The 285,370-nt window shown below is 42.2% G+C and overlaps 16 protein-coding genes across 22 annotated transcripts; 9 read left to right on the top strand and 7 right to left on the bottom strand.

Moving 5' to 3' along the window:
• Positions 1-3,689: 3,689 nt before the first annotated feature.
• On the bottom strand, positions 3,690-45,675 carry cyth1a (cytohesin 1a). Of its 4 annotated transcripts, none has more exons than XM_069673980.1 (13): positions 45,425-45,675; positions 18,024-18,106; positions 15,646-15,710; positions 14,575-14,641; positions 14,360-14,478; positions 13,232-13,312; positions 12,893-13,005; positions 11,891-12,039; positions 11,670-11,782; positions 7,018-7,096; positions 6,865-6,933; positions 6,300-6,454; positions 3,690-4,365 (listed from the first exon to the last, which is right to left on the bottom strand). In XM_069673980.1, exons 1-13 carry the CDS (start codon positions 45,441-45,443, stop codon positions 4,287-4,289), a joined length of 1,191 nt encoding a protein of 396 aa, XP_069530081.1. In that variant the 5' UTR covers positions 45,444-45,675; the 3' UTR covers positions 3,690-4,286. The 4 variants fall into 4 exon arrangements, with proteins under 4 accessions (XP_069530081.1, XP_069530079.1, XP_069530080.1 ...); XM_069673978.1 differs by lacking the exon at positions 45,425-45,675 and adding an exon at positions 39,356-39,986 and having other exon boundaries at positions 7,018-7,094; positions 11,671-11,782; XM_069673979.1 differs by lacking the exon at positions 45,425-45,675 and adding an exon at positions 30,792-31,002.
• A 2,108-nt stretch (positions 45,676-47,783) lies between these two features.
• On the bottom strand, positions 47,784-68,474 carry usp36 (ubiquitin specific peptidase 36). The gene is made up of 20 exons (XM_069674173.1): positions 68,409-68,474; positions 64,189-64,454; positions 63,834-64,055; positions 62,324-62,434; positions 58,969-59,071; positions 58,808-58,875; positions 58,273-58,343; positions 58,088-58,170; positions 57,839-57,950; positions 57,598-57,738; positions 55,834-55,934; positions 55,606-55,744; positions 55,125-55,487; positions 54,702-54,926; positions 54,138-54,262; positions 53,350-54,054; positions 51,242-51,468; positions 50,962-51,138; positions 50,763-50,878; positions 47,784-49,934 (listed from the first exon to the last, which is right to left on the bottom strand). Exons 2-20 carry the CDS (start codon positions 64,439-64,441, stop codon positions 49,803-49,805), a joined length of 3,474 nt encoding a protein of 1,157 aa, XP_069530274.1. The 5' UTR covers positions 64,442-64,454; positions 68,409-68,474; the 3' UTR covers positions 47,784-49,802.
• A 1,151-nt stretch (positions 68,475-69,625) lies between these two features.
• timp2b (TIMP metallopeptidase inhibitor 2b) lies at positions 69,626-77,513 on the bottom strand. Of its 2 annotated transcripts, XM_069674333.1 has the most exons (5): positions 77,176-77,513; positions 71,571-71,671; positions 71,374-71,479; positions 71,157-71,281; positions 69,626-71,019 (listed from the first exon to the last, which is right to left on the bottom strand). In XM_069674333.1, exons 1-5 carry the CDS (start codon positions 77,303-77,305, stop codon positions 70,822-70,824), a joined length of 660 nt encoding a protein of 219 aa, XP_069530434.1. In that variant the 5' UTR covers positions 77,306-77,513; the 3' UTR covers positions 69,626-70,821. The 2 variants fall into 2 exon arrangements, with proteins under 2 accessions (XP_069530434.1, XP_069530433.1); XM_069674332.1 differs by lacking the exon at positions 77,176-77,513 and having other exon boundaries at positions 71,571-75,517.
• Positions 77,514-89,401: 11,888 nt separating this feature from the next.
• LOC138602492 (galectin-3-binding protein A-like) lies at positions 89,402-92,891 on the bottom strand. Its single transcript, XM_069673957.1, has 6 exons — positions 92,650-92,891; positions 92,148-92,247; positions 91,712-91,915; positions 91,418-91,549; positions 91,019-91,310; positions 89,402-90,902 (listed from the first exon to the last, which is right to left on the bottom strand). Exons 2-6 carry the CDS (start codon positions 92,230-92,232, stop codon positions 89,804-89,806), a joined length of 1,812 nt encoding a protein of 603 aa, XP_069530058.1. The 5' UTR covers positions 92,233-92,247; positions 92,650-92,891; the 3' UTR covers positions 89,402-89,803.
• Positions 92,892-94,114: 1,223 nt separating this feature from the next.
• Positions 94,115-103,254, bottom strand: cant1a (calcium activated nucleotidase 1a). 2 transcript variants are annotated; one of them, XM_069674521.1, is made up of 4 exons: positions 103,155-103,254; positions 96,563-97,231; positions 95,101-95,304; positions 94,115-95,010 (listed from the first exon to the last, which is right to left on the bottom strand). In XM_069674521.1, the coding sequence occupies exons 2-4, from the start codon at positions 97,206-97,208 to the stop codon at positions 94,640-94,642; spliced, it is 1,221 nt and encodes a 406-aa protein (XP_069530622.1). In that variant the 5' UTR covers positions 97,209-97,231; positions 103,155-103,254; the 3' UTR covers positions 94,115-94,639. The 2 variants fall into 2 exon arrangements, with proteins under 2 accessions (XP_069530622.1, XP_069530623.1); XM_069674522.1 differs by lacking the exon at positions 103,155-103,254 and adding an exon at positions 99,199-99,330.
• An 802-nt stretch (positions 103,255-104,056) lies between these two features.
• syngr2a (synaptogyrin 2a) lies at positions 104,057-107,944 on the bottom strand. Its single transcript, XM_069674326.1, has 4 exons — positions 107,776-107,944; positions 105,723-105,960; positions 105,449-105,582; positions 104,057-105,342 (listed from the first exon to the last, which is right to left on the bottom strand). Exons 1-4 carry the CDS (start codon positions 107,872-107,874, stop codon positions 105,136-105,138), a joined length of 678 nt encoding a protein of 225 aa, XP_069530427.1. The 5' UTR covers positions 107,875-107,944; the 3' UTR covers positions 104,057-105,135.
• A 1,519-nt stretch (positions 107,945-109,463) lies between these two features.
• Positions 109,464-117,836, top strand: LOC138602947 (transmembrane channel-like protein 6). Its single transcript, XM_069674585.1, has 20 exons — positions 109,464-109,521; positions 109,909-110,024; positions 110,220-110,351; positions 110,434-110,583; positions 110,660-110,768; positions 110,838-110,925; positions 111,007-111,273; positions 112,727-112,947; positions 113,028-113,172; positions 113,467-113,610; positions 113,960-114,132; positions 114,281-114,371; positions 114,535-114,632; positions 114,714-114,809; positions 114,894-114,969; positions 115,065-115,198; positions 116,082-116,258; positions 116,460-116,538; positions 117,319-117,400; positions 117,564-117,836. The coding sequence occupies exons 1-19, from the start codon at positions 109,466-109,468 to the stop codon at positions 117,397-117,399; spliced, it is 2,433 nt and encodes an 810-aa protein (XP_069530686.1). The 5' UTR covers positions 109,464-109,465; the 3' UTR covers position 117,400; positions 117,564-117,836.
• A 2,644-nt stretch (positions 117,837-120,480) lies between these two features.
• cenpx (centromere protein X) lies at positions 120,481-122,892 on the top strand. Its single transcript, XM_069674699.1, has 5 exons — positions 120,481-120,516; positions 121,049-121,100; positions 121,199-121,252; positions 121,329-121,417; positions 121,601-122,892. The coding sequence occupies exons 1-5, from the start codon at positions 120,481-120,483 to the stop codon at positions 121,613-121,615; spliced, it is 246 nt and encodes an 81-aa protein (XP_069530800.1). The 3' UTR covers positions 121,616-122,892.
• Positions 122,893-167,346: 44,454 nt separating this feature from the next.
• notum1a (notum, palmitoleoyl-protein carboxylesterase a) lies at positions 167,347-172,858 on the top strand. Its single transcript, XM_069674503.1, has 11 exons — positions 167,347-167,675; positions 170,302-170,354; positions 170,451-170,546; positions 170,877-170,937; positions 171,024-171,082; positions 171,182-171,284; positions 171,371-171,562; positions 171,664-171,761; positions 171,865-172,012; positions 172,101-172,148; positions 172,240-172,858. Exons 1-11 carry the CDS (start codon positions 167,347-167,349, stop codon positions 172,541-172,543), a joined length of 1,491 nt encoding a protein of 496 aa, XP_069530604.1. The 3' UTR covers positions 172,544-172,858.
• Positions 172,859-179,322: 6,464 nt separating this feature from the next.
• Positions 179,323-180,969, top strand: LOC138603061 (myeloid-associated differentiation marker-like protein 2). The gene has a single exon (XM_069674715.1). It carries the CDS (start codon positions 179,594-179,596, stop codon positions 180,503-180,505), a length of 912 nt encoding a protein of 303 aa, XP_069530816.1. The 5' UTR covers positions 179,323-179,593; the 3' UTR covers positions 180,506-180,969.
• A 1,622-nt stretch (positions 180,970-182,591) lies between these two features.
• LOC138602892 (pyrroline-5-carboxylate reductase 1, mitochondrial-like) lies at positions 182,592-186,536 on the top strand. The gene is made up of 8 exons (XM_069674510.1): positions 182,592-182,686; positions 182,928-182,999; positions 183,125-183,195; positions 183,362-183,541; positions 184,688-184,909; positions 185,037-185,129; positions 185,570-185,733; positions 186,025-186,536. Exons 2-8 carry the CDS (start codon positions 182,933-182,935, stop codon positions 186,188-186,190), a joined length of 963 nt encoding a protein of 320 aa, XP_069530611.1. The 5' UTR covers positions 182,592-182,686; positions 182,928-182,932; the 3' UTR covers positions 186,191-186,536.
• Positions 186,537-186,970: 434 nt separating this feature from the next.
• LOC138602702 (transcription factor MafG) lies at positions 186,971-200,770 on the top strand. 2 transcript variants are annotated; one of them, XM_069674236.1, is made up of 3 exons: positions 186,971-187,089; positions 199,292-199,363; positions 199,440-200,770. In XM_069674236.1, exons 2-3 carry the CDS (start codon positions 199,328-199,330, stop codon positions 199,890-199,892), a joined length of 489 nt encoding a protein of 162 aa, XP_069530337.1. In that variant the 5' UTR covers positions 186,971-187,089; positions 199,292-199,327; the 3' UTR covers positions 199,893-200,770. The 2 variants fall into 2 exon arrangements, with proteins under 2 accessions (XP_069530337.1, XP_069530338.1); XM_069674237.1 differs by lacking the exon at positions 186,971-187,089 and adding an exon at positions 187,812-187,851.
• A 5,206-nt stretch (positions 200,771-205,976) lies between these two features.
• On the top strand, positions 205,977-217,631 carry LOC138602760 (ethanolamine-phosphate cytidylyltransferase-like). The gene is made up of 13 exons (XM_069674327.1): positions 205,977-206,196; positions 210,985-211,073; positions 211,382-211,543; positions 212,371-212,437; positions 212,535-212,619; positions 212,701-212,742; positions 213,814-213,946; positions 214,108-214,190; positions 214,295-214,372; positions 214,454-214,519; positions 214,610-214,675; positions 214,764-214,852; positions 216,203-217,631. The coding sequence occupies exons 1-13, from the start codon at positions 206,063-206,065 to the stop codon at positions 216,345-216,347; spliced, it is 1,239 nt and encodes a 412-aa protein (XP_069530428.1). The 5' UTR covers positions 205,977-206,062; the 3' UTR covers positions 216,348-217,631.
• A 1,340-nt stretch (positions 217,632-218,971) lies between these two features.
• On the top strand, positions 218,972-230,320 carry LOC138603109 (guanine nucleotide-binding protein G(o) subunit alpha-like). The gene is made up of 10 exons (XM_069674782.1): positions 218,972-219,010; positions 219,592-219,727; positions 219,822-219,913; positions 220,030-220,122; positions 220,394-220,554; positions 224,263-224,391; positions 227,656-227,785; positions 227,907-227,978; positions 228,595-228,682; positions 230,130-230,320. The coding sequence occupies exons 1-10, from the start codon at positions 218,972-218,974 to the stop codon at positions 230,318-230,320; spliced, it is 1,131 nt and encodes a 376-aa protein (XP_069530883.1).
• A 478-nt stretch (positions 230,321-230,798) lies between these two features.
• On the bottom strand, positions 230,799-232,156 carry LOC138603074 (neuropeptide B-like). The gene is made up of 2 exons (XM_069674735.1): positions 231,866-232,156; positions 230,799-231,103 (listed from the first exon to the last, which is right to left on the bottom strand). The coding sequence occupies exons 1-2, from the start codon at positions 232,118-232,120 to the stop codon at positions 230,975-230,977; spliced, it is 384 nt and encodes a 127-aa protein (XP_069530836.1). The 5' UTR covers positions 232,121-232,156; the 3' UTR covers positions 230,799-230,974.
• Positions 232,157-240,980: 8,824 nt separating this feature from the next.
• On the top strand, positions 240,981-278,430 carry rnf213a (ring finger protein 213a). The gene is made up of 67 exons (XM_069674946.1): positions 240,981-241,210; positions 242,799-242,917; positions 243,753-243,907; positions 245,733-246,407; positions 246,534-246,700; positions 246,787-246,954; positions 247,168-247,373; positions 247,476-247,765; positions 247,858-248,111; positions 248,205-248,417; positions 248,528-248,720; positions 248,811-248,866; positions 249,914-250,088; positions 250,179-250,340; positions 250,424-250,522; positions 250,611-250,733; positions 250,928-251,111; positions 251,270-251,443; positions 251,575-251,724; positions 252,595-253,214; positions 253,485-253,644; positions 254,051-254,268; positions 254,574-254,711; positions 254,805-254,969; positions 255,349-256,636; positions 256,749-256,930; positions 257,046-257,189; positions 257,276-260,884; positions 260,981-261,105; positions 261,409-261,522; positions 261,602-261,726; positions 261,808-261,930; positions 262,088-262,164; positions 262,377-262,530; positions 262,605-262,746; positions 263,484-263,675; positions 263,792-263,922; positions 264,018-264,175; positions 264,290-264,496; positions 265,154-265,341; positions 265,442-265,562; positions 265,696-265,796; positions 265,893-266,075; positions 266,181-266,347; positions 266,432-266,534; positions 266,632-266,746; positions 267,858-268,065; positions 268,192-268,388; positions 268,498-268,620; positions 268,724-268,834; positions 270,306-270,548; positions 270,637-270,712; positions 270,832-270,866; positions 270,973-271,073; positions 271,181-271,337; positions 272,138-272,300; positions 272,819-272,913; positions 273,040-273,291; positions 274,307-274,439; positions 274,665-274,748; positions 274,837-275,017; positions 275,175-275,376; positions 275,465-275,542; positions 275,650-275,847; positions 276,097-276,186; positions 276,308-276,486; positions 277,579-278,430. Exons 2-67 carry the CDS (start codon positions 242,818-242,820, stop codon positions 277,733-277,735), a joined length of 15,657 nt encoding a protein of 5,218 aa, XP_069531047.1. The 5' UTR covers positions 240,981-241,210; positions 242,799-242,817; the 3' UTR covers positions 277,736-278,430.
• The last annotated feature ends 6,940 nt before the right edge of the window (positions 278,431-285,370 follow it).

Here is a 285,370-nt window from a genome sequence, read left to right on the forward strand (position 1 = left end):
GCAGTGAGAAATACGAGAAGTGAAGACCGGCCCAGTCGGTGAAAAACAAAGACTTCCCTGCTGCTGCTGCACCTCCACAACCACACATTCTCAACTTTTTTTCTCAGTTTTTTTTCTTCTCGCCATGGCAACATGCCTCTCATTTCCCATCAGTCACGGTCACCTCCTCGGCTCTGCTCTGTAATTCTCAAAACGATATTATCATCCTGTTTTACAGCAGCAGTGTAAATATTGTCTGATTACTGTTGTGCAGAAAGGATTATATGCAATCTCTCATCTGCTTTGTTCTCTTGTTATGTTTTTTCAATGCACATCTGGAAGAAATCTTTCATAATTTTAACCATATTCCCCCAGAATGATGCAGGTTGTGGTTCAGGGGAAAATATAATAAAGGAAAGCACCTTTTCATTTGGCGTCGACTTTGGGCATAATTCTCCGATTTTCATCTTTTTCAGATTAAAGGCCTTTTTGAAATCTTGTTGGTCTTCTTGCGTTTTTGCAGCTCAAATAAACACGTCTCAACTTGCATAAACGCAGGTATTCAGAAGCCTTTAAACCCTGAGACAGAACTGTTGATTTTACTGTAAGACTGTACTTTCCGTTACCTGCATTGGCCTCTGAAACTCAACATACTGTATGTCTTCTGAGTGTTGAGCTGGTGCTGAGGTTGATACTGAAAGTGCTTTTGCAGATGACATGCGATTCTGAACTGCTCGTCTTTCTGTTAAACATGTGAATGCAAATGTATGTAATTCTCAGTAAAGCTGATTGTAGAAATGAAACTAGCCTGCCAGACACCTTTAAGCCAGTGTTGCATCCATCTCTCATTCATACCATGTTAACAGTGGCCACTTTAATTGGTACACCAGTACAATATAATGCAATTTAATGCAACAGCTCTGCCATAAAGTTTACTTTTATGGTGCCATAATGTTCAGGTTTTTTTTTTTTTTTTGACACTGTCATAAAGGTGGTAATTCAATTTTATGTTTAGCATTGAGGTGTTTCTAATATTCTGTCCCCCTCAGGTATATGAATAGTGAGAACAAACATTTAGAAACACCTCAATAGTATAATGTAGTCCAGTACAACACCACTGCAAACTACAACCTCAATAATAAACATAGAATTAAATTTACACACTCCCGACAATGTCAACAAAAACTGAACATTGTGAACTTTGTCAGGGTAGAATTTATGGCAGAGCTGTTGCATTGAATTGCATAGATTGTACAGGTGTACCTATTAAAGTGGCCACTGCAGGACGGCCTGTTCTCTCATTAGCACAAATCCAAAGATGCATGTGCACACATACTCTGAGCTGTATTTCAGCCTTCATGCTGCCCACTGTTTCCAGCCTGCCCTTTCCATTGAGAAAAAGCCATTTCTATTGATTGCTTTTCCAGGCATCATTTAATATGATACATATTCACTTGTAAATATCGACCTTTCCCTGCTGCCCCGACTTTTTGCGCCATAAATACTTTAAAAGCAAGCTTGTGAAAAGATATGAAATCTGTTAGGAAGCTGTAAATAAAGAAGATGGATTTAAACATTACCAACAAATAGTTTGTTTTTTCTCCCCTAAAAGCCGCTGAATGTGACTGGAGTGATGAAAACTTTTGAATGTGTGTGCTCAGTCAAAGAGCGAGAGAGGGAGTGATTCAATTTGAAGGCTGCCCTCCAGTGGAAGTAGTACTCGGTATTCATGGACATAAAGCTGGCTGGCCTCACTTAACCCATAATTTAATTACTGATTGATTTGGCAAGACGGTAATTCAGCTGTAATTAATAAGCAAGATAAAAATGCACGTTAAATCTCTTGTTTGTGAAAGTATTTCTTGCAGGCCTTATCGAATACTGCCACCTGCTGGAGCTACTGTGCTACTTCAACATGAGCTTGTAATATTTTTTCTCTTTGAGCATTTTTTAAAAATATATATCTTAAGGATAAACATGTTATAAAACAAATGTTGGTTTGAGCTGAAATATCACCTGAAACTGGAAATAATCATTTTCCCACTTTTTGCCCCGACCACTGATCCCGTACAGGCGCTCTGAACGTGGAGGTGTTGGATAACGACGGTTATGAGAAAATCCTCGGGACCCGCAGTGGAGCCCATGGCAACATGTGGCACGAAGCACACTGCCCAGTGCCGCACCAGCTCCAAAACTTCCAGGTACGCAATAACTGCACCCTGCCTGAAACGACTCAACAGTGTATTAAAATTAATGCAACCTCACAACCCTGCGTGCATCTTTCACAGTCAAAAATGAGTGACGGAAAGTGATTAAGATACTTGAGCTTGCATTTCTGTAAAAGACATTCACATCCAGTTTGAAGACAAATCCGTCTTTATTTTAGCTTGTTTAAATGGTAATAATAGAAACCTCAAATCAAACATTATTGAACAGAATAACAAAAGAAAAATGGCACAACTAATAAGAAACAAAATACCCACTATACATTTAAGTATGTACAACTTTGATAAATAAAGCAATACTGTCTAGAATTATGATTGTTTTGCATTTTTGCTTATTTCTCTAGGAATAGTGCGCTGAGAGGAGCAGAGAGGAGGAGAACCAGGAGAGGCAGGGAGCGAGGAGAAAGATCAGCAGGCACACATGAGAAGAGAGACAAAGAGTAGAAAAGACAACTGCTCTGAACGCGTTTGCAAAATTGTACCTCGACATAGTTTTTGCTGTTTGACAAGGTGACACTTCGCCGCCTTAACGTGACCAGTTCCGGCAGCCATATTGCCCTCCATCCTTTGGTTACCACAGTGCATTCCTCATACACACAGTAGTTCTGTTTAGTTTCACATCACGCTTTGGATCCTGAGACGGGGGGACAGCCCATTCTGCTACAGACATCGCTTCACTGAACCACATTGTATTTGTGCCTCATTAAAGCTTTTACAACATGACATATTTTATGTTTTATACATAAGCAACCTGAAGCACGCAGCTCTGTACATGATCAATGAGGTTGTGCCGGAGGCTTAAAATGAAATGTGATTTGTTTTACCATTACATAGGTAACCCTGTACAAAGAAAAAAACTTATGTTAAAAGGCATGAAACACAGATTTAATGTAGGAGATAATAGGAGTAAATTACTGTCGCTAACCAGCAGCTTTTCTCATCACATTTCATCGAGAGCGCCAGGCACTGTGCAGCAGTTCCTAACAATTCAACTGATTCTTGTGTGGTACAGACACAGAAAACGGTCTTGCGTTTGAGACAAGGTGAGAGCAAAAAAAAAAAAAAAGTAGACAAGATTTTAAAAAAAGGGGCCACCAGTTGTAAATTTCTAAGAGCTCAAAAAGAAAGGCCCAGTTTGATAATCACGTGTCCCTTTAAGACTCTAATCCCCAGGATGCATCTGCGGGACTTTCAGGAAATGAGCAGCCGTGCGTCCCCACACTGCAGCTCTACATTTAAGAAACATCACTTCAGACGGGGACACAGAAGAGGCTTTCATTCCTCACATGGCCGTCATGCTGTGAACAGGATCCACGCCAACGCTGACATGGAAAGTTTCAGATCTTTGTAACAATCTCCTGAGTGGCAACTTTATTTTAACAGAGAAGTTTTTTGTTTTCTTATTTTGTTTTTTTCTATAAAATCGCTGACATTTAGCAAAGTAGACCCTCCCTCCCCAACAACCCCCTTGCAGATTCTGTTGAAAGACTTTTTTTACAAAAGCAAACAATGAAAAAAAAAAAAGGGATTGACAGTAAAAGCTGTAAAAATATACACGTATTACCCTAAAATATTAAAGCACATCAGAAAAGGGTTTACTTTTCTTTCAGCGAGGAATATTTTGGTTGGGGTGCCACACTCGGTCAGACCTGCTGAGTTTTAACGACGTGTGCTACGGGGGACTGCATGAGTGTATGCATGTTGTGTTTATGTGCAATGTTTATTTGAATTGTGTGTTGTTTTTTTAAAGCGCTTCAAAGGGATTTTGCCGAGTAACACAGCAGGATTCCCCTTGGGCCTCATAGACAAAGAGCACACACAAAGCTGATAGATAAAGAGACACATTCAGACAGGAGGTTAGAGGAGGCTTTGACCCTGACTCTTATCTAGAAACCACAGCATGCTTCCTGTTTTTCTGGCTTGTAGAGTCCAAAAGCCAGATCTAATTTGTATCCTAGAGAAATCCCCTGTAGAGGTCTGAGGTAGACCTCAACTGTGGCCTCTACACCGGCCCGGACAGGGCGAGCAGATACCCAGACACCCCCGCTCTGTCAAGTGCAACGTCAGGAGCGCTGAGCAGCTCTAGTGCCTCTTCATGGACGACACCCTCTTCTTCCTGGCTGCCAGCATTTCGTAGAAGGGATCCCTGCTGATGGCAGCTCTGTGGAGACGGACGCACAGGAAAACATCAGTGTTTACACTCACTTGCTGCAACACCTCTTATTACTTCAGTTGACATCCTGCATGAGAATGCACCTTTAGAGATAATGTGATAACAGACTATGGACATAACTGACATCTTTTGTCCTTGATGAAACGTCTGAATTCTTACTGTGAAGAAATGGTCGTGCATCACATCCATCTCCACCACCTCATCCTCATGCAGTTGTCATGCATTGTATTCTTGCCTGTTTGCTGTTGCTGCATTGACATTTATTGAAAAGTAAAATCTCCTGATCCTTACTAAATCAATAGAAGAGGCAATTTGTACCATATTTTTACGTGCACATCCTTCTTAAATGTATAACCTCCGTTATCATCTGCTCGGAATAACATGAGAAATAACAAGAAATATAAGAGTTTCGAGAGAAATAGCCGAGCAGAATGGGGCCTAGAATGACAGGCGAGTGGTCTGTCACTCAACATCATTGCTGCCCTGGTTACAGAGACTAGGCAGTCCTTCAGTAAGGACCGGGAGTCATTAGCTCACACACTGCTGAAACAATGTGACCATATGTGGCCACCTCTAAATGTGGTGGTGGCACTTGGATCTCAGTGCCTCCTTTCTGCGTCTTTTGTGCGTTCACACCTGCACTAAGAGCTGTCCACTAGTGATTGGACAAAGGATGCTTATTAATGCAAGCTGAGCAGCTGAATTGGACAAATTGCTGAACTCCCACAGTACTCAAATGGCACATTTACATGTAAGTACGGCATTAAGCACTTGTCTTTCCCCCTTTTCCATAACATTTAAATTACCTACAAATGTAAAGCCCCTGATCTGCAACAGTACGACTAACACACAGATTACAATCATACCCTGTGAGTCTGCGTCACCAAAGACTCGTGTATCATCAGTATGTTTATACTGTACTCAGGTCTTAGAGGGTGTGATATTGTTAAACACGGACCCTAATGATCAATAAATTATTATAAATGATGTTGAGCAGCTTTTATGTGATTTCTTTATTGCGCTGTATTGATGTATGAATGTCTTCCTCAACTCTAAAAGAGGAGCTGTTTACAGGGATTGTAACCACGTGTGCAGTAACGCCACTGCAGCAAATATCGTGCAACATTTAAGCAGCCAAAGTTAAAACTGTTGACAGGACAGAGGAAACTCTCCAGAGAGAACTGAATAAACTTCTACAATAAAACTTTGAAGACAGCTCTGATGGAGAAAGGCTTCACTCCAAACTATTTCACTGTATGAACCTTGACTGACTGTGTGGGACCTTTTGTATGTGTAGAAAACACATTGCATTTTATGAGCATCTGACTGATCCCGTCGGTGTGTCTACAGATTTAAATTATGAATTCGTAAATGCGCACTGCGACATAGAGGTGCACTCCTCGTTTCTGCTGCGGTGCGATCACTGCAGGTGTCTAATAAACTCTAAAATACCTGCAACCCACCTGCTATACACCAAAGTTCTACTTTGTTAAGAGCCCGTTAGCCCAATCCACAGTGATATGACTGCAATCTGCTCATCACCACTACACACCCAATGCTGCATACACGTTCTACAAATTTACAGTGTGACAGTAACGGCGCAGTACATTCAACTTTGGTAGCTTTCTGACATTTGCTGTAAAATCTTGTAAAGCAAAACGCACGGCGCCTCTTTAGGCATACTGGCAGCAACTGTTGCTGAACAACACGGCGTGTGAATGCAGGTGAACACGTCAGCTCTCGCTCGAAACGGAATAAAACAGTCCTTAACAATAAATAAGTCCAAGTCTGATGCATGTCAATGCGCGAGTCAAAGCCCAAGTCCGAGTCATCAGTGCTCGAGTCCAAGTCGAGTCACGAGTCCTAAAAATCTCGAGCACTGGCACACAATGTCTGCAAGAGGTGAAGGAGAAAACATTTACTTGATGCTGTTCATCCATTCATCTTTTTCCTCTGCGGTGGGGGCGGAGATACGGTAGAAGGTGTGGTTGCCCTCGACAACACGTCCATCAGCCTCTGTCTTGCACGCTTTGATCACCTGGTCCTTGTTGTCAGGAATGAAAAGCTCAAAGCAATTCTGTGAAGCGAAGAGAATGGAGATTAGAATGATACTAATTATAATGCCTTAATGACCATTAAAAAATTACTATATTCAAAAATGATATTAAAGTGTGCACTGCCTGTATTTAGAAACCCCTCTGTATGGCATTCAGCTCACCTGGGATAGTGTATACTGCATCATATAATACTTTGAGGATGTAACTGCTAGTTAAAATGTTTGCCAATATAAATACCTGCAGCTGTAGTAGTTTTTAATTGCATGTCAATATTTAATTATTATGAGTGAGTTTGATTATTTCTAAATAATCCCCAAGGGCCAAATGCTGCTAAAAAGCCCCTCATGTGTCTAAATGGTTATCACAGGAGAGACTCCACCTTTAATAAGGTGTAGTCCCAGATTTAACCAGTAGAGGGAGCTGTACTTACAGGCTTCTTATCCTCCACCTCTTTGATGCTCAGGTTCTCCAGTGGGATGATTCCTCTCGGTTCTTTGTCCTGTGCAAATATGAAGACGGTAAATGACGGGGACAGACGGGAGCTCTTTCTTCACTGTGATCGACAAACTGAGCGGTTACTCACTGTGGTGTACTCAAAGTAGTACAGACAGTTGTCCGTGAGGATGAACCACCTCCTCTTCCAGGTTTTCACGCGTCCCCCTGTGGGGCAAAGAGGCAGCGTCAGAGGAGCTCAACGAGAGAAAAAGGGGGAGAAATAAGCACCAAAGCGTCGGGTCGAGCAGCAGACAGGCAGACATGTGTATGGGCAGACAGACAGATGACGGCTCCAGAGGACATCCAGATATTCACCCTGATTCACCGTTGATTTATGTACTTGCCATCACCACAGCTGCATAGACTTTCTTTTACCCTTTATTTCCTTCTTGCCTTTTATATGTGTATTTAAGGACCTTAAGTTAATTGGAGTCGATGTGAAGATGCTGTAAGAGAAATCTGCACGTCTCCATAAAATGTCTGGAAACTCTCCTCAACTGCTGACTCAGAGTAATACGTCTGGAAGGCCAGGATCAATACAGACAGCATACAGATCTATGTGCTCTGCACTCACTGAATTTAATGAACTACCATCCGAATGAAGTTACACGCAGACGGCTATAAATGTGGAAACAAAGTACTCCAATGACTATAAGAGGGCTGAAGGTGGAAAGGAATGGCTGACTGAGGATGAAGCTCTCTTTCGCGCCCAGTGGGGGCTCCCTGGTTAACCCTGCGCTCGCTGATCTGTAGCCGACCTCTCACCCCCTTTGTCACCCATACTTCCTGAGAGGGGAAACCTGATCACATTAGCAGATGGCAGGCTCGCTCTGGGAGGATGGGATGCCAACAAACTGAGGAGGGGCGGGAAGCTCAGTGCCTGGAGCCATGTTCGGCTTCTCTACAGGCATCTCAGACTTGAATTTCCTGTTTTGTCTTTGTTAAGTAACTTCTCATTCATATAGGAGCAGTGTCCAGTGAGTGAGGGATGTGCTTTCTCAATATGGCATAAAGAGCTAAGCTTTGTCTAGACTGGGCTGACCCACCACCGATGTTAGTAAAAAGCTGTATCGTGAAACCCATCAACCAGGACAGAGGAGGCTTTGAGGATACAGACACGTAGAACACACTTTCATTATCATATAACAGCATCAGTGCTGTATATGATATCCCATCATATCACAGACGTCATGATAGGTCAAACACTTCACTCTATGCTTGTTATAATCTACAGACGCCAGAGACACGCGTCACTCAACAGGGAGAGATGGAGAGACCCTCTCCACATCTCCACTCATCAGTGTGTAGCAACGAAAAAGCAGGCGAACAGACAACACAGACGCGATGGCAGAATCACACGGCTGACGGCTGGCCTGAAAGTTGATTGGGTTGGTTGGAGGTTTGCGCTTTCGTTTAGTGGTCGTGTCAGTTCCTGTCTCTCCGAATAATAAAAAAAAGAGAGATGACCTCCTCCTGTGCAAGAATGTCTGGGAGGAGGCGGGACGTCCCAGCGGATTGTTGCAGAGGTGTGTGGATGGTGCTAGAGCCGGAGTGGAGCTGAGCGGAGGGAGGCACCCATGCAAGACAGGACTGTGGGAGGCTGGGCGAGTAGAGGTAAAGAGGGGTCTTCTTGTAAATTATATATATTCTTTTGGAGTTAGCACCTTTTTGAATTAATACAAAGGCTCTTATTTTGTAACAGATACAAAAACAGGTATTAATTATAAGAGTGCACAGTCAAAACACAAACCATGTGCACTTTAAAAATATGCTAACATGCCTGATTCCCTTTCGGCACACTACTCTGACCACACCACTCTCCCACAGTTCTGTCCAGTCCGGTCCAGCACCACACCGGGCCGCATCAACACTTGTTACCCTTCAGATCCATTAACAACATAAGATAAAAAGAGCAGAGCCACATTGTTGAAAAGGTGCAGTATTCCCTTTCCATGCAACCAGAGAGCAAACAACCATCATCCAATGAGTAAAATTAATTCATGACGAATTTGAGAGAGTCAAGCCTTTGTTGTGCTCACTGTATGGAAAAAAGGGATAATGCAGCTTCCAAAATAAACAGAGATCAAAGAGAGTGACCACCACAGCATACAGAGAAGAGAGGGTCAATCTGCTCAGTAGAGTGGTCACAAAGCATCAGCTCCTGAGGCGAGCCACCGGGGGTGGCAAAACGAACCCGGCGACTGCCCGGCAACCACCCACAGAGATAAAAGAGTTCGGACAAACCACCAGCTCAATGACAGACTGAACAGACAAACATCTGAAGCTCGAATGAGTCAATGGAGGGACAAGAAATAAAAATAAAATAGATCAAGAAACCCCCTTTGAGAATGTATAAAAAAAATGAGGAGAAGAACAAAAGCATGGCGGACCACCAAAAGCACCTGAAAGCTGAGAGATGGACTAGCATTTGGGAAGAGCAGGTGTACATACCTCCTGAGGAAAGACAACAGCCAAAATCATGGGAACAAACAAACAAACGAAGAGGAAAAGAAAACAACAAAAAAATCAAATTAAATGATAAGAAATTATTGCACCATAGTCCTGATAATCTGGTTCCAGGGAGGCTTTGATGCACTGCTTTACAGCTTTAATTTAATATAAGAGGACTGTATTGTTCAATGAGGGTCAACAGATTTTATACATCTGCTGTTATAATATATCAGTCCACACGGGGGAGTTCTACTCAATGTTACAGCTACTGTAAAGCACTACATTAAATATCCACCTCCGTTTCTGGTATCTTAATTAATTTACCTTCCACACCAAATTCTTTACTCAAATCTGCCAATTTGTAATAATTGGAGAAAGAGTAATTCTTCACTACCTCAGTGTAGTTGGTTGTAAAGATTCACAGTGATTGAAGAATTAATTTCACTGAGGATGCTTATGTTTGTTAAATTAAATTCATTGTGAATCTGTACAACAGAGAAAGATCTCAGAGGAAACAGAGGATGAAGAGTTCAGGGGGTCCGGGGGTTGTGCTTTTCTGCTTGGAGAGTGATTGTGAAGAACCGGCAGATTTCCTGTGAAATATTTAAATTGATACAGGTACGTGTGTAGGAGGTGTTTGTGTCTGGGTACATGCTGAAGTCAGAAATTAGCAGGGATCTCAGGATAAAGAGACCCTTATAATGCCACATAACACGAGATTAGTTAGGGTAATAAGAATATTAGAAAGTAGGGATGTCCCGATCAGCTTTTTGCCTGATCCGATCCGATCTTTTTAATACTGAGTAGTATACCGAGTCCCAATCCAATACTTAGATAACAGAGCTTTTGTTCACAAAAATAACTAACGTAAACAAATTAACTACAAGATGTCTTCAATTTATTCCATTTAACTCAGTCCAGCTAGCATTGTTGTAAAGCTCACATATAAAATCTAAATTCTTCTCAGAACGATGTAACAGCTGAGTTTAACTTTAAAATTCAGTCAAGAAAATAAATCACAAATCCACTTAGTGTTGTATAATAAAAAAAAAAAATTCTACTAAAATAGGAATCTTAGATCCATTTAAAAGTGGTGTAAACAGCTCGACCTTAACGGTCACAACAAAAACTGGATTCAAGGCGGTGTCCCACATGTAGTGTCGAGACGGCAGGATATACCGTGGATCCAAAAGATCCAAAAGACGGCAAAAACCTGCATTCTCTACCACGGAGATGGGCTGGTTGTCCACAGCGATGAATTCAACCACCTTCATTGTAATCTTTTTGGCCTTTTCGCTCTCTCGAGGATATTTATCCTTCCTCTTAAAGTCCAGAGTTTGTTGCTTCGGTGCAGCTGCCTTTTCCTATGTTGCTTTAGTGAACGCGCCGTATTCCGTTGCATGTTTAGTTATTAGATGTCGTATCAAATTTAAAGTGTTAAACGCAGCTCTACTGCTGCCGCCTCGTTAAACGATCGGATTGCATATATTGCAAGTGGCTGTTCTGTTCTTGTTTAAAATATTTCCACACTGTTGACATTTTAGCCACGGGGTTGCTAATGCTTACTAGCACGTTTGCGTTCTGCCGCAAATTGTGCTCAGTTTACGACAGCTGGCGCAAAAGATTGGGGTGAGATGATCGGCTCAAAATGCCCAGATCAGCTCAGATCCTATAGTTGAGATCAGGATCGGGACATCCCTATTTGAAACACAAAAACCCCTTCATTCATTTATTTTATATATACATATATATAAAAATATTTAAAAAATAATAACAAAGTACGAGCTTCAAAACATTAGTAATATTTGACAGCTCAGAGGGCAAAAAATACGATCTCAAATAAATACATTCTAAACTTTATATATGCACAGTAAGTTCATGAATGTGTCTTACTTAATTTAAAAGCTTTAAAAGTCTGTATTTGTTCATGTCAGTGTATGGATATGCACTGTCTTTAATAATTCAAAGGCTTCCGCATGAGTTGGTCTGATCTCTAAGCCACATTCATAATACATTAAAGCAGGCCGAGATGTCTTCAGATACCCTGGTTGGCGTGTGTACACACACCTATCCACACTTGCTCACAGACATCTTAATACGCTCACACTTGCACATACACACACAGGTTATTGACCTCAGGGGAGACATTGGTTATCACTTTGGGGAGGCTGATCCTCAGGATTGAGATAATCTACCAACATGTGCTGCTGTGAAAACACAACACAAAGTTAAAGATCACGCGGTCACCCTCATGAGATTCATTATGTGAGGCATGTCCGGGGTCACTCACCCAGTTTTAGCAGCCAGCCCTCTCTGTCTGGGTTGAAGAAAGTGTGTGTGAGGTCGTTGCCGTCATCCTCTGGGATTTTGAAAGGCTCATTCTTGATGCTGTCATACAGATTCTACAATAAAGAAGTGAATACAGAGCAGGTTTAAGATAAGAGAAAAGGGAGAAACATCCACAAGGAGCAAAGCAGAAGGAGCACGGTTAGTTTTAAAGCCATAGTGACCCTGAGCAGGTCTTCAGGTAAGTCTCCTCCATCGTTGATTCCTCTGTTCATAGAGATGAATCGCTCCACAGTAGGCTTGTCCTTCACATTTGGGTTGTGGAGGCTGGTGTTCAGCATGATGATGGCAAATGACAAGATGTAACAGGTGTCTGAAATACACGTACACACACACAAAACAAGAGTGATCACACCATGAGAGAGTGATGAGCTTTCCGAGACAACAAAAGGTTGCTGTTTGCTATGAAACTGCTGCCAGTGTTTAATGTAGTGTTTAAATATGAATGTAAATTAGCTGAGCTGAAAGGACTGCACTTAGGGGACCACAGTCAAGCAGAAAGGAACAGATAGACGAAGCTTCGTTAGCGAGGAGAGTGGGTGGGAGTGAAAGGCTGCGCGTGGGCAGCTAAGTGTGTGTGTGTGTTTCTAGACTTGCCCTTTTCTGTGTGTGTGTGTTTGCTAAAAGACGACGTGGCTAGCACACGGCTGACGCAGCAGCACTTTATCAAGCCAGTTAGGCTGTTGAGAAGTCCCATGCATAATTCACATCCATCTGCATCCATGTTAGAGGCAGTCGGTTGTCTGCTATGGGCGTAATTTCCCAAAAGCCAGACACCTCAGCAGACTTTGTGTCTGCTAAATAAAGCAGTTCATATACGAGTTGCATCGACATGCCATTAGATCTCTGTGCAACATTGGAGGCGTATGAGGGAGCTAGTGTTTAGTAGTGACCTAATGATTATGAAAAAATGAGGGTTTAAAATTCCTAACTGTTGTAATTATACATTTTAATCAGAGAAATTATATTTATTTAGCATAATAAACAAAAATTGCTTTATTTTAGGACTAAATTAAATCAAACCCCAACTGCATATCACATCTGCATTTGCAATCCTTCTACAAATTTGACCTCGTCTTGTTCTCTGTTGTCCTGCTCACACATTAACAGCTCTTTGGCTTTTATGCCAACACTAAACCCTGGGCTGTGTGAAGTGACGGTGATACCTGTGGACTGGAAAACACCAGGGTTGCATTGGCAGTAGCGCTGAGCGAAGGCCTCCATCATGCGGTCGATCTTCTGGGCTTCTCCCGGTAGCCGAAAACTCCACAGGAACTGTCTGTGAGGGGACACAGCTCAGTAATCGGCAACAAACTCACTTCCATAGTGAAAAAGAAAAAGGAACTTATAAGGCTCAAAACAGAAACTGACAGCTGCAGTAAATGCAAAATAAGATGGCTACTAAAAAAAGACGATATCACATGAGAATTTACATCAAACGGCAGCAAAAATATGAAGGACTTAGTGAGCGTGTAGCAGACCTGCAAGGGGAGATGCTGTCTTACCTTAGGGCCTGAACCAGGTTGAGGTCTGTGAACTCATGAAGCTCCACAAAGGCGTGGAGGACCTCAATATTGAAATCATCTCTACAGGAAACAAAACACAGCAAATGTGTTAACAAAAATAAAAAAACATGAAAACAAATACTAGGCCTGCAACAAATTACAAAATTAACTTAAAGTTATCATCTCGAAGATTTTCATTTAAATAAATGCTAAGTCACTTTCTATCACCGAATGAGGTAATACAATGGCAATTGAGCCTACGGCCACATAATAAGTGCAGTAATAAATACTCCCCAAGACATGCTTTATTGGAAAAGTAATCCTGTGTCTGAGGACTCAGCTCAGGGTGTGATCCGTCTCACACGGCTTAAGAGATCTGACGAGACCCCCCCCACCCCCTTGCGTTCATCATGCGATCTTGATCATGACATCATCCCCGACCTTCGTGCCCCTTAAGAGTGAATGATCTGCCCTGTGGGATCGTGAGACATAGTAAGGAGCTCTCCTTGACTGAGTCATATCTAGTCACTAGTGTTCCCAGCAGACAAGTGACCAATCATATCTCAAGACCTCAGTGCTGCTCCGTCCCCTCCTATCAAAAACACTTGGATGCTTTCAGCTTGATTGTTATCAAGATCTCCATCAACAGCCTGAGCTCCATTTCCTGGTTTGACCTCACAGACCACACCCTCAGTATAACACTGCCTGTCCTATAAGGAGTGCACACCGTACATCAGGACCATTAATATTTACTGTGTAATGTGTTGACGCTGACAAGGATAGTCTTATGTCTCAAGTGAAATCTTTAATTGCCAACATGTGCATTCCTGAGTCGTGAGTGTGTTAATCACGTTACTTATGAATGAGTAAGATAATCAAAGACAGATGGAGACTATTGAGTAACGGACATCGTCTTCGACGTCGTGGTCTAAATGTGGGACTAATAAAGTATGTTTGGGAAAGGATGGGTGTGGGCCTGACCGAGAGGAAACACAGCAATATGGAAAATATGCACTCGCTCTTCAATGCTTTTATCAACCACACAAATGAGTGCTGGTGAGTGATAATAGAGAGCATGAGAGGGAGATGGTTAGATAGAGGAAAAGAAAAAGAAATCTTTAAACTGACCTCTCTCCGAGATAATCTCCAATCGCCGTTTTGTTCAGGCCCTCGCCCTTGTAGAGGAATTGAGCAATGTCGTCGCTGGTATTCTTCAGCAAGTCATTCATAATCAGGAACTGGATCCCCTGACAAAGACACACGGCCCCAGGTTACATTCTGCTTATGCGAACATGTGGGACGAATCATATTCCTAAGGAATCAAAACAATAACTTCTACGTACCTTTTTGGGGTCCATGTTGAATTTCTTTCGGCCCATGGCCACCTGTTTATTCCTCTGCATATTTTTCCTGGAACAAAATGTAGGTCATGGTTAGCTCCTCTCTTGTATATGAACAAACTCTGGTTTATATCAAACCTGTTTTAAAGCTGTAGCTAAGCAGAAAAGGGCAAATATATTGAAGTTAATGTACGAGAAAGAAAACTGCTCTGTTGCTACAACAAACTCTAACTGCATGCCAACCTATTGATCGTCCATCATCGTACTCATCCGACACGGCTCAGCCCATTACAACAAATGTATTCACTTCATTTCCTGAACGTATCTTTCCCATTAACATTTTTCCATTTGTTCGGCAGAGGCCGGCCTTTCCTCCCCCTCTGCCGTCATGACAAAGCGTTGATAAAGACTTTAACATCATGCATATGGGAACATCTCATTTCTCAGGCCTTGAGTGATTCAGGGGTCAAAGTGCACTCCAAGTGCCCGGCATCACCGTGGTAACATCTCCATCCGCAGCCGGTGAGAGGTCACCACTTCTTCCCACTGATTTACTCAGACCGGCATTCCTTTGGCTTTTGTCTGCCAAAGTCCAACACTCAACTCTCTGCGGGGGTGTCAGCACACACTATAAAGTGCTTTCTTCCATGATCACAGTAAACTTTGATCTCGAGAAGGTGCTGCATCCCTTAATGGGTTTTAGATCCAGGAGAAAGTGGTTTAGGAATATTCGGTAGCTGATGGGATCCCTATTCACTTGAGTAGGCCAAACCCAAGCACTTGCTCCTCTGGGACCGTCCATTGTCTGCTTCTGCCCGTACACCCACTGCATTATTCAATGAGGCCTCCCATCATGGGGGTGTGCCTGATGAAACATTTAAACTGCCTTAAAAGCATAGCCAATTTGGGGAGCCTTTTTTTTGTGTGGCGGGATGGTCTGAATCAGCCATCAAACATTAATAATTGACAGCTTCATTTGCTAAGTTAATAGAAGGCAAACAGCAGGCAAATTTAGGCAAAACAGAGGGGGGATTTAAAGTGTAGGTACGTAAATGTCCGGTCTCTTTATCTTACCTCTCCTCAGTGGAACCCAGGTTCTCGATCTCACTTGTCACTTCTGCTATCTCATCCTTCAGCCGCTGCAGAAAAGACAGAAATGTTGATGTGAAAATTAGTTCATCATAGGCCTACTAATTTCCCTGACACCAGAAGGCCCGGAAGGGCGCGACTAACACAAACAAAGTGCAAATAACCTGTATAAAAACACACAAGGGCTTTATTAAACAGTGCCGAGGGAGAGGCTATCATCTCTGAATCACCTCTGTTTGCCTGTAAGCCAGATGGCCTTTTGTCACATGCAGTAAATAGTCACATCAGAGCCATCAGTTTAACAAAGGGAGCAGAACCACTTTTTAGCTGCAGATGAGCTGAAAATTAAAACACTGCTGCATATCCAGCTCTTATTAGTTCCCTTAAAATAAAATACTATCACCATCTATATCTCACATCAGCAAATGTTGTTTGTGTGCCCTCCTTAACATTCCTCTCATGCTGAATTTGATAAGCAGAGAACATGCAGGGATAACCTCGATACAAATGGAGTAAGAAAGCATAAAAGTGGATTATATTTTGTGGCTTTTTAGTGATTAATGGCCTTAGAGGCAGATTTAGTCGATCAAACCCAGCCTGCTGGTGCCAGACTGGCGCAGTGAGGGCACTGCAGAGGGTAGAGGACGGAGAGGGCGACGTCAGCTTGATTAAAGTGTAGAATAATGGACAGTAGAATAAGTGAAGTCCTGTATACAGACAGAGCTACAATGCGTCACGTAAAGGTTACAATCATGGATCCCCTCCATTCATATCCAGCTGTTAGTATATCATTTCTCATGCATAATGCCAACTCACTATACGCCAAACCACAAAAGGAGCATCTGTGTTTTCAAGGCCTGCGCAATCACAACACATTCCTCGGATGCTTGCGTCCGCAAACAAAGGCTGTGCTCATACAGGAGAGCCAGTGGTTGTGGTCAGGGGCTTTGACATGCAGGACCGGCAGAGGAGGGTGTGGGAGTTGAGGAGGGCGAGAAAAAGAGGGGTCAGTTTGAAGACCACGGAGGAGGAGAGGACAGGGGCTGCAGTGCTGGCTAGAGATGGCGGGGGCGGGGGCTGCAATGGTGGTGGCTGAGGCTCATAAAAGAGAGGGTGTCGGATCACACCTCCAATATTTGTCTGGAGGCCAGTTCTCTGCTAGGACATGACACTGTTCCACCCCTGTGTGACATTTGCTAACAAGGCTGATTATTGAATGACAAAACTGACCGGAGAAGCTAGCTTCAACAAACAGTGTTGCTTTAAAGGTGAAAAATTCCCATGGGCCGTGGACAGGAAACAAACAAACCACATTAGGGAAATTCGGCCGAGCTGATTTGAATGCTGGCTCTCTTTGGAAATCAGAGAGTACATGAGGGATATTCCTCATGAGCTGCATGAGCACATTCCTCATAAGAGCATAATCCTGCTCAGTCTGTAAGCAGAATTATTCGTCTTATTTTTGTACTCATGTTCTAAACTCAAACTCAATAAAATAACACCCAAAACAGATAAACGTATCCCTGAATAGAGGTCCTTGTTGACACAGTACATCCACAGCTAAACAATAAACAGAAATGGTTTGCTGAGAAGTCGGCACTTGGCAGGAAATTCCTCACATTCCATTTGGGGTCAAATGTTGAAAGAGTCCTTGGAAAAGAGAAACTGGATAGAAGGTAAATGTTTAATCAAAAAGCAGAGGAGCTGCAGTCGTAGCTGAAGGCGCTGGCAGTGAGCCAAGCGTCTGGACATTGTAGGTCAAAAGAGACCTGTTTGCCCTTTGAGGATTTTTATCTAAAATCTGCTCATATTAATGTTTGAATTGCTTAAATTTTGTTACAATTTGACCGACTGTGACAGAAAGGTTAACTGTGTTCCAGGAGCATTCTGCACATTAAATGTACTTTACTAAACTATACATTTTCCATCAACGGTTACAGCACCTTAAGTTTAATGCCGATTGGATAAAATGCCCGAGAGCAGTGAAAATCAATTACCGTAAAATTTGGTGTATAAGACACTCTTTTCAGCATCAGCTACAGCACCGGTAGCTAACAGGATTGCAAATTTGACATGGCGACAACAGATGGTAGGCTGTAATTTGTGTGTGTTTTGAATGAAAATAAATTAACGTTTTTATTAATAAATAGCTCTGCTATACCACCAACAACAGACTGCGTCTTATAATATTCTGAATTTTACAGTAGTTTCTTTTTGAAAAATTAAAGTAAAAAAGCTTGAGATGGCCATATCCTGCAGCCAAACAAAAGTGGTACAGGCTTGTTTTTTGTTTTACACCTATCCAGTGTCTCTCTGTAAGATAAAAACATTACAACAGCCCCCATAATCTATTCCTGTATTACCTGAATGTCCTCGAGCAGCTCCTGCTTGCGCAGGCGGATATTCTCGAGCTCCTGCTGCTCCTCTGGGGTGAGGTCGTCCGGCACTGCGGAGAGATGATAGAGAAGATGAAGGGTTAGAACAGGGCTCCCAAAATATAATGCACCTTTATCCTTTTCTATGCATATCTATCCCCTGAGGTGTGTCCCTGAAGGCATCTGTGTCCAGAAATACATTTTCCCATATCAGAAGGTTATTGAATGCACAAGGCAAGCTTTGTAGAATATGCCACAAAGAACATTCAATGACAGTCATAAAGGATATTTCTTGGGGACAGATCAGACAGCATACACACACTCTCAGGAAACATCCACGCCAACAGTAAACCCAAGTCTGCAGCATCAGGTGCACTTTGAAGAGGGTTTAACTTTGTGTGTATAATCTACTCACCAACTAAATGAAACAGCTCAGGTCAACCAAGCAGCACTGAGCATCAGTACCAGAGAGGCAAAAAACGTGACAGGTCTCAAAGCGGAGCCTGTTCTGTCACTCACAGTAAAAGCTGTTATAATTAGCTTCATCTGTGCCGAGGACTAAGAGGCAAGCAATGAGTCCTACTTGATGGACAATAGGTTTGTGTGTCTGTGTGTGTGCAAAACCCTAGCCGCAATCAAAGCATAAAAAAGGGAGAGTACTTGTATCAGCAATCTAAACCCAACAGCAGTCCAAGCACAATCCCTGTTTCAACCACGTAAGCAATGCACTTGAAAGACCTTTGCTCTCTCTTCATTACAGAATATGTCTGTATTTGAAAACCAACTTGTTCTTAAGGAAGGCAATGAATCAAATCTGTTCATCAGCAGGCAACTTTAAAACGATTCAGCCAGAATGCATCTAAATGTTTATCTATTAAAACAACAGTCTGACAGTTCTTACAAAGGCACTGATAATTACCTAATAGATGTAGAATACATCTGCATTTAAACACAGCATCACGATTATTGCATAAATAAAATTATTGTGTGTGCTCTGCTGCACATTTCCCCTGAGAGATTCTTGCAGCATCACAAGAGGAGACATATATAAAGAGATGCAATCAGCCACATGAACCTTGACGGTGTCATGAGCTGCGCAAGTCACAGCAGTTGTTATGTTGGAAGATCATCTCTGTCGCTCAGTGACTTCTTCCCTGATTCCCCCAGTGGCCAAGCACAAGCCCCCGTCCTCTCCTCCTTCCTTCATTACCTCACCAGCAGAGGTCAGAGGTTAAAGGGTTCGAGGCTAGGGCTGATGTCTGCAAGCGGTTAACAAGGTAATGGTAATAGAGAGAGAGGTAGAAGCTGAGGACAGAGGAATCTGCAACACAAGGTTGCCAATTACACATTCCACAACTCCCTTTGCAGTACACCAATGATTTGGAAGAATGTTTTTCTCTGACTTTTTCTTCACACTCTTAGATTAAACAGTTTATCATAAGAATTTAGGACAATCAGTTCCAGATAAGTTGCCTTTTTACACATGTAGCACACAGCAGAAGACCATGTCAGCAGTGTTCTCAACTACTGGAAATACTGCGTTTGATTGAGTTGAGTTGTTGGGTAGAGCGCGCATGTAAAGGAGGAGGACTTGGACGTATTTGAACACATAGGCAATATAAATTGAGGATTGAAAAGCAGTATACAGGCAGGCAGAAAAGACTACCGAGCAGCTAAACTCCACGCGGCGTCACCAACATCATCAACACACCCACTCCCTCGCTGTGACGTATTCAACATTAATCATCTGCCTGAATCGTCTAAATCAGTAATATGCTTTCTCACAGGTAGCTCCTTCAAGTAATTTCGTGGGAGTGCATGTGTGACAGGGGATTAAGTAAACTGTGGACGCAGTGTATCTGCATTAAGAGGTCAGTGGAATAAAGGTTTTAAAAGCTAAACAAAAACCTTGAACTGCAATCAATAAAGCAAGGACGAGACCAGCCATGCAGAAATGATGAGCTTTATTGTGCCTTGAGACAAACACACAGCAGATTTCCCGAGTAAGAAGAGTTAATCCAAATGTAAAATCCAATACATGATAACCTGGAGAGAAAATACATAGTCCATCATAGAGAGCACCTATTTTAATAACAGTCGGTATGCTAACACAAACATCTTGAGGCATTACCCATAACATTAACCGGAATGTCTGCTAATGTTACGGATAATAGACAATGGGAGCGGAAAAACAAGAGATACAAAACAAAGCCGTGTTGTCTTCTGTCTTGGATTCAGACAGCTGGGGGAGCACTGCAGGTTGACCTTTCACTCATCGTACCTCTTGGCATACAGCATCTCTGGCGAACCGGCTGAATACATCCCGAATGTTCAGGGTATCCATGGAAACCATGGTCAACTGTGTACAACTTTTCTCGTTTACAGGGACAGCAGACAGCTAAGCAAACTTTTGTTTTGGTCAGACAGTTCCCCTGAGAGCTGCTATAACCAGGGAAAGCAAGAATGTTTTGATGCAGACAGGGACCCATAAGGAGTCACACATGCACGAAAACAAACAAAACAAAGTGCTGACAGGTCTCAGAATTCACACGTCGTCTTGAATATAATGATCCCAAGTCAAGAGTTAATGTCACACCGAGTAAACCCAGAGCAGAAACAAGAGGGACAGGGAGGATGAGCTTAAAGCAGAAGGTCCATTACTCTTTCTGAAAATATGATGTCAGGCTCCAGAGGCAGCCACGCCACACCAAACAGGACAGCAGGAACCAACACGACACAGCCACAGCATTCCTGGCTCAGAGAAGGACCACAACGTGAGGAGACTGACAGGAGAGAAGAGCTGCAGAAAAGGACTATAATTTGACACGGAGGAGGAGACAGAGAGACCACAGCAACGCAGTCATTTCAGAATGGAAATCATCTAATCACTTGTCTCCTTCAAGAGCACAAACAAGGAGCATATAGAAAATCAGTATCTTAGCCGATCGGCAGGGCAGAAGCATGACAACAACCAGGTCCTTCAATTACAGGTCAGGAAAGGGTCCACATCAACTGACGTCATCCCCGTGATCAGACTTATTTAAGGAGCCAATCAGGTACACACATCACTGCCTTTCTGACTCCACCCAAATTGATCAAACCACATCAGGGAAGGGAAAAGCCCCACCCATTCATGTGCCAGAGATGGGTACCAAGTTGGTGTCATTTCCCAGAACACAGCAAAATGAGGGGGGAAACCATTCACTTAAGTAAATGCTGAGAGGTGCTCGTCTCCCTTCTGTCTGGCAGCACTGCTTGGCTGTCATTCAGCAAACCTCTGCACTGGTACGGCCAATGAAAAGAGGCTGTCATCAGAAACAGACAGGAAACGAGAAAGACAGAGGACACACATAAGGTAAATAAAGAGCGATGGAGGGTATCTGCTTCTGAACAAGGCTTATTATCTTAAGAAGACAGATTCACTGATACCTTACTAAAAGCAGTCTCTTGATGCAGTGTATGACTTGTTCATTTGTAAAAGATGTGAGCGGAAATGTGGTTCTGTTTCCTCCATATTAACAACATTCACTACCTGTCTTTTAGGAGCCTCTCAGAATTAAAGGGCTCCAACAGTACTCTGGCTTGGGCAAGCCTGTTGTGATTTCGACAGGCTGAAAGAGAAACGCAGGCCGCCCACATCTTCACTCCTTCAGGGAGTCACGCTGCTCAGAAAGCAGGTCATTTAGAGGAATATCGTGCACACGGAGCAAAAAGCTGAAGCCAGTTGCCGACACACAGTCTGTCCCCCTGCTGTTCGCAACTTGCTTTTTGTTTCATATTTCAACACTAACATCATCTGATTGGAACTGTCCAGACTTAGTCAGACTGAGTGAAGTATCGGGAAACAAGGCAGGACAGGACAAAACAATAAACACGCCTGAAATGTGAAATTAACCCCTCCAGCTTAATTTCAAGATTTTAAAAATCTGAAAACAAAAAGTGTTGGAAGAGCAGATTATGACAATATCCCAGTTAAGGCACAGACACAAGTGCCCTTTTGCCAGATCTGGGACAGTATAATCTGAGCTTTGTCCTGCCATGCTCTGGCCTTCATTACTACGGAGTGCTGTTTAACCCAAATTTATGACTCAAAACACTCACTCCATTCCCCTCAAGTATAATCACGGTGCCCACTCCTACATTGTTGTATCCCCATCAGCTTCAACAACAGTTGAGCAGTTCTTTGAAACCACATTTCTAACTTACCACAATGCTTCATTTTAGCCCATTTAACTCCAATATTTCACCATCAATGTCCTAATCCTTTGCTTTTTTTTTTTAAAGCATCTACTGAGTTTCTAGATGGGCGAAGCAGTTTTTAGTAAGGGCTGGGTCAGCGGAGAGTGCCGGGGAGGTTACATCAAGGGAGATACCAATTATAGCTCCCTCTCCCACAGCGGCGGAGCCCACTAATACACATCCTGATTGCCATCCTGGAAGAAGAGGCAGACGTCTCATTTCCACCCGGATCACTGAAGAACTCTCCTTGGAAAAAAAAGGAAATTAGAATCCCCCCCCCTCCTCCCTGCAGATGTGACCCAATTTAGGTAGCTCCTCTCAGCGCACAAGGACTCAAAATATCATTAACTAAATAAGCTTCTCACCTATGCTGCCCCTTGTGACACAGCTACTGGACAAGATCACAAAGTAGACACATAGGTGAACTGATTGGTGAAATGGCTCCCTTTAGTGCGACACAGAATTGGATTAATTCACTGAACATCCATTGTAGTAGATGTTTTTAAGGTGAATCTAAGTATAGGTTTTACCCTAAACTGTGAAGCCTTGGTCCATCTCAGTGGCAGATGGAGACATCAATGAATATAATTACACCACAACGCTGCCTATGATCTGCTGACTGAGGGAATATGCAAACAGATACACATCAATTTCTGCAGCCACGCGCCTCTACATTATTACATTTTGATGAAGTGCGCAGACTGATCAAGGCAGATGAATGAAACTGGTAGCAGAAATGCTCCCTGCATGAGGTCTTTCATCTGTTCAGCCTTTTTCCTCGATATTTTTGAGGAAGAAACAGCCTCTCATTACCCTTGATTGCCCTTCCTCTTTTTCCACCATCATGCCTTCGTAGAACCCCCAGCTTTTTCTGATTTTAGCTCATCTTATCTCCAAAATGCAACCATCAGTTTTCTCCAGCCCTCCTCCCCTCCCCCTGTGCCTTGAGTGTGTTGCTGCTGCTATACGGCCTTTGTCCTTACAGTTTCATTGACAGCTCCCTTTAAACTTGCTAAAATGCACCCTCCACCCCCAAACTCCCTGTAGGCTCCAATCAATCGACTTTTGGCCTAAACCAATAAGAGCACCGGCTGTAACGAGACGCAGTCTACTTCATGATGAGGTTTAATGCATTCAGCCCACGACGTATGCACATAAACAATCGATTATGGGAGCTGGGATGGGCAAAAACATACACAGAAGTACATCAAGGTCTATTAAACTGGCTCTAAGACGTCTGATCTTTCCTCATGTCTTCTGATTGAGCAACAAAAGGTGATTTAAACTGGAGCGTCTCTTCCACTAATCTCTGATCTGAGACTGAATCTCATTACTACAGTAAATCCCAAGGGGACTCTCCCTCATATATATTTGAAAACACATACACACACATAACCCCCGCTTCAGCTTCTGAACCAGACAGTTTGTAACAAAGCAGAGCAGGGGCTGTGAAGGAATGCCAGTCTTTAATACGGGCACCGGCCCAGTAGAACTCGTTCACCTTTGACCTTCAGATCCAGGGCTACCACACAAAAAAGACAGGCCACACCGAAATGGACCACCAGTTAAGGATGAAAAGAATCCACAAAGCATCCAAACCGGACCTGGCCTGAGGGTAGGAGGGGGTGAAGGGAGACTGAAAGAGGGGAGATAACAGGAGAAGGAGCCCTGTGTTTGGCCGGGGAGGCGTGGGACGGTGAATGGCAAGAGAACACAGAGACGGTGGGAAGAGCAGTGGGACGATCACAGCTCTCCCTTTGTGTCTGCAAGTGGCCTCTCAGGACATTCCTCAATAAGGCCCAGGCATGGGGACGGATGGCTTAAGCATCCTTGGCTTTAAGTTTGTGTCTAGGCTTGATTTTTTTCTTTTATACCACTGTGTTGAATAAAGCCTCGGTCATAAAGCCTTTGCTCCTGGATGCACTTTAATTGCTTAGATATATTATGATGACACACCCCTACGCCACTGACAGCACTTTGTAGCCCTGTCATTGGCCTGCTACACCAGTGCTCAATCAAGTGTCAGTCAGTGGAGCTCCATTCATCAGATTTAACCAAAGCACAACAAACCACGCAGGAGGATGACAGGACAGCCCATCAGAAACAAGCTATTTGTAATTTTATAGGAATGTAAATCTGGACACTCATAGTCAACCAAACCTGACCAAAGTCCTGAATGACAGTAAAGGCTATACAAACAAGCAGACGTGTGGAAAACACCACAAAATCAATTGAACAAATAAACACATGAGTAAATTGAAGTGCACACCTGTTTGAGATATCCTCAAAAGTGTCAGTTGCCGCGACTTTCCAGCGAGCTCCTCTTCTGTTTCCACTCCCCCTTTATATGTCCTCCTTAATAATATAAAAAAAGATCCAGCTGTCCTTTTTTTCTGTCAGCTCTTGTGGCTAAACGCAGGCGAGCGGGACGTCCGCATGACAGGCGGCAGAGAGAAGGAGCCTGCTCCTCCACCCAGGGAGAGAGATACTGCCGGGTTTCCTCAACTGTACAGTCCAGCTATCAGCTGCCAGCATGCTCACAGCGCGCTGACACAGTCCATTTGAGGAAGGAGCCTTACTCGATACCTCACCCGCTCCTCTCCCTCCCTTTCTCTCTACTCACTCTCTCTCTCTATTTTGCTGTCACTACCATTAACATGAAGGCTCCACCCAGTGGTCATTCCTTTCCCTGCCTCCTCTGAACACAAATTATACACAGGCATATATCACATACTGGTTATCCACATGTCTTCCTGTCAATACTAATATGTTGATTTAATATGAGTTGTGGTTACAGGCACTGATTTTATAGATATAGGCTAAAGTATTTGAAAATAAATTTGGGGGTTAATAAAGAAACCAGGTGTTCACATCTAAGAAGCTGGAAACCTCTTGTTCTGACCCCTTTTCTATAAAATATTGCTAAAATCAATAATCAAATTAGTCGCAGATGAGTAGTTGACACGATTGATTTACTGTTGCAGTTCTACAGCACTTATATTCACTTCATAATACACAAACAAACTGTGTTTTAGATGATAAGCTGCTATAACTTAAGGCCCAGACCCAGCGGCCCAAAAGAGAAAACATAAATAAAAAGGGCCTTATATTAAAACTGGGTCATACTTCAAAAGGGGGATTTATTCCAAAGTCACATGAAGCATGGGGTTAATATAATTTCATCTTTTCACTAAGTCCAGAGAAAACAGTACTGAACATCCAGTACTGACATCTAGTCACGTTCCAGAGAGACAGTAAGGAAGTCATCGGCTCTATGAGCTGTAGTTATGAGTCAGCACTTTCAGACAGGTCTCCTCTCTCCTCATCAGTCATGCGACCAGTCATGCGACCAGTCATGCTATCGTTATCACCTCCAAACTCCGGTTTAACAAAAGATTCTGTGTGAAAGACAATCACGTATTTTTGTGTTAAGAATAATGCAAATGAAACATGCTAAAAGATTGCTCAAGAATCCCAGCATTCCTCTCCGTGGCCCCCCAAGCAGCTGGTTTTTTACAGCATGAGTGTGAACTTGCCCCTGGTTCGTCCCCAGCACAGAGCAGACGTGAGCGCTTGTCTCATGTCTGAGCGTCTTTGATGAGTCAACATGGAGCCCTCTGCTGTCTGCACTTTGCAGCCCCAGAGTAACGGAGCTTCCTCTGACGACAGTCAATATGGGATCCACGTGTTAGCAGGGTTATAGCCAGTTCTGACATGGAGCTGACAAGTGATGATTTATATCCTGTAGTAAATGGAACTGCAACAGAGACGAGACTAAACAAGAAATCTGTTGGGCCCACATCTAATATTCATTCAGGAAGAAATCTTTAAGGCGCTGAGGCACTTTTTTCTTGAGAGACAGATGCCTCAAATTCTTTCCAACAGGAAAAACACGCTCCCTTCATCATGCTATTGCTATCAGTATCGTTATTATGCACCAAAAAACCCTATTAAATCAAGAACAGACACTTTCTTTCTGGTTGCCTTACGTTTTTCTGGGAAATGTAGGAAATCTGAGTGTAGTGCTCGAGTGACCCAGAGAGGTAGTGAAGCAAAGGAGCGAGCATATTGTAAATATAATGTGGAGACAGAGAAATTAATGTTACTTTCTGATTGTTTCACAGTGGTTATGCTCAAGAGAACAATTTAGCACACCTCTGCACAACCCTGCAGGAGGGTGTGAGATTTTCTGTCTATGTAGCCGAAGCCGCACTTCATCCCTGTGAGTGGCCTCTCTGCTGTGCCGTTTGTCCACCTGCTGGGGGCTACACATCACTGTCTAATGATATGACACCCAGGTGTGTCCCAATCACAGCAAAATAATAAGACAATATAGACGACAGGGGAGATTCTCTACAGAAAAAGACAGAATCTCAAACTATTTTAGTATGACAAGTGATGACTGAGAGGCAATATGTTAATGAGTGCATACATTATTTTTTAGACTAATCGATTTTACTATAAACATTACTTTTTCATCCCTATAATTATATTTTATTATATAATCCCGACACCCAGAGTGAACTCAAAACTATAGAGGATACCAAGCCTTCACAAAAAGATGGCAGCCTGCCGTCCCACATGAGAACACGAGCATCCCCAGTCTGCTCTCTGTGTGTGAAGGAATGCTTAGACCAGAGGATGTGACTGGGTGGGAACTGGAGCTGGAGAACGTATAGCAAGGCCTTTCACCATACACACAGCTTTGGTGTAAAGCAAACATACAGGCAGCTCTACAGCACAAACATCCTGCAGCTGCACACATTCAACCCACCATTATAACCACAAAAGATCAGCTATCTTTAATAATCCCCGGTCGATTTTATTGGAATTTATCAACGTTATTTGTTTTGATAGGCCGGCGTGGAGGCTTCTCAGTGTTTTCCCTTAAAAGCGGAAGTGCTATTTAAACCCACAATGCATGCCTTTGTGCTCGGATGCTGTTGGCCTTGATTCTTATCGGGGCTGTCCTACTATCAACATCCTCTCTTGCCAGTAAAACACACACATCCAGAAAATACATGACTAGGAAAGCCAAAAGAGCCACCGATCTTTTTTCTCTCTAAGCGGCTTTATTTTTGTCTCAGTGTGAATTTTCTTTAGCAAAGCAGTTAGGAAATTTCAGCCCACACGCAAACTGATAAGTCACTTTCCGTCAAGCATGTTGTCAAACTCTCAGCTTCCTGTTTGTGAGCCGTTCTCAGAGTTCAGGGGAGGAGCGAGAGCTGGGTGGCTGCACCCACCCATCCTGTGGGAAAGGCATTAAAATAGCCATTCTTCCTTGTTCATGACTTTAATCCTTCAACTCTATCACAACATTGGTGGCATGCACTGTGATCTGAACAGTGCACAAAACACAGGGCTCGCAAAATGACGCACACAATGCAGCTATACAACTCAGCACGCATTGTTCGGCCCTTTGGCGAAGTTGCTATGGTGCTAGATCTTTCTCAATGCATTCTTAACACACACTATACCAACAGTAACTTCCTCAAATTACTTGAAAAATCATCATGTAATGTCATGGACTGATGCTTTAAATTCTGCAGCCCAAACAAATTTTACACAAATAATGCTGAGCAGTAACCAAACCCTGACATGCACCAGAGGCGTCACTGGTAAGCATATAAGCACACTTCTTTAAAATGCATTCTCTACGGAGTTCCCGCAGGCGCCATTTTGAATTGCCCTATCAAAAGGACTGATCACAGAGTTTTGTCTTGTATGAGGAATATGACTCGAGGCGTGTCTGTGCCTGCTGCAGACAAACCTGAATTCACTCATAAGTGCTAAGAGAAAGGAGAGGAAAATCAAGTGCAGGCTGAACTGTGCAGGTAAGAAAGAGAAGGAAATCTGCAAGTGAAAAATTCTGGTGCAATTTTGATTCCTAAAAAAGAAAAGGAAAGCCATATGTGTTACTTAACATGAGTCTGACTGAGATACGAAAAAGGGTATCATTGCCAAATTGAAGCGTGGGTGGTTGGTAAACTTGTGCCACACTCTTTCAATCTCACACTCTCACACCTCAAACAAAGGACCAGCTGATCTGTCTGAGAAACACAAAGGAAAAGGTTTTTTTGAATGCAAACAGTATGCAAATCAGCCATAACTATCAACTGTTTTAACGGCAGAGCTCGTCAGGTAAATAATCGTGTTATTTTGACAGGCAGCACACCCAAGTTTAGACCAGGGATGCATACTAAGTATTGTGCTTTTTTGAATGGTCTGTTGATTGTTTTTTAATTAAGAGACTAAATGTTTTGTCCATAAAATGTCAGAAAATATTAAAACACAAAATCTCTAAGTTCAATATGATGCAGACTGCCTCAGCAAATATTAATCACATCAAATAAAAGAGAAGAACAGCATATTCTTGCATTTGAGAGAAAGATAAATACCTTTAACAACTTTTACTCTTGTATCAAAATTGATGACAACTAATGTTGATCATGGATCATGAAACAGGCTCCACATTTTAAAAGCGAAAATAATTTGTAGCTTGGCTCTTGACAAAATAATTACGTTTGATTCTCGTAAACTTAAATAAATAACTCTAATAACTTAAAATTCTCATCAACTACCTTTTAAGATCTACTTAAATTTTTCTCATTTGATTTTAATTTGATAATCTGCATTTTTGGGCTAGTAGTAGCCTAAAACTAAGGTGGTCTGAAGAAAAGCTTTTTTGATATAGGCCTATTATAGTCTAAACAAATACTTGATAGTTAGTGATAGACCAAAAAAACTCATAAAGCAATGAAATACAAATTGATCACAGATCGACATCCAGTCGGACATTACTGTGATAGATTACTGTGGTTTAAATACTGAATGCCATTGTTTGATTGGTGATACCGCCCTAAAAAATGTGAGCAATGCAGTCTGGGTGTTGCTGAGCTACCAAACACAAGGCCCACAACAACACCCCTGTAAAGTAAATACGCATTTACCCAATTTAATTGTAGCAGTACCTATACAGAAAGAACACCGGCCTGAGTGGAGAAGAGAGCTGCAACCGCTGCAGAAAGAAGGCTGAAATATGATTATGGGGAGATGATGACGGCTATCAAACACGGGCATCATAGTGCCAGGCAGGGCACAATGTTGTAGAGGGCCCATTAGAGCTCTCAGCGCCTCTCATTAGGGAACCATTAGTGACAACTACTTTAACTTCCCAGACCACCCACCTATAAGTGGCAGAGACAAATGGACTCGCAGAGAATCGACTGTTCCCCTCTCTCATCTCTCATCCCCGTAAAAACAATGCAGCAGTGTGCCAGGCAGGCTGAGCCGGGGCCAGTGAGGCAAAGAGTGTAGAAGTTCTCCTCTCTCTCCATCAGCAGAACAAAAGAGCAGCAGCGTATAACAGGATCAGGCAGTCAGACGTTCACTGTTCCCTAACAGGATTAATAGTGACGCAAGTCAAGGGTGCTGATTAATTCTATCAGGCTAACCAAGTCAAAGAGATGGAAGCTGCCTGTCAACAAAGACTTTCTGTCTAACTTCAAAGCCTGCGCACTCATTTATTGCTATAAAGTAATAAAGTCTGTGGTGATAATAAAAGTATCACAAGCCATGGGAAAGAATTACAACCATCCTTTAGCCTAATACAGTTTACAACATTACAGCTCTTACACTGGGCTTCTCAGTTAAACAATATGGTTATTTTAAGGTAACCTATTCAAAGGCAGAAAAGAAAACTAACATGTAGGCTAACATGAATAATAGTGTGTTGCTTTCATGCTGACACTGGAGAAGTAACTGCCTGCTCTCACACCTGTTGCTGATGAAAGCTTGAAAAATGACACAAAGGATGTCCTCTCTATTGCAAAAGTTGTGTTAAAAGTAGGCTATTTGTACATGTGCAGTTACTTGTGACATAGCTAACTTTTTATCATATCACAGTAGGAAAAGCGCAGGCGTTTATAGCAGCATTAATGATGGCTGTATTCCCTTTAGCTGATTCAATTTTACGGTCCTGGTAGTGTGCATGCGGACTGCCTGTCATGGCTTCCTCAGACACCTGAATAAAACAGAACCCTTGTTAAAGTTAATATTGTTATTGTTAACACCTGGGCTTTTCCTCCTGTTGTGAAAAAAAGCCCATAGTCTTTTTCAAAAGTTTTAAATTTAAACTCAACGGTTTTTTTTATTTTTATTAATTTGTAATTGTATATACTCAACTGCAAACTGACATAAATTACAATATGCGTCTTATTTTGAAGTTGTAGGTGTTATTATTTTGTTAAAGTGGACAATATGTCAAATGAAATTAAATATGCTCAAAAGTTGGCTCAGTACAACAGTGATGGCACAAATGGTGACACTGTAAACAAGGCCACACGTACCAGCATTCACTTCACATTTGGTTTCTGACAATTTACAATTCAGCCACATAGCTCCACACTACACAAGCAAACTTCTCATAAACAAGTTTTCGACGACACACCGTCCAGTTAAAACGTCAAAAGACATTGGAGACGAAGAAAAATGTCTTTTCAAGACTGTTTCACTCACCTACTCCGTCTTCCGATTTTAACACCATGCTGGCTGCCTGGCAGGATCGAGTTCAAAAAAAGTTTCTAGATGTTTTCGAGCTTCAAAACTCCCACCAGACGATTATCGGTAAATATAAAAAGACCTTGTCTTTTTTTAAGTTTTTCTGAGTCGAGTTAACTAAACACACTTGGGAACGGTTTCTTCGGTAAGAGAAGAGTGGCTTCGTATCGCCAGCTCAAGGGAGTGGTTTACACAGACGGAGGACTTTAACCAACCAACGTTTCATGCGCGCGAGCTTCTGTCAAGACTAGCAGAATAAAATCCACTAGCTTCCGGTCATTACTTTCAAAATAAAAACCCCAAGCGCGAATGCGTTGCAAATGTTTTCGCCTTTTTTCCCCATTTCGGATTTCTTATTATTATAAATGTATTTATTTGCACTGTAACTTGTATTGTTATATTTTATAACTATCTTTTTATATTTTAGCTTGTTTTAGCTTCTTATATTGTATTTTACCTTCACTTTGCCTTTGTCTAATGTCTTGATTTATATTGTTTCTTTGCTTATGTTGTATTGTGTAAAGCACTTTGAACTGTATTGTGCTACATAAATAAACGTGCCTTTTTTATCGTAGGCCTAATTCTTTCATTAAATTTGTTTCCACAAAGGCATCGGGAATCGCACCTGCGCAGTAAGTTGAACAAAGGCTTCTTAGTCTTGCAGCATTTCAGTAGGTTATATGAATTAAACAACTTTACTTTTAATGTATTTTAAGTCCTATATTTAAAAAAAAAAAAAAAAAAAAGATTATAATAAGCTATTCCTTCATCATTGCACTGTATTTCGCCAAACGTTTACAGAGAAATAAAATATTTGCCATTAATGGACTCTTATGTTTACGGAAGGTCTGCTCCATATCCGGTAAGTGTCTTCCATCTCTGCTGACTTGACATAGCTTCGGCTGAAGGTGCAGCAAATGGTCCAGATGACGCGTTTACCGTCTGCGTTCCCACCCTGTTGCCTTGGGCACTGCTCTCTCTCTCTCTCTCTCTCCCTCTCTCTCTCTTTCTTTCTCACTCACACACCCACACACGCACACACACACACCCACCCACACACACACACAGTAAACTGTTGTTGGGACAGAGTTGAGTGGGGGCAGGGAGACCTATGTGATTGACACACACAGATACAGCAGTTCATTCCTGCTGATCTTGCGCTTGTTGTTGCGCTTTAATTCACCACATCCGCTGAGAGAAGACGTGTGTGTTCAGTCAGTCGGAAAAAAAATAGCAACAACACCTGTCTGTGGCTTATAGCGGACTATTAGAACACTTGAAACACCTGCTGAATATTCAAACGATAGAAAACCACCGTATAAATCTGATATCAGTGCAGAAATTGGGCCTTTTCTGTGATTACCTTACCTTGATTTAAATGCTTTGCTCCTCCTTTGTAACGTTTCAGTGGTTTCATTAAAGAGTTGTGTGTCATTACACTGTCTCAATCACACAACTAAAAGTAAGTGAAATCACTCCATCAAGACTAGAACCAAGTACAAATTCTGCACAGAGTAATATACCATCAATTGCACCATTAAAACAAGTTTGCTGTTTCAACTTTCATGTTTCATCCTGGCCCATCAACACACAGTATAAGTGATAAATGTGCCTGCTGCTTGTATAGCACCTGCTCGTCTCTGCTGCTGCTCTGTGAGATATGAAAGAGCTGAGCCTGTCTCTGCCTGTTAATGGGTGCAGGGGAGAAAAGAGGAATGCTGCATCTCAGCCAGTGAAAGAGACCAGGAGAAAACACCTTCAATGTTTTCCTTTTTCACCTTCCTCCAATCCTATCTAATGCATCACGGGAGAAAAAGGTTCAAAAGACCGAACTTCTCGCTGCATTTAAATTTTGTCCTATAAGCCGAACACTGAGATTTTTTCTGCAGACCAGAGAGTAAAATCATGTTGCTCTTGAAAGGCCTTAGTGTGCATGGCCACTTCATTTAAGGGGCTTGTCCTCATGCTGTGCACTGTGAATGCGTCTGTTGTGCTGCCCTAACTCAACAACTGACAATGTACTCTGTGTGAAGAGAACCCTGTTCACACAAAGTTTCAATTCATGGTTACGTCTTTATCCACCCATTCCCCGGAGAACTGCTGTAAATGTGTGCTATAGAACCCGGAACAAGAGAAACCAGAGAGACGTTTGACCTTTAGATCAATCAGTGCATATCAACGCGCTGTTGTCTGCAATTTCCTGATGCACGAAGACATGCAGAACTGATCCCCGAGTTAATGTGTGACGTTCATGCAGAGTTTCGCAAACATCAAGTTAGCGTCAGACTAGATTATGAAACGTAAAGAGGGTTTTGTTCTTGCATGTTAGATGCAGTTGATTATACGTTTCAATGAGCTGGAGAAATTCCTCAAAAAGACAAATACTTCAAGTTATTGCAGGGTGCTTCAGATAGATTGCAATGCTTTCAGGGACTTTAGACTGGATTGGATCATAAAGGCAGGTAACACTATCCTATTGCCCCTATCTGTGCTATTATTACCCAATCAAGACACAGCTTCTTATGCCATCTTTCCAGCAGAATGAGCTGAAATCCTCTCACTAACACCCGGAACATTTAAACCTCACACAAGCCACAGCAAATAGATGTTGTTCGGTTTTATCGTACTAGATTAAGCCTTAAGGATTACAGGAAAGATCCTGGAAAGTGCCTCCCATCGAGAGTGAAACAGCAGGCCTTTTCTTCTGTGTACCAGCTGATCGGATAATCAGACCTACTGACTTTGAACAGCAAATCAGCATGAGAATGTGTGTGCTATATTTATCCTCTCCATGCAGGTCAATGATGAAACCCTCACATTCAAACAATTAACCTAACAAGCATGTTTTTGAACTGTGGAAGGAAGGGAGGAGGGAACCCACGCATGCGCGGGGAGAACATGCAAACTCCACACAGAAAGGCCCACATCCTCTGAACCTTCGAGCTGTGAGACGACAGCGCTAACCACAGCCCGGGTCTAGAGATAATGACTTAGTATCTGAGCGATGCTACAAGATGCTTACAACAAACGGCAAAGTTTTTCAAACTCTTAGCCAAGATTTATAATGGAGGTTTTCATCATCAGGATTATTCTTAAAGGGCCAGTTTGCCAATTTTCAACCTCAGTCCTATCATGCTATCATGGGGAGCTAATGCCATTATTGTGGGGAAAAAAATGCAATTCCACTCTGTGCCTTTGGAGGAAGCTATCCGTTTCGCCAATGGGCCCTGGAAAACCGTCAGACTACGTAAAAAGCGTCATCTGGCGGAGGCCAGGGAGCTTGATAAACCGCAATTCCTCAATCTAGGACGCCCGCCTCCGATGTCATGTCTGGTTCAAAATCATCCGGTTTGAACTGTAGACTGCAGACCTGAAGATTTTTTAGATGATCCACCGGTGTATTTTTGTTGTATTCCAGCGTCTCTCGCTGGGCCTTTCCCTTCAGAGGGAGGGGCGCAACGCACACTGGGTGTTGTAGGAATGTGGAATGGGCGAAACCACAAGCTGTTTGTACACAAGCCACAAGCAACTTTCTCCACAGCTATGGCACCAATTTCAAATATCATTGCTTCTATCGATTGCAGACAACACCAGCTTTGACTAACAGGGTGAATTGCTCCTGTAATAAGGCCGGGCAACTCGGGCAAAGGCAGAGAAGACAATACTGTGCAAGTTAACTGATCATTGTTTAATCTGTGCAGTCATCCTTTAATGTGGGGCCTTCTTGGAGAGAATACAGGAACTAGTCCCTGCTGCGCCAGCCTGGTAAATGTAGTGACCGAAACCGAAAAAATAAACTTATTTATGTAATTTCCTTAAAACTCTTACAATGCACCCGATGTTCCTGAAGTTGCAGACAGGATCCACTTGTTTAACTCTGTGCTTTAAAATGATCAAAACTTGATAAAAATTGTTCTGTGTGAGAAAATAATGCAAAGAGAAGAGATGCCAAGGGCGACCCCTGCTGCTCAGCTTCCGCAATTACAGTTCTATCTGCAGATTTACCTCGATACACATACACATACACACACACACAGGATATCATACATGATATCTAAAAGAGATAGTGCGACCTAATAACGCAAATAAAAGCAACATTAACATTAAGCGGCTGGTCAGCTGCACTGTGTTGTGTCACTTCACATGATGCCATGCCTGTGTTTTAGCTGCATCTTTGCCTAAGAAGCATAATTACTAAAAAAAAGTACAGGCTTGTTGAGAAACAGGACGTCACAACCAGTAAACACCAAACATGAAGTATGAGAAAAGATTACCACATGCATGCCAGGCATTCTTTGGCATAATCTGTGGCTGAAGTTTGGTTGCTCCATACCTGCTTGACTGCTTGCACAAGCTGATTTTGACTCTTGTACAGAAGCAGTCGGACTCAATGACACCTTTGTATCGAGGCATTACATAATTTGTTCCGGGTAAGAGGGAGGGCAGACCTGAGTGATTAATTACCGACATGAGTCAAAAGAAATAACGAGGTTATATGTAGTTCTTGTGTCACTTCTTGTATGTGGCTGTGAGAGAGAAAATAACCGGTGGCAGGCGATAACTTCGCAATCAGAAACATAAAACTCTCACTCTCACTAATCTCATCTTTGTAGCTTGCACAAAAATACACCTGCAGAAATACTGCTGTCTTCACAAATGTTAGGACGAGGGTGTGAAATGCAGAGAGCTCCCGATGAAGCGGGACAGCTGACTAGAAGTCACTCTTCCTCGGGCCAGGCTCGCAGCATTCTGCCCTGCGTATATTAATGCCGTTAGCATGTTCGACCACGCAAGCAACATGACTGCCTTGATGGAATACAGGCTGACAAAGCATTTGTTCATCTGTAATCAATTATGCATAAGGCTGACTAATAAACAGTCTTATGGAATGGCTAAATAACCCTCCTGCTGTTCGGGGACGGATCGTGTCTGCCGGCATGAAAGCTTGATGAGGCCGGCATGTCGACACATTTACTGTGCAACAATAGGACTAGTTGCAACAGCCTGAAACACAACCAAGAACAGTATTTTCCAGTTTCGCCGCATGCCTGGTCTTTTCAAGCTATTTTATCAAGATAAAAACCAGGACATTTAAGAAAAACAAACCGTGCCAACAGAAATATCTTATTTGGCTCACAGAGCTGTGTGGATTTCATCTTCCTCTGTTTGCTTTCCCACACGCTCCCCTTTGAAGCAGCTCCCTGGCAGTCTGTCTCATACAGCATCCAGAACACGTCAAACAGTGCATTAACAGTGGAAAACAGGCCTGTCTCAGCGAAGATAAGATGTTACATTATGATCTTACGTATGTATGTAAGCGTTCACAGGAGCTTATTGATAAATTAGGCCTTGTAATCAGTGTGCAGAGGATTCTGTGTATTGCTTTAACATCATACAAAGTTTGCATCCGGGGGGGGGGGTTGAGATCCTTCAAAAGGTTGCAAGGAAAATCTGAGTGATTTAAGTGAAGATGTAATGAGGAACATATTTCTGTTACCAAAGTTCGGCTGATTTTTTCTGATGTTTTGAACATACTTAAATATTGCAAAGTTTGACCTAACTTGGAAGAGGAATCTAAGAAGGGGAAATCAGACTAAGGTTGAACTGTTCAATGCTCTAAGACATGCAACCTGTGATAAGGAGCTACTTAAGTACTTGTGTTCGGGTGAAATTGGCTTCAAAGCGGTAATCTCGAAGATCTCAGTTTGATTCTGTTTGGCGGCACCTTTGGCGATAAAAGGTAATTGTGTGAGCACACTTCCCAGATATCCAGACACTGTTGCATGTGTGACGTCCACGGTTGTAACGGTTGTGACTCTTGACTTTCCTTTTCAGACTGTTTGCCTTCATCTGAGCGTCGAATTTGTTTCTTTTTCTTTGGATTTTCACTTCTTGTTGAAGTTGTATCTGTAGTCATCCATCTTTTCTTTGTTTGTTCAGCCATAGTAGATTACTGTTTACTCGCAACACTTACAGAGACCGGAAAAGCAGCCGCTTAGCTCCGCCTACCCTCTCTGGCAGACCAACCACTGTTGGCTGATGGAAAACGCGTCACTAACTGGGCGCCGCTTGTGATTTCTCCGCAACAGTCACCACAGACACCCATGCCGTGTCATGCTACATACTCAAACAGTATGTACTGCATACTGCCTACTAACCTGACTATTAGGATGCCGCTGGCATCATACTCAGAGCCGTCTTCTCTGTATCACGTGACTTAATCGTTTAGGTATGTCCGGTCCATCTCTGCCATAGTAGAAGCTGAATAGCCGCAATGCATTTTGGGGCGGTTGAGTACAACCAGTGAGCTCCCGTCTCATACTCAAACATCCGGGCCGATCTAGTATACATCCTGGCATTTCTCACATACACAAAATTGCATACTATGAGATGGGAACGCATGACATACTCAATTTTACATCACAGTTAGTATGATTAGTATGATTAGTATGATAGTATCCGGTTTGGGACACACGTCCAGTCTGTAATACTGCAAATGCAAAGGCTGTCATCAGTGGGCCATAGGCTCAATCACCATTGTGTTACCTCATTCAGCGATAGAGACTTAACAGACATTTATATAAATGACAATCTTCGAGATTAGAGCCCAAACACTTCACATTCATAATATTATCCCAAGCTGATGAAGTATTTTTTGAGCAGTCAAAGAGGCCAAGGATCTCGAGGACCCTAAAGTAGACGTCAGGGTTAAAGGGACACAAAAAGGCCGGGAACCACTTCTGTCCTGACGGTAGCGTCATCACCCACTGTCACTACTGCACCGTACTCTCCTTTACAACAAGCTGATGTGGCACATTTTCCTTGCGCACTCTCTGCTCCTGGCAGGCTTGTTTGTGCTCCCAAAGACATCGCTTTGTCCCCAGCTGCCCCTGGAGCCCACACAGAGCCATTTCCATGCCTGAGAGCCAAGGCCCCAAGCCAAGGTGCACCTGCCTCACAGCAAAGACGGCCCGCAAAACTGTGCTGCTATTAATCAGCTGAATTACTATCACGCCTGCTTTATCGGCATCAGTGTGTGAAGATTAATCGGGCCTGTTGAGTCACACTCGCAGTAACATTTACAGTTGGAAAGGGCGCTGACATAACACAGTATATGTGCTACATTAGTTTAGATGAGTGACTGAGAAGATTGGAACCACATGAAGTACATTTCTTGTTATTTCTCACTTATGTTTGAACTTCATCCGCTCGTGTCGAACAACACTTGGCTATATTTTAGTTGTGATTTAATAGTGCTGATGATAACAGCCATCCGATGAGTCACACATGAATCACTGACATGATTCACGATTAAAAACAGAAACACCAACGCATACAGAACACCGCCCAAGCTCTTCCCCGAATGTTACGCCTGCCATCTTTCATGCAGTTGAAGCAAAAAAAAAAAACTGACACGTGCAGGCGGGTGACAGCTGAAATTAAGCCTTTGGGATTGCTTTCAGCCCACAAATTGGACTAGAGGCTGAAAATTCAAACGACAAAGTAGCCTTGTATATCTAAGGAGAACTTTTTGTCTAAGTTATTTTGCATGCTCGACAAACTCTGCTGTCCCCACGTTCTGGATCCCAGAACAAAACAGATCGCTTCCATCTTGAATGTATGCTAAACTCACAAAGTCCCCTCTTCACACGCAGACTGTCCGTGGTGCTGATTCAGGTGTTTTGAAATCACTGAGACAGCACCGCTTCCCCTTGTTACGCACCCCGTCAGCTGATTCACAACAGCCAAGAGACGCAGCTTTAGTCATGTCAACGCGGTCTGACAACAGCTTTAAAAATGCTCAGCAGTGTGAACCTCCTGTGTCGTGTAATGCGGTTGCAACACTTGCAAAAACAAACAACAACAACCCCAATTCAGATCTTTATACTACACTGTCAAATCTGGGAACATGAGGACAGATGGTGGGAAAGTCTTAGCCAGCTCCACTCCTGCCTGCTCCTCCGTCTGTAATCTGCCTGGGAAGCAGGGAGAGTTGTTTATCCAGGTTTAGGAGGTGATCTCCGGTAAACACAACACGGCCGTCCCTGTTATCGAAGGACACACAAACTGCTAACGGGAACAAGGAAGCGAATTTGTCATGCAACGGCCAAGCAGGAGCAGAAACACGATGGAGATGAGCGGCTGTGTTTACACCTGAAGCTTCAGTGCCGTTGTGGGTGTCTGAGTAAGGATGTGCAGAGTCAGCTTGTGCAACACGAGATTAGATCTGCTCAGTAAGTGTTAACATAAGCTCGCGCTCTCTGAGTGTGTGTGTGCACGGAGGTTTAAGTTGCGCTTAATGAGAGAGCCTCCTTAGCCACAAGAAGCTCCCTCTATTTCTGTCTGAGTGTTATCGTCTCTTTTGGTGCCATGTGTTAGTGCCGGCGGTCACACCAACACTTTGATTCAACAGGTTTTCTTCTTCTAAAACAGATTCAAACTTAAGTGACAGTGCTGCTAAATCACATGCACACCACCACCACAAATAAAGACAATTTTAAGGCCTGCAGTTGTGACTTTACCTGGATCCGGTTGGAGCGTCTTCACAGCTGGACACAAGAACGTCTGAAGGCTGGACACGCAGAGCTCACTCACGGTCCCCATAGCTCCACTGTGTTAAATCTATATCTGTGTGTGATGGTATGTCTCTCTTGGCGTCTCCTTCCTTACGCTTGAGAAGGAGGAATAGGGAAGTAGCACAGGGCCAGGCTTCCCCGCTGAGGCTGCTGGGAGTCACTCCGTCTCCAAGTGTAAGGTGCTGCTCTCTGTCACTCTGCTTCACCTAATCCTCCCCGGCTGGATAAAATCTCTCTCCTGCTTCCCCGAGCTGATCTCGCTCCACTCCACATTCACCTACTTTCTCTTCCCCCTCGATTTTTTTTGAATGTGCAACTTGCCAGGGCGCTGAAATCACTTCTGCTTTTCTCCCTGTTCCCCTTTTTGTGCTGGTGTCTCAGCCTCCCTCCATCCTCCTCTGCTCTCTCTCTCTCTCTCTCTCCTTCTCTCTCTCTCTCACTTTCTCTCCCACTTGCTACTTTCCATGCTAAATCAAGCAGACAATCTTGGACCTAACACATGTTTACACAAATGGAAAAGTCAGGTAGTATTGTTTTAAAGCTAATGTTTATGTCACAAGTTTTTACTGTTAAACTGCATCAAAGGCAAAATCAATTAACAATTAAGAATCACAGCGACTAATCTGCAGCACGCCGCTCTCTGCACTGTTTCTTTCAGCTTCTAGTCACTCATCGTTTTCGGCTTCAAAAGCCTTGTATATAAAATCAAGATTTCATTGTTGCTTGGCAACCGGGTAGAAGAAATGATCTGCTCCTGGGCAAAACACTGTGAGCCATTTGTTTTGACTTGATTATTTTCACGCCTATTGAGATTATTTACCATGGCTAAAGCACATTTTTGGGGGTCCTGGAGCCACAGAGCACATATGGGGATCTCACACACACACACATACGCACACACACATATTGACAACAAAAGAAACCAGTTTGTTTCTGCTGCAGATGCATAGATAATGAGCGGCAATTGATTTCCTTTTGGATTTTCACTTCCTCTTGTGGAGAAAAGCGGAAATATTTACCTCCACTCCTGAAGCGATGCTGCTCCGCCTGCTGCTCCGAATTAGCCGCCTGTCAATCAAACAAAGTGTCCTCAACAGCCTCTCTCATTCAGTAACAGTCAAGGATTCATTTTTCTTATCTACCCTGTCTGCCAATGACTCAAGCCAAGCAGGCATATCTGACACAAACTACACTTTGCATGGTTATGACATTACCTCCAATCCAACCATCACTGCCCAGTGTACCACCAGAGAGCCGTGTGCCTCACAGTGACCCCTGCATGAACTGCAAAGTCAGTCCTGACCACACTAAAATGCTGCAGCTGCACATCAGGCAGAGGAGAAGCCCTGTCACGGAAGGAACAGCAGCACGGCGGCACACAGTGAACTCAGCACGAATGTTTCTCTTCTCTTTTTTAGTATGCATACTCCCCCCGCTCAGCTCGGCTCCACGTTGCCTCTCTGAACAGGAGTGTGGTGTCAGCGACTTTCTGAGCACCTGCAGGGAGTGTAAACAAGGTAACAGGTTGGTGCATGATAGATGGAGATAGATAGATAGATAGATAGAGTATCCTGTTCAGGGTCGCGGAGGGCTGAAGCACATCTCAGCTGTCATTGGGCGAGAGGCTGGGTACACCCTGGTCTGGTCACCTGTCGATCACAGGGCTGAGACATAGAGACAGACAACCTTTCATGCTCACACCCACACCTACGGGCAATTTAGATTCACCAGTGAACCTAACGAGCATGTCTTTGGACTGTGGGAGGAAGTACCCGGAGGGAAGCCACGAATGCACAAGGAGAACATGTAAACTCCACACAGAAAGGCCCTGAACCGGGGTTCGAACCAGGAACCTTCTACGATGAGGCAACATCGTTAACCACTGTGCCACGGTAGAGCCCCTGGATATTTATATATATCAATATATTTTTTGATTATTAGACACGACAAATCACGCTGCATATTTTATTAAGTATTACAGATGTATTTTATTGTCTTCTTTGTAACTTTTTGGGAACTTATTTTACTCTTTAATGTGTCTACATGTTTTACGTTTATTCTTCGGTGTCTTCACTGTGATTATAGCTGCTGTAACAAAGTAATTTCCTGTAAATAATTAATAACGTATCTATATATCTTAAAGGGCCAGTTCGCCCTCTGTCCTATCATGCTATTAAGGGGAGGCCTTTGGAGGACGCTATCTGCTTCTCCAATGGGCCCTGGAAAAGCTCCGCCAGACTACGTGAAATGCGTCATCTGGCGGAGGTTTTCCAGGGAGCTCGCTAAACTAAACTTCCTCAATCTAGGACTCCCGCCTCCGATGTCATGTCTCGTTCAAAAATTGTCAGGTTTGAAATGTAGACTGCAGACCTGAAGGTTTTTGAGACAATCCACAGGTATATTCTTGTCGTATTTTGGACTGACAGTGGCTTTTTCCAGGGGCCAATTGCTCCTTTAATAAGCCCGGGCAACTCGGGCAAAGGCAGTAAAGACAATACTGTGCAAGTTAACTGATCATTATTTGTTTAATCTGTGCAGCCATCCTTTAATGTGGGAGATTATAGGAACTAATCTTTTTCCAGGGGCGAATTGCTCCTTTAAAGTGCATGTGGATTGTTTTAAACTATTCCTCCAATCAACAGGTGGCGGTAATGTGCCAAAACATACAGCAATGTACCTGCAAAAACAGAGGAGAAGAAGACTGCTAGCAGGTAAACATGGATGTAAACGATGCAGGATTTAAAGTATGTTTAAAAATTAGTTTATTATGAGGAAGGAAATATATCTAATATATTAAAAGTTATCAAGGGTACACATTTTGGTGAGTAACACTAAAGGAACACAAAACTTTTGTTTGTTTACAGGAAAACTTCACAAGGCACCGTTAAGGATGGGGCCCATAGGCGCCCAAGAGCCAACACACTATGATCAATAATACAACAGGTTTGCTAAGGGACCCTCTGATGGCTGTTTGATCACACAGAGCTCATGTGGCTCTGAAGCTTTGTCCAAAGCAACCCAAAGACAATGTTTAACTGACTGTTATTAAACGTTTAAAATCATAAATTATAAAATATCTATCTCATCTTAACGGAGAATTATCAATAGTCTTCCAGTGGAAGAAAGAAACTGCAGGGGAAGCATGTGACTGCCCGCCCACTGTAAAAGCAGCATTGCTTTAGAACCCAATAATATCCACAGTAACACTTTACTTGTAGAAAATGAATCCTGTATAAACTAATATTTTCTAAGTTGCTGTTCATGTAGCTGATCCTGCATTCTCTACTTCCCTATAGCTGTCAATACACTGTCACATGACCAAAAAACAGTGCACATGTAAGCGATTAAATGCGCATTCGCATCATGCAAAACATCTTGCAGACACAGAAGCTGCTGACATGTGGTGATGCCTGCACAGTGCTGCGAATGTAATTCTGACTCTTTCCTGGACCTGAATGAACACCTGACTGGAGCATTTATGCACACATGCCACCAAGTGGACATGGCATGAAACTACACCTTCATTCTTAGTTCACAAAAGGCCAGAAGAAGGCTTCAGTCACACCACAAGTAAAGTTTAGCAGACAGCAGATTTAGCGATAAGCTATCTATGAATATCGTAAAGCATCATGCAACCTTTTTCAAAATGCACGTAGGCAGACAAGTTTTGTGGGTAATGAAAGAGTTTCCCTCATTACATATAAAAACCTACAGCGAGCTCCCTTATCTGTGTTGGTGGAACACCTACATAGCAGCCTAATGTTAGCATCACCTGCAGTGACTAACTACAGACAGGAAGCAGAACAAGCTGGTGCAAACTCAACTGAATACCTCCAAAAAAATGCAAGTAGAATAACGCTAAACAGGCTAAATATAGACTCAAGGCACTATTTAGCATGTTAATGATAGTAAGTTGTAGCATCCTGGCCCAGTTTCTGCTTCCGCTGTCTGAAAGCTCCCTCTGTGTGCCTCTTTTTATCTACATTTCTTTGAGTTCTGCACAGATTTAATGATGTAAAACACTGAAATAATTGTGATTGAGTAAGACTTAGAACTGACAACTTTCAGGTGACACATTTCAACTTTTTCCTCCTTTTTTTATCATCTGAATAAGATATTTCTGCACAAGTCCGCTGAGATTTCCCTGCAGCTGCTTTGACAGTTCTACTCTGGGTGCGCTTTGAACGAGAGAGGAGCTTAGTGCTGGAGTGAAACTGTCTCATCACATGGGAGGAGAGTAAAAGAAAAAACGTATAACAGGCCAGTTTAAGCAACTATATTTCTGTTGATCGCTCATTTTGGGAGGAGGCTTCAAACTCAAATGACACCCATAACCGCATCAACCACACGTACCTGCCGCTGTCGTGCACCACGCCTATAAACTAGAACACTGCTTCCTTTGTGTGCACAAATTTTATTATGCAAAGGGAAACCGAGCCGCGCTGACAGGTGCAGGTAGATGGCAAAAGAGCAAAAGATAAAACAAAGACGTTTTGACAACCTGCAGCTCAAAGCCTTTGAAGTGAGCGCTGAAACTGAGCAGCACCCAGCGGATCCAAAGATAGCAGGTTTAGGGCAGCAGCGCCGAGCAACATCAAATGGAACAGAGAGCAAAAACACAGTATGGTAATGCTGTCATAAATTTTAGAAGGTGACCCAACATGTGTCAGAGCAAGGCTATAAAATATACAGATTATCCTCTGACACGCTGTAAGTCCCCTCACGAATATATTTGTCTCAGATGTCTCTCCCACATTAATAATAGAATACGAGGAAAAAACAAAGCTGTTCCAAAATAAACTGGAATCTTAAAGATCCTCTTTCTTTCTCAGAGTTGAATTATGCTGAACAGTGTCGACGCTCAGCGACAGAAGAGATGATATGACTTCCTCATTCAGATCTACACAAGCCGCTAATTTGACTTAAGTGTCAGGGACAGTGTGAGTGTGATTCGAATGTGTGGGGAGCTTCAAGCACATCCTTTTATAAGCTTCACACTTAAGCAGATAATTACATAACTGTGGAGTGATTCTTCAGCTTAAGGGAAGTACTACAGGGAATAAATATGATAAAAGCTAACGCCAGAAATCACCCGTTTACCTCGTGTCAAAAACCCAATAAAAACACACGAGAGTGAAGAAGAGGAATCTGAAGATGTATTTCTCCTTAGATCCAACTTTTTTTATTCCCCACATATGACTCACAGAAAATGTTCCTCCAGCCCTCCCTTCCCTCAGCAGAGCATCACTTCATATCTTGCAATGAGGCCATAGCTGGTGCTTCTATTTTGAGATGCATTAAGCTCAGAGAAAAACTAAACTGCTAAATAATTGAGCTGAATCCCTCTATCATCGCCAAAGCTGAGCCGTCGGTTAGCTCATCGTGGCCTGACATCATCGGGGACGGGTCATCCTGTACATGATCTCAGGACATTAAAGATGTGTATCAGCAATGGGGGCAGTTTTATAAGCAGGAATTTTGGGTGAATCTGTGTCATCTGAAGAGGATCTCAGACCAGATGCCAGCATGGTATAAATAAATCAGTTTACATCTTCCCACGAGAACAGGAACTTTTGCTTTAATTTTACCGTGTAAATATGTGGATAGTGTCCACCATGGTGTCATAACTGCAGTGTGAAGATTAATAATTCAGCATACAGATCATTTTTCCATCCCTTTGGCTGTGGATACTTCAGGAGACACCTGTTTTTAAGCTGGTTAATAACAAACCCACTAGATTACCTGCATTATAATTTATTAACATGACCCACTTTTCAAAATATTGCATGTGCACAATGCAGTCAGTCATGCTGCCATCTGAACAGTCCCACCAATCAGTCAGACTGGCAGCAGTGTGAACATCTATGCCTACTAGACTGTCTGTCATATCTGCACTATTGGCAGAGCAGAGCACGAACACTACAGGCACCAATGTGGGGGGAAAAGCTAACACTCACGGTGCAGCTACAGCGGCTAAACTACATGTCTATGTCAGAGTGTAGGATGTAGACCAACCGTAATTCTCCCCCTCCATCCCGGTGGTCCTGATGCTGCTGCAGGCGTCACTGCCCGGGGATCCGGGGATGTCTGTTCGCCCAGCGCCCGCAGCACTCCGGATACCTTCTACCTTCCTTTCCGGTCTCTTCTTCGCTCTGCAGTAGCTCGCCTGTCAGGTTTCAACTATACGACAGGCACTCCTAAGGTGGTACTTTTCAGCTTGTTGTTGTGTTGTTTGTCCCAAGTTGCCGTTTAGAAACGTGTGTGTGCGGATGTTAGCTGGCTACTGATATGCGCCCACAGAAGCCGGTGCACATGCTGGCCCCGCCCATCCCAGATGTGATGTCACGCTCTAACTTCAACCAACAACTTTGCTGAACACCGCCCACAAACAAAACAACTGTGGCGGAAATTGTCACGAGGATTTCCTCAACATATCTGCCCTCAATTTATATTACTTTGAGGAATGTACTGTTTAGATTTAATTAATAAGAATTTAGATTTGTGACTGTATTAAAAATCTGCACGTGAAAGTACAACAAAAAAAAACACCAATAACCACTGTTAGTTCTATAAGATTTCTATTTAATCTTTTAGTTTACTTGAAATAGTTTTGTTTTTTCCATTTTCATACCCTATAGGCCGACTTATTTGTGCTTACACTGGGCCTTAATGTTTCCTAGTCTTTTTTTTAAGAGTAGGCTATAGAAATGGCTTCCCTTAAGCAGGCATCCATCCATCCATCTATCCATTATCTATACTGCTTATCCTGTTCAGGAATGCCCCAGCTGTCATTGGGCGAGAGGCAGGGTACACCCTGGACAGGTCGCCAGTCAAGGCCACAGGACTGACACATAGAGACGGACAACCTTTCATGCTCTCATCTACGGGCAATTCAAGTCACCACTTAACCTAACCAGAATGTCTTTGGACAACATTAAAGTAATAATCTCGAAGAATTTCATTTAAATAAATGTCTGTTAAGTCTCTATCTATCACCGAATGACGTAACACAATGATGACTGAGCCTATGGCCCACTGATGAAAGCCTTTGCATTTGCAGTATTACAGACTGGGTGTCTGGTGCGACTTTCGTGGAAAAAATCACAAGCAGCGCCCAGTTAGTGACGCGTTTTCCATCACCCAGCAGTGGTTGGTCTGCCAGAGAGGGTAGGCGGAGCTAAGCGGCTGCTTTTCCGGTCTCTGCAAGTGTTGCGAGTAAACAGTAATCTACTATGGCTGAACAAACAAAGAAAAGATGGATGACTACAGATACAACTTCAACAATAAGTGAAAATCCAAAGAAAAAGAAACAAATGTGACGCTCGGATGAAGGCAAACAGTCTAAAAAGGAAAGCGACCATCAGCGAGGAAAATCAAGAGTTACAACCGGAACCAACCGTGGATGTCACACATGCAACACTGTCTTGATATCTGGGAAGTGTGCTCCTGTAACTACCGTTTATCGCCATAGATGCCGCCAAGGAGAACGAAACTGAGATCTAAATTCCATAATTAAATCTAACTTGGGGGCAGCAGAAATAAGTTCTGAAAATGATAAATTTTAAGCCTTGTTCTTGTCATTGATTGGTACAACTGTCACTCCCTTTAGCTCCGCTGAAGAAAACATCTGTCTCTTTAAGCTGCTAAATGTCCTGCTCCTGTGAAACATTTAGCAGTAAAGCTTAACAGTGAGGTTGCTGGCTAAACAATTAGCTGACACTACATATAAAGCTGCAGGTGATGAGTATCTATAGGTTCATCACAATTTGTACCTCTTTCACATGTTTAGCTTTTACATAGTTAGGATGAAAATATGATGTAAGCATGTCTTGTGCCTCTGGTTGATCAGTGATGTCACATTAGCACTTAGCCTAAACATTCAAAGGAAAAATACCTGTTCAGACATCACTTAGGATAGGGTGTGTCCAACATTGCTTCCCATGGGCTTTTTTCCACAGCGAAAATTTTGACTTCTAACAGCAGGAAAAGCACAGGTGTTAATAACTTTAACAATGGTTCTGTTCCACTCAGGTGTCTGAGAAAGCCATGACAGGCAGTCAGCATGCACACAGCCAGAACCATGAAATTGAAGCAACTAAATGGTATGCAGCCATCATTAATGCTAGTATAAACACCTGCGCTTTTCCGACTGTGACATGCTGAAAAGTCTTCTGTGAATAAGGCCTATAGACAGCAGTGGAGCATCTTTATGTGTTTTAATCATATAGCTGTTGAAGCTTAATTGGTCGAACAACACCATGGAAAATATTTGATTTAACTCCTCATTCATTGATTCTGAAATTGCAATCTGAACTAAAAAACTTTTTCAAAGCGGAAGACAGAAAAAATACAAACTCGGCTCACAAAAGTCACAACTTTATTGCACCTTTATAATTACCTATAGTGTGGTAAGAGCCACTTTCATTATGAAAGCTCTCGTCCCTGGTCAGAAAACGTGGTGCGAAATATAGAACCATCAATGCAAACATGTGAATCGTCCGTTCACACACCGGTAAATGTTCCTCTGTGTCAGTTTGAGTGTCACACACTACTTGGATTTCACAGCCGACGAGCACGTCCTATGGAAGTCAGACTGTGGTAGCTTCTCTTGTACTGTACACACTACAGTGACATAGGGAAGGTCTTGCATGGAAATAGACAACTCTCTTATACACAAATGAACTAACACATTTGCAGATTAATTCTCAGGTTAATATCAACCAACTGATCCGAGTATTAGTAGCACATTAAAGATCTGTCTTTTCTTCTTTAAATTATATATTTATAACATTAAATCCTATACTTTTTTTTATAGCCAATTCAAGGCAACATCTCTAGAATGAAAAGAAATGCATGGGCAAATCTTTACAGCGTTGGAGGGAAACAGGTAGCACAAGATGGACTGTACAGTCTTCTACAGTGGCAAAGCATTTTGTTATAACGTTAGTTTCTCTACGCATCTGTGCCTGGGTTTGGTGCAAGATGATCCCATGGTTTCCACACCTGAAATACTTTGTATAAAACAGTTTCTACAGGATGTACAGGATGCAAAATGTTCGTCAGGGAGAGGGGAGTGCTCTGATGTGAACCAGGGGAAGTCTGAACAGAGATGAAGACGGGATATAGGACGTCTGGGTTCCTGAGTCTCAGCCCAGTTTCTAGGTGACCGGCGTGACTGTCAGAAAATTGCATAGAGATATAACGTACAAGGGAAAAAAGAAAGTATCAGCGTGTGGCAGTCCCATTCCAACACAGTGCCCAAAGTATAAAATGTAACCCTTTTATTTCAGTACAGTTTTTGTTTATGAGGATGGAGCGGTCAAATCTTCAGATTGAGGGCCTCTGAACACCGGACTTATGAGATGAGCTGAGTTGAATAGCTGCACAGTAGAAAACAACTGCTTCCATCCGAGTTCCTCCAACAACCCCAACCTGTAAAACGCACCATGCACTATTACAGATATGATGACACGTCTGACGTCCAATGTGTTGTTGGTCAACGTCCACGCTTCTCACTACTTAATTATTCATACAAATCAGCAGATGTGGTCTAAAATATCTCATCATTCAATCTGACAAACTGAATTTGTTTGGGACAGAAAAAAAGGGGGGTGCATAAGCAACAAAACAGAACTAAAAACAGAATTCTCCAAAGTTCATTTTTATAGCCAGTTCAGACATGCATATTTTAAAAGATGGTGGCAATTTTAAACCCTCATTTTACCGACAAAACGCAGGCAAAACTTGGTCCTTAAAAACACGCCACATGGCACAGACACTGCAGCAAAATAAAATAATGGCAGATAAAAGTATAAAATAAGAAAATTATACAGAAATCTAAAATAATATATCTTTTATGATCATTCTAATTTGGTGTAGAATTATCTAATGACAAAAGGCCACTTCTTTTGATGTCGAGCTTACTCTCATAGGACAGTTTCAATACGAGTTAGCTAAAGTGTTTTAGATACGCTCTCATTCTTAGCCTCGACTATGTGTTAATTTCATAGACGCTTGGGATTACTGGGGCCATAACCAAGGCTTATAAGAAAGCCAACATACATTATATCATTCATTCAACATGGAGCAGTAGGGGTTTCTGTTAAATACTACATGCACGGAAAATCTTGATCCACTTCTTTAAATGTGGTTTTTGGATTAAAAGTGGATACGAGTGGTCAAATCCCATCGGCTGATGTTAATAAAGCCTGTAGACCAAATTTCATGTTTGTTTAAAACTGCTGCTCGGATGAAATTCAGGGATTTGGGTGTAAACTTAACACAAGAGTTAAAAAAAAAAAAAAAAAAAGATGGAGAAAAGGAACAGAGGTTTGGTGTACAGTTTTGTTGTCTCGGTTTCCAGTCGGCATGAACTCAACAGCAATCTGGACTCTCAGCGTCGGACTCCAAACACTCTTTTCCCTCCGGGTGTTACGGACCACTTGTTCCGCCTGTCCTGAATCTTCTGGAAGATGCTGCTGCCGCACCTCCACTTCTCTTTTTTATAGTTTTTCATTTTCTTCACCTGTGCATTCATGACATACAAAGAGGGAGAGAGGGTGAATAAAAGGAGCAGTACTGCAAACTGATTAAACGTTACATTGTATCTTCTGAGCTGTGTCACAGGGGCTGCAGCCTTCGAAGGCAGTATTTGAAGGCCGATTGCGTCAAATTCACCGGCTCCTTCAGATGCGGCCGACAAAAGCGTCCTACTTTTCCCGGGCCGTGAAGGATGCATTGCGTGCCAATTCAAACAAGATGATGGCCAAGGAATAAACTTTTAAATGTAAAGTTTTTGGTTTCCAGTCTATCAAATATCTAGTGTTACACGTTTAAATAAATAAAAAAATGAAAGGGCCCTTGAAACAAATTATCTTAAAAATAATACTTCAACGGGGCACTGGTTTAGCTCCATTGGTAGAGCAGGCACCCCATGTACAGAGGCTACAATCCTCGTCGCACTGATCGCAGGTTCGACTCCTGGTCTGCCGATCATTAGGTGCATGTCATCCCCCACTCTCTCCTCCCCAAATTTCCTGTCTCTCTTCAGCTATCCTATCAATAAAGGCAGAAGCCAAAAAAGTAATAGGTTAAGTTACGTGACGTATGTTATGCTAGCTAGTTAGCCTGCTAGCTACCTGTGGCTAGGTGTAAGGAGCGGCGTTTGGTGATGCAAGGGTAAGGAACAGCTGGTGACGCAAACAGGAAATCCTCCGCAGAACAGACTGTCTCATTTCAGTTCGGCTTTAACGGTCTACGTGGGCTATGAACGGCACATCCTGCGTAGACCGCTTCCTTCGAAGGTTGCAGCCCCTGGATTGGGACACAGCTATTGTGTTCACTTTTTCCTCACCTTTCCCCTGTCAAAGTCTTCATCCCACTCATCAATAACAGTGTCAAACTGGGCATGGCGGACGTCTTCAGCAGCATCTCTACTAATAGCAGAGATCTCTCCATCCCAACTGAGGACTAGATAAGACAAATAAAAACAATTTTAAAAAAACAACACGTTTTTGCTGGAAATGATGGAAGCAAAGTGTTGCCAAACTCACCGTTGGCTCCGTAGGCTTTATCTGTGGAGTTCCTGAGCAGCTCCTCCACCACCCCGCTGGTCTTCTTTCCATCCCAGGCTGCAGAAGCAGCATGGGCCGGTTTGTCACCGTCAGCTGCTGGGGCCTGGCTGCGTTTGTAGCCGTCCTTCACTTGGCTGTCCCACATTACAACTGTGGCTGAATATGAATAAACAATAAGCAAAAAAACAAATATTCATTTCTCACTGCACAGTATGAATTCAGGTGTATTGTGTGCATGTGCAGTATGCTCTCAACATACCTTCGCCTTGTTTACTTAGTTTGCCGTTCTCTGCGCTCATCTTCTTGGAAGGTGGCTCAGCCGCCGCTTCATGCTCATCGTTCTTCCCATCCGCGCATCGCCTGCTCTCCTCCCACAGTCTCACCTCTTCTTTTAGCCTCTTCTTCTTCTTCGTTTTTAATTTCTTTTTCGACACCGTCAAATCTACTGTATCATTCTCTACGACTGCAGTCTTCATCTCTGAAGTGCTGTTTGGGGAAGAAAAGTTCAAAAGGGATTAAAACAAAAAGAAAGAAAAATACATTTGAAAATTCTCGAAATATAAAACAAGTTGCAGAGGAGCTCCCCAAATAAGCCCTCTTCATTTTAAATGGTGTTTTCAATCCGGGGTCTGGGGATATTCTAGCCTTGTAGAGCGTTTTGAGATTAGATTATTAAAATCAGATAAGATTATCAGTGTTGAAATACTCTCCTACAAGTGCAAGTCTTGCATTAAAAATGACTTAAAGGGCCAGTTCGCCGATTTTCAACCTCAGTCCTATCCCCTGTTATGGGGAGCTAATGCCACTATGGTGGGAAAAAAAAATGCAGTTTGGCTCTGTGCCTTTGGAGGATGCTATATGCTTCTCCAATGGGCCCTGGAAACCTCCACCAGACTACATAAAACGCGTGCTCGCTAAACTACACTTCCTCAGCCTAGGACGCCCGCCTCCAATGTCAAGTCTCGTTCAAAACGTCAGGTTTGAAATGGAGACTGCAGACCCAAATTCTAGACGATCCACCGGTATATTCTCATCGTATTTCAGATGCTGTACTGCTCTGAGCCATTGCCTGCAGCGAAAACGGTAGCATTTCACTCCATCGTTTCTCGCTGGGCTGTTCTTTCAGAGGGTGGGACGCAATGCACCCTGGGTGTTGTAGGAATGTAATGGGCGAAACCACAAGCTGTTAGTACAACTTTCTCCACAGCTATGGCGCCAACTTCAAATATTATTGCTTCTACAGATTACAGAGAACACCAGCTTTGACTGACAGTGGCTTTTTCCAGGGGAGAACTTCTCCTTTAAGTAAGAGAACAAAAGTAGCAAACTATATTTTTGGATCTAAAAAAGGAGAAAGTTGTTTTTATGTAGAATAACACATTTCATGATAACATTTATTGTATAATTTTATTGTTATTATTGATGAATTAATGTGTCCATCACATTATTGTTGCAGCTGATAAAGCTGGAGCTCATTTTAATTTATTTATATACCTTTTATTCATTAGTACCCAGTGTATCTCCCTAACAACAAATAAAGATAAATAAGCACAATATCATCATTTATTTATTTTTTGTATTATTAATCTGAAAAGGAACTTTAGAAGAACTAATGATGTCATAAAAATGAAGGGGAGTAACAGGGAAAGTTTACACCTTTCAGATGTAGTTGAGTAGAACTATAGAGAGAAAGAAAATAGACAAGCACAAGTAGATCACATGAGTAAAGGAAGGCTACTTCAAATTTGTACTGTACATGAGTAGGCACGAGTCAACGAAGCAAGCTAGTGCTAGTTAAGCTAGTATTACATATCAGGAAGGTGGCGTCAAACAGTCCAGCTTAATAATTGTTTATATGATGTTGCTCTGTGAGACAGTTGTTGCTGTGTGTATCACCTGTTATGTCAAAGTATGTTTCTCAGTCATATAGTGTTTCTGGATGCGGGGCGCTGCACAGTTATGTGCTCTGGCTGCAGGTATTTACACCTGTATCACTGCAGACTCTGGCATGTCATGGACGGACAATCATTCTCCTGTATTTCACGAGTTTTAGCTAGCAAAATAAAAGCTACGCCAACGAGAGTGGGATATTTTAACCGGACATCACATAGCGAAGGAGGTAAAAGTAATGATTGGCTAATGGAAATGCCACAGAAATGGAATAACAGTGAAACAGTGATTTGCAGGTAAAGTTATATCACCCAGCCTCCTTCCCCTCTATTTTTCTTCTCCCGTGCGAACGACACTGACCATAAATATCCTAGCGACGGATAACTTTAATCCCTGTGTACTTTCATAGAAAGTCTGAATGTTGTTTCTAGACGTGACTGACAGCTACACACAAGCACATTTAACAGAAACACCCACCTTTCTGATGCAGAGCATGCTGAAGTTGTGTCCTGCAGAGCCTCCGCTAGTTGCATCTTCTTTTTCTTCTTCTTCTTCTTTTTCAACTTCACAGAGTCCCTCCCCTGATCTTTCTGCTTTGACTCACACTGCGTTGGGGGGTTCGTTGCATCTAACTGAGGCTTTTTCTGAGTCTGTTCTGTATCTTGATTGGATGTCAGACTCCAAATGCCACCCTGACACCAATCCTCTTCCTGGTTTGTTGTGTCCAGATGAGACGGCACACATGCCCTTTCCTTCACGCTCTCTCCATCCTCGTTCTCCCTCTTTCGCTTTTTCTTTTTCTTCTTCCGCTTCTTCTCGCTCGCAGGTTCCACGTGGTTTGTATGCGTCACTGTAGCAGCTGGGGATGTGACTGGCTCAGCTTCAACCTCCACCTCAGAATGCCGCCTCTTCTTTTTCTTCTTCTTCTTTTGGTTGACCGTTTGAGCTGCAGGGCCGGTGAGGTCTGGTTCTTTCACCAAGGAGCTAAGGGTGTTGGAAGACTTGGGGTTCTTTGGGCCGGCACCGTGAAGCCCGTTGGTTTTAAGAGAAAGGCTGGCGTTTGTTTTTTGCAGTGTGGAGAGAAGGGGCTGTTTCTGAGGGCTCTGCTGTTTGAAGGATCCACTTGAGTGGGCAAAAGGCTGCGATGAAGACTGGACTTTAGGGGAATGGAATGGACCAGCTCTGGGAAGAGAACAAGAGAGGACGGTCAGGCTATTTCCTTTTTGAAATTTCTCCTGCATTTCCTATGTGATAAGAGTCCATACCTGTGATTGTGAGTAGGTGAGGCAAAGGTGAGGGGTTTAAGTTGATTGTGATGCGTAGGGTCACTGGACAGCTGGCGTGGCAAAGGGGGCAGAGCATCAATGCTGCTCGGACTCCGGCTGCGAGCCTGCAGTTATCGACATAAATAAAAACTTGGTGGTCTAAAAAAAATAGCCATGATGTGACAAAAATAAGGAAGAGAGTCAAATAAGGAAGAGGAAGATTAAAAAAGGGATGGCAGGAAAAGATGGAGGGAGGAAAACAAAGAGGAAAGGGTATGGCAGAGAAGAATTAGAAATGGTTAGAAAAAAAGGACAAACTAAAGGAAAAGAAGACAAACTCTAAACAAGTGCTACAGTGTGGCTGATTAGACACTCACGCTTCATAAATAACACATTAAATATAGCAGAATATACACTTGAAAAGGAGAGTTTACTTGCCTTTAAAAACTACTTAATGAAATAAACTGTCAAATAGCAGTGTGGAGTGAGGCAACAGGAAACCAATCATGAGCTTTCACTAATAAAGGAGCTGGTGCTGCTGCTGTGGATGGGAGTGAAGTTCACCTTCTTGGCTGACAGGGCCAGCTTCTTGGCAGGCGGAGGTGACATGGTGCTGGTGGCTTCGGATGTGATGTTGTTGAGGGCGGGGGGTTTTATTTTTGCCGTCTTCTGCTCCTCTGTGCTCTGAGAGCGCTCCACGCTCTTGGCTGGAGACGCCACTCCGTTAGAGCCTTTCCGCGGGGTGGAGGGAGTCTCACCTACTGGCGCGCTTTTGGGACCCACCGAGTCCTGGCCGACACAGAGGCAATAATAGGCTGCGGTTATGTTTCTGTGCATCAACACTTCGTCTCCTTAACATCCACAATTAGAGTCTTTTTACATTTCACGTAAGAGTTTTACATTCAAAGTGGCTGCAGAAAGTTACAAACACACCTCTAACATATAACCTTTGCATTTAAGTCGGTGCTCCTACAGTGCAAATATTACCTTAGAGTCAACGGTGTCGGCAGAGGAAGAGTCAGACAAAGACTTAAATGAGGTAGACGCTGCCATGCCTCTGCCCTCGCCACCTTGCTTTTTATCTCCCTCCGTCCGGCTGACCCCGTTGTTGGAGGGGGTTGGAGTGCTGCTGCGGGACTGCGCTTGGCTCTGGGGAGTAGGCTTCTTAAGCTTCTTGAAAGGTTCCTCGATAACCGTTGGTCCACCTGGCAGCTTAGGTGGGCCGTTTGAGGATGACGTCCAGTTGGAAATTCTGGGCTGCGGCTGAGAGCTCACACCGTTCCTGGAAACAGGAAGGCCCAAACCGCCGTCCATGGACTGGATCTTGCGCAGTTGTGCAGGTTCAAGTTTCTAAAGAAAGGGAGGATTGTATTTACAGCTTCCATCAATACAAACACTACGCACACACTTTCAGCAAATATCTCATCTATGTGTCCAACAGTGAGGCAGGCTGTCATGCGTCTCATACCTTTGTGACCTGCGGGGAGGACAGCGGCCCGTTCAGGTTGGCCCTCTTTATCTGTTCAGACGACACGCTGTTCTTCCCAGGGTGCAACATGCCCTGCTTGGTGCTCTGGCCGTCTGCATTCTTCTTGGTTTCAGGGATCCTTTAATACACAAATAAAGTCTCCAGGTTATTTCAGTCCACATTGACAAGAAACACTTCTTTGTCTCGCAGCACCTCAGAGAGTCTTACCTCAGGTAGAAGAGCACATAGGCCTGCTGGTTCAACACCACTTTGATGTTACTGGAGTGCACCATTGAATCATTCATTTGGTACCATTGCCCGTTGCTCGCCTGAGAGGAAGCAAAGAACAGATGAAGTTTGAAATGAAGCAAGATTCCCTCCACGACTCTATCGTCAAACATAATCGGCTTTGAAATGAATTAATACAACTAGTATGTATTAACATTTAAATTACTGTCCTGTTACTTCTTTAACTGAGTCTGCATTTTATTGTTTAATTTTAGATCAGATTACAGTACATATCCCCAACAGTCATTAGACACTATTAGAGTTGCTGATAGAGGAGAGTGTACACATATATACACACGTTAGTGTACACTTCCCCAGATAAATGTGCTGTACCAAGTCATCTAGAGCGTAAAGCAACCTGATTTTTACAGATTTAAACCTGCGCCCTCAAATATGTGACAGCTTCTTGATATAAAAACCTCCATAGTGACGGATTTTAACCATTCAAAATCTCCCTATATTCTTTTTTACTATGACCTACAAAGATCGCCCTTACTAGTGGTGTAACGGATCATAGTTTATCCGGGATCCATATGGATCACTCCCCACGGTTCGGAACGCATGTGATCTGCGGACGCATTTTTTGCTGCCTCTAAATCCTTATGCAGAGCTGCAGTGAAAAGAGACGCGACTGAGTGTTGTGTCTGATTTCTAATGATTAGCGGTGTCATGCAGACATGCATAGGTGCCGTGACGGAACCAAATCATAACAGTTTTGGGGGGGAAAATGTTCTGGAAGCTGCTGCAAGACTGGGTTGGAAAGTTTAAATTTGGATATTTGACAGATGTTCACCAAAGTCGAATATCCAATCTTTTTTTTTTTTTTTTTTGTAAGTATTATTTTTTTGGCCTTTGGCTTTATTTATAGGACAGCTGAAGATAGACAGGAATGTTGGCAGTAGAGAGTGGGGGATGACATGCACCAAATGATCGGCAGACCAGGAGTCAAACCTGCGATCAGTGCGACGAGGACTGTAGCCTCTGTACATGGGGCGCCTGCTCTACTGACTGAGCTAAACAGCGCCCCATATCCAATCTTAAACGAGCTTCACCGCCATGCTAAAACAAAAACAGCGATTTCGTGGTGCATTTGTGTGATATTTTTAATGACAGGTGCAGGACATCCGCTCTTCTCTTTTCACTCGCAACGCGTTGGCATTTATGTTGAAGGAACTAGCTGGCGGCTGCTTGTGATAACAATCGGGCGCTCAAGGCGCGTAACTTCGTCCCACAGCCTGCTGTAGCCTACTGTGAACTTACCAGTACCTTTCTAACACAAAGTTCGATTAATTACGCTCAGTTTGTTTTATTGCCTGTGACTTAAACACCAATTGTAATGCAGGTGTAGCCAGTAAAAAATACACACACTGCTGCTATGTAAAAACCTTGTTATTGTAGATTATAGCACACTTGTAATGCACTAGACTACAAAAGGATTTATGTTTTGACTTTGTAATGTGTACTTATGGTGGGTCGCACTGATACTGATATTAAAAAGATGCAGCTTTTAATAATTAAAACTGTTGTAGTCCGATTTTTTACATTAAGCTGCATCAGGAAACATTACTCAGTTTAGATGACGAGTGACGGAGGGTAAAAGTTATTATAAATATCTTTTTTTTCCTTACTGATCCAAAATAAGATCTGATCCGTGACTCAAAAATCTCTCACAATGTCAGTGAACAGTGTCAGGTTGCATCTCACCTTGACATAGCAGTAGTAGTGGCCAGCATGACAACTGTAGCCAGAGTGCACCAGGACAGCATAGAGGCCGTACATAACAGGATCGCCTGAGCTCTGAGACATGTACGGGCGGATGTTCAGAAATTCTGGGTAGCCAACATCCTGAAGGAAAGAAAAATGCAAACAGAAATATGAGATCACTGGGAAAAAAAAGTGAGACAGCTTTTTCATGCAGCCGACGGTGTGAGAAACGTTTGTTCACCTTGGTTATTTTTCCTCCGCTGAAGTTGGCAAACCTCTTCAGAGAAAGGGTCAGTACATTAGATGTTCGATGGACTGTGAAGCGCTTGGTCGCCGGCACTTTCTTTTTGCACCTGGAGTGTAAAAAAAAAAGAAAGAGTCATGATAAGTCATCGAAAAGAGACGGCTAATGTGAATAAATCTACTGTCAACGCTCTGCAGATTCACTTCGGGATGGAGGATGTTGTCAGACTAGATGAATGGCACTCACTTGGCACACATGTAGGCATTCTCTCCACTTAGCACATCTGGTTTTACAAACAGCTCCAGGGCTCGGACAATGTTTGCTGCTTGCTAAAAAAAAAAGAAAGATGGTGTTAAAATGAAGATATGTATATCCTGTTTCAATATTTCCATGGTAGTAAAGGTTATATTAAAAGGTCATGTGCTACATACCCGAATCTCCACAGCAATGTCCAGGTAAGGGTCGTATGTGTCTGACACACTTTTACAAATAGAGCATTTCACTGAAAGACAAATTCATTTAGATTCATTAATCGCCTTTTTTGTAAATGTTTGGTCATCTCTGTTTAATTGCTGATTAAGAGAATACCATAATAATAGAATAACAAAGACATTTGTTTGCTACAACATTAACACACATTTGTCAAAGCCTCACTTTGCTCTGTCAGAAGCTGAAAGCACCAAATATTTGGTTTTGGTAGCAGTAGAGCCACATTAAATAATAATGTTGTAGTTCTTTCTAAAAAACACAACTTACTTTTTTAGTCATGAAAAGACACAAATGTACAGCATGAATGCAGCGTAAAGTGTAATGAACAACTGTTTCAGCAAAACATCTTCATGTTGACATTGACAGTAGTCTACTCTGCTAGGATCAATACCTCAACAACAGCAGCCACGAATGAGTGCACAGCTCTAGAGAACTATTTTTTTTCACCATTTCTGTCAGTGAAAAAAAAGTCAATACCTCTTGACCTGAGGTAACCTCCAAAGATCTGATGAACCAGCGTTGTGGCCTGGGTCTGCCTGTCAAGCCTGCACACAGGAAGAAAAAGATCATCATGGTTTTATTTAAATCCAGGTTTTTTTAAAGATACATACTTAATCAGGGCAATAATAAAGACTTACTTAGGGTAGCCATTTAGACAGGCTTTCTGCATGGCATCGATGGTGTACCGCAAGAATTCATGCGCGTCCTCCTGGCTTCCAAAGCGAAAGTGTCGGGCTATTTCTGCGGAAGATAAAGAGAGCAGGTCAGCTGTGTCCTAATTAAGGTGTCCTTAACAAAACTAAATGCTTAATAACAGTTACATATATTTTAGCCACAGTTTACTGACACAGGAGAGTTTGATCATTTTTAAGTAATGACAATTGCATCTTAATAAAAGGTGAGCTTATGGTGTTACTGCACAGGATCCAATGTTCAGTGTATATTAAAGGGATAGTTTGGATTGTTTGAAGTGGGGTTGTATGAGGTACTTATCAGCAGTAAATAACAGACAGCACAGCCCCTGTTAGGAGAAGCCGGCCGGAGTTCGTACACGGAAGCTAAGCGAAGCACCGCTGCAGACGGGGTCAGGAGTACCACGTACTTTAGCCACTTTAAAGAGTCCTACATAGTGACAAACATTTCAGTTCAAGTGTGCGCTGTATTTTAGTCTTTTGTCACCGCTTCATGTTGACGTCAGACAGCCCTTTCCCTCAGCACTATGTCTCACTCTGCACAACGCCCCTGTATACCTATGCATGCAGTTCAAGGTATCACAGCAGTTGTTTAGGTCAGCGGTTTGTAGAAGAGACAACAAATAAAAGAAAATACAATATTATAGAAACGACGAAGTGCTGTACTAGGTGGAGACTTTTCTGAAGATATCACCGTTGGCGCTTGCTTTTTTTAAGGACTGTTTAAACAAAGAGTGTCCTGATTACCTAGATTACACAAGTTCTGTTGAGTGATAATGGTGTTAGATATCAGAGGCTTGAATGTAAACACCAACGGACCACGGGCAAATCTGAGACACCAGCTGCACGATTCATTTTATAACCTGACAACTAACTGATAAAATTAACAGCTAAAAAAGAATACAAACAAGAGAGGCTTCTTTAAATATTTTCAACACGTGGCTTTAATGAATACTCAAGTATGATTAGTCAATTACTATACTCTACCGCCTGTCATTTCTGAATAGCAGACCGTTGCTATGAAGAAAGACATGGTACATTTAACTTCAGCCCTTTTACTGTGGCTAAAAGGAGAAGAGGAAAACAGCGCAGCCAATCAAAGAGAGATAATAAGACAAATAGTTGTACGGCAGAGAAACGGTCAAAAGTGAAAAAGGCAGACGTAAGATAAACTCTAAACTGAGCTCAGTTTAGCAATAAACGGGCTGTTTAATCAAAAATAAAATGTCAACAGACTGACAGTTACAAGGCTGAAAAACCTCAATCAGGGCTACAATGCTAGTAGTCCTGTTCACCTTGTTTTCAGTTTAATGTGAGTTATTAACAGCTAAGTAGGCTCGTATAAAAAGAGTTTACGGCTGCAATGGATGTAGTTAACACTGTAGAATCTAAGGGGAAGAAATAAGATGATATTTTAATGGATGAATCACCTCCAAATCGATATTCTATGTTATTTAGTTATTTAATTATTTTAATTAATAAGCACACATGACAAAAGTGGGATAATGTACAGCCCGCTGGTTGTTATAGGGGCAATGTTGGATCCCATCGGCTATAGTGTGACGACGATATAGCCTCAGGGGACAACGCTGAACATGCCAGGCGTGATAGCCGGCGGTTAGCGATAAACAACTTCCAGAAAAATGTATTTACAGAAAAACAAGACGTTTTTCTTGTGATTTACCTTAACGGGTCTTGCCTTTGCCAATATTTCAATATCGTGATGCAATTAGTAAAAAGTCAAAGTGAAGCTTTGTCAGGTCTGTCCTCAAGAGGAGAAGAACACTACTTTTAAAATGCTCGTTTGTTGAACGGAGGTCAGATCGATCATTTCTGATGCATTCGAGGAAGTCGGGAAATCTGAACGGTTTTCGTGACAGCGTCAAGAGAATTTGTCTTAGGCTGAATTTTAAATCTAGCTGCAGATGTCTGTTTCGAGAGATTAATAAGAAGAAGACATCATCGTCAGATGACCGCCGATGGGAGCCGGGATGTCGTTACGTCGCATTACGTTCTGCCTAGTTTTGCTGTTTTTCCTGCATACGCCGCAGCCTGCTGATACGTGATCGGTCAATATTACTCGGACTACAAATATAGTACAAACGGAACCAACACTTGCCATCCCTAAAATCCACGTCCCTGCCTACAGAGTCCACATTTCTATGTAGAATCTGTAAACAGAGATTATTATAGGGGTAACAAACCCTTGATGGTTACGCATGGCAATTAGGCACATGTTTATATTACACAAGTATAATCAGTGAAGTAAAGAGTACACTTTCATTAGAGCTTACAATCCCAAGGTTATAACTTTACGTGTCTCAGATATGCAGTTAAACAATGACCGAATATAAAGCTTTGAGTCACTCAGTGACTTGAGCAGTCTCATCTATAAGTCTCACATTAGAGATAATATAGCTCTAAACCGTTTGCCTCGACTGTAATCTTCCTAATGGAGAGGGGAAAGTATGAGCTGGTTAATTACATTGTGGTCATCATCACCACATTCCCGGCATAGCTTCCCTGTTTGACATGAGTCACCGCTGAGTGGGAAAAAGGAATAAGACACCACGCTGTTACGACCTGTGCAGGGAACTCTCTCGGAGATGAGGGAGGCAGCATCTTGAAGATATTAAATCTGTGGGTACACGGTGGGGTGGTTGTGGTTTTATTTTGTTTGCGAGATCAGTGTTGTATTATTCTGGGGTGATTTCAGAATCAGTCGCAGCAGGCTCTTTATATGTAAGTGTGTGACGTGTGCTGATGTAAAAGGAAAACAGATACAGTAGATCTCTCAGTCCTGTGTTGAAAAGAAGGGAAAAAGGTGGACTGTACATTTTTGTGCTAAAGCTGCTCCTCTCAGCCCGCAGTCACAAGGAGACAGAGAGGGCATTGGGTAAGGAGGGGGGAGGGAGAGGCAGAAAAAGAGGTGCAGGAGGTGGAGACATGATTGCAGCAGCACATAAGGAAGCAGCAGGCAGGTAGGGGAGGGGCCTGGGGAGGAGGCGGGGGCATCCTGTGAGACTACAGCACAGTACCTCAGCATGTCAAGGTGCAGCTCACACCTCATCTCTACATGTTTTTCATTCACACCCTGCAGCCTGCCCGCTCCACTTTCGGACTGCAGTAACTGGCTGTTGTCACATGGGACTCATGTGGCCAGTGTTGCGTCACCGTGCCTGAGGCGGCGTTCGCCCAAACATCAGGTGTCTGTGACTCCTGACACGGCCCACATTGAAGCTAGCGAGCACAAACTGCTCAGGCGCTATAAGAGACAGTTGGAGAGAGCTGGCGGTCTTACTTTTCAGGTCTCTGATGAAGGAGACGGGCTTGATGGCATTGCCCGTGTTGGCAAAGGCTTGGATGATGTGGTTCTGCATTACGCAGATCATACAGAAGCCTGACTGGTGACCTGAAATAGAGACAACATAAGAGCAAAGAGAATCACTCGAAACATGAAAGCACAGAAAAACATTAGATATGAAATGTACTCTAATGTAAACACTCACATTAGACACAGCCAGAACAAATATCATGAAAGGTGTTTGAAGATGACAAATAATGAGTTGAAGTATATTTTCTATCAGTTTGAAGGTCTCTTGTGAAACTCTGATCAGCAGATTACATAGATTTTCTTTCCATTTATCTCTTCACTTTAATACTTGAAGCATATTATAAGCTGAGCCTGCTGAAAGGGGACCTCGTTCACTGGAAACTATAGTGAATTGCGTCTTGTTGCAGCATGAAGGTATTAGCAACTAAACTACTCTTAACTACAGTATACATTTTGTGGTAGACGATGTCATCATTTTGGAGGCTTCACCAATCACATTCTGTCCCTCATAACATAACGTAAAATTTGGTGTATAAGACGCACTTCTATTTTTTAAAAAGTGGGCTGCGTCCTATATTAGTGCGACCAATATACCAGTATAAAATGCAGAGAGGTGTATGTTATTGTGTTAGGGTAATTTACCCAGACAGCGGGTCCAAGCCGCAACAACGTCTCTTAAGCCCTTTTCCCACTGGTCAAAAAACCCCACGAACACTCTGCTTTTTTGCTCAGTGGGAAAGGTTACAATCGGCATTCAGACCCGGGTCAAATGACTCTGCAGTAGCCCCGGGTAAATATCGCCTCGGCTCCGATCCGCATTGATGTGAACACAAAACCCGTGTCGACACGCTAATCTCCGCTTTCCGGCGCGTTGCTATGCTCCGTCGGTAACTTCTGCGACTCCTTGTCATCTCAGCTACAAATTCAACCAGTGTCCCGGGCTGTCTTCCCGGGCCTGAAAAACCTGCGTCAACACACTAATTTCGGTGGGAAAGGGGTACTATTTACAATATGCCACAGTGCTGTTTTCCTCTCTGTTTAAAGCGAGGAAAACTAAATTGATTGTTGCTCACGCTTCATCACGGACATGCAACTACGTCTTATGTTCCGGAGCGACTTATATTCCGAGATTTTACGTTAAGTGACAATGAAATTATTCAGGTAAAATTAATGCTTTGAGATCAGCGAGTCTTTGTTTTATTTGCTTGTCAGTAAATCATAAACTGCTGAATGTCTCAGAGCATGCAAAGTGGCCTACTGAAGCAGCTGTTTTTGTTTTTCTTCTTCAGCTGCGTTGCTTTGCATTCCACTGTGACAATCAGCCACATGTGTCTGAGCACAAAGGGCTTCCAGTAGCAGGGTAAGAGTAATTCCCACTAACTTTAAACCATGTGGGTGTGCGCCGTGTCAAGAAAGTGAATGAGAGCATAAATGCTGCGAGTCTGGCAGCATTTAAGAGCACTGTTCAAATACTCACAGGCACGGCTGTGCTCCTTTGAGAGTAAGTAGTTGGCAAGTGGCGGGGTGTAGGTGAGACACTGCACTGTTGAGTTGAGGAAGCAGGTGTTTCCGAGGTTGTGGAGGCCGGCTCCCACCCTGTACACACGCTCCCATTTAAGGGTGAGCTTGTTCCCTGGAAAGAGCATCTTCTGTGGGGCTGGGATCCCATCGCACTGGCCCCCCACTACGTTGTCTGAAACTGAAAGAGAAGTGCAGTCAGTTTTGTGTCATTATCAGGGCATAAATATACAGAACACTGAGCTTTAAGAGCGAGAACTACTACTTTTACCAATCAACACATGCTCATTTTTCAGTTCACTTTCAGAGCTTACCTTGCCTCTTTATTTGGGCAGGCTCTGCAGCCTTCTGGCCCGTAGCGCCCTCATTCCTGGGGTTGAGGATCACATACTTGTTCTTCAGGCTGTCCAGTTGATAGGAGAAACCCTTGCTGGCAGGCTCAAACTCTATCTTTTGCAAAAGGACCTTCTTGGCAGAAGAAGCCAAGAGTTTGTTGAGGTCACCCTCATCACTCGTCTCCTTTCGACCAGGTTTTAAAGCCTCCTTGAGTTTATCCACTATCGGCATTGTTGGAACATCACTGTAGAGAAAGATGGAGTGTTATTGGTTAGTAACAGATTTTCCTTATTCAAAAATATCTTTGAGTACCTTATAGAGTCCCAAAAATGATACCAGTTTTAAAAATGCCTGCGACACACTGTACAATGCAGTATCAGCAATTACACCTTAAACGCACCAATGCGATACTATAAATAAACGTACATTACTTGGGTCAGTGTGTCAAGGCTTTGAACCCGACTATGGCAGTCAATGTTAATGAATTGTTTTGGTCTTCTGGGCAGCACAGGACGCAACATAAATTTTAAGTTAATAATGTTGTCGCTCAGATAATCGTTTAAGTGCCCAATAAGAGCTCGTCTCTGCTTGCTTTCAGAAGGTACAGTACCTCTCCAGGCCATATACGTGGCTCCAGCAGAGATAGAAGGACTGAGTGCATCTGAGGAGCCAGCTGGGTCTTGGCAGCTGTCCTCGCAGTTATGCAAGACATTAGACGTTGGTAACAGAGTGGGTGTGTGGGTGGTGGGGGTGTATTAGGCAGGAGAGGACGAGCATGGAGAGCACATAAGGTGTTAACAGCTGCTGTTAACAGGGGTTTTATTGTTTCTTACACCAGCTGACATGTTTCTTTAGTGCAGCTTTATCTCATACAAATCCTTCATCTGAGATCAGCGAGGACGGACATCCAAGAGGAACTGAGCAAAGAAAAATATTCCTTGAAAAAAGGAAAAAAGAAAACATTTGCACATGCCGTCTGCTGTCCCTTTAAATAGTGTTGCCGAGTGCACTAAAAGGACCATACCAGTGTAGATTACAGTGACTGCATATGTCCACATACAGACTGTGAGAGTAAGCTGAGTGAATGACTTCTGATGTGTGGTTTTTTTTCAACAAAAATGTTCAAATGCTGACTGAGTAACCAATCATTCATTCTTCCATCAGCTCTATTTACTCAGGATGTAGCAAAGGAGCCCCAAACACAACAAACCCTCGTGAAAGTGAAAGCCTTACACCACATACACGTTACAGCGCTACACTAACAACACCAAAGGCATGTGGAGCCACGAGAGTCGTGCTCATCAGAGTGGGCAGTGACGTCATGAAGAGGGAAGGAGGGCCGAACATGCATTGTATGCACAAGGGCACACTGACCTTCACGTGCTGCTGATACTGATACAAGTAAGAGCGACAGAGCAGCCCGCGGGGACGGAGCAAGCTGCAGCGATGCAACTGCAAGAGTGGGCAGAGATATTGATACACTGACCACAACACATGTATGTGATCAGATTATTATGATGCACAAAGCACAAAGAAACTCTTAGTGTTTGTTTGTATTTGCTTTGCAGCTAATCTGATCATTAAATCTTTTAATTAATGGGAAAGTTAATTTGTTTTATGTTGTGAGGTGATATGAACAGTCATTCATATGCATGGATATTAGACGAGAGTACGAAACCTAATATCAAAGCGAAGATACAGAGCTGTCAATCACAGCTTACATCATATAGAATAACATTAGCTAATGTAATGTGCCATTATATGTTCAGAGGTTCAAAAGGTGTCAACTTCATATATGGATGCTTAAAACTTCTTAAATTTATTGGACTGAACCTTCAAATGCTTCGGTTAGCTCAGTCTACAGTCTACACTACAAGCTCCAGGATGTGTGTCTAAAATACACTGACATTTTGAGAGTTAATCCCCCATGCATATCCACACCCTCTAGAACATCTCTTTCAACTAATGGCAGTTTGATTAATGTACAGAAACCTCTCAATATACATGCCTCTCCTTGGTGTCCTCTAATGACTTACGCTGGTTATGTAAAAGCTTATAATCTGCTGCTCGTCTCATACGCTGGAAATAATCTTTGCACTGACATCACTGCATTTGTCAACATTTTTTTCTAACTCATCTGAAAATGCAGTCACAGACCAAACATCAGCCGTAATACTGCCATTTTCCTATTTCTTGAAATACAGATAATATTATTAATAAGTGCAATGGTCTATCAGCATATCATATTAAAACCAATAGATAAAGATTAGAAGAAAATCAACCAACAAAAAGTGGACTTTATGGAACCTATTTGAGACAGGCTATGATTTATTGTTGCATTGTAGGTCTACGAATTGGATATAGATTTGTTGAAAGACAAAAAGATATTTTTGGAGATTTCCCAATACACACACACACACACACACGCACTGTCAGGTCAGGTTTTAGGTCAGGTCTCCGATTCCTAATAAGAAATTGTCTTGTAATGCTGTGCTGCAGCCATGTGTTGGATGTCACAGTTCTCTGCTTTGCAGCTCTATCACAGCAGAACAACACAAACAATAGGAGAGAGATATGGGACACCATTTTTTTAGGAATCAATTCAGGAAAAAAAAACACCTCAGCCAACGTTTATTATTCATATAGATATCAAAACTATTTTAAAATAATGAATGATATGAGCTGAATTATCAATTATTAGCCTACTTGATTAGATCATTGTCAGAAATATAAATTGTAAAGTGTTTCGCAATCAAAGCAAGTGTGGGACATTTGCTGGTTGCAGGTTTTTAAATATGAGGATTTATGTCCCATCTCCATTTTGGACCACAAATAAACTAATTAGCTTTTGGTTATGGACTGCTGGTCAGACATAACAAGCAAAACGACAAGCAAAGACTAAAGATATCATCTGGAAAAATGGGATGACCACATTTCACTAATTTTCGGAACGGAATTATTTTGTCCTAGATGACAGGGTGAAGGATCTGATGACTTCAAAAGCTTCGTAAATAATAATTAATATCATGGCTGACGAAACATCTACAAGTCTACAAGGTAAAACTTGAATGTCGAGATTTTTAGACAAATTATTTACCATCATATTTTAATGTCAGCGATAGTACATAGGTACATTCATTCTGGACAGGTCTACATCCCATCCTAACATTTGCAATAGCCTAATTTTTAAATGTCTACTTTTCAGATCAGTTTTAGTAAGATGACTAAAAGAAGGGAAAAGTGCAGCTTATGCCCACACGTGATGGAAGCATGTCTGAAATAAAATAACACAAGTCATTCATACTAAACCGTCACGGTATGTACAGGGAGTGAACCATACGGAATGTCTCATTTATGGCTTAATGTAAGGCGTGGACAAATAGTTATTAAAGTTATTCTTTAATTGTAAATCATGACAGCAAATACAGTTGTGCATTCAAATACTGTTTACGTCTTTTTGATTATATTTAATCAACACACTTGTGTTGCTGGCACATAAATACTGTTGGGACACTTAATATTTAAAAGTCGACGACTATCCATGCTGCATTTTTGTATTGCATATTTACACAATAACGTTTACCACTGAACACCACAAATCGCACATGTCCACTCATGGACTACCGTATTAATGCGAATGCTCGACTTTATGGGAAGTACCTGAAGGCAGCGCAGGCATAACTTAATTTCTCTCCATCGCTATTGCTTGATTTTACAACTACTTAACTGAGTTATTTACAGGTTTCATTCGTAATTATTGATATCAAATCTAGGAGCTTCTGTACAGGAGCTGTTTAGGGCCAGTCATCATGGCTTAAATGCTAGGTGGCTAACATGCAGCACAGCTAACGTTAATGTCGACCTCAACGGTCTCTAGTTTGTTGACAAAACACCGTCGGTGCTTCAACATGCTCTTCACTCTTCAATATCGAATTATAAGTGTATTCCTGCTGCCCGCTGTGTCGTTTTTTGTCTTTTCAAGCTTGGCAGTGGCAGCGGAAAATTAGCCAGCGAGCTAGCTTAACGTGGCGAAAGCCTCCAGCCTCCTCAATGCTGCAATGTGGGTTAGCATCTCAGCGTCCAGGAGGCTAACACTTCCCAACCGCAACGTCCCACACATTTGATTAACGAATTGGCTATGGAAACACGTGCTAACAAATATTACATATTTTTTTAAAAACGGCGTCCATTCACTCACCTTTCGTTCGACCGTCCAAAATCGTTGACAGTAGAGGTATCTGCTTCCTCAGCTGTAGCTCTTGAATCTGGTATTTTCGCCCATGCTGCATTATCAGAGGGCGGTGGCAATACTGACTGACAGGGACCAAGTTCCAATCAGAGAACAGGTCACGCCGTAGCTGAAAGGTTCAGCCAATCAGCGCTTACACTGACGTAGCGCTGTCGGGAGAAAGCCACACGTGACTTCCAGCCAGCGCTGTTTACCATTGATGCAATCCTCGGCGAGATACATGATAACAAATTTTAATGTTACAAGAAAGACCGCCGAAAAATCCTTTGGTGTAGTCTGCATCTCTGTTACTACTTGTATCATGGCGCTGACACAAAGAAACCCTTCGCTCTGATGGAAATATCTCGCTAAATCGTTTCTATCGAGTCAATTTTCTAGTTTTCAAAATCTTTCATTATCAAAATATGTCACTAAAGTCCATCCACTTTCGATAATTAGACTAGTACTTCGATTTGACGCTATCCTAGTGAGCTAACAAACTAGTATAACGCAAAATGTATAGCCTACCACCAAAGAAAGGAGGTTGCATTTCAGCCTTGAACAGGTTTAAATACATGCAATATTGTATTTTTAAATCTTTGTTTAAATTTTCGTTATTTATTGTTGTATTTCTATATCTCTATTATTAACATTAATATTATAGTATCTTTATTTTATATTCTGTACTCTGTCTCACTTGTAATAGATTGACCACAGTTTGACGTATATATTAGATACAGTTTATATAACTAAATTATTTCATAGCGTGAAATCCTGAGAATATCATATCGATAATATCTGTTCACATGGACAGGCTCGTGATTGAATGTCTGTGGATGTCACGTGTTGTATTCTCCACGAGGCGGCAGCAGATCGCTGTTCTAGTGCCGCAAGTCGTATTTATTATTATTGCTGCCTGTACTATTTTCCTTGCCTCTATTAGGTTCCTAAATACTCATTAAAGAAACTGAAAATTAAACACAATATTTCGGTGTGTTGCGCTGATTTTTAAGTCCTGTTCTCCCTGCAACATATGACTTTGTTGGATTAAAACTATGTGATTAATATTACTGCTCCAGTCTCTTTAAAAGAAACTTGCATGTATTTTTTACTTTAGAATTAGTGATGACGTGTATGCTAGAGTGTTGTCAAATAGATGTGAAAATAGCCAGTGCAAAGCATCAAAACAGGGTTTGGCATTTAATATAATAGTCAAAAAAAAATGTACAGTATTGTTTCAAATGGACATGCATGCAAAAATAACCTCAAACGTCTCATGTGAAACCAGCACAAGACAGCAAACTTGACTACAGCTTCAAATGAATCTTTTTACACTCTCATATTAATTATTAAAGTTACACAACAATTGCTCAATACTTTTCTGGTCACATCAAAGGCTCGGCATGTACAAGGGTGATTGGTTACAATTAGTTGTTTATTTCACTGTCCATTAAAAATGAGGCCAACACTTTGACCTTTAATGCACATAAAATATGTATATTTTTCTTAAACTGTAAAAATGTGTTGTGTTCTCTTTACACAATAAGAATGGTATCATTTGTCAAAATAAGTATCCAAATGTTTTTTCAATAGATTATAAAAAATCATATAACCTCCTTAAATAAAATATGCTCTTATACTAAAGTATTACAAAGAAAAAAACCTGTAATATAAAAACACAAAATACAAAATGGAGGATTCTATCCTCATTTTCAGACAGTTTTCATTAGAGACAATATGGCTGCTGTGTTCAAAGTGCATTCTTGTCTATTCAGGACTATTAAAAGAAACAATTACTCAAAACAGGTTGGGCACAACTTTAAGTTTTGTTCTCAGCACAAGAAACAATCTGAAGCAGGACTGACAAGGGGTGGCTCTTGTTCCTTGTGAGAGCTCTACTGTCACAAATCAGGGTGCTGATTCCCAGCTAATGTTATTAATGAACACACAAATTCACAGAAATACTACACTTTGAGTTATAGGTATGTATGTTTTGCATTATAGAAATATATTTCACTTTCAGTACTGCTTTTGATTAAAATGGGACATGGATAGCGCAAGAACAAAAATGGCAAGGACAGTAAAAGTGAATGGTGATGATGATCACTTTATTTCAGCAGAGGGAGAAGTGGTTCATGATGAAGTGCTTTCAATGTAGGGGTAAACGTGTCTGAAAGTGCTGAATTCATTAGGCCGCTGATTAAGAACATAATGAGTCCTGCGTATAAAAACAATTTCACCCTTTTCAACCTCCCCGCAGAGCACACCCCCTATGGCTTTCTTAATAAGTAGAATCTAAATTTGCTTCTTGTATGTGTTGGTGTTTTTGGTATTTATATCTTAGTCTATCTCAACTTCCTCAGACTATTGGACAGCGGCGGAGCTAAGGGTCTTCGATGTCCAGGAAATCCCTTTTGGGCGGCGCTGACCCTCTGTACCAGGCACAAGAGTCATCGCTCCTCTTGATGCAAGCAAAGTGTTTGGCCTGCTGTCCGTTGACTGTCTTTTCCATCACCCAGTCCAACCACAGGCACTCCGCCGGGCCGCTGATCGAGCAGGGGATGGAGGTGCAGCGTGTGATCTGCGGAACGGAAAATAGAGCAAGATCAGGGATTGTGCTTCCATCTGGTAATATGTATTTTTCAGATTATTTTAGTTTGTGGTCACTCAGAAGTGGCTAATTCTACTGTACTGAGTCTATCTTTTAAAGTTTTCTACCTTGCAATCACAGCCCATTTCATAGCGCTGAGTCAGGCTCTTCTTCTGGGTGTCGCTCAGGGCCTCCCACTGCTCAATGAAGTCACACAGTGTGACATGCATCGTCCCGTCAGTCTCCAGTTTGCCTGCAAAAGGAAGAAGAGTTTATTAAATGCAGTGAAGAACAACATTTGTTATGTTTCATAATGTGTGATTTGTAATGTTTTACATGTTTTACCTGTGATCAGATACTCCATCCCATTGGTTTCCAGACTCACTCCACACACTGCAGAGGAGGGAGCGGTGTAGATGGCATCAATATCCTGGTTTGGACCTTTGAACATCTGACAATGCAAACAGAGAAAAGAACATTCAGATTCACATCGAGATTCTGTTTATATTGTTATTTGAAAACGATAGCTTTATCCCACGTACCTTCATTTGTTTGATGTCATACTTGATCCGTTTGATGGGGTTTCCATAGATGTCATTGCCAACATCAACCTCCCCCTCTCCAACTAACTTCGCCCTGATAACTGGAGAGACACATAAACAACCCATATTTACTTTCATTGTGCTTGAAAACAAAGCTTCAAACACTATTCTCATAATAAAACCGAACTGGATCTGGGTCTGATCTAAGCCCAGCCTAGGCTTGGCATGCTGAAGTTGGCCACAACTCATTGCTGTGGCTTGGATCTGAGAAGTGTGCATGTGCCAGGTGCTGGGAAGACAGAGGCACATGAGTGTTTCATCAGCTGCAATCAAGAGGGAGGAATGTGCGCTCGCCTGCTCCCAGGATCCTGGGCCGACACAGGAGGAAGCTAGTCAGCAATCTTTGAAAAAGCTGAACTAGAATGCTCCCCTCGCCCCCAGGCCTCTCTGCCGGCCTGCCTCCCTGTCTGGAGAGAGGTGCTGACATGCAAATCAACCTCTCCCCCCTCTCTCCCTCTCCCTCTCTCTCTCTGTTCTGCAGCTTCCAGATTCAAAGAGGGGGGGGGGAAAAACAACAGTTCAAGTGGAAAAATATTATCAGAGCCATACGGATGAGCTTTTGAGCTCAAATACTCAGTGCTCAACAAAAAATATGACTCATGTCTTTGACAAACGCGGCTTCTGTCACGTGAATCCGAATGATCGAGTCCAGCAAAGCATTGATCATGTGCCAGTCATAGCTTAAATCCTACCTGTAATATACACTGATTACTGCACATTCACATGACTGCTAGAGTGATAAAAGTTTACAAGATCATATTGAAAATCTTTTAAGTGGAGGAGACTAGCGACAGAGCTAATGTGAACCAGATGTTTTCTCTGAGTTTAGGCCTTTCTTTTAAGGTGGCAGCTACTGAGTGCTTCAGACCATCTCGGGCCTGCCTCCTTACCAAATAAGATCAAGCCCTTTTATATTAAGAAGGTATGAAGCTGCGAGCCACATGCGCCCTAATTCGATGACAATAGAGGCTTAGAGAACATCTCCTTTTAAGGATCTAAAAAGTGGACCCTTAAGAAAGAAGAAAAACAGGAGGAAAAGGAGAGTGTGTGCACAGATGGTGTGGTCGCATTCTCCGTGCAGAGGATCAGAGGAAAAAGGGCCGTCACATTGCAGAGGTAGCAGTAGCCTAGCAGTGTTCTCTGCGTGCACAGCGAGGAGACGGACCTTTAAAGCAATACAAACATCAGGTTAACGGGGAGACGAGGAGGCAGAGAGCACAACAGAGAGAAGGAGGATTAAGGTTTGCAGCCAGGAAAGTGTTGTGCAATCTGTGAGCTGCACAGCTGCTGTGAAGTAGCAGGGATACAAGCTGCGCACACCAAAAGGAATGATTTTGATCGACAAAAAGTGAGGATGATTTCGGTTTGCAAAATCCTTCATTCGCTGAGCAAGAAGTGCTGAGAACCAAAACTGTCCAACTTCTCCGGCTTCATCGTGGATTAGTGGTAATCCCCTACGCCTGAGTGTGCAGAATCACACACAGACCTCTTCTCCTTTTACTAGCGTAAAGTAGGGCAGGTGAAAATATGCACAGTACTAACAACACAGAATTATGGGGCTTATGTGAATGATATATGTAGCTTTAACACTTCTGTGATTGTTGTAGCTATCTCTTTGAATTGCATTGAAAATGTTTTGTTGTTTTCTATTGCTCATTGTTAGCAGAACATTTATAAAAGATATCAATACAATGCAAAAATGTCATTTTGCTGTGCCCACTTATCTAAGGCCCTTATAACAATCTCTAGGTTCGTGGGGGGTAAACTGTTATAAATAAATAAGCTGACCAAGCTCTTTAAAAATCACATGTTAAGGAAAACTTGGGATAAAGAGAACCATCTAATTTTCTAGTTACTCGAACAATAAACACATTACTTGTATGTAGTGTTGTGGTCATAGGAGTGCTTTAAAAAACAAAGAGAAAAACAGAAGAAAGCAAATGCATGTCATGTAATTGCCGGGCCCTGTGGATTTTCCTCTCCAAGAAGCCGCAAAGTGGTCAGACTGTGAACGAGAAAAACTGAACTACAAATTCACACTGACTCCTCTCTTGATCCTCTCCAAGGATACACAGACCGAATCCACCATTATCAATATGTCTGCTTGAGTTGCAAATGTTAATGCTAATATGCAAACATCACCTGCTATATTTTAAAGGTGACTGTCATTAAATGATCACATTAGATTTCACTGCTGAACAGATCGAGTCAACACGCTACCACCGGTGATGCTGGAGCTCAAAGCAGCTTTCGCCGGCGCGTGCAAACATTCGGATGTCGGCTCTTGTTTACACAGTGCAGGGCTGAGTTCATACTGGATGTCAGTTTAAAGCCACATTTCTTTCAGGATGTCTTGTTGTACTGTAAAGTCTATAATTGTGAAATAAACTGCAAAATACATAATGAGTGCAGCATATGACCGCCCGGCATTCCTCAGGCCTCGGCCAAACACCCGGGGGATGGATTTCAATTTATGAGGAAAGTTTTTTTTTTTGTTCCTTCTGTGTCTGCTTTGACGGGATGAATGGAACTACATGGTCATAGCTATCTTGTATTATTATGATGTTAAAAGTCTGTACTCTTTTCCTCCCAGTATCTTCACTTACTGAAATACTATATGAAGACCAATGGATCATCCTCCTCCTTTAAAGAATGATGCAAACTTTAACAGTTAAAAAAAACAACTACATTTGCAGGCGACTCTTGCTCTTGAGTAATTTTCCGTTGGCTCCAGACACTGTAACTGACTCCAGGTCTGTGCAACTTAAGTAATACTTTCACTTCAGTAAACTGTCTGACACTAAGTAGGGGTTCCTGAAGGCAATGTCTTACTTGTGCAGTAAAGGCATGGAAATTCCATACAAATGATTAGCGCACACTAATACTGTGTTTAACACAAATAACTTTGATTTATCAGAAGAGAAATGCCAGTTCCCTGCAGTTTAGAGGATAGCAGACTAAAAACAACAATTACGGTGACTCACCTAAACTGAATGAAAAGCCTGCAGAGGAAAAAGCAGAGCTACAGATGGTAGATAGTGACCTTCATTTTAAATGTAGCATCCCATCACTTTGCAAACTGCCACCCAATCATTTTCAAGCAGCAGCCACCAAATTAACATCGCTAGAACATCAAATTAACATATTTTCTCTAAGACCTAAACAGGAAACTATTTGAACACCTTTAAAGTGTGATGTTCTTCCTGCAGTGGCACTTTAAGTAACTATTATTGTTATAGTTATGATGGTTTTGGATGGAAAAAATGGGCTGATGTCATTGACAAAATAGTGGTTTATGTACGTAGGAGGGTCTATCCATGGTGCTGAAGCAGGAGAAAGGGGAGGGGGGTATTGGAAGGTAATGTAAGGACCCGACCTCAGAGACTGAGTAAAATGAATCATAGTAGGAGGTAGGGGTGGGAATCCTAGGGTAGCGATACGTGGCAATGATAACAATAATATCACGATACAGCAATTCTGCGATAATTGATGGATTGCAAGACAATCATATAAAGAGAAATCAAGATATCTGATTAACAGATTTTGACACAAAGTGAGATAAACAATGATGCCATGACTCAAACTGGCAGGGAGATCTGTTTACAGCGCTGAATTTTTTTAATTAAAATATCGATATTTGGCTCCAGCGATACGATAACTGTATCACACCAGGGGACGACGATATATCGCAATAGTGATATTTTGTTCCATCCCTGATTACCATCAGCACCTTACTTCAAGTTTTACACAATAAGATGGAGCCTCGTCTCTTCTGCTTGACTGAATAATTGCAATCCTGCACAAAAACAGGTTTTAAATGCTCCTCTTCATACTGTGGAACGAGGAAAATGATGCTAAAATTGTTAATAATCATGTAAAAAGTAATATCATTTTTGCACCAAAGGTTATAAATTGTTGCAATGCATCGAAAATGGAGAAAATTAATCTTTAGATTATTTGTTATTTTGTGTAGTTATGCTCTGGAAAATATATAATACATTAAAAATGTCATGCTATTTATTACTTTCATTATTATAATATTGTTATTGCTATTATTATTGTAGTTATTTCTGTTGTTGGTAGTAGTAGTAATAGTAGCCTGACACTTCTTGCAACAGGAACTTGGCTGATGTCCTAACTCCCTCTACATCTACATCAGCTTCCTGGCTGCTTTTGCAAAGTGGCCCTTTTGAAGTGATCTCAAAGTGAAAACAGTGAAACAGGAACTGCTGAAAAATCACTTTCCTTTACAGTTAACTCCTCAGCAGGATAATGTGGTTTTCTCGACCTCCAGAGTTGTGGAATCCGATGGTAAAGAGAAACCTTTGAATGAGTCGGCTTCTGTATACATACCACACACACTGAGCCGGCCTGGCAACCAAGAAAAAAGACCCTCAGCAAAGCCATATTTAAATATCTACACAGGCCGGTCACTGTTGGGACTGTCGTTAGCTCAGGGCCTGATGCTGAAGGCAGCAACAGGCAGTGTTTTGTAAAAGGTAAAAAAAAAAAGGAGGGAAACTATCGTCATTGAATTTCCCTTTAGAAGTCATTAAGAACTTTTAACCTCTTCACCATTTAGCTGAGGATGATAGGAAGGATTACTTGCACTACAGTTCACTCATCTGGAGGATGAGTTGGAAATAATGCAACTAGTCTAGTGGGAAACCACAAACCACAAATCATAGATGGAAAACGTGCAGTGAAAAAACCCTCAAATACAGGCAATGCTGTGCTAAAAATCAGATCGCCTGTGTGTTGAAGACAAATTCCTCTTGGTAATCTTTAAATGTTTAAAGCTCCTGTGAAGAGTTTTTCGCTGGTAATAAAACAGACTGAAATTAATTCCGATGACTCTACATGACCTACAAAAGCAAACCAGACCATCAGCGACAAGACTGATTATTTCTACATAGTTATTTTTAATGCCTGAAATCGCTGGTGGGGGGTTGGTGTCAGACGAAGCGATTAACTGCACGCTGCCTTTGTTTACATTTTACAGGGCAAAAAATGTAAGTGAGCGATACATGTGACTGTTAAAGAAAGCAGTTGAGATTTTTTGTTAAAAAACACCACTTAAGCATTGCAGGACAAAATCAGCAAAGAGATAAGAGTTATGGCTTTGTCCACAGGGGGCGCCAAAATCAACACAAACTAAAAGTTCCTCACAGGAGCTTTAAGTATTTTGGATTTGGTCTTTTATACTCTAAAGGTGAGTAAGAATAGTTAGTTATCAAATAAGATAAAAGTGCCACTGGGGTAGGTTTTTTTTTGCCACACCAGGACTCAAGAATATCAACAGATGATTAGAGAGAAAAGAGAGGGAGGGAAGTGGAAAGAAAAGAGTGAGAGACAGAAAATTCCATCCTCCTCCCCCTGTAATTGTAAACACAAGAGTAGGGCAAGTTTGCACAGTTTTCCCCTCACATAATTCGCAGTTTCTCGGTGTAAAACAAGTTAAATTCTGCTCGACGCCACATAGTCAAACAAATAATGACTAAATGCTGCTTTACATGTGTTGATTTAAGTCGCTGAATCTACTTACCGACGTCTGAGTTGCAAAACGCCTGCTGAGGATGCGCCGGGGAGCAGCTGCAGGCTTCTGCAATTTCTTCCACCCGCCAAAGAAACAATATGGCCAGAGTGACAAAACAACTGTTCGCCGTCCAGGTCATCTTTTACAACTACGATGTTTAAATTTAAAGTGAAAAAAATAGGTGAAGGAAGGAATTTGTGCGGTTGAGCAGTCCGGGAAAAAAACCTAAAGGAAATGAACCAAAAATGTCCCCAGCTTTAAGTGAAAAACTGACGCTCCACTTGTCAAAGTAAGAGATGCACAAGGCATGAGAGGGAGTTCATTCCTGTCGAAATCTACACTCAGGCTCCTTCAAGTCTGTTTTCCTCTCCCGTCAGGATCAGGCGCTTTTATTAGTGGAGGCTGGTGCGCAGACTCCTCCCCCCGCTGTGCTCTCAGCCAGTGAGCGCAGCAGCCCTGTGGAGGTCAGGGGCTCCCGAAATTTTCACATCCACCCGCAATCTCCGTCTCCGTCACTTTCTGTCACTATTACGCTGCATGCGGAGGTGGATGATTGTAATAAACAATCGGGTGACGTGACATGTCAAGTCACACAAACATTCATTTTTTCCCCCTCCCAACATGACCTCAACTTTTACTCTCAAGGTTTGAACTTCCTCCTCAAACTTCATCTCCAATTCCACCAAATTTACAGAATTTAAACATTAACTTTTAATTTATATTCCCATATTAAACTCTCACACACAGAAAAAAAGAAAGAACCTAAAATTAGATAAAAGTTGAGACATTATTGCATCAAGTTGAAGCTATTTCCTTATCTTACTATCTTTGTAATGGGTCTATGAGTTTGGGCCTCACAAATTCAGCAGACAATTATTTTGTGGTTTTTCCAGTCCAACGTTTTTAGGAATAATCACCAGTCCGGTCATTGATCCTCTGGGGAGAATAGGTGTGCTCATAGACGGATTACTGCATGAGGAAAGTGGGCACATGCCAGGGCCCTGAGCCAATGCGGGGCCCTTGGCCTTAAGAATGACTAATGTTTTTGTTTTGTTTTTTTAATCAGTGATTAAATTCCATAAACGTAATGATGTAGGTTGTGAGATATATTTAATTTATTTCTAAAATGGGGAAACATATGCTCAGCGGGTCCACAAAACGCAAACTACAGAAAGAAAGAGATGCTAAAGACGCGGCTTTGGTACATCTAATACCCTCGATTTTGACCATTTTCAATAAAAAAAGTTGAACAAAGTGCTACAGCGCTGCCTCCTGGGGACCTGGATGCTACTGCAGCACTGCCACCCAGGGATGACCTGGATACTAAAGCCTCCACTGCTAGCCTAAGGTCGCAGGAAGAACACAGCGTTGAGACCAATGACGTGCGGTGGTGACGCAGTGCGCGTGTACCAGGGCCTGTGATCATGATAATCCGTCCATGTGTGCTCTGATAAAGTTACGGCAACCATATGTGTAAGAGGAAATTTCAAAGTCTGCCCTGTTGATATAACAAAAGGGAAGGTCACAGGGTCACCAAAGTCAAAAAGTCATCGAGTTGAGGCCAGGAAAACCCAGGGTAAATTTAAAGAAGTGTAATGTAATGTTGGTAAATTGACTTATTTGTTAGTTACAGGAGAAGATTGATACTTTATAATGAGACATTAGCGAGAGTGATGCACCAAATGATTGGCAGACCGGGAGTAGAGCCTGCAATCAGTGCGACGAGGACTACAGCCTCTGTACGTGGGGCGCCTGCTCTACCAACCGAGCTAAACCAGCACCCCTTTTATCATTTTTTTTAATGGAAATTTTATTAGAAGCTGTGAGGGTGAAATGCTGGTCTGACCTCCATCTGCTCTCCGTACTTCCTCTCTGCTGTTACAGTGACAGTTGCAGGTACGTCACTATACTTGCCACCCAGGGATGACCTGGAAACTAAAGCCTCCCCTGCTAGCCTAAGGTCGCAGGAAGAACACAGCGTTAAGACCAATGACGTGCGGTGGTGACGCAGTGCGCGTGTACCAGGGCCTGTGATCATGATAATCCGCCCATGTGTGCTCTGATAAAGTTACGGCAACCATTTGTGTGCGTATGTGTAAGAGAAAATTTCAAAGTCTGCCCTGATGATATAACAAAAGGGAAGGTCACAGGGTCACCAAAGTCAAAAAGTCATCGAGTTGAGGCCCGGAAAACCCAGGGTAAATTTAAAGAAGTGTAATGTAATGTTGGTAAATTGACTTATTTGTTAGTTACAGGAGAAGATTGATACTTTATAATGAGACATTAGCAAGAGTGATGCACCAAATGATCGGCAGACCGGGAGTAGAGCCTGCAATCAGTGCGACGAGGACTACAGCCTCTGTACGTGGGGCGCCTGCTCTACCAACCGAGCTAAACCAGCACCCCTTTTACCATTTTTTTTAATGGAAATTTTATTAGAAGCTGTGAGGGTGAAATGCTGGTCTGACCTCCATCTGCTCTCCGTACTTCCTCTCTGCTGTTACAGCGACAGTTGCAGGTACGTCACTATACTTGCAGCACATTAAAAAAACCGGCAGTGACATGGGTAATGCAGTTTCGTTGTGAATTATGTGCTTCCCTGTTTAAACATTTCTCAATTATTTTGCAACACAATATGAAACTTAACCTTAAAGTACCCTGGTTTGTTTTATCTACTCTAGGGCTGTATGAACAAGTTGTTAAAAACTGCAAACAGCAGCATATTTTGCCACGCAGCAGTTACACTGTGATTCATTTGTGTTTCTTTTGGTTTTTGAAACAGAAAATTCTGCAAGTGGAGGCTTTATTTGCTCTAACAGGCTCATCTGGTCCCTTTCCCATTCAGCCCTGGCCTTTGTTGGGCTAATCAAAACAGTTTATCTTATATTGGGTGGGTTTAAAGACATGCCTTAAAGACATTTTTTGTCAACAACCAAAATGGCTACCACTTTTGTGTCAGTATTAAAAAAACTAGTTGACTTTAAGCCAAATCCTGTAATGCCAAACTTCTGTGTGTTTTTTTTAACTATAGAAACCATACAAATTGGATGTTGGAATTAGCTACCTAGCCTAGTAGCCACTCACTACAATCCCTTGTCCTGATTGGTTGTAGGTCAACCCAGTTGTGTCTGGAGGCATTTTTTTTCAGCATATGTTCCATATCAGTCTGTTTGGGTATCAAAAATTTAAGTGCTAATTTCAAAGATTTCAGTTTCGTTCTCTATGGCGGCACCTATGGCGATCAACTGTAATGCGGGAGCACACTTCCCAGATATCCAGACAGTGCTGCATGTGTGACATCCACGGTTGGCTCTGGTTGTAACTCTTGATTTCCCTCGCTGACGGTTGCTTTCCTTTTTAGACTGTTTGCCTTCATCTGAGCGTCAAGTTTGTTTCTTTTTCTTTGGATTTTCTCTTATTTTTGAAGTTGTATCTGTAGTCATCCATCTTTTCTTTGTCTGTTCAGCCATAGTAGATTACTGTTTACTCGCAACACTTGCAGAGACCGGAAAAGCAGCCGCTTAGCTCCGCCTACCCTCTCTGGCAGACCAACCACTGCTGGCTGATGGAAAACGCGTCGCTAACTGGGCGCTGCTTGTGATTTTTAACACGAAAGTCGCCCCAGACACCCAGTCTGTTATACTGCAAATGCAAAGGCTTTCATCAGTGGGCCATAGGCTCAATCACTCAGCCATTTATTAACATTAAAATCTTTAAGAATATTACTTTAAGTTATGGGTTCAAATGTGAGTTAGTCTGCAGTGTCAGGTTAGCTGTGTTTTCAGGTTCTGGCAAAGTTCAGATCAGTGTTTAGACTCTTTTAGCTCTGTTTTGGTCTCCGGCGCTTTAGCTGCTACATTGTCCCTCTGTGTTCACTAGCCCAAGTTAAGCGTGTCTTAATGCTTAGCAGGTAGTGTACTCTGGGTTTAGAGCTACTTTGGTGAAACGAGCAAACTGCAGCAGCCGAAAAATGTATGATAAAAGAGCCATTACAAGTGAACCAAAACAATAGCAGGGCTGCACACACAAGTAGCTAAATACTCACCATAGTACTGTATGTCTTTTTATCACCGTGAGCAACCCTTTACACATTGTCATTTGATACATTGTTATCATTAGAATAATGATAATTAATGATAATTCACAGATGTGGAAATACTTAGGTCCTGAGTCCTGCTGAGTAATCCTTCGCCCACACTGCACAGTTATCTGTGGTTTGAATGCAGTGAAAGTGTTTACGCACGAACAGTCAGTTCAGTAAAAACACGGTAAATACAGAGGAAGAATGGAGAAGGAGAGGTGGAGTGGAGAGAAGTGACATCACCCCCTTAAACTTAATAGATTCAATGTGGCGGCGATTCCCCCGGTGTAAGCTACCCAAACCCCTCCGCAGTACTGTGAAAGAAACATTATGCTATGGTCAATTCTTTAGTTGTTTCTCATCTCTTGGTCATGCTCAAAAATAGATGGCTCCTTTGTTGGAAAGTTTGCAACTGCAACACCGACTCCGGAAACTGAGGATGTCGAGAGTTTGGGGCTTGTGGCCTCATGTGTTGATTCTGGCTCAGGGCAGGAGATCACAGTGAGGCCATGGTGTGTTTGATGATTAGCGCTGATGATGAATAATGAAGAGGCCCGAAGAGAGAAAGAGAGAGAGGGGACGGAATCTGCTGCTGCTGCTGCTGCCGCGCTCCCTGACATCATATTTGGCCACCGACTGTCAGCCTTCTGGCTACCCTGGCAAACATTTCCACTGTTTTTCATAGTTTAGCATTTTTGCCTGGTTGCTTTTCCACAGGACTCTGCCACTTGAGGTCTAGGAAGAAATAAGCAGGGAGAGAGGGTAAGAACAGAGGGGGGAAAGGACAACCAATTTAATATCAATTTGTTGGAATCAATGTCCCCTGTGTCTTTTCCGTGAGGGGAAATTTGGACACTCATTCGTGTTATCTTAGCCTCGGAGTATGAATGCCATCAGTTAGATAAGGAAAATTCCCAAATCGTTTGAAATTTTGCAAGCCAGTATGACTCGTTAGCAGAGAGTGGAAGTTGCCAGACACAAAGGACTTAACATGGAAAACAACACAGATGTTGGGCGTGGGTAAGAAATTAAGACACGTGAAAGGAAGTGACACATCCAAGACCAAAATGAGTAGAGCTACTCTTCTGTCTCTTTCCACAGTTTACCATAAGCTTCAGAGGAACAGCAGACGCCTTCTTCTGGGCAAAGCCTGCCGCCCCCTGTCCAAACAGTCGGCTTCCTTTGCACTGTGATGCTGACTGATGTGGTGGGCTATGCTCAGATCCCAGCCATGTCCCCGGCTCCTGGGCATACTTCAAATGACCTCACAGCATGACCATTCTGAGCTATTTCCCACACGGCAACTCTCCCTTTAGAACGGGGTTTCACTCGCCAGTATCTGAATTATTGTATCAACATTTGGTTTTAATTTGTTGAGAGAGGGCGGATTTGTCAAAGAAGTGCAATGTAAGCAGCCCCCTGTGTACATTACCCACTACAAACGCTAAAAGGGGCTTAGGAATGGCCTGAACCTCCGTACCCTAAATTACAGACTTGCAAAGGCCAGGAATACTCTCTGAAGGAAGTGCCCGGCAAGGCAGAAAAAGAGGGTCTCATTGTGGGAACTGGTGGGTGCTGTGGCACTGACCCACATCCTCTGTTCTATGCCCTGGTGCCTGCACACATCTCACATGATCTGACCAATACGTAGCTTTAAGACTCCCCCCGCTGCATGTCCACCCTCTCCTCTTCACCATCTCTGTTTTGATGTGAACCAGCCGCAGCTCAGGGGTAATTCCCATTGTTTTCCATTCGTCAGTGCAGCTATTCACATTTTACTGGTGACAGTGAGAGACAGTGAATTTACTTCAGGGACAGGAGGAAAACATCTGCTCGAAAGACAGAGACACCATTAATATGACTCTAATGACTCTGGGGTCAAATGGTGACCACCCTCAGTGTGGCGTCACAACAGTTAGTCACCATGAGTCTGCTGTTATGTCCAGGCATCCTCAGTTACAGTTAGGTGGAATTGTAACCACCCTATTCTCACTTTAATTTAACTGGTCCATACCGGTAAAATGACGTATAAATGATTGTACAGTCATTTCCTCCAAAGCACCACAACACTACCAGACCATGACTAGAATGTGTGGGGCAGCGCTTGAAACAATGAACAATTTTAACACCAAGTATGTGTTGTGCAAGTGTTAAATCCTCAGCTTCTTTAGTGCATCTACTTTATGTAAAAAGTAAGATCGCTGTGAAGCTGTTTAAACTAAAACAACAAATGTGCTAGAAAGCTTTTTGCACGTCTACCAGACATAAGCTGTGTCACAGTCCAGGGCCTGCAGCCTTCAAAGGCTTTAATTGACGGCTGATTGCGTCATCGAAGCGTGTTGAAGGCTGTCCCAATTCGAATGCTCGTCCTCCTTTTCCCGGACTGCGAAGGATCCATCGGGTGCATCCATCGGGTGCATCCTTTCCTTCGTTGCGCGTTATTTCAAACGAAATGGCGGACTTTTAAGTGTAAAAGTTTTTATAGTTAGTGTTACATAAGTTTACAAAAGGGGCCTTGAAACAAATATCTTTAAAAATAAAAGGTTATCTTACATGACGCTAGTTATGCTAGCTAGTTAGCCCGCTAGCTACCTGTTGCCAGGCGACAGGAGCAGCGCTTTGTGACGCAAGTGTGGGAACAGCTGGTGACGCAAACAGGAAATCCTCTGTAGACAAGAACGTCTCATTTCAGTTCGGCTTTAACGGTCCACGCAGGCTACGAATGAAGCATCCTCCATGGACCGCGTCCTTCGAAGGCTGCAGCCCGTGGATTGGGACAAACAAACAAACAAAAGGGAAATATTAGGCCTTTAATCTGCTAGAGCTAAACTATGTTCACAAGCTAGTTGCTTACGTTGTCTGTCTTTGCCATTTAAAGGGAAGAAAATAGTGGGTTCTCTCAGAGCTTTGCTGAATTAAGCTGACTGCTGTAACAGACTAATGAGAGTGTTAAAGTTGGGGGCCTTAGGATTAAAACAATTAAAACTGAAAGATGCTAAAATGTTTAACGGGAAACTGCAGAGTCTGCTTTGCCTGGAATTGTCCAAACAAGTCTCAAACAAAAATTAATCTGGAACCTATTAGTTCATTTTGTGAATTCAAAGGGTCAGAGACTATAATGCCTGATTGCTACAACCAATCAGAGCAACTGAATGTGTCAAGCTATGCTAGGTAGTTAGTTCAAACATTTTATACATATGGCTGCACGTTTAACATAACACACAGATGTTATATGATTATATATTACATATGATTTATGATGTTAGCCAGGGCTGCAGGGTGCAGTGGTTAGCTCTGTCGCCTCACAGCTAGAAGGTTCCTAGTTTGAACCCCGGTTCGAACTGAGTGGGCCTTTCTGTGTGGAGTTTGCATGTTCTCCCCGTGCATGCGTGGGTTCCATCCGGGTACTCCGGCTTCCTCCCACAGGCCTAAGAGATGCCCGTTAGGTTCATTGGTGACTCTAAATTGCCCGTAAGTGTGAGTGTAAGCGTGAAAGGTTGTCTCTCTCTCTATGTGTCAGCCTTGTGATTGACTGGCAATCAGTTCAGGTGGTACCCTGCCTCTCTCCCAATGACAGCTGGGATAGGTTCCAGCCCCCCCGCGACCCTGAACAGGATAGGCGGTATAGATAATGGATGGATGATGTTAGCCAACACTTACCATTTAGGCACAACAAGAACAACCGTCCACTCTATTAAATACTGATATGATAACAGATTGAATTGCATCAACAGCAGCCATCTTGATCTTGCCCCAATAATGATGCCTTCATAGCACTTAAGCCCCATTTGTGATTGGCCTGACCTGAATCAGATTGGTTGGAGAACTGTCTAACAGAGGTTGAACAAGAAGCATCTGCTTGAGTAAATCAGACACAAACTTGCAGAATTGTTTGGTTCCCAGGTTAGAGTCAGGTCATGAATCTTTGTGGGCTCACTGCTACGAGAGATTGCTTTCACTTAATATATATGTATGTAGTTTGGACCCATTGTAGACATAAATATTTATCAGTGCAGCACGCATATTTTCAAACCCCATATGAAACAAATTTGAATTTTCCATGTAGTGACGTACAGTATATGACTTCCTAAGCCACAGCTTAAATGTTGTAATGCTTTTACAAGAATTTTTTTCTTGTTGTAATATTTTATTATCACGAGCCGCATTTTTTGTTGTTGTTTGTACATATGAGTAAATTGGGAAATTCCGGAAGGCCATTTAATAACAAGCAGATAAATGAGATTACTTGATTCATTGTTCATTAAATCCATTCAATAGAATTTCACAATTCTGGGACAAACCAAACAAATAAAATATGTCATGACTATTACGTAAAAATGTCTACCCAGTAATGAAAACCTGAAATTTGTCTTTCAATGAGGGTTGGACAAGATTACCTACAGATGAATCACAGTTACAATGCAGCACTCTCTCCGGTTTACAGCTAAATTGTCGTGAGATTATACAACACTTAAGCATGAGCGCATGTGTAGGAGTCATGTTTAAATATACAGTGATCTTGTAACCTTCACAAGTTATCAATCTTCTTTTATGATGTCATCATTTGTTACAGTTACAGTTAGACACACTTCTCAGAAACTCATGAGTCACAGTGTGTTATAGTATGTGGCTGATTAACCCACCTGCCCAGGCATGTAGTTCCTGCATGTTGCCAAAGTGTGACCGTCTGTTGCGTAATAAAATTGCAGGAAGACAGTCTGGCATGTGGTGAAAACACAATTACTTGGGAAGATTCCATGATTCATGATAACACTGCTATCATGCTTGATCAAACCCATGTGATAAACAAACCCTTTCACATTCACTATCTTACCTGATGATGCTGAATAAAGCAGACGGTTTGAAGTTTGTTGATTTCACTTCTGTTAGGAGAAAGGTGATGATAAGGAAAGAAGTTTCCATGCACTGAAGACACACTGACGCTGACATGAAGACAGCTTAAAAAAAAGCTTAACGTTTCAGAAATAAGCGTTAGATAAATAGAATAATATCGCTTTCATATTTGCCTTTTAACTATAAGGCTGCGGAACGTTGGCAGTTAGCATAGCCTAGCACAAAGACTGGAGACAAAGGGAAACAGCTAACCTGGCTCTGTCTGGAGGTTACAAACTATCTACCAACACCTTCACAGTTCACTCTGCTGTAAGTAGGCAGCTAGCATAGCTTAGCACAAAGACTGAAATCAAAGGGAAACAGCTTGCCTGGCTCTGTCTGGAGGTTGTAAATTCTTTCTACCAACACATTTACTGCTCACTCTGCTGAAAGTACGCAGCTAGCATAGCTTAGCTCAAAGACTGGAGTCAAAGGGAAACAGCTAGCCTGGCTCTGTCTGAAGGGTTACAAACTATCTACCAACACCTTTACAGTTCACTCTGCTGAAAGTAGGCAGCTAGCGTAGCTTAGCACAAAGACTGGAGTCAAAGGGAAACAGCTAGCCTGGCTCTGTCTGAAGGGTTACAAACTATCTACCAACACCTTTACAGTTCACTCTGCTGAAAGTAGGCAGCTAGCGTAGCTTAGCACAAAGACTGGAGTCAAAGGGAAACAGCTAACCTGGCTCTGTCTGAAGGTTACAAACTCTGTTTACTAACACCTTTACAGCTCACTCTGCTGAAAGTTGGAAGCTAGCATAGCTTAGCACTAAGACTAAAATCAAAGGGAAACAGCTAGCCTGGCTCTGTCTGAAGGGTTACAAACTATCTACCAACACCTTTACAGTTCACTCTGCTGAAAGTAGGCAGCTAGCATAGCTTAGCACAAAGACTGGAGTCAAAGGGAAACAGCTAGCCTGGCTCTGTCTGGAGGTTGTAAACTCTTTCTACCAACACATTTACAGCTCACTCTGCTGAAAGTACGCAGCTAGCATAGCTTAGCACTAAGACTGAAATCAAAGGGAAACAGCTAGCTTGGCTCTGTCTGGAGGTTGTAAACTCTTTCTACCAACACATTTACAGCTCACTCTGCTAAATACGCAGCTAGCATAGCTTAGCACAAAGACTGGAGTCAAAGGGAAACAGCTAGCCTGGCTCTGTCTGAAGGTTACAAACTCTTTCTACCAACACATTTAAAGTTCACTCTGCTGAAAGTAGGCAGCTAGCATAGCTGAGCAAAAAGACTGGAGTCAAAGGGAAACAGCTAGCCTGGCTCTGTCTGGAGGTTACAAACTATCTACCAACACCTTCACAGTTCACTCTGCTGTAAGTAGGCAGCTAGCATAGCTTAGCACTAAGACTGAAATCAAAGGGAAACAGCTAACCTGGCTCTGTCTGGAGGTTACAAACTATCTACCAACACCTTCACAGTTCACTCTGCTGTAAGTAGGCAGCTAGCATAGCTTAGCACTAAGACTGAAATCAAAGGGAAACAGCTAGCCTGGCTCTGTCTGGAGGTTACAAACTATCTACCAACACCTTCACAGTTCACTCTGCTGTAAGTAGGCAGCTAGCATAGCTTAGCACTAAGACTGAAATCAAAGGGAAACAGCTAACCTGGCTCTGTCTGGAGGTTACAAACTATCTACCAACACCTTCACAGTTCACTCTGCTGTAAGTAGGCAGCTAGCATAGCTTAGCTCAAAGACTGGAGTCAAAGGGAAACAGCTAGCCTGGCTCTGTCTGGAGGTTGTAAACTCTTTCTACCAACACATTTACTGCTCACCCTGCTGAAAGTACGCATCTAGCATAGCTTAGCACAAAGACTGGAGTCAAAGGGAAACAGTTAGCCTGGCTCTGTCTGGAGGTTGTAAACTCTGTTTACTAACACCTTCACAGTTCACTCTGCTGTAAGTAGGCAGCTAGCATAGCTTAGCTCAAAGACTGGAGTCAAAGGGAAACAGCTAGCCTGGCTCACCGGAGGTTACACATTCTATCTGCAAACATCTTTACAGTTCACTCTGCCAAAAGTAGGCAGCTGGCATAGCTTAGCACAAAGACTGAAATCAAAGGGAAACAGCTAGCCAGGCTCTGTCTGAAGGTTACAAACTCTTTTTACCAACACCTTTACAGCCCACTCTGCTGAAAGTAGGCAGCAAGCATAGCTTAGCACAACGACTGGAATCAACGGGAAACAGCTAGCCAGGCTCTGTCTAAAGTTCACAAATTCAGTTTACTAACCTGATCAGCTCACTCTGCTGTTAGCATAGCTTAGCACAAGGAGTGGAATCAAAGGGACACTGAAGGTTTAACTCTATTTACTAAAACCTTCACAGCCCACTCTGCTAGACGTAAACAGTTAGCATAACTTAGCAAAAAGACTGGAAAGAAATGGAAAAAAACTAGCCTGCTTGCTTAATCTCTTTATTAATTTGTACGAATCCAAACGGTTAAAAAAACAAAAACAAATTTGGATTCTATGGGAGGTTACGTGTTGAATTATTTCTTGACTGAAAGGCAACTGATGGAGACTTACAGAGGATATGGGTTGCAGCCAAGAAATCATTAGGAAAATTCCACCGTTTTTTTTAACACTTTGGCCCTTATACATGATAAAAATAAATATATAGCTTTTTTATTAGTGAGCTTAAGGGGTGTTTTAAGGCAGATTGCAATTGGTTAGAACCAGGCATGTGATTTCCCTGTTTTCAGCAATTATGGCTGGCAGAAGCCTTAAAAATTACTAGACAAAAAGGATAGTGATATTGATATCTAACTCTAAACCATAAGGGTATTTCCAGACATATCAAACAATTTATTAAGGGAAGTATTTCAATAGCATTTAGCTAAATTGTTTGAGTTGAATGAAAGGGGTTTTATTTCCTCCCCTCCTGTGTAAATGCATAATATTGCTCTCAGAAAGAACTTCATTCATCCACTGTTAGTAATGATACACGAAACCTCCTCCATTGAGTTGGGCTGTATCAAAAAGGCTGAGGTCATGATAGCTGACACAGATAAACCCCAGGAGAGAGAGAGAGAGAGAGAGCGTACTCACATATTACAACTTTAGTTGACCCTAAAGGAACTGAAAAGGCCTATATCCAAGGTAAAGAAGATATAAATCAGTCTGATGATTAATTTAACTTGGACCATTTATCATTTAACGTATCTCATATCTGTATAAACACCAGATTATGACAATAATAATTGTGGTTGTTCTTGAGAAGGAGACACACAAAGTCATGAAAACCCACAGAAATGATGAAGAAATCACTTTTATTGTTTGACATTTTTATAAAAGCAGGAGAGGATGATTGATATGATTTAAAGCACAGTCAGTTGATATACGCAAGTTCAAAAATTAAAGGAAAGCATTTTTAAAATGACACACTTGATGAATCATAGAAGTTGGTTTTGTAAAGTTTCGATGATGTTATGAAATATGATCGCTGGATTTCTCTTGTCCCACATGCACTTAAAACAACCATGCACTGTTGGGCTAAAAAGATGGAGTAAAAGATCTTGAATTATATCTGTCCCTTTCAGTTTTTTGAGATGTGTATTTGCAGCTGATTAAAGGAAAAATCACACAGATTATAATGTAGTATGATAATAGGCCGACAAAATGATCACATGTGTTGGATATTGCCCCGTTATTGGATCAGATATACTCTGGTCTGACCACAAAGCGGAAGATGAACTGGTCATCAGGACAGGGATAGGCAATGTTTGTCCCGTTCCCGGGGATCGAAGCCAGATTTCCCTTGAAGTCCTGAACCTGACAGATGTACTTGCCTTGGCATGTCAGCAGGAGTCGGTTACGGAAGATGATGATGTTCTGCTGGCTGTAGTAGCTTGTGGCAAGTCTTGCGGTAGGGAACGACTCGCACCTCACACCTCGGTTTGAACACTCATATTTATTCCTGAGGACATTTGCCTCCCAGTTGATTGTGTTGACCTGAAAGATCTGACTATTGTGGAGAGGTGTTCTGAACGACGCACTGGTTTGACCGTATGGACTGGCAGTGGGATAATAATAACGGGTTTCGTATTCATAGCCATACTGCCTCCTGTTTGAAGAGCGATAGCGGGTTCGTTCTTGATTTGACTGAGGTTTCCAGAACGGAGCAAGAGCAGTGCTCCATGTCTCAGAGGTGTAGATCCTGGGCTTGTAATCATCGGCTTCTTCGTTGAAGCTTGGGTTGGACTTAAATTTGCTAAAGCCGATCACATGAAACTGGTATGCTTTCAACATGTTCTCACGATACACAGTCTTATGAGTGCCGTAGAGAGAAGAGTTGAACTCCAGCCCATACAGTGTCTCGACAGGGATCATCGGGAATCGAATTCGATTCAACAGATCAACCTGGGTTTCAAAACTTGTCGAGTTGCCCTTCTCTGTGATCCAGCTCTCTACAGTCTGAAGCAGAAAATATTCATCTGGCACCACCAGGTCTGAGCGGACCAGAAGGGCTTGAAGGATTTTAACAGGGAGGGGGATCCAAGCAGGAGACATGGTCAGGTTTTGGTAGTTCCAGGCCAGATACTGAACACAGTTCTCCTGGAGGACCAAGTCCTCGGTCTCCTCTGCATATTTGTAGAGGGACACCTGGGTTTGGAACGAGGCGTCTTCTGGGAGGATTTTAGTGAACAGCCGGCCTGTGTCCTCCATCAGCTGCTTCAACCCATACTTAGAAGCCATCCAGTGGAGGCACTGCGCCGAGGTGAAGGTCACATCGATCTTCCGGGTGTAAAGGTACCTATCAAAAACAGATTATAGAATATATTTTTGATTTTTAAACGACAATTTGCTTACAATTTCGCTCTCAAGAAACCCCTGTGTCATACAAATTAAGTTATAGTAGTTCAAGTTTACCTGATGAAGGAGGTAAAATATGGTTGGCAAGACTGGCTGATGCTGACTGTGATATTAGTCATCTCATCTGAAGCGTTGAAGTTTGGGAATCGTGAGATGATTATTTTGTGCGTACAAATCTTTGTCTCCATCATCTCCAGGGTCCCATCCTCCTTTCTGTTTCCAGTAGCACTCTGGGCTGAGATCAGGAAATCACAACCCTTTCCGCTGTCGAAGATTTGGCCGAGCTCATCGGACACACTGATGCTGTGGTCCAGCAGGTGTGTAGAATCATCGATGGTCGCGTTTGTACCTGTAATTACAAATTATTTCCTTTATTGCACAGTATCTTCTTTTAGTTACTGGATAACCTGTCTTTATGTATTCAATGTTGCCTATAAGAGTTTAGATACACATCACCTGTTTCACAAATGACTCCAACATCCTCTTTGTGTGAGCAGTCAGTTAGTCCCCAGCTTTTGAAGGTACAGGTAGACAGATAGTTCTCTGTGCCTTTACAGACAAGATCATCCAGCCAGATAGGTCCAGTAGCTATGAGGTAAAATAAAAGGGAATAAATGTGTTAATTACGTTAGAAACACACTAAACAGAGTGCTATTTGAGGGCTGAATTTGTACCGTGTGTATATTAATCACAACTCCTCATTACAACAATTTCACTGCCCCCTGGTGGACAAATGGAAGTAGAGTGCACCTTGTCCGTAGTCCTTCCCGATGACAACAGATACGGCTCCGGGGAAATTGAGCTGACGACACACCACCTGGGCCTCAGCCATGTCCCAGCCGTCGTCACAAACTGTTCCCCATTTCCCATCGTGGTAGACTTCCACACGGCCCTCTGAAGTACTCCCTGAGCCAAACAGCCTCACGTCACCGTCCTGCAGCTCAGGGGTTCTTTCTGTGTGCAAACACAGGGGGGAGATATCAACCAAGGCCATGACACAGAGAGGCTGTACAAATATTTGGATAAGCCAACGCCTGCATGGTCAAAATATGCAAGTAGAAACCCACAATTTATATAAAATCCTGCATAAGTAACTGGTAAAGTATAAAGTATTTTCGTTCCATTATTTACTTTAAAAGCATTTTCTAAGAATGTTATCTTCACACGGACGCTTCAGATTACTCACTGAACAGGTTCAGCTTGAATGCCTCTCCAGACACAAAGAGAAGTAGCAGAAGCCACAGAGTGCACAAGTTTCGATGTGTGTGCATTTTCAAACCCCAGGACTGCAACAGAAAGTTGATGACAAAGAAGTCAAGTCAAGTCAAATTTTGTTTATATAGCACATTTCACACACACACACACACACACACACACACACACAGACACAGACGCTAAAAGTTTTAGCCATAAACTGATGAAAAGAGTATAGTTTTTTTTAAAGCAAGATTATGCTTTGATTATGATAACGACTTTGATATTACCTAAGAGCACCTTTAGTCGAACTGTAGTGTTCTTTTCTTGGTCTTGTTGCATATAAATCAATACATTTGTTGTTCAGAAGGGTTAAAATACAATCACTGTAGCGTTTGCCTGCACTTTAACATGTTGTAAGATGAATGCATTTTTTTGTAAGTTAAACTATGCTAAATGTGCATTCAAAAATCTTTACAATAGAACCGCATTACCTTCTCCCCTCTGGTTATGAAGAGATGTCGTCCTCAAATTTGCTTCCCCCTTGAAAAATCAGCAACAAAAATCTCTCTTTTTAAAGACCTGCCAAAAGAGGGAGGGTTCAGTGTAGGTTCACTTCCCAATTCCCACCGCTTTCCCTAAGTTTCATTTCACATGAAAAGCAGACAATTGGGAAGTTGCACAACGGCATTTGATCCAGTCTTGACTTGTTTGTGTCCAATTTAGGTTGAACTAGTTCTGCATAGACACAATGCGTGTGGGGAAACAAAATAAAGTGGGCGGGACAATTTTAACAGAGTAGATGCTATTTCCTGTATTCTGGTGCCTTTTAACATGTAGTATGATAATCATCTGGCTATAGCAAAACATCATAGGAGGAACAGGATAACATCATAATAGCTTTGTGGCACAGGCCCCATATTTATACTTACATTTCAAATAACTTAAAATCCAATATATATAATCCCAAAATCTAATAAGATATAGAAATTAATATTAACAATTAATCAGCAACGATGACTTAAGGGGGTTGATGCTTTTTGCTGTTTTTTAATGTAAATGGAACTGACTCTAAAGTTCCTTAAATAAATTAGTCAACTAGCACTCAAGTATAAAGGTGTGGGTCTATGCCTGTAAAATAAATGACACTTATTGAGGGTGAATTGTGGATTTACAGTGAAAAAATAAGCCTGGGACGATACACCTAGGAATTGTATTGACGTTAAGTTATCAAATAAATGATGATGCTCTCCTGTCTATATTGGTCATTATGGTGCACCATGACTCAAACGTTTCCCAATTGACTTCCATAAAATTCTGATAAGAGAGCCTCCATCACAAAGTACTCTAAACTGTCAAATCCATTTCATCACTCACCTCAGCAACGGAGCTCTCTCTCCACTCTCCCTCTCTCTGCATTCTGACTCTCAAGTGCCTAGATGTCAAGAAGGGTGGTGGAGCCAGCCAGCTCTCTTTTCAGAGCTAACGTAAATCAACATCATGCTAACTTTGTTGGGCCAACTAGGCATTTATTTGTCAAAACGGGGAGCGCTTGTTAGTTAGCTAATTACTAACAGCAGCGATGATGACTAACTTTTCTCTTCTTCAAAAATCTCCTTATGTACATTTCTATGGGAATCAAAACATAAGCGTTGACGCTCCCGTGTGGATGTAAGGGTGCACTTTGCTGCCGAGCTGCCTGTGTACAAGGTAGCAGTGAAAACCTGGACCGGAACATCCTTATATGGGAATTCTCCCAATGAGCAGGCGGAATGGATTTGACTGACAGAGCGCTCTCAAAAGAACACCGCGTGGATCAGTTGCACTGATTTTCGATGTGCTAAAAGTGGGTGAGTCCGAACCAATAGTCTTAAAAAGTGGGTGGGACTTGTCCGATAGACACACACATTTGAATGAAATGTCAAGACTCGGAGAATAGGAATCAAGATTTTACTCAGCCATCCCACCAAAAACATTACATACAGAATGATTATCACAAAATGTCCTTCGATTATTGTTGAGCTTTAGGAAGAATAAAAACAGGCCTTTAGTTATTCCAACCAGGAACACGTGTAGTGAACAGGGTGATGTTTACCATGGAGCAAAGGGGAAAAAACCTTCCACCTTCTGAGAGTGTACAGCATGTGCATGAAAATGTATGCTTTAGGAGAAAGTAGTCACAGTCTGATAAATCAATTTCTTGTACATTCATTTTAAGAAAAGGCGACAGTGCTGTTGAGGGCCTGGGATGGGGATGAGCCACCACAAGACATTGTCTGTTTTCACTTGTGCATCCTTAAAACCCAAAAATAGGACTGTAATTGACAGTCTCAGCCCACACTTCTTCTTTACACTGAAGACGATCCTTTAAGGGTTGGAGTTGCGTCTCATGAAGATAGCAGTGAGTGCAGTTACTTCAACAGTGACTGCATTGTAAACAAAAGAGAACAACAGTGCAGTTTCCTCTAAATCGTGTCTCTCAATCTATATGAACTCCAAGCCCTCATATTTCACATCCCCAATCTTGGTTTCTGGTAAAAGGATGCGTCCGTCAAGCGTGAAAGCCATGATGTACGTGGCGATCTTTCCGGCGTCTTCTTCCGACTTGAGCGCCAGAATGATCTTGTCTTTTGTGTTGGGGACAAACTTGAAGGAGGAGAAACCGTGAGTGGGGTTAAGCTCACCCACTCGACTCACAATGATGTCTTTGAAATCTGGCGAGCAGTTAAGGACGAGGTTCGCGCCCCGGCGCTCGTCTGCCGTCTCCTCGTAGCGCTCCTTGCTGGCACGGCGAGGGAGGAAGAACCAGCGCTGCAGGGTGTCGCTCCAGGCTGCTGACTCATGGATAAGATACCCTGCGGAGAATCAGAAGAATACGGTTAGGAGTTAGACAAAGACAGAATAAATGGCAGCAGTTATGAGTGAAGCCAAAGTTACATCCTCACCTGGAGGTTCTATCTTTGCAGCAAACTTTAGAGACTTGTACTTGGGAACCCAGTTCTCATGTTGTACATCCCCTCTGTAGCCAATCACTTTCACCCATTCGGGGTTGTTGTTAACGAACACGCCTTCTGTGGTGGTCCACTCTTTGCCCAGACCACCGACGTAAAGGTGCTTGTCCTTCACTGCCATCCACTCAGCTTTGAACCCTGTCAGGAGAAAGCACAAGTCCTGCATTCATAATCATACTTAAGTAAGAGTATAAAAGTATTATGTGGTGTCAAGTACATATTTCAAAAGGGAAGTTTTGCCTTGTTTTATGTTGACATACAGTATAATTGGTTTCTGTATTCAATTAACGCAATTAAATGAGTCTGCTATCGTTCTCCTGCTCGCTGTGGACTCTGCCTCACCTGCTACATTTCTTTGACTCAAATAAATACGGCTCAATATCAAAGTCCGCTTAAAAACTGTCCATAACTGATATTTTGGGGTGGAATTTACAGTGCTTGGAGTGTAGTTTTGTAGCTAATCTGATGACAGGAAATACAAGTAGAGACAGCCTGTAGGCCAAGAATGAATAGCTGCGCTACTGATGGGAAGCTGTGCCAGAGACGCAGAGGAAATCGGCAAAAATGGCAGCCATTTTTAAAATTAGACAAATCTGATGGATAGTGATAAGGTTAAAATTAAGCCAATCATACCTTAAAGTATCAGTGATTACTTATTATGCAGAACATGGCAGCTGTGGCTGTTTATTTTTTAGATTGAAGTGGTTTTCAAACAAGGGATCAATGCCTTAAAGAGGGTAACAAAAGAAATCTGTGGGGTTTCATGATAATAAATGGGGTAGTTTAAAGATAGAATCTCGAAGTTCTCTGTTTCATTTTATTTGGCGATAAAAGTTTTTGCGGGAGCATATGTCCCAGATAACCAGACGCCCACGGTTGGCTCCATTTGATATGGTTGTAACTCTTGATTTCCGTCGCTGACAGCCACTTTGCTTTTTTTGACTGTGTGAGCATCAAATTTGTTTCTTTTTCTTTGGATTTTCACTTATTTTTGAAGTTGTATCTGTAGTCATCCATCTTTTCTTTGTTTGTTCAGCCATAGTAGATTATTGTTTACTCGCAACACTTGCAGAGAGCGGAAAAGCAGCCGCTTAGCTCCGCCTACCCTCTCTGGCAGACCAACCACTGCTGGGTGATGGAAAACGCGTCACCAACTGGGCGCCGCTTGTGATTTTTTCAGCGAATGTTATCATCAGCTTTTGTGGTGGTGTCACAAGCCAAAAGGACGGGAGCTACTGGTTTAAAATGTACTGTATTTTATAAACTGTCTTATTGTGAAAAGCAACTAGTAAAGACAGCTGTCAAAAGATTGCAGTTTGCGTATAAAGTAGAAAAAATAGAAATACTCATATAACATAAGGAATTTCAGCATGTACGAGACCAGGTTAATACCAACCTTTGGCAACATTGCCATCTCCGTCAGTTAGGATCACCCAGGGCACAGCTTTGTCACCATCAATGTGGTAGACCACACCCGTTCTGTCATCCACGCTGTACAGCTTCCCATTAAACACCACCAGCTCCGACAGCTCCATACCCCTGCCCTTCTCCGACAGGTGGCTTTCCAGCACCACCTTGTCTGTGTCCCATTCAACTGCTACCTTGTCGCCGCTTTGGGACACCAACAGGTACCCCCGCCGCATGTAGCTGTACCACGTCAGCTTCTTTTCACTACGAGAGCTTGTGTCCAGGTCTGCGATGACCCCGATGCGGTAGCGGGTGCCCTGCGGCGTGCGCTCAGGCCGGCTGAGGGGGTAGGTGTCATTGTAGTGGGAATCAGACTGCTGGCTGTCGCTGCGGCTTGCTCTCCAGCTGGGTGAGCTGTAAGAGCTAGGGCCCATGCCTGAGCTGAAGTGCATGAAGAGCAGCAGCAGCATGGCCAGGGAGGCAGCCACCGCCACGATGGGCTTCCATTTAAGGCGGAAACGAGGGTCAGTGGTGTTGGCCATGGAAGCCAACATAGGGAGGCCTCCGACAGAGATACGCAGACTGTTCATCTGCTCATTCTGCTCCAGTCGAGTGAAGCCTGGGGTAGCAGGCATGGAGGACGGAGGCCTGGTTTGACCTGAAAAAAAAAACAGAGATAGACGGTAAAATGTGTTTGCAGGGCGACATCTGTGTTCACATATTAACTGATTCCATGACTTGTGGATTAAGTGATGGATTGCATTGTTTACTAGTCTATTTTTAAGCCCAGTCATTGCTTTACAAGAAGGTAAATATTGCTCTCTTGTTAACAAGTCTAACCATTCCCATTTGTTTCCCATTTGTTACTTACAAAGCTCCATCCAGAGTCAGATTTACAGACATATTACAAGTCTCGTGTTAATTATTTATCTCTTCTCGCATGCTAAATGTATCAAAAAATGAGTATCAAAATCTCTTTTCTTTTCCTGTAAAACATTTACAAAATTTATGAAGGCAAGTCCTGAACTCCAAGTTACATTAAGTCATCAAATTACATGACTCAAGTGAGATGCAAACCCCACCCATCGTTGGATCATGATTTGACCTTTAGCAATAGGGGGGAGCAACCACGGAAACGTCTCAGTAAGCAAATGAGTTTTCAGCTGGTAAAAACTTTGCTTACATTTAACTAATGTATTCATTAAACTGTCATCCAAACGCACATGAGAGAGGTGTGTATGGAAGCCGAAAATGCTCTTCAGGGCTTGTACTCAGGCTTCTCTGGCCTTCCTGGGACCTCTCTCTCTCTTTCCCCTGGCTAGCTGGCTGTTTTGGATCTTGATATTAGTCTTCCAGGAGATTAAGCATCTCCTCTTGTCTTTCTGTCTCTCACTCATGTGTGCATGTTGTTGTCTTCTCTCTTTCCCTCTCTGTGTGTTTGTTCCTTTCTCTGATCGGTGTGATTGAGCTTTGCTTTTGTATGTTTATATGTGGGAGGTTTGTCCTCCTTTCACATCTCCATGGTGGACAGAAGGTCTTGTGACTCAGCTCTGTTTGCCATCCCATGTCATCCCGGATCCATGGTTTGGATAAATGTTTACAATCGATCTATAATTATATGATGTCCTCTGTTGCTCTCCTGTGAGGTTTCTCCCTTTTGATCCTGGTTTGTTTGGGAGTATTTTACTGATCGCAGTGGAGGGCCTGAGGACAGGGGGTGTCGCAAGCTGTACAGACTGTAAAGCCCCATGAGGCAATTCTATGAGAGAGGGCTACAAAAATAAAAGCCACAAAAAAAGACACTCTGTTCCTTATTATTCTGTTAAAACATTTTGTTTAAAGCCTTTTTTTGCTAGCTGCCATTAGCATCCAAATTAATATCTCAGTTAACATGAACTACGGATGCACATTGCTGACCAAGCTAGGGCTAGCTGCTAACTTAGAGTTTGCTAACAACACTTATCTTCAGCTCTACCTCCCTGAGATGGCCCAAATACCAAACTCAAGTGACTTTATGGTGGCTCTGTCCACTTATTCTGGTAACAATAGCAAAAAAAACGCAGAAGAGTCTTCAAGCTAACTTTTAGCAAACTGGCTCAGTCAGTTTCAGGCAAATGTTTAGCTAACATTTGTTTAGTTCGTACCAGAGAGAAAGGCTCTAACTTTGTGTATTATATTATATAAATTCAACTTTCCATTTGTAAAAGAAAGATTGTGTTAATGCTTACCTAAAAGTAAGTCTTGCTTCTTATATACATGTCACACAGGACCAGGCGTTAGCATAAGTTGAGCTACACAGAAAGTAAACAGTTTAACACCACACAGTGTCAGGTGGAAAGGAATAGTTGTTACACCTGCTTTGTCCTGTGAGCTAATACCAACACTAGTAAAAGGGTTGGTCTATATTTTCATTAACCCTATAGTAAACTCAAATTGGGGGAAATTAAAGTTCTTTCTGGGAAAAAAAGGCTTCAAAAAACAAACGATGAAGCTAAACAGAAAATCTGTCAAACACATTATGAACAATGCTATTTATCTGAAGACAACAATGATTCTTTCAAACATAACTCTCACCCAGCCTACAACATGACAGCACCAGTAATAAAACTATAAAATCCAACTCACATACTCTCCATAGGTTGACTCTCTTTACTTCTAAATCAAGTCCTCAGTGTGGATGGCAGGCAGATCACTCATTCATTCTGTTCTTAACATGCCATTTTGAATCCAGGTAAGAGCTCTCATATGTATGGCATGAGTCTATGACGAGATCAGGAAGTAGCCCAGCTTTGGGTTGGGTGAATATCAGGTGGCCACCGTTGGGCCTCGTCAACGTGGAGACTGGGAGGAGCCCGATCAGGGACAATAAAGCGACTACCTGCGAGCAGGTAAATCAGGAAATACACAACGAGCAGGCAGATGGGTCACATACCACTGTCAAAAGCTATGCCCTGCTTTGTTATATAAGAAAGCTGACAGGGTAAGTCTGTCCACAGGAAAATATTTTTTATAAAGAATTAGAAATAGATAATCTTTGGCTTTTAGGCTGCTGTTCAAACAAATCCGGATATTATGAAGTGTCCTCTTCGACCAACCTGTTGGAGCCACAAGTTAATTATTTCATCACAAGACAATGAACAGATTACTAATTAACAACAAGTAATAACCTGTCTATCTAATATTAAAACTAACACCTGTTCAGATAAAGGTCAAATGATAGGGGTTACCAGCTCATTAAAAGAGGTTGTTGAGTTGTTGCCTGTTTTTGGATAAAAAAAAAGAATTTTGGGGCGCTCAGCGGTTAAATCGTCAGTCCATGTACAGAGACTGTCGTCCTCAATGCGGTGGCCCCGGACTTGACTCCCGTCCTCGGCCCTTTGCCGCATGTCATCCCCCATTCTCTCTTCCCATGTTTCCAACACTATCCACTGTCCCTTCTATCAATAAAAGGCATAAAAGGCCAAAATCTAAATAGATAAATAAATAAAATACATCTTGAAAACATAATGTTTGTGTCTGGTAAATTGTAAGGGGGCATTTTTCACTATTTTTGACATCTGAATCAGTGAATATACCCAGAAAATAATCGCAACCGATAAAAAGTAATCCTTGCAGCCCAAGTTAAGCTAAAAAAGTATCTTTCTTATAACTGAAAATTACTAATAAAAGGGTATGTTAAACAACATTAAACAGAAATCCATTAAAGTAAGAGCTAATACAACACAAAGGCAGGTCTAAGTAGTCTCTATTCCCATACTGATGCTTGCTTTATCACCCAATGTGACCTCATCTGGCTCTTGGTTTCTACACTAGCAGGGTCACCACCAACAGGCTCTTTAGCGTAGAAACTCTGTCTACTCCCAACCACATTCCAGGGGGACCTCTGAACTCCGGAGCTGCACCCTCTGTGGCCTAAAAATGGCTGCATTTCTCTGAGAGGAGCTCAAAGACCCTTTCATAAGAGGGGCCTCGAGCCAAACAGCAATCCACTATGGCAGCAACATCATGGCCATAAAGATGAAATCTACTCCGTGAAATGCAACAAGAAGTGGCTAATTTTTCTCCCAATGCTGATTAAAACAGACTCACCCCTCCGTCTCCTCCTGCCAGCATTCTGACTCTGTGACATCAAATCTACCTTTCCGTCCTAAAAGCCGACCTGCACAATCGCTCCCGAGCTCTTTATGTTCTTTCTGCTTGCACATTAGTTGCAGAGTAACCATGACTAGGGGTTATTACGATGAACTTTAACTGCACTTGGAGGATTATCATCCAGTCCAAAGGGTCAAACCTCGCAGGAGGCCATTCATTAAGTTTTCATTCATTATAGTAACCTCTGAACGGGGAGGTACAAAAGGTGAGGGAAGCATGCATTACCTGCACAATAACTAAGGGAACACCAGCAAATCCTGCAGGCTGAATAGATGTGAAAAACAAACATGGGCTCGTTTCAAGAGTTTGACTACTGGGGGTGTTTCTGTGATGTAATCTCAGTTCTGTGACTGGACTGGGGCCAGAGATCAGCAGTATTACAACACCATCAACAGGGAAGCTACTGTATAGGAAGTCAAACTTACTTGTAATTAACGCTTAAGTTCAGAGGAAGGGCTTTGAAATGTGATATCTGTCCTAGATAGCCATACAGTTTATTCTGAGTTAGCTGTGTATCTGATACCTCTGGTTGCATAACACCATTGTGAATACTATAGTAAATCAAATAGCAATAGTAGGTGAGCTAATATTTGATTTTCAGGGTTGTAAACAAAACGATAAACGTCCTTGAACTGTTATCTAGTTATTTTGTCTGTTAAAGTTTTTCCACCTACAATATCTGAAATACCCTGAGAGTAGATGTATCCATTTTTTCTAGACCTGAACCAATAAGGGAATATTTAGACTGTTACAGATGTAGATTTCAGAGGGTAGAAATTCACTGATTACCAATATGATGGCTGCTATATGATATTCTTTAAGCTGGAATGAGAGACATATCTGTTCTATGTGGATTTTGCACTGATACAACTATGCAAAGGTTCTCAGAATCATAATCAGGAGTACTTTATTTATCCCCGGGGGTGAATTCGAGCATTGCAGTTGCCCTTATGCAGACTAGAAGTATGAAGAAATTTAGGGAATATAGGTAGATAAAAAAATATGAAAAAATATGTTAATTACAGTGAATTATATACAGCCTACATTTAAACAATACAACAGTAACAATCTCGAAGATTTTCATTTAGGCTAAATAAATGTCTGTTAAGTCACTATCTATCACTGAGGTAACACAATGGTGATTGAGTCTATGGCCCACTGGTGAAAGCCCTTTAATTTGCAGTATTACAGACTGGGTGTTTGTGACAACTTTGTGGAAAAAAATCATAAGTGGCGCCCAGTTAGTGACGTGTTTTCCATCACCCAGCAGTGGTTGGTCTGCCAGAGAGGGTAGGGCGGAGCTAAGCAGCTGCTTTTCCGCTCTCTGCAGGAGTTGCGAGAGAACAGTAATCTACTATGGCTGAACAAACAAATAAAAGATGGATGACTACAGATACAACTTCAAAAATAATTGACAATCCAAAGACAAAGAAACAAATTTGACGCTCAGATGAAGCAAACAGTCAACTGTGGATGTGACACATGCAACACTGTCTGGATATCTGGGAAGTGTGCTCCTGCAATTACCGTTTATCGCCGTAGTTGCGGCCAAAGAGAACGAAACTGAGACCTTCGAGATTACAACTTTAATGTTGCCCAGTTGAAAATAAGTGCAAGTGTCTGAGTGTCAGACACTCAGAGGGAGGAGTTGAAAAGTTTGACCGCCACAGGCAGGAATGACTTCCTGTGGTGTTTGTGGAGCATCTCGGGGAAATGAGAAGGCTGCTCTCTTAATAATAATAAATATTGCTTGATTATGAAGACTGTTGCCAATATTTTCTGTTGGGCAACTTAAAGATTGATCAGCTAAATGTTTCAACTGTAATAATGTATGAATAAGTAAAGTTGTTGCTCTAGGGTTGCTGAATTGCTCTGTGCCACCATAAAGGACGACATCTGGGGAGGTTTCCTTCAAAGGAGACCCACAGTGAGTGTGAGGCCCATAAATAGTTTACTTGTTGCTGTAAGGCAGATTCTCAAACTTCTTCAGGTCAAAGGACGCCCAAACAGATGTGCATTGCACTATGGAGCTGGTTTTATGTGGTTGTATACAATCAGAAGATAGTTTTCTATAAAAAGACCTACATCAAAGACTTTATTATTTCTCATAATGTTGCAATCCTTATTTGCTATTTGCAGCCATTTAATTCATTAAGCACCTTAGCTCTGAACTCAACCAGCTTCATTAGCTATATAGCCTACTATTTTATAAACTGAAGTTTATTTCATTAGAGGGATATTTAAGGTCTCCCTTTAATCATTCACACAGAGAGAGAGACTTGTCATTTACATATGTGTGCATGTGTATCTGTTGTCTCCTGTCCTGTTCCTGCCAGCAGCGCAGAGGTTAACACGGATACCATCACAAACCGCTGCGTTCACAAACCTTTTCCGACCCAGCAGCTTCTTATGTTTTGTTTCCTACTCACCGCTGCACTTAGATGGTCAGCTCACAGTCCGCTGCAGGTTGGAGCTCGGATGACATTGTTGTATCGCTTCCTTCTTCGGCTCCGTTTCCTCCGTTCCCCGTTGACCAGGCAGCCGATCATTACTTCCTGTATGTACTGATGACGAAAGCAACGTGACGTGCACCGCTCAGTGGATGGAAGAGGGTTTGTCAAGCGTTGCCTTTAAGTGCTGTCGAATATTTTACAACTACGAGCCGACACGTAATTTAGCCTTCTACATGCAAGAATACAGAACTTTGTAAGTGCCTATCTAAAGTAGGCAAACAGTAAAGATGAATGTAATGTAAATGATCTTGTTCCAATAATATATAGATTTTTGTCTACTAATTATTTTAGATAAGTTAATTTGGATTTGTATAACCTATAAGTTAATTTACAGAACTATCAGCAATGTTAAACCAAAGACAAAACCTTTAAAGCAGATTATTTATTTTGTTTTGGCAATGCAAAAAGAAATGCTTTTTGAGTCCTTCAATGCTTTTACCACATCAATTTAAGATATTAAGTTTATCATTAATAAAAATTCTGTATCATTTTAACGCCATGTAGGATGTTTCTGTAGCTCACAAAAAATGCAGGATAGTGAGTCTAAATCATTTTTTTAAAGAACTATTTTGTTATCATTGAAGAAAAATGCTTCCCTGACATTTAACTTTTAATAGGACATGTTTGTTTAGTTCTTGTGTAAACTATGCAAATATCTTATTGTCTTTCCCTATCACAGTGCAGTCTTCAAAGTTTACGCGTTCCTCCACATTCATCAACACAATTACTATTCAAATATTTGCTAAGGGAGCACCGCCCTGCACCGAGTCCGGCTTTGTCTTTAAAGGAGGATACAAATTATGGGTTGACTCAAAAGGTTAAAACAAAAAAAGGTGTTTTATTTGGCAAACCCTGTGAAATACAGAATACTGTATAAGGCACTTTCAGGTGAAATTATTGTAAAGCCATTGAGTACAACATTGAAACCGCAACACATAAATTGTACAACTACAGTGTGAGAAAGGCGAGAGAAAGTCAGCAGAAAAAGCAATGTAGCAAAGGAATATGGTTTGATTGTCAAAGTTAATAAATATATATTTTATCCCAATGTCACCGATTTCCTGAAATAAATTTGTTGGTGAAACATTTGCCGATTTTGATATTTCCAATAAAACTGTTACCTGCACATTAAACTACTACAGAGGTAGCTGATACAGATGAATGGTTGGCTACCTTAGAACAAAACATTCTTTACATAGGTTGGATTTAAAACAATAAAATTAGTTATCTTAGATAAGATATTTCAACTGCTAGAAAGAAATTAACCGTTTTTTTCAGTGCATAAAAGCCATTCTTCAGTGGTTGATTAGTAAAAAAGAAACATAAACATGGCATTACAGTAGTTACAGAGGGAACATTTTCAATGCACCCATTAATTAAGTAATAATGGGTTTGTTTTGTGGTCAAAAACAATATGTACTCAAGTGTATGTGTAGGAATTTGAGAGTAAAGAAAACACATCTATGTGTATTAAACAGTAAAACATATTTAAAATTCAACTGTCCAACATGGCACTGCAAAGCTGATTCCCCGGCAACAACTGTATTAAAACTCTTAAACTGCACTCAAACATTTAACAAAAGGGCACTGAAGTTACCACAGCTGGTTTGGTGCGAAGACAACAATGGCAACCGTACTCCTGTCTTTTACCAGAAACATCTCCAAACACAAATGATTGTTTCCATCTGCTGTGTGTGAGCAACACAGCGCTAACCCATCAAACAACTTCCAACAATAAAATGAACTCAAAAAAACACATCAGTGCTCCCAAAACACGTACTGCAGGAAGTAAATTGGAGTGTGGAGAACAGTCCAAGTTGTAAATGAAACCATTGGCACACATCTTTTTTTTTTTTTTAACTTCCCTGTATGATTGATGTGACTGAATATCAGTCTGTCAATAAGTTGGAGGCTGGTAATCCCCTGGGTGCTCCTGGCTGGGGGTGAAAGGCGACTGCTGGTAGCCTGGGGGGCCGCTGCTGCTACTGGGGTATGGAGCAGGAGGGAATGGAGTGGAGTGGTCATTTGCTGGGTCTCTGTACTCCTGATCAAACTCACTGACACCTTGGCGATACCTTCCATAGGCAAAGTAGAACAGGAGAGCCTGTGGAGGGAATCAGAGAGCAGATATTTTACATGACTCACTGGGGAAAGTTTGGTGTTATCATGTGATTTTGTTAGTCAAATTCTTGAAGTGTTGAGAGTCTCACCCAGGAGATTATTGAAAAGAAGGAGAAGGCCACAACAGCCCGTGCCGCATCGCTGTGGACATTTACGTTAGTGGTTTTGGACCACTGGTTGGCCAGGACACAGAAGCAGATGAACCACAGGAATGTCCAGACCGCTGTAAATGTCATATTAAAAAGAAGAAACATATGACATAAATAATGACATAAAAAAAAACCAACTAGGGTGCACTTCCTGTTTTTGAGCACAGTTCCTTTATTCTAGTATGAGAAGTCAAAAGTGAGACCAGACTCTCACCTGAGAAGGCTAAATCTCCTGTAACAATGTATTTTCTCTCTTTGGCATTGCTAATTTGTGGGAAGTAGGCATCCAGCATGAGGAAGACAACACAAGCCAAGAAGGCCAAAATTCCTATTCCCACTCCATAGCTGCAGGCACTGTCATTCTCGTTGAACATGCACTTGGTTTCTTCCTTGGTCATTTCGTTCATGTAGCCTTCTGCTGTGATGGTTGCAAAGACCACGATGGAGAATAACTGCAAAGAAGGGACACACCGAGTTAATCCCAAGGGGGGGGAAGTGGAGAAAATGCATGTTTTAAGTCAAGCAGCTGTGTGGGGCCACATGAGTCTGATCACATGATTCACATCACAAGAATGCTTTCACCAGAAAAAGACATGTAAATCGTGTAATTCACATCAGAACATCTGTCAAGCTAGTTCAGACAAGGGGAGCTGAGCAGATCACACAGGGGAAGACTAAATTCATGGTCTATTTTAAGACTTTAAATGAGGCATAAAAAACAAGCAAAATATATACATAAAAACACACTTTCTTCTTTCAATCTTTGCTTGGCAAATTGCCTTTTTCAGCTTCTTAAAGTTTGCCGCTTCTCTGAAGATGAAGACCTTCTCTGAAGACCTAAATTACATTTGGGTTTTGTATATTTTATTTAACAAAACAAGAAATTAGAAGATGCAACCTTGTGTTTTTACAACAAAGTTTTGTTGTTTTTACATTTCAAAGACTAAACAATTAGCCTAGTCAATTATTATTATTATTTAATGTTTATTTGTATAGGGACAAGTATGAAGCAAGTAAACCAGTGCCACACACTACAGCATTACAGCCTTGGCTAATTTGCAATGCCCTTCCCTAGATGGACCTTTAACATACATAAAATTAACTAGAAATACAAAACTCAACAGCAATAAAAATAGATATAACAAAACAATAAAACCAACTGTAAAAAAGGAAGCACAAAATCAAACACGCCGAGCTAACCGAGCCCTCTTAAAAAACTGTTTCAGATTGAGTTTAAAATGCTCCCAGTCAGGGTCCAGTTTCAGCTCTGCAGGTAAGGCATTCCACATATTGATCCCCTGAACAGAAAAAACACTTCATCCAAGTGATAATTTATGAAGGGGCACCTTACAATCCCCGGTAGATGCTCCACATGTTATAGAGCCTGATACTCTCAGTGGAACCACAAGGTCACTGAGCACCACTAAGCACTTATGGATGAGTTTAAGATTAGCAATAGTGAAAAGTCATTGTTAGTTGCAGCTGTATACTCATAGTACACAAATGCTGGCATCTCTGCACTGGCTACATGTGGCTTGTTGAAATGATTGCATAAACTTATTGATTATTTCTGACTCTTTTAAGTGCCTTTTGATCCCATTCACTCCCTGAGATCCCTAGAAAGGTGGCAAAGCCTTTGTTATCAGGGCCCACTGAATTTAAAATGCAAGAAGAGATACGGGCTGTAACTGTGCATCTTTGTTTGTAAAAAGCTTTTGAGGAACAAGTATTTATCATTGATACATGATAAAGCATTCAACACGCTGACTTAATCTAACTGGAGTCTAACGTTACAACTCGTGGAGTAGTAGAGAGCAACAGGTGACGTCACAGAAATGGTAAATTCATAAACTTTTCCCACACTGAAAACTATCCCGTTAAAAAGAGTGACACTTTATTAGAGCCGTACATCTTTCTAGTTCACGTTTAAAGCAACAGTAGCCAACAACACATACTAAAGAAAACATCTATAGTTAGGTGGAAAAGCTGCAGTTAATACTGTGACACAGCAAAGAGCATGCTAGCGAACGTTAGCTACATTAACGTTAGCTATTACATCAAATTTACTTTTTTTTAACGTTAATTTCAAATTTCAACGGCACACACAGTTCATGTCCAGGGTTTGTTGCCCAGAAAGCGAAAAAGCTGTATCATTGACTGATTTGTATCGACCCAGGCAGTCCACATCTGTTAAAACTAAACCTTGTGATGTGACAGCTGCTAGCTTTGATGCTAACTAATGTAAACGTTTCCGTGTGCTCACTCACCCAGCTCAGGCAGCGCAAAATGGTCTGTGGCTGCTTTATAAAGTTCTCTAAATCAAAAGCACCGCCAGCCAACGAGGCCCCGTAGGCACTGCTCTGCATTTTTAACCCAAAAAATGTCTGTCGAACAACTTAAAGACGAGCTGCAAAATAACCTTCCTGTCAAACTTGGGACAGTTTCGTTTTGTCAAACAGTTTCCTGAAAACTTTTCAAAGACCGCCCCCCCTGCCCTGAGGCGTCCACGCGCTCCTCATAAAATTGCGAGTGCCTAGTTCAGTAAATAACCCTGCATTCACGTGATGTCGGAATAATCGGAAGAAGGAGTTCTCAACTGGTAAAATTGACGTGCAGGCTCCCTTAAGTCTAAACAAAAAACTGGGAACGTTAGGGAGCGTTTTATATGTTTTGTAATTCTGATATTGAAACTTTAGAACACCTGTTTTGGGGCTCGCTTCAACATTGGATTTCTGAAAAGGACTTATACTCACCAACCCTAGTATATAATAATATTAAATTTGGGATTTTAATGGAGGATACAAAAAGGGAAAGGATGTAAAATACCCTGATTATCATGGCCAAACAATTCATCAACAAATGTAGATTTATGAGGACCAGACCAATATTCTTAAACTTCATTAATGAGTTAAAAAACTAAAACAAACAAACAAAACACTGAAATGTATTAAAAATAAACAAGCCTTTGAGATCTACAAAACTATACATATTTTGATTTTTGATTAGATAATTTTACTTTGTATTTATTAATTTCATTCGGAAATTTTGGGTACCCGACTTGCCGAGTTAACAGAATTTACGTCATTACGCAGACACACTGCGGACCAAAGCGAACGTTGGCATGGTGGTCAAAACGTTTTTATTAATTCATATATTGTAAATTGTAACAATGTCAGTAACATTTTAACCGTTAGTTGCTGTTCCAAGTAGAGCTACCTACTTTAGTTCTGAAAAGTGAAATCTAATATAGCTTCATTTTATTGCCTCAATGACCTTTACACATTACAACTGAAATCTGTTGAACAAAAGAAAGAACGATATTCCAATTTGGAAACTACCCATCGGAGGAGCACGTGAACGTAGGGAAAGTACCTTCATGTTATTTCATGTTTTTAGCCGGAAGTATCAAGAAAAAATGAAATCGATTCCTGTCAATTCCGTTGTCATCACCCAGAATAATTCCATATTCCGTCTATGGCTGCATTTTTCCAACATGAAAGTTTGACTAATTTAATGTAGTGTTGTATTACTACACTTTGACCACTGGGGGGAAGTGAACAGCCATGATTCGAATATCACAAAGGTCAACTGCTCTAACTGGCTTCAAGTCAGAAATATGTCAAACATTCACAATTATTACCATTTTAGGGGGGAAAAAATCTAAGTAATTTAACATGTACTTTTTAACCTCCCTACTCCCCCAATACAAAGCATTTCAGCAATGCTTAACAGATTACTTTGCATGAAGCCTAATTGTAGCCTACCAGTGGCAAATAAGGCACAGCTGAGCTGTGACAGAGAGAGAGAGAGAGAGAAAGAGAAAGAGAGAATGAGAGAGGAAGTGTTGATGCACTTTGACAAACAGTCAAGATCAGACTGTTTCAATGTCAGAAATAACCCACAGCTCTGTAGCCCACAATGTGATGCTATATATGTAGTAAAAGGAGATCAAGAACCATGGCACACAGTGTGAGCTTCGGTGTCAACATTTCCCATATGAATTCTGACTATGAGTAAGTTCTCTTTCTACCTTTCTTTTGACGACTTAATTCAACAGCTGTAGTACTTTTGGTTCTTAAATGATTCCTGACATTTGCTCCGCTTTTTTGTGCTCAGATATGCAAATGAACTTTGTATATATTTTTGTATTTACAAGCACGAAACATTATGTAGCTCTTACCAGGAGCGCTATAAGGCATATTAGTTTGACGCATATTTTAATTTACTCAGTTTAATTCCTCTTGCTTTTTAGTATTTCAAACTGGAAAGTATTCGTGTTGTAGTAAGACACGTTTTAAAATATACAAGGTGGAAAATTGATAGATTTAAGATAAAACATGCCTTCTGCTTCTGTGCTCTGTAAGTGGATATGCTGAAGTCATTTTTGTACTCTCCTTTAGGAACCTGAGTGAAGGTTCAACGGGTCAGGACTCCCTCCAGCTCACTGGGGAGCCAGCAGCCAGCACTCAGAGGTTTCATGAAACCATACAGTTGGATATTTTAAGAGATTGCGCAGGTATAAATACAGAATGTCTGCCATTTACAGCAACAAGTTCTTTCACAAGAATGAACAACAAGTAACATTTTCTGCTGAATAGACAATAATTCTGCCATGCTTTCAACTTCCCTCAAATGAAATGAGTTTACACCAAAGAGACTGAAGACAATACAGTTGTAGCCGGTGTGAGAAGTTTTAAAATGTTTGTTTCAGAGACTCAGTCAACCCCGAGCTGCCACACAACAGATGAGACACTTGACAGGGAGCAGATGAGCCCTCTGCGGAGGCACTGCTGGTCAGCTGCTACCTTAAAGGTCCTCTCCTCGATGCCCAGCCGCACAGCTGGTGAGATGAAACCTTTATCTACTGTCTAACTATACGTTGGCAGTAAAATCTGCTGCTTCAAGAAAGTTCCTTGTCTACACAGGGCCAAATACGGCTGTAGTAATTTCCAGGCATGCCCGACAGTCGTCTCAGCAACACAGACACCAGACCTCCTCCCAGGATTCCTCTCACCCCTCCAGACCAATCCAGGATGACTTTCTCCCAGCAGATATGGAGGAAATTAGCACTGAAGGTGAAGAGAAAACGCTAACAGGTTATTTCTTTATACGAGACATTGAGAATTAATTTTCTAACTTTTTGGTTTACAGAAAATAAGATGGAGCAGTGTGCGTCCATCCTCCGAGGCCTCTCAGCCGCTGAGGGCATGCGCAAGCTGCGAGCCATGCCGCTTAGCCTGGCAGAGAAAATGAAAATCAGGTACATGAATTACTGAAAACATCCAATAGCCTGTAAAATAAAGCTGCTAAAACTCCTTCCTTTTCTTAGGCGGCTTGCTTTCAGTGACATAGCTGAAAGTTCACTCATCAGCAGAAATATTCCGTGCTATCGTCGCCTGAGCGTGTACATTTCCAGGGTGAGTGTGCACTGTGCGCTGTATTCTAAACCATTTTTGCACGTGTGTATCAGTCTAACACTCATGTTGTTCTACCCTCAGATGTGGCGTAACAGCCTTTTCAGCTGCCTCTCCGTCCTCGCTTCCCTCCAGTTGTGGCATTCACCCATGAAGAGACTGAGCGGACGTTTCGGAACCGGAGTGCTCTCTTACTTTCTGTTTCTCCGGACCCTCCTGCGCTTTAACCTCCTCCTCTTCGTCATCAACGGCCTGTTCCTGGTCTTCCCCCAAGCAGTCAACCCTCCACCCCCTTCGCTTTCTGACTCTGATCTCGACACGATCACGGGTCTTGAGCTTCTCACAGGCACGGTAAGATGGCTGTGCATTACAACAGAGCCGCTTATACATCACTGGTGGGAATCGCCAAACGATATGATATTATCGCGAGCTGCACCAGGGTTGGCGCCGTCGCCTCACAGCTAGAAGGTTCCTGGTTCAAACCCCGGTTCGGACGAAGTGGGCCTTTCTGTGTGGAGTTTGCATATTCTCCCCGTGCATGCGTAGGTTCCCTCTGGGTACTCCAGCTTCATCACACAGACCAAAGACATGCTCGTTAGGTTCATTGGTGACTCTTAATTGCCTGTAGGTGTGAGTGTGAAAGGTTGTCTGTCTCTAGCCCTTTTTACATTGCAAGTCCACCTCAGCTCCGTAACAAAGCTACGCTGTTATGCCGCCTTTGCTATTTTACATGGAACCACGCCACGCTGGCTCAAAGCCGTCCCAGTGTGTGTTTTTACATAGCGTTCCAGCATGGTGGAAGCAAAGTGTGAGTAAACACACTACCCTGCCAGCGCCGGCGTTTCCACAGACGACGTTTCGCCTCTCTTTCTACCTCCGATGCCGGCTCAGAGGCGGAACAACTTTGCCCCACCATTCTATCTCAGCGCATTTTACATAAAAGATGAGACGTAACAGAACTTGCCGCGTAAAAGAGGTTAGTATGTGTCAGCCCAGGGTACCCGCCTCCCGTCCAATGGCAGCTGGGATAGGCTCCAGCCCCCGCACAACCCTGAGCAGGATAAGCGGTTTAGATAGATACATTTGCCACAATACGATATTATTGCATTTCTAAACATCATATGATTTCCTGAGTATTCTGATAAAATTTATTTATGTCCCCAAAGAAACAAAGGCACAGCAGCTTTCGCAGCGCTTCCTGGCACTTGTATAGTTTTTTCCTCCAACCCTAATATATATGTGTATTTAAAGGGCCAGTTCGCCGATTTTCAGCTCAGTCCTATCATGCTATTATGGGGAGCTAATGCCATTATGGTAGAAAACGAAATGGAAATGGATGCCCTGGAAAACCTCCGAAAGACTACGTAAAACGCGTCATCTCGCGGAGGCCAGGGAGCTCGCTAAACTACACTTCCTCAATCTAGCATGTCTCGTTCAAAATCGTCAGGTTTGAAATGTAGACTGCAGACCCGAAGATTTTTTGGATGATCCACCAGTTTATTCTCGTCGTATTTCGGAGTCTGTACTGCTCTGAGCCATTGCCTGCGGCAGACGGTAGTATTTCACTCCAGCCGTTCCTTTCAGAGGGAGGGGCGCAATGCACGCTGGGTGTTGTAGGAATGTAGAATGGGCAAAACCACGAGCTGTTTGTACAACTTTTTCCACAGCTATGGTGCCAGTTTCAAATATTATTGCTTCTATCGATTACAGAGAACACCAGCTTTGCATTACTTTTTTTCAGGGGCGAATTGCTCCTTTAAGTTGCGCTCTCCTGAGTCAGATCTCTATTTGTTGTCTCCGGCAGGGGTACCTCTCTCAGAGTCTAATGTTTTATGGCTACTACACCAACACCTTGATCTACACTTGTCAAGCCGCCGACCCGAGCCACAGCTCCACTGCAGCCGCACTGCATCTGCCCGTCTGTGAAACGGATGAGCCCCAGATCGTGCCATACAGCATACCTGCAGCCTACTTCTTCACCATCCCCATCGCCTTCTTCATTATCTGCGTCATCCTGGTGTACAGGTTGGCTACTGAGTGGATTAATTCTGCGTATCTTTCCCCATCTTTGTTGTGTATTTAATGGTTTTACTGTCCTCCTGCAGCATGTCCAAATCCTTTGGAAGAAGTTTTCAAGTCCTAAAGTCTAACGGGAATCTTGGGGTAAAAGTTTTCTGCTCCTGGGACTTTAAAGTCAGCAAGAAGATGTCTGTAAGACTTCAGTCTGAGAAAATCAGCACTCAGCTCAAAGTATGTAATCATCTCTCAAACTATGGGTGTAACTTTTTTTTTATGTAAATACAGATTTCTGCTTCATGCTTTCATGCCTTTTTAAATGGAGGCATCAGTTTGAACATCAAACAACTGGCTACCCAGTTGACAGTATCACACTTTACACTGCAAAACGGGTTCACACACAGGAAGCTTTTAAAAATCTATTTCACACCCCATTCGACCGTTCACAGCAGGCCATGCAAATAAGGGCTAAAAAAAACTTTTTTTTTTCTGATCTCACTTCTGACCTACTAAATTTGTTCCTCACAGGAGCTGTTGTCTGAGATGATCAGCGGAGGTGTTGAAAAGAGCCACCTGCAGCGCCTCTGCCGCCTCGTAGTGCATCTAATAGCGTGGGTTATATGTCTAGCCAGCATCTCCCTGGGCGCATCGGCAGTCCACTTCCTGTCAGAGGTTAAAGAAAACTGCATAATAACACAAGCACAGCCAGGCATGAAAGAGTTCATGCACATCAGAGCTGCCATAGGGGCTTTTTTTCAATGAGATGCCACAAAAATAACTGATAAAGAAACACCTTCAAGCTGCAGCTTATTTACTTCTCCTTTTTGTTTCCCGGCAGACGTTTCACACTCTTGTTTCAAACTATATCTAAACTATAATGCAGGAGAATCATCCTAAACGATCCATATTTAGATATTGAGTTTTTACAGTATTGCCCGTCCAAAACAATACCAATACAAGTTTGGGACCACCTATAATCTTCCTACAATACCTAAATCATGCAAAAATGTGTCCTTCACAGGCTTCCATTAAGCAGAGTGGCACTGAGAGCGTGAGCAACAAAGAGACTGAGCTGCTGGTCTTGTCTGCAGTGGTGTCAGGCATTAACCTTTTGCTCCCTGGCCTTTTCAACCTGTGCGCTTGGATAGAAAAGCACGACTCACCCAGTGTTCGAGTCCATGTCTCCATCTTCAGGTGAGTCGAAGAACTTTGAAACACTGAACTTTCATCAAGCTGTGTGCAATGTTTTCTATTTTCTGTTTGTCTTTAAAATATACTGCAACTCTTAACTATAATTGTGTGATTCGTTATGAAATAGAAAATCCCATCATTGTGTTCTCAGGAACCTGCTGTTGAAGGTCAGTATTGTTGCAGTGCTGTGTTTCCGGTGGCTGGGCAGAATTGCTGTGGAACCAGAAAATCACGGCTTACAGGTTACAAGCATCCTCATATTTGAGCTTCTCATAATTACATCTTATTGCAACACTAAACTGTGCTTTTATTTATCTGAAAATAATGCTCTTTGGACACTAAAATATGAAAATCAGACGTAATAATGTGATCTAGATGTTTAACAACCATTCTTGTCGTCCACAGTGCTGGGAGAGCTTTGTGGGGCAGGATCTGTATCGCCTGCTCCTCATGGACTTTGTCTTCACGGTGCTTTACACTTTTTTGGGAGAATTCCTTTGGAGGTGAGTTGATGCTTTTTACCCACTAGTTATATAACTTTAAAAACATCCCCTGTCTGTAAACCGTACATCTTCTCTCTGCAGGCTCTTCTCCAAGCAAGTGCTGAAAAGGAACAGGAAGCCGGTGTTTGACATAGCTCGTAATGTGCTTGAGCTCATCTACGGACAAACTCTTACTTGGTAAATACACATTGCACTATTCTAAAATTGAATAAATACATTATTTAACAAAAAAGTGAACTACACATTAATGGTTCTTCCCAGGCTCGGCGTGCTGTTTGCTCCTCTTCTTCCGGCGGTCCAGATCATAAAACTGTTTGTGCTATTTTACATGAAGAAGGTTGGTACAGCAGCAGCTCTTATTTCCACATCACTCAGTGAGTCTTCTCATTTCCACGATAACTTTAACCTTCTTTGTCTTCTTTCTTTTTCCAGAACAGCCTTCTTCTCAACTGTCAGGCCTCCAAAAAGCCCTGGAGGGCCAGTCAGATGACAACGCTGTTCATCTCTCTTTTGTGCTTCCCCTCATTTCTCGGTGCTGCCGTGTCTGTCACTTATGCGATTTGGACGTGAGTGCAACAAACAACGTCCCCTTTCTGCTAATGACCATGATGCTCACAAGCGGATTTGACACTGAAAGGCGTTTGTGGATTTCCAAAACCTCAGACACATAGCTCACTAAACACATGTTTTGAACACAGTGACAATGTGGCATTGTGTTGCAAGCATACTGACCAAACTCAGCTCTTGCTCTAGTATTAAATGTGGAACAATGACTATGAGGTTATATCGCTTTTAATTTGAGGGGGACATCCTGTACTGTTCACAAACTGGGGGACTAAAAGTAAGTCTCACTTTTTGTCAGATATAACTGGGGTTTTTTTTATTCAAAAATCCCATAAAAAGGCCAAAACAGAGAATAATTTTAATGCACAACAAATATTGTATGTGTAGCTTAAGTCTGATATATTTCTTTGTGCCATAGTCTGAAAAACCTGCGCCTCGCGCTAATTTTGGTGAGAAAGGGGCATAAGGAAGAAGTGTATTAAATGAATGCATAGCTGAAAGAAGTCCCCGACAAATGCAACATTTATGTTCGAATCTAGTTGGTGCACAGTGCTTAGCTGTTTAAAAAATATAAACATATTTGTTAATTATTAAGTTAGCTTCATAATTTGAACTTAAGAGGTGCTGGTAGGCAGATTTTGTTAAGTTTGGACGGAGCCTAAACCAGGCTTTGTAGGCCGACTAAGCTAAGCTAAGCTAATCATCAGGCTCTCAGTAAGAAAGCTAAAATGTCAAACTGTTCTCTGTCACGATGTATTTAAGAAACAAGTTTGGGGCTCTGTTCCATAAGGTTAGTTTGAAACTATTGCAAGTTAGACCAACACATTGTTGGGGTTTGTTGACTCTGACACTGTACTTTAAAGTCCCTCTGTCTGCTGTCGACAGGACTAAACCCTCGTCCAGGTGCGGCCCTTTCAGGAATCTCACCACGATGTTTCAGACGGGGCAGCTGTGGGCCAAGGAGCTGGAGAACTCCCACCCCATCCTGTCGTGGCTCAGCTGGGCCTACGACTCTGTGCTGGAGAACCCACTGGTCTTATTCCTCGCCACGGGGGTATTTCTGTAAGTGGTGACATGATCACAAACAATTTTTATAGGAACTTTCAAAATTACATCATAATTTCTTTCCATAGTTTATATTCTTTATGTAGATTTTGTGTGTTTTGGGTCATGGTGTTTGCAAAGTTTCTACCTTCTTGGATGATTTTTCACCCTAACCCTTGAACACTGTTTTTGGTCTCCAACAATTTCTTGTTTTTTCAGAATGGTGATATACTTTCAAGCTCAAGTTGTCGACGGCCAAAAGAGAATCATCAGCCGGTTAGAAAATCAAATTGAAAATGTAGGCATAACTAACATTTTTCTTTGTAATGTTGTTAGATTTGCAGTTTTTATTATAATTTATAGTTATCATAAATCATCCTTAGGAAACAGGGTCTGAGGGCCTTTATGAACATCCTTCTTAGGGATGCACGATGCTGTATTTTTTTGCCGATATCCGATATGCTGATATTTTCCAACCGTTTTTGCCTATTGCAAATTTCAATACGAATTCATTAGGCACATGTTTTTTTCCACTGAAATGCAAAGAACATCAAGTCTCCCCTGTAGTGGAACTGATATCATGCCTACTTTTATTGTAGTGGCCAAAACCATACCGCAGACATCTTGCACCCTTCTTCACGCTTGACGGACGAGGCGTGTTGCAGGCAGTGTGCGTGCACACTCACGCCAAGTTAATGTCGTAGTGTTACGTCAAGTTTTTTTTAGGGAATTGTCGAGCATTTAGGCAAAATGAAAGCGTTGTTTAATCGGCGGAAAAATGACATATCTGCCGATGCTGATATGCCTTTTAAAAGCCATAATCTGCAGATACCGATAACATGCTGATAATATCCTGCATCTCTAAACCTAATTGAGATATTTGAATGACAATTTGAATGTAATGATGAAGATAAGAGTGACATTCAGTCATCACAGCATTAGGATGAATCTTCTGGGAGCAAAAAAGTTTGTTCCAATTTTCACAGAAATCCATCAAGTAGCTGTTCAAATTGGTCAGGACTGAGCAACCAACTGCTTCATAGCCATCCATGGAGTGTGTTTTTTCTCCTATCCACAGGAGGGTAAAGACAAAAAGTTCCTCATCACCAAATTGCAAGGCCTTTATGAACAGAGCAGTGTGGCGTCCCCTCATACATAAGGTGAGTGATCCCATTGCTGTTTCTCTGTGCGGTTACAACACATCTTTTTATCTGCTCATTATTTTTATGACCTTACTTACAATCTTCAAAAGACCACAGGTGATCATTTCCTCCATTTAAAAAAAGTTTTCCTCTTCCCCCCTCCTCCTCCTCCTCCTCACAGTCTGTGGCTGAACAACATTCACAACATACTGGAGCGATCTCAAGATGTTACCTCTTCAGAGACAAGCATGTCCACTTGGATATTCTACACTGAGATGGTTAAAAATGCCACTCAAAAGCTGCAGTGACACAAAAGAAACAACAAAACTGTGACAATGACTGTGCGTGTGTTATATGCAAATATTTTGCAGAGTCCGTGATGTACTGTTGGTACCATAATGTAGTATTTATTTATACACAGAGCTCCTACACCATGTAAGGATGTATATTTTTATGTGTGTATTTTTTATCAATAATAATCTTGAATGTGTTTGAAAAGACAGAATAAACTTTGAACATGTCTACTTTGTTATTTGACTGATGGACCCTGGAGCTTATCTTGGCTGTCATTGGCGAGAGGCGGGGTACACCCTGGACTGACATGCTCATCGATCAATCACAGGGCTGATACATAGAGACAGACAACCTTTCACACACAAACTCACACCTTCAGGCTATTTTAGTGACATCAATTAACCTAATGACCTAACAAGCATGTCTTTGGACTGTGGGAGGGAAGAACAGGTGACTGTATATATAGTTAGACGACGCATCTATCTGCTCTCATTGTACAAAATTGATGCCAAAATAGCCCTTGTGACGGACGGCTCCACCCCCCGATCTCTACTGTGCGGCTCTGGCTCCAAATGACATCACTATTGCAAGATGGCAGCACCCGTCATGAGGGCTATTTTGGCATCAATTTTTTTACAATGAGAGCAGATTGAGACGCGTCGTCCATCTAGTCATTGATCCACACAAACAAAACAAAAAGGATAAATATCCTTTTCACTAACTAAAAGTCAAACATTTTATTTAAATAATGGCTTGTAGTTAAATCATTTTATCACATTACTGCTTAGAAAAGATGAATTAGAACAGCAGCTGAAAACCTGATTGACTTCTTAGCGTGTACCACGAAACTTCAAAAGGGCTTGCTTTTAAGCCTGTAGCTCCATCACCAAGCACTCGATGATAACCCCAACAATTATCCACTAATCACACATGTTGGTTTCAACATTTTTCTCCCTGGTTGCTGAACAAGTTGCGAAACATTTTGACCAGCTACTCAAACTGGTTCCTGTATACTTAACACGAAAAATACAAGTAGGAGGAGATTTCTCTTGTGACATAGAAGGCCACTATATGAGCCCACTACACAGGAGGTTACTCAGTACTTTGAGTTGGTCTACTTGGAACAACAGGTTTAATAAACAGCTCTGGAAACAAAAACACTGGTAAGTAACAGCTTTCTTGATTTTCTTATCTGATAAAAAACATGTACATTTTAATGTTGGGTAATTTATAAAGTGAGATACTTTGATTTTTTAACCTCCAGATAACATGGCAGCGAAGACAGCAGCTACAAAACGAGTGTACATCAGTCTTCCGAAGAAATACTTTGCTGCTCTTGCTGAAAAATATCAACTGGTAACAATTTCTCTCATTTGAATGCATCATCTAACTGGATGTTTTTATTCTAAGCTACAATATGACATCAAACTCATCATATCTTTTGACAGGACCATGGACTAGTCATAAAAGACCTGAATCCTTATGTAAATGAAGGATATGTGAGAGCTTACTTTAGAGAATGGGGCACGGTTACAGCATGTCAGGTAAATTTATTAACATATTTTCATGTACATAGATTAAGATCAAGGAGATTTTAAGACGGAATAAAAAAATATCTTAATCTGTTGAATGGATTCCAGATTAAGAAGAGCTCAGTCTCAGGAGGGAATAAGGCATTGGCGTATGTCAGGTTTTCCACGGGGGATGAAGCAGACCGAGCAGAATGGGCTGGTCCTCACGACATCGGTGGCGATGTGGAGGTGAAACGTGTTGTCAGTCCAAAGGTGAGTCTACGTCTACAGTGGTGTTTGATTTTAGTGCGCACATGTGCTCTCTGCATCTTCATCAGCTGACTGTAACAAACCTGTGTTTCAGATGGACAAGGATTCAGAGGAGGAGGTGGCTGCAGTCACTGCCAAGCCGCGGCCACGCCGTTCAATGGGCCTGGGATACATACTGGAAGATGCTCAGTGGTTAGATGATGAGATGGAGGAATAAACAAATATTTCAAATCATACTCTGTTAGTTTCATCATGGGAGGTTAAAGCAAAGGAATTTTGAAGTGTCTTTTTTCTACCTTCCTATCCTGACAAAACACAAATGTTTGTGTAGCCTTATTTTGAGTTTCATTGTAGCTTAATGTTGTGTATTATGAAGAATAAATAAGTTAAATTCTTGATTCTTTGTCATCTATTCACAGAAACAGTTTGGCTTGTTTATATGCGGTTGCTGTGCATTATTACTTTTTCTTATATATGCATATATAGAGTATCAACCTAAAACTGCAGTCAAATTCCTCAAAGTTAAAATACCAACCTTATTCTAATTAATCACGGTCAAGGACACAATGGTGTTAATACATTTATGTTTACTTCACTATTGCAGCCACTGTTGCAGAATAAGATAATGCTCTTCAAAACACAGTAAAAAAATAAGTAAATTCTTACCACATATTATTGCTCTTGAGTGTACAACGTGAAGAAATTAGGTATTTTCCTCTGGTAATGCCTCTAAATTTGAAGTTTGGAGAACTAAACAAGTAGCCTATTACCAACACAGGCCTCTTCAAACTATTATAACAATTTATATGTGGTCTCAAACTCGTCTACCATATAAATCTAATAAAATAAACAGGGAAATACAGACGAAACTATCACAAAACCTAAAGTACTATTAGATTTTGCTAAATTAAAATTTTAGGCTGTCATTTCTGTTTACCGTCTACTGGGGGCGGCACGAATGACGTCACAAATGAATAGCCAATCCCCACGCAGAGCGCCAAGTTTCTCTCAAAGCGTCAAAACATGGCGGAGATGGAAGCAGAAGTTGTATTCAAAAAGGTAAGAGGAACAATATCGCTTCCTTTATATTGAATGTTTACACTTAATTGCTTACCCACATGGTTAAATAAGTAGGAATGTTGCTTATTTCCCGCAATATTAGATTTATTTACTTCCACGAAGCATTTACGGCAAGAGACCATATAAATTGTTCCTGATTTGTCTGTCAGGCGATAAAACTTTACACCTCGCTAAGTTAATTTTATGTTTATCAACAAAATATGTACGCCGAATTGAAAAGCAGCTCATAATGTTTCAAAGAAAGTCTACTGCAGTTACTAGTTTGTGATAATATTAGCCGATACACCAGAGGCCATTTAATTTGACTTTTTTACAAAGGCAGTTTGGTATGAAAAAGCTACGTCGGATAACGCATTAGCAGGGTGCATACAAAAGCACTGACGCCTTATCTGGAGAACCAAGTGAGAGCTTTTGCAAGTGTAGATAAAGGGATACGTGTTTTTACATCCGTTTTTTAACCATGAAAACACAAAAACTGTCCACTTTAGTTCTCTTTTCTCCACATTTTCAGGATACAATAAGCAAACTGTTGTCAAGTTCCTTTAAGGAGGACAAAACCAAACGTGAGTTGAATAATTATTGTTTAAATAAAACTGATTTCACCATAACTGTTTTATTTGTGATTCCACACTACAGCTCATCTTATTTCACTCTGTTACAGTGAGTGGTGATGCTGCGCTGCTCGTGGCAGAGATACTCAGAGTATTTGTTCAAGGTAAGGAGCCCTGTTTGTTCAATTTGGATACGGGTTGCTTAATGAGGAAACTCTTAATGTATCGTCTTATTTTCAGAGGCTGCTGTGCGATCACAGAAACAAGCTGAATCTGAGGACTGTGACCAAGTAGACATCGAGCACTTTGAAAAGATCCTCCCTCAACTGGTATGTAAATAAACTAAACTGGGGTTTTAATGTTTTACTCAAGAGCCATTAATAACAGTTATTAAATGCAAAGGCTGCTCCAGTGTCCTGTGTAAACTATTTTTGGCTTTTTGGGAAGATTCAGTCGCACAAAAGTTTAATTTCTAATATTGATCTCAGTCCTTCATCTCTCCTCCAATACAGTTGCTGGACTTCTAGCACACTGATGCCAGCAGATGGAGCCAGAGTGTTACCTTCATACTCTTCAGTTCCTTCCTGTTCCTACACGTTTAGTTTTACTGTTAATATTTTTTCTGTATAACTGCAATTTCCTAATCACTTAAATGTGTTATAACATTAAGAATTTAATTCTGTGTTTATTGGAGTTGTTTGACTTTAAGTGGAAAGCAGCAGTGCTGTCCGCACGCCTCCTTGCCACCACCAATAAGGCCCACCTGTGCTCCTCTGTGCAACAACAGGTGCTTCCAGCATGCTCCATGGCGCCCTTCATCAAAGCCTCCTGAAGCAGTTGGAAGCAATTAGAGTAATAAGGGGAGCAGCCAGTCCCTTAGATGATGACAAGTGCCAGGAAAAAAGGAGTACCCCCTCCGGCCACTTTGAAGTTCCCTTTTGCTGTCCTGCGATGTTTAGTTAGAGGTGGGGGGAAGGGCAAAGGGGACCTCTCGCACAGGGGGAAAGTTGAATGGGAGTGTGCGTGCACGAATGTGTGCATGTGTTAGCCAAACACGACCAGAGACCACACGCATAGATATTCTGTTTGAAAGGAAACATAACAAAACACATTGGAACATGGTCCAAGAAGAGCAGGGTGTAATTCTGAAGGTAAATAAACAAAAGAGGCGAGTAGTAGAGGTGCTTTCTCTCCTTTCATCACAGCAGAGGGGGAAGTTGGGCCTGTGAGGGAGAGGGTAATGTGGGGTTTTCTAACCCAAGTGCCTCTGATGGTTTTCCACCAGTGGTCTATTTCACCAACGTGTCTTTGCTGTGAGTCAGCATAGCTGCACAACACCTCACACTATTTATTTGTGTGGCTCTTGGGTGACTCACTACGCTTGCAAATGCTGCCTAACATACAGCTGGAAGCAACTTAGGCTAAAGTCAAGAGTCCAGGCTCAGATAGGTGCTCAAGGACACAGCACCTGGAATTTGACCCAGCACCTTTTTAAGTAGAGCCCAGACTGGATTTGTGTTTCCCAGGAGTCACTTGCACAGCAGGCCTTCAGGAGAAGGTGTGTTTGGCTGAGTGATGTTTAGTTTTATGATGCTAAGAGGACAATTGGTGCAGAAAAGTAAAAGTTTCTGTGCAGTGAATGATTTAAAACAGTACAATTCATCCTTATTTATTACCACGGTAAGAAACACATTTGTAATAGGTGTCCTATTGAATAAAGAAGTGGTAATATTTACTAGAGATAAACTGTATGTTCTCCAAATGTCAGTCCTTGCAGATGAAATAAAAACAATTATTCTGTTGATCTTGCAGTCTTTTTTTTCCTTTCTTTTCCCCAGTACGACTTTTTGGAATGACTCCGTACTGGCAAAGTAGTACACTACCGTACAACTTTTCTCCTTATGCATCTTAGTGGAACAAATTACATCTGAAGACAGTATTATTAAACATACGAAAGCAGTTAGGACAAGAATGGGGAGGGGCATCGAAGAGAGTAATGAGTTAAAGCTTTTCTTGATCATACATTAAAGGCAGGGAGTGTCGACAGCCAGTCCAGACGCTTTGGAGAAGCTCTCGAGTGAGAAGCTTTTCCCAGGAGACAGAGACTGATCCGTCTGCAGCCTTCTGGCTGGTCTTTGGACAGCGCTGCTCATGGGATAAGGCCCTCATTGCTTGAAGTTTGATTGTAGCCAATATCAATACAGATTTTTAGAGGAGCTCCAGTCCCTGCCAGGATGACTCTGAGCAATTATTTGTACATTAAATTTAAATTGCCAATAACCCTTCTTTCATCAGTGGCATGAAGTTGTTTTGGTGCACTGTTTTGGACAGTTTGCAGTCTTTGTTATTTATTTTAATTCACATCATTATGATAGATCAAAACTATGGCTTTATATTGCTTATTGGTTCTGGGAATACCCGTCCGATACATCTCTTTACAAGTCACTCTGCACAAGTCTGATAAGGTTGTGTGGTTACTGTAAGAATATTTGCGGTTTAGGGTGATGTTTGTCTGGGATGGAGTCGTCTGCATTGTTCTTAAGAGTCCCCATGAGGGTATGTCAGGATAATGTCAAATTTCACTCCTAATTCTCCCATCACTTGTCTGTGTTGTTTTCCCTGTTACACAGATTCCCTCGTCTCTCCAACTTTCTGTCATCTGAAAGCTCCTTTCTTCTTTCTGGCCCGAGCTAAGGTCTTGTATAAGACGAGTGATCATAATATGCCTATTTTCCTGACTGTTGGCCTTTCTGATACTGCTGTATCAACATCAAAGCAAGCAAAAACCAAAGTGTATGTGCAACATCTTATAGGTCACATTAAGCAAAAATTTCCTGTGGTAACACTGTAAGGCCTTGTAGTTTGTTGAACCTGAAAGTAGGGTCTACTGTCATGCAAGCACTGTTAGGAGATGGCAGGAAATCCTAATCCACAAAGAAGCCACAGGTGTTATTTGCAGTAAGTGTCACGTTTAGCCCTACCATTTCAATAGCACATGTTAGCAAGTACTTCAATAATAAATATGTGATGGCATGCATTTCCTCTCAGATGTTTGTGTGCATGTATGTGCTTGCATGCATGTGCTTGATCTGGGGCTGTGACGCATTAGTGCTCAGGAGACAGGAGGCCCTTGTGGCCCCCTCATGGGCACGGAGCTGTCTAACCATAGAGGAATGCTGCAGGGGACACAGAGCGAGTGCATTCCTGTAAGATGCTCCACACACGCAACTCACACACATGAGAAGTTACAAACATTTACAGCCCTGTCAGAAAAACACAAACAAAACACTGTAGCGGCATTTGGTGTGCATGCGTTTTACAGAAAGCTTGCGTGAGTGAAGAGAATGTAAATACAGCGGCAGCATCTCTGTTGTCTGTATACACTGCAGTGACATTAGGGTTGCCTGGGGGCCCCTTGCCTCTCTGAGGGGCCTGGGGTCCTCAGGCTAAGCTTTGTTAAGGAGCCACAGGGCCCACGCCGGGGATGATTAGAACATACCTGGCAGTTTGAGCCACTTGTGCGCTCTGCTGGGATCACTCCTAACTGGTTGTGGCGCTTGGCTGTTAGTCCGAGGCTGAAGATGGTCTGCTGCTGTGCTCTGTGTATCGGCTGGGGCTTTGGTAGCTGCAGGGGGCGGAAAGGATTCTTCCGGAATCAGTGAGGTGGATGATAAGGTCAAAGACCTTGGCATGCAGCTGAAGAGGGAAAAGGGTGCAAGAGAGATGTACAATTAGGCCCGCAGCTGGGTTATTTCTGGAGCCCTGTACTGCTACCTTAACTGTATTACCCCCCTCTACGCTCCATCTCCACCTCCCTCCTCTGCGTGGTGGCCTACATGGTCAGGGAATAGGCAATAACAACGGAGTAATCCCCTTACATAACACCGCAACGAAACATTCAATTAATTTTGGGAGCGTCTAAAAATAAAGAAGCAGTTTGTTTGAAGTGACGTCAAAAGGGGTGTGTGTGTCAGGGGAGGTGGACTCGTAACCCCAAATGAGCCGCCGAGACCCGACTGGAAGGGAGGTCAGCCGAGCGCTCTATTTTTAGGCCAGATCAAAAGCAATGATATAAAAATACTCCAGCAGTGCCCTCACAAGATCTGTCAGTGAGGCTTAGAGAGGCTGTGAACCTGAAGGTCACGCACTCGGAATGATGAAAGGGCTGATGTTTGATGATATTTAAAAAGGAGCAAGTAATGACCAAAATCTCTTTAGCTGGTGGCAGGTGGCACAGTGTGAGGTTGGCCTTTGTTAGACTTGTTAAAGGACTTCATCAGCAGACATGCAAAGCTCTCTGCGGCTGGCTAATATTAACTGCATGCATATTGTGTGGACAAAACTGATATCAAATGTGAGTGCTGATTAGATTAGGCCTTGGATTGTCGTGCATCAGATTGTCTCTCAGATTATGTGCAGATTCAGAAACGTAAACGTGGGTTGAAGGTACGTTCACATGTTTTTGCATCGGTTCAAACAAGTCTGTTTAAAGTCTCCTCCGCGAGTCCAGAGACCAGCATGTTGACTGTCCTCACAGTGGTCGGGGGCACCGGAACTCTAAATTAGCCCTGGTGAGTAAACAGGACAGCTTTCATGTGGACAAGGGTTCATGTCAGATTGCAGGAGAGGTCAGGATGTAAGGGGTCAGAGGTCAGGAGGCAGTGTTGGTCCTTGTCTTTAACAGCTTCCTGTCTGCTGTGTTGTGCAAACCTGAAGCGTAATCCCTTGTGATACAGGTTCAAAGCAGAGCGGTTGCCTCGCTCTCTGGTACAGGTATGGGACTCTTCACTCCACATGTACTTGATCATTTTGCAGCCACTGATCAATTAAAAACTGAGGAAATGCTGAGTTAAACAAGCAGTGGACCAGCGCACTGTGAGACCTGACCCTCAATTAAACAAATCCTTACATTGTGGATTATTCTTAGCCATGACAGAGGCATGGCTATTTGGATGATAATCTGTTTAAGACTTTGGTTTACGACTATTTCAAGCATCAGTTTTATACCTGCACTTTGCTGCACCAGCATCAGCATTTTGTGTTAATTAGCCAATGTTAGCATTCTAAAAAGTTAGCTGTGTCCCAATCCAGGGGCTGCAGCCTTCGAAGGAGGCGGTCTACGGAGGATGCGCCATTCATAGCCTGCATAGACCGTTAAAGCTGAACTGAAATGAGACCGTCTGGTCTACAGAGGATTTCCTGTTTGCGTCACCAGCTGTTCCCCAATTTTCCTTGCGTTCACCAGAGGCCGCTCCTGACACCTAGCAACAGGTAACTAGCGGGCTAACTAGCTAGCATAACTAAAAGAAACAAATTTGACGCAGATGAAGGCAAACAGTCTAAAAAGGAAAGCAAGGAAAATCAAGAGAACCATGACAAAGGGAGCCAGCCATAGACGTCTGGTTGAATAGGGAAGTGTGCTCCCATAATTCATAATTATCGCAAGTGGGTGGCACTCAAAAGCCCAATATTGAATTACTTGAGATTGTATCTTTAACCTATTATTTAAAAGATAATTTATTTAAAGGGCCCTTTAAATAAATTGGCACGCAATGAATCTCGGGATATGCTGGGCCGCAAAGGATGCACCCGATGGATCCTTCGTGGACGCATTTGTCTGCGGCACCTGAACGAGCCTTCGAATAGTGACAGCCTTCGACGCACAGCTGTGACGCAATCGGCCTTCAAATACAGCCTTCAAAGCCTGCAGCCCCTGGATTGTGACACAGCTGTTTCTTTTTGAGCATGTTGCATGCTACAGTTAGCACTGAGGTGTCTAACTCTAACCACTTGGAAGCGTCCCAGTAGACTATTATGCTAAACCTGATCCAGTGGCTTTGATAACGTTGTACAGGACAATAATAATCATGATGTATAAAATTTCTTCAGTCTTTCTTGTCAAATTTTTCAAATTTTAAAAAGCAAATTTACATTTCTAAATAAAAACCAAGTTACACAGATGCTCCTGCCCACACTTGGACTTTGAATGCGCACCTGTTTTTGCACATATGTAACTCTGTAGTGCTGCAGGGAAGGTGAAATACCAGGGTCAATAGGATGCACAGCAGGGGAGCTCCACTGCAAGGTGTCTCTTTCTGTGTCCTTGAAAGAAATACAAATGCAAGAGGTAAGGTTCTTTTTGATACTCTGGCATATGCAGGGTGATTTACAAGTCTGTCTTGACTTCAGACAAGAAATAAAAACACACTTGCCTGGAGGAGCAAGGAGAGGAAAAAGTTAATGCACAGTTTTATATCATACAAGTGGAGCTTGGATGATGTATGGGTACTGCTGTAGGGGGCAGCGACCTGTGACATATGTACGTCTGCAAATCACATGGTTGATAAGAATAAGAATACAAAAGAAGAGGGTGCCCGTACGAGGTCGAGACTTTGAACTTTGAAGAGAAGTACATGGCTCAACTCTCTCCAAAAAATCTTATACCTTCATCTGACTGAGAGGAGAGGGCCAAACTTGCTTCCAGACATAAAACGTCAACCCTCTCCAAGAACAGCAAAGGAGCTGATCCCCTCACAATGAGCTGTAATTAAAAAAAAAAGCCTCTCCAGGACAAACAACAGTAAATTTGTTTCAAAGGGGCCCGCTTCTGCTCTTACTTTTCTGTGCATAAAACAAAGCGCCGGTATGTTTTAAAAACACTCGATCGCTCACCCAGCGATGAAACAGGGAGACAGAGATTGGGAGAGAAATGTAGCAGGCAGACAAAGGAGAGGCACTCGGTTTAATTTGACTTACTGTTCAGAGGCTTTAACAGTGTCTGACTCACGGACTGTTAGCTTACAGTAAATCTAATTTCTCTTTCACTTTTTCTTCTTCTTCACTCTATCTGAAGGTTTTCAGTCAGCAAAGGAGCAAAGTTTTCTACAGAGCTCGATGTTTAGTGACTTCTTAATTTCCTGTCTTATACTGTAAAAGAGCATCAGAATAACTCACAAAGAGTAAAGAGGGCCGTCTGCTTCATCTTAATACCCCATTGGTGCTGTTGGGTGGAGCATTGACACACTGCACGGGCTGAGGAGCTTCAGGACGCACATCAATGGCAGGGCAATATCCTGCATCCTGATTCTGTCAAGAGGCAAAGCCGTGACATGTCTGAGTGCCCAAAGAGAAAAGGCCAGGTGTCCCATGATCCTCGTCCATTTCCCCCCACCCCCATCCAGCCCTGATCCTGCTAACTAATAGCACCAGGGGAGCTAGCACCCCGTGGCACAGGAACCCCGATCACTGAGCTGTGGAGCTGAGGAGGAGTTAGTTGACTTACAATTGTTGCCTAAACAGGATTGAACAAGCAATTTAGAGTGGCATTTCAGTGTTAACAACAGGTTGCGGTGTGTCTCAGATTATCAACACTGTTTGCTCTCTCTTTATATCAGTAGTTCTCAAATGGTCTAGCCCGAGGACCCACTGCCACCTCCTTAATGACAATTCACGACCCAGATTTCTGAAATGTTCGCAACATAAATGAAACTTCTGTCGGGCCCATCAAGTTTCAGGAATGTAAATGTAGCTGGGGTTACCCAAACAGTGCATACATGGAGTGTGAATAAACAACTACTGCACGCACGTCATAGGACCAGTTGAGAACCACTGATCTAAATAATATAACAAGTAGGGTAGGAGGAGGGTCGAGACCTGCTCTATTTTTCAGGTCATTTTTGTTATGATTAGCGCTATATAAATACAATTTGATTGACTGATAGACGGGCTGCAAAGCAGGGTTAACTCTGTCGCCTCACAGCTTGAGGGTTCCTGGTTCGAGTCCCGGTCCGGACAAAGTGGGTCTTTCTGTGTGGAGTGTGCATGGTCTGCCCCGTGCATGTGCGGGTTCTCTCCGGGTACTCCGGGTTCCTCCCACAGTACAAACACACGTTAGGTTCATTGGTGACTTGTGTGTGAAAGGTTGTCTGTCCCTGTGATTGACAGTCCAGGGTGAAACCTGCCTCTCACCCAATGACAGCTGGGATAGGCTCTTGACCCCCGTGACTCTGAACAGCATAAGTGGTATAGATAATGGATGGATGGATGGTTGATTGATTGTTTGATCATTTAGAGCTGACAAAGTGTCACAATTCTATAAACTAGTAGAAACCAGAAACCATTTGAACACAAAATATTTGGATTTGTTTTTGTAATGTAGATCAATGAATTAGGTTTGCCAGACTGATTGATTACTCAGATGTATGGCTCTATGCATCCAAACCAAGAATATTGACTCTAACAATAGTGGGTTGTTTAAAAACTGCCCTCGTGAGGAAAAGACTAACCATATACATATTCAGTGTCAAACAGAGGTGCGCAACAGTCGGTACATTTTCATCCATCTGAGGTCATGAGAAAAGTTAACACACACTTTATGAAAAGGGATCCGGGGGTGAACAGAAAGGACAGGAGGTAACATGCACGGGGCCTTTGCGGTTATGAAACCTCGTATTTGCTGACGGCCCGCTCCAATCTCCTTCCTTCATCTTTCTTAGCTGTGGAAATATTGTCACAATATGAAAAAGGAAGGTCAGATGCTCGGTAACAACGTAAAAACAGAGTCATCAGAGCAATTTGATTCGTTGCTGCATCTCAGACGCTGGGAGGGGAAGCCGAGCTTGTTCATCCACAGCTGAGTAAACTACTTAAGTCTCTCTTATATGGCCACAGACACGATTTTCAAAAAGGAAAAACCTCAGAATGTGCTTATGATAGAGATAGACAAACATAGCCATGTTCGATTGCCAGACTTCCTTTTGTTATTTCACGGCGTGTTTGAAGTCTTGAGAGATTGAGTGAAATCTAAGTGAACTGTCATCAATTCCTGGGCTTTCTCTGAATCAAAAACTGGCGATAAAATCTGCTGGACAGGATTCACAGCGGAGAACTTCTTGAAAACACATTACACTGCTACCAAATAGTGCACAGGCAGCCAGTGCCTTGCCTCTCCTCGAAATCTCTCCTTGTCCTCTCTAAGCAGCTGTGTTAAACCTGTCCGCAGTAAGATAAGCTGTAGGTCTAACAGATGTTACAGTTGCATCCCTCCACCACGCTGAAGTACATATTGATTGTTAACAGACTGTTTACACTGTTTTCATTCATCTGTGCTATGACTGTTCCCCAATTGGATCCATTTGCCCACCCGAGTCTGGAGGTTTACACAGCAGAGCCCCTCCGGCATGTGGAGCCCATGCTCTTTACCCTCTGCTTGTTTCGTGACTGCACACAAGCAAATAAATAAAAAGTGAAGATGTATGTCCACAAGTAAGTCCTAGCGGAGCGCGCCTGGCGGGTACGGGATCTAAACAGACTCTGATGATTGTATATGTGGAGTGAGTTAAACAAGTGACACAGAATGTTATGCTTTGATCTGCTAATTATAGTGGAAAACAACGTGGCAACAACACTGCTGTGATCAGTTGGACCGCATTACCTGAATTTTCCACCTGGCAAACAACACATCTGACATAATTGTGAAGCTCTTTGTTGAAGTTGATTTTTGAATTACAACGTTTATGGACTCACAAACAAATGGACAGTGATTCCTGAGAACATCTCTTAATAGTCTCAAGACGTTAAAGCTGCAGTCATATTTTTTTGGCCAATGGGGGGCAGCGGAAACAACTTGGGAACACTACGATGAGATATCAACAATTCAAACTCACACCTACAGGCAATTTAAGAGTCACGAATTAACCTAACAAGCATGTCTTTGGACTGTTGGAGGAAGCCGGAGAACCTGAAGAGAAGCCACAAAGACAAGGGGAGAACATGCAAACTTAACACAGAAAGAGCCCCACCAGCTGAACAGAGCATTCGGGCATTTCAAGAAATGCAAGTCCAACTCCTGAGGGTAACATTTGGCTCTTTAGCTGAGACATTCTTCATTATGTTAGCCAGCTAGTTGTTAACTATGCGTGTTGCCATACTGGGGCTGAGCAGGAAGGGAACTGTGGGTTTTTGGAGCTTATTTGCAACGGCCCGGTGCAACAAAAAAAACCCCCCAAAACTAAAGTCCCTTTCCCACGGGTCAAAAACCCGCTAACACCCGGCTTTTTGATTAGTGGGAAAGCTTACAATCGGCATTCAGACCCGGGTTAAATGACTATGGAGGATTTCCTGTTTGCATCACCAGCTGTTCCCCTCTTATCCTTGCGTCACCAAAGGCTGCTCCTGACACCTAGCAACAGGTAACTAGCGGGCTAACTAGCTAGCATAACTAAAAGAAACAAATTTGACGCAGATGAAGGCAAACAGTCTAAAAAGGAAAGCAAGGAAAATCAAGAGAACCATGACAAAGGGAGCCAGCCGTAGACATCTGGTTGAATAGGGAAGTGTGCTCCCATATTTTATGATTATCGCCAGTGGGTGGTGCTTAAATGACACTGGAGTAGACCATAGTAATCATCGCCTCGGCTCCCATCGGCAATGATGGGAACACAGTTTGATAACAGACTGAATGAGTAATAGATACAATGCATACCTAACCACCATAACATCTCCACTCTTTACTAACCCTGTTTCTGGCGCGTTTGTGACATCGGGCGGTGACCCAGCAGAAAAAAGAGACCGAAAGGAGGATACTCCACTGGCACTGGGAAAAGAGACAATCAGCATTTATTAGCCGGTCTTCCCAGGTCTGAAAAACCTGTGTCAACACGCTAATTTTGGTGGGAAAGGGGTATAAGAGAGCCTTGAAAGCGGACCATCCGTACAGCTGAGGGGAGCTGAACATTCAGCTGATATATGTCAAACTGTTGGGATGCCATATTATTACGAAAAATACCAATTAAAGATGCTTTAACTATGCCCTTTTACACAGCCTGTTCAAGACAATACTGTTACGCCTCTGTTGCCCCTTGCTGGCTGTGTAAAGGGCCTGGAGGTGGAGTGGTGGGGCAAAGTACCAGAGGCAAACGGCATATGTGTAAAAGGCGGAATCGGCAGGACGGAGCAGCGCAGTGTGTGCGTATGCGACTCTCGTGCTGTTTATTTACAGATTGCGCCCCTTTGCTTCTGCAACGCTGTAATGCTGTGTAAGATCACATAGCGGGACAGCAATATTACACCCATTGCAACCATTGTGTGGTTCAATGTAAAAGTACAAAGGCGGCGTAACGGCAGAGCTGCGTTGCAACGCTGTGGTGGAATCTGTGTAAGAAGGGATAGTGTTATTTTGCGCTTTCAAATCGTGAATAGAGGTTACACGGGCTGACCTCGCTTACACAAAGTGTATCTTTCCTCCAATGGCAAAGAAAACTTTCAATTACTGGTTAGCTGTCATTTCTATCTTACAAAGCCTTTGTGCTCCTCAAAGGCATTAATACCTTCACCTTGGTGATGCCTTTAATTGCCATTTAGCATTAAGCTGGCTGAACAATAAAGCCCAGGCTGAGGGGATGTTGTCAGGTTTAATGAGGCCCTCTGTGAAAGAGGGCTGCTGTGTCGGCACCACCAAAGGCTGCTCCCTGAATTCCCCTCCAGTGGATCAGAGTGGTCCTGCGGGGATTTGATGGGCTAAGGGAGCACAGACTGTCTCCCCCCCCACTGTTGGGGTGTGAGGTGCTGCAGTGGCATCAGTAGCCCACGCTGTGCGTGTCTAGGTGGGCGAAAAAGCAGGGAGAGAAGTGCCGGAGAGGAAGGTGCAACAGAGCAGCGCCGCATTGTGACACTAAAAAAAGGACGGTAGAAACTTTCACTGGGTGCAGCAGCAGCTGGTGGTCTTTCACATCACCTGACTGCAAAGAGTGATATATGGTCTTTGATGCCCCATCGGTGGCCTTAAAGAAAGAGAACATACAGTGCCAACAAAGGCATGGCCACAGATAGACATATGGAGACACTGACATGTAGCACAGAGGGGAACAGAGCCGAAAAATAAAAGCAATGACAACTGTGAACTCCTGGCCCATATTTAAGAGGGGTACATGGTTCACAGTTTCACATGGAGTCCTCCGCCTCCAAACCCCTTTCCAGTTACTTTGATTCTTTATTCGCCCCCACCCTGAAACACCCCCCCTTAACCCCCACCGCCCCATCCTTAAATCCAGCTGATGGAGGCTCCTTTGTCCACAGGCACCCAGGCAACAACATCAAAGGGCTGCTGGGTGTAAATGCAGAGTGCCTGACAAACAAAACAAAACTGAAAAATAAAGAAGTCCCAGAGGGGATGAGGGATATTCACAACAGCACCCCGTAGAGGGAAGGAGCTACCATGTACAGGAGGAAATAAAGACAAAGAAAGAAAGGAAGAAAGAAAGATACATGCCCTAACTTTCTCAGCAGCAGCCGTTTGTCCGACATTTATCATCATTTACTGAATACACAAAGGTGTGGGTTTGGTAATTCTTCGTTTAATGGCAACAATAAACAAATGCAAAAAATGACATTAGACCTTGAATGCAACCATTATGACACTTTCTTTGTGCCGGATCATCAAAGCCCATTAGGAGACAGTGAAAGGCCTCCATTGCCGTTCATGACCACTTCCTCATTCACTGACAGCTGAATTGGAGGCTTGATGGATTGTTGTGCAAGACAATGTAATGCTTTCGGACTGAATGCTTTGCTTTGATCTCACTGGATGCCCTTGAAGCTCCAGCAACGGCTGATATGTTAACAACCGGTCTGGTTATTCTAGGTCTATCCTCCACCTACTGCCCTGCCAGTCAGAGCTCCAGATGGGGGGAGGGGACGGTGGGGAGGAGGGGGGTAAAGAGAGATAAAAGCCTTTCATCTCTGCCCCTATATGGGACTCCTGTAGAGTCACGCTTGGCGTGGCAGCATGCCTTGTCTCGTACCCACAAAGTACCCGCCAGTGACACGCTGACTCCAGAGGCTGGCACCAGGTCTCCAGCCAGCGCCAGGCAAACCCTCTATTCAGCAAAATGGAGGAAACACAACTACATCGGGCCCGTAGCTTATAATTAAAAGTCCTCAACCTCAAAGAGCACAGCATCTCCATCTTAATGGTAGGCTTCCATCTGAGGCTGGTTGGTTTAATACTTACTCTGCGTCCCATCAGATAGTGATGTGGACAGAGGAGGAAGAGAGACATTAGGACTACAAAGAACACATGTGTCCCAACCAGGATTAGAGGTTCACTCTTCCCTCAGTAGCTAAATTGCCGGATTGGCCAGATCAAAATCACTTCATTGAGATCAAGGCCACTGTCTTCTTCTCGTCTCACTTCTCTGTTGCACAAGAACTCAACAAAAGCAGCGTCAAACCGGAGGGGGGGGGGTGCCGGGGGGTTAAGAAGTTGTGGAGCGAAGATGAATGTAGTTCATGTTTAGAGAGCATGTTGTGTGATTAAGGGAAGCCCACATCAAACATTGTGGCTTAAGAAAACCACCAGTTGAAAAACAAGATGCTTCTTCTGTGCGGAGCGGAGCGGCGCAGACTGGAGATGCTGTTGTTCAGAAGGCAGACCAGCCCAAACGAAGCCGCCTGTCTGTCTCTGGAGACAAATGAGAGACATTACAGATTCGCAAAAGGACGAGGAGCACATTCTGAGCAAGAGAGCAGGAGAAGTTACAGACTTCAAATCAGAGCTGGAATGACGGAAATATGGAGAGAACTTGAAGAATAAATGCTACTATATAAGAGTTTTTCCATAGCTTGTTAACTTTTTATCAAATTGGAATGCATAGCTACGTTACTTTTTACCCCTTTCCCACAAAAATGTGTGCGTTGACGCAAGCTTTTCCAACCTGGGCCAAGACCTGCCAATAAATACCAATTGTCTGTTTTCCCATAGCCAGTGGAGGATACTCCTTCCGGCCTCTTTTCTGCTGCGTCACCGTCTGACGTCACAAACACGCCAGAAACAGGGTTAGTAAAGAGTGAAGCTGTTACGGTGGTTAGGTCTTTATTGTATCTATTAATCATTCAGTCTGTTTGTCAAACTCGGCGCCGACAAATTTGGAACGATGTTCGAGCGCTGCTCGGACGGAGACGAGCGGAATAAGATGACGAGGAGTTGCAGAAGTTACCGACCGAGCATTTTATGGCCCTGGAGATTACTGGGTCAGAGATTAGCGTGTCCATCCGGGTTCCCATCGCTGCCGATGGGAGCCGAGGCGATACTTACTGTGGTCATTTGAATGCCGATTGTAACCTTTCCAACTAAGCAAAAAAGCCGGGTGTTAGCAGATTTTTAGACCAGTGGGAAAGCGGCTTAAGTCAGCTGATCATGTATGAATGTGACAATTGAACCAAAACCACATTCTGCTACTTTAAGAACAGCTACTTGAAGGAACTTTGTTACTGCGTGAATTCGAGACAAATTTAACAGTTGAGTTGTAACTCATTTTTTGGCTGAACATTTCTACACATTTGCACAAACCTTGAGGCTCTTCTGTCGAGTATCAGTGGGAAGCACTGAATGAAAAGGAAGGATAGCGCTCCCTTTTCCCACAGAGAGAACTTTTCTGGACAGAGGAACAGCAATATTGTGGCCACATGTGTGAGCTTGTTTACTTACGCTTGCCTTTTAACTGAAGGAATCTCATGATTTAAACCACAACACAACAGACTAAATTATTAGCATGTTACCGCACTACACATTTTTTCCCTTTGATTGGAACAGGAGAAAGTGTGCATGTGTCGACCAACACCAACGGGAACGGAGGTAGACTAACACACAGAGAGGCATAGCCGCAAGACGTCTCTCTCCTGCTCTCTCACACACACACACACACACACACACACACACACACACACACACACACACACACACACACACACGCACACACACACACACACACACACACACAGGCAGACTCTTAGGTAAAGAGGTGGAAGTTTATTTCTGAAACTCTAATCATGGAAATCTCCTCTTTAAACAATAAACTTTCAACTTTATTTCATCTCTCTCTGCCAGTGCCACATCAAACAAATCCCGAGGTCAACAAGGGTCAGTGAAAGGATTTGGATAATGATGAGGCTCAAAGAAAAAGATTGAGGGTGGTGAAAGAGAGATGGTAAAAGGAGGGGAGCTGATGGGAATAGAAGAAAGGATGGGGCTGGTGGAGAGAGAGAAGGTGCAAAGGCTAGGTCTTGTAACGACAGACCCCCTGATTACATTGTTGCACAAATAAACAGGACCTCTGCAGGCTCCCTGGAGCCCAGCTGCGGTGCAGGAGAGGAAAGCTTTCATTTCAGGGGGCTGAGGTTGAGCGAGGCGAGTGATGGGATGGGGCCTGGCTGTCTACCCGCACCGTTTCCTAACATCTCCATCAGCAAGTCAATGAACAGGGGAACGGGAGGGGGCTTCTCATTTGAGAAGCTTGTTGATTACGGGCGATTTCCTGCACTTATAGGGTGCCTGGAAAAACAGTCAGCATGTGGATTAATAACTGTCAATCTCAGGGAGCTACAGAAGGAGGCTGCTGCGGCCGAAAGGATGCTGGATATCTGTGGTTGTTGACGATGATGATGATGATGAGGGGCCATCTGTACGGGGTCAGATAAGTGCTGGTGGAAAGAGGCTAAGAGAGACAAGGTTCATATGCCCCTGAGCCACATCTGTAATCGTCTTTCCTTCACCTCACTCTATTACAGCGCTCTGGTCCTCTCTTCTCTCTGTGTCCTGCAGCTATCAAGGCCAACATCAAGGCATGTCCCTGCCAAATGTATGCCCCCCATTAAGGGGCCATCATCAGATAAACAAGATAAACAAGTCTAATTCCTGGCACCACTGATCAAAGGACTCAATGTTAACCCCATGGCCAATTTCAAGTAGGCAGAAAAATCAAACACAGATGAGGTCACATGGAAATAGGGAAGGCGATTCCATTGTCCCGTTATGGGCACAGAAAGCAAGAGGGACAGTGAAGAGGGTGGAGGAAGGAATGGAAACAGTTTGACAACAAGTGGGGTATGCAGATATGTTCTTAATTGCATCCTAATATCGCCCTGCAATTGTAACTTTATTTAGGGTTGTTCTGACACCAACACCAGTATTGGTATCGGCCTTGGATACTGCCTAAAAATGGTATCAGGTATCGGCGGATGTGCCAGTCAATGCACCAATCTTATACTTTAGTAGCCCCTCCTAAAACGTACTTTTTTCAGTGCTAGTAGAGAGCGTAATGTAAAGCCCACTGGTCAAAAAACTCGCTAACGGGGTGCTGGTTTAGCTCGGTTGGTAGAGCAGGCGCCCCATGTACAGAGGCTGTAGTCCTCGTCGCACTGATCGCAGGTACGACTCCCGGTCTGCCGATCATTTGGTGCATGTCATCCCCCACTCTCTACTCCCAACATTTCCTGTCTATCTTCAGCTGTCCTATCCAATAAAGCCTCCGCTCCAATCGGCATTGATGGGCAAACAAAACCGACACGCTAATCTCCGCCCCCTTTCTGGCACGATGCCATGCTCCGTTGGTAACTTCTGCGACTCCTTGTCATCTCAGCTACAAATTCCGCCCGTCTCTGACCTAGCAGACATCGTTGGCACCAAGTTTGATACATAGACTGAATGAGTAATAGATACAATAAAGACTTAACCACCGTAACATCTTCACTGTTTACTAACCCTGTTTCCTGTGTGTTTGTGACGTCAGACGAAGCAGAAAAGACGATACTCCACTGGCAATGGGAAAACAGACAATCGGCATCTGTATGCAGGTCCTCCCGGTCTGAAAAACCTGCGTCAATGCGCTAATTTTGGTGGGAAAGGGGTATTAGACAAAATAAAATGCAGTATTGGAGAGGTACTTGGCACCGGCCAATACTGAGTCCTGGTATTGGAATCAGCATCAGGAAGACAAAATGGTACTGGAACATCTCTAGCGTCATACAAAACTCCTGCTTTACTTTTCACACACAGGCGCACTTGTTCACCACCATACATAACTGGTATATAGCAACAGACAGTGATTTCCCACAATAAGTCTTTGAGGTAATACAAAGGGCGGCCCTCCGAGTTGTCTAAGACGTCTTGGCTATTGATTTTGGACGCAACAACTTGGCTTGGCAACTTTGCGTCATCCAGACTGAACACTTGCGTATATGGTGGTATTTCATTGATCTCATTCCAACGCACCGGTGTAGTCTCTGTTCAATAAATAACCTCTTTCATGAATGCCCAAACTCTCCCCAGACGCACACGTCAAACAAGACGAACAGTTAACAGACTAAATCTTGCCAAGTATGAATACGTGGATACACTTTGTGATTTATTTTTCTACTCCCAGACATGCACCTAGTCTTATAGTACAACAGATTGGAACTGAAACCCTGCGGATGTGAAGCTTTGAACTAAACAAAACGCCAGGACAGTGAAGATGCTTGGTATCAGTTCATTCACGTTCACACATTGTAGAAAAAAAGGACATTCCATTGGTTCTCTCTCTCTCAAGAGTGCCATATTGAATTGTAATCAAAAGATTATCCCAGAATAATCAAATGGCCCCCCCATGGGACCACCCACAAAGAGTGGAGAGAAACACGAGACTGGCCGCATGCTCTGCTTTTCACTAAGACCCCCATGGTACGGCCGATACATGACGGAGAGAGAAGAAGGACACGAAGGTTTTGTCCCAACAACTTTCTTTGGAATGGCATGGTTGAGGGTCAAGGCAAAGAAACCTGCTGCATGACAATGCTTGGGCTGCTGGCTTATCACATAATGGGAAAACTAGCTTCAAGCCAACAACAGCTTCACTCTCAATGGTCCTGATAATCACAGGCCCAGCTATATTTAGCTCTCGTCTATCTGACAGACCTCTGACTGTCGTAGCTGGAAGGGAGAGCCGTAAACAAAGCTGGCAAAGCTTACACAAGCATGTGATGGCTGCGCTGTGCTGCCTGCAATAGAGTCCGGAGACCAAGAGGGTTTGGGGGGGGGGGGTACGTGAACGTCTGCACCACATGAAGTATACAGACATCACCACAGACTCTGGTTGAGGCTTGCGGTTCATCGCTGAGCTTTGACTGACGGAAAAGTTCTGCCAAAGATGAGGGCAGGATCTGTCGCTTGCCTGCATGATGCTCGTGAGGATTGCTATAGATTGGCTTCAGCTTATGCTCTGCGGTCAGATAAGATCAAAATGTTTGTGCAACCAGAATAACTCCTTTTTCTTCTCCATCTAGGGTGTTGGGTGGAGGTGCTTGTGGTAGATGGTGGGTAAAGGGTGCACAGACCCCACCCAATTTCTTCAATCCTGGCTAATTAAAGGTCCACAAGTCATCTATAGAGATCTGATGGGTTCAAAGAGACCTTGGTGTCTTCTGCTGTAATTTATAATTACTGATTTCTGTTATTAATTATACATCTTAAGTGCCTTTGAAGAATGCTGCAGACTATCCTTCAGAAAGACATAATGTCTGGCGCACAAAGAAAAAACTTAAGAAAGCGAAGACGCTTCGATTCATTGGCTCCAATGAATCAGAGCTTCCAGGAAAATCAGCAGGCCCCCGTCCTATTGTATCATTATTATTTCTCTGCCTTGGATTTTTAGCAAAACACCCGCATCTGACGTCAGTGCATCATTGTCATTTCAAGAGTCGTCTTGGAAGCGGAGCAGGGGTTTGATTGAACTCTGAGAGCTGCCCCGGAGCTGTACTTTGAGAAAAGAAACCACGGAACCACAGATAATGCTTTACAGTCCACTAGTCTCAACTACTGTCATCAGATTTTCACTTTGTACAAGACTTGAAAAAAGATTGTCATTCCGGTTTCCTCTGGAGCAAAGGCCACTGCACTGATGTCAAACTGGAGACGTTTGAAGACCTCGGGACGTGTAAAAAGTCAGACATGATTACTAAAGAGAATAAATCAAAGGAATTAAATGCATGTAGCTTATATGGATGTCTAGGACCTGAGCAATATAGTCGAGAAATTTCTAACAAACTTAATTTACTTGGCCTGTAAGTGTCTGTGAAGATAAATTCCCTCACTCTTTAAGAGGAGCCAATAAAGACCTTAAGTTTTGGGATCATCTGGAGTCATCTGGGCAGAGTTTATGGACAGACAACAAAAGCATCATAGTGTCAAGCACACAATAAAAATCAAACCACCTCTGTTGACTGGTTGAAGACGAGGAAGGCACGAGACACGAGTTCAAACACTCAAAGTCTCTTCTTTGTCTACTTTCCACTGGAGTAAGGAGACAGGGAAAGGCATCTCCCTTTCATCCTTCACCACAGACAACATAGACATATAAAAACATCCATGGTGAAAAGTGGCAATAGTCCTTTTAAATCCAGACAAACCCAATGTGAAGAACTTAATTACAGAACGGGGGCAACCCAGCCCTTTTGATAATTACACTTACAGTAAGACCTTTGAAGCAAATACTTCCTTTATCCGATTTTTTTCTTTTGTTCGATGTTTTGTTTCTTGTAAAGCATGCCATTGACTCCTGTGGTTTTCAGTGGGTCCCTGCATTCTCTTTTCTGTCTCCATCTCTGTCGGGCATTCGCCCATCAAAGGCCTATCTTTTGGTCACTGAGTTAAGGGCACAAATGGTGTGTTGGTTTTTGACACATTATTGTGTAATCAATGACCAATCCCAGATTTGGATTTGGGAACGTGACCCAAAATGATCACACAAAGTCAAAGCTCTAGCAAATTAATCATAAAGATATTTTGGGCGGATGTGGCTCAGGAGGTAGTGCCGGTTGTTCCCTGATCTTCTCCACTCTGCAAGTCAAAGTATTCTCGGCAAGATTCGGACCGCAAATTGCGCAGAAAGCATTTGATGAGTGTGTGAATGATTGAATGTTGAGAGTAGAGTTATGTGCTCACCATCAAACAATCACATTACTCCCTTGTGGTAAAATCTAGCTTCCCAAGTCGGAAGGTTGCTTATCCCTGTGGCTGTTTACACCTGATATTAACATGCGTCCTCCACTTCAGATCGGAGTCTCTGTTAACAGATAGATCCACTTGACAAACACACAACTTTGTGTTTTACGCAAAGTTTGCGTGCTGCAACTATGATGAACTGCTCGTAGGTCACATCTGTCACATATGTCCAGCCGCTGTCTCGCCTTTTTTCCTCGTCCACGTACAGGATTGTCTGGTATTGAAAAACCGAAATTAGCACGTTGACGCGGGTTTTTCAAGCCCGGGAAAACCCGCTAATAAATGCTGACTGTCTCTTTTCCCATTGCCAGTAAAGTATCCTCCTTTTGGTCTCCTTTCTGCTGCGTCACCGCCTGACGTCACAAACGCGCCGGACAGGGTTAGTAAACAGTGAAGATGTTACGCTGGTTAGGTCTTTATTGTATCTATTACTCATTCAGTCTATTTATCAAACTGCGCTGACAAATTTGGAACGATGCTTTAGCGCTGCTTGGACGGAGAAAGGCGGAATTTGCCGACACAGGTTTTGTGTTCCCATCAATGCCGATCGGAGCTGGGGCGATAAATACCCGGGTCTACTGAATCATTTGACCCGGGTCTGAAAGCCGATCGTCCCACTAAGCAAAAACGCTGGGTGTGAGCGGGTAACCAGTGGGTTTTCCCAGTGGGAAAAGGGCTGTAATGAACACTTTAACGCATACACCATGTTTGCACATGCCGTGAATGACATAAGAAAAAAATTCCCAAGACACAGAGGAGAAGAATTAAATCAGACAATAATTGAAAATGAGTGGTCTGTCTTTTAACACCAATTTGCCCTGGATACGGAGAGTAGTCGGCCCTTCATTGTGGCCCAGGACACATGTGCATACACACTGCTGAATGTGGACAAATGCATAACAGACCACCTCCGATAGTGGCCTGATTGATTAGATCTCAAAGCTTGCTCAATGCGTCTTGGTTTACTCATGTACTTAACACCTGTATGCATGTTAATACCAGGTGTAAACAGGGCCATTGACTCAGACATCAATGGTTATTTGCAAAGCTATTCTCAGAGGCGAAGTATTGGGAAACAGCATTGGGCGCGAGTTAAGTGCAATAACAATTTTATTGCCACTTTTATCAACAAGTTGTTGCGATGCTACGCCATACTCAAGCAGCTACAACTGGTGCTAAGAATTAGCCAGGTGCGTCTTTACAAATTGCCCAAAGTTTCCGACTGCCAGCACAAATAACACAATCATCTATCAACTATTTAGTCAGCACAAACATGTGGGTAATAATCCCACCGCGCTCAGGTAAAACAACTTCAAAAGTGGATTCTGATCCCATGACATAATTGCCAGAGATGAAAAACAGACGTTTCCATTTCGTTTGACAAGAATCCTGTTAATTCCTTTCTGTTGAGCATTGACGAAGTTAAATATTTCCTCTGCATTAGCTCATTATTTCCTCCCTGTAAAGGTAAAGCTTTGTGGAGGAGTCTTGGCACCACACTTCTACTTAAAGCCATTGTAGTAAACCACAAGAAAGTGAGAGCTGTGTGTTACGGGCCGTGTTTCACTCTCATCTTTCTCTCAGGCACTTGTAGGTGATGCTCTGCCAGGTCTGAGCTGCGGTGTTGGGTTCAGCAGTAAATCAGCTTGGTCTCCGTTGATCAAACGCTTGTCGTTATTTCCCGCGCTTTCATGTAATCTCATAAAAGGCAGACCGCTCTGATGGACTGAGCCTGCCTGCCAAGCCAGCCGGGCCTCCCATGCTGGCACCTCGGTGTGTGTGGCTCCGCTGGTTTGTTCCAGAGTAAGAGCTTGTAGGAAAACAAAATAAGGCTGAATCACAGCGTGAAGAGCATCCCTGAGAACGTACGTTTTAAGTACAACACAGCAGGGCCAGTTCCTCTTCTTACTGCACACAGGTGGGACAGAGACAGGTGAAATCCACATTATGAGTGCACAGATGCTTAACAGGTAATGTTATGGATCCTTTGCATGACGTATTTCATTAAAACATGCACGGACTGTGGACAAAGGAGGCTTCACGCTTTCATTTGAGTTAATTAACCAACAGGAAGACACTTCTATTTTGTGCCTGTAAAACATAATAATTTGCGTGCGAAAAATAGGTGGCAGGAAGAAGACATGAAGCCTCTTGGAAGGCTTATAAAATGTCTGAAACCACCGCAACTCAGAACGAAAGAGACAAACATCAAAGTCATTAGACTGGCTGTTTGATCTCCCCGAGTTTTTCCTCTCTTTTTGAACATAACTCTGGCCCGTTTAAACTCTGGTCTTCATTATCCTCCCCTGCCCTTAAAATCATTTAAAATCTATCAGGGTCTGACATGAGAGACGAGAATGTCGCGTCTGAGAATAAGAGAAGAGCAGTGCAGTGACCACGCTGATACACAACATTTACCAGCCAACATCAATTCATCTCCCACCAAATAGCACATCTCATGTGGGATCTTGTGTCGCTTTGAACGTGACGGTTGGTAGTTGTAATTGATGTTCTGTTCTCAACCTCCAGTGAGGTTTATGGCTCGCTTTGGACGAATAGGAAAGAACGAGATAAAAAAATGCGTACATTCAGGCACCCTCTGCCTGCTCAGATGAAATAAATCAATAGTCCTAAAAGGGTAGCTATTAAAGCATTGGATAGCAACACATTTGGAATACAACTAGCATTTTGGCTGCTGTGTAAAGGCTTTCAAAGACGGTGCTGATTGCATATATCCATGATGAATTGATGGTGGGTGCTGGTGCGGTTAGGATCTATCAAACATGTGCTGGTAGGCCAATAAAGATGGAAAATACTGGCAGCTGCAGGACAACTCATTCACAGCTTTCGTAGAGCATGCATCCTCCCGTGAAACATTTTCCCTTGCATGAAGCATGACTAAAAATCTGTCAGGATATCTGCCACTGGTTATGACTGAATGTGCTTAATGTTTGTGTATCTGTTTAATTTTGTTTTCTCATGTTGTATTATGTCGGCACATGTGCGTGTGTACGGAGCCTCAAAGAGACGAAGCCACTTGTGCCCATGGCGTCTGGTGGAGCTCGTGACTGTGCCTGTTTAACTCCACTAACAGAGCACCGTTCCACAAAGCCCATCACGCAACCCACAGATGTCCCACAGGACAGACAGGACTGCGCCGCAACCAACAAGAAGCAGTAATAACCCCCCCAGCCCACACACCCGCGCACGCACACGCATTCACACACACACATTAGCAAACAGAACACATATGCTGACACACAGGCTCGAGTAGACTGCACCGAATCTTCTTCTGAACATTAGATGTGGCTCCAAACTCGTCTTCTCAATCAGTAATAATTCTCTTTTTATGTTCAGGTTTTCAGATGTCATTGAGATTTTGGCACCTCAACCCATCACACTGGATGATCCTTGCTGCTGTTTTTCTACATGAAGTCGCTACTCTACAAGAAAAAAAGTCATAATATGTGAATAAAGAGCAGCCAGCCGACTGCATTAAACTACGTAGGAGAAGGTACATGTATGCTATGGTTCCATGCTAACGTCTGTTCAATAAATACAGCTCCGGCTGAAGTTGTATTAAGCCTCCTGTGCAATCATTTACAAGCATTACTTCACAAGATGCTCACTGTAAAGTTATACTTCACACTTTCCTCATTTTAGCACAGGCGAATGGCTGCTCTGGTGATATTCCCCTTCATAATAACATATAGGCTAACAATAGCCTAAAATTATGACTTTACTCTGATAAAATTATGTTTTTATTCTCGTAATCTCTGATTTTTTTTTCTTTAATGTGGCCCAAATATTGCGTTGTAATGTTTTTATGCAGGAATGATCAAATTCTTTCCAAAATGGCTCTTTGGTTTAGACTTCATTCACAGAAAAATGTGGCCAACACTACTTATAAAAGCCTGCAAATTACATAGAAATTGTTCAGTATTCATTGTGAATTCCACAATAAATAAAGCTTATAAATGAACAAATATGCACTATTTTAAATTACAATATACTTTTTAAAAGCAAAACCTCCTCCAGTGAAAATCAAGTTTTTAACCTTGTAAACATCTCCATGTGCAACATCAGCAGTCATCTCCATGGCTGGGCCTGTCTGCTTTTAAACCGCAGCATACCAAGGACAGGCTGAACAACAAGTTTCCAGATTGGCAGGTTTGAGACGTCACAAACCTAAGGAGCCAATCCCGTTATTGGACAGGGTGATGCTATGCATATCGTTATGTGTAACCTTTGGCAACCACTTCGGCGATGCGCGAGCCAGCTGCAACCGTCATCGTAATTTTTGCAAACTCACTACTGACTAACGTTAATGTTACTGCTACTAATTACTACATTTTAAGCTAGCTAAGTTTCAACAAGTTGCCGCTAAACGATGGCAGAGACGTGTTTTGATTTCGCAACGGAGCGGTTGTAAATTTGCATAGTGGGCGGGGCCTATGTAGATTCAGGAATTTTTAATGAGGGAGAAGGAGGAGATTTTTAAAAGGTAATTTAACGTATTATGCAGAAAAAAAAATTATTTATATATTTTACACATTTTATTATTTCAAGCAGAGTATTTTATATGTCTTTAAACATGACTGGAGCTGCTCTTTAAAACTTTGGTGTATTGGCTTATTTAAACATTTAATGCAACAAGATGTGCAGCAAAACAAAATTTAGTTTTTTATTATTTATTTTACCGTAAAGTTTAATAATGAACAAGCCTCTGGGAACTGTTTATAGAATGGTCTCCATCATCATATGTGAAAAGTGCCTTTATAATTGGGTGTTGGGTGTTGATTCTGCATGGAGGGCATTTAGAGCAGCTTAGAATAAAAACTGACAAATATTTATCTACAGTAATGTGGGAAAATGTTTCGGACAAATCTGTAAAGTGATCAGAGCTTTTTTTTTGTGGTGCCTTTACATCCACAGTAAAGCTACTTTTGAGACTTGCCCGGGGCTGACATGCATCGTGTGGGCTCTGACTTCAAAGCCTCCAAAGAAAATATATAAATACAAAACCATTAGGCAGCTTGTTTTCTTTAGTTAACATTTCTAAAAACACTGCCGAGTGGGTCGTGTTTTCAGTCCCCTCTCTGTTACTCAAATGTTGATGTTGTTTTTCTCGGGGGGCAAACTGCGCTGCCACAGCTGGAAAATCCTCAGCTACCTTCAGAAATGGCTGCAAAAACACACCAGAGTCGGGCAGAACATAACCTCCTTTGGCCTGTGTGGACTTTCCTGCCAACTGCCCACTAGGATACAATTTGCATTTGGCCCCTAGCACAGTAGAGCCACAAGCATAGGTTTCAATGTCAAGATGGGTCGAACATATACAAACACCAAACGGTTGTCGCATCAAGAATAGGAGTGAGAGCAGTCACCGCCACTGAAATACACAATTATATCGGACATAACATTCCCAAGCATGGAGGGGAGTAAAATCCATTTTTAATAGAGGCATTAATAAGTTTATAAACAGCCCCACTTGACACAGTGAACTTGGGATTAAAGGGTGATCCTCTGTGTAGACAGATTACCACTTCATTATAAACAAACCGAGACCTCAAAGAGTAACAAGCCCTTGAACGCACATACCAGAGCGCGAGAAAGCAACACGGATGCTTCAGCCACATGAGAGAGCGAGGCTGTCTGTCCCAGAGGTTACAACAATTCCAAACATTTATTGGAAGGAAATCAAGAAATGCGTGTCCCTTTGTCTTCCCTTCTAACTCCTGCCCGCAAAATTACATTTAAGCAATAAAAAATGTTTATACGTTAGGTATATTTTTTGCTTGGGAATAGCACTTTGTGACTATTTTAGAACCCGCTCTGCGCTGAAATAACATCATAAAAAGACACATGAATGAGTAAAAATAATGCTCAGAAGGAAAATAAAAACCTTCCTCTGTTTCAAGTAGCTATTATAAAGGCACAGACAGCTGTCAGGAGAACAATTTCAAGTGTGTGACCGCAAGAAAGACCGGAATAGGCCGTAAAAGCATAATGAAGCACTGGCCTCAGCAGCATGAAGGCATGCATGACAAAATCAGTAAAAAAAAAAGTGAGGAAAGATACTACGATTATGGTCTGGTCAGCTAACTTTGAAGAGGCTGTGTTTATGTCAGTGCAGCATCAATCTTCTGCAGTCCAATCATTCATCAAAGCCTTTGGTGTTCCTCTCAGCTAAGCTAACAGAAACATGCAAAGTGGACTGTTTAGCAAAAATGAAACATGTAGGGAACTACACTTATTTCCTTTCTTGCCGATTGTAAGATGAGAAGATTTATACCACGCCATGTCTGTAGGGTTAATATATAGCCAGAAGTTATTTAGCTTAGCTTAGCATAAAGACACAAAAAGGGGGGAACTCCTAGCTTATGTTATACCCCAAAAATAACAATCAGCCTACCAGCACCTCTTTATCTCACAAATTAAGGTGTTACATCTTAAAAGTTAAAATTGCAATGGCAATACAACTATTTGCTTCACGGGGGGTTTAGCATTCCCAAGCTGTAGTCAAGCTTTCTGAGAAGTTCTGGGAAGTTACACATACCAGCTAAGACAAAGTGGTGTCTCAATTCAGGGGCTGCATCCTTTGAAGGAATACTAAGGTGCCGTTCGTAGCCTGCATAGGATGCTGAGGCCGAACTGAAATGAGATGGTCTGGTCTACAGGATTTCCTTTTTGCGTCACCAGCTGTTCCCGGCCTTACCCTTGCACCTCAAAGCGCTGCTCTTGTAGCCTAACAATAGGTAGCTAGCTGGCTAGCTAGCTAATACAACTAACGTCAAAGGAATTAAAGGGCCAGTTTGCCAATTTTCAACCTCAGTTCTAGCACGCTGTTATGGGGAGCTAATGCCATTACGGCAGGAAAAAATGCATTTTTGCTCTGTGCCTTTGGAGGACGCTATCCGCTTCTCCCATTGGCCCTGGAAAACCTCCGCCAGACTGCGTAAAACATGGCATCTGGCGGAGGCCAGGAAGCTCGCTAAACTATACTTCTTCAATCTACTACGCCCGCCTCCGATGTCATGTCTCGTTCAAAATCGTTTAAATGTAGACTGCAGACCCAAAGATTTTTTAAGACAATCCACCGGTATATTCTCGTGGTATTTCAGATTCTGTACCGCTCTGAGCTGTTGCCTGCAGTGATCAATGTCCTTGACTGGAAAACAGTAGTATTTCACTCCAGTGTCTCTCGCTGGGCCGTTCCTTTCAAGGGGAGGGGCGCAATGCACGCTGGGTGTTGTAGGAATGTAGAATGGGTGAAATCGCGAGCTGTTTGTACAACTTTCTCCACAGCTATGGCGCCAATTTCAAATATTATCGCTTCAATCGTTTACAGAGAGCACTGGCTTTGATTGACAAAGGCTTTTTCCAGGGGCAAATTTCTCCTTTAACCTATTATTTTAAAAGATAATTTCAAGTTTCAAGGCACCTTTTGTTTAACATGCACCCGATGGACGCATTTGTCGGCCACATCTGAAGGAGCCTTCGATATGGGACAGCCTTCGACGCGCCGCTCTGACGCAATCGCTTTGAAGGATGCAGCTTCTGAATTGAGACACAGCAAGAGTCTTGCCAAAAAAAAAAGTCCATAATATTTCTTTCACTTCAGTTTTAGTAAGATTTAAAATGCTATGTTATGTTGAACAGAGCTAGGCTAGCTGTTTCCCTCTGTGTGCAGTCCCAGCTAAGCTAACGGGTTGCTCGCCTAGCTTCACATTTAGTTTACAGACATGACAGTGGTATCAACCTTCTTATCTAACTGTTAGCAAGAAAGCTAATTAGCATATCACTTCCCTCTATCCTGTGTAGGTTAATACAGTATATACTACGATAGTAAACTGTCAAACAAATTATCTTTTAAATCTACTTTTAAGACTAGTCGCCACATTTTTAAAGACACATGCTAAACTGAATTATATTGGAAAAAAACCTGTTTTTTTTCAGTCAAGGGAGTTTGAAAATTGAAAAAGGATTTCACCTGATCCAATCAGAGACAAGAAACAGATGAGCAGTGACACAGTGACACCGCAGCAGAGGAAAAACAGACCCGTTCTCACTTCAAAGAGTCAGGGGGATGCTTTTAAAAAAAATCACACCGGCAATAAACTACAGCAGCAAGTTCATCGCTTTTCCACGACATGAAAGGGATTTTTAAAGTTACGTCTCCCTCTCTGTGCCCCGGCTCTACCGCTAAACAAAGTTCATATCAGAGGAGGGCTGGTGCATGGCGCTGTGGTTGTTTACTTGGGAGGTGTTGCCATGGGAGCGGTCAAAGTATTTACATTTCAAAAGACAGAGGAAACAGGCCGCTGTTTAATGTAAGGAAGGAGGAACGAGCAGGCCTTCATTTCAAAACAACTCCACCCCAGAACCCCTTTAACAAATTAATACAACTCGTATGAATGAAGGGCTACCTTGTTGGTGTCATTCATTCTGTTAGCATCTAATACATCTCAGAGACAGTAGCTGAAACCTCTCTTGCATGTCTAATTACAGAAAGGACATGAAAAGGGTGCACCCGAGTTTATGCAGACTCTGCCAGCCTCGTGAGTAGGCAGGGTGATTACGTTTATGTCATGCGACCGGTGCGAACAGGATGAATAAAAACACCCGGGGCTGAAGAAGAAGGATCATTTACAAGACGACAATAGCAAAAATGTCTGCAAATTAGAGAGCTGAAGAGATTCAAGAGCTTCTGGCTGTGAGGGCCGATGCTGAAATGGTTCGCCCGTTGCGGGGACTTGTACAGCGTACTCTTTACGTGCCATGAACACCCTGTTCGACAGGAAGAATCTCCTGTTGTGAGAGACGTGTGTAAGGCAACTCTGGATAATTCAGAGGCAGACTGTCTTTCTGGAAATTGTCAGGAGTGCATGTGTGAAACGAGCTTAAATAGGTGCATTACATGAACTCAATTCAATCGCTCCAAAATAAAATAAATATAACAATAAAGACAAAACCTTCAAAGCTGAGGAATAACAAATATGGTGCAAAGAGAAGCACAGAGAAGAGAAGAATGCCAGGAGTGTTAAGAGAAGTATGTCAGAGAATAAGGTGGTAGAGACGAACAGGAGCAGGGCGGGAAGGTGACAGGTGACAGAGTCTGCAGACGGCAGCTGTGACTGAAGTGAGGGCAGAATCCTGAGCAGTTGCAGCTCCCTCCTGAGGTGGCTGTTAGAAATAGCATAAGCTGCTTGACGTCATGTTGTTTATTTCATACAAGCTCGAGAATCAAGAAACTACAATTAAGCCTGTAGTAAGATGTAGAAGGCGGATATCCTGCAGGACTTTGATTTCTATGCAGTGTAGATTAATTATCAGCCATACCAATTGGATACTTCCTGCAGACAAAATTAATGGAACTAGGGTTTAACTGATTATTGTTATTCCAATATGCTCAATAATATATCTTTGTACCAGAGGGAGGGAGATTACTCTTTCCTCGGATGTGAATCAGTGATAGATATATTGAAGATGACATACACCTCTGAGTTTTGGGTGTCTGAGAATCCAATATCTGTCTTTTGCAACTTCATAACTGCTCGTAGGTGTGAATGTGAGCTTGAATTGTTGTCTCATTCTGTCTGTCAGCCCTGTGATTAAAGGAGCGATTTGCCCCTGGAAAAAGCCACCGTTAGTCAAAGCTGGTGTTCTCTGCAATCTCTAGAAGAAATTGGCACCATAGCTGTGGAGAAAGTTGTACAAACAGCTCGTGATTTCGTCCATTCTACATTCCTACAACACCCAGCGTGCATTGTGCCCCTCCCTCCGAAAAGAGCGTCCCAGCGAGAGACGCTGGAGTGAAATAGTACCGTTTAGCTGCAGGCAACGGCTCAGAGCGGCACAGAATCCAAAATACGACGAGAATATACCGGTGGATCTTCTAAGAAATCTTCGGGTCTGCAGTCTACATTTAAGAAGTGTAGTTTAGCGAGCTCCCTGGCCTCCAGATGATGCGTTTTACGTAGTCTGGCGGAGGTTTTCCAGGGCCCATTGGAGAAGTGGATAGTGTCCTCCGAAGGCAAACTGGCCCTTTAACTGGCGATCAGTCCAGGGTGTACCCCGCCCCTCACTCAATGACAGCTGGGATCGGCTCCAGCCCCCCACGATCCTGAACTGGATAAATGATGGATGGAGGAATTTCGTGTCCAATCAGCCATCAAGAGTTGTGATATTAAGTTTTTCCTTTATAACTTTAACTGCAAATTAATCCATCCCCTGGGATAAATGAACACAGACTGATATGAACTAAATTTCCATCTGGTGTGAAATGAAGAGCAATGATATAGCAAGCCCAGCGGTCTGAGCAACCGTCATTCATTTTTGCGTATTCATTTTAACCCTGACGCATTCCACAGCTTCCTTTGATTCCCGCTCTTCATATGTGGCACCCGCTCGCTGCTGAAAGAGAAATTAGAGGTAGAGATGACAAAAGCATTCTGCAAATTACAAGGCTTTGTGTTTACTATTCTGAGCCTGAACATGACGTTCAGTCCAGCGGCGTGCTCGTCTCTCTTTGCTTCTGAAAAAAAACAAGAGAATATACCAAAGGCGACTGGAAGTACAGAGTGAAAATAAGACGGGCAGTAATTATAGCTGAGCATGAAGAGAGAGAGAGAGAGGGAGAGAGAGAGTCCCCATCAGGAGCTCTCATCTGCTCATCTTCATTTGTCCGTCACATGAGAGCGTGGCCGACCCCGGCCTTGTTTAGCAGAACATGTCAGCAGTCATTTCAATAATAACTATATACGCCGATGTCAGAGTCATGTTCTCTAATGACTTAAATCCCCACACTCAAAGATGTGATTTTTAAGTCTGCCATCTGGACATGGAATTACAGGACTTTCATGTTGACTAAATGCTTATTTCAAAGATATAACGAAAAAGGCTCCAATCACTGATGTACGTGTTGATGAGTGCTACATTTCTACTCTTCCTTCATCCCACACTTTTTCGTATAGATCTTATAAAGTGGCTCCTGCTAGAGAGGTAGAAATCTCAACAGCATTTTTGTCTGTATTCCTTGTTTCAGACATTGACCTTGGACTTTTGTGCGGCCTTCAACTGGGCTGAATCATCGATTGATTGAAAAGAGAATTACTCAATTTTTTCAGCTCCAAACAGATCCTGCTAATCTGAAATTTAAAGTAAAAGACAAATTGAAGAAGCCATTTAGCTTAGCTTAGCACAAAGAGTGGAATTAATGGAGAAACAGCTAGCCCTTTTTATATTTCAAGTTCAACACAGCACCGTAAAAAGCTCCGCCTTTGCCATTTTACACTGAACCAAGCTCACCCATACCCCTTCCCACCGAAATGAGCACATTGACGCAGGTTTCTCAGACCCGGGAAGATAATAAATGGCGATTGTCTCTTTTCTCATTGCCAGTTAAGTATTCCCCTTTCAGTCTCTTTTCTGCTGCGTCACCGTCTGACGTCACAAACACACCCAAAACAGGGTTAGTAAACAGTGAAGATGTTACGGTGGTTAGGTGTTTATTGTATCTACTACTCATTTGGTCCATTTATCAAACTCGCCGCCGACAAATTTGGAATGATGTTCAAGCGCTGCTCAGGCAGAGACGGGTTGAATTTGTAGCTGAGATGACGAGGAGTCGCTGAAGTTACTGACGGAGCATAGCATCGCACCGGAAAGGGGGCAGAGATTAGCCGCCCCCCTTTCCGAACTTGGTATTGTGTTCCCATCATTGCGGATCGGAGCCGAGGCGATATTTACCCGGGTCTACTGCAGAGTCTTTGACCCGGGTCTGAATGCTGATTGTAATCTTTCCCACTAAGCAAAAAAGCCAGGTGTTAGTGGGTTTTTTGACCAGAGGAAAAGAGGCTTTATTAACACGCTGTTAGCAATAAGTTTAATTTATAAAAAAAACGAGACAAAAATGATAAATTGCCCTTTGTTCTGCCATTGTCTTTAAACTGAGCAGTTGTCATTATATTATCATTTATTAAAAATCAGTCAGCCTTTGTCGTTTCGAGGAGACACAGCCAGACTAGCTGTATTCCTTGTTTCCAGTCAAGCTAAGCTAATTAGCTGCTGGATGTAGCTTCATATAAACAGTTATACGACTGGGATCAATTTCTCATCCCTCTGTCTGAAAGCTTATAAGTTCATTTACCCCAATGTCAAACTATTTGCTTAAGTAATTTAGTTCACATGAACATCAGTTTGATTTATGCATCTTGAATCACCACAAAAGCTCGTCGCCAGGAGGAAGATTTCAGATTTTATAAGCTGCCTCCAACAAATGTTCTGATTTGGGTTCAGAGAGGTTCAAATATCATCGTGTTACTGCTTTGATCACAAAGTTATACCCATGTTTTCTTGACCTCTGCCATATGGTGCCTGTGTGCGGGTGCGCACACACACACACACGCTAAGATGCCTGACCATCATTGTATTTCCCTTCAGGCTCAGCCTCCCACTCTAAAGTGGATATCAAAGGCCTGCATTTACAGTTATCTCTGCTTGGCTGCGCCACGGAAGTAATCACAGCAGGTCAGGGGTCAGTGCTCTGGCCCAAGACAGAAACACAACTGACTGACATCGACTTCAAAGGAAAGTGATCCTCTGACAGACTGTTGCTTTTTGTGCCGGGAACTCTGGATATCATAATCAGGAGGGTAGAAAGGGACAGTAAGAAGAGAGAGCGATGGAGTGCGCTGTAGGGATGGGTGGAGGGGGGATTTGTGTCTCAGAAGTAGAAAGGGAGAAGGACTACCTTTGAATAATTAGAGCCAACAAGATCAAAGAAGCGGCTCAAGTTTGGTCTGCTTAACCTCTGTAACACAGAAACAGAGCAACAACAAAAAAAGCGACATTTTATTCTGTCCTGTTGTTATTCCTCTGCGAGGCGAAACCCAAAACCATGTCAAACATAATGGAAAATATTTGAGGTCTTCTTTTATTAACCAAAAGCAGCTTTGATGTTTGACGTCTTTATTTGTTTTAGAAGAAGAAAGGGAAGGGGCAATATGGCATGCGAGCGATCTTCTTTTGGAGAGAGCACACACAAAAAAGGGGGCTGGAATGAATGATATGAGACCAAACCACGCTTGTTCATTCTACATAATCAATTAAACATCATTATCGGCCCTTTCAAGAGTGCCGAGATCAAAGAGCAGCAGGGAATGATCAAAGTGACAGCATTTTGTTTGAGCGCTAACCCCTTCCTGCTACTGTGCGCGCTCTCCAGCAAGTTCACTGATGTTGCTTCGCTCGAGATCTGATAAAATGAAGAGAGGCTGTTTTAGTGCAGTTTGGATTTTACTGATTGTATTGATGCAGCAAAGAAGATAAACTGAGAAAAACTTCCTGTCATATTTGCATGTAATCTGTGTTTTGTTACTTCTTGGCACGAAAAAGCGAACAGCCTGGGGAATGTCGGGAATTGCAGATTCAAGAAATCTGGCAAACCGAGTCAACCGACTGTCTTCAATGTCAGTGGCTCTCAGGGGGAACATAAAACAGCTCTGTTATTGTAGAGTAGGAATTATGCACACTACTTTAATTTGATTTTGCGCCATGCAGCTAAAGCTTCCTCTGTGTCTGACAGTAGTGACAAACTGCTGATACAATGCGCAACAGAGCAGGCAGCTGCTTCGTCAATAAGAGATTCAAATTAGCTAAACTGGGTGAATTAAAGCAGGTAAAGTGGAGAAAGTAGTTTAGCAAGCTGTAGTTATTCTGCATGTCTGTAAATCTGGAAAATAAACTGGCTTAACGTCGCTGCATTCTGACCCGCGGCTGTGTAAGTCCAAACAGCATTCCAGCTATCAAAGACACAAACCGCAGACCGCCTCGTGTGTATGTGTTCAGCAACTGGACACTTCAAATGCAAAGCGACGGCATGAAAAGGAGCCTCTTCAGCTCGCATGGGTGTGAAAACAGGTGGAGGGGGAGAGAGAGAGGGGGGGGGGATCTTTCATGGACATCCTGTTAAGAGGGAAGGGCACGGGTGGAGCGGCATCACAGCGAGCGTAAGAAAAGTCAGCGTTTCAGGGTGGTCAGCCGGGAGGAGAGCAGGAGGTCAGAGAGACAGCGTGTGAAGTATTCTACACCAGGATACGCCATGCGGTCTTATCACTGCATCCTTGTTGGCTTTGAGTTTCCGAACTGATGTAGGGGGGCAATCTTAAACGCTGACACTTAGCCTGTCGGGGCTGGAAGAAAAAGGTCTCACTTTTCCATTTTTATTAACTTACAGACTGCTTTTATTTTCCTGAGCGCTCGATAGCCCTTTTCATTCCCAGATTCAATTCCCAGAAAAAGACAGTCTGCCTTTGAAATTTTTCCAAAGTTGCCATTTAACACATGTTGAGGATCAAATGAGGCAGGACATGACGTAAAATACACTGCGGTCCCTGCAACTGGCGAACAATTTCGGCGTCAGCCCTCGTGATCTCTCCAATTTGCAGACATCTTTGCTATTGTTATCTTGAAGAGGATCCTTCTTCTACCTCAGATGTTTTTATTAATCCTGTTAGGTGCCGCTCTTCTTGTATCCAGAGGTGGAAGTAACGAATTACAAGTACTCACATTACTGTAATTGCTTTTTCTTGGACTTTGCAAGTAATTTCCTACATTTGTTCATCTATTCGTTATTTAGTAAGATGTTTATCTAAGAATATTGCGAGCTAGAAAGAACGCTGACTTGGACCAGACACCAATAAAATGCATCGCATCAACAACAGGCCAATCAGTTTAAAGTGTCATGCATCGCGTCAAAACAGCGGTGCCAGTTCATTTTCACCAAGTCCGAAGCGAAGAGGAAGAGCTGCAACTACCCGGGCCCGACGCATAACGTTAGTGAACGATGAACGGGACAGAAGAGAGTTCGGAGGAAACACCACCTTTGACACAGACTGATGGAAGCTTTTCGTTTAACCAGACGCAGCCGTTAGATCGCTCTCTTCAAAGCCACCAGACTCCATTAACCAAAACATTTTACCTCACAGAACACGGGACTTCCTGGTCTACCGCTGCCGCGTCGTTCAGAACCGAAATCGTCAATTTGCCTTCACGTATGCAGCCCAGCTGGACAATGTCAGGACATTTTCGTGTGCGGTGCATATGTGAAAGGTGCTTTCTGTCCCGTCCTTTGAACACGACAGCAATTGTATCCTTCACACAACAGAGTCAATTGTAGCCCATCACACAATCATTCCTTCCGTTATTACCTTTCAAAACAAAAGCACCAGATCTACTAAATTCTCGCAAATTCGGGTAAGCTGCCTACAAGCCGCGCTCGCGCAGAGATGTGATAAGTGACAGATGCATCGCTGACAGAGGGCCAAAATATTGTACAAATACAAAGGTTGGCGATTTTGAATATCCGACAGCCCACCACTAACATTTTAGTTCCGTCACGTCTCGTTAGCAAAAACAAACATACGTGTCGTCAGAGTTTTTATTAACAAGGATCTATTTTAGCTCCCCAATGTCAGGGAAAAATGGTCGTTGATGAACATGCATCATCAAAATTTTCTTAACGAAATTAACTACAAAATAAAATTTCCTGAAATGCTTCATAAGAGAGACAAGTGACAAGAAAAACTCACAAGAGCATCAAGTCAGGTCTGATCATTTGCTGTGTAAACCCGTCAAATTGGTTGTACAAGACTTCGGTGTTCGGCGTAGAGCTTTACAGGAGCACCAGAGAAAAGACATTTGATCAAAAGCCCAAGTGGTGGTCTGTTTTGTCTGTAACGATTCACACACATACACATTCATTCACACACATAGGGATAGTGCTGAATCACGCCGAAGAGGCTATTTGATCTGCGTCAAACCCGCGAGAGGTGACGTCCCATCCGACGGGATTCACACGCTCCCCGCTCTCCAGCACAAAAGGGCAGAACAACAATATTATGGTGTCCACTGAGCGCCCACCCCCCAGTAAAAACATTTCTGTGAGAGTGGGCTTGACCTGACTCTTCTCCCGTATAAAAACACAAAGCCGAGTGTATTCCGACAGCTGCTGCCCGGGTGCCCTGTGGAGAACAGAAGGAGAGCTTTGAAGATCTTGACCTTCTGGAACAATAAAACGCAATCATCAAACACTCTCCTGAGACAGACTGCTGACCCACAGATCCAAGTGTCTGCTTGAGATAATTCATATTAAACTGTAGGGATCACTGTGTCAGTGTGTGTAGGCCTCTGCCCGTGTGTGTGTGTGCATGTTTGATGCTTGCAGGGGAGCAGATGATGTAGACCTGGAGCTCTGCGTTACAGCCTGACTGACAACATGTGGAGTAGAGTTTACCACTGCTGTCTGATTGTGTGAATCACACCACCTGCACTTACACAGACATACAATTACTTTTTCTAGACTACGTTTAAGCACTACTCATACCTTTGAATCACACAGGATGTTTAAATTCTGTGTCATCCAGAATCCAAAGCTCGCAATGACTCAAACCAACCCAAAATAACCCACCGAAGCATCATCGCAACAGCACCAATCCAGATATGTTGTAAGGATCATTAAACGATAATTGGACCTTTTAGTCTTCCTTTGAATGTGGAATTTGTACTTCATCAGCCTGAGCTAAGGGTGATTCAGAGTAAAAGCAAACTTAGTTTTGCATTATTTTTAGTATGCTTGCTCACTTCCTCTCTTCTCTCTTCTCTTGACTGAACAGCAAATATGAAAATAGCGCCAGCAGCCAAAAATCAGGGAAAACAGCTTTCCCAGTTCTGTGGAAGTAACAAAATCTGTCGACTACAGCCTCTAAAACTTTATTCAATACAAAAAGCAGAAATGTAATAATAATAATAGTTTTATGGGACTCTCCAATAGTGTGGTATATAACCTTCTGTAAAATGATCATGGTTTTTTGTACAGATTACCAAACAAGATACGTGATTATTACTGAGCTTTACAGGTCCTGGTCAATGACTGTATATAAAGATGGACGACGCGTCTCGATCCCGCACGTCGGCGTGTTTAACAGCAGAACAGCTTCTTGTGTTGTTCTGAAGATGTTCACAGATATGTAAACTTCAATGACTGTAGTGATTATTTTAGTTACGTCTCTTCTCGCTGTTTCTCCTCTACTCGGCTAATCGGGAACAGATAGGCTGCAGGAGCTGTATTTGTCAACAGAGCTGTCAATCATCCTTTGTACAGCATCGAATAGCTAATTAAAAATAAACTTGTCAGAACACTTGGACATAAATCAGCATGATAATAACTAGCTATAATGACCGAAACCATGTTTGAGAAAATTGCATTTGACGTGTATTTTGATTTTATAGTTTGACTCATGTCCCATCTGTTAACATGGAGGAGGCGGGCTTTATGACCTATACTGCAGCCAGTCAGCAGGGGGCGTTTGAAATGTTTTGGCTTCACTTTTAGGGAGCTGTCATGTCGTCCATCTTTTTATACAGTCTATGATTCTGGTAGGGGGATTTTGTTACCTTTGCACTAAGTCAGGCTAGCCGTTTTATCTCTATGCTAAGCTATGCTTAGCTGCGGATGTCTGGTTTTCTGCTGAACATACAGACATAACTTTAAAATTCTGCTTATAAAACAGAGTTAAAATTGATGAAAAGTACTCTTGTATTTGACTGATAATTAAAATATCGTTCCAATGTGATGCTGCACAGGGTCGCTGTAGTAGGATTAAGAAGCAAACCAATAAACTTAAACCTGTTTATTAACCCATCTTTGCCCTGTTGTTCCTAACCAAACTGCGACCGTCTAATTTCATTTTGTGGAACGGTAAAAGTTTGTTCAGGTTATGGTGCCAAAACTACTCAGTTGGGCTCCAAAGTTCATGGTTTGGGCTTTTACAATCTCAGATCCCATCGGAATGCTGAACGGCTTTCAAGACACCGCGTCCAAGGGAATTTATCTCAAGTCAATTTTAGATCAAGAATGGATTAGCTGAACTGGGAACCAGGATGTAGTTACGGCACATTACGTTCCACCTGCTTTTGCTCTCCACACGGATTGTTATTCCTGCATCGCCGCAGCCTGCTGATACGTGATTGGCCAATATTACTGCAAACATAGCACTTGCCATCCCCGAAATCCACGTCCCTGCCTACAGATTCTACATTTCTTTGCAGAATCTGTAAATAGAGATAAGGGCTTTTATAATACGTCAACAGGTTGTTTTGAATTCAAACGAACACCCCTCCTTGGTGGAAGCAAAAAGATTTGCAGTTTGCACTGCCACATCCGGCAAAACCACACCCATCAGGGGTTTTGAAGAGTCCCATACAGGGAGAGAGATCAGAGGGGTTGAAGGTCGAAGTGGCTCCAAGGTCAAGGCAAGACCTTCGTTCCTTTGATGGCAAAAGGAGGAAGTGCTGCTATTTACTACAACGAGAAATACACCAGGCGGCAGATTTGAGCAAAAAGTGACACAGACGCTTAAAACATAAAAGCAGAGCAGAAACAAAGATGATCTGATCTACACCTCTCGCACTCTTACAGTAACCACAAAGTTGCAGATCCTCTCACAGCGTGGAAAAAAGCAAGGCTTTGATCTTATATAACCTCGCATTAGCATATCTGTCTAAAGGTTTTGCAGGGCAGAGATGCCAGCTGGGTCCTCTCGCTCATTGCGCAGGGGTCCGAAGGCCCCTTGTCTCTGTCCACATGTTAATCTTTACAGGGCACATTAAAGGAAGTGGTGTTGACAGCTTAGATTTGAGGTCAGGAGGGGGCCAGGGGTCAAGCACTTCCTGCTGACATGAAAGCACATCCAAGCACACCTTGCTCTTGGTATCTGTCGTCCGCCCCCCTGACCATCTGTACCTACATAATCTGGGGCTCATCGGGGCCCAAACAAAAGCCATGTGTTAATTACCTTTGAAGGTGTAATGACTTCAGGGCCACAGCCGATCTTCATCTGCTTTCAAAGCGAGGGCCGGAGAACAGGTTACGCTTCAGACACGTTACAGTTGTCCTTTCCCCTACCTGCCCGCCGTGCTTCGATTTGAGACGGGTTAAACAAAGCCTTTCTGCTGCCTTAAGACTCAAATCCTGGCCCGTGTTGAATCCAGAGAGACACAACCGCAGAACTCCTGCTTTTGTGGACTCTTAAATGAGTAAATTAAGGAGAAAGTTCTGACACATGAGAATTAGGCCTACACCTGTCCTCCAGATGTGACGGCGTTCACTTTGATGGAATTTCATTTTATTCTCCTGATGTTTGGCCTTATTTGTTTTTGCAGTCCTCACTTAAGGAATTTACTAGATAGTAGTAGTGCATTGTATTCCACATCCATTCTTTTCTCAGACCTACAGAGAAGAGAAAAATGTGGGGTTACTCATAGATTGACTAATAATCTAAATACAGTTTACAATGACGCCTTCTCTGCTTTTCAGGGTGTCCAAATGAAAGCCCCCTCCTCCTCATTCCAGCCCTGTGAATTATTTACAGATCAAAACCAGATATACATAGCGAAAGGTGCTGGTAGCAATCTGCTCATTAGTCATCACAAAAACAAGATGATGTGTGGCGATGACGGCTCCTCTCGCACTCTTTGTGAGCAAAGCCTGAGTAACACTTTCTTCTTCCCACAAATGACCACCTTCTTCCTGCCACAGGAGGAAGGGAAGCGGGTGCCGAGTACTCCCAAACAGATACGTTACCTTGTTTTGAATGACTGTTTCCACTGGCTGACCGCAGGTGACCTCATAAGAAAAGATGAAATCTTTGCGGGAAGACACCCAGATTACAGTGGCTTAGGCAGCTTTGTAGGAAGTAGTTCTCGACCTCGGTTGAATTGATTTATATCAATCTGTGTTTCAAATTAGATCACTCAAAGATAATTACACCTGCAGGTGTTTGTAGGAGGATATGTGCTGTTTGCATCTGAATACATCAAAGAGCGGTGCGGACTTGGCAGCTACATCACTTATGTACCGTCTATCCCACTTCAGCCTCTTGAAGATATGCAGTCATCCTCTACATCCTCTCTGCTGAGAGTGAACAAACACCCTGTAATCCTTTGAAACGTTTCTTTAATCTTTTGAAAAGTCTCGTTTCCAGTCAGAGGATGGTCAGGGGCCCGCAGACACCTCTTGATCCTCAGGGCATCGACAGGAGAGTCTGTCGCTGTGTCCCGATCCAGGGGCTGCAGCCTACGAAGGAGGCGGTCCACTGAGGATGCGCCATTCATAGCCTGCGTAGACCGTTAAAGTCAAACTGAAATGAGACTGTCTAGTCTACGGAGGATTTCATGTTTGCGTCACCATCTGTTCCCGCCCATACCCTTGCATCACAAAACGCCGCTCCTGTTGCCTAGCAACAGGTAGCTACCAGGCTAACTAGCTAGCATAACTAACGAATAAGTTAATCTATTACTTTAAAGATAATTTGTTTCAAGGAACCTTTTGTGTAACATGTGTAACGCTAGCTTTTCGACTGAGTTGAAACCAAAACCTTTTACATAATAAAGTCTATTCCTCGGCCGTGTAAAAGTCCGCCATTTCGTTTGAATTGGCGTGCAATGCATCTTGGGATACGTTGGGCCACAAAGGATGGACCCAATGGATCCTTCGCGGCCTGGGAAAAGGAGGACTCATTCTGAAGGAGCCTTCGAATTAGGACAGCCTTCGACACGGTTCTGTGACGCAATCGGCCCTCAGATACGGCCTTCGAAGGCTGCAGCCCCTGGATTGGGACGCAGCTTGTGTGCTGCCTCTGACCTACAGGTGAAGGCAGACAGTGGTCCTGTGAAGCTGACGCTCATGGAGCAGAGAGGCAACGCTGGCAGCCAAAGAAGCTGGTTATAAATATCCACTTCACACGGCAGTTTCCTCCGAACGCAAACACTTCAAGTTTGTAATTTATTGCAGGGACAGGAAATGTTGAGTTCAAACATTGCAGTGTGTTTTTTCATCTTCATTTGGACTCGTCATGTTGCTTATTAATATTTATTGACCTCTGTGGGAATCTTCCTAAAAGCAAACTGCACTTGAATTCCTAAATGCCTGTGTTAAAGGAAATACCTCACTTTAATAGCTACTGTTAGAATATAAATGCTGTATGTGTGCCACACAAGCTCTCAGATGTGTGCTTCTTTTATTTTGAGACTAAGGGTGTAAAGGCGGGGATGATGATTTCAGATTCCTGGGAGAAAAATTCCCAGGCCTGGAAGAGCCCGTGGAAAGTAATCAAGTAGCAGAGTGATGTCATTCTGATGAAAGGCCGCCTGTCAGACAGTTGGCGACTATGGGTGCTCTTTGGCATGGGCCACAGCCCGCTATACACCAAAATATGACATCAAAGCAGGTACCCGGCCAGGCCAAGAGGCTGGCACTGATCATTGTCTTCTTTGATTACAGTAGCCTCATCTTCTCGCTGAGAGGATAAAAGAAAACGGCTGCTTGGTGTTAAGAGAGTGTCAAAAATAATGAGGCACATGCCATGCGCTAATGGTGTCCCAGTGGTTCAGTGGATGGGAGTGCATACCGTGTACTCACAACATTATGGGCCCTTTTCCCAGAGAGGGTTTAGTGCTCGACCATAGTTGATTTTTCCAGTAAATCACAGTCTTAAAACCCTATCTGAAAAACTGGCACTGAGAGTTCTGGGGGGACATCAGAGTTTTGTTGCATGTCAACAACTTTCTGTCCATTGAAATTTGTGAAACCACAACAAGACAAACATGTTTTAAAGTGACTCTCAGCTCTTCCTGTGGAGATTCTTCAAGGTCTACTGTCTCACAAACAGCTCTGGCATAATTGAATAATGACCATGTTTTACAACAGGGTGTGGACTTCCCCATAAAGACTACCAGGTTAAAGGACAGAAAATGAATAATGTGTTGTTGCTCTACCATCATGACCTGTAATAAGGGCTTTTCCATGTCCTTTGGCATATCTGTGGCATAAATAAACATTTCCGAGACAAAAGAGCGCGATTCTGCTTCTGTCTCGCTGGAGATGAGAATAAGAGCAGGGGAAGGAGGCCTGTCGCCTCTCTGATGATAATAATAGCAGGTTTTAAATGGTAATTGCTCTCTGCTCCCTCCTCCGTCTACCTGGAAGAGGACATTGCAAAGGGTGATTCAAGCGCAAGGCATGAACGGAAAACTCCTGGAGCCAGGCCGCACACTCACGCACCGATACCACCGAGACAAACGGGTCCACCTCGCTCATCCTCCTGTGCGGCAACACATTCCTACAAACATGTATCCCGACCCTTACGGACTCCATCTTGCTAGTACGAATGACATGACAGAGCTGTTTACAGGCAATAGCTGCTATTTGGTAACCATCATTCAGATTAAAGATCAACAACAAACAGCTGAGCTGTCAGATGAACTATCTGATTACCCCTCGGTGCCAGAGAGACCCCAAAGCAAGCCGTCCTATCTTGAAAGAGTTCATTTTTATCAAACAGGGCATCATCTGTAACCAATAGACGGCCTCTTCTTACGAAATGAGAGCCTGCTCGACAGATGTCTCCTGCCTCTCTTACTCTCTCTTTCTCCCCATTTACGTCCACGTCTTCGATGGCACTTCTTGACTGGAGTCAGGATCAAGGTTGTTTACCGATTCTCTGGGTAATATCAGGAACATGTGGTTAGGGGCACATGAAAGGGACTCCGCAGCGCGTTAACACCCAAAAACCTTTGTACATGTTTGTTTGGGGGCTTTTAAACAATGGTTTCAACGTGAAATTAAGGGGTCCTGCTTCCGGAGGTTTGTCTCAAGGTGACACAGAACAGAAGCTGAAGGAGAAAAGCTTTTTCGGAGGGGCGGAAAGCCTGAAATGTCAAAGCTCTCTAACGTTGCAGTCGAATCTAATTGTCGATGAAGTATCTACAATTTTTAAGTCTCATGCATGTGTTCTTTTGCGCAGATGGTTTCTACGATGTATCCAAAACACATCTTTCTAAGTAATTCCAAACACCTGAGACCTGTACCGTACATTTCCAGTTCCCTTCACGTCCTTTCTTTTTGCAGATCTCCACACTTAAACACTTTGTGGCATAATACCACTAAGTCTCAGGCTTTGCTGTTGTGACCTTCATGGGATTTAGGGCTGCGGTAGACTCCCACAACCTGATATCATATGTTTAAGCAGGCGCTGTGTAGTTTGCTCTCCCTGTGTAGGAGAGGGTGGCAATTTAAAGGAATTTAAAGAAACTCTTCTATGAAATATAAAAGTTTTATAGATGCTGATCTCTCCTTTGTTCTTCCAATGAGGACCTCCACCTGTTTCTGATGATATGAGCCAGAGCCTGTCCCTTTCAAGAGGCTGATCCCTCCTGATCTCTTTGATGTAACCTGACCTAACAGTTCCAACTAGCAGGATTTGATGATCACGGATGGACTCTCGACAACAGCATGTGCAAATCAAAACTAACAGGCATGCAGAGACGGACAATGGGGATGTGTGAGCAGAACTGGCAGACCGCGCAGACAGGGAGCGCTCGCAGAGCTATGATGTGTCTAAACGCCAGGCAGGCAACGGTCACATGATCAATGCTGCCAGCCCAGACTTAAGCAGTAAAACCTGTGGATCTGTGAGGGCACATGCAACTGATCGGAGATGAAAGACAGGCTTTGACTTTCACAGGAGGCCTGGAGTCGGGGTGGGGGCTATGGGGGCTACGGGAGCTATGGGGGCACTTCTGAGGAACTGCCATCAGAACAGCTGGGTCATTTTCAAATGACCTAAATCTAGGATTAATCCATTCGGACTTGCATGGTTAAATTTGTTTCTATGCTACGCAGAGACGATGGGAGGCAAGGAAAAAAGGGACAGAGAGAATTACAAGTGAAAGCCAGAAAGGCTTAGCGCTCGGAGTTCAAACAAGGTGCACAATAGAGAACAAACCACTGTGCACCAACAGTAGCAACACCAACCAGTCCTTCTAACTCCGGCCTCGACAGTTGAACACAGAATCCTCTTGTCTAAGCTCAGACTTCTCACTCACTCCGGTCTGTGTGGACACACCACCAGGGCATCTCTTCATGTGTCAGAGGCCAGCGTCCATCTGCGAGTGATTTGAGGGGTACATTTCTGGGGATGACGTGTGATAAAACAGGGAGGTATGGGTCAAAGTGACTAGACTCAATCTGTGACAGAGCCTCTCCTCCTGGGCCCTACCACATGTTTTAATCTACACAAGCATCTGTTTGAAGTTCCCAATGAATACCATCAGTTTCGCCAGTGACTTCATATCCATCTTACCTGGCTCAGAACAGTTCAACATCCTGGAGGCACAGTGACTAACAGAGAGGCTAGAGTATTTTTCTGACAGGGCGGGAAGCAGTTTTACTGTTTTTAAGATGTTGCGTTCAGGGCTTACATGAGTATCGTCCAAAGTTATTCTTTCTGGCTGAGTTAATGTGTTATGAGGTATGATGTTTTCCTTAGGAATCCATTTTTAAAATCCAGAATCATTGAGGGAAAACAGATCAAACTGGACTCTGACTGCAATTTTTTATTTCAATTAAAGGGCCAGTTCAGTGATTTTCAACCTCAGTCCTATCATGCCATTATATACATAAAAATTTTAAAAAAGCAATTTCGCTCTGTGCCTTTGGAGGACGCTATCCGCTTCTCCAATGGGCCCTGGAAAACCTCCACCAGCATTTTAAGTAGTCTGGCCAGGGAGCTCGCTTAACTACACTTCCTCAATCTAGGACGCCCGCCTCCGATGTCATGTATCGTTCAAAATCTTCAGGTTTGAAATGTAGACTGTAGCCCTGAAGATTTTTGTAGAAAACGTTAGCATTTGACTCTCGCTAGGCCGCTCCTTTCAGAGGGAGGGGCGCAATGCACGCTGGGTGTTGTAGGAATGTAGAATGGGTGAAACCGAGAGCTGTTTGTACAACTTTCTCCACAGCTATAGCGCCAATTTCAAATATTATTGCTTCTATCCATTACAGACAACACCAGCTTTGACTGACAGTAGCTTTTCCAGGGGCAAATTGCTCCTTTAATTTGCGCTTCATTAGCACTTTGATACTAAAATAAACAGGGCTCTCAAAGCCCCAATATGAGGCACCTGAACGCTCCACAATCAGACAGTACAAGCCGATTCTGCACCAATAAGCTACATAAGTCTGTGTTCTGAGACAGATATTTAAAAAAAAAAAAAAATCCCCTTAATCTCTTCTTGTAGATAACGATTGGTTCAATATTAAAACGTAAGAAATGTGAAAATGTGCATTAATAGCTCGTAGTAAAATTGCCAACCATTCCTACGATGTCCAATCCCTTGGAATTGAACTGAATTACAATGTCAGTCTAATGTGGGAAGAGTGATCAGATCAAAGACATGAAGTGCTACCCTTGATGAAGAATCACTTTCAGCCCGTGGGTTAACTTTAATGTGTCTTTAAAATGAGAGGTTGTTCAGGGAAGCCTACCTAAACCGTAACGAGGCATTCCTGCGCTAAAACGCCGGCTTCCCATCAGGATGCTCTGCTCGACTTCAAATATACAGTAGACCAGGAAAGTTTGGAAGAGACTGAAGTGGGTGGGAGGAGGAGGGGGGGGGGGGGGGGGGGGGAGAGTGATGGTTGCTTTGATCTTTGGAGGCAGACTGGATTAAAAAAAAAACAAGTGTCCAAGTCTCTTTTTCTAAAGCGTAAGGAAACATGAGCAACAGCCACAAGGAACTGGAAGGGATTCTTTAAAAGAGGTATATTTTTCGTCATGTGGGTGATACTCCATGAACAATATTCCACTTTTACTTTCTTTTAAAAGTAAGTGATTAATAATAAAAACGAATTAAAAGAACATTCCCTTTTTACGCAGGTGAAATCTCTGGAGATTTCCACTCTGAATATTTGTGTTACTCTGCGTGAGTTTTGATCACGTTTTGTTTTTTCCCACTTGGTTTTCAGGCAAGTGTGTAACAAGATGGTATTCTCACTTCATAAATTTGTGGTGGAATGGGAAATGGGCATTTCAAGGCCAATAAAAGCCACCACATCAAATAAAACTTCGCGGATCAAAAGAACCAACGCATGGACATTTTTTTTCCCTCTATAAATTAAAAAGGGGGGCAGTCTGCCACGCTTGATCATGCCCCGAGTCCTGCCCCGCTGCTGCGATTGGCTGGACGGACACACAAGGGGGGAAAGTTTGAATAAAATACAAGAGCATGGCACGAGTGTTGTCGTTCAAGCTTGTGCGCTTGGTGCAGCAGTGCTTGAGTTGTGCTGGAGAGATTGGCACACAGATACGCGCATTCTTGGAAAGTTTGAAATATATCCAGAGAGTTCAGCGCATGAGTGTGATTGATTTAAAAGGACTTCTTATTAAGCTAACATTACATTTATTCGTTTCTGGGAGCGGATGACAAGTGTTGTAGCGTCTTTTAAACCGTGCGTAATTGTGCTTCTCAGCTCCATCTGTAAGATTTTGTATTTCAAAGACGAGACACTGCATTTGGAGGAAGGACATTTAAGACGGGGATAAGATGACAGCGATCAGAATGGTTTCTTCAGTGCTGCTGCTGATGCTGATGCAGCCCGGAGCTCTTTGCGCACGGAGGTTCCGGGGTGGCCGCAACCCGCAACCACGACGCGCAGCACCTCCTCCCACGTACCGGGCGGACCGGGCTGACACAACGGAGAGCTTCCCTCTGGATTTCACCGCCGTGGAGGAGAACATGGATAACTTCATGACACAAGTGAAGAACCTCGCGCAGTCTCTCTACCCGTGCTCGGCGCAGAAGCTCGACTACGACATGAAGCTGAACTTTTTGGAGAATACATCAGTCACCTGCAACGACGGAAGCCCCGCTGGGTATGTAGCATTGTAACTAATACTAATGCGCATGTAAAGTGTGAAAAAAACAAAACAAAACAGGAATTTCAATGTGATTGGATGAGCGACAGGTCAGAGCAGGGTCAGCTGTGCAGCAGTGCACCCTGGAGCTGGTAGGAATTGTTATTTTGCTTCAGCAGTGCGCACCCCGTCCTGTTCGTCATCCTGCTACCCAAAGTACGTATCTGGCCTGAGGACACCAGTCCCGATGGAGAGTGCGCATAGGAGACAAAACTCATTATTCAACTGCTTTATTACAAATATTCAAAATAAAATTTCGCTTCCTAAAACATTTAAATCCTCAAAATCAAGTAAAAATATATAAAAATATAAATATAATATAAAAAAAATAATTTCCAATAGGAGGCAAAGTCCTGAGACAGAGAAAGGTTCACTCGGGATAAGATAGACAGCTGCTTTGCGTCAGCGAAGCGTGAAATTTGCGGAGAGCCACATGGCCTATGCTTCATTTCCTTTGCCTCAAATTAGAATGCAGGATTTGCTCTGCAGAAAGTTTAGCTTTAAGTTTTCAGACCCCCGCCCATCTCTCTCTTCCTGTCCCTCTGATGATTGCGCCATACGGTTAAAATGTGAATTTACAGCAGTTTAAGAGCTTGTTTTTCTCTACGTGACTTCTGTAAAAATGCGTGCAAGCTGCAATAAGTGGCTCCTGGTAGTTTAAAGTTGTTGATGAGGGAAGCTATGGTTCACCATTTGTTTGCAATCCATGCTGATATTGTTGAGCGAAAAATCCATTTGGCAGGAAGAGAGCCAGCATGATTTGTCTTCTAAAGAGGGATAAGCCATGGCATTAAAAGCACTTTAATATCACACAGATCCACTGCCTCTGCTATTTATTTAATGCATAAATAATGTACAGACTCTAAGCATTTATATTCCATTTGGTCGCAGAGCAGGTTTAACTGCCTCTTATACTGATAACTGAGCCATGGGAGGATGGTGGAATCAAACACAAATGCAGTTGTAAAAGGTGTATTTTGACATATTTACATGAGTTTTTTTAAGCCACAGATTTCACTTGTGTCAGACATATTTCTGCATTACAAGAGTGAAGTTTAAAAGGTGCCACACTTACAGATTTTAAATCACATGCCCCTCATTTAACAGGAATATAGCTGGATGAAAACTGAATCATAATTTGTATTATTTACAGTTACCATTACTATCTAAAAGCTTTGCCATTTTGCATTTATCATGAACCAGTACAGTGATGGGCAGCTTTATATGTCTCTTTATGGATTTACCCTCCACCGTCTAATTCCTGTTAAACCCCAAAGTGGTAGAGAGAGCTGTCTGTTATAGCGCGGTAAAGCTCTGAGCTCTTTAGAGACGCAGCGCTGGGGACAGTGGCTGGCAGATGGCCGTTTCATTCACTACTGTGGCTGTCGTCGGTTGAGATGCTAATCCATCAACTACAAAGAGTATCTTCCAGAGAGGTGTTGTTACAGTTATAGATAAACACGGATGCAAACTGTGTGATTCATCCTCTGGAGCTGCACTTGTTAGAATGAGTAGGTTGATGCAGCGCTTTTCCCCTTCTCATGGCTTGTGCAGCTTTGCCAAACCCGGCTTCACTTTGTTGTTTGGAAGTAGTAAGTAAAGCGCGCTGTCCTCAGCCTACATCACTGACTGTGGTTTACAATAATAGCACAAGACATTAACTGCAGCCAAAGTGTGATTCAGCGTCTGAGTAAACAGCTCAGAGCTTCAGCCAGGCCTGTTTTCTTTAAAGTCCCTGAAATGTTTCTGGCATTCTCTTCAGCTCAATCACTGGTAAAGTCGAGTGATTGATCATCACAGAAGCACATTTTGAGCATCTTGTTTTTGTGACTAAATCGACTTTACAAACCACATCTGTTATTTAAAAAAAAAAGATCCTTCAGAAAGAGGATGATGCGGTTGACATACGTGTGTTCTGCAGCATAGGGGGAGAAAGCAATGCCCTCTCCTGGGCTGCAACATACAGGACAATTCGCTTATATCTCAGCATGCATTAACTTCTTTTTTAAGTCGAAGTCAGGGTGCATTGAAGGCACATTATCCTGCACGTATTTGGCAAAACAGACTGTTTGTTGTAGCTTAAACAGGCCGAATTTCACCCTATCTCTTATCACTGCCATGGCGGGGATGTGCGATTTTATCCACATTACGAGTGAGGACACTGCTGAGGAATGATGAGCTCAGGGTGAAGAGACCATGATGTACATGTGGAACACCATCCACTGGCACCTACAGCGCAAACAGGATAGGGGACAGCGGGATGTTTATCTCCTGTGTGATCACTATATCCGCTTCCTAGGTGCAAACTGTACATGGCACGGTTTCATTTTCACCTTTCCCGAGATAAAAAATCATAAAGTTACAGGACAGATTAGATTAACGTGATGATGTCATGTGTTTATATTTCACGCTTGGATACCATCACTGTTGGTGGAGACGGTGGAGGTATTACTTTTCAGTGTTTATCGCATCTGTCTCTAAAAAAAAAAGTGGAATGTGGTTGTATCTTTGTGATCTTTACAAAACAAAATCAGTTATATAACTGCTATTATGCATTGATTTTGTATTCTTTGGTCTCTTGCAGGTACTACCTGAAGGAATCCAGAGGCAGCAGACGGTGGTTGATATTCTTAGAGGGTATGACGCAACACTAATTCGTATTTTCCGCGTTTAACGCCTCAAGTTTTTGTTTCCAAATGACCAATATTGTGTTTTTTGTGTATCCATGTCCAGGCGGCTGGTACTGCTTCAACAAGGAGAACTGTGACAGCCGATACGAGACCATGAGGAGGTTGATGAGCTCATCCAAATGGCCCCAAACTAAAACAGGTCAGCCCTGAGATAGTCCTCCTGCTCCTCCACCTGTTGCCCCCTCCTAACATGATAAAAAGTAGCACCCACATCCCTCTGTAATGCCCCAGTAATTAAAAGGATCGGATGTATCAGTGCTCATCTGCAGTGTTATTGCAACCGACACCCCGTCATAATGTAGCAGCGGTGTAGGGCTACCTGGCGCCCGCTGCTGCAGGAACAGAGACGCCTCCCTCTCTCATTGCAGTGTAATAACTGTAATCCATGTGTGTAATGATGATGAGGAAGAGGAGGATGTGTCTGGGAGTGCCAGGATGGCTAATGATACATGTTGATGTGTCTCTGCAGGCACGGGGATCCTGTCTCCGCTGCCCGAGGAAAACCCTCACTGGTGGAATGCCAACATGGTGTAAGTTCACTCAAGCTTGTTGAAGTTTGTCGAAGCTCTTAAAATCATAGCCGGCAGCTTTTAACTTTTTAATGTTTGCTGTGTAGGTTCATCCCGTACTGCTCCAGCGATGTGTGGAGCGGCGCTACAGCCAAAACAGAGCAGAGTAAGACGTCACTGAATCACCCACAACAAATGATTAACATGTCATTCTCCTTAAGACAAGTGTTTTTCTACAGCTCTGCTCTCTTTGTGTTGTGTAAAGGTGGTTATGCCTTCATGGGCTCACTGATTATTCAGGAGGTGGTGAAAGACCTGCTGAACAAAGGTCTGGACAACGCCAAAGTTCTCCTATTAGCAGGAAGCAGGTATAAAGATGTTGCTTGTAATCTATGTTTTACTCATGCATTTCTGCAAAGGAAAGAATAAGAATATGTGGTATTCTTGCGTGCAGTGCGGGTGGCACTGGGGTCCTTCTGAATGTGGACCGTGTGGCAGATCTCCTGGAGGGACTGGGGCACACTGGGATACAGGTGCGAGGGCTGTCTGATTCAGGCTGGTTCCTGGACAACAAGCAGTACCACTGCACGGACTGCGTGGACGCTGTCAGCTGTGCCCCCACCGAGACCATCAAGAGAGGCATCAAGTAAGTGAAAATTCTCATATAATGTCAAGATTTTATGAGAGGGAATAATGGTGTTTTAGAAAGATGCTAATATAGAGGTTATCCTATTTGTGCTCGATCAGGTACTGGGGAGGAGTGGTGCCAGAGAAGTGTCAGCAAGCGCATGAAGGAGAGGAGTGGAACTGTTTCTTTGGATACAGGGTCTTCCCATCAATAAAAAGTGAGTCTCATTTTGTGGTGAAATCCGTGCCCGAAACATCCGCCTGTCTGAGTTGATATAAGCGATACTATATGATCTTTTTCCTTCTGTTCTCCCTGCGCAGGCCCTGTGTTCGTAGTCCAGTGGCTGTTCGACGAGGCCCAGTTGACAGTAGACAACATCCAGCTAACAGGGCAGCCAGTGCAGGAAGGCCAGTGGCGCTACATCCAAAACCTGGGCATTGAGCTGAGGAACACACTCAAAGATGTCCCGTAAGTCCCATGAGTCTGCATTTTACATAGAGGATTTAAGAAGGATTACAGCATGGATGCATTTTAATTTATGTTGTTTTATTTTCAGGGCTATGTTTGCTCCAGCGTGCCTGTCACATGAAGTTATCACCAGAAAGTGAGTACATTTCCAATCATTGTTTTCAGCATGCCTCTAAACTTGTGTTTCCTCCTGTGAGCTGACAGCGCCCTCTTGTGTTGCGTTCTAGTTACTGGATTGACGTGCAAGTGAAAGGTACCTCCCTGCCCCGAGCGCTGCACTGCTGGGACCGCAGCCTCCACGACAACAGGAACAACAAGGCGCCACCCAAAGGCTGCCCCGTACACCTGATCGACAGCTGCCCGTGGCCACACTGCAACCCCACCTGCCCCACCATTCGTGACCAGTTCACAGGACAGGAGATGAACGTCATTCAGTTTCTCATGCACATGGGCTTTGACGTGCAGAAGATGGCCCAGCAGCAGGGCATGGACCCCAGCAAGCTACTGGGCATGCTCAGCAGCGGCAGCTAAAGGGACACACGTACACACAGCATCTCCAAGCTAACGCCAAGCGGGGCCGGCTGGTCTCTCGGTCCAGTCTTCCCTGCCTGATACCTCCAACTAAGAGTCCATCTTCACAACCCATTCTACCTTTAGTCTAGTCCACTCTGACCTCTCGTTTCAGTCTCAGTCAAAGCCTCAGTCAAATACTTAGCTTAGGCTTGTCCCACAATCCCTTTCCTCACAACTGATGACAAGTACAGCGGCGACACGCCACCACGACAAGGCACAACTCTCGGCTACTCTCCGTTTTAAATTATCTTTTGCTTTGTAAAAGAAAAAAATATCACGAATGTAATCCAGTTTTAAGGATGCTCATTGATGTTTTGTTTTTTATATTATTTCCATCCTTCCATATAGATTATATTCAGTCATTGTTAAAGAAAACGCCACAATGACGCAAGGATGCTGTCTTTGCTAAGTGGTCACTATAGAGTATATAAGGGTTTATTTTGTTCAAGTGTTTTGTAGTTGGGTTCTAACAACATCTCATCCCACAAAAAAACAAAAACATGCATCAGGCAGAAACGAAAATGTTGTATTGGTCTCTAAAACAAGAGCGAGAACATTAAGGAGAGGCCTCTGATACCAAATCTACGGAAGCCGAAAGCGGCCGTGCTTGCGATGATATTTTTTTTGGGACATAATCTGGACATCACAAGTTAATTATATGGTAAGAAATTGTCTTGAGGTAAAGGCATACGTGTAACTGCGCATCACTTAAGGTCTAACTCTGACATTAACTGCATTTGTCTTTGAGAGAAAAAATTCAGAGCAGTTTGTGTCGTTTAGAGAGACGAGCGATAAATTCTCCCTGAAATTCTTGGTGGTAATTTTGTAGTCTTAAATTATACCTCAATATATTGAGTACACAAATTTGTTATCTCATAAAAAAAACAAGCCTTGTTATCTCGAGAAAACAAAATAATTCTTTTTAAATCTTGAGATGACTGCATTAAAAAAAATAATTGCAAGCAGGGCTGTGCTCGGCTTCTGTACAATACTCCGCTAAGGCCCTGTGTCCACATGGCGTCTTATTCTGGCAGAAAAGTGCTGGTTTTGTTTCTATGACAACCATATGTTTCACTACACAGTTAACAACAAGCTTACAACGTGTAGGGCGATAAAAGCGCAACATTTAGTGTCCGGCTGATCTGATCTCTATTGTGAGACTGTTTGTCATATTGTACAGCTCTGGGTAGACAGAAACAGCCAAAACAAGTTGCTCCCTCCATGCCTGGTGGTAACCAGGGTGAGGAGCGGCGCCCCATCTGATTGGTTGCCTGAAAATAAGCAATCGGAGCGGCTGCACAAAAAAGGCAGAGCGCTCCGAAAAAAGACGCTGGCGCTCAGAAAAAGGCGCTATGTGGACACGGGGTCTAATACAATCGTGGTAGACGGCCATGTTGGATTGACACAGTCTCTACATACTGAAATTAAAGCTGCAGACAGACAAATATTAGATGTACTTCGTGGCTATAGCTGTCAAAAAGAACAAAAGCATAATTCCTGACAGTGTTGAAATTTAAGTGGTACTTTTACAGCGTTGACGGCTGTGAAGATGCCATGATCGCCAAGTTTAGACGTTTCCTGAAACTGATTGCGGTGCTAAAGTGGAGCTGGAAATTATTTAAGGGCCTATTAGTACCTTTATACACACCACAGTGCCATTACATCTAGTCTATACCTCTTTCTTAACTGTCACATCATCACAAGGCGACTGTTGAAGCCCGATCACAGGGCACACATTCGTTTGCATCACCTCAGTAGATCAGCAATCCTCAGATCAATGCAATGAACATTTAAAGGGAGACAAATATCGTGTATTGTATATTTTTTTTTGAGTATTTGTATAGGTTCTTTAAAGTGTTCACTATTGTAACTCCCTGCTTATATTTCATAATAGAGATCACTTTTTAATATAATGACAATGTTGTATGTAATGATGTCTTTATAAATGATGTTTTTAAAGGACCTCTATTTCGCATCACGCCAGAGAAGGAAAAGGTATTACTAATTGTAATTTTATTCTGTAACATATTTTTTAACAGAAAAAAAAACTCAAGCTACATTGGTAATTTACATATTTATTTTGTTATGTAAATCATATTTATAAGTGCTATTTTCACAGAGAAGTGATTCTTTGTAAATTGTAAATACATTGCTGTTTTTTCTCTTTGTGTTGATTGCATGTCTTTGTATCAGATGTAAGAAAAGACACATTACATATTCTACAAGGGAAACATCACTGTGTAATTATTATCATAACCATCATCATTAGTATTGTTTTTAATACGTTAATCTTACTAAGAGGAGACGAGCTACCAGTTGTGTTTGCACAATTTTCATCACCATTTTTTACTCACAGCACGAAAAGCAGGAGGTAAGGTCAAAGGCTCCCTCAGGCTAAAAACACTGTGTGTCACTATTTTGACATGTCTGATGATAGATATGAGGCTTAGAATACACACACTGACAGTCAAAGCATTTCTAACACCTCGTATTTCAGCTGCTTTTTGCCAAAAGGAACGTCATCATTCTCCTGAAATAGGAAAATAAAAGAAGGAGTTTATATTTGATTGAAAATTAGCCATAACAATACATTTTTTACATTTTCAAAGATCTTATATTCACAAGCTAAAACAGCACCCTGTTTCGATGTGTTAAATTCTCACTTTGACTTTTTACTTCAGATGCGTTCACTGCCTTTAAAGTAATAATCTCAAAGATTAACATTTAAATCAATGCCTGTTAAGTCGCTATCTATCGCTGAATGAGGTAACACAATGGTGAGTGAGCCTATGGCCCTCTGATGTAAGCCTTTGCATCTGCAGTATTACAGACTGGATGTCTGTGGTGACGTTCATGGAAAAAGTAAGTGTTAGTGACGTGTTTCCCATCAGCCAGCAGTGGTTGGTCTGCCAGAGAGGGTAGGCGGAGCTAAGCGGCTGCTTTTCCGGTCTCTGCAGGTGTTGCAAGTAAACAGTAATCTACTATGGCTGAACAAACAAAGAAAAGATCGACGACTACAGATACAACTTCAAAAATAGGTAAAAATCCAAAGAAAAAGAAACAAATTCGACGCTCAGATGAAGGCAAACAGTCTAAAAAGGAAAGCGACCTTCAGCAAAGAAAAACAAGAGTTACAACCGTAACAATGAGAGCTAGCAGTAGATGTATAGTTATCTGGGAAGTGTCCCCCCACAATTGCAGATTACTGCCATAAGGGGCCGCCGAATAGAACGAAACTGAGATCTTTGAGTGTAATACTTTAAAAGGCCAAAGATCTTATATTCACAAGCTAAAACACAACCATGTTTTCAATTTGTTAAATTCTCCCTTACTTCAGATGCGTTCACTGCCTTTAATGATTCAGATACACTTAATTTGCCCTTTCAATCACTTATTCACGCATACCTATTAATGATAGGTGCTGGCTGCCTTACATCCGAGAGCAGCTGGGATTCAGTTTCTTACTTAAGGACATTTCAGCATCAAGTGAAGACCAACCAATCCTGGGATTACTGCATGGCACGCTCTACCTGCTGAACTACAGTCATCTTAGTACACCTGTTTCAATCAATTTTACCACCTAGAATGTGCCAAACACAGAGCTAAAAAGATCACCCCAGTTCAATAAGATCATGATATGACTGTGGGCATATGAATTTATCGTTCCCACAGAGCAATCCTGAAAAAACTGTTTCCAAGATTGCTTGTCAAAGATATATTAATGATATCGTGGTGATAAGAAGAGCTTATTAAGGAGAGGTAATTGATTGTCTGAAATATATTAATTCCACTTCCCTATCTTGGAGGGAACTATTTCTTTCCAGACTTCACACTTTCAAGGTAAAACAATTAAGACTATTATCTATTGTACATTCTTCTTTATACTTCCATATCTCGCTGGTCGTTCAGAGACTCCAAAATACACAAAGGGAATAGTTAAGGAAAACCAAGCTCACTGAATATTTGTCTCTGCCATCAGGGTAAATTAAAAAAAGTGAGTAATCTCTAACTAATATGAATTCAGTTTCTCCTTTGATCACCTTTTCCCAACCTGACAGAGAGGCTGGTTCATCAACACTGTCTCCTGGCTGCCAATCAACAGGACTTCCACCCTGTGGTCACTGTGCAGAATTCAGAGCACCTATATCAGACCAAATTGGGACTAATTCAATTCAAGTGAAGTGGAAAGTAAACAGTTTACACATATATTCCTTGTCGAACCCTGTGGCCTTCATTACCCACAATACAACAGGACCCCTGACTTTTGTTCTGTGATTCACATGTGTTATGCTAGTGGCAGCTAATGTACAAGTGGCAAAGCTATGTACCCCAGTGATGCTAACCCTGTGCAAATATGAGAGGCAGACCAGAGTGGGCTGTTGAGATCACTCTCTCATCCCCTAATGTCGCTGACTCAAGTGACATCACATAAGGCAGTTGAACAGATTTTTTTAAGCTCTCTCTGGAGCTTCTGAAGGCTTTAAACTATTTATTTCACCTGAGCAATAACAATCCATCACTAACAACTGAACACAGACTCTTATTTGTAAAATTGGTGGAGTTATCCGTTAACAACATGAAGACAGCGTCTTATTTTAACCTTGTTCATCAGGTATTTGTCTACCATAGAGTCTATATCTCAGACCTGTTAGCACTGCGCGAGCCTTCACGTATGCTGAGATCCTCGGGCAGAGGTCTTCTGTGTGTTCCAAATGCCAAACTGAACACTGAGGGGGACCAGAGCGTTTGCTGTGAGGACCCCGAAGCTCATGGACGACCTTCCCGAGGAGATGGGGTCAGCTGAGTCATGCTGATCTCTTTTAAATCTCTTCTTAAAACATACTTCTATTGATGAACCTTTCCTTTATTATAAATAAAGCCTATTGAAGTGTCCTTTGGCAAGTCACTGAAACCCAAATGGCTCCTGAAGGCACAGCCACCGACGTGTGAATGAGCGTGGTTGGTTAAATCCTGATTGGAGAATTCACTTTGCATTGCAGCCTTTGCCAACAGTGTATGAATGTGTGTGTGAAAGGCTGAATGTGACATGTAGTGTAAAAGCACTTTGAGTGGTCTGAAGATGACAAAAGCGTTATATAAGAGCAGTCCATTTACCATTGCATTTGTACAAGATGTTGCGCCACTCATGTGGTGCCCCTGTTGCCTCACTTGGAAGGCAATCTAGCAGGTCACATAAGGTTTCATCTACAGTGTAGATGGACCAAATAGTTCTGCTTACTAACTCCAAGCAGCTTTGGTGTCATGATTGTCAGCTCAGGACAGTTTCTGTTTATCATGTCTTCTTCTTTCTTTGCAAGCAGCATTATATTACTAGCTCAGTTTCATAATAGGTCAATAGGGCATTCAAAAGGTCAAGCGGAAACTGACTTTTTTTTAGGGCTCTCTCTGCAGCATTGCAAGGCAAACTACCTCAAATGGTGAGTTGCGCTTATAGACTTTCTATTGTGAATATCATCGGATAATGCATTTCAATTATTTACTTTCCCCATAGTGTTCGAACAAATGTGTGAATTCCAAATAATCAGTGACAAAAGCCGAATTGCAGTTATTTAATTAGCTATTTTCTCTAAAACGCAAATCTAGAAACATGTTTTATTTTTACTTGCTTTGTCATTTTTTTTTTAGCATAAGGGTATTTCCAAAAATGATTATATGGGATGTAACATAAATATTGTTATATGCAGTAAACTTGGGATGTTGTTATAATGTTAAAAAAAAGCTCAAACTTTGTTCCACAAACAAGCTCAAGAACTATTTCAGGAAGTGTTTTTTCCCTCTAAGAATCACCTTGTTCACTGTAAATCAACAATCAAAGCATAAAATATCACAGATTAAAGTATTTTAAGTAACTACTAATTCTTTTCTTCTTCCCTCTCACATTCAGCGCTCAATCATCACTGGTGCATAATCATCCCTCTGGACCTGTATGTAATTTCTGTCTCTAATGGGAGTCTTAGTCTCCCTCCCTGTCATTACGCTGTGTATAAATGCCAGTTTCTTACTGAGGGAGCTCTGACTCAGCCTCTCTGGGTGCTTCCTAGAAATACGACTCCCATGCTGCCCGCCACATGTAGCCTCCCACCCCTCTGTGGAATATAGACCCCCTATTTTTAGAGCTGGCGAGGCCTGTAACCCTGGGTTCGGCACAAACTTTCATTTAAACAGCCACCCCTCGCAGTCCACTGAGTGCACACACACACACACACACTGACACACACAGGACAGGAGGGAGAGGGTGTGTGTTTGTGTGAGTTACAGAGAGTGGGAGAGCAAATCCAAGTGGCAAAAGGAGACGGAAACAGCAGGACAAAGAGCAAGAGACAAGGCCAACACTTTTTTTGGGGCCTACACTGAAGAAATTATAAGGATATGATTAATGGAACTTGATTGACAGGAGAACAAACAAGTCCACCTGTTTGGGACTGAGGGCTATTGTTGGAAGGAGGATCTCTGGATGGGACTTTTAGAGGACCTTACTTCACTTTGAATTGATGCACTGGACAACTTTGTGATTGACGAGAGCGAGGAAGGGAAAACCAAGATCTCTGAGGACATACACAAAGTTTTGAGTAAGGACAGGATCAAATTACTAATCTCTCTAAAAACATAAGGACTGATACCAGTGTTATATGACTTACAGAGAACACACTCTATATGCATGGTTTATAGACTTAAGCAGCCTGTTAGGAACAGTACTTTAAATACAAACAAAAAAATTCAAAAGTCTTACTAAACACCCTTTACTGTAACATGCTCCTCTATAAATCTGCGTCTGCGTAACAGAGTATAAATGTAACTCCATCACACCACTGTAATTACAAGGCAAGCTCAAGGAAGATTTACAGACATTTGTAATTAAGGACCTTCTGAAAAAAGCGACCAAAGCGAGGGTGAGGTCTGAGACGAAGGACAAGTCTGGGCCGCTAAGACAGGACATCAAGAACATCGACGAGGACAAACAGCTGCCTCTGGAGGACGACACACACCATGGATTCTCATGGAGGACACTACCTCAACAAAGACGCTGTGCTGTCACCTTTGGGCGCAGCTCGAATGTGCCAGCTGCTACTTGGTTGCACCATAATGGCCCTTGTGTCCCACAGTGCGGGCTACAGCGCCACCTATGGAACCTTCTGCATGTTTGTGTGGTGCTTCTGCTTCGCCGTCACACTGGTTGTGTTCACCTTGGATATAACGCGACTCCACGCGTGCATGCCTATTTCCTGGGATAACTTCACAGTGGCTTTCGCCATGCTGGCAACACTCATGTACATCACAGCCTCCGTGGTCTACCCTGTTTACTTCCTCCAGACTGAATGTCCAGATGAGGTCTGTGAAGTCCAAATGTACCGCATTGCTGTCACCGTCATCTCCAGTGTGTGCTGCTTCCCCTACGGTGCTGAGGTGTTCCTAACTCGAGCCAAACCCGGGGCTGTGGTGGGCTACATGGCCACTGTGTCTGGTCTACTCAAGGTGGTCCAGGGTTTTGTGGCCTGCATTATTTTCGGAGCCCTGGCCAATGACAGCGAGTACAACCTCTACATTGCCACCCAGTACTGTGTGGTGGTGTACAGCCTGTGCTTCTCTGTCACTGTGATTGTGGTCATACTGACAGTTTCTGGTAGAACCTCTTCCCTGCGGTTCCCCTTTGATCGGTTTGTGGTCGTCTACACCTTCTTCGCTGTGGTCCTTTACCTCAGCACTGCACTGATCTGGCCCATCTTCAGCTTTGACAAAAAGTACGGCACAACAACTCGTCCTGAGGACTGCCCGCGAGGGGAGTGCCCCTGGGACAGCAAGCTGGTGGTAGCAGTGTTCACCAACGTTAACCTTATTCTTTATTTTGTTGATCTTGTTTACTCCCAGAGGATTCGCTTTGTCTCCAGCTCTGCTGTCTGAAAAATCTAAAGACTGTTTAGCCTCAAGGACAAATGAAGAACATTGTAAGGCCACATCCACCATGCCCTCCTGGTCAGGCCTCAGATTCATGGTGTCTAATGCATGTGTGCCATTTTTCATTAGCAGTGTTTGTCTTAAACTGAGTGTGTTTAACTGACAGTATTACCCTACAAACTTAGAGGCCTTTCTCCAGTTCTGCAGTGACCTACCACAGAGAGCCTTCCAGGTGCACTGATGATGAGCTGATCTCAGCAACTTCCTACACAGAGGATCCCGGGAACGTCCATCTCAGCACCAAATACATCCCTCTGCTCCAAATTCCTCTGGTGGTCACATTCAGGGCAGAGCTATTACTGGAGAATGGGATAATGTTGAGAACATCAGGAGTGTTATGCCAGTCATACTTACAGAGGCTTTATTTAAGTAATCATGTATTATGTATTTAAACACTAAAGTGGATGAAAATATATCTCATAGAGATGCATAGCTTGTATTAAGTCTGCAGTATGCACTGAACATAGCTTCAGGTTTTGGCTGTCTGGCCGGTTTGCTGTATTTTTACTTTCCATTTTGTATTCTTGTCCTCATATGTGTTGACTTTATGAGTCCTTTTCTCCTGCCAATCCCTGAATGTCAAGTGTATCTGATACATGAATTTTGAAGGCAAAATTTTGACAACAGTATTAAAATTAATGATTTGGGATAAGCAGAACTTGTAGTGACAATCTCCTTTTGCTATGATTCTGATATATATAATAAAATATTTAAAATATATATTTACCTGTTTCTTTTTCTATTGCTGGATCCTTTGCTTTATGAGAAGTAACAGCCTTACTGTGAACTATGGTATAGTTATGTTTATTATTAAATATGTGTACATTTGATTCGTAGCCTGTTCAAATGTAATGCTTGAATTTGCCCTTGAGTGATTATGCACGGAAGCCCTATGCGGACATGCATCCATACTTTTTATTTACTCGGTTTTCCCTAATAAGAAGTAATTTGTAATAGGTTGTTTTTCTTGTTATCTCGGGATAACAAAGCTGGTTTTAACATTATAACTAACCGATTCATTTATCTCAATATCTCAAGATAACAAAGCTTGTTTTCTCATGATAATGGCTTAATTCTCCGGCGATGATATTACAGACCAGGACGTGTAAATTAAGCCAATTTCTGATTGTTTTGTGCTTTTGCAACTCTGGGGATACAAGTTATGACCATCTGACCTTACGGTGGTGCAGCGAGTAAAGAACCATAAATTACTCGTTATTATGAGAACTGAGTTATAAAATGTATCATGTCCGCTTAGGGCTTCTGTAATTATTATATTACATTACATATGAGTTTACAAACACAAGGAATTTATTTTGGTGTTATGATGAAACCAATTAATATAAAATTAGAGTATAAAGTATAAAGCTAGTACAGAGTCCTACTGTCAGTATCTAAAATAAAAATAAAATTAACCTTAAAACAGTTAAATTAAATATAAGAAGTGACATGGAACAGCTTAACAGTATCTGCAGGATGATGGTGAGTGTAAAAAGTTTACAGTATGAAATACAAAGACAATGTACAATCGTGCAATGTAAACAGACAATAATCCAGTGTGAAAAACACAGCAGCTGATAAAGGCCCACTTGTCAAAGTATACGTGTATAAAGTGTATACGTTTGTTTGTAAGTTTGTACAAGTGTATAAGTTACAAAACTAAACTTACTGGCAAAACTTAACTGAGTAAATAAAAGGTATTACTTACTTCCGGGTATTAACTAGGCTACATGTGGGCTTTCTGGGTCAGGGAGGGGATCTGACTCCTTTTCCATAACATAGTCTGTACCATGCCTTTCAACCTTTTCACCAGTAGATGATAGTACAGCACAAGCTTCAAAACAAACTTTTCTGCCCTCCGACACAACCTGATGCAACTGGTTTTTCGGCATTACAAAATCCGCCCCAAAGTTATTTCGTTATACCTCTGTGATTGGTCAAACGTGTTCCTTGTGGACTACACATACTAAGCTCATTGGTCTTTTCGCTTGTCAGTCATTTTTTTCTCCACAGGTACAGTAGGGCGCGAGACAGCATAGCCACGTTGACTGTGTTGTAATTTCAGGTGGTTCTGGGTTGCTGTATCGCTCGGTCAGTCGGTCAACTCAGGTGCTCTTCTGTTTATTTGTAAGTTTTTAAGATATGTATTGTACAGTGACACGAATGCTGTCGCCATGTGTACCTGAAATGTCGTTTGCTTCGCTCAACGAGGAAGTGAGTTTGTTTACTTGTGCACCACAAAGGTCCCAGTAGAAGCTAAGCTGCACACCTGCTTTTAGACTTGATGCCAGACAATTAACTGCTGTTCTTGCATTAAAATAGAATAATCCCTGTCAATGTTGATGTTTGTATCTCTGTACACACGCAGGTAAAATGAGTGTGGGTTTCATCGGAGCGGGTCAGCTGGCCCACGCTCTTGTGAGAGGCTTCACTGCTGCAGGTGAGTTTTGAATTTCAATCTTTACCATGTACTGTATGGCCTGTTATTCAGAATTGACGATGTTGTTGATGTATGTTGATTGCAATCAGGCACTAAAATTATTTCTGGACATTTTCCCTTCTCAGGCGTGATTGCCACCCACAGAATCACAGCCAGTTCCCCGGACACAGACCTCCCCACAGTACAGGGGCTGCGGGTGGGTAGACAATTAAGGAAGGATTGGCCAATAGTACTTGATTCTGCATACAATTTTTTTGTGTGTTTTCAAAGAAACATTGCTTTACATTACATTGCTGATCATGAGTTACTACAGTGGGTTCGTTTTCTGTCCAGTGAATAACTAAAACATGTCATTTGTACAGAAATTGGGTGTCAATTTCACCACCAGCAACAAAGAGACGGTGAGCAAAAGTGATGTCCTCTTCCTGGCTGTGAAGCCAAACATCATTCCTTTTGTACTGGATGAAATTGGACCAGACATTGAAGATCGGCACCTTATTGTGTCGTGTGCTGCAGGTGTCACCATCAGCTCCATAGAGAAGGCAAGTTATAGTCCTCTGTCCAATGTGACTGACTAAACAAAGATTGAAACACATCGTTGAATGCACTTTCTTCATTAAAATGCAATATCTTGAGACTAAGACCATTAGCATAAGTCGATATTTGTAATGATTTTATCCTTGAAGAATATATTCAATATTTAAGATTTTTTATTTTATTTGCACAGGTATTACATAGAAACAGTTGTTAGCTATTCTTAAATCTCAGGCTCCCAAAACAATGCTAAAAAGACAAACTGAAGCTTTAAGATACAACTTTTCAAAATATTCAATAATAAATATTCTATAAATACAGAAGTGAAATAGAAATATGCGTAAAAAAAATATATATATTAGACAGCTTTTGCACTGATAAATGTATACATTGTGATAGTTAGATATATTAGAGCTGCACTATATTGGATTAGAAAACTTATTTTGGTGTTGCCGGTATATGCCGGTTTTTCCCACCTAACTGTACCGAAATAAACATATGCCTACAGGCAGATTAATACAATTTACATTCACTGGGCAAAGTAGGAAAACTATTTTAACTTAGGTAACATGTAAATATTTTTTTAAGGTGCATAATGCCATCTACTACTGATTGGAGTTTGTTGTGAATGCTATTAAATCATCTTAATAATCAAAGGCAGGTGATTTATGAGCATAATAAAAGCACCATCTATTGTTGTATGTTTGCCTGTCATACCAGCAGAATGTGCACTTTGGGCTGATGCTGATATTTATCTTTAACACCTTTACCGTCTGATACCTATTATATGGCATGCTGGAATTATCCTGCACCCATATTTATGAAGGTGTAAATGCTAATATTAACGGTTAGGATCAAAGAAACTGCCATATCAGGTTGAGATGACTCTCAATAATGCAGCTGTATGCCTGCAGATTATCCTGGAAGTCATATAGATTCTAAATATTTAACATTAGGGTCTCACTGTATCTGAGCTCTGATCTTGTTTTTGTTTTACAAATATTACAATTTGTGGCAGCAAATGAAAGTCAATTATTCAATCAACTTACCTAACTTTGATTTACGCTGAAAAAAAAAAAATATTTCCTTCAGGTTAACTTTTCCCCCCCTATAATTTCAGGAAAATTCACCCAGTACATTGTTATCCTTTACAGAAGCTGTACCAGCATCGCTCTGATCCAAAGGTGATGCGCTGCATGACCAACACTCCAGTGGTCGTGCGTGAGGGAGCCACTGTGTACGCCACAGGCACCCATGCACAGGTGGAGGATGGAAAGCTACTGGAGCAGCTGATGGCCAGTGTAGGATACTGCACTGAGGTGGAAGAGGACCTGATCGACGCCGTCACGGGCCTCAGCGGCAGCGGTCCTGCTTATGTAGGTCATTTATATATAGAAGGGTGTGTCTAACAATGTTGCAATACCAGGAACAATTGTGAAAAATATGTTGTTTGGAATTCTTAATTATTTTATCATCCTAACAATTATAATTGTGGCCTTCCAGGCGTTTACAGCTGTAGATGCTCTTGCTGACGGTGGAGTAAAAATGGGCCTGCCCAGGAGATTAGCTGTACGCCTCGGAGCCCAAGCACTGCTGGTATTACCTTTATCTTTTAACATATTTATATGTCGGATATATGTGCTCTACTGGGTGTTTTTATTTTTGTTCCAGTTTTGTAATGTTACTCTTGGTTAGGTTGGTTTTAATTAAGGTTTTAAAGCTTTGCTGAGTTGGAATTTTAAAATTTTGTCTGCTTTATCTTTGCACATAGGACTATTATAATATTCCAACCAAGAAATGCATTATGCATATGAAAATTAGACAGTCTTGACTCACTCTGGCACATTTTCATTTGAATGCCAACAGTTTAATGAGCACTGGCCTTCTAAATTTTATAAATTCTGATTCAATTTTGCCAAATCTTAGCTGCAGACTGTGTTTTCTTTTCTTCACACAGTCTTAATATACTCATTTGAATACAATATAACCATTACTGTTTATGTCTAATGCTGACTTCCTTTGTGCCTCTTTTCAAGGGGGCTGCTCGAATGCTGTTAGACTCAGAGCAACACCCTGGTCAGCTCAAGGACAATGTGTGTTCACCAGGTGGCGCCACCATCCACGCCCTGCATGTCATGGAGAGTGGCGGCTTCCGCAGCCTTCTGATCGATGCTGTAGAGACGTCCTGTGTTAGGACGAGGTAAGTTGATAAGAAAAGTGTGTGACAAACAAAGCAACAAATCATATTTCCTGTCACAGGGATACACAAGAAATGCTTTTAAGTTAATTGTCATATTCAAATGGCCAAACAGTGATATATTTCTTTTGAAGTTTATAATTCAAACAGTAGATGGAGCTATTTGCAAAAGAGTTTTGTCCTCTTGTTACTACTCACCTAGTGATAAGATTATATTATTCCATAATATTATGTTTCCTGTTCATGTTTCATGCTACAATTAACTGTCTCTGTGTTCCTACTCTTCTCTAAAAGGGAACTTCAGTTTTTGGCAGACCAAGAGAAAATCTCTGCAGCAGCCATAAAGAAGACCACTCTAGACCAAGTGTTGCAGCAGCCAGGAGTAACTGCAGAAACTGTTGGAGTCCGATCTCGCGGGATCAGCATGTTCAGTAGTAGCCCCAGGATCAAAAAGAAGTGATTGTGCTCTTGTCACACTGGAAACAACACATTTTAATATTACCTGTCACATCAACGACATCAGATGCAGTATGCTGTATACATCTACTGGCAGATGATTGTTGAAAGCTAATCTAATGGAATACTTTCGTGAAAAAGTAAACATGTCTGGGATGATAAATGTACATCTGTAAAGGTAATATTTTGTAAGGACATGCCTTTTCTTTGTTAAACTTAAAGTTTTATACTGTATTTCTAATTGCTCGGGTCCTCATTTTTTTCTGGTCCGTAACTGAACAATAATAACTGTATCTTTTAAAAGAAAGCTGTTTCTTATTTCAATCACTTCTTTCTGATGGTGGTGCATGGTTGGCAAAGTTTGGTTTACTTAGTAACAGTGCAATTCATTTGTATGCAGTGAAGTAGTATGAACTACCCCGTGGTTATGTGCTTTAATTGTTCAACTATGCATTCTGTTTATTTTCTTAAACAAATTTTTTTCTAAATGCTGCATTTAATGATGCAATGAAACTGTGAGGCTGTTTTCAAAACTCTTTTTCTAAAACATAAATAACACATTTTGGGAGTGATTTATTCGTATAATACAGTAAGTGCAAGAAGCGCGGTTTTGCAGTCACTCAACAGGTATACAGTGTAGCAATAGGTTGTCATTTTTTGGTTAAAATGTTTTTTTTATTGTGAGGAAAGAAGAGCCCTCATGAATGAAGGCACGTGACCAAACACGATGACGTCTGGCTTCGATACAAGAGAAAGGAATCAACAAGGAGAGCACGAGCTGGCATTTGGAAGCGCTATCGCTTCTGTCAGTGAAACCGAAATTTTACTGGCTCTAGTGTTTGGTCATCGCCGTGACGGCGTAAGTAGAGGACCTTGACGGCAACTACTTCATTTTAAAGTCAGGTGGGTCTGTAAACCAAGCAGAGTCTATGCTGTTGTTGTGCTGAGTGTGCATGCCTTCGCCTCGCCGCTGACAAGCTTGTCTCGGCTAGCTTTACAGGCTAGCATAACTAGCTTCTTACATCCAACCTCGTCAATGTTGCTTTATTTATACCAGAATCCGTTTTCAAACTAAGAGCATCCGCCACATTCATTCGCCTTGATCAACGTGTCGTTACATGTAGTGGGTTTATTTTGAAAGCGTCTACCGGAAATGCCTTTGTTGCAGTTGGGAGGTGACAACGGTCGGTTCTTCTACTATGCTGAGATGGCAGCTAATCTTTTGTACACACTCATGAGCTGCGAATAAAACGTGTCACTCAGATTTTGGGTTTGATGTGGCGCGGCAGCCTGCCGTTTCATGTGCTAAAGGTGATTTCCCAAGTTGAGGAATTGCCCGTGGTGGTGTTGTGCTACAGTTATAGTAGGAAGGCTGAGCACGGGGATTTCCTCGCTTGCTTGTTTTGTAGGCGGGGAGTTGTTTGCCACTTTCACAAGCAGAGCGTTGAGAGGTTGAAGACAAGAGTTGCGGAATGTCAATAACTGTGTAACCAGGTTGGTTTTGTGATAAATAGTTTGCAAAGACAGCGCGTGTCCTCTGTATCACAGCGCTTCTTATTATCGGTTTGTCAACTCATGCGCTTCTTGCTGTTCAAACCTGCTGCTTCATCACCTCGTTGTGAAGAGGAGCAAGCGCGAGCCGAGGCAGCGGTTTAGCGAGATCAGGTTGGTTTTTGCAATATTTTCTCATGACATTTCTGTTAAAGATGAATGTAATTGTTTTTAAATCTGAACACTGTGTTGTGCTTTTATGCGGCTTTAGATGCATGCATGGATTTCATCTCTTAGTAAACGTTTCCAAACCACCGTTTCGTGTTGGTTCACCTGAAGTGACAATTCATTTAACCACTGGTTACATTGTAACAATGGCAGTGCCAAACCAAGCTGCCGTCCTAGGCTTTAATATCCCAACCAGGCAGGCAACCACAGTATTTTGTTATTATCACATCCAACAAACAAGCAGCAGCGGTATTTTTATCGTGCTGAATCATCACAATGATGTATTTAGACGTCCTCAGAATCCACCCCGAAATATGGCACCACCGGACAAAGGTCTGCTCGGTGGATAAGGGTCGATGTTTATCAGCAAGCCGCCGTTATTATTAAAGAGGTGGATCGAAATGGTGCTGATCTGTCGTGCAAGTCAGTCATCAAGCCATGAGCATCAACTGATGACCATCATGCATTTATCAATAGCCTCATCTACATTCAGCTGAGAATGTGCATTTTAATGCAGTGCTGTCATGATGTACATCAACAAACGCGCTGTGAGTACATTTAGACTAAGTGCTTAAGTGTCAACTGCGATGTCAAATCCATTTAAAAAATGCATGATAAGCAATATATTATGACCGTGTTGTTATAATGGAGTCCTGCTATGAGTGGCTGTTTAAATTGGGCCATGTGTAATTATGGGATGAAAAGGAAGTTGAAAACAACATCTTATTTAGATGCTTTTTGAAATGAAAAAAGTGGTGTAGGACAAAAAAATATCGTAATGTGTATGTGTGCTGTAAATGCCTTTATTTTTAGATGTTGTCTGATACTATAGACAAGCGCTTGACACTATTTCACACAGTATAACACTTAATTTCTTTAATTTTGGGCTGGCAGATGCTCTTGTTCCCTGTGTGTGACATGATGAAATTTGCTGCCTATTAGAGTGCACGCTTATGGAGGGCAGGTAATGAATTATCCATGGAGAATCTCTGTGCAATTTGAAAAGTCACCTTGGAAACTGTTGAGCATATATTGGCGGGGCTAAACAGATAGAAGTTGCCCATTCTTGCTCAGATATCCAACTTATTTCATCATCTCTGTTCATGCGAGCAGGGCATTGAAGTGTGTTTAGCAGACAGGCCAGCCCCACATCAGAAGCCCGGCTTTGCAATAAAGCGTAATGCCCATCTCTGCCTTTCTCTGCAGGTAACCAGAACAGATGAGGGCCCATATAAGAGCCCGATGGGGCTGGCAATGGTGTGTGGATGGAGACAGGGAGTGGTGGAGCTCAGCTCTGAGATTTATCGCCTCCTGCATTGAGGTAGCGATGATAAAATAAGGCCGGATACCATAGAGGTGAACCGAGTGCACAACTCATACCCAGTGGCGTTGCTCAGAATGGGCAGGCAGTCGAGGGGAGAAGAGGATATATGAGGTTGATGAAACACGAGGCAAGACTTTACACAGCATAGAGTCTGGCCACCAACACCTCTGTATGGCCAACCCAGCTGTGCCTTGGGAGTAGTTACGCCTATTCAGGACAATTAATAGCCTCCAGAAAGGAACACAAATGTGGGATTTGTCCACAAAAGTGCTGCTTAAGCTGCACGGGGAAATGGGAATGCCTGCAAGGAAGAGAGAAAAAGATCAATATAGTTTTTTTTCCCCTTTTTGCAATGGGGAGGGAATGTTGGTGATGAAACCTCTTGCAAGTGTAGCGCGGATTATGATTGCTTAGCATTGCGATATGCCCGCTCCACTTCTCAAAGTAATACTTTCATCCAGACAGGGTAGCAAGTGTGTTTGATGAATTTCTGTTAGGAACTGGAGTTACACTTGGCATGTTCATTACTGCTCTCTGTGTGTTCATAATTTAGATTAGCCAATATCCGAGCGAACATGGAGAGCATAAGCGTGGAGCCGTGCACTAGCTGCTGTTTTTCATGTAACCTACTTTCATCTTGGCTGATTAATGTTTGAGACACATCAGCGGTGAACTGACATTAAAAAACAAGTGTTTAACCGTATCCATATTTGCGCGAGAGTCAAAATGAAAGTGGTGAATGAAGCAGGGGAGAAATTGTCAGTTTCGGTGCATTTTGAGCGATTTGGGAGACAGAAAGAGACTGCTCTCCCCATGTTCTGATTTGTTCTGGGCTGGATATGTGTACAATGTTCTAAGGAGGTTAAAGATAGTGACACCGTCTAAGATGAGCAGTATATCCCACATTGTGAAGGAGCTCAGGCAGGTGATTTAACTGACTGAGTACTGCCTGTTTTGGTTCTTTATTACTAATATTAATAGAGTTATTGTGAATGTCGCTTTCTCAAATATATGTTCTTACGTTACCCTTTAGGTTCAGGTTCCAACCTTCATATATTTTCTTTCTGTCCTATAACAATAATTAAATTTTTATAAAAATGCTCCTAATTGATAAAAGTAATAAAAAAAAAGATGTATTCTTTTGTGGAAGCTGCTTTGGTACACGCAGTGAGCAGATGTATTATCGCTTACCTATTTTCACAGGACAGAACATTTCATCTTACCTGTGGATGAACAAACAGTGTGCTGTTGGGATTGCACTTGTGACTCATGCAAAATAATGTTTTAAACTGTCTTTGTTTTCTTCTTCTGCACTTTTGGATGTGCGATTAAATTTGTAAGTTCTTTCAGTACTCTGAGCTTTAGTTCAGACTGAAAGATGTGAGATTCTGAGAGGAGATTGTAATGTTGACGTCAGAAACTACAATTCTTTGTATCGACTGATGATTATTATTTCAGACTCTGGCAGTTCTGGAGTGATGTAACTATGATTCATATACATTTTTTGTGACATTGAGTGTGGGGCTCCCGCAAATATCCTGTAGGCAGACATCATCAATCACTTGCCATAATTTGAGCTGAGCGGTGGCAGCGTTATTAATAGAAATTAGCATCTTTGTTACTTTCAGGTAATAAGTCTTGACTGCTAACTGACTGCGTTTGAATCAAAGCACTCCACAGGAGAAACATGATGATGAATTTGTTTTCTTTCTTGTCTTTATTCAGTGATGCTGCTGAGCTCTGTTTGTTTGATGGCCTTATCACAGAGTTTTGTTTTATTTGAAGAGAATCCACCTCAAACCATAGCTGTGCAGGGGCACCAATCAAAGACGTAATTAATTCAGTATTGTTTAACTTTAAATAGAATTAAAATGTGTTGAACTGCTTTAGTTTAGCCTTTGTGCTGCACAGGCTGTGTTGTAGCTGTTAGGTCAATGCAATATGCATTTAATATGTATGCAACCACTGTAGTAAAGCTCCTGGATATTTTGCTAGTGTGTGGGTTGCCTGCAACCCTTACTTCCTCTGCCAGTGCAAGGCCGAAGTATCAAGAGCTATTCTCTTCCTGTTTAATCAAGTCCTCCAGGCAGATACTGTGGAAGGCCAATGAAGTCTCTTCTCCTTTCATTCTGCTTGTACTAACAGAGCATCTCCGAGAGTAAACAGCAGCTACTGAGCTCAGACACAGATTCTGTATGTTTTGAAACATTGGTTAATGCAAACCAGTCTAACCCAAGTCCCTTTAAATAAGCTTCACATTATCAGTGACTTCAGAAAATACAAAATCCCTTGAGGGCGGTGATTCATGTTTTCACTTTAAACCACATGAACTGGATGCAAATTCTAGACATAAATGTGCCACATGCTCTTCTGCAATCATATAACCCACTTGGTTCCATATGGGATATTTTCAGAGCCAGAATTCTTCATAGTACATCATGTTATGGTTTCTATTTCCAACTCTGTGGATATAATTACAAGGATCAAATGGATTTCAAAAATGTAGAATATTGTGCACAAGCAAACAACATGTAATTATCTACAGATCTTTCTCTGCTTCATTACAGACTCCAACTGTTAATTTCAAATTAACGTTTTGCAAATGATAGTAACACTCCTGCATAAAAATACCTAAAAAACAACTAGCCCGATTATACTTTGAGTTTTGTGCTTATATTATCCCAAATCTTTCAACCTATGTTATGAGTAATATATTTTAAATAATGGCACGCTTTGTTTGGTTACCTGTCTTACAGGGCAGCAGGGGAAACACCAGATGAAACATCAGAGAGTGAGGAAGGAAGAAGCTAATGTAACGTGTGGCAATTTCATTAGAATAAAATGGCTTAATGTAAATAAACCTGACTGACATGAAGAGAAATTTTACTATGACCTTTCGGCACATCAGATAGATTTTCATTGGAAACAGGGGTTATTTAATGGAAAAGACAACAGTTCCCATGATCCCCTGCTACTTCTCGATGTCCCCAAACTTTATGATCTATTATTGTTTTAATCGAAAGATAACGTGCTGTTTAACCAACATTTTGAACGAGCATATCCACACGTTTGACAGATAATTATTGGCCCACAATCACTTTCCTTTATCCTGAAAATCAATCACTTAAATGTAAATTCCCAATATTTTGTGTATCGTTTACTGTGACTCAAAATGAAGGCATCACATATACTAATTCTTATTGTTTTGAATAACCCTGGTACTAGTTAAAATGTAATGCTTTGTAAAATTAGAAACATATTTGGTCACTAAAGCAACTTAATCATGTTTAGTTGTCAAATGAGCAGAGATTGTAATTATAAGCACTTGGGGTGGGACAAAATATCGATATCGCAATATATTGTCGCCCCAATTATCGTATTGCTGGAGCCAAATATCGATATTTTAATTTTGTAAAAATTCAGCCCTGTAAACAGATCTCCCTGCCCATTTGAGTCACCGCATCATTGTTTATCTCAGTTTGTGTCAAAATCTGAACTGGCGCCCAATTGCAGCGAATAATAATACATTAATTCTGCACTTCACCTTTTTGGTGTTATTTTCTATTCTTCAGTTAATCAGATATCGTGATGTCTCATGATACGATTTGTCTTGCAATCAGTTATCGCAGAATTGCTGTATCGTGATGTTATCGTGAGTTACCCTGCAATTCCCACCCCAGATAAGCACACAATTTCTCCCTGGTTTTATAATCTAGCATGAAGCCTCGATATTCTTTCTGTCCACTTTAATAGTGTGTAGGGAATTTTTTTTATTTCAATTCATCGATTAGTTTGATAAATAGATGACAGAGTCAAAAACTTCACATTGAAGAATCTGGAATAAATTTTTTTCTCACATAAATTACTCAAACCATTGTTCAATAATCCAAAAAGTCGGTGATTACTTTAGTAGTATTACTTTAGTAGACAACTAATCATTTAATCAATGTAGCGCTGCTGTTATTCCCTCATTACCTTATTTTTAAAAGCAAGAACAATAGTTGGACAATGTACAGACTGTCCCAGACAACACGTCACTTATGTTCTATGCTTCTCAAATGTAGGCATAAGATTTCGGTTAACTGCTATTTAGCCCCGAGCCTGCACTGGTCAAAAGTATTGGCTTAGTATTTCCCCTCTACTACAAGCGTATCACATTTCCCTCTGAAAGCTGCTGAATGATTCCCCCTCTCCCTCTTTTTGTCACTCTTATTTCACGCTCTGAATACTTAGTAGTTAATAGCTTCCCTCCCCTCTTCCCATCCTACCTTTCTCTCACACAGACACTCGCGCACTTTCCCCCCCTTCCTCCCCTCCCGTACACAAGTTTACACCAGTCACCCGGTAACTCTTCCAGAGCTATCACAGGAGTCTGATTTTTAATTTGCAGTTAAACGGCGCCCAACACATGCAGCTTGCTTGATAATTGACTTCACTCAGCTGAAGGGAGGAATGATTAGATCTGAATATCCGAGCGATCTTTTCAACTCCAAACTAGAAGGGAGGGAGTAAAAGTAGTGGCTCTGATCAGGCATGAAGTGTTGAGAATTGCTATTTATGGCATACAGGGTGACAGGGTTGGCTGGTTACATTAAGCATCTCAACCCGGGGAGAGCAAGTGGACAAGAGAACAAATAAGCACAAAGTCTAAATTAATGAGCCAAAGCGTAATGAGAAATCGCTGACATTTCTTTTGTTTTTCACGCTCATCACGTGCCTCTGAGTATCTCTGTGGTTATCATCATTCTACTTCTCGTGGAAAGTCCATGATAATGGAGCGGGAGGCTACAAGTCTCATACATTATTGATCAGGGAAACTGAATAGGTGATCATACTGGCTTAACATCCAGCTCTCTTCTTTTGTGTTGTGTTAATCGTCTAATATGGGCAGGTTTAGAGAAGACAATGGATTGAAAGCGCTGCTAAACTTCTCTTTTATAGGGCAGTGGTTCTCAAACTGTTCATTAATGCATCTGCCTAGCAACTAACCAGTGGTATTTTTATTTTTTTTTAAAGGCTAAATATATGACCTTATATATATTAAGGTACAAATAAGGTACACTACAGCGCTGATCCATCAGTGTCTGATGTACTTAAAGTTGTAATCTTGAAGATCTCAATTTTGTTCTCTCTGGCGGCACCTATGGCGATAAATGGTAGTTGTGGGAGCACACTTCCCAGATATCCAAACAGTGTTGCATGTGTGACGTCCACGGTCGGCTCTGTTCCTCGCTGACGGTCGCTTTCCTTTTTGGACTGCTTGCCTTCATCTGAGCGGCGAATTTGTTTGTTTTTCTTTGGATTTTTGAAGTTGTATCTGTAGCCAACGATTGTTCAGCCATAGTAGATTTCTGTAGGGATGCACGATATTATCGGCATGTTATTGGTATGAGCAGACTATGGCTTGAAAATGTCGATATTTTCTGCCGAAAACAACGCTTTAATTTTGCTTAAATGCTCGGTGATTCCTAAAAAATGCTTGACATAATGCCACGACATTTACTCAGTGAGAGTGTGTGAGTGTACGCCTCTTCCATCAAGTGTGAAGAAGTGTGCAAGATGTCTGCGGTTTCCGAAACGGACAGCAAGGTTGATTTCATTTTATGTATTTGTTCTGTGCAATAGGTAAAATTTGGCATGTTGTATGACCTAAGTTTAAGTAGTTTTCTTATATTGCCCAGTGAATGTGTACATTTTAAAAAACACTGTATTATGTATCTGCATCTGCCAGTGGGTCACTACAATAAGAGCAGGCATGATATCAAATCCACTACAGGGGAGACTTGATGTTCTCTGCAATGAGGTGGACAAAAAACATCTGCTTAATATATCGGTATCTGTACAATCGGCAAAAAGGGTTGGAAAATATCGGCATATCGGATATTGGGAAAAAGTCCAATATCGTGCATCCCTAGATTACTGTTTACTGGCAACACCTGAGAAGCAGCAACCTGGCTCCGCCTACCCTCTCTGGACCAACCACTGCTGGGTGATGGAAAACGTGTCACTAACTGGGCGCCGCTTGTGATTTGACACCCAGTCTGTAATACTGCAAATGCAAAGGCTTTCATCAGTGGACCATAGGCTCATTCACCATTATGTTACCTCACATTGTGTGATAGATATTTACATGAAAATCTTGGACATTATTACTTAAACAACTTTGATGAGCTTCAAGTAATTGTAGGCTCATTTCTCCTCATCAGATTGTACAAACAAACATATTGCGGTATATTATTTTTAAGAATTTTCTAAGAATTTAAACTAACAAAAAGAACCTCCCTGCAGTTCTCTGAAGTTCTCCATTCCCCCCATTTGAGAAACCCTGATGTTGGGCCAAAGCTCCTATGTCTCGTCTTATGGCTGCACAAACCTTCGCAAATCTGGACCGGTCAGTGCAGAATCATAGCAAAATAAGCCACATTATGCGTTAGGTTTTGTTTGTCTGAGCTGCATTGTTCGTTGAGTGATATTCAGCTGTTTCACAGAACTGAGTTGCCATTGTTGGATGCTGCCTGCGCTTTCATCAGCATGCACCTCCACTGTCTAGTTTTATTCACTTCATTAGCAAGCTGCCAGTGCCAAGTGCTCAGACGCTTCTGCTCAGGAATTGATCATGACAAGTTAAATTTATATGTGCTTGTGTGGTATTGGTAATCTGTCTCTGCGTGGATACATGTGCATGTGATTACTGGCATGATATGCATTACACTGTCATGTCTCAGTATAGCCTGCGCCCTGTTAGTCCTCCCCGGCCGTGTTTAGTATTCAGAGAGCAGGCGCTGTCGTAATCTGGATTCTGAGGCAGGTTGCTGGGGTTTTTGTTTGCTCTTATGGCCCTGATAATCTTGTTACACTGCTGTCAAGTGGAGCTGGCTCTCCCTGCAGCCCTGAACCACCATGCGTGCCACCTCGAGTACCAGAAATCCACCCCCGTCCCAGCCCCCCCCCCCCCCCCCTGCTCACAACCCCCCACCAGCCTATACCGCCATTTTGAGACAGCCGTTGATGGAAGAGCCTTGGATGTATCCTTGAAGAATCACCTCCTGAGCATCTTTATTCAGCCTCCCACCCCCCGCCCCTGTCTCCCACCCCCACCTTAGGCGGCGAACGACAGTGATAAATATTCATCAGGGGACGCAGTGCATGGATGCTGGAGCCTCGGTTCCCCCTCAACAAAGGGTCCCCTGGCTAATGGTGTCCATCCTTGGCAGCCCCCCTGGAGAGATCCTGTGGAGGGGATGAGATCATTAAAGCATGACACGGGCTCAAGGCCGGACCTATCATGTCACATCAGCATTTATCCCACCAGAGTTTTTTTCCCCCCCTCTTGAGTCTCAACCTAAGCCGACCCCACCTTAGCGAGCTGCCCTCTATAGATTTAGATGAACACAGACAGCTTTTGAAGGTTGGCCGGGTTGCTCGCGTCGTGTTAGTTCAACTTCACAACTTCCTAATTGGCACCTTGGTTTTGGTCCTTGCTGAGATCAGTATATTTTTTTTTCCCTCAACCTGTTCTTCTCAGGCTCCTCTAAATGTGTCGAGCGTGCATTTTTCACAAGGCTGTTTGCTCTCTCTCTCTTTCTTTTTTTTTCTTCTTCTCAGCCTCTCTTTCTCTATCTGTCTCCCTCACCATCCCCTCCTTCTCTTTCTCTGGGTGACCACACTCAGCGATTTCTGTTTCCTGTGGGTGTGATGTCTCTCCTACACAAGCAATCAGCTCTGATTTGTCAGCGTTCTTTCAGGCGATTCATAAAAATTCAGCAAGCACCTACAAAAGACTTGTGTGTCCCTGCGCTTGCTCCCTACCTCTGCTGCCCTGGTGCTCCGAGCTTAGCAGCTTTTTTCCTCCTGCTCCTTTTTTTAGGCGCGCAAAAAAAGAGCTGGAATTATTAACAGCAGGTAAAACACAACATGCTGCTGTCCTCGATTGAGACTTAAGAGGATGATTGTGAAAAGCAAGGGCATCCTGTTGCAATCAAAGTCTAAAATTTAAAGAAATTACAGGTGTGTTTTCCCTTTCTCTTCCTCTCCGTGTGTGTTTTTGTGTGAGCAGTGCCTCTTTGTCTCCGGGAGGTATGACATGCCTGGTAGTGGAAGGGAGCAGCTGTGCATTGGACCTTGTCTGTGTTGTGCTGCCATGCCCTGTCATTGGTAGCCGTCTGTTGGCAGCAGCCTGTGCTGGAGGGTTGCAGCCTGGGCGCAATCCTTCCACAGTGTCATATGGTGAGCTTTCAGCGTGCCAAGCCATGCCTACTGTGTTACCCTACACAGCTGTGTGACAGAATACGCCTCTTCAACCTGGACAATGTGCCATCTCTGTGTTTTCAAGAATCCAATCGGTTTTTGAACAATGTTGGGTCTAGGCGGCTGAGGGGAAAATGATAGGCTTATATGAAATTTGGAAGAAGCTTCCTTTTTTCCCTCCTCTCATCCCAGTAGCTATTAGTGGAGTACTTTCCTGTCTATTTGTCCATTATCTGTGCATCATCAGGCAGACCATTATCCCATTATGTTTTGCATCTGTGGTCCAAATGCTTACTGGAAATGAGTCACCACAAAGGCCGGTGAAAGGTAGGTGTTACTATCAGTCAGCTATTCATAGCCAGTCCAACGGGGATGAAAGTATCACATTTTAAAAGTCCTCCGCAGAATGTGAAAGGCTTTTTATATTGGCATCTGCTCGCTGGGAAACGTTGCCTTTTCATGACGAGCCAGAGGACTTTTTGAAGTAAAAGCATCAAGAATGCAAGTCACAATCTGACCCCATGTTATGTCCCCAGCCTGTGTGATAGTGTCGTATTCAGGTCATTTTTAACAAGCGCCTGTCTCTCCCTGTTTGGCTCAGGTGACCGGTCCACCTGTAGCACCCCTTTGTTGCCATGGAAATATCCTGGCCATCTTAGTGCACTTCTGAGCTACGACTCATCTCCCTTTTTTCCCCCCTCTTCCCTCTCTGAGCTTCTTTGCACACATCACACATATATACATGATGACTAGCTTAGTGGGCGTGTGGGCAATAAACACATACACACACTAATTCTTTTGAGGATTCTTTTTTTGGGGATCTTTTGTTTCCTGTGTTTGATGCTAAAAAGTTGTAAGAGCCCACATGCATTTGTTTATGTGCTCAGCACAAACACACTCTGCTGGGCCGTGTAAATCAGCTTACAGAGGCAATGTGCTGGCTGGGCTGACTGTGGTTGGTGCCTGTGTCGCTGACACAGCATTTACCGTGTGTAGTGTAAAGCACCCAGGGCCACAACCGTGTATGCGCTTGTCTATGTGTGTGTGTACTTATCCTGTGACAGAGCTCACACGGTGCAAGGCACCCAACCTTCTGCCTGTCTTAACACCAGTGGGTTAGATTTCTTGCCCGCACAGCTTCTTTTGGTGTTCCCTCAGTCTTGACATGAATTAACTGCAGAGCAGCCGGTTTATTCCTGATGAAAGCTGAGGCTCTGCAGTAGTTACAGCATATCCCTCTTTCATTGATTTATGGGATTATAGGCACGCATCAGCAAATCTAGACAGGTGTTAGTGTCTAGACTGGATAGCTCGTGCAGTAGATGAAGGCCTGCCCTGTGTCCTTTTGTCAGTGTATTTAAGCGGAGGTTGTATGTACAGTAGATAGGCTGAAGTTTACACTCAAGTCCCTCCTCGTCCTCTGCTCTGGCTGCACAGAGCAGAAGTTTCTTAGAAATCATTGTGAACTGCTGCCAGCATAACTGAATGTGATCCTTATGACTCAACATATTGTTGTTTGGGAGATGTGTGTTGGAGGGGGAAATGCATACCACGGAGTTATTTGTTCATAGTGACAGATGCAGTAATAGACCAGGTACCTCTCACTGAGCAGACTTGGCATCACAAGCAGGAAAGTGTTAAGTCCTTGACCCACTTTTTTGCCTTGTGTATTTGAAGGACCTGAGTATTTGAGTGATGCTGTAGCGTCTGTGCCAGAAAATACTTGTTAGGGTATTTCACAGAGATGTTCTTCCTCAACACTTACATGCTCGTGGTATTGTTCGTTATGCTGACGGTGACTTTTCTTTCCAACAGACAACCAGCAGTACAGGGGGACGCGGCTCTTGTGGCATGACTACCACAAACAAGGGAAACAAAGCCTTGAAGGTAATTAGCCGAAATGACAAAGAATTCAATTTGTCGAATTGTGTCGAATCCACCGCTAACTTACCCCCATCCCCAGGTGAAACGGGAGCCAGGGGAAAATGGCACCAGCCTGACAGATGACGAGCTGGTGACCATGTCAGTGCGGGAGCTGAACCAGCATCTACGGGGCCTGACCAAGGAGGAAATCCTCCAGCTGAAGCAGCGGCGGCGTACCCTGAAGAACCGGGGCTACGCTGCCAGCTGTCGGGTGAAGCGTGTCACCCAGAAAGAGGAGCTGGAGAAGCAAAAGGCTCAGCTGCAGCAGGAGGTGGACAAGCTGGCAAACGAGAATGCCAGCATGAAGGTGGAGCTGGACGCTCTGCGTTCAAAGTACGAGGCCCTCCAGAGCTTCGCCAGGACTGTGGCCCGCAACCCCGTCACCTCAGCCAGGGGACCTATGGCCTCTGTCATAGGGCCCCTCATCCCTGGTAAAGTAGCTGCCACCAGCGTCATCACCATCGTCAAATCCAAAACGGAGGCTAGGTCGTAGTAGCAGAAAGGCCGGGGGAAGATTTTCAAGACTAAACTAGTCAGTGCATTGTAACATGGTCCAGGATTACCCATGTAAGTTCTCTGTTCTAACCCTTCCTCAAACACTAACTATGCTCTTAAAGTCACCCTTAAAGTATGGCTCTGCAGTCCGTACCTGTCAACGGACATCTCCTGCTTCTGGGTGACACAATCACAATGTTCAAATTTAGCAGCTGGTTATTGAAGGCTGGCAAAATATTGGCAATACTAACATTTTATTTAAAAAAGTGGATTGCGGTTACAAATATTGAAAAAGGCAATATTTGGTACAGTATGTCATGTATCTGTTTTTTGAGACTGAGCTCTTAAGATTTTTCCGTCCTAATTGGCACTTGTTGAGTCCCACAGCTCTTCAAAACCAAGATAAAATAACTAAAGATGATACTCCAAACCCATTCAACAACAAATACTGAAGACAGAGCCAGCACACAAATGTCTTTCTCTTGTTATAATGCACTGACTTAAATTGGGATGCATAAAAATCTTGGCGTTGATGCTACAGATGTCTTCAAAACAGCCTGACTAACCTAAAACTAAAAAAAATCAAACTAATTTGTGACTTTTGTTGGTCGTCTGTCAAGAATATAAGCTTGAAATAATGCTCCAAAATCTAGCATTCATTTCTGTTTATGCGGCTGTGACAGGCTTTAATGAACTTGTCATTATCAATATGACTGGTAGATGCAATAATATATGTATGCACTGAAAATACAAAGAGGTCTTGCATATTTATGGTTAAGTGGAAATGTTAAAAAAAAATGATCAGCAGTTCGTAATGATGTTGCTCCAGAGCTGAGTGCCATTCCAGTATGACAAGATTCTTCTACAATATCTGAAAACCTGAATGTTATAACAGTAATATCCTCGTGTTTTGTGGGGACAGTGAAATCCACAGACATTTTGAAACATAATTTTTGCTCATAGAGAAAATATGTTCAAGTTGTTTTGTTTAAAAGATATATATTGCATTTTTGTAATTACTTGTTGACAGGGCCGTCAGATATTTCCAAAAGAAAATCTTTACACAAGCTTTACTGTTCGAATTGTTAAGGTGTAGAAAACTTTGTCTAATGTTGAGTTCTTGGTTTTTATTACTAGGTAGAAAAACTTCCATTGTTTATAGAAATACAGATAATGAAAACATAAAAAAAAAAAATCCTGTGACATCTTTTTTGCAATTGTACCGAAAGTGGCTTACTATTGAAGTCTGATAGCTTTTTTCTAGTGACTAGGCGCGTACTGTGGGGTAGCGCGTGCTGTGATGTGTAAGTGACAAGTTGGCAGTGTCGTTCACTGTATAGATGTCAATGCTGTGCTATTTAAAACAAATCTGTAGAGCTAAACTAGGTGGTGTAAACAAGGTCAATTGTCTTTGTGCGTATTGGCATCTGTGATATCCTCCGCTTCCTTGGTGTTAGTTACAAACATATTGTCATTAAAAGTTTACCACATTGAGCCGTGTAAGACAGAACCAGGTTAAATGGCATTAGTGAACATCGACTCAAAAGACTTTAACCTGGAGCGTCAAGTGATAATGTCATTGCAGAATCTGACTAATGGAAGCACCTGGTGCTGGATGCCCTCTAAATACATCAGGCATAACTCTGTGACCTGAAAGTCAATGACTTCATAGAGAGGGGAGCTCACCCCTTCCGATGGACCGCCATGGGACATATTTTGGAAAACGTGTGGTAGTCGATACCAGAGTTAATAGTTTTTTGTGTACTGTTTTTGTCCCTGTATGATGCTGAGGAACTAGAAAGTATCTCAAGACTAAAACGAAAGCATCAAAGAACTTTAAGGATAACCGCTTATTGGTGCAGCATCACTTGTGTAAGTTTACCTACTCTCGTTCGCTCTGGATTTTCAGAATAAAAGCGGTAGGGTTCGGCTGAGGGTTTGTATGCACTAAGCTCCTGTTTGTTTTGCTCAGGACAAAACAGGTCACTCTAGAAAATGAACAAACCATTCAAGATGAGAAGAAGGGAGGCAGGGATGGCAGCTCTGTTCATTTTTTTTCCTTGTTTTTTTTTGTAATAAGCATGTCATAAAGGGCTTCAATCCACACTCAGAAAAAAAGACAGCACGACCACGTAGAATTACAATCAACAACAGCTGCCAGCAGCGCTCCTTCTGTGCCAAGTGTCGCATCACTCCCCTGGTCCTCTAAAAAGGAATTTAACAGTGAAGGCGTTTAACACCTCAAGGTGACAGTAGTTTTAATGACATTAACAGAATGCACTTCATCCAGATCTCACTCTCCTGCTGGTCAGAATGTCTTTTAGTGTCAGGGAGGTGTTAATTTACATAACTACGCCTCAGCAAAACTCCATGCCAGAGATCTGTGTGCGCAAGTATCTTTATCCTCACTTTGTCAACATGCTTACCTATCTACAATGACTGGTTAACTGTGGGAAAATATATATCCGACTCTTGACATAGCCCAGTATCGATGTTGGCGTCCTTATTGCTGTGGCAGTCTTGTGGAGTGAATCTTTTTTGGTGTCAAGTGTCTTTAAGGTGTTTTGAGTGGCACCGACCGTCGACCAATCTCTCTATCTCTGCTGGAGATGACGAGTCTCTCTTTCTCACACGTACAGGTGTATAATATGTAGCTACAGTAGGTATTAATGACCATTGTGAAAAAGTGACCCTTAATATGCAACTCAGTGGAAAGGTGTGAAAGAGTAGATGTACGAGTAATCAATATTGTCAAAGTGACTATGGTCTGTTATTTAATATTTCTTGCTGTTTTGTAGTTATTTTTTGTAAGATGTGTTTTTATTTTGCCCTCACATTTTGAATCCCGTCATGGAAGAGCAATTGGCCCTTGTTTATCGTAGCTAACATGTTGAAACTGTTTTAAAAGGAATCATGGGACAGTTGCACTTAAGCCTTACTCACTAATTACTCTGGTCTGAAACTAGCTGAATTACTGGAATAATAAATTGGACTGAAAGATATTGCTATCATGTAAACATTTCTGCACTGAGTGTAATGGATGCTACATTAGATTTTGTCACAAGGGCCACTTGCAATATTTTATTTCTTTGGTACGTGTGTGTGCGTGTGTGTGTGTGTGTTTTTGTACGTTTGAGGTTCCTCTGCTGCTACACCAGTCATTAATGCTCGTTGTTTGCTGTAGCATCATCCACAGCGTTTCTGTTCTCATTATGTGTCGAGTGTGTATTTGAAATTGATCTTAACACTGTAATTTGTTCTGCAGATTTAAATTTTAATTGGTAATGTCTTTTGTTTTAAATTTTCTTGTTTTGTTTTCGAAGCATTGTGTAAGAGAGGATATATAACAGCACTTGTGTGGCAGTTGAATTTAACAGCAGCTCTCAAGACATTGGCTTTTTTTCATGAAAGTATGCTTTGTAAACAGTTGACTGTGCAGGTTTTTTTCCTCTTACTCCATGGAGTGGGTCTGTGTTTTAAAAGGTAAAAAAAATCTGACTAAAGCGAGTAATACAAAGTTAATAATCTGTTTTGTTATTTTTCTGTATGGGTTGTAATAAAATATTGCAGTACTTTGTATGAAAACAGACAATAGTTAATTGTAACTATTTATAAATTAAATTATTGTACTTTTTGCAATCTGTAGATAAGTACTATGTATTCATATATACAGTAACAACTGTGGATTTAAACGTGATTCTCTGAGGTGTCTAAGTTATTGATGTATATATTGTATGTTTGTTGATACAGCTTACTTTATTTTCTATAAGACCAATAAAATGTTTTGAAAAAGGATTTTTAAGCACTACTGCTTGTCTGTCTTTGGAGGCTTTTAAACACTGTTGAAATTGGGTTTTTGTCGTATTCTGAGGCGTCATTGACCCAGTTTGATACTTGTAAAAATAAACTGGCGGGGAAGGCTTTTTGCCGTCCAGGGTGGGTTTTAGAAGACAGCGATCATTTAGATGGCACGATTTCTTTTTCTATGATCCAAAAAAAGCTGTTGGGCGACCCACTTTGGCTAACCTCAGTGGACATATTTTTGGCCCGACACGAGTAAAACATTAGAGTCATGAAGGATGTCTAGGTGTGCTTGTCCTAGATTAGGAGGAGTAGTGAGTTAGTCATCTGTGCTCCCTGTGGGCCTCCTAAACCCCCTCTGTCTCAGCGCACCTCATCAAACATCACCCCTCCTCAGCAGCATTTCAACCCCAGCACACTCAAAACGCATCTCCTGAGAGCACATGCAGAGACAGAGAGACAGATGGCTGAAGACAAGCTACGTCTTTCCACTCCGTCCTGCAGGGCAAGTCTAAACCCCAGTGCTTTTGCACCATTGCAGCGTGGTATTGTTCTTTTAAATGAAGGAAGCTCCTACAGGTCTAAGTGACCTGTGCCTTAAAACAGGCTCCTCTCTCCCTCCTCGGATGCCTGCCCCAGACAGCCGGATGGCCTCTGAAGGCTTGATTAATTTGGCAGGTTGGGTTAAGGTGAGCTGGTGGCCAATCTAGGACAGCATTCTTCATCTTCACCCACTTCTGCAGCAGGTGCCTGCCCCAGTTCTCCCAGCACAGCCCCCGCTGTACAATTAATGTTGCCATCCCCATCAGCGAGGCCGTTCATTTAGCACGTCTGCCCTGCCAAAGCTTGGCATGGGGCTCCTTTGCAAATGTCACCACGGCAGAGGACATGCCTGTTTATACGAGATACTACACTGGGAGGAAGTGAATCTATTTTTTTCTTATGTACATCAGCAGTTAAATGCATATGAAGGGGTAACACATGTTAATGTGCATTCCTCCCAAATAAAAGATACAAATCAACAGTAGAGAAAGGACTACAGATACCAGGATGTGGAATAGTACTGCCTGTACGAGGAGAAGTTAACCTTGCCCCAGCTCAGCTATAAGTGGGGCTGGGTTTCCCTCTGCTGGCTCTTCTGTGTAAAGACTTTGTGTGATTTAACGGGGTGTTTCCACAAGATGACGCCACATTCTCTTCACAAGGATTTCCCCTTCAGTGCACAAGCGATACCGACTCAAACAGAAGAGTCGATCATTTCTTCCCAGCTTGGAATAAGGAAATATTACTCGTATTAAAAGAGTGATTGTCACGCGTATATTGAGACACAAATTATGGGTAGAACTTTAAGTTAAAGTGTAATATCTAATGAAAATGAATAACAGCAATACAGTACAGATTTTCTTGACACTGTGTAAGTCTTAATTAAACTCAGTTTTAAGGCCTGGTGAGTGCTGATTTAAGTACCCTAAACACATCACACCACTAAAGGATCTTTGTGTGGAGTGAACCCAGTGAACACTATCAACAAAAACAGAACACTTTAATCTTAACTAAGATAAAGATTTATTGCAGGGCTGTTGGACTGCACAATGGTGGCCTATAAATGTAATTGGCCCATGTTAGGATTTTCTTTATTTATTTTTCCACAATTCATAACTATTAATACATTTTAAGGGCCAGAGGGCAAAAGTTATATCTTAAAAATAAATCTTATAAATACTGATTATTTAGATTAATTCGCTGAATATGTTTCAATAATTGAAACTTAAAATGATACAGGACTTACACTTCCTGTGTTTTAGTTGTTGTTCATTTAAAAGGGATAAATTGCAGTTAAGTAGCGAACCGTTAATGTACTGGCATGGCATCAAAGACAGCTTTGGCAGATAGCCTGCTATTTCTGTGGGAATCCAGATATTGTCACATGACGGTGGAAAACGCTGCTATTATGTAACAACATGTCGGCTGCGTACACCGGCACGCCATCGTACGATTCAACCTGTGTCAAAGTCTGCCACAATAAACACTTATCTTCACGTTGGGGCTTTTCAAAATAAAATCAGGGACTGCAAATATGTGATGCAGGGAGTTTTATGAACAGTGCTCCTTTCCTTCGCGCTGTAGCTGCTTTCTTTGGTTGACTTGACGTCGCCGGGCGTCGTGCGTAACTGCGTCGCCGGTCGAGGAGGCGTTGGCGCATCGCAGTGCTGCTGCTGCTGCTGCTGATACTGACACAGAAACCGGTTGTCCTGTACTGTAAGGGGACACACAACCGACACGGTCCGCTAACCATCTCATTTGTAGGGACTCCTTCTGTAGCTTTAGTTGCACTTTAAAAAAAAAGAATAACTAAACAGCTTCAATATGATCAAGAACGGGCATCACCACCCTGTGAACACAGCAGCAGCAGCCGGGAAAGACGCAGGGACGACCCCCGGCGCTGCAGCGTGCAGTCCCGAGAAGAGGAGGCGAAGGATCCGGGTGTGGTGCGACGGCTGGTGAGTGACAAACCGGAAGATTGAATGTGTGATGGAGATGCTACAACATTGTTCCTCATAGTTAGCATCCTCGAGCCAGGTTTGAATGAATGTGTCACCCAGCACCGGGACAGGCCTGCTGCAGAGCTCCCACAGGACTGCTGCTTCATCCTCCAGGGATATACACCAAACTTTTAATTTAATAGTCTGCTCTTTTATATCGTACCATCAGAGTTTTAACAAACAACCACTGCAATTCAGGACAGGATTACATTACATTCCGTTACTTTGCATCACTACTGGGACATCCTTGTCTCAATTTTCCATCTCAGTACAGACACAATTACATAATAACACCAGGACAGATGTATGACCTTTGTTGCTGAAATTCACATCATTGTGAGTAGCTTGTTCAAAAGTTCCAAAATAGGATATTGCAACAAAATAGTTTGTATATTCAGCTTCAAATATGTCATTTGCTAAATTTTCCACCTTAACACGCTCAACAAACGTGTTCAGATTAGGAATAAAGCAAGAATAAGGCTCAGTTTTTACTGTTTGGAATAACTGCATGTGGCCACTAAATGTTCAAGTATTTCATCCTCTTGTTTTTGTTAATCACATCTTGAAACTTGATCTCACTTAATAAGTTAAAATCAAAACATGTGTTCCACATACTTGACTAATAAACAGGTATAAAACTATAAGACGCGTTAAACCAACATCTTCTTCTCCATAGTTTACCAGTCCAATTATCTTATTGTAAAACAAGCACATATATATCCATGGTGTTCTCCATTTTTAATTGAAAAAAATACATAATACAACCCACAACGGCTTCGTCAAATCTCACACCTGACACATGAGCCTCCAGGAAATCCAGATGTTGAGTCGACATACATGATTCAGTTGTCCCTGGGACACCTGAATATAAAGAGCCATTGTTTGATTAGCAACATCTGGGCGTCATTTGCTATAACAAGTCAAAACGTGTACTATTACACCACCATAGCATCGTGTTACACGGCCGCTGTACTTTTCTTGGGATTACTTTCACGATGCCTTAATGGCAGCTCTACAAACAGGGTGTCTACCTTCGGTGTGATGTAATGGAATAAAGAACAATTATATTAGAGTAGAGCAAGGTGCTCACACAGTGACAGACCATGAAGAATTAGCACTTGTGTTTACATTCATGTACATCAACAGCCGAAAGAAAATGGCTCTGGAGGCCTCATATTACTTTCTTAAAATTGAATATGAATCAGAACAGATGTTCAACAAGAACCACAGAAAAATACAGGAAACAATATCAGAAAGCAACCAAAATATAGGCTGCACAAACAAAGACTTTATCCGACACCCAGCAGGAGAAGCAGCAATATTCTGCTGGCTTATAAATGACTCATGATGGAAGCTACACTTAACTGTTGGCCACTTATCATGTGACAGGCTAGCTGAACACACTGAACAGGTTTCACGGACTCGCCCAGGTGGGGTTATAGACTTTAGATAGTAGAAGTAGAAGTGGTTTTAAAAGGATCACTTCAACGTCACTACAGAAAGTGTACAGTGTTATTCCTGTGTGTTGCATAGGCGTTCACAATGGCTTCAAATTGAATGATGTCTGTGGCAAGCAATGCATAAATACACGTGAAAAAGTCAACAACATCCTGCAGAAAGTGCAAAACTGTTGACAGTGGGGTCTATTTATCAAAGGTTATCGGGACATTGCTTTCACTCTATTGAGTCAGCAGCACAATTTTCCGACAGCAGATATCTCAAAAATGTGGGTAAACTGACCGGGCCTGCAAAGTTCAATCAATGAATTGATCAACTGAAAATTAACCACCAACAATTTAGATCATTTGTCTATTGTTGAGACATGCAGAAATGCTGTTTTCACCCTGGTTCCTGCATCTCAAATGCATGAATTTGGCACTACTTGGTTGTCAAATATGATGCATAACTGACTATTTACTGGTTTTATGCAAGCATTTGAATTTGCTATTTGAATAACTATTTTCTGACTTATTAAACCATAATTAAATAATCACAAGTTGCATCCCTAGAACTGGCCATTTAAGATGCCCAGCTGCCTTCTGTTGGAGAAACACCAAGCCTTGGTGGACAGAGCCTGGCTCCATGGTGCAGCGGCGAAGTCAAATGTTTTGACTTTCTGTATGAAGGCCAGGATTATGGAGCCTTTCTCTTGTAGAATTCCTGCCATTTAGGTGTGGCTGGCTATCCGTGGTTTGATGGAATGTTGCAGAATACTTGGGATGCCAGAATATTAACCGGTGGGCTGAGCACGCAAAGAAGAGCCAATGTCAACAGAGCTCATGCCATTAACCCCTCTAACCCCTCCGGCCCACACCTGCTCCTGCCGCCGCGGCCCGTGCAGCGGTCCCCGTCACTGAGCACATTGTTCCCCCTGAAGCCCGACTGGACATCATCACCCAGAGTGACATCCTGCACTGTCAGCAGCATGAGAGGAAAGTTCCAAGGAAAGAACGCAGTCACGACACATCCCACTCTGCGTACAGACCTTTCTTTTCTTATTTGTCACTGCGAAAGAGGTGACGAGGGTTAAAGATCAGCTGTCAGAGAATCATCACCAGGGAAGAGTGTAAGGTCCACTTGCATGGTGTAACTGCTGAGGCATTGCATCAATCCAAGACTATAAACTCGGCTATTTAAAGCCTCTGTGACGTAATAGTGTGTTTCCCATTCTGCCCAGACTTATCTGAGACTATTTGTCTCTCGGGACTAAACATGAGGTGTGCAATGAAAAAAAAAAATTATCTTTTTGTCTCCAGATATTTATATTAAGTCCAGCATCAAATTGAGCCAGTTTTATTGTCAGAGTTTTTGTGCCCCTCTTTTTTTATCTTACACCTGTCCCGTTGTATTCTGTCTGCTCTTGTAAAGCACAGGTGCTGTTTGGGTGTCCGCTAACAGGCTACGCTAATTAATATTTCATCCCCCAACAGCGATACTGTCGTGATCTATCCCTGCTAAAAAATACAACAGGAATTCGATAACACGTGTCGGGCAAACAGCTAGTATAACACCCCAGAAGCAGCCTCCTGGTCTTATGTAACTCCGTCTGGGTCTCAGAGTTTTCTTCTCTATTCATTGACCTCCAAATGCCCCCCACCTCCCTCCGTTACTAGATTCTTCTGGCCCTGCACTATCGCCCCGGAGCCTGCACATGTGGATCCCATTTCAACAGCACACGACACAGAAATTCTCTAATGCACTTCCTCGACTACAAGCCTTTACCTTATTGCACATATTATCCAAGTAGTGCATATATCCTACTAGTAACAGTTGTTTTAGTGCTGCAATACCCCCAGGTGCAGACCAGCCTGTGTAGTCAGGATGCTTTATACTGACACAGCACACAGCAAGGTGCAGATCTTTCATTAGCATAGCTTGGGACTGAAAACAACATTGGATTATGTTACTATTGTGGCTGTGTACGCACTGTAGTTCTGCCAGGTCTCATCTGCTTTCCTATTGATTTTTGAGGATGCTATTTATAGCGCTGTTTTACACCTGACTCCTGAGGCTGCTGACGTGTAATATGGTAATATAAAGAGGACTCCGGTGCCATTTGTCCCCCTCTTAAACCTTTATTTTGTCATTGTTGTGATTCTCTGCTCACACAGAATTGCTGATGGTGACTAAATGAATACAAGAAGTGATTCTTCTCTTCTCTAACTTTGTCCGTCTGAGCACATTCTTCTCTTTTTTGTGCACCAACATCATGTTCTGATGTCAGCTGTTGGCAGGGGTAATAGTGATAGAAGGCTAACGCCCATCTGTTCACTATTACTATGCTAGATTACCATGTTACAATCTCAGTCTGCAATCTGCGCTAATCTAATTATCTACAGATGGTATCATAGCTGGGGTGGAGAGGAGAGGGAGGGAAAACACACTGTGCTGGTGACACATTTGTGCTGAGACTTTGATCAGATGTGTAGCACATCACATTGTGTGTGTGAATTACATCGATAACATCAGGAGCTATAAATATTAAAGGGGCACATCGGTAGTTTTGTATATTTAATCTAATGAACTGACAATATGTTCATCTGTTACCTTCAGGTAGTCATTGCTTTTAATTTGTTTAAATGTTTTAATCATCTTTCTTTTTTTTGACAAAGTTACTGCAAGTTTTTCAAAAATACTTTGATGATGCTTTAAAGAAAACTCAGACATCTTAGTGTTTGAGTGAAGCTGCTGTTTGAAGCTTTGAGAGCACCGCAGGCACAACTCTCATCCAGATCAGCCACGCTTCCTTCACCAGCACATCGTGTTCTGGAGGAGACTCGAGCAACGCGTTTCAATTTTTAGCAAACCTAACGACTGTAATTTAAAGGGGTCATACCTTTTGAATGGGTATTCTCATATTTTACATGGGTTTCACATTTTTGGGGTGTTTATCGTTCTCAGTGAAAAAGTGAAAACTGCGTGTTTTTCCAGAATGACATACTGTCAGCCAATTGTGGCTCAGGTCTGACCTTTGAATGGCAAACGGCTTGTTCGTTTCATGAGGAAGGAGAGGCTCTGAAAAATAATTAAAACGTGTACAATTTTTAAAACGAAAAAAACCCCAACGTGATTAAAAAACACTTTAGAATAATAGAAAATTCATTGCATAGCTAAAATATGTATGAAACTTACAAATCCACTAAATCCTTTTTCTTTGACTTTTAAAACCAACCCTCTAATACAGCTTCTGTGATGATGCAACTTTTAAATATTCATATTCTATTTTTCTTATCCTTTTCCTCCCAGTTATGACATGGTCCATTATGGCCACTCCAACCAGCTGCGACAGGCCAAGGCCATGGGAGATTACCTCATCGTTGGAGTACACACAGACAGTAAGAGCTCATGATACAAGCTTCCTCCTACACTTAGCTCCAACATCGCTTTACACTTTTCAGGGATTATTGTGACAGAAGTGCTACGATTGTGCCGCGCCCTTCTATAGCACACTGGGAGTAAGATGACCCAGTATGACTACAATGTCAAGGCTAATAAAATATCTCAAGGACGAAGGCAATATCCAATTCACTCCCTAAATTTAATCTGTCTGAATGTCCTTTGCTCCAGTTTTCTGTTTATCTCAGTTAACACTTTGTAAGTCAACAGTATCTTATGAGTGTTCTGTACGTGTTCTGCTTTCAAGGTGAGATTGCGAAGCACAAGGGTCCGCCGGTCTTCACTCAGGCAGAAAGATACAAGATGGTACGGGCCATAAAGTGGGTGGACGAGGTCGTTGAAGGTGCGCCTTATGTCACCACCCTCGGGACCCTCGACAAGTACAACTGTGACTTCTGTGTGCATGGAGGTACAGTAGATCACTACTTTATGTCCTTAAGTAGACACGCTAATAAAGCCATTCTTAAACTTCAAGGGTGCTAATTTCAAGCTTCATATTTCACTCTGTCATACCTGTGGAGTAGCATACTTTACAGTTAAAAAAAACACACTGGTGCTCTGTGTAGGCCCTCTGCCTGAAACAGCTCAGTCAGCTCTGTACCTTTACCCCGCCCCCTACAAGCCCACTTTCTTCTGATTGGCCAGCTCTCCGAAGCCTGCTGAGGCTGCACTTTGTGACGTCACAAAGTGCAGTGTGTAGAAAAAGCTGTGTGAAACCTGGCGTTCACAGCAGACTCAGCTGAGAAGCCTGGGGATTCCTCCAACATATTTTAACCTACAGATATCAAACGTCACACACGTTTAGTTTGGACATCCAACTGTGTAAAATTATAGGTGTCTTAAAATGTGAAACAGCATAATACCCCCTCTTTAAGAATGCTGAGGCCTAAATTTGAAACCTTAAAAGTATTATGGGATCTGATCTATCCGAAATCTGATCAACAAGTGTTTCCCAAAAATATATTTTATTATTTATCAGAAAAAATCAATGTAAAAGTGGTCCGAGAGCAATGCAGTGCAAACAAACTATCCATTCACATATATGTAACAATTTGTAAAGCAGCAAAATAGGTGCAAATAGTACATTTTTAAACTGAAAGACAAAAACTTAAATGCATTTCTCTTTGAGCCTACCTGCAGTACTTTCTCAGCCCACCAGGGGGCCACAAGTGAAGTTCCAAGTACAATGCTAGATCACTGAGTTGATAAAAGCTGCCATGTGTGCTGTTGTTTCAGATGATATAACACTAACAGTGGATGGGAAAGACACGTATGAAGAGGTGAAGAAGTCCGGGCGTTACAGGTGAGCCTCCTTTTGAAACATGCAGGAAGATACAATCAGAATGGGATGTTTTGTGTGTGTTTCTAAAGATGTTACATGCTGTATTCTGCTGTTACAGGGAGTGTAAGAGAACCCAGGGAGTTTCAACCACAGATCTGGTTGGCAGGATGCTGCTGATGACCAAAGCACACCACAGCAACATTGTGAGTACAGCAACATTTTCTCCTTATGTCGTGAGGCAGCAAAGACAATACAAGGCTAACCCAGTACTCTCTTCTCTGTAGGATAGTTCAGACTACCAGCAGCACACAGACAACTTCGGAAAGGTAGGTACCAAACATATTCATCACCTAGTCAATATCAAATATTCAGCATAGCACAATTCTTTATTGGCGTATAAATAAAACCACATTTAGCTCCCTCTCTCATGTCATTGAAGTAGTCAAAGTTGCTAAGTAGGCCAGATGTCACCATTATTTAACAAAGGCCTTTACTGTGGACCCACTTTATAATCAAGCTGCAGGCCTTGCCAGCAAACTGTGAATGCCCCTTCTGTTTCTGGATGGGGAAAGTAACTCTGAGTCAACATGCTGGGGGTTTAAATAGTGTGAAAGCAGCAGAGGGTCTCTTTTCAATTTCAACAGTTTAGACTGGAACGCTGTGAATTTGGCGAGGGTTGAATAAATGTGCCAGGTCATTGTGGGACCGCTCTCCGTTAGCCAGATGCGACATTGCTACTCACACCACTGGGTGGCAATGTGGCAGCTTAAAAGTGTATCAATACTTAAAGGGCCAGTTTGCCGATTTTCAACCTCAGTCCTATGATGCTATTATGGGGAGCTAATGCCATTATGGTAGAAAACAATGCAGTCTCGTTCTGTGCCTTTGGAGGACACTATCCGCTTCTCCAATGGGCCCTGGAAAACCTCCGCCAGATGACGTGTTTTACATAGTCTGGAAGCTAGGGAGCTTGCTATACAGCACTTCCTCAATCTAGGACGCCCGCTTCCGATGTCATGTCTCATTCAAAATCGGCAGGTTTAAAATGTAGACTGCAGACCTGAAGATTTTTAAGAAGATCCACCGGTATATTCTCGTCGTATTTCAGATTGCGAAAACAGTCACGTTCACTGCAGCATCTCTCGCTGGGCCGTTCCTTTCAGAGGGAGGGGCGTGATGCACGCTGGGTGTTGTAGGAATGTAGAAGCTGTTTGTACAACTTTCTCCACAGCTATGGCGCCAATTTCAAATATTGTTTCTATGGATTACAGTGAACACCAGCTTTGACTGACTGTGGCTTTTTCCAGGGGCGAACTGCTCCTTTAAGTGCATGAGTCTTATTGCTACACTTTGTACTCATTTTGCCTGTTTCTGGATTACGGGGGTCACATGGTCAGAAGGGCCACAGTCCCTGGACGGGTGTGTCTCAGTTCCTGCAAACGTCACAGAAGATCATCCAGTTTGCTTCAGGGCAGGAGCCTCAGCCTGGAGACACTATCATCTATGTGGCAGGAGCCTTCGACCTCTTCCGTATCCTTTTTAAAACATCACTTAGAGGTTTTTTTTAGCCAGGTAAGACGTTTCTGCAACTGCTATTTATAAAAGCTGCAGTGTCAGAAAGATGTGAGTTATAAATAATTATGTTTTAAGAAAGAGCTTTTCTGAAACATCCTTGACTGGTCTTCTGTCAGACATTGGCCATGTTGACTTCCTGGAAGCAGTGCATAAGCTCGCAGAAAAGCCATACATTATAGTGGGGTTGCACTTTGATCAGGTAAGTCTCCTTATGCTCCTCTTTATCTCTGTGAGACAGTTACTGTCCTCTGAGTGCAGTGTTGACATTTTACTTTACATTTCTTCTTTGATTCTGTCTTTCAGGAGGTGAATCGTTACAAAGGGAAAAACTACCCCATCATGAATGTCCATGAGAGAACGCTCAGCGTCCTGGCTTGTCGAGTATGCTCTTCTTCTTGTTATTTATCTGCAGTTTATTTTGTGGGAGCGATTCCTGAGTTTGTCATGTGCTTTCTTTCACAGTATGTCTCAGAAGTGGTGATTGGTGCACCGTTTGCGGTCACTAAAGATTTGCTGGACCATTTCAAGGTAAAAACAGACAATTATCCCTCATGACTACATAATGAAGTTCTCTGAAATGACAAATTAATAAGATAACACAAAACTCTCCCCTCAAAGGTGGATCTTGTATGCCACGGAAAGACAGAAATATATCCTGACAAGGATGGATCCGACCCTTATGCTGTAAGACTCCACACTCATACAGAGCTAACACTGTAATCCGCAGAGATGATGAATAACTTTCATTTTGCTCTACTTTGTTCGTATCCAGGAGCCGAGGAGGAAAGGAATCCTGCGGACCGTTGATAGTGGGAACAGCCTCACTACGGATGCCATTGTGCAGAGGATAATTAAAAACAGGTAAAATACTGCAACTACAAGACAAATCCATAAAGGCGTGGGTGCAGAAAAAAGCCAACTTTATACGTTATAAAGAGGCAAAACACTGTCTTTATAGGGAAAAAAAAAAGTAGTTTGCTTGCTGCTGTAATGAGAACAATCTCAGATCCCATCAGCTACAGTATGGTCTGAAGACGATATAACCTCTGGGGACAACGGTGTCGGGCGTGTAGCCAGCGGTTAGAGATAAACGACTTCCAGTCAAGTCCAGTCAAGTCAAGAAAAAGAACTCGTTTTTCTTGTGATTTACTTTAATTAACAGGTCTTACCTTTACGGAAATGTCAACATCATGACGCAGATTAGTAAGAAGTAAAAATAAAGCTTTGTCAGGTCTGTCCTCAAGAGGAGAGGAAAACTACTTTTAAAATGCTCGTTTGTTGAACGGAGGTCGGATCGATCTGATGCATTTGAGGAAGTTGGGAAATATGAAGGCTGAACGGCTTTCGTGTCACAACGTCAAGGGAATTCATCTCAGATTGAATCTTTGTAGAATTGATTATTAGCTGAACTCAAATGCAGATGACTGATGTCCACAGCTGATACCTAATCTCTATTTACAGGGATGTGGATTTCTGGAAGGCAGGTGGTCTGGTTTCTGTTTGGACTACACTTGTAGTCCTATCAGCGTCATCTGACGACGATTTAGCTTCTTATTAATCTCTATAAACAGACATCTGCATGCTAACAGCTAACAATCTGTTCTAGATGTAAAATTCAACTTGAGATAAATTCCCTTGACGCTGTGTACCGAAAGCCGTTTAGCGCTTAGATTTCCCGACTTCCTCGAATGCATCAAATCGATCTGACCTCCGTCCAACAAAGGAGCATTTTAAAAGTAGTTTTCTTCTCCTCTTGAGGACAGACCTGACAAAGCTGCATTTTTACTTTTTACTAATCTGCATCATGATGTTGAAATTTCAGCACGCAAAGAACTCAAAAGAAAAACGCTTTCTTTTTCTGTAAACATTACAGCACACGGAAAAGGAAGTCTTGACCGGAAGTCATGTATCTCTAACCGCTGACTACACGCCCGGCATGTTCAGTGTTGTCCACGGAGTCTATATTGTCACCAGACTATTGCCGATGGGATCCGAGATTGGCTGATACGTGATTGGTCAATGTTACTCGGACTACAAGCGCACTACAAACGGAAACCAGAACATGCTGCATCCCTAAAATCCACGTCCCTGCCTGCAGATTCTACATTTCTGCGTAGACTCTGTAAACAGAGATTATAATGACAACAAACTATATTAGTTTGGTCTTACAGCTTGTTATGTACTTTTCATATTCCCCCTTGTTTGATTCAGGTTGCTATTTGAAGCAAGGAACCAGAAGAAAGAGGCCAAAGAGATCGCAGTGATCCAGGCCATGAAGCGAAAAGAGGAGGAAAAGACTAAAGAAAGACCCCAGGCTGTGCTGCAAAAAGGCCCCAAAACAAGCACCATCAACTAAGTGTCAACATAGCACTGACAAGCTCAATTCATCTAAACTCATGTCAAGCATAATCAACTCTTTTATAACGGTGATGACACCCTCCACACACGATCCTGGCTAATAACAGCAGTCCCTACAGCAGCCCATTTATAGCCAGGGCGGCATAGTCTGCTGTGGGATCATCAGGTATACAGTGTGTGTGTGTGTGTATGTGTGTGTGTGTGTGTGTGTGTGTGGATCTTCTGTGTAATCATATATCCTACATATGCAACTACATGTATCATGTCAACAATCACACATACAGACAGCTTACTGTTGAGTTACAGACAGAATAGGTGAAAGAAGTAGGAGCAAGGAAGAGATCAAATGTCTATTTTATGTCTTCGAATATTTTTAAATCCTCAAGGACTTTTACTTTGCTGCCTTCAAAAAATATATAATTTTTAAGTGTTCATGGGCTTCGGACAGACTGCAATGTTAGTCAGGCATTGAACTTTAAAGAACTGATTTGATTCGTCATAACTGTGGGTGTGTTGCTGCTTTCTGTCCAGCAACGGGCGCTACCCCACAGCTGATCTATCTTTGTATATACTGTACGTACTGTATGTTTGTATTATAAAGTGATTACAGTCGCTCTGGAGGATGCTCAAACCACTACAGAATCAGGGGAGACCATTTCCTCTGATTCTCCGCATCTAACTCGAGGTGTTGATGGACTCTCACTGGACCTCATGTACATATCAGACCTCGCTCCTATCAGACTGCACTGACTGCTCGGAAATCATCGGAACTGTTCTGTTTTATTGTTAGAGCAGGTTTTTAACTCAGAAATGCACACCGTGAAGACCTGCACGCCCGGCCTTTTTGAGTGCAACTGCATTTTTTTAAGCAACACTCCTTAGATTGATCCTAATATCGAGAACACTACAGAGTTTTAACAGACTGCTTTTACACTTTAGTTTTGTTAGTTTACCTATGAGAACTATGACAGACGCTCAGTGTTGTTGACTTGATCATGAAAAAGACCTCTTACTCATGAAATAGACCTCTTACTGTCATTGAGCCCTGAATAATTAACCTCTGTCTCTATATCAAATGGGATTAAATAATATATTTTTTGTAGATGTATATTTTACTCACCTCCTCTGCATTAACTACTGTATAGATGATTTCATATGGTTAAAAGCATATTAATATGTCTGTATGTCAAGTTGGAATGTATTCAGTGTAGGCTATAATCTATGTTATGGACAACTCCCAGTTGATAAATACTGTAGAAAATGATTGGACTACGGTACAATATTGCTGATAATTATAACATTTAAATTCAAAAGGCTGGTTGTCCTCTTCTTTTCACTACAACAAAAAAACATGTGGGTGTAGGAGGACGGTAATGTGTGATTTATTGCTTCGGTAAACGAGCAGGCTGTGCATGAGTCACATTAGAAAAGGTTAAGGTCATGATTTGGACACAGAAATGACCTTTGATCAGAAAAAATGATCTGAATTTTACAGCATATGAATGAGTCACACAGAGTTCGTTAAATGTCAGGCCATTAGGAGTAGATTATTTAAGCAGCGGATTGGTGCCCAGAGAGAGCAGAAAAGTTAATATGTATTGTGACCTATATGATTACAGGTTTAAATCAGAGTCATGTGACTCTTAAAGGAAGAAATGTCCCAGAATTTAGGGCTCATGTTGGCTGTTATAGTCAAGACAAATCACGAGTTTACCAATTTAAGGACACATGAATTTTTTTTGAATTTTTGTCAACTCATACTGTTTATCAAGCAGGAAGTGCAGGAAAAGAGTATTGAGATTTAAGTATAATATTAATGCAATTGTAAGCATTTAAATGTTGTCAAGGTAGCTACTGAAAAACGTTTTTATTTTTACTTAATGTACATAAATCTTTAACATCTATTAATTTATAAACTACTTATAAAAGTGCAAAAAAAATAGAGCTGTGTGATAAATTTGGGGTAAAAAGATTTTTCCCTCATTTTAAACCCAACTTCTTGCAAGAGCATTAGCATCAAAATATAATTATAGCACTCAAGTCAAGTACTCATACAAAATGGCAAATTTCAGAACTATGCATACTGAATTATATTTCCAGATGCATTCATGTGTTCACTCTAATGTAGCTGTAAAGGTTGGATGTTATTTGAGCTACATTAGATACTGCTAGGAAACTTCAAACAATAAAAACATCATTATTTTCCTCCTTGATTTATATATTTATGTAATGTATTGAAGTAGAAATACAATATTTACCACCAAAATTTGATGGAGAATGCATAGCAGAAAAAGGAAACGGGCCTACCAGAGTAAAGTAAATTTAAGAGTGTCTCAAAAGTTGTCCAGGCAAATTACAATACTTGAGTAAATGTAACCCATTTGATTATATTTCTAAAATAACAAAGTTGAAAAAAGTTTAAGTATCTATAGATGTCACTTGTTTATGAAATTGTACTCTTATTTTGAAGGAAGCGCGTGTACTCGCTCTACAACCGTTTATGGAGGGAGGGGTCGCTCACACGTGCTCCTAATTAAGACAATTAGCTGCTTGCTAACACTGTTTGTTAGCAGTTTAGCCTGTGATTTCATCGACAACAGCGTGCAGAGCAAAAGCAGCGCGATGTTTTGTTGTCTAAATAAGCTGCCAGTCCCACTACAGGTAATATATTAATTACATTACAATTATTTCATTTTGGTAACATCTCAACCTAAGTGTGAGAGGTGCATCTTCCTCCAATGAGTTTTAGGTCACTTAAGCTTCGCCTCTGGCTAATATGCAAGCTGCTTTATGGCCCTTCACTGTGAATTATTCACTAATTCAGTTATTGAAAGAAAGGGAAAACAAACATAACATTTTCTATTAATGGGTTACAGTTTTGTGACTATTCCTAAGCTCATGACCCACCATTATGGTAGAAAGTATCTCACTTACTCAGAATATAACATGGCATTTAAAATAGCTTTCTTATTGGCTAGTTCTAAATTATACTTATTCTTCTTATACTTCATTATAAATGTAAGTACTGAAGATATTTTCGTAGTCTAATATTTGTAAGTGAAATGTATTTATATACTGCTTTTTACACAAGTCATCATAAAGAAAAAGGAGCACAATCTGCAAAAAGCATTAGTATTTTGTTTTCAGTTTTGAATCAGTGTTTTATTAAATGTTTTTATTAGCCATATAGAAATAACTAACCAAAGTTTTCACTTCACTGTATATGTTGACTTCTTCCTTAGATCTGCATGGGAATGTGCCTCCACCAGGATATCACAGAGGAAGGTAAAAAGGCTAAACTGCAGAGCTCTAAAATAGAGCAAGATCTTTGTGAACATGCCAGGACTGAGATGAATGTGGTGAAAATCCTCCTGCTTGGTAGGTTAAACTAAATAATTATAAACGCCTGTATCTGGTTGCACTTCTGTATTGACAATTTGAAGTAAAATCAATTCTCTGGTTTGTGTGCCAGGAGCTGCAGAGAGTGGGAAGAGCACCCTGATCAAACAGATTAAGATAATCCACAGTCATGGCTTCTCCAAACAGGAGCTCGTCAGTTTCAAGGTATTGGGCAGCTGCAGAGCTAACTAAGCTTTCATTTTTCACCTCCTACAACAGCACCTGAACAAAAAAACAGCTTTCTTTTACTTGCAAAGGGTTGACTCCCATTCCCTCCGCAGCCTGCAGTGCTCGACAACATGCTGAACTCAATGAAGTTTGTCCTGCGAGGAATGGGGATGCTGAGGATTAACCTGGCTAACAAGAAAAATAAGGCGAGTAGAGATGATCAAGATTCCTGAAGAAAGCCCATGAATGTTGCTTTTCACTGCAGCCCCTCTTTATCACACTAGGTGTCAGTCTTCCTCTGTGAATGGGAGATGATTAATAGAGATTGGTGATCAATATGAGTGCAGAAGGAACTTTAATTTGATTGCATTTGTACCTTCAGTTAGCACAATCTACTTGTAGTTTTAAAGGAGGGGGAAAAAATCCCATTTACAGTAAATATACCTGTTCTGATGATATTTCTCCCATATTCTGTAGACACACGCTCGCTCTGTGCTGTCCTGCAGTCAGTGTTTGGGGGACGACCAGGAGCTGCTTCCTTTTGTGGCTCACGCTCTCTGTGCGCTTTGGTCCGACCAAGGGGTGCGAGCAGCTGCATCCAGAGGTTACGAGTTTGATCTGAATGACTCTGCGCTCTAGTGAGTACAGTGACCTTAAGTGATCTATGCCGCCCCAATTATGACTGACAGTGCAAATGTCAAGGGAAATTGCCCAGTTAGAAGTCGTGACATCACATCTTGTCAATGCTGAGGGAAGAACTTGTAGGAGGAAATGATGTGACATTTTAAAAAATGGGAGGCTTAATTAGGACCAAGTTAAAAAGCAGTGTTTGCAGATATACAGGAGGGCGGAGCAGATGAAACAGACATGATTGAGTGTCAAACTGCATTGTGTGTGACGTTTAAAGAGGCAGATAAAAATACTTTATAACTTTTCATTTAAATGTATTTTACCACAATATGTCGCACTGCAAATTATGTCCATTTAACGTGTTATGAAAGATGTTCCTGCAGTACAGCCAGTGAGTTTTCACCCTGATCTTTGTGTCAGATATTTGATATTAATGTGGGCAGAGCAGTAGCTGTCCTTCAGTAAATGCCCCTTTCAAAAGAGCCCTGTGCAGTATCATGAGATCCTAAACCACTAATCAGAATAGATCATTGTTTGAGTGTGTGTTGCATCATCAGCTGAAGTGTATATTGTTAGCTCAAGTGTGGAATATATTTTGCTAAATGGCATTATGGTACTCTTAGTTTCAAGTGTGATCAGAAAACCACCCAACACATTTTGTTATATTTAACTTTCATTTTTTTTCAAGTAATTTATAAAAATCACTTTTATGATAGTCTGAAAGCTAAGTACTTAAACATGTAGGGATAATGGAAATGGCACAGATGTAAACATTTTTACCAGTTAGTGTTTTATTATTTAAAGTTGTAATCTTTGGCGACACCTATGGCGATAAACGGTTATTGCAGGATCACATTTCCCAGATATCCAGACAGTGTTGCATGTGTGACGTCCACGGTTGGCTCCAGTTGTAACTCTTGATTTTCCTCGCTGATGGCCGCTTTCCTTTTCAGACTGTTTGCTTCATCTGAGCGTCGAGTTTGTTTCTTTTTCTTTGGATTTTCACTTATTGTTGAAGTTGTAACTGTAGTCATCGATCATTTCTTTGTTTGTTCAGCCATAGTAGATTACTGTTTACTTGCAACACTTGCAGAGAGCGGAAAAGCAGCCGCTTAGCTCCGCCTACCCTCTCTGGCAGGCCAACCTTTCATCAGTGGGCCGTAGGCTCAATCACCATTGCGTTACCTCATTCGGCAATAGATAGTGACTTAACAGACATTTATTTAAATTAGATTATTACTTTAAAGTCCTTAAAATGATACATTTTTCTAAGAAAGGCTTTACAATGAACATGAAAAAACTGTGTAGATGTCCTGCTCTCTGCAGAAACAGGGAGGAGATCTGCCCAGTAAGAACATACTGCAGTTGGCCACACTGGGGTGAGATGAAGATGTGAAAGCTTCATTATCAGAACTTGTTGGAGCTGGAGGATGATATGAAACTCGGCTAGCTCTTTTTCAGCTCTCTTTCTCACTCTGCTGGACCCCGCATTGATTTCTCCCTCCGGAAATATTGGATCAGACTGGGTCGTGACACACTTCAGCTCCCAAGGACCTAAAGGCACCTCCGACGTGTAAAATGGCTTCTCAGACATTAGCCTTGGCATGAACTGAACTATCAATGTCGCTAAAAGTACTTTGCAGTTGCAGAAGGTTAACTATTGATGTTCAACTCTAGCTTTAATAACTTGTCAATGCTGTGAGTGGAAATGATCAGGTAGTAAGTAATCAGAGCTCATGTGAAGCAGTACATTGACTACATAGAAATGTAGAATCTGTAGGCAGTGACGTGGATTTTAGTGAAAGTGTTATGGTAGTAAAAAGCAGGTGGAACGTAATGCTCTGTAATGACATCCCAGCTCCCATCAATGATTTAGCTTCTTATTAATTTCTATAAACGGACATCTGCAGCAAATCAGCTAACAATCCGTTCTAGATCTAAAATTCAACTTAAGATTTCCCAACTTCCTCGAATGCATCAGAAATTATCGATCTGACCTCCGTTCAACAAACGAGCATTTTAAAAGTAGTTTTCTTCTCCTCTTGAGGACAGACCTGACGACGCTTATGTTTTACTTTTTACGAATCTGCATCATGATGTTGAAATTTCAGCGAACTTAAGACACGTTAAAGTAAATCACTCAAAAAATCTTTTTCTGTGAACAATGCAGCACGTGGAAAAGAAAGTCTTAACTTGAAGTCGTTTATTGGTAACCGCTGGCTACACGCCCGGCTTGTTCACCGTTGTCCCCAGAGGCTATATCGTCGTCAGACTGTAGACGAATGGATCCGAGATTGGGGTTAAAACAATATTCGTGACATGTCTTATTCAAGCTAAAGCTGAAGTGGCAAACATTTCCACTCACCGGTATATTGACAAAATACATGCATTTTTTGTCGCAAAATATACAGTGACTAACAGATCTGCAGCCCATACAGTAGGTTAAAATCTTTTCTACGCTCTGTTTCGTGTCCTGCTGTTACAGCTGCACGTATGGTTTACAGGAGCTCAGATAACAATGCATGTTGGTGCATATGACGGCAGACTTGTGAGTGCACTAACGCTCCCAGAGGCTGTAAAGTCATCAAGTGATGGTGGACAGATCAAAAAATTAAACAAAATCAATGCAGCCGAATATATATCTTTTTTTAATTCCACACATTCCTCTTTCTTGTGTAAACATGCTCCCGCTTGTCCACTATACTCGCCAACGTGATCACTCTACCAACACATTCAGGTGTGTTATGTCGATAGCAGCTAATGTAGCCCGGAGCATGTAGCCTTCAGCAGAGATGAGGGGCGGGCTACATTTTACATTTTCAAACTTGTCAGACTTTTTCAGACTTCACCCCGCTCCCTCTGGAGCCACAAAAGATTCTATAAAAACTTTTTTAGCGTGTGCAGTAAAACTCTCACCTTTACTCACACATCAAAATGTGTTTACAAGTCTTTAAGTTCCACTTTAACTCCCAGAGAGGCCGAGACCAACGGCCTTTTTCCAGTTGGACCTTTTTGTTCTGTCAAATTCAAGTTAGGCCTCCAAGGTTCTGTGTGTGTACACTCTGCTGTTAACACTGAATCTCGCCAGTTAGGAAAATATGCTTCACCACAACGCACTGCCTTCACATTGACCTTAAACATTTCGCCTATTAGAAGGAGCCCTGGATACATGGGCCATGCAGTCGCACCAATTGGCCAACCAGATGAAGCCTCAGCTAGCCAGCGGCTGCCTTCCGATTGGTTGGTGTAAATAAGATGGAGACCTCGAGGTTTACTAGTTTCACGGCTGAGACAGAAAAGAGGAAGGAGGCAAATGTGGTCGATGAAGATCTTGTTGTGAAAAAGAAGAGCACTCTTTGCTACTTGGAATAACTTTGCGATTTAGGAGACGCAATGTGTTTCAAACACAGCTATTGTGTTAAACATGCCAAACAGCAGTCAGACAAAGGAACTGCTAAGCTCATATGCCCGCTATTTCTTTATTGCAGTCATATGACCGCAATATCTTATTGCACATCTCAGATTGTCTTCATATCATGCAGACCTAAATACATATAAATATCTATATTGACTTACATTTAAAAAGCTAAAACATGAACGGTCTTGGCCTGATATAAAGAGCTAGAACTGAACGTCTGACTGCTCACAGCTGACTTCCTGAAGTGTTTATAGTCTCATCAGTTGGTGATGGTGATCTCTTTCTATTCCCCCTCCAGTTTCTTTGAGAACATGAAACGAATCATCGCTCCAAAATACGTTCCCACTGAGACGGACGTTCTGAGAGTGAGAGTGAGGACCTGTGGAATCGTCGAGACACAGTTTCAGCTTAATGAAATGATCTTTCGGTAAGACGTATTAAACTGGCGGTGCTAATTCAGCAGTGGTTGCAACATGATATCGTGCTGTGCACAGATTAATACATACCGATGTAATGCTTTCAATTGGCTTAAGAAAGGTAGAAAGCCTTAATGACGTCATATCAGGCTCATTGAAAGATTACTAAAGAGTCATATTATAAATTTAATGTTACACTGTTGCCTTACTGAATATACACAGTTAATATTGAAACAATATTTAATCTTTCTTCACTTTGGAGGGACAATAGAACTCTTCCCAACTTATACTTTTACATGACCAGTCAAGCTATTGATGTGTTGTGGCACAGAGGGGTGTAAGTCCTGTTTTTATGAAACACTTCACCAGTTCTAATGAAGAAGTCCTGTTTTTATCCTGGATATTAAACAGGAATAGCAACACATATGCCAGCTGTCTGTTGTGTTGGCTCCCCTTGTCTCATGGCTTCCTCTCTGGCAGACCAAATGGCACATGGTGATGGAAAACGCATCACTCTGCACAACTGTGCCAACGACTTTTCCAGGGAATTACAAGCTGTTCATAATACTGCAAAAGCACAGACTGTCATCAGTGGGCCTTTGAATCAATCACCTTTGTGTTAACTCATTTGGCTGTAGGTGATAAACTGTTTTAAAGATATAATCGAAGACTTTCATTTAAATAAATGTTAAGTCGCTATCTATCGCCGAAGGAGGTGACACAATTGTGATTGAGCCTATGGCCCACTGATGAAAGCCTTTGCATTTGCACTGTTACAGACTGGGTGTCTGTGGCGACTTTAGCGGAATAAATCACAACTGTCGCCCAGTTAGTGACGCGTTTTCCATCACCCAGCAGTGGTTGGTCTGCCAGAGAGGGTAGGCGGAGCTAAGCGGCTGCTTTTCCGGTCTCTGTGAGTGTTGTGAGTAAACAGTAATCTACTATGGCTGAACAAACAAAGAAAAGATGGATGACTACAGATACAACTTCAACAATAAGTGAAAATCCAAAGAAAAAGAAACAAATTCGATGCTCAGATGAAGGCAAACAGTCTAAAAAGGAAAGCGACCGCCAGTGAGGAAAATCAAGAGTTAGAACCGTAACAAAGGCAGCAAACCGTGGACGTCTGGCTATCTGGGACGTACTGTATGTGTCCACAATTGCGCCACAAGGTGCCACCAAATAAAACAAAACTGAGAACTTCTAGATTATCACTTTTAATACTTTATCAGACTTGTGTTCGGGATTTGTCGTTAGTTTTAAAAGGATTTGACAGCTAGGTGCACTGTAGCGCTGTGCTTTTATGTATTGCTGTATCATGTTCTTCCATGTTGAACCAGCATTTGCGCAAAGATGCAGATGTGTGTCAAAAGCATGAGGGTGACATTTGGATGTCAATGTGACAAGCTAGCTGTCTGAGGAGGCACAGCATGTAACAAAGAGTTTGTTTAATTTTAGTTGTTAAAAATGTACTTTTTGTTCCCTGATGACTGTTCTGCAGTTTTTCCCCTCTGTGGGATCAATTTGGATTTCAAGTAATTGACCTAATTTATTATTTTTAATACGCCTGACTAACTGTTGGCTTCAGTAAGTTGATTTTCATGGAGTTGTTGTACCTACTGCTGTCTTAGAAAGCTGCTTGTTGAGACTCACCACCAACACTTTAAAGATCTCTGACCAAAGCATCGGTCTGAGCTGAGGGAGGCAGCCACCAGGGCCTGACTCAGCCATGAAATATTGATGGCTTCACTGCACAAACTTATTCAAGGAATAATAACACGAATGTTGAGGAGGCATAGCTATGAAACACTGAAACTCAGACCTCCTTTCCCCCCCCTTTTTTAACGTATCTTCAGAGTAAGAAACCATTCATGATGATGCTCCCTGTGCCCTCTGCCTGCGCTGTGACGGCATTCAGTGTGTGTCATTACAAGAAACCGAACCTGTACAGGCCAGAACTAAATGAATATTGCATGTACTGTAGCTTCTTTATGGTTAGAGTTGCATCAACATGCTTCACTTTAGAAAATACGATAGAATACTCAGATTGTTAAATATTGAACAGAGATCTTTTCAGAAGCAAATGCTATCTTGCACTATAGAAAATATAAGGTTTTATTAAGGTTCTCATGTGTTGTAATTTCCCAGATGCACAGACAATAGTAGGGTACACCTTTTTGCTTTTAAAAAACATCTAAAAATTACAAATTGTTCAATAACTTGTAGAGGAAGTCGCTCTCATCCTTGTTGCTGGTTCCAGTAAATGGCTACATTTAAAAACATTTCCTCAGAGCTCGCAGGTTGTGTCACTTCACAGGTCGGGTCTTGCTTTTCCTCTTATTCTGAAAAGAAGTCTGCTTGCTCTCATGAGTGGTGCTTTTCTCTTTCTCTACTGCTGTCAAACTCCACGGTTAATGCTTATTGTCCTCCAGCTTGTTAAAACTGCCTCCTGACCCGGGGGAGAAACGCCTCATTGCCTTTGACATGAGTACTGCAATCATGCACCTGCAGACTGTCTGGCCAGGATTGGAACTCATTACCTGTGTCACCAAGACCCTGAGCTACACTTAGTGCCACATGCTATTTTGAAATGGATTGCCCCTATATTGGAAATGGGTTTGAGGTTTTCATCACTTTCCTAATATCAACTTTAGTGCCATAATTGCTCATGAATATGACAGCTTATCCATGGATTGTTAAAGTAACAATTGATAGATTTTCTGTTCAATCAGTGTCAAGTCGCCATCTGTCAGTGAATAAGTTAACATAATGGCAATCTCAGATCCCATCGGCTATAGTCTGACGATGATATAGCCTCTGGGGACAATGGTGAACATGCTGGGCATGTAGCCGGCGGTTAGCGATAAAGACTTCCGTTTCCACGGTCAAATACTCAATCGCCTCTGCCGTCACTTAGGCGTAGCTCTTGGATTAGATTATGATTCGACTTTTCCAGAATCTAGTGGCATGAATAATCTATTTATCAGGGTAAATGATTATTTAACTGGCATACATTTTTGTGGGTATATCATATCTACAACCATTGATGAAATTCCTGTGAAGATTATTTGGATAGTTTGGCACACATGAACTCTGCAGTAAACAAACAGCATGTGGTGATGCATAGATTAGAGGAATTTCAGCTTTATAACATTGTGAAGATCATAAACAATTAATCACATTTTTCCCACTTGTACTTATTCTTGATGTGATCAAATGTAAACAAGTTACTGGCTGAATAAAGCATTACTGGATTTCATTGTGCTTGTTTACAGGCTGTATGACGTCGGAGGCCAGCGGAGCGACAGGAGGAAGTGGCTCAGCTGCTTCGACTGCATCCAGGCAGTGTTGTTTGTCGTAGCCCTGAGCAGCTATGACATGACGCTGCTGGGGGGCTCTTCAGAGGTACAATAAAAAGACTACTTCATTTAAAATCACATAATGAGTGGAAGGCTTTTTGCTGCATTCAGAGCAGACATGAACAGTTGTATCTCCTACGTTAACTCCTCATTCTTTCCCTCTTTAGAATCCACTGCAGGAAAGCATTGAACTCTTTCAATCCATATGCACTAACACAGTCTTCAGTAGTATATCACTGGTAAGTTTATGTGCATTTATTTTAGTTGACTTTTTTATCTTATTAATGTGCTTAGAAAACAATAGGATATCATTTTAGAGTGTGTTTACGGCTTGTTAATTTGTGCCAAGCACACCGTGGATGTGATTTCACGTGTAAGTGAGATTTTATTGACATGCAGGTGGTTTTAGTTGTTAGTTGACTGTGAGCACTGTTTAACACGGTAACTAGTTTACTGCACTTAACTTCAGAACTCTAATCTAATTAAGAGTTCTGCAATTCATAAGGGGTCTCTAAAAAGTGTCCATGATACACTAAGTTTGTACATTATGTCTTTATGGACTGACTCACGAACTAGCCTGGTGATGCAAAGTCTCCATCCATGAGTCACTGCAGAGCAGATACTTGCTGCATGGTTCCCTTGTGGGTGGAGAGGTACACTATGTATGCATTACAAAGGATGTAAGGATGCTCTTTGTTTACGCACGGCAATATGAAGATACGATTTTACCCTTGAGGCTGACGCTCTCCTCCCACATTTCCTGCTCTATCCACTGTCATTAAATAAAGGGACAAAGGCCCAAAAAAATAACCTTAAAAAAATGTAATTCTGGTGTTATCTCTCCCTCTTCTACAGATTCTGCTTATGAACAAAACAGACCTTTTCCGGGAGAAGATCCTCCACTCTGGAAGACACTTGAGATTTTACATTTCAAGTTATAAAGGTTTGTTGGAGAGGAGTGACTTTTTACCCCTTTCAGTGTTCCTGTGTGAATGTGATATTGTTTGTAATTTGGTTTGCTTGAGTATGGGAAACTATAGCATTCTGATTTGGGGGAACAAAGGTTGTTCAAATGCTTAATTAAACAATCTCTCTTTACAGATTCTACATGAAAGTGTAGAATCTGTCAGCAGGGGGGTGGATTTTAAGATCGGAAAGTATTCTGGTTTCCATTTGTGCTACGCTTATAGTCTGAGTAATAGCGACCAATCGCGTATCAGCAGGCTGCGGCGTATGTAGGACTCCACAGTCCGTGTGGAGAGCAAAAGCAGGCGGAACGTATCAGCACCCATCATTAGTTATCGGACAACGATCTAGCTTCTTATTCATCTCTATAAACAAACATCTGCATGCTAACAGCTAAAATTCAATTGGAGATAAATTTCCTTGACGCTGTGTCACAAAAGCTGTTCAGCGTTTAGATTTCCCAACTTCCTCGAATGCATCAGAAATGATCGATCCGACCTCCGTTCAACAAACAAGCATTTTAAAAGTCGTTCTTCTCCTCTTGAGGACAGACCTGACAAAGCTTCATTTTAACTTTTTACTGAGCTGCATCATGACGTTATTTCGGTAAAGGTAAGACCTGTTAATTAAAGTAAATAACGATTTCTTTTCGCGTTCACACCGCTGAAGTAAGCCAGAGTGCAGCCTCTGTGTGACTTACTATTTACAGTGAAATTCACCAGAAACGGATGAACGGGTGCTCCTCCGGGGGATTTAATGAGCCATGAAATGACGCAGTTTATTTTACTGACATATCTAGAGGGGGGGAATTTCACTTCACTTTTGATCTGAACACACCGTCGCTTCTCAAGTTACTCAGTGGACTGTAAACAATGCAGGAAGTCTTGGCTGACTGCCGGCTAAGTCGGACACGCCTGACATGTTCACAGTTGTCCCCAGAGGCTACAGTATATCCTCGTCAGACTATAGCCAATGGGTACTGAGATTGATCAAGGATGATTCAGTTCAATCGTATTTAGATAGCTTAAATAAAGGCCAAAAAAAAGTTTGCCAGTTCTTGCTTGCTGATTGTTTGCATGCATTGCTCTTTATTGTTTTGCACAATAGGTCACTGCATACCTCCTGTCCGTTGGGTAATCAAGATTCTTGGATTCAGTCCACTGTATCCAAGAATCAGATCTGACTGAACATGGTCACACATATTTGAGACTCTTTCACAGATACTGTAGCAACTGTCATGTTTTATTCGTGTATTGAGAAGAAAAACATATGTACAGATTCCCATGGGAAGCCGGTTCTGTTTTATCAATATTTAATGGCTAAGACTCGGTGACGTTAGGACTATAGTTCAGTCGACTCCTCACATTACTGAACTCAGTCGGACGTCTCTAGAATTGTAATTTTTCCTCCTTTGTTCCACGTAGGAGCAGATGGTGACGTGGATGCTGCAGCCCACCACATCACTGCCATGTTCTCATCGTGTAACGCTTGTCCTGACAAACCCGTGTACCACCACTTCACCACTGCCACAGACACCAGCAACACACAGGTGGTCTTCCACATGGTCTTAGAGCAGATCATCCACGAGAACCTGGAAGCTGTCGAGCTGCTTTAAGTTTGTTTTATTCATTCATTCTGAACTTTTAATTTAATCACAGTTGTTGTCTTGTTTTCTATTTTAAAATAACTGATTTATATATTGAGCTGCTTTCTCTCCAATTTATTTTAAAGCATTTTAAAATAAAATATTTATTGATAATTGTTTCTGTTTATTATCTTTTTTTTTAAAGAAATCCAGTTAAAACTAAACGTGTGTTCATGTTCAACGTGCGAATGTAGTTTATTAGTGAGATTTTTATACATGTGTGGTGTAACTAAAAGTTGCACCACTTATGAGTGGAAGTTTCCTGGTTTAAATCTTGTGTCGACGCCTTTAGTGCTTTCGCAAAATGCTGCTCAAGCACGGGCTTATGAAATTCAAATTACAGCAAGTGACTTGTCTGAAGTGTAAAAGGAAAAAACAAAAAAACTTTATGCGTTGAGTAATTACAACAAAGGACTGCAATATGATTCATTTATTAATGGAACTCAGACCAAATAACTTATACAGTTTAAAAACATGTGATCATAGAATCAAGTACAGCAGTGAAACTGTAAATCAAAATAAGCACACGTTTCATCTTCTGCAACACCAGTGTTAAACCTGACAAATATACAGTCTTTACATGTCACTCCTTTGAGAAGAAGGGTTTATCATCTGCCACGCTGCTCAGTTTTCTGCACAGTCCGAGGAGTCCAGAGAGAGGAAGACTTCTGCTTTGCACTTAAATGAACCCTTGATTTCCTGGAGGAGTTCGCAGCTCTGCAGGTTTGGTGTAATGTCTTTGATGCAAATAGGCTGTTGGGAGAGAAACAGACAAATAATGTGACAGAGGTTTCTTAGACTATTCTTAAAAGTTCTTTATTGTCTGCCATGTCAGTATGACATAATGTACTGCACTACATTTCAGGAGAGAAAACTGCACCTCGTACTTTACTACCTTTATGACACTTCTGGTTTGCATATTAAAATATGAATAAAAACATTTATATAATGGGATTGATATATACTGATTTGACTGCACTAAAGTAAACACATTTTGCTTGATGTATGTTAAATATGTGTTTCTGCATTAATAGTAATCCCTTAATAAAATGCATAATATTGGCTGCATAAGGAACAATTCTGATGTAGGTCAGACTTGAGATTAAATGGATTTTGTTGCAGCTACTTAAGCTGAGCATTTTAAAACTTTATACAGTTTAAAAGAATCCAAATACCATAAGTAGTGTCATAAAACCGTCTTTCTATGCAATGCCGAGTAATACTGTTAATTTCAGCTGACTAGATATCTCCTACCTGGCCGAGGTGACCCTGAGTCCACGAGAGAGGATGTCTGGTTAGTAGAGAATAAATATATACAAATATGTTGGTCTTGTAAAGCTATAAAGAAGGTTTTCACTCAAGGAGAGAATAAGAGTACTCTAAACTATAGGCTACATTCGAATACGAGGATAATACACGCTATATCTCGTGCGCAAGGCTACAAGTCGCCACGCGTAATGCGTAATGGCAAACCCATCCAAACCAAAATTCCTTGTAAAATCAAAAACTACTGACCATCGTCTTCAGCATGAAACTCTGAGTTAATTCAGGAAACACGCTGTTGGTCGCAGCCTCTCCGCTGTCTGACGGCTCCCGCTCGGCTCTCCGGACGTACGGTGACCTCCGGATACCGGACAGCAAGCCGGACGCTCTGCCCACCGAGTAGTAGCTTGGACCGGCCACCTGCTTGTACCATGCCTCAGCAGGACTGGAAGCGACCAGCACGGAGATGATCACGATGGGGAACAAGAGTTTAGTGGACACCTCCATGTCGAGCACTGAAGCTGGGTCCTAACTTGGCGTGACTGGTGGTCCTCACTGTCAGCGCGCGCTGCTTGTACCCTCGCTGTGTGAGTCTACTTATAGGGACCCCGTGATCATCCTCACTATTTCGTCAATGTGTGTGGATGATTCACACGCGTCTCAGAAAAGTTCAGCTCTCTCTGTACGCTTTGTATGAAGTATATGTTTATGGATGCACGATATTGGATCCGATATGCCGATATTCCCAACCCTTTTTTGTTGATGGCATATTTCGATAGGCAGAACATCAAGTCTCCCCTGTAGTTGAATTGATATCATGCCTGCTCTTATTGTAGTGGCCCACTGGCAGATGCAGAAATAACATAAAACGGTGTTTTTTAAAATGTACACATTCACTGGCCAGTATGAGAAAACTACTTAAACTTAGGTTATGTACAATGTGCCATATTTATTTGTATCTAAAATTTTCCTTCAAATAAAACTGTAATATTCATTCAACTTAGGCTTGGATGATGCTCTCCCTGAGACAATCCTGACCATAGCCACAACTAGGGCAAATTTTACCGATTGCAAAGAACAAATACATAAAACTACATCTGTCCAAAAGGATCATGTGAAACTAAGTGCATTGTAGAACAGCGATTAAAGCCAACTGAAATAACATAGAAATAGTGTACTCTTTTTTTTGCAGTGTTGAATAAATGAGAGCCATACCGCAGACATCTTGCACCCATCTTGCACCCATCTTCACTCTTGACGGAAGAGTTAATGTCGTAGCATTACATCACGCCTTTTTAGGAAATCATCGAGCATTTAGGCATAATCTGCAGATATAACGTGCTGATAATATTGTGCATCCCTATTTATCATGAATATTTAGGATTAAACGTTGAACTTAAAGGTATTAAATCTAAATAATAAATAAATAAGTGTTCATGCTCAGATTTTGACAGGAAAATGATATGAAGACCATAAATGAATAAACGTTTTCAGATATTAAAAGACATTTATAGAATAAAAAGTTAACAGAATATAGCATGTGATACTACCTGCATGTTGCAGTGTTGAGAGGGAGTGCTCCTATCCTTTTGTTCACTCCTTTAAATTATTTTAAACAATGATTCCTGAGCTGATCACCAGTTAAACTTTCAATATGAAACATTTGAACCTGAAAGCTCAAATTATTCAGACTAAAACATTGTGACATTGGCCATTTTTTCAGCACCAACTGCACGACAGAAACAAAATGCTTTCACACTTAATTCAACTGTAACCGCGCTAACTGGCACTGCGCTAAGACCACAACAAAGCACCACCACACTGCCTTACATATACACAGGGTACAGGCTTTTCTCTAAACAAGGGCTGGTTTTCCGCCTGTTCAAGTAGAAGCGGTGTGTGGAAATGATGCACTAGTGTAAGTGACCTATTTTGCAGACTGAGAGCTTTGTTTGGGCCAATCAAGGCCCTTTTTTATTACAGGAAGCTTGTATGTAGATTAAGGGGCGATAAGGAAGAGAAAATACTCATTTACTGTTGAAGTCGATAACAATCAACCTGCAGAGCTTTTTACGAGAAGGCTTCCCAAACTTGGTTGTACCAGCGAGCATGAGCACTGAACACAGAAACCTGACATGGATTCTACTGCTGCTGTTTCTGGCTGGTAAGCACAACACATTCATCTCATTTCATGTTTTATTAGAGTGATCGTATGCATGAATCTGTCTCTTTCAGGTGTTCTTTGCAATACGTGGAATGTGGAATATAAGCAGCAGCATATCTGTGCAGTGAAAGGCTCGTCTGCGGTCGTTTCATGTTCATTTTACTCTCCTGAAGGCAAGAGCGTGAAGAGAGTCATGTGGGGCCATGGGAAGTCTCAACGTTTCATTTCTAGCAGTAATCCGAGGAAAGCCACCTCAAGGTTCCAGTACATTGGTGACAGACTTCAAAATTGTTCTTTGAAAATACACCAAGTGGAGCATAATGATGCAGGAAACTACACTGTCCGATTTTTTACTGCCTTTGACGCAATCAAAGGCATACGGCCTAGAAAAAGGAGCCCGACACTAAAGGTTGTTGGTAAGTATTGTACTTTATTAAAATCTTTTACTTCATCTTTTGGCTCTAGTTTGAAACTAACGTTCTTCGCTTTTCTAGATTTGAACATTTCGGTGTCAAAACCAGAAGACAACACAACAACAAAGGAAGGCGACTCTGTTAGTCTGAGCTGCATTAATGGCTGTGATGGCGGTCACTCTTCATCTGCTTTCACCTGGTTCAGAAACGGAGAACTCTTAAATGAAGGACCTGTTCTTTATTTGAGCAACATGTCCATCACCACCTCGGGAAACTACACTTGTTCTTTAAAGACACAACCAGGAACAAGTTCAAGAGTCGTACACTTTGATGTCGAACGTGAGTACAGGATAGAGAGCAACACTTTAGAGCCGTGGTTCTCAACTGGTGGGTCGGGACCCAAAAGTGGGTCGCAGAGCTGTTTTCAATGTGCTTGAAAAAAAAGTTGTGTGTGCTGTAGTAGTGTAGTTTATTCACACTACGTGTATCCACTGATTGGGTAATCCCAGCTACAGTTACATTTACATTCTTGAAACTTGATGAGCCCGACAATAGTTGCATTTCTGTTGCACTTTTTTAGTTATATTTACTACACCTGCTGCTCACTTTACAAAGTCGACAAACTGATGTTGCATCCGTCTCAGGTCCAAACTGCACCATTTTTCATTAAAGGAGAAATATGCTGTCCAAATTCAAAATATTGGAGAGCGTTGTCTCCCCCCGCCCCCTCCTGCCCAGAAATGAATGATGAGCCGCTTTCACTGGTGAAAAAAGCCCGCTATCACCCGCTAACACCCGGCTTTTTTGCCTAATAGGGAAAGGCTCCAAGGGGCATTCAGACCCGGGTCAAATGACTCTGCAGTAGACCTGGGTAACTATCACCTCGGCTCCGATCGGTAACACGCTAATCTCCGCCCCCTTTGATGATGCTATGCTCCGTTGGTAACTTCTGCGACTCCTCGTCATCTCAGCAAAAATCCCGCCCGTCTCTGTCGAAGCAGCGCTGGAACATCGTTCCAAATTTGTTGGTGCCGAATTTGATAAATAGACTGAATGAGTAATAGATACAATAAAGACTTAACCACCGTAACATCTTCACTGTTTACTAACCCTGTCTCTGGCGTGTTTGTGACGTCAGATGGTGACGCAGGAGAAAAGAGACCGACAGGCGTATACTCCACTGACAATGGGAACAGAGACAATCGGCAACTATAAGTTGGTCGTCCCGGATCTGAAAAACCTGCGTCAACACAAAGCACAGGGGAGACTCATCAGTCTGCCCCAGAGCCAAAGCTGCCGCTAGCTTCTGGGCTAACTCCCGTCACTTTACACACACAGCAGCGAGCAGGAAGCAAGACACGGGGAGTTCGGCTTCAGTCTTGATGAGTATGTGGCTTTATTACACACACAGCCTCACTGTACAGTCTGTCTGTTATTTTCAGTTACTGACTGACACTCTCCGCTGATTCCGCTCCCATCCCCGTTCACTCTCGCAACTAATGTGCACACACTCAGCTTTTCCCAAACAGAGCAACGCTTCTAGTACAACACGAAACTACATATTGTTCCTTTAAATCCATTTGAGTGGTTGGCATTAAGGAAGTGGTGGTGGGTCCTGAGGCTAGACCAGTTGAGAACCACTGCTTTAGAGAATCAGAAATGAAGAGTTTGGAAATATAAATTGCTATTGTTAATATAATGGCCTTATTGATTCACTCACTAGTTTTCTTTCAGACAGTCCAAAGAACACATCAGTGTCTGTTAGACCATCGTTGGAGGTGGACCCCGGCAGCAACTTCACCCTGACCTGCGGCAGCCATGCAAACCCCCCAGTGGAGAATTATACCTGGTTTAAAAAAAGATGATGATAATAATGATGTAGCTGTTGGACACCAGCCTGTGTTCTCCTCTGGAGATGGTGGCCGGTATTTCTGCAGTGCTGCCAACAAACATGGCAGTCAAAACTCCTCTGCTGTGACCGTAAAGATTAAAGGTAAGCATGTTATTGTGATTAAGAAGTAAACATGAGTCGTTACAGTGCTAACACGTTGCCTTTTTTACAGCTTGGGCAACTTTTACCAGAGATGTACTTATCATTGCTGCTGCAGTTGTGTTTCTGATCGCGACCTCTGTCATTGCCATCAAAAGGTAAGCCCCGCCTATTTTGATCTGACAGCTATGACACACTTCTTCTGGTCACTGTTGCATAAAAGTCCCAATGGCGATGTTACACAGTTGTACGTGGTCACCATGTCCGTATGATTTTCAACCACTTACTGTATGTAAAGATGGACGACATGCTCCTCCTCCTCTCAAGTTTTTACTGGCTGCAGCAGGCGCTGCCCGCTTGAACATTTGGAGGCAGAGTCTGCGCAGTAGAGATCGGCTGGTGGAGCCTCTGTAATGTCCCGCCCCTTTTGAAAATACAACACACATTTAATTTACAAGATGCAAAGATCCCTCAGGTGGGCTCAGTCTGCAGCCGCTTCTTGTGTCGGTTTGAAGCAGATATTCACGGTTATGGAAAGTTTTTTCTCGCCATTCCTCCTCTACTCTGCTACTCGGTAACAGAACGCTGCAGGAGCCGTATTTGTCAACAGAGCTGTCAATCATGACGTTCCACCCACTTTTTGTAGCATCAAATTACTAATTAAAACACTTGGACATAAATCAGACAGAAATAACTGAAACCATGTTTGAGAAAAACTTATTTGACATGTATTTTGATTTTATAGTTTGACACATGTACCATCTGTTAACATGGAGGAGGCGGGCTTTACGACAGATACTGCCGCCAGTCAGCAGGGGGCGATAGAGATGTTTTGGGGAGCGGTCATATCGTCCCTCTTTCTATACAAACGCTGACTATGCTTTCAACACAACACAAATCTGATTATCAGACTTCTTCCATAAGTGTTCTCTCATGGCTTGATATGTATGACAGACCATAACTAAGATCCTTGTTATATCTACTCATTTCTCAAGGGTCAATTATTGTATAACAGGATTATTTGTGATATTTTTGGGGTTTCAGACTCCACAAAAAAAGGACGTGGGCACCAAGGATGGACTGTGAAGACGAAGCACAGGTGGGTCTGTTATTGCTGGATTTTTCAGTCGATGCATTTTTACATTGCACTCTATTGTCAGTTGCACGGAGGGTGTTTGCAACTAATAGAGCAGGTGAAAGGCAAATGTAACGCAGGTTGATGTACATCACATTTTGTTTCTGAATGGGTAATACAATCACACAGATGCACATAATAGAAAAGACATTGTTGCACTAGTAAATCTCTTTCGTTATGGCTGTGTGCAGGATGCAGATTATGTGAACTGGTTCAACACCCAATCAAATGAAGGACATCAGCGTGAGGAAGTGACAGAGCTCGTCTATGCAACTGTTTACTTCAACAACAGAGAGTCAAGCATGTGAGATGTTTTTACAATAGTTTTATATCTTTCTTTTTTTTAATCTTTTGGATGCATGTGTTCTGACTGACTGTATCGCCTGCAGGGAGCAGCAGACGGGCTGCTATGATGATGACCAAAGTGTGATTTACAGCACAGTGTGCAGGTAAAGCCTAAATTGCATATTTAAAAGATATATTATGTTAAATATATATTTTTTAGAGAGCTAAGGTGCAAAAAATGTGTTTCTTTTTCAGGCACCAACTGTTGAACCCTTCATATATTGAGCCTTCATGATTTGGCATGGTGTCTTGCTGTAACAGGTGTACAGATATAATGTTTCAGAGGTATTTTTTTTATGATTTTTGATTGTATTTACTTATATTTTACAAATCAGTAAGATGCAGTGCACATGCATCGCAGGAACGACACGTTGTTCAATTTATCACATTCTCCAGATAGAAACAAAGCGTGAACATGTCAAAAACAATGCATTTGAATGCAACACAAATAGTTGTAACTTAACAGAAGACACCTTCAAGAGTCACCAAAACAGAGTCCAACAGAATCTCATTAAATATGTATTTAATATTTGTTTAGCTTCCTCTGTAAGGTGACTCACATGTTGGCATCAAAAGGTAATCTTGTGGGAAATTAAGTCGACAATGCTGGTCAGGGAATAAATGTTTTGTGCATCATTTCCCCGCAGTTGCAATGATTCTGTTGACTTGCCGTCAATGAGAATGTATAAAACTTTAATGTGCAATGTGTCGTTTACATGTTTATCTTATGCCTCATTTAGTACAAAGGAACGACACTGCTGACACATTTTCACATGATGTCTTTTTCTGTCTGTTCCTGTTGTGTTTTGGGAAGTGAAGTTTTCCTCGGGGTCAGTGTGTGTGTGTGTGTGTGTGTGTGTGTGTGTGTGTGTGTGCAACAGTTGTTAAGCTATAGTCTTGTGCTCAGTGTTACAGATCACTCATGTTTGTTGTTTTGGCACTGTGAAAGTTCATTTTCTTTCTGCTGTTTCTAAGTGCTGAGTTTAAAATTACGCTACTGTAAATTGCAGCAGGTTGAAAAAGCTGTAAAAACTGTACAAAAAATTTCACAAAGTCAAACACATGGTGTGTATCGTGGCGATATGGTTGATGATAAATTAAGTGACATATTGCAGAATAAATAACAATTGCACATAAAGTGCGCCATGAGCCTGCACTCTCCTGTTACGTAAACTTGGTCTGTAAAGGTGACGCAAAAGGTAATCTACTGGGAAGTTAGGTTTCACCTGCTGTTTAGGGAACAAGTGTTTAATATGCATCATTTAGTTGTAATGAAGTTGTTAGCTGCACGTTAACAATCCATAAACAGGAAGTCGAAGTCGGCTGGCATCCAAAGTGTCTTTGAAGAGAATTTGTTTTTGGTGCTCAGTGTTTAAAATGAACGATAAAAATATATGATTCAAATTTAATACAGACATGTGTAGTTATCGAGTTAACAGAAAACACTCTAAAAGGGAACAGTGAAAAGAAGTTTTACCTTTGTGGGGAAAATCTGCCTTTAGAGTGAAGGTGTTACTCACAGGTCTCATTGGCATTCATTGGTGTATCTTTTTATTGGTACAACATCCGGTAATTTTTAAAGAACATTTTCTGCCTTTTCCTTCCATGCTTCTCTGGACCCTTTATCTGAGAGACCCTTACCCTTATTTCAACCTGAACATTGCCAAAATGCCAAAGTGAAGTTATCTTGCAAAAGGTTCATGAGTTCAGGGTCACCTTGTGAAATACTTTTACCTCAGCTAAAGGATACTCTGTCCTCTGCTGGCAGTCTTAAAGAATTGCACCACCATAAAACAAGCTGCTGTTCAGCCTCTGCTAAATGGATGTGTGGGTGGCATGTAAGAGTGGTAGAGAGGCACCGCTCAAACTGGATAAAAGGTCATTCAACAGGCTTCACAGGATGCTCAGTACAACAAACAACAACAGATACTAGCAGGCTGAGTGTATTTGCATTTACTAATAATCTATACCCCTTCTTCTATGTAGCTTTTGTTTGATGTTTCCTTAAATAGGGGTTATTTGTTGAACTGTTTACTTTCTGTTGCTCAGGGAATGGCCCAGACTTCTTGAATGGGAATTTCCAGTAGCATGCTATTTGTCACCACTGCAACTACCAGCTGCATCTACCCTCACCAAAGTCAGATTTACTGTTAAATACAGCTACCACCAGTTGCATGGTTAAGTAAATTCCTATTAATTCAAGGATTGGGTTAACATGTAGGCTACAGACTTTTGACAATGGAATAAGGTTTTCTAAGAAGAGTACTGGATACATGAACCTTGACGTAGGCTACACAATGCCTGTAACAAACAGAAAAAGTTCCATTATGAAATGTAGAAAGAAAAAGGAGAACTCCCACAATCCATTCATGTAAAACTAAATCACTCTTTAAACATGTAGACCACGACTCAACATCCACTGGCCTATCAAATCCAGTCATGCAGTCCTGGGGAGACCTTTCATGACTGTGCTGGTGCCGTCAGGGCCCCTTGGCTTTGGAACTATCTGCCTGAGGAGATAAGGCGTGCAGATTCATTGACTTTCACTTCTTAAAACTGCAGACCTGCTTTTATGAGATGTCACCTTTTTAAATGCGTTTTAAGAATGCTTTTAATCCATTCATCTGTTCCTATTCTTACCGTCATTTACTGCTTTTATTTTACTTTAAATATTTTATTTAAGTTATTTATTTATCTTTTTACTCATTTTATTGATCCCAATATTTTTTATCTCTCTTCCTCTGATGTGATGTCTTTTTATAACCTTTTATGATCTTTTATTGCTTTCATTTCTTTATTTGTCTCTTTGTTTGTATTGCTTATTGCTTGCCTGCCTTTGTGTCTGTTTTGTCTAATTCCTTTTACTTACATTTTCTAGACTACTCTCTGTTTTGGCCTCATTGTTGAAAGTGCCTTTGCTTTGTCTGTCAAAGCACTTTCTAAACATCTGTTTTTAAAGGTGCTATATAAATAAAGCTATTATTATTCATGTACAGAAAGCAAATTTCCCCTCTTAGATTACTAAAATGTCACTGTGTTTTGTTTATTATATTTTGACCTAGAGGACCTAATTACTGTTACTACATCTTCATCATCAATAATTATATTTACTCATGCCATTGTTTAACTGTATGATGTATGCCTATGTCTTCTATTACAGATTTGTATTACATTTACAACTATCGCATTGCACATGTTGTATTTCGTATACTGTATATGGGTTACTAAAAAAGGATTATATACGAGTGGTCATTAGAGGGAGTCCTTGGTGACAGTGCTGAGTGTCCTCATCAGTTACCTTCCTCACCTGTGCAAGGAAACCAACTCTGTCATCACCCCAAGTCCAGAAAAATACCGATATGAATCAATAAGAAACTTAAGTTTATTAGTTTACGCCCATTTCTGACAAAACGAAACTTTAGAAGACATGCGGAAATGAAAAGAAAGCAGTCTGAACTGACTGAACCGACACATTGCAGCTGCAGCAGGCATGCCTTCTGCGCTTTGTCTTTTGTAAAACAGAGGAAATGTCACGACCTATTCAGCTCAGGTAGGTCTGTTATAACGCTTGTAACTGTTCTGTAAAAAGCTCAAGGTGATAACGTCGGACCTAAAGACAAACTTGGAATAAACTCATCTTGTTTGTTAGCTATACTAAGTTAGCTAATGAACAATGCTGTCACTTTTGGCTAAAATTTGGTTTAAATGCCATGTTATTTGGTTGAAACCTACCCCTGTACATGCACATTTCATTGTCGCTGTCTTTTTTCTGGAAAGGGAATCAGGAGCAAACAGACCCAGTAAAAGCTAGCTAACCTAACCTACACGCAGCTAGATATACTGGCTGTTACAGAGCAAGTTAGGAAGCTAGTAAGCTAACTAGCTAACTCGCTGCCACATTGTAGCAAGGACACACATTTCATGTGACACAGAGCTGTTACTGCATGTGATTAATGTGTCTTAAACAACGTTACAGTACTCATAAAAGCAATTGCAGTGTTTTTGTTCCGTTAGCATTTTGATATTTGATGTGAACAAAACAGGAAGTGACTTAATACATAATTTTACCAGGCAAACATGTGATTGGCTGCACTCACTGCTCAGGCAAAGATCTTTTCGTGAAAAGAGGAATCACTCTTTACAAGAAAAGGCGTTGTCTCATCTTCTACCCTGTATGAATACTATTTCTCTCCTTCTGCAACCCGTCTTTGCATTCACCCTGCAAAATACAATCACCACATATGTTTGATTTTAATTTCGTTTGTTTTACAATGTGTGTAATGTGTTTTTTAACTGTACAGCACAAAAAAACCCGCCATCACAAGTACTTTGCCAAGCATATTACCTACATTTTCCCCTGCATACCATGGTTATGATTTGCAGGTATAAAAATTATTTTTGTACATTTTCATTAAAAACATTTCAGAAAACAATATTATCAGTGTGAGTAGAAATAGGGAGTCATAAAGTCTAAACATGTTAAATATGTGTTTCCTTTTTTTTTTTCTCACATTGGCTCTAAAGGAGCAATTACATGAGACAAAATATTCATCTAAACTATTTTCTGACAAGGTTCAAATTATTTAAACATAGCATTGCACTCTTTTGGTTATAGCATTTCAGCTAATTGTTTACTAAGGCTGTAACCAGAGACCTCAAGGCTTTAAACAAAGAGAGAGCAGAGTAGCGACTGCCAGCTTAAATGCGACAAATTACATATTAATCACAATCAGTAGCGATTCAATTCACACCTCTTCATCCGTAAAATAAACACAAACTGAGTAGTTTAGTTTGTTTTGAGGAACTTGGTATATTCTGGTGCGTAGTGAGACCTCGTAGTTTTTCTTGTCTTTGTCTTGAATGAGTTTACTATTGGGTGTTAGTTAGCGGTACTGAAGGTAGGCGTTCACTGTCACTATTGCCTGATAATTTCCATTCCGGTCACTAAACGAAATATTTATTTGTCAGTTCCCCGGGGGCAGGCAGTTCAAAGTCCAAATGAAAGACACAGCTGTGCTCCGGGCGGCTGTTTGGCATAGCTGAGCACTGTCTCATGAGGCCTCAAAGGGCAGAATTGAAAGTGAAAGGAATCTGCAGCAGGGTGAGAGCTACTGGAACTTTCTACTTTTCATTTACAGAAATAACTGAAGTCTGAAGATGAAGTGCCCAGGCTGTGGTCATATTATTCCAGAGAAGAAAGCAAAGTTCTGCAGTGAGTGTGGCAATAAACTGTCTGCCCCACCAGCAAACACCCAGGGTAAGTACATTCATTAAGAAAATTGATTTAATAATATATTTTATATTATTAAAAAGCATTTATTGGGAGGTCATGTTATGTATACTGTACATTACCTTGATTACCATTGCTGGACACCAGACTGGGTTCATGTTATTTGTGTAGGGCTACACAATCACCTGCCACTATTTTTGGTTTAAACATACAACTGTCAAGGCACTATTAAATGTCACGATGCCCTTAAATACTAAATGTAACAACTTTCAGTAAGTTGAAAATTGATTTAAAAGTGGTTGCAAGTGTTCAGAATCTTCATTCTGTATAATATCATGAGATGAACCTACTTTTCATAACAGCCACATAACAAAGTTCCTGTCATAAAGATAATAAGACTTTGTTTCAGTGTTATCTTCTTACCTCAAGATGGCAGCATCTCTGCATTATGTGTTCACACTAGTGCAGACAGAAGGAATGGTTGGGATTATACAAACTAAATCTTCCCACAATTATTATGATTTAATTTAGAACAAAGGTCTGTAGTGTGACCTACTTCATAAAGAACCCATTAGGAAAATGCAACATGAGCCCACATGATAAAGCTTTCATGCTTTGTTTGTAACTGATCATTTAAACAGGAGTTAGAAAATTAAGAGGCCCAGAGGGGTCAGCTGTAAAACCAAATTCTAATAGTTATAGTGAATTTCACACACCCTTTCAATGCAGTCTGAGTAGTATAATGTATAGGTAGTAGTATAAGGATTGAAATACTTGCCTCCAGTATTTTCCCAGCCTGGGACATGTCGAGAACATGTAGATGGGGGAGGCTTCACCTCTTCTATACCACGTGTTATTCCAGATGCAGGAGATCAGCCCAGATCCTTAGTGGCAGACTCTGAAGTTACGGCTGAGAAGTCAGTGTCACAGAAAGGAGCCTCACCTGTGGACAACAAAGACACCAATAAATCCCCCAAACGACCAAATGAGGAGACTGTCACCAACCCAAAGAAGAAGGTGAGGATGACTGTCACTGTGATGCCTCACTTGTGGAGAGTTTCATATGAGTCATCTGTGATCACACGTGGTCTTCAGTGGCTGTTTGACGGTTGATCTTTCAGTTCTCAAGCAAATTTGAGATTTTTTTAATAGCAGGGTAACTTTAAAATATCCTGTGTGTGTTGCACAGTAAATTTCTTACTGTGATTGTTAGGCCACCAGCTTTCAGAGCAGCTCCCTGCCAGGACTGTGTGAAAGGCTGAATGAGAGGCAAAAGTTATGAGGTGCTTTGCTATAAAAGCAGCCGGAAGATATTTTTATCAGTATTTGCAAAGGCAGCAGCTAACAGCTGAAGTTTGCCCAAAGTCATTCTACACAGCAAAAAATCTTTATACTAGGATTAAGTGCCATCATCAATTTCTATGTTTTCCTACAGATTGGGATAATTGCCATGTAGAGCTGCAATTATTAATTGATTGAAAGAAAACACTAACAGATTTTTCAAGCAAAAGTATGAAAAATGTGCTCATTCCAGCTTCTTAAATGTAAAGATTTTTTTGCTTCTGGTCATTTTGTAAATATGAAGTCTTTGAGCTTTAAACTTTAGGCAATTTGAAGACATCTTTGTGGGACATGGGAAATTATGATGAGCATTTTTCTCAACTTTCTTACATTTCATAGTCTAAACGATTAATCAATTAAAACCTGTACACAATCAGAAGATTAATCGATTTAAAAAATAAGAATTTATCGCAGCCCTAATCTCTACTGAAGGATAGCGTGGCTTTTGCGCCCGCTAAACCTGTGCAGACTCCGCCTCATTCTCCAAGCACACGCAGAGGGTTGCTGCAGAGCGTCTCTGTGCTCTGGTGCCGTTTGCATGTATTTAATCGAGTCATTATGCAGACGTTCGGGGCAAATTTGGCCCATTTCTAGGCATATGACCCTTGTGGCAAAAAGCACCAAATTCACAAACGCTAGCGCTAACAGCACCGCCCATTTAGAGAGAAATATTACCGCCTTTAGAGAGATGGTGGTAACATTATAAGGGCTGTCACGCTTCTGAGTTTCCGCTGATCATGACGACAGTTCCACCTTTTGTGTGATCAAAAATGTTAAATACATTCTGTCAATCATATATTGTCATTGTTATCATAATCTGGAGACCAATCAGTGCGGGCCTGTGCAAGGGTCAGCACGGGCACACTTTGTCCACATGTGTGGAGCCGTTACGCAGGACGGGGATTATTACATGGACGAGCTGCTGGTGAAGCTGCGACAGTCACACATGTAAACATCTGTCGAGTCTGGACTTTACAATAAACTGCTAAAAGAGCTGCCCCCTCCTCTCCCTGCTCATCATCGATCTGTGCATAGAGTTGAGATCCGTCAGTGTGCGCTTAACTAATGCGTGAGAGCGCAGCACGGCGCAGCAGAGTGGAGGTGCCAGACACAAAAAAAGAGCAAACTGCGCGGATATGCAAAACTTTATGGGCGTGTTTGCGCTTGAATATCATCAGTGCAACTTGCTTTGTGAATCAGACCTTGAGGCGGAGAAGATAGCGGGTGAAAATGATGCACATTGATGGAGCTATCAGCGGCTGCAATTTAGTCTTAATGAATTCCACCTGAGGTTTTTTCACATTTAGTTTACATGATTTGATGATTACAACATTTGAAATGACTGACTAGAAGGAGCTTTGATCTTTAGAAATCTAAAATGTTAATCTCTCAATAACACCGAGAATATCTTGACTCTATTCACATTAGAAACTGTGTTGTGGTTTCTCATTAACAGCAAAGTGGTTTGTACATGTGATCTTCCACCATCTGCTCTTTATAGAAAAAAAAGAAGAGGAGGAACAAAAAGAAGAAAGATGGCTCCATGTTATCAGGCCAAGATCAAAACCACGATGACCTGTCCCAGGTCTCAGTTGAAGACAACCAGGGGGAGAAGATGGAGGACGGAGAAGACTCTTCGGACAGCGAAAGCTCAGATAATGCAATGGATGAAACACCAGACTCACTCCAAGAGGGGTCCTCCTCTCTAGAGAGCCAGCCCAGTTCCTTAACAGCTAACGCAACTGCTGCACCACCCGAAGACACACCAGTCACCAGAGAAACGAGTGCTGACAAAGCAGAAGCAGAGGGCGTGAGGCAGTCTGAGAAGGCTCCAGGTAACACACCAAAATCACCTCAGGATCAGAGCCTCAACACAGCACCCGCAGACACTCCGAGTCAACGCCCCCCCTCAGGGGACAGCAAGACTGCAACTTCAGGCAAAGGGGAAAAGACCACCACCCCGAAAGATCAAAAGACTGACAGAAAAAACCCAAAGAACAAGAAAGACACGGCAGGCACTAAACCACCTACCCTGGACCAGAATGCCAACATGGAGACGAGCCGGGAAAAAACGGGACAAGTCAAACAGAAGGGAAAAACTCAGCAGGAGCAGAAACAGAAGACGACTCCAGCACCCGCACAACAGATGGTTTTTGGCCCTCAAACCCGGTCAAAGGTAATGCTGACATGAATTTTACGTGAAGGGATCCTTATTGACAGTCTGCATTGTATTCCTTAAGAAGAGAAGGTTTATTTTCATTACTTTTAGGTGTATTTTTAATATTTAATGCTACTTTGACAGACTGACAGTGCAGGCTCAAGTGTGGACCCAGAGAAGACGGTCGGTCAGCAGCCTGGGAGCGGGAAGGACTCTGCTGCAGCACAAACCTCAGACGCAGACAAAGAAAGTAAAGATGGCAGTAAGGATAAGACGGAATCCAGCACCCCAGCTGTCCCGCCACCCAAAAGGTGACGACATTTGCTTTAGGGCAATCTGCCTGTTAATGTCTCTGTGTTGTATTTGCTCTGTGTCAATTTCTTATTTTATTTTTTAGGCCAGGAACCAGGAAGACTATTCCTGCATCTGAGAGGCTCACAATCTACTTCCATGCCGTTCTCTCAAAGGATTTCAAATTTGATCCAAGTGAAGATCGAGTCTTTATCAGAGCTGGGTCCTGCATTGGGACATGGGAAGAAAATGCTGTTGAGCTGTCCGTGAGCAGGTACTTATTCTAAATTAAATAGTCAGTAAGGGTCAGATATTTAGTTTATTTTGGTACATCAAATGTTAATACATTAAATAAACAATTCTTCCAAAATCCAGTAGAAATAAACATCTCATCTCAGTTTCCTTAAAGGCCCCGCATAAATTAGGCTGTGGTCCATACAAGAGGACAACACATCGCACGTTTGAATTTCTTCTCCTTTTCGCACAGGGATCTCGGTGACCATGGGTTTCTTGTCGAGGGCAGAATGACAACGAAAAAAACTGATGCTGTGGCTAATTCGATACCATACAAATATGTTGTCTATAAGAATAAAAAGGCAAAATATGAGTATGAGTTCATATACAAACTGGATTCTTCACAGCAAACTGTCAACAGATGTTTGTTTGTGAAAGACCAACTCCTCAATGAAGAAGGTAAATATGCCCTTCACTTTATATCCGATTGCTTTGTTAGCATGTGAATGCTATATTCTAAAAATTATTATGAAATCTCTTATTTTATTTTTTTTGTTAAAGGGGACTGGCATCAATATGATGACATCGTCTGTGTCGAGCCCTCAAAAAACATGCTCAAGCGTTTAAAGGAAACGTTCTGGCCTGAACAAAAGAGGAGTCTGATTGAGGGGAGAGAGATTGCCGGCAATATAATGCTAGAGACCATATTCGATATTCTCAGGAGCTGGACTGCTGCCAACTTAAAAAGTTTTCTGATCCAGCTGAATCAGTTCTCCCAGGTTTATGGGGAGCCGTTTGTGTATGAAGAAAAAGAAAAGAAATGGCTTTCATTAGACTTTGGAAAAGATGATGTAAGTTTGGAATGTTATTATCTTCATAAAGTCGGATTACACAATGTCTATAAACATCCAGGTAATGTCTTAAAATAATCTCAATCTTCCAGGTGAGGAAGATGCTGAAGAACTTCATGCTGGCCAACGTATTAGTGCCTAAGGATGGAGATAAGAAGATGCTCTACATTGAGGATCCCATGAGGGCGGCTGTCATCATGCTCTGTGTATGGAAACAGTATGGTATCAGACTGTATGATACTGAACTAAATCAGCTCTGCAATGCACTGTGCCTGCCCAAACTGAACAAAGAGGCTTTCCTTCAGTACTGGGCAGATTTTTCACAGGATGTCCCTATTCTCAAAAAGTAGGTACCCAATATTTTCACTAATCCATAATTAACATTAATGAAGGCTGTCATGATGTATAAACTGAAGAGTAATAACACACTTTTCTGTAGTCTGACAGAAAACATGGTGTCACTGATAAATACGGTAAAAAAAGGACAAATGCCTCGATGGATTCTGGCACTACCCCTCCTCCACCTCCTCAAAGGCACCACAAAGCCCTTTGAGGTACCAACTTCTGGTAACTTGAAGTATTGCTTATCCTGGGCGGGTTTGCAAGGCCTTGAAAGTGGTTCCTCACATTACATTAACAGTCAAGACAGGAAGTAAGATTCCCCCTACCTTTGCTAAAGTACAGCTTTCAAAAACATCCTCCAATGCATTTATACAGAAACAGGTGGATGCCGTACATGTTAAATTAATCTTCTGTTTTCAGGGCACTGATCAATGCGGTGAAGAGCCACAGTCACCTGATGGAGGTGGATCCACTTCTAGTGCGATCCTTGCTGTACTTGATGCCCTTTGATGACCTGAAAGAGTGCCTCATACACGTTAACACTGAGCTTCTGGACGTGCTTTATGTCTTCACCAACAAAGCTCCTCAGGATGTTTCCTACATGAACTTCCAGGTGAAGTGGAAACACTACTTAAAAATACACGTAAAAATACAACAGTACAATTAAAGTAATTAAATAAAAATATTGTTTTTTATTTCACAGACAATATCTGACATTCTCTCACATATCCAAGAACGCCTCGTTCAAGAACAATACAGGTGAGTTGCTTCCTAAGTTCATATTTGAGACCTATGTTTTTGTTTGTTCCACATTCTTTAATGCCTTTTTGTTGTGGAGATCATGACATTTTTATACCTCCGTTTTCGGATTGTCCGTCCGTCCGTATGTACATTGTATGTTCAGCCGGCCGTCCGTCCCATTTTTGTGAACACGATATCTCAGAAACGCCTTGAGGGATATTCCTTAAAATTTGGCACAATTGTCCAATTGGAGTCAAGCATGAACTGATTAGATGTTGGTGGTCAAAGGTCAAGGTCACTTCGACCTCACAAAACTCGTTTCTGGTTATAACTCAAGAATTCCTACACTAATTATAATAAAAGTTGGCACAAACTCTTGGACTCAAGAATGATTTGATTAGAGGTCAAGGTCACTGTTATCTCACGTCCATCCTGGTCTTGTGAACACGGTATCTCAGAAATGCCTTGAAGGAATTTCTTGATATTTGGCACACACGTTTATTTGGACTCAAGGATGAACTGAATAGATTTTGGTGGTCAAAGGTCAAGGTCACTGTGACCTCACAAAACACATTTGTGGCCATAACTCAAGAGCTCATACACTAATTATGACAAAATTTCACACAAATTTCTAACAGTTTAAAATGATGAAGTGATGGCATTTTATACCCAAGGTACTTGTATGAAGTCACTTCCTCTCACTGGATGACAACCAGGACAGGGGGCCTCCTGTTAATCCTTGAAAGCTCTTTGATCTGCTAATCTTGAACTTATGATGATGATAATTGCATCATGTGTCAAAGCTCTTTATCGGTACTCTTTCCTCCTCCAGCGTATTTCTCACTGGAAACTATTCACTGGAATCCCGTCGCTATTGTATTAACTTCCATTTTGCCAAAACATACACTTAATACCTTTTGTTTAAGAACACAGAAATGTAACTTTAACATGACTAGTTGGCGGAGGCATACAACCACAAGGCGGTAATTCTAGTTGACTTTACATGGATGATACCTTGTTATTAATTGTGATGCCTAAATATTCTATTCTCGTTCTTTTGTTTAGTTACTTTACCATGGCCTATAGGAGATGTTGCCTAGCAACAGCAGTGAAACTGTTGGAGAAGCTCTGCAAAGGAGTCAGACCAGCAACCTATAACCAGAACTGGCTTGATATTCCCGTGACTTGTATGAATCTGGTTGCGTCAGTGTCAGACTTTGTTCACTGTAACAAGCAACAGGTATGTGAAACGACGAAAATAAGGCACGTTGGGAGCATTTCAGACAAAACTGCCTTGCTGATTTTATGTGTACTAATATTTCTCATTAAGGAGACTCAAGAAGGGGAAACCGAGGATTTGTATGCAAAGGAAATGGTGATCTCTGAGGCAAAGGTCATTTTGAGAAACTGGATCAGTAGGTCCTACAGAAACTACTTGCTTAACAGGGGTATGACATCCCTGTACCAAGTTGAGGCCACAGCGGAGATTGAAGTGAGCAGTTTTGTTTTATTTTAAAATGAAACACAAAATATACAAATGGATGCTCACAATTCATCATCGGTTATGTTTCATAGATGTGGAACAGCATTATCTCCATCAACTTCAAAGATGACGATTGCACAAAAGAATGGAGACAGACGTTCACTATGGATTTTGAGGGCAAGTACAAACAGGTATGTGATGCGTCTTTTTCAGATCCCTGTTGTTTTTCTCTAAACTGTAGAAGAGTTAAACGCATTTGTTGTGTCGTTCTGTTGGTAGGAATGTGCTGTGGATCAGATTGAATTCTACTGCACCAACATAGAGGACCTCAGGAAATCCCATCCACATATCGCTGCCAGTGTTGAGAAGTGTGCTCTTGAGGCTGTGACATCTTTGTGTCAGGTTTGAAGACATTTTGTAAATACGAATGACATTGTTTGTAAAAGCCCTGGTTATATTAAAACAAATCTTTGTTCTATGGACAAAACTTTATGAATAACAATTTCCATCTTTTAAAGAGTGCTTGGTCAAACATTTCTTAGCATCTCCTTTAAAGGTTCAAAGTTATGTTAATAGTTTTTTAACCTCACATACAGACCAAGTCTGAGGGTAAGCTGTTTGAGAGGCTCAAGATAAATTGGAAGTTTGGGAAACTCATCTCCACTATTATCGAGAAATCCTGGCCAAAGGACCGTCAGGGACATTACCAGGAAGATGAAGAAGTGGTCCTTCAGCACCTCCTCTCCTGGACTGCTGCCAAAAACCTCTTCCAACTGCACGGTAACTCATGAGAACAAGTTTAGAACATTTCTGTTGGGTAAGGGTTGAGAATGTGAATGTAAAAAACAGAGACATCCTGCCATCAGTTAAGGACGTAGAGGCATGATTCATTGTGATCACTGATGTGGTTATAACCCTGAGATGTTTTGTCATTGTAGGCGCAGATGAAAAGCTGATTGAGAAGCTCTCTCAAGATGCAAGGGGAAGAATTGCTATAGCAATATCAGCGTTCACAGCCATGAACAATAAACTGGTCCAGGGAAACATTAAGATCAGCCTGCTCAATATCATTCTCCAGATGAGCAAGGCCTACTTGGATCTGTTGAAAATCGGTAATACCATTTTCCTTGTAATCAAATTTTGATCAAAAAAATTGTTAAATATTTAATTGCTTTAGAGAAAGCTTGTTTTACATGAAAACGTGCCCTGGCTTAATACAAACATTGTGTATCTGTTTTACCAGATTGCCTCTCTGAGAATAAACAATACGACGAGGCCAAAATGAGGAGGCTTTTACAATGCAGAGAGGATGAAGTGAAAGCTGTGTACCATGAAAAGGAGCTCGTGGACGTCTTGTTGACAATGAGCCACAAACTAGAGGAACATATTACAGGTACGGTTGTTGTATCAGGACAATTACATTTCTGAGTTAAAGTAATAATCTTGTAAAGTAAAAAGTTTGGATCTATTTGGTGGGCACCTTTATGGTGATAAAGTAGTATACTTTTCCAGACAACCAGACGTCTACGGTTGGCTCCCTTTGTTACAGTTGTAACTCTTGATTTTCCTCGTTGACAGAATTCTTCCATCAGTAAATTATCCCTTAACAATTAAATAATTTGCCAACTTAAAATCTCAAAGATCTCAGTTTCGTTCTCTGTGGCGGCACCTATGGCGATAAACGGTAATTGCGGGAGCACACTTCCCAGATATCCAGACAGTGCTGCATGTGTGACGTCCACGGTTGGCTCCGGGTGTAACTCTTGATTTTCCTGGCTGACGGTCGCTTTCCTTTTCAGACTGTTTGCTTCATCTGAGCGTCGAGTTTGTTTCTTTTTCTTTGGATTTTCACTTATTTTTGAAGTTGTATCTGTAGTCATCGATCTTTTCTTTGTTTGTTCAGCCATAGTAGATTACTGTTTACTCGCAACACATGCAGAGACCGGAAAAGCAGCCGCTGAGCTCCGCCTACCCTCTCTGGCAGACCAACCACTGCTGGCTGATGGAAAATGCGTCACTAACTGGGCACTGCTTGTTGTTTTTTCCGTGAATGTCGCCACAGACACCCGGTCTGTAATACTGCAAATGCAAAGGCTTTCATCTGTCGGCCATAGGCTCAATCACCATTGTGTTACCTCATTCGGCGATAGATAGAGACTTAACAGACATTTATTTACACGAAAATCTTCGAGATTATATCTTTTAGAGTTGATTATTATTTTGCAGCAAATATAACACAGGTTTGTTTTCTTTCCATCCATAGTTGATGTTGCCGACATGGAAGAGAGACAGCAGGTCAACATTGAGGCCATGCCCCTGGACCATTTCATGGAGGTCCATCAGTTTGACCAAACACCCTCTCCCATGGCTGGTATTGTCACCTACTTCAATCTGGATGAGAAAATACGAAAAATGGCCGATGTCCTGCACACCTTCAGAGAAAGTTATATATTTAATGTGTGTTGGGAGAAACAAGCCAAACTCTGGGCTACTGAAATAATGGAAGACGACAATCCAGATGAGCAAGAAGTAGCAGACATCATGGCAACACCAGAAATGATACATGATGACATTTTCAGGCCTTGCATTGCTAATTACACAGACATTTACACTTGTCTGAAGAATGGCAGCATAAGGCTTGGGGAGGTTAACCAGCTCTTCAGCGCTTATGAGGGCAAGTACGAAGAGCTTGCACAGGACCTGGACATCATGCGCAGAGTTGATAAATCGCCTGACAGACGGTGGGTCCACAGCAGGGTTCAACAGATCGAGCAGTATCACGAGCTTCATCTAGCTGTGGCTTCAGCTGAAATCATTACAAAAGTCAAAGAGACGCTTCGTCTTCAAGGGGACTTCAGGGTTCTGCAAACGCTCACTGAGGCTGTAAGTGTTTTGAATTCAGTATATTGCAATGGGGGTGTAAATTAGATGTTGATTCTCTGGACAACAATTCCATATTTGCTTCCTTTGTGTCAATGATGTTAAATCTGTAAACATTTTATCTATTTACCAATCCAAAAGGAATGGATCACCACACCTCTATAAGAGTTAACGTATTGGATGATGTGAACAGAGAATGCATAAAAGTACTGTGATGAGATCGAGTCAGATGAAGAGAGAACTGACAGTGTCTTTGGGCTCTTCTTCCTTCAGAGTCGTGCGGAGTTTCAGAACGAGCAGCTCAGTCGGATTGACAACGACTTGATGCAGGCTAAGAAGGTTCTGGTGGACATCACTGAGCCCCGGAGACTGTGCCTGCAGGAGCTGGGACTCCGTGGACACTTTGTAAAATGGGTAAAAGATGCACTTGAAGGTAAGTGTGGAAAGCTAATTGTCTAAATACTTTATTTATCCATATTGTAAAATTATTTTGGTCCGATTCTCTAATTATTCAGTAATAAACTATGTCCTTAACTTTGAATGGAATCATATCCAAAGATTTTTACAGTTAAGAAGTGAATTTCTTTGTACAAAAACATCCACAATAAGTGAAAGGTGTACATAGTGTATATATTTATCATTATTACTGTTACTTTCTTATATAAGAAAGTGAATTTCCCCCAATGGGGGGTTAATAAAGTCTTATCTTCACAATGAATAAGATTTAGCTGAACCAGCCACAGCATTGGACCTGAAATATATGTATTTAGTTATCTGCTGTAGCTTCAACATGAATTTATTTTAGTGTCCATTCTGTAAAATTACTTTTTATTTTTCAGATATAAATGAGTTGAAGGTCTTCGTTGACTTGGCTTCCATCTCTGCGGGAGAGAACGACATGGACGTGGATCGTGTCGCTTGCTTTCACGATGCTGTCCTCGGCTACTCTTCAATGCTGTATGAGCTCAAACAAGACTCTGGTTTCAATGTCTTCAAAGAGTTGCTCAACAAGCTCTGGAGAGCTTTAGAGAACGACTGCAACCTACCAAAAAAACTGGTAAGAGGACTCTTGTCTTGTACTACCACTACTAAAGCACTTCTTTTTGATAAAGGGTTAAGCCTTTGGTATGAAGCTCATTCAGAGTCTTTAATAAACAACTTTAAGTCCATTTGTCAAATATTATCTGCCAGGAGAAGCGCCCAGGGCCTTGACAATAACTCCAATAAGGCAGCAGGGTTGAGTTTGTTACTGTCATCACTGACACCTCAGCTGACGAAGAAAGGCCTTAAAACAAATGTTTTACAGCTAAGACATGAAACTCATGTAGCATGGTTGGGTAATAATGTTATCTTCTTTTGTAGCGGGACAGTGCACGGCATTTGGAATGGCTGAAGACTGTGAAGGAAAGTCATGGTTCAGTGGAGCTGTCATCTCTATCCCTAGCATCAACCATCAACAACAGGGGTGTCTACCTGATAAGTGCACAAAATGTAAAAAAGGTAAATGACAACGTCGAAAGTGACAGCATCCATATTTCCTTGCAGCAGAGATGTTTTTTACAGAGTAATGCACATTTGTATTCTTCTATCCAGTTGAGTCTTGACACCGCCCTGAAGCTGCAGATTCAAGAGGAGCATGACGAGGGTCAGCAGATTCGCAGCTATTCTCTCGAGGACCTGCGGGAGCTGCAGAACAAACTCATGCTCATGTCAGGGAAAGGGGATCAAGGCCAGAATGAAGTTGATCACTTTGCAGAGGTATATTGTAATTTCCTTTACCAATGCTTCTACTACTAATAATAGTTACAATAATAATCATTCTTTATTTTGTATTTTCTTCTTTGAAGATGCATAAAATTGTTCGAAACATTAAAAAATCATAGCATTTTTAGATTTAAAAGAGAGAGAGCAAATCATTCAGAAGCAGTAATTACTGTCTTTTTTCTCATCAATGGACTGAATATGCAATCTTCCTAATAACTAATAGATTATGCAATGCCTTATTAACTAACTGTTATTGTTGTAGATTTTCGTTGTTCTATCATTGTGCTCACGGAAGCTTGTACGCCTGCTAAATAAAGTTTCATACAAAAACAGAAAGCAACAAAGTTAAATGCAGGTTTGTATTGTTTTTCAGGTTTTTGCAAGCGTTCAAAGGCTAGCCGAGGCATTCATTGCCCTCTACACGGCTGGGAATCCACTGTTCAGACACTGGGAAGCGCAAATCCACTGCTCTCCAAACAACAAGGAAAGCAGCATTATGATGGACTTCAACCTCGGCAGTGTTGCCAGTGTTGTGATTGTGGAGGGGAGCGTAGTGGAGCAGCTTCCTGAATTCTGCAGGAAAATGGAGAAATGTCTGGATTATTGGAGGGATTTTGTGGACAAACAGAGATCCCAGCAATACTATCTGAACTACTACACAGCCGAACAGATTGTATACCTCTGCAGCAAGCTGAGTCAGCAAAATGTGACTGATGTTGAGGACCAGGTTCTCATGATGCTTTCTTTTGTCAAGCCAAATTGCACCGCCTCAGACTTGAGACAGGTCTGGCATACTCTCCGATATGAAATCCTCACCAAACCAGAAGAGCAAAATGAAGACATTGAGTTTCAGACTTTTGTTGTGGTGACACAAAGTGAGCTTGGAGATCCAGACTTCACCAGCGAATTGAATCCTTTGGCAAGTCTTGTGGAACAAGCAAGTGGTTCCCAAAAATTTGATCTTATATGGAATGCATACATGAAGGACATGAAGAATTTCCTTCCACACATTCTTGATATAAAAAACCTTGGAAGACTGTTAGAAATACTGGCCAACAAAGAAGATGGAAGTGAAGATGATGACAGTGAAGAAGACATTTCTGATTATGCAACTGGGAGTCTCATAATGAGGCAACTACCTAAAGGCCTGGCCACAGGAAATCCAAACCTCATTGTTTGTCCGCACGATGAGGTCTTGACATCTTGCATCTCCATTTACATGAGCAACGAAGCTGAGGCACTTCCCACCTACGATGAGGTCCTCTTGTGCAACTCCTCAACTCCATATGAACAGGTGGAGCTATTCCTGAGACGATGTCTCAGCACAGGATACAGGGGACAGAAGATATACTCTCTACTGTATGGTGATCTCCTCACCTATGATGTGAGCTCTAAAGTTGAGAACTTTTTTCAGCGCATGAAGATGCAGAGCCGGAGGGACTACAGTCTTGTTATTATCTGCAGCTCGGAAAGAGAACATGCCTACCTTCCTTCAGCCTTTAGCCAGTACAGATTGCACCTGGTTCCCCTTGAGCCATTGGCGAGGATCCAGAGGTACCTTCACAGACACTTTGTCGTCCCAGAAGATCAATGCAGTGCTGCAGCTGCTTTCAAAGACCGGCTGCGTGTTGGTGTTGTCTCATCCAAAAGGGCCGGTGTCGGTATGTATATATATAACTACTCAGCTATTTCAAATTCATGAATTCATTGATGGTAAATATTTCACTCCTAAAGTTACTTTCACCTGCCATATTAACTTTTTTTGAATTGCAGGCAAATCTCTCTACATCAAGAGGCTGTATGAAAAGCTGAAACTCTCAACAAAAAAGTCGTCAATGACTAAATGCATTCGCTTGATTGAACCTTATGTTGATGAGAATGTCATCCTTCAATCTCTGTTGAACACCCCGAAGACGGAAGAACTCATCATGTTCCATTTTGACATCACTTCATCGGTAATAATGAGTCTCAAGTTCAAGCTTGGCTTAGTGTAATAAAGTCCTATTAATAGGACATGTCTCGACAGCTCACATATGGTGGTAATTGACTGTCTTTTATGTTATTAAAAAGGTGCAGAAAGGTCTCCATGAGTTTCTTTTCAAGCTGTTGATTCTGCGCTATTTGATGGACTCTGAGGGAAAGATGTGGAAGTGCAGTGACCAGCAGCTGTATGTCATAGAGATTTTAGAGCAGACCGGAAATGCTTCACAACAGGTAAGAGTTTTTACAAGTTTGGCTAACACTAATCATTTGTCATCTGATTTTGAAATGTTATGTATTCATCTCTGTTTTCTCTATAGGCTCAAAATGTGAAGAGCACATTCACAGAGGTGTTTCCAAATATTTTCTGCCGACCACCCAAAGAGGTTCTCATGCTTGAGATGAGCAAGGGCGAAGATCCCACCATCGCAAACTTGGATGACCCACTGATGGATGATAAAGAATTCCAGGGAGAAGCCTTTCAGCGGCCATACCAGTATCTCACACGGTTTTATAACCATGTTGATCTTGATGTGTTCAATTATCAGGGTGTTGAAGGCTCACATGTGGAATGTCTTCAGATGCTTCTCATGTACTGTGGGATTATGGAGCCATCCTGGGCAGAACTGAGAAATTTTGCATGGTTCCTTAACCTCCAGCTGCAAGACTGTGAGACATCTGTTTTTTGTGATCCCAATTTCACTGGAGACACACTAACTGGATTCAAAACCTTTGTGGTGGACTTCATGATTCTTATGGCAAAGGACTTTGCCACTCCATCCCTTAGCATCTCTGACCAGAGCCCTGGCAGGCTGCAGCAGGACCTGAATGGTGTCCGAGATGAAGATTTGGCTCCTTTTTTGATTAGAAAGAGATGGGAAACAGAACCACATCCATACATCTTCTTTAATGATGACCATGTGTCCATGACCTTCATCGGTTTCCATCTTCAGCCCAATGAAGATAACTCTGTTGATGCAATTGAACCCACCTCTGGAAGAGTGATTAGAAAGAATGCAATGACAAGAGCATTGTATGAAGGTCTTAAGCTGCAGAGGGTCCCATTCAACATTGACTTTGATAGGCTTCCAAGAGGAGAAAAAATAGAGCGGCTCTGCGGTGTTCTTGGTATCCAGTGGCCTCTGGATCCAGATGAAACGTATGAGCTAACAACAGATAACATACTGAAGATGTTGGCAATCCATATGCGGTTCAGGTGTGGCATTCCTGTCATTATCATGGGAGAGACGGGGTGTGGTAAGACAAGGCTCATCAAATTTCTTTGTGAGTTGCGGAGGAGTGGAGTGGCCACAGAGAACATGAAACTAGTAAAGGTGCATGGAGGGACAACTTCAGAGATGATTTACACCAAAGTCAGAGAAGCTGAAGACATTGCTGCTATTAACAAACAAGACTATGGATTTGATTCTGTTCTCTTCTTTGATGAGGCCAACACTACCGAGGCCATCAGCAGTATTAAGGAGGTCCTCTGTGACAAGACAGTCAAGGGGGATAGTTTGACACAAGGATGTGGGTTGCATATTATTGCTGCATGCAACCCTTACCGAAAGCACACGGATGAGATGATTAAGAGGTTAGAATCTGCTGGCCTGGGCTACAGAGTTCGAGCTGAAGAGACCGATGAAAAGCTCGGGTCTATCCCTCTCCGACAGTTAGTCTATAGAGTTCAAGCATTGCCACCAAGCATGATCCCTCTGGTGTGGGACTTTGGACAGCTAAATGATCACACAGAGAAAATATACATCCAGCAGATTGTGCAAAGAGTGATCGAAAGCAAAGCAATCAATCAAAGCAACCTCAAGTGTATCACCGATGTCCTTTCAGCTTCTCAGAAGTATATGCGAACAAGAAAGGATGAATGCAGCTTTGTCAGCCTGAGAGATGTGGAACGCTGCATGCAGTCTTTTGTTTGGTTCTATGACAACCACCTCATGTTGTTTGCTGAACTTGAAACATTTGAGAGCCCTCAAAATGTTGAGAACAATGATCGGAATCAGAGACAGCTTGAGGTCAGAGACCCTGTGCTCTGGTCTCTAGTTATGGCCATCGGAGTTTGCTACCATGCCTGCCTTGAAAAAAAGGAGAAATACAGAGAGAAAGTCAGCAAAAGCCTTCCACCAACATACAGCCCAGCAAAGGTAATGCAGGAGATCTCATTAATGCAGGATGTACTTTTGAGCGGTGTGCCAATGGGGGATACTATTGCAAGAAACAGTGCTCTCAAAGAGAACGTCTTCATGATGGTTCTCTGCATTGAGCTGAGAATCCCTCTCTTTTTAGTTGGAAAACCTGGAAGCTCAAAATCCCTTTCTAAAACTTTGGTGGCAGATGCAATGCAGGGCCAAGCTGCTCATTCTGACCTCTACAAAATGTTCAAACAGATCCATCTGGTGTCCTTCCAGTGTAGCCCACACTCAACACCTGAAGGCATCATTAATACTTTCAAGCAATGCGGACGCTTCCAGGAAGGAAAGAACCTTGATGAGTACATTTCAGTTGTGGTCCTTGATGAGATTGGGCTGGCTGAGGACTCTCCAAAGATGCCACTGAAAACCCTTCATCCTTTGCTAGAGGAGGGATGCATAGATGATGAGCCACTACCGCACAAAAAGGTTGGATTCATTGGAATCTCCAACTGGGCTTTAGACCCTGCAAAGATGAACAGAGGCATTTTTGTCTCCCGTGGTGACCCTGACGAAAAGGAACTCTTTGAGAGTGCCAAAGGCATATGCAGATCACAGGCAATGGTTTTGGAGAAGGTCAGGGATTTCTTCCAGCCCTTTGCAAGAGCCTACTTGAGCATCTGCCACAAACAAACAAAACAAGGCAAAGGATTCTTTGGCCTACGTGACTACTACAGCTTGATAAAGATGATTTTTGCATTGGCAAAGGTTTCTAATCGGAAGCCCACTGCAGAGGAAATCATGAAGGCAGTGTTGAGAAATTTCAGTGGCAGGGATGATGTGGATGCAGTAGCTGTCTTCACCAAGAGACTCAAGATTGCCCCCAACTTGGAGAACATCAGTGCCATTGAGTTTGTGAGAGAAAACATTCAAGCAGTTGGACAAGACGAAGACTGTCGATATCTGCTGGTGCTTACAAAAAACTATGCAGCCCTCCAGATCCTTCAGCAAACCTTCTTTTCAGAAAGTGGTCAGCCAGAAATAATCTTCGGATCCAGTTTCCCAAAAGACCAAGAATATACCCAAATCTGCCGCAACATCAACAGAGTAAAGATCTGCATGGAGACAGGTCAAACAGTTGTTCTTCTTAACCTGCAGAACCTCTATGAAAGTCTCTACGATGCCCTCAACCAATACTATGTGTGCTTGGGAGGACAAAAGTATGTTGACCTTGGACTGGGAACCCACCGCGTGAAATGCAGGGTGCACAAAGACTTCAGGCTAATTGTCATTGAGGAAAGAGAGGTGGTCTACAAACAATTCCCAATACCACTCATCAACAGGCTGGAGAAACATTACCTGGACATCCAAACTGTCCTTAGAGCTGAGCAGAAAATGATTGTGGAGGAACTGGAGAAATGGGTGAGGCTTTTTGTGTCTCTTGGAAGTCAACACGCAGCAACATACAAGTATCAAGCACCAGACGTCTTCATTGGCTACCACTCAGACACATGTGCATCTGTGGTGCTTCAAGTAATAGAGAAGCAGAAGGACAGTTTGGATATCCCAGACCCTGAGAGGAGAGTTCTGGATGAGGCCAAACTCGTCCTGCTCAAATGTGCTACGCCAGACTCAGTTGTACGACTGGACTGCACGGGTCTTCCCAAAGTGGAGAGTGAAAATCTGTCCAGGGTCTACTTTGAAGAGCAGAGTAACAACTGTTTAGCTGACTTCATTCTTGCTCACACAACACAGGATACCCATTGCCACTCCTCCTTCACAGAGGTAATCTTGAAGTTATCATACAATACAGTTTTAAAGACATCCGGAACTTTTAAGTCCTTATTATGCCTTTATGATAAATATAATTTTAAATCCTAGGTGACAACATTCTCCAGACTCTTGACGGCATGTGACTTGGAACCACTGCAGCAAATGTTGCACAGCGTTGGGCTTCTCTCTCTTCAGCAGTTTGACACAGAGCAATCCTTCCTGAAGAAGATCAGGTTTGTTGATTTTGGGGAACAGTTATGATTCCTCTAATCTATTGGTATTCTCACAAAGTAATCTGCCATAGACAAAGCTAAAAATATAAATATATATAAATATAATATATATTATAAATTCTACTAAAGCGTCACGAAAAGAAACTTCAGAGGCCAACTATAGTCTTACTAAATGTACAGTTAGTACGGTTTTTTTAAAGCTGCTTTGACACCTATGGTGTATGTTTTTAAGGATATACTGGATGTACAAAAAATAATTAAAGATTAATTAATCTCAAGATCAAATCCCTGTTTTGCTTGTAGGAGCTTCCTCACAGCTGAAAATGGAAGCAGTACGACTGGACCCTGCAACAAGATCCTCATCATTCAGTGTGATTTTGATGTCTCGCAAAGTGCCAATCTTATTGCATCTGCAAAGTAGGTCCAATATTTCCTCTCTAATGAGCATGCACTATCAGGTGGTCTTGCTATATTGAGTTTTGCTTTTCCTTCTTAGGTATTCTTCCATAAATGAAATCAACAAGATACCTCCAGAGAGCATAGGAAGCAAGGTGTTTGTCTACTTTATCACCAGATTGCCGAGAATGGAAGGAGGGAGTTCCTACATTGGCTTTCATGGAGGTGAGGTTACTACGCCTAGTAAATCAAAAATTTCAAACACTTTAAAGATTGGATTATAAGAAAAACATGTTGTGTTCACAGGCCCCTGGACATCAGCTCACATCGATGACCTCAGACAGTCAAAGGACATTGTTTCAGACATCAAAGCCTTGCAAAAAATGACCATTAGTGAGATGTTTGAAACGAAACTGAGTCCACCTGAAGGTAACTGATTGATAGATGTATAATTACGAAGTTCCTCTCTCTTTCTCTACTCAATCACCCACTGAAAATACAATTAGAAATAGATATTAAGAATGTTTTCTGAAAAATGTTCTTAAATCTTTAATGTCATTTAATATAAAAAAATGTTTTTCTACAGCCATGGAGGTCGACGACATGTACACCGAGAATGAGCAGGAGGAAGCAGTCGAAGGAAATGTGCAGTTAGAGGAAAAGGTGAGCAAGGACAAAATATTTCAAACATTTGCTATTGTGGTTATTGGAAACCAAAATCAACATTGGACCCATGTGCAGCAATTTAAGAAAAAAAAACCTCAAACTTTTAAGCTGGATGATCGAATGTGTGAATTTTTAGCAACAGCAACATGTCGTCGTGTCCTGGGTTTCTTGTGACTCTTGTTTTTGACCAGTGTGTCCTCTTGCTGCAGGCCGGGGACAGGGTTGTGGACACCACAGCACTGCTGAGGAGCTGTGTGCAGAGTGCAGTAGGCATGCTGAGGGACCAGGTGGAAAGTGGCCTCCGCAGCACTCGCAGAGTTGAAATCCTGCTGACACTCCTCAGTGACGATGATGGAATGAAAGGTACTTACAACAACTTTTATTTTTGCTTTTTAACAGCAGTTGCAGTGGTCTTAATGTTATCTTACTCTTGTCAGGTGAATTTCTTCAAATTGTGAAGAGGCATCTTCACTCGTTGCTGTTGTCTCACGATGGCAACACCTTCTCATCCATCAAAAGCAACTGGGTCATTAAGGAGGCCTCAAACATTGATGCCCTGCAAGAAGGAGGCACCTTCAGGTGGGTGCTTTAGTAACATAATAAAAGGTTATATATATTTTTAGCTGACCGCCGGGGTCAGCCCTACACATGGGTCTGTATGTGACTGACTGACTAAGTGAGTGAGTGAGTGATGGTACTTTCACAGCCATAGAGAGAGAGAGTTGCGACATCGCAATGGCGGATCATGGAGCATATTGGACCTCCACTGACGCAACTCTCTGTCTGTACGGCTCTGGATACTTTGTTCAGCGAGTAGGCGGGGCAGCAGACTTTCAGAGCACTAGAGAGAGAGAGTTGCGACATCACAATGGCAGATCACGGAGCTATTGGACCTCCAATGACGCGACTCTCTGTCTATACGTCTCTGGATACTTTTTTTGGGGGAGTAGGCGGGGCAGCAGACTTTCAGAGCCCTAGAGAGAGAGAGTTGTGACAACACAATGGCAGATCATGGAGCATATTGGACCTCCACTGACGCGACTCTCTGTCTTTACGTCTCTGGATACTTTGTTCGGGGAGTAGGCTGGGCTGCTCCTCCACTGCTTCTCCACTGTCCTCACCTACGTCCGCAGCGCGCACCTACTTTCAAACAGGTTTTCATCGCCCGACGGCCTCATAAGGACAGTCCTTCTAACACATAGCCCACAAAAGCGCACATTGACCTGATGCAGTCAGCCACATACTCGATTTTGACCTAGTCTTTTTCTAATAGTCCTATTCTAACAGCGCTGTTGATTTTTTTGGGGTCCTTACAGGAACACCTTATGGAAGCGAGTTCAGGCTGTGGTAGTCCCCCTCTTGGCCCAGTTGGTTTCAGTCATCGACCGGGACCAAAACTTGGACATCCTGCTGGATACAAACTCTGGTGAATCTGTCAGAAGGCTGTGGTTAGACATCTTTGACAATGACAAACTGCTGGAAATCCCACACCTAACGCTTGACCATAAGTAAGTGTTGGTGATATTTTACTTTGAATACAGAATACCGTATTCCTTTATTAAGGCATTAAAACATAACGTTATATTTGCAAATCTAAACCCTTTGTTATTCTTTCTGTTCAAAGCAATGAGACGAGAACAATGCTTGTACAGAACAACATTGCCCAAGATCAGATCATGAGCTGCAGCATGCCCTTCAGCTGGAGGATCAAGAACTACCTCGAGGAACTCTGGGTCCATGCACTTCAACATGAAGGTAATGGCTTGTTAGGTACCTTCCATAATTGCGATGACACCTCTGTGATGTTGTTTTGACTTTTAACTTTAACGTTGAATGTAAATGTCTTTTAGGCCAAACTCAGCTGGAGTTTGATGAGTTCTTTTGGAAGACGCCACTGGGACGGTACGTTGCAAAAGCAGACCCAGAGATGCAGAAGGAGTTTTTTCAACGCTACCTTCAGGATTTCATATTCATGACAATGAACGTGACTTGTCAGGAAGATCTGCAGGTAGTTAACAGTTTAATAGTTTACAGTTAAAATGAAAGCATTAATTAAAGGCTACATTTGTGCGATGGATTGTGCACTTTCTTGCACTAATGCAAACAATTCTTGATTTTCTAGATGTTGTGTGGAGCCTTGAATTGTTGTGTCAATGAGCTGCAATTGCAGCTTAAAGCCATGGATACAGTAATGTCTCTTCCATGGGTCCATGCTGCTTATCATGAGTTCAAGAACCGGCTGCAGAACCTTTTCAGGATGATCTGCATAGAGCCCCAGGTGACGCAGCATCTCTTGCAGAAACCCAATGCCAGACATGGAGATGAACTGGTGAGCCTCTAAAGTTTATTTAAGTGTTTGAAATAATATTTTTCTTTTTCTTCTTACTGAAGCATTTGAAATTCAGCCTGCTTATATAGACTTAAAGTTGATTATGGAGAGGTGCACACTTCCCAGATATCCAGACAGTGCTGCATGTGTGACGTCCACGGTTGGCTCCGGATGTAACTCTTGATTTTCCTGGCTGACGGTCGCTTTCCTTTTTAGACTGTTTGCTTCATCTGAGCGCCAAATTTGTTTCTTTTTCTTTGGATTTTCACTTATTTTTGAAGTTGTATCTGTAGTCATCAATCTTTTCTTTGTTTGTTCAGCCATAGTAGATAACTGTTTACTCACAACACTTGCAGAGAGCGGAAAAGCAGCCACTTAGCTCCGCCTACCCTCTCTGGCAGACCAACCACTGCTGGGTGATGGAAAACGCGTCACTAACTGGGCACCAACACCCAGTCCGTAATACTGCGAATGCAAAGGCTTTCATCAGTGGGCCATAGGCTCAATCACCTTTGCGTTACCTCACTCGGCGATAGATAGTGACTTAACAGGCATTTATTTAAATGAAAATCTTCGATATTATTTCACTTTTGGTAATTTGTTATATATTTTAAGTTGCACTTTTTGTGTAGTGATCATATTCCCTCTGTCTCCAAGGTGCTCGATGTGTATGCAGCTTATGCATGTGTGGAGTCCCTCGAGCCTACAGTCCTGGACACAGACGCCCAAAGACAAGCTTGGCTCAGACGGGTCAAAAAACTTCAAGTTCCCATCGAGTTGATCTGCTCTGAGGACAGTGTCAGACGCTATGGGGAGCGTAGCAAGACGATTGTCTGTAGAGTCCAGTAAGTCTTCACTAAAAATACATACTGAGGTTTTAATGCTGTCTTTAGTTACTACTTTAGCTGTATTGACTTTGATGGTTATTTGTTCCTTCGTTCTTAGAGCGGGATGGAATCGGATATTCTCTCTCTCTCTCTTTGTGGAGCACATGTTGTTGGGAATTGAAGAGGTAGAGAAAAAGCTTACACCTCTGGTTTTGGAGCACACAAGAGGGCTTTGCCAGGTCGGTGTGACATGTTTCTATTTACCTGAATTGATTGATTTCTTGAATGACTTACCATAACACTGCATTCAGGAATAACCACAATAGTTCCTCTATCCATAATAAATTGTATTTTATCTGCTCTCTTATGAAGATACTGGAGAAAAATTCAGACCTCAAAACTCAACAGCCATTTGAGGCGGTAATTGGTTTGCTCAAAACCTGCAAAGATCAAGCGGTCAACAGCTTCTTCAGGTAGAAATTCTGTTTTCCGTCTTTTGAATTGTATTAAAATCATCCGCTGCTACACATTGCCTTCACCCTGTGTCTTCTTCTAACTTTCTCATCCAGGTTTGGTATTACGCTGTGCCCTGTGTGTATGGGAGACCCTCAAAATCCACTCTGCCTGCCATGTGAACACATGTACTGCTTAGCATGTATCAAACAGTGGTTGGGCCCTGGTCAGATGTACTGTCCACTCTGCATGCAGCCAGTTATGGATGACTTCCCCATGGTTCCTTCAGAGGACATAAGGTTGGTGACTGCGTATGGATTAGAGCAGGAACTGATTTGATGCACTTCCTGCTGTGTGACATGTAGGACATTTAAAACAACTGTCTTGTCTCTTGTTTTGTGCAGGACCCTAATCAAGCAACATGCTCAGTTCAGGAAGCAATGCAATGCATTCTTTATTGACCTGGTGTCCACTGTGTGCTTCAAGGACAACTCTCCCCCCTGTTCAGCTGTCATTCTCTATTTGTTGTCCTTGCTCATGGTGGAGACCAACCCTGTTCCCATTCTCGGGGGTAGGAAACTGCCTTAACTCAGGGTCACTAGTGTGTGTTTGTGGTTGTTTTGTCAGCCCTGACTATCTTTTCGTTTTTTGCTAGTTAATCGACAAATTCTGACAAAGGCGCTCTCTCCGTTCGATGACTCTGTGGATAAAAATCCAGTGGTTCGGTCAGTAGTGCTCAAACTCCTGCTGAAGTACAGGTGAGGTGCTATGGCTGTAAGTTGTATAAGCCCAATTATGTTATTGATATTTTCAGCAGTGTTTCTCATTTTTGTATCAATTATACTGTTTCCAAAGCTTCGAAGAAGTCAAAAATTACCTACAGCAGCACCTGGTGGCAGTTGAGCGGAGCCACATCCTGGAGGAGTCGGATAAGACTGAACTGTACTTGTTGTACATTAACTGCCTAGAGGTACGCATGACTTCTACCTTTACTATGGGCCCTATTTTTTACAAATTTGGGTGTTGAAATGACTCATAGGAACAAAAACTTTTGGAATCGGTCCAGTAGATGTCCTCCGCTGTAGCTGCGATACGGCCGCAATGGCTGCAACACAATCCCCCGGGGTAATTGCACCCGATCAAAGTACGTCCACTAAAAGTGCTTGTTTCAGTCACTGACAGGCTCAGATTGTTGCTCCAGGTGTCTGACAACGTTACACAAATGATCCCTACAAAGATCGTCCTTTTTTAAAGAGTAAGATACTTTTTGTGTAACCAGAAACAGAAGTCTCGCTCAGGGGGAAGTCTCGTTCTGAAGTCTCGCCAGGTGGCGAGATGTTACCTGAACAGGACGGTGGAAACATGAGTTAGAGTTGGAGAGCGGATTTGTTTACGTAGAGGACAGCCAGCAGGAATATATTTCAAAAGCCATGGCTGAATATTCACCTGATTTCGATGAAGATGAGGCATTTGAATTCGATGGCCATCCTTATTTATTTGAGCCAGAGTCTACGGACGAAGAGCTCATAGAAATTGAAGAGAGAACGAGGAGATAGAGAGAGAGAGATGGGGGCAACAGGCAGAAGAGGATAAAACAAATGGACTAACCTACGCTTTCTGTACACCAACACAACAATCTCTACCAAAATCTGTCTCCAACTCTGACTCACGTTTCCACATCTCACCACCCGCGAGACTTCAAAGCGAGACTTCTCCTTGAGCGAGACTTCTGTTTCTGGTTACACAAAAAGGATCTTACTCTTTAAAAAAGGACGATCCTTGTAGGGATCATTTCTGTAATGTTGTCGGACACCTGGAGTAAAAATCTGAGCCTCTGAGTGGCAAAAACAAGCACTTGTAGTGGACGTACTTTGATCAGGCGCAATTGCAATTATGTTGCAGCCATTTCGGCCATATCTCTGATACGGCAGAGGACATCTACTGGACTGATTCCAAAAGTTTTTGTTTGAGTTAAAAATACCAAACTTCTCCTTTAAGCAACGTCGGATTGTAGGATCTTGCATTAGGATGCAACTTCTCTTCATACGGTATATTCACCTTCTACCTCTGCATTTTTCCAGGATTCTATGTTTGAGAGATTGCAGTTCAGGTCCACTGCAGACCAGCACGTGTGTCTGCAGGATGAAAGTGCTTTCCTGACTGACTACCTGCAGTCACAGGCTCATTCTGCTGAAACAGCCACTGTGGAGTATCTGCAGCAGGTGGCCAGAGTGCGCATGGACCTTGATTTGGCTGCCAGCCTCATTGTGGAAAGACTAAGCGCCACAGGTGAGTAATTTGAATTACATACATCCGGAATCTCACCTTCTATACATTAATCACAAATTGAGATGTTTGTGATTGTTGTTTACTATACGAAAATCGAATTCTGCTTTCTCCTTGTAATCATACCAGAGGCTCAAGAGAGGGGTCAAAGTGGAACCACAGCCTTCTTGACCAGCGTGGTGAACTTGTGTAGGCGCAGTGGAAACAGCTGGTATCGTGTCTACTTGATCCGTAAGATCTGCAGCCAACATGGAGTGGAGTTTGTCCTGAAACTCCTGAAAGTGGATGACGTGCGCTGGCTTTTCCCTGAAGAAGTTCTCCATAAGGTTCAGTTATCCATATTGTGATTTTCAGTGTTCAAATAAATGCCACATCGTATTCTTAATTAAATTCTTGCAATAATGAAATAATGAGGTTCAATTTCATAACACCCAGAATGAAGAGGCCGCCCCAATAGACCAGTATCTTGTGTGTGGGGAGGACTACAAGACAATCAGAAATGCAGTTGGAAAGGTAGTAATGGAAGGAAAAGTGGACGGACTGGACGAGACCTGTGAGGTAATATTACATCATGTTCTTACTGGTAACTCAGCATCAGGTCTGGGCTTTGCTTAAGTGTGTGTGGTGACCATCTTGCTGCTCTTTTGTTTTTTCTACATAGGGGTGCAAATGCTTACCGCAGTGGACAACAGTTTATCTTCTCTTGGCGCTGTACAGAGAAGTCACCACGCTCTACAGAGACGCTAATCCTAGCTTCCATCCAAAGCCTGAGGTAGATCCCTGCGTTATGACCTAATGGCCTGTCACGTCTGTTTAAACCCATATGAATTTGTGTGTGTGCAAATGCACTCAAAGAAAAACTTTGTTCTTTAAGAAAGCTCTGACTAAAAATGTCTCTTCCTGAGAAGATGACAGATCATGCTCAGAAGTCTTGTTATTAATAACAACCAAGAATTAATTAGTAGTAGTAATGTTAACGTTAGTAGTCAGGGGTAAGTTTGCAAAAGCTACGATGAGGGTGGTTGCCATAGGTTGCACATAATGATATGCATAGCGTCACCCCGTCCATTGACGGGATTGGCTCCTTATATTTGTGACGTCTCAAACCTGCCACTCTGAAAACGTGTTGTTCAGCCTGTCCTTGGTACACTGCAGTTTAAAAGCAGACAGGCCCAGCCATGGAGATGACTGCTTATGTCCCTGATATGTCTTGTAGCACATGAAGAACACCACATGGAGATGTTTACAAGGTTAAACACTTGATTTTCACTGGAGGCGGTCTTTAAGTCACTTCAGGATTTGCACCCTCAAATTTATCAGAAATTGTAATCCCTTAAACTCAAGCTCTTTATATTTGTGTGCGATCTTCATAATTTCTTTTTACACCGTTTTATTTGCCACTGTCTGTGGAGCACTTTGGTCAGCTCGCATTATTTCAAATGTGCTATAAACATAAATTTGACTTGACTTTGATTTGTTATCACAAAACTCACATATTGTAAAATGTTTAGAATGGCAACAATATTTTATCCTGACTAAAGTACTGGAAACTATTCTGTCGCCCGACTCTGGCTAATCCCTTCCTTAATATTTATTAAAGGGGCCATAGCTTTTGAATGGATATTCTCATATTTTCATGGGTTTCACATTTTTGGGTGTTTATTGTTCACAGTGAAAAAGTGAAAACTGCATATAATTCCGTGTTTTTCCAGATTCACATGTTTAAAAAGGTCACCTCTGAAACGGGCCGTTCAGAGCAGCTGCTGGTTTCTACGTAGAACTTTGCTTTCGCTGAAATCGACCAATCGTCATTCACCGTCATTCACCTCAGGCTGCCTTCTTGCACTAGCTTGTAGTCAAGTCGTCAAGATTTCAACTCACCGTTCCGATACCTCCTGGCGATTGTGGCTGGTACATATAAGGCCGACTAACTGATCCTAGAGCAGCCATGTTTTCTACAACTTTGGAGTGACAGTGCGGCCGGTCCCCCATGTGGGATCGCACACTTGGGGGAGGGGCTACGCATTCACTCCATTACTGTCAGCCAATCGTGGCTAAGGTCGGACCTTTGAATCGCAAAGTGGCTTGTTCGTTTCAGGAGGAAGGAGAGGCTATGAAAAACAATTACAAATTTAATTTTTAAAAGGAAACAGACTTTACCAACATGATTAAAAAAAACATTAGGAAATTAATTGCATAGCTAAAACACGTCCCCTTTAATACATGTATCCTTGTTTCCACAGCAAGTGGGAGCCCTGGTGGCCTACATCCAGACTTCCAAATTCCTTCCCAGCCAAGAGATGAAGAGGTTTGCTCAGGCTCTGGTAAACAATGACCTCAAGTCGTTGCTTATCCCTCCTGGGACCTCTGGTGCCAAGTGTGTGTTGGTGGACTTAACTATTCACCTGGCTGTTGTTTTGCTCTGCGGGAACCAAGGGATCTTAACTCCTCTGCAGCATTTGGCAATGCAACCCGCTAACATGCAGGTATGTATATTATCAGCTTCTTTTTTCTTTTCTGAAATGTGCCTCCTCTTCTGTAAAGTGAAATGTATGTTTTCATCTGTTGGTACAGGCAGCCTTCTTGCCTACCATGCCCGAGGACATGTTAGCTGTGGCTCAACAAGCTATGGGATCTTTGAAGTGGTACCGTAAGTCACAGATAAAAAAAAATTAATTGTACTCCCCTATTAGAAATACACCAGAAAAAGATTCTTCATGGCCTCATTTTTTGACTTTTCAAGTAATTTTTGATTTATTCTTACCACAGATTGTCCAAATGGTCACCCCTGCACAATTGGAGAGGTATATTTGTTTGGTCGTACTCAATAATTGGCAATAAGTCTCTTCTTTGTAGTATACTTCATATGCTCAGAGTCAATTCTGTTTCTTCTCATGTCTTTTTCTGTAGTGCGGCCAACCAACGCAAGAAGGTCGCTGTTTGGACTGTGGTGTGTTGATTGGAGGATTGAATCACAGACCTGTGCAGGGATTTCAACTTGTTCAGTTACAGTAAGTGTTCTATAGGTTGATCAGGGGACAATGTGATCCTAAAGAATGAAGTTAAAAAGTGTTGAATATCCTTTAACTTGAATTATTTCTTTGTTGTCTACTAATAGGGGGGATCGCACTCAGACCGGCCACATCCTAGGAGACCCTAATCGCAGGGACCATCCAGACATGCTGGACACAAAGAGCCTCTCTCCTGTTCCCTTCACCATTGTTCGCATGCTCACTCACATGGCCATGCTGCTCGGTACTTGCAGCCACCTACAGGTAGCTTGGACTAGATAATTAATATAGTTCTGATGGTTATAATTTTCCTACTGCAACCAGGCCTTTAAAGATGCAATGCACAAATGCTCACAAACAATGCAAAGCCCGTTATTCTAGAGGTAAAGCATTGTTGATATCCTGATGTTTGCATTTAAAGGGCCAGTTCGCCGATTTTCAACCTCAGTCTTCATGCTATTATGGAAAGCTGATGCCATTATGGTAGGGAAAAAAATGCAATTTCACTCTGTGTCTTTGGCGGACGCTATCTGCTTCTCCAATGGGCCCTGGAAAACCTCTGGCAAACTATATAAAACGCACCATGTGGCGGAGGCCAGGGAGCTTGCTAAACTACACTTCCTCAATCTGGGACGCCCGCCTCTGATGTCATGTCTCGTTCAAAATCGTCAGGTTTGAAATGTAGACTGCAGACCTGAAGATTTTGTAGACGATCCACCGGTATATTCTCTTTGTATTTTGGTGTCTGTACCACTCTGAGCCATTACCTGCAGCGATCAATGTCCTTGACTGATCGTATTTCACTGCAGCATCTCTCGCTGGGCCATTCCTTTCAGAGCGAGGGGCGCAATGCACGCTGGGTGTTGTAGGAATGTAGAATGGGCAGAACCACAAGCTTTTTGTCCAACTTTCTCCACAGCGATGGCGCCAATTTCAAATATTATTGCTTCTATCGATTACAGAGAAAACCAGCTTTGACTGACTGTGGCTTTTTCCAGGAGAGAACTGCTCCTTTAAGAGGAGGGAGAGGTCTGATCAGTCATCTCCTCTGTTTGTGTTTCTAGTCTATTTCTGCCATCATCAAGCCCCCAGTACATGACCCAGGTAAATTCCTACTTGCTCACCTGCAAAAGGACATGGAACATCTTATCAGATCCCTGGGTAAGGGGACAGACGACACAGTCAGCGCCGTTCACCTGCTCATCCGCAGCCTCCTGCAACAAGCATGTAAGGAACAACCGACGACACAAACTACTGTACGCCTAATTTGGCTGTTTTGATATTTGTAGAAACATATGATAGAAAAAATAAAGTTATACGCTCTCTTTCTGACCTTGTTGCTGTAAATTTGGTGCCTGCAGTAAAGTGACAGTAAATGGGAAGAAGAGGAAGGGCTGCCCTCTAGTGGACAGAAATTGTGTAGGGATCGTTTTGTTATTAATGAGTACACGTAGGATGTTTAAAAGGTGTTATATGAAGTGATTTAAGGTAAATCCAGTCAGCAAATGCAGCATCTTTGTGTCAGGATTACCCTTGAGATTATTTCTAGCGTTCAAAAAGCTCCACTTTGATATGGGAATAAAATAACAGTCATAAACATATCTGTGTATTGGATTTTTTTTTTTATTATTTCTTTTGAGGTTTTAAAGGGTATATTTTGGCTCTCCAAAAATCAAACGCTCACAAACTAATCATTATGATTTGAAAATGTTCTACTGTTGAACACAGCTTGTCTTTGCTTTCAGGGCCTGTTCCTAACAACAATCTGCTCGCCACCAAAGAGGCTAGAAATGGATGGGAGATGGAAGTGAGCAATACCATCATCACACCGCAGCTGAAGGTAGAAATAGTGTTTGTTCAAAAATTGATCAAATGAAGAAGAAATAGTCTAATTTAGGCAAATAAGTCTGCGTGTTTGTAATACATCTGCATAAAACCATTGTGTTCCACCATCTTCTCCTCACAGCACTTGGATAGACAGCTAAAGGAGGTGAACACATTCATCCGGGCAGACTCTCGGATCTCTGCCAATCCAATCATGAAGGTCATGTTCGGCGATCCTCGCCTCTTCTTGGCCTCGCTTCCCCAAAATTCTCTGATCCATTCTTCTGCCGTGTGGAGCTGCAGGGAGAAAGTGTCTCTGCTGAGCCTCACCCACATTGTAGAGCAGTACGGTGGCAGAGACACCCTGCCGGTGCTCTGGAGATTTCTGCATAAGGTAAAGAAACGGTGACCAAACACGCTGGTCAACTTTTAAAGACAGCAGGAGATTTCTGAATCCTACTCTACTGCAATTTTTAGAGAAGAAAATCCTAAACCAAAGATTAAATATAATTTCTCTTTAAAATAGGTCCACCACCACTATCTGAGTCACTGTGCAATCAGCAATTATGCTTTAAAAAAAAAAACAATTTGCTGTTTTCGTTCACAAACAGGTGTTCTAAGAGAACACCAGACACTCTAGGAATTAAGATAGAAATTATCATAAATTTTCTAAATTATAATTTATTGAAAATGAAGTTGTATTTTTTATTTTGTGTAGAAATTGACAACAGGATAACTATCAAAAAGAACCTGTTGGTTTAGCTCAGTGAGTAGAGCAGGCGCCCCATATACAGAGGCTACAGTCCTCGACGCAGCGGCCGCAGGTTTAACTCCTGCCCCCTGCCCTTTGCTGCAGGTCACCCCCCACCCTCTTCTCCCAATATTTCCTGTCTCTCTTTAGCTGTCCTATCAATAAATGCAATAAGAGCCCCCAAAAAACGCGTCACTAACTGGGCACTGCTTGTGATTTCTTTCCACAAAAGTTGCACCAGACACCCAGTCTATAATACTGCAAATGCAAAGGCTTTCATCAGTGGGCCATAGGCTCAATCACCATTGTGTTACCTCATTCGGTGATACATAGTGACTTAACAGACATTTATTTAAATGAAAATCGTAATAATTAAAGAAGGAAATAAATACAATTCATATAAAAGCTATAAAAGTCCAAGATCATCAGTGGACCAGGACTAATACAGGAGATGCCAGTGAAGCCTTCATCACACTTTTTATTCCATATAAAACTACATACCATTTCTGGGGCTTCAGAACATGTTGAATCTTTTTATTTAAAGTTTAACAATCACTGCAAATCACATTTTTCTTATTTTATGAACTCACATCCTTAGCCGGTTAAAGGCGAGCATCTAAAATAGGAATATCAACTGACCCAAGGTCTTTCTGTTTAGGAAGCAGAGCTGCGACTGGTGAAGCACCTCCCTGATATCCTCACACTCCAGAGGGATCTGGTCAAGAAGTTTCAAAATGTCACTGAGCTGACTTTTACCACCATTGCTGAATTCCTCGACAGTCAGAAAGCAGGTACTGAAACCGACCGACTACATCAGTGGGTCTTAACTTTTTCAGCTGCGACTCAAACGCCCAGTTTCTAATCACCTCTTTCTCATAAGTGGGATTGTGGAGGGCCAGTAGTTTAGGGTTTAAAACTGTTGTTGTTTTACACTGGAAGGAGACGTTGACTTATTTTCCTGCAGTCATCTTTGGCTCGTACACTTTGAATTAAATTTAAACTCTTCATGTGTGCAGTTTCGCTGAAAGCCAGGTATGAGAATTACATCAAAATCTTCCTAACGACCTGGAATCAGCTCAGAGTGTCTTTGGCGACTAACGGTAAATATCCTTTTCTGCACATATGACTTTGTAACACTCACACAACCCTGTCCAACATTATGATCTGACTTGAAATACTGTCATCCAGGTGAGATCAAGATCCCAGCTGGTCTCTGCGAAAAGGACCTGGACCTCAGCAGTGACTTCAAGGTGCTCTTACCTCGGCGTCAAGGCCCAGGCCTGTGCTCCACAGCGCTTGTCAGCTACCTCATCGCCCTGCACAACGACCTGGTCTACTGTGTGGATAAACAAACTGGAGAGGAGACCAGGTGGGGGCGCTCATGCCACATTTTTCTCACTTGCTCATGTTTGGCTGTGAGAGTGCAGTGTGTGAATCTGTGAGAGTGTATTGTTTGAATGAGAGATTATTAAAGGGATAGAGAGATTGCTATTATTGTCTGACGAGTCTATTTATCCGTCTCTCAGCTACAAAGTGAGCCCTGCAGATCTGACTGACCTGCATGTGATTCGCTATGAGCTGGAAAGGGACCTGATGCCCCTGGTTCTATCCAACACCCAGTACAGCATTGAGAGAGGCCAGGAGACTCTGCATGAGTACGACTTAACCAAGATCCAGCAGCAGATCATCTCCCGCTTCTTACTGGGCAAACCTCTCATCACTCTCAATGTGAGCACATGGAAAAAGCACATAAAGGGCCCCTTTTTGTTTGGAAAATGGTTAAATACAATATTTATTGTCCCTTTTTTTTTCGTAGGGCATTCCAACACTTGTGAACAGACATGACCGCAACTATGAGATTATCCTGAAGGATGTAAAAGCCAAAGTCAATCAAGTAAGTGGTGATGTACAGAGCAGTAGGGAGCCAGCTAGCTGTCATTTATTCATCACATACAGTATGTTTTATATATTGCTGTTCCACCTGCGTCTGTGTGCCGACAGGAGCCTCTTCAGACTCTCACCCTGTTCGCCATGGCGGGGGAGCTGCACTCCTACAGCGAGGTGTTTGAGGCCTTGTCCACACTGGAAGTGGCCCTCGGTTTCCTTGCCATGACTGGGGGAGAGCCTCACATGCAGCTGTCCAGCTACCTGGAGGAGGTGCTGCAAATGGAAAACCAGATGGCTCCGCACATCTTCAAGGTCAGCATATCCGAGACGCCGGTTATTTTATCTTGTCGCACGTTCTCCCGCTTCCACTGGACAAACTTGTTACTTTGTATGCGAACAATTTGCCAAATGTGGCCCTGAGAACCACTACTGGTTTGCTTTTAGTGATGTCGTGCTTTATATTTACCTGCTGAGTGTTAGATTTAAACAAACGAGGTGATATTTGGTGTGGCTTTTACATGCTTGAGATGAAAGTTAATGTTCTGTGTATTTCGCACACAGGCCCTGAGCATGTGCTGTCTGAAGCATTGTGTGGCTCTGTGGCAGCTGCTGGCCTCACTAAAATCAGAGAATATGCTGCGGCTCAAGAGGGTAAGGCATCACTCAATTTTTACCATAAATGGCTGATGAAAACCTTTGTATAATTAATATTATTATTAATTATATTCTAATCATAATTTTGCCTTTTCCTTGCATTCTCCGTGTCCTTCAGGATCCATTTGTGGGAGTCTCACAGAAGTACAAACAGGCCCTGGGAGAGAACGAGCACCGGCTGCTGACGGGCTTCTTTTCTAAGAACAGCGCCGACACTTTCGTGTTGGGGATGCACGAGTTCCTGGTGCTGGTGCTGAAGAATCCCAATGCACCTGCTACCTTCAGGCCTGACTGGAGGTAAAATAAACATTTTTTTTTTAAATTATTTGTGATTTCCTAACCGTTGCACTTTTCTCAGAATTCTTAAAATTCTGTGCAACGTTCTTTTTTAGGTGTTTAATATATTTCAAAGAAATTATGTGAATACTGAGTACTGATTTCTTAGCTTCTTGTCAGGACAGGGTTATATAGCCTTTATTCTCAAGGTAAGCTGATGATCGACAGGAAACGCAGGGAAGAGAGAGAGTATGACAAGCAGTAAAGGGCCAGAGTTTGAACTGCCTTGTTACACCAAATTGAAACAAAGTGATAAGGTACTTTTCAACAACAGGAGCTTTCCCCAGGAACTAGGAACCTTTTGAGGAACCCTGTGCGTTTCGATAGCAGGAACCGGAGTCTACATTTAGTTCCAGGGTAATTGATTTACCCCTTGAAATGTCCCTGCTCGGGGGTAGTACTTTCCAAATGTCCAGGAGCTTTCAAGGCGGGGCCTGCAGTGCTCATCGTTTCTGATTGGTCGATTGCTCGCTGCATTTTATTTCACCGGGTGTGTTTAAAAGACTGCATCTGCAAGCTCACTGTTATCATCATTATCAATCAACTGTTATCAATGCTAGCAGGCATTGATAACTCCTCCATGCTAACAGGCTAACTGTAGTGTCGCGGAAATGATGATACCAGCCAGTTCATCACGTTGTATGGCATTCATCTTCGACTTAAGGCCGCTGTTGTACCGCTGACAAAAATGGGCCACAGGAACCATTTAGTTCCTTGAAGAGAAGTTTCTGGAACTTTAAGTTCCTGGTACTTTTGGTCAAAAAGCACCTTAAGTTGCTTCAACCTAATTTTGAGCAACTGTGGCAGGATTCGGCGCGTACAGATGCGAGGTAGTTGCCGTTAGAAAGGAGAGTTCTTTTGTACATTTTGGACACATTTCTTTCATTTTATTGGACTTTGGTATAAAGAACATTTCTACCCCTGCCTGCTCTTATCTAACATGACCATTAACCTAACATGCATTGTGTTATATCTAGTCATTAGCCTCAATAAAGTATGCTAGGTATGTGTGTGTCAGATAACAATATTAAAGTGGGTATTTCTCCTTAAAAGCATTAAAGAAACACTGATTCCCTACATGGAGGGCAAAGACCTGGACATCCCCCCTGAAGTGGAGGAGCTGTTCCCCGGGGATATCAACCTGTGCCACTACGTTGAAGCGTGGAAGTTCATTGTTGCCTTCAAGCAGGAGCGCAGCCAGAGACAGTGAGGTCGAAATTAAGCGCTTGGGTTTTTTTTTGTCTGCCTTCTTTATTTGATATAATCACATCCCTCAGAAGAAGTTTACAATCATGATGAATCTACAGTATCGAAGCGGAAAAGCTGTGTGGTATAATCTGTGTTTTACACATTTTTATACAGAAGAGATGTGCCTTTTTAAAGAGCACTTAAGTTTCATAGTGCCACAGAATGAGTGAGCAGTTCAAATTTACCTGTATGACAATGTGATCTATTAGACAATCTGTTCTTCTTTTGTATTGTTTTTCCATTTTCTTAAGCGTCAACAGGTACTGTGTTTCCGTACAGTTGAAGGTTTTCTTGCCGGCACTTTACTTGAAATGTGAATTATTCTGTCCCAGAGAGTTAGAAAAACAATCTGACTTCTACTCAGGTAAAAATGTGGAATACCTCTGAGGACTTATAATCACTCTGATATTAGTTTAATGCTCGTTTCCTTTTCCTGTCATTGTTATGTTGATGTGTCATGTATGTTAAAGTTGCACTCTCCTTTTTTCCACTTTTTAAATCCTAAACAACTATAAAGTGTAAAACATGTTTCTTTTACATTCCATTTACTTTCTCTCAGATTACAACAAACTCTGTCATTATCTGAGAGGTTCGTTATTTCTTATGTGTGCTTGTGTAAAAACATACTGCTTCCAATAAAGCAGAAATGTCTCCTTTCGTCTGCTTGTTTGTGTGTTTTGTGTATAATGAGATAATAACGCATACAGCTGCCCCCTCCTTTTCCTGACTAACCGCTGAGTAATATCACCTTCATTTGTCCAATTAGTTGTTTATATGGAGCAGCAGTTTACTGATATTTTGTTGTACACAAACTTGGGTAGCCCCAAATTCCTTTGTCACAGTGTAATGTTACTAAAGAGTATTTTGCTCAGCTGGTTAGATACACTTTCTGTGAGACTAAAATCCTTAATGGGCATAAACAGTCTTTTGGGTCTGTTGTAATTTTAGTTTCCTGTGTGATGTCACCATCAGCTTAAAGGGGCCATTTCTTTTAAATGGATATTCTCATATTTGCATCGGTTTCACGTGTTTATTGTTCACATTGAAAAAGTGAAAACTGCGTGTTTTTCCAGAGTAACATTTTTAAAAAGGTAGCCCCTGAAATGTGCCGTTCAGAACAGCTGCAGGTTTCTATGTAGAACCTTGCTTTTGCCGAAATCGACCAATCGTCATTCACCGTCATTCACCTCAGGCTGTCTTCTTGCACTAGCTTGTAGTCAAGTCATCAAGATTTCAATTTACCGTACCTCCTGGCGATTCTGGCTTGTACATATAAGGCGGAATAACCGATCCTAGAGCAGCCATGTTTTCTACATCTTTGGAGTGACAGTGCAGTGCGGCCGGGCACACACGTGGGGGAGGGGCTAAGCGTGTCACTCCAAATACTGTCAGCCAATCGTGGCTAAGGTCTGACCTTTGAATGGTAAAACACCTTGTTCGTTTCAGGAGGAAGGAGAGGCTCCGAAAAGAATTAAATTAAAATATGTATACAATTTTTAAAATGAAACAAACTTGATTCAAATGTGATTCAAAAACATGTTAGAATAATAGAAAATTTAATTGCATAGCTGAAATATATCCCCTTTAAAGCATACCACCCAATTAAGAAAAACTGAACAATCAAAGCGAGTTGAATCACATCTTATTTATGCTGCTCAAACATAAAATTATATATAATACCTCAACAAATGACCGCTGTTACCCCAATTGGGTACATTAAATTGTGCTTCTGTCCGGTTTGTGGTAGAGGACCCAAATAAAAGACCAGGAGAACAAAAATAGAGGTTACAGGAATAATAATAAAGGAAAAGGTCCAACCAATAATCCAACAAAGAGAGAAAACGCAGGGAGAGTATCGTCTAAATATCAAAACAATCTTTACCAAACTCCAGAGGGGGAAACACGGGAGGCTTCAGGGCGAAAGACGATGACGAACTAGCAAAGTAAACAGGGACAGGTGATACTTATCAACACAGGTGAAAACAATGAGGGCAGAGCACACCATCTAAAAGGCGGGAAAAGAAACAAAGAAAGGAAGTGCAACATTATGAGAGACAAAGTGACAAGTTACAGAGTAAAACAGGAAAGAATATCTGAACATGATCAGAAACAAAATACAAACTAAACTCATGACAGCTTCATAATTCCCTTTCTGTGTATTCAGTTATAACAGCAGATTCTCAAACACACACTACTGTAAGTCATGGTAAATAACTCCTTATTTACCACCGCTGAAAGCCAACGGAGGCTATCCATGATGGAGTGCTCAGGAAATGGCTGGCTGCCGAAGGTTACGTGACTTTCTGACCCTCTGTTGGTGGGAGCTCAATGTGTTTCGGATCAGGCCGATGGAAACGATAAGGACAAGACAGACCCAAGACTGCTGCTGGACGGCTCCTTAATTCAATTTCCTCTATACCAAAGCAGTGTTTAGCATAACAATGACAAATGGAAGCATGCGCCTGTGAAGGTAAACCATGCCAGCGACCACCCTCTGGGAGTCTGCTGTCAAAGATATCCATTAGGGTAAAGACTGAAGGGTTTCCAGATTTCACCCTAATACACTTCTTGTACTTTATTTCAGTGGCATAATGATGAATCTATCTAATCTATAAACCTTTGTGGAGCAGATAAGACCCCAGTTTTAGTCATGATTCATTTCAGGTAGGCAGACTTAAAACTAGAGCTGTCCCTGATAAGACTTTCACCATGCTAAGGTGATGCTAACATGCTATCTAGCCATGTCATCGCTGCTCATTAGCAAACCCAAAATGTGAAAGTACTGTACTTGGGGGGTTAATAAACACCCTCGCACAAATGGGTCATGAGGCGTGATTTGTGCAACTCAGTCCTGCAGAACAAGCCTCAGTGAGCAAGTTTAATCACTTTAACTTCCACTTCTGTAGGCTTCAAAGCCGCCATGCCAGCGCTACAAAGGGAAGGACACAAAAGGACCAAATTCTTTCCCCCTGCGCGCCGTTTGTTTCTTGTCTTTGTCTCTTGATGAGGAGGAATTAGGGGCAAAATTACTGTGCATCGTGGCTCACATTTAATGATATTCATGGTTTATGGACAGCCAGGATCAGGTCACAATTATGAGGGTATTATGATTAACAAAGCTGGATAATGATGTGCAGAAATGACCTCTTTTTGTTTGCAGCTACACTATGCTGGAGGACTATCAAGGCTTTGTCGGAACTTTTAGCATTTTGTTTTGTAGGCTAGTTGCAGATAACACTACAAACCCAGCTCCTTCCAAAACCTGTTATACTATGCCCCTTTCCCACCCAAATTAACACGTTGACGCAGCTTTTTCAGACCCGGGAAGACCCGCTAATAAATGCTGTTTGTCTCTTATCCCATTGCCAGTGAAGTATACTCCTTTCGGTCTCTTTTCTGCTGCGTCACCATCTGATGTCAGGTCTTAGGTCAACAAATTTGGAACGATGTTCGAGCGCTGCTTGGACGGAGACGGGCGGAATTTGTAGCTGAGATGACAAGGAGTCGCAGAAGTTTCCGACGGAGAATAGCATCGCGCAGAAAAGGGGCGGAGATTAGCGTGTTGACACAGGTTTTCCCATCAATGCCGATCAGAGCTGAGGCGATAATTACCCGGGTCTACTGCAGAGTAATTTGACCCGGGTCTGAATGCCGATTGTAACCTTTCCCACTAAGCAAAAAAAGTTGGGTGTTAGCGGGTGTTAGCGTGTTTTTTGACCAGTGTGAAAAGGGCTCTAGAGTCCAAATAAGGCATCAAGTTTTTTAAATCTGGTTTAACATGCAATTAATCTGAAACCAGCATTGAAGACATGTGACATTTTTTCCCTCTATATTTTAGATATATTTCAAATGTTCCTGGTGGCCAGTTGGTTATATGCTTGTAACCCATATCTGCACATAGCTCTTGTTGCTCTCTCTTTGGGGTACTGTGAAGGTGAGGTAAATGATGTCACAAAATAATATTTTAAAAATTCATAAAGTTAAATCTTGGTCAGCAGCCCTAATCAGTTTGGTTGTCTTAAATTACTCCCGTGTATCTACTAACCCTTCAGAGATGCCCTGTGAACTTCTAAATCCACTTAAAATAATATGAAGTTCAGCTTTGAATCGTCGTCGTGCCTTGATCTGTGGAGGAGCTTCGAACTTAACCCTTTGCAAAACAGCCCCAGATATTCATCACGTTTACACCTTGGGGATCCAATATCATTCACAGGCGCCGTCGCCAGTCAGGCGCTCTGGGCCAAAAGGGAGCTAAGATTTTAATGATTGTGGTATGAAATCAGTACCCTGAAACACCCCGGAGACCTCCGAAAGCACACCGACAGGCTACTGTATTTTCTATGGGGCATTACACATGCTTTACTGGCGGTCTGGGAAAATGTTTTCTTTAAATTAGCCCTTTAGGGTGCTGCTGTTATTGCATTATTATCAAATTAGTGTATTTTAATTACTACGTCATTTGAAATGTATGTGCCAGTAGGTCACAGTGGGGTGAGAGCAGCGACCGCGTCCAAACTCTCAGGCCGACGAGCCCGCTGTGTGAGACGAGCGAGAGAAAAAAGACCTCAGTGAGCACATCTGTGAATTATATTAGCTAATTGTGTGCACTTCTCCTTGCACTCAACACTTGGGTTGTCCTCCAAGCACAAGGAAGAAATTAACCGCACTGCTGCCATGTTGTTCTATTAAATACGTGAAGAGAAAATACAATTACTTGTTAAGTGGGAACATACCACATGGGATTATGTGAGGCACGGCGTTTCAGGACTTCAGAGTGAGTTCATTTTATGCCATGCCTGTGAACAGGTTTCCCAGCAACATCATTGTAAGCTGTACATGCAGATGGAGGGCAGAAAACAGACAACAGTACTGCAGTAAAAACAAAAATTGCACGCTGAAACTGCAACCAAACTGTGCAGTCAAAGAGCGCATTGCTAGCTTTAAAACACAGACAGAAAAGTTAAGTGTTTCAAAAATAACTCCCTGCACAGTTACGGACAAATGGCTGTCCCCAGTCTTGATGGAGCCGCTGCTGCAACGCTCACCTTGGGCAGAGAAATCTTAACCGTACCCGACTCCTTGCTCCAGCTTGAATTTCGATACCTAACTGTCTGCTACGGGCAGACAGCTCAGCCTTTGCATTCCATAACAATAAAACCACATATTGAATCAGATTGTTATGGTAAGATGAGAGTGTGTTTGAGAAGCCCAGAAAATATGTCTCGCATTTCCCAAATAATGAGAAGAAGCAAAAGCTAAGGCAGGGTTATGTGTCAGGCACTGAGTTATACAATGTAAGAAGCTCCTGCTGTTCCCACTGACTTTTGAGGCACTGCAAAAAAAAAGGTTAAAGCACTGGATACAAGCCAGAGTTGCTCGACTGTGACCTTTTTTGTAAGGAACATTTTGAGGACTGTGTCAACGCTGGGAGACAAACGCTCTTATGTTACTGAGTGGTTTCTGCTGCGCTATAATGCCAGAGTCTTCTTCCTCCAGGTGGTCATATCGAGTGTTGGTGAGCTACAGCACTATCATGGCTAATACCATCGCTTTGGAAACAAGTGCACTTTTTTTGTTTCCCTTTGATGGTAATTTAAGATATACAGAGATACAGTAATAAATAACTTGAGGCGGGTTTAAGGGAAACTGATTTGCTTTGGATTCATTATGTTCCCCAAATTATTGGAGATATTTACGACTGACTCACCGATCAACAAGGCAGCTTTTATTTTAGATTATACATCACATTTTTTTCCTATTTCAACAGATTTCCATCCAACCATCCAGCCATTATCTATACCGCTTGTCCTGTTCAGGGTCGCAGGGGGGCTGGAGCTGATCCCACCTGTCATTGGGCGAGAGGCGGGGTACACCCTGGAGTGATTGCCAGTCAATCACACAACCATTCACACTCACACCTACGGGTAATTTTTTATTGAGTCGCCAGTTTACCTAACGAGCATGTCTTTTGTCTGTGGGAGGAAGCCAGAGTACCTGGATGGAACCAAAGAATGCATGGTGAGAACATGCAAACTCCACTGCGTCCTAACTGGGATTCGAACCTGGAACCTTCTATCTGTAAGGCAACAGCCCTAACAGCGCAGACTTCAATCTTACCTATATCAGGTCAGGCCAATCACAACTGTTTTATCTAATATGGGGCGGGTCCTGTAAAATGACTGACTGTACAGAGAAACACCAAAGATGGCCGCTACTGTTGTGGGTTGCTCTGAATCCACAAATTTGTTAGTATTAATCAAACGGGACAGTAGTTCAAGTGATGTCAAAATGGCAAGTGTTAGATACGCCAAATCATATAATGCATAATTCTGTGTATTATGCTGAACACTATAAGCAAGATTATTTGGATGTAGGAACTAGCAACCTAGCTAGTTAGTTAGCCTGGAAGCCTTCTGCTAGGTTACAGGCTTTGCTGCTCTACTTGGTCGCAGCTTTCAGAGGCCCACTGATATCGCCCTCGGTAATCCAAATGAACGGAAGGTTTTAAGAATAATCTCCCATTTGGCCTGGTGATGTCAGACTAAACCTACAACTGAAGCCACGTTAATTACAAGTGTTGAGATACAAACTTCAACTTGTACACAAAAGAGCTTGTTCATCCTGTCGCACACCAGCCTGTAGCGCTAACTGCTGTGCTGGCAGGCAGATAGTAATATGCTACAGCAAATCCTCATAAGGGACTGCATGAAGAATATCCTCTTTTTGCCCAATGGGTGGTGCAACGAGCCTCCCACTTGTCCGTCCTTTTGGAAAAAATGTCAAAATTTGACTGAAGAGGACTTAGCAAATCAGGCCGTGGTTTTGCCCCTCTGCACTGCTTGTGTGCACGTACTGGTCTCAGAAAGCCCTGACTGCGATTCTCTTTTCTAGCTAGTGACAGATGGCTGTTCTTTAAAAATACTTTAGTGCGTAGCATCATTAAACGTCTATGTTTTAGTCATAAATGTCACTAAATTGTTATTATGTAAGATTTCCCAGAGCTTTCCTTCTCGGAGGGGTTTGGATCTTGCAACGAAAATCAAACAACACTAGTATCACTTTACATTGAGGCTGAGAAATGCCTGGAGCTCTTACAACAGAAAACTCTCCTTTGAAAGAGAGAAAACAGTTGCTGCCTGGCACACAGCAAAGAGTGTTATATAATACAATTAAATACTGTTCTCTCTATCCTCTTTCTTCCTGTTTGCTTTTTCTCACACTCTTCTTTCTCTCTCTCTCTCTCTTGCCTTCTTGCGTCCCCCTGAATTCATTCTCTTCTCCCTGATGTGCTTTGTTATCTGACGGTCTTTGGCTGTGAATAGATAATGACTGTGCAAGAGGTTTTGTTTACCATGGATACCAAAGGATTAGAGTGATTACTACTGGTGCCAGTGTTGTAACAAGCCGGAGAAGCCTTCCACTGTGTATGGAGGTGCTGACAGTTACCCTGTACAAGATTAGAGAACTTGTATTATGGGTTGTTTTTCTCCACCTGGTGATGAGAGACGAGAAGAAAAGGATGGACGTCACAATGCCAAGACCCCGAGGAGCAGCGCTATCCTGGGTGAAAGTAATCACAGTCTCCATATTTGTGTTC

The sequence above is a fragment of the Semicossyphus pulcher genome, unplaced genomic scaffold (genome assembly GCF_022749685.1).
Source record: "Semicossyphus pulcher isolate SPU_LCO1_2020_fin unplaced genomic scaffold, fSemPul1.0.p SCAF_23, whole genome shotgun sequence".
Classification (NCBI taxonomy): Eukaryota; Metazoa; Chordata; class Actinopteri; order Labriformes; family Labridae; genus Semicossyphus; species Semicossyphus pulcher.

What these genes read in the sequence shown, in the direction of transcription:
- cant1a (XM_069674521.1), bottom strand. Translation starts at nt 97,208, where the DNA reads ATGCCTGCTACCCCAGGCTTCACTCGACTGGAGCAGAATGAGCAGATG. An exon ending in AGATGGCAATGTTGCCAAAG is followed by an intron (nt 95,305 to 96,562) that starts GTTGGTATTAAC and finishes TTCTCCTGACAG; the next exon opens with GGTTCAAAGCTGAGTGGATG. An exon ending in TGCAAAGATAGAACCTCCAG is followed by an intron (nt 95,011 to 95,100) that starts GTGAGGATGTAA and finishes GATTCTCCGCAG; the next exon opens with GGTATCTTATCCATGAGTCA.
- timp2b (XM_069674332.1), bottom strand. Translation starts at nt 71,879, where the DNA reads ATGTGCCTCTGTCTTCCCAGCACCTGGCACATGCACACTTCTCAGATC. An exon ending in ATGACATCAAACAAATGAAG is followed by an intron (nt 71,480 to 71,570) that starts GTACGTGGGATA and finishes TTGCATTGTCAG; the next exon opens with ATGTTCAAAGGTCCAAACCA. An exon ending in GATGGAGTATCTGATCACAG is followed by an intron (nt 71,282 to 71,373) that starts GTAAAACATGTA and finishes TTCCTTTTGCAG; the next exon opens with GCAAACTGGAGACTGACGGG.
- LOC138603109 (XM_069674782.1), top strand. Translation starts at nt 218,972, where the DNA reads ATGTTTTGTTGTCTAAATAAGCTGCCAGTCCCACTACAG. An exon ending in GGTGAAAATCCTCCTGCTTG is followed by an intron (nt 219,728 to 219,821) that starts GTAGGTTAAACT and finishes TTTGTGTGCCAG; the next exon opens with GAGCTGCAGAGAGTGGGAAG. An exon ending in TGGCTAACAAGAAAAATAAG is followed by an intron (nt 220,123 to 220,393) that starts GCGAGTAGAGAT and finishes CATATTCTGTAG; the next exon opens with ACACACGCTCGCTCTGTGCT.
- LOC138602702 (XM_069674236.1), top strand. Translation starts at nt 199,328, where the DNA reads ATGACTACCACAAACAAGGGAAACAAAGCCTTGAAG. An exon ending in AGGGAAACAAAGCCTTGAAG is followed by an intron (nt 199,364 to 199,439) that starts GTAATTAGCCGA and finishes CCCCATCCCCAG; the next exon opens with GTGAAACGGGAGCCAGGGGA.
- rnf213a (XM_069674946.1), top strand. Translation starts at nt 242,818, where the DNA reads ATGAAGTGCCCAGGCTGTGGTCATATTATTCCAGAGAAGAAAGCAAAG. An exon ending in CTTGTCAGGAAGATCTGCAG is followed by an intron (nt 264,176 to 264,289) that starts GTAGTTAACAGT and finishes TTGATTTTCTAG; the next exon opens with ATGTTGTGTGGAGCCTTGAA. An exon ending in TAAAAGCCAAAGTCAATCAA is followed by an intron (nt 275,543 to 275,649) that starts GTAAGTGGTGAT and finishes GTGTGCCGACAG; the next exon opens with GAGCCTCTTCAGACTCTCAC.
- LOC138602947 (XM_069674585.1), top strand. Translation starts at nt 109,466, where the DNA reads ATGGCACACAGTGTGAGCTTCGGTGTCAACATTTCCCATATGAATTCT. An exon ending in TGCGTCATCCTGGTGTACAG is followed by an intron (nt 112,948 to 113,027) that starts GTTGGCTACTGA and finishes GTCCTCCTGCAG; the next exon opens with CATGTCCAAATCCTTTGGAA. An exon ending in CTCGCCACGGGGGTATTTCT is followed by an intron (nt 116,259 to 116,459) that starts GTAAGTGGTGAC and finishes TTGTTTTTTCAG; the next exon opens with AATGGTGATATACTTTCAAG.
- LOC138602492 (XM_069673957.1), bottom strand. Translation starts at nt 92,232, where the DNA reads ATGCACACACATCGAAACTTGTGCACTCTGTGGCTTCTGCTACTTCTC. An exon ending in ATTCAAGCTGAACCTGTTCA is followed by an intron (nt 91,916 to 92,147) that starts GTGAGTAATCTG and finishes GTTTGCACACAG; the next exon opens with AAAGAACCCCTGAGCTGCAG. An exon ending in TGGAGTCATTTGTGAAACAG is followed by an intron (nt 91,311 to 91,417) that starts GTGATGTGTATC and finishes TTGTAATTACAG; the next exon opens with GTACAAACGCGACCATCGAT.
- LOC138603061 (XM_069674715.1), top strand. Translation starts at nt 179,594, where the DNA reads ATGGATTCTCATGGAGGACACTACCTCAACAAAGACGCTGTGCTGTCA.
- LOC138603074 (XM_069674735.1), bottom strand. Translation starts at nt 232,120, where the DNA reads ATGGAGGTGTCCACTAAACTCTTGTTCCCCATCGTGATCATCTCCGTG. An exon ending in GTTTCATGCTGAAGACGATG is followed by an intron (nt 231,104 to 231,865) that starts GTCAGTAGTTTT and finishes CTCTCCCAACAG; the next exon opens with CCTATTTGCATCAAAGACAT.
- LOC138602892 (XM_069674510.1), top strand. Translation starts at nt 182,933, where the DNA reads ATGAGTGTGGGTTTCATCGGAGCGGGTCAGCTGGCCCACGCTCTTGTG. An exon ending in GAGAGGCTTCACTGCTGCAG is followed by an intron (nt 183,000 to 183,124) that starts GTGAGTTTTGAA and finishes TTCCCTTCTCAG; the next exon opens with GCGTGATTGCCACCCACAGA. An exon ending in ACGTCCTGTGTTAGGACGAG is followed by an intron (nt 185,734 to 186,024) that starts GTAAGTTGATAA and finishes CTTCTCTAAAAG; the next exon opens with GGAACTTCAGTTTTTGGCAG.
- LOC138602760 (XM_069674327.1), top strand. Translation starts at nt 206,063, where the DNA reads ATGATCAAGAACGGGCATCACCACCCTGTGAACACAGCAGCAGCAGCC. An exon ending in TGACTTCTGTGTGCATGGAG is followed by an intron (nt 211,544 to 212,370) that starts GTACAGTAGATC and finishes CTGTTGTTTCAG; the next exon opens with ATGATATAACACTAACAGTG. An exon ending in ACACAGACAACTTCGGAAAG is followed by an intron (nt 212,743 to 213,813) that starts GTAGGTACCAAA and finishes TCACATGGTCAG; the next exon opens with AAGGGCCACAGTCCCTGGAC.
- notum1a (XM_069674503.1), top strand. Translation starts at nt 167,347, where the DNA reads ATGACAGCGATCAGAATGGTTTCTTCAGTGCTGCTGCTGATGCTGATG. An exon ending in AACGACGGAAGCCCCGCTGG is followed by an intron (nt 167,676 to 170,301) that starts GTATGTAGCATT and finishes GGTCTCTTGCAG; the next exon opens with GTACTACCTGAAGGAATCCA. An exon ending in AACACACTCAAAGATGTCCC is followed by an intron (nt 172,013 to 172,100) that starts GTAAGTCCCATG and finishes TTTTATTTTCAG; the next exon opens with GGCTATGTTTGCTCCAGCGT.
- usp36 (XM_069674173.1), bottom strand. Translation starts at nt 64,441, where the DNA reads ATGCCGATAGTGGATAAACTCAAGGAGGCTTTAAAACCTGGTCGAAAG. An exon ending in TGCCCAAATAAAGAGGCAAG is followed by an intron (nt 64,056 to 64,188) that starts GTAAGCTCTGAA and finishes CTTCTCTTTCAG; the next exon opens with TTTCAGACAACGTAGTGGGG. An exon ending in CCTCCCCGCAGGTCACAAAG is followed by an intron (nt 55,488 to 55,605) that starts GTATGAGACGCA and finishes CCCTTTCTTTAG; the next exon opens with AAACTTGAACCTGCACAACT.
- cenpx (XM_069674699.1), top strand. Translation starts at nt 120,481, where the DNA reads ATGGCGGAGATGGAAGCAGAAGTTGTATTCAAAAAG. An exon ending in TAAGGAGGACAAAACCAAAC is followed by an intron (nt 121,101 to 121,198) that starts GTGAGTTGAATA and finishes ACTCTGTTACAG; the next exon opens with TGAGTGGTGATGCTGCGCTG. An exon ending in ACTCAGAGTATTTGTTCAAG is followed by an intron (nt 121,253 to 121,328) that starts GTAAGGAGCCCT and finishes TCTTATTTTCAG; the next exon opens with AGGCTGCTGTGCGATCACAG.
- cyth1a (XM_069673978.1), bottom strand. Translation starts at nt 39,437, where the DNA reads ATGGGGACCGTGAGTGAGCTCTGCGTGTCCAGCCTTCAGACGTTCTTG. An exon ending in AACCTGGTTCAGGCCCTAAG is followed by an intron (nt 13,006 to 13,231) that starts GTAAGACAGCAT and finishes GTCCCCTCACAG; the next exon opens with ACAGTTCCTGTGGAGTTTTC. An exon ending in AGGTGGAGGATAAGAAGCCT is followed by an intron (nt 6,455 to 6,864) that starts GTAAGTACAGCT and finishes TTCGCTTCACAG; the next exon opens with AATTGCTTTGAGCTTTTCAT.
- syngr2a (XM_069674326.1), bottom strand. Translation starts at nt 107,874, where the DNA reads ATGCAGAGCAGTGCCTACGGGGCCTCGTTGGCTGGCGGTGCTTTTGAT. An exon ending in AGGAGATTTAGCCTTCTCAG is followed by an intron (nt 105,583 to 105,722) that starts GTGAGAGTCTGG and finishes TGACATTTACAG; the next exon opens with CGGTCTGGACATTCCTGTGG. An exon ending in TCTTTTCAATAATCTCCTGG is followed by an intron (nt 105,343 to 105,448) that starts GTGAGACTCTCA and finishes TTCCCTCCACAG; the next exon opens with GCTCTCCTGTTCTACTTTGC.